This window comes from Lynx rufus, unplaced genomic scaffold (assembly GCF_022079265.1).
Source record: "Lynx rufus isolate CCGP_SWC_20201006 ecotype Redwood Valley unplaced genomic scaffold, mLynRuf1.p SCAF_4, whole genome shotgun sequence".
NCBI classification, from domain to species: domain Eukaryota; kingdom Metazoa; phylum Chordata; class Mammalia; order Carnivora; family Felidae; genus Lynx; species Lynx rufus.
This window is the reverse complement of record NW_025814856.1, coordinates 65,630,335-65,915,696: the sequence shown is the minus strand read 5'-3', so window position 1 is coordinate 65,915,696 and position 285,362 is coordinate 65,630,335. Positions and strand designations below refer to the sequence as shown.

The 285,362-nt window shown below is 51.2% G+C and overlaps 1 protein-coding gene across 8 annotated transcripts; it reads left to right on the top strand.

Annotated features, from left to right (window-relative positions):
- The first annotated feature begins 86,051 nt into the window (after positions 1-86,051).
- Positions 86,052-278,033, top strand: GRB10 (growth factor receptor bound protein 10). Of its 8 annotated transcripts, XR_006965152.1 has the most exons (19): positions 96,614-96,998; positions 129,156-129,306; positions 155,766-155,834; positions 183,826-183,916; positions 212,436-212,655; positions 218,936-219,077; positions 251,236-251,392; positions 258,601-258,716; positions 260,375-260,443; positions 261,338-261,475; positions 262,292-262,402; positions 264,783-264,881; positions 267,014-267,091; positions 267,936-268,052; positions 268,995-269,061; positions 269,281-269,368; positions 275,163-275,256; positions 277,497-277,703; positions 277,843-278,033. XR_006965152.1 is itself a non-coding variant. In XM_047096039.1 (18 exons), exons 3-18 carry the CDS (start codon positions 155,784-155,786, stop codon positions 277,641-277,643), a joined length of 1,785 nt encoding a protein of 594 aa, XP_046951995.1. In that variant the 5' UTR covers positions 86,052-86,210; positions 129,156-129,306; positions 155,766-155,783; the 3' UTR covers positions 277,644-278,033. The 8 variants fall into 8 exon arrangements, 7 of the variants coding, with proteins under 7 accessions (XP_046951995.1, XP_046951996.1, XP_046951994.1 ...); XM_047096039.1 differs by lacking the exon at positions 96,614-96,998 and adding an exon at positions 86,052-86,210 and having other exon boundaries at positions 277,497-278,033; XM_047096040.1 differs by lacking the exon at positions 96,614-96,998 and adding an exon at positions 96,057-96,072 and having other exon boundaries at positions 277,497-278,033.
- The last annotated feature ends 7,329 nt before the right edge of the window (positions 278,034-285,362 follow it).

Below are 285,362 nucleotides of genomic sequence, written 5' to 3'. Positions count from 1 at the left end.
TATGACACGGGCAAACATACAGGGAAACCATGGCACGAAATTGTGGCCGAGGGTGATTTTCTTGCGATGCTGAACTCCAGCAGAGCCCCTGTTACATTGTACCTTATTGACATCATAAATGAACTGAAGTGGGATTTCATGATCAAAAGTGAGATGATTAAAAACCCTTACGGTTCAACTCGATTGCACCGACATTAATATATAATGAGGAATGAGACATGCTTTGTTTTAACAAGGAAACCGAGTCCTGACTAGATAAAGTCTGAAGGTAGCAAAGAACAGACAGAATGGTGAAAAGACCAGTGACCCTGTCAAAAATAGGAGGGAAAGGACATTTTTGAAGAAAGGAAGGGAGCATTTGCAATTTGCATGAAAATGACTTAGAACCACAGTGGCTGTGTTTCTTCCCTCCTGACGCCTGCGATTTCCTCTAGCTGACTTGCGTTAGCTCGGATTCGACTCTATCAGGAGAAAGAGGCAGCAAAGGTGCGGACCGTCCCCTGTGGCTTTGACCTTGGCTGCTGTGAGCGCCCAGGAGACAAGCTGGGTGCGGGAATGCACGGGAAGCCAGTGGAGCGCCTGGGCACTAAAGAGGACGTGGACGCATACGGGCCAGGGCTTCTCACCCACACCGCACATCAGGCTCACCGCCCACCATCAGCACCCACCAACATCAAGGTTTCTGGAATCCGAGGGAGGAATTCAGGCCCAGATGTTTAGAAACCTCTCCTCGGGCAATTTGAATGTACAGCCAAGGTTAAACACTGCTCAGGTGCCCAGACCGGCTCAGCCGGTTTGACCATCCAGGGGGCCTTGGGTCCATTACTGAGCGCCTTTAGCCTCAGCTTTCTCAACTGTGAAATGGGCTAAGAGTACCACCTCTCTGACTGCATGATTGTAACAATAAATGGTATAATTGGGTGAGGTGCTTGAACACGTGGTTCCCTGTGTGCTGTTGACAACACCGTGAACTTGGGGCATCTGGGCAGGTGAGGAGGGCAACACTCCTTGGGCAGTGACGGGTACAGATGCAGTGATATCCTGTCGCTTTACTGAACACGTGGCCAGTCCTAAAGGCTGATTGTTGGGAGGGATCACTGGCTTGTGCCGGTGTAGACAACATGGGGAGCGTCTCCAGAAGGATCTGTATGGACGAATGCGGGATCTGTGCGTGCCTGCAAGGTGCCAGGAAAGTCAACCCAAATGTCATGGGAGCCTCTGCTCAGGCCACACCTCAAGGGCATCTTCCAACTCCAAGTAAAAGAGGTCAAAACAGACTGTTGGCAAATGCCTGACCCACACTTCGGTAACGACCACACGGGAGCTAAAGGCAGTTGTACCCTGGGAGAGAGGCTTAGAAGAGATAAATGAAAATTAGGGCAAGACAACAAGCGTCTCGGATTATATTCGTTTTTTCCAGCAATGGAAAATGGCTGAGATGGTTTCCTGAGATGCTGGGGACACACACGCTTTACCCATGGGATCGTCATCAATGGAACTGGGACGGAACTGCTTCCTTGAGAATGATAATTAGCGGGCACAGCCGTCTGGCCGGGCACTGCTACGGACGGCACACTCATCGTCTCGTCCAGTCCTTGCACCAAGCACACAGAGCGAGTCCTGTTATTTTCTCTGTTTTACCGTTAGGAGAATTGTCTTGTTCAGTCACGTGGCTAAAGACACACATCGGTGGGTAGAGTCGCCAAAACAGCATGCTACCGGGGAAATCAAGAAACACCCACGGAGTCAGCAACGCTGAGAGCATGGGTAAACACCCAAGGCCATTCGGACATCAAACATTCAAGCCGAGGGGCGCCTGGGTGGCTCAGTCAGTTGAGCGTCCGACTTTGGCTCAGGTCACGATCTCGCGGTTCGTGAGTTCGAGCCCCGCATCGGGCTCTGGGCTGATGTCTCAGAGCCTGGAGCCTGCTTCCGATTCTGTGTCTCCCTCTCTCTCTGCCCCTCCCCCGTTCATGCTCTGTCTCTGTCCCAAAAATAAATAAATGTTAAAAAAAAAAAAAAAACATTCAAGCTGAGGCCTCCAGAGGGGACCCAAGGAGGAGGATTCAATAATTCTAACTCACAACGCCAGAAAAACACAAACATTCTGTTGGAAGACCGTACTCACAGGTAAGAATGTCGCCTACCATGCACATTACATTGCATCAGAGCAAAAATCGAGGCAAGCGTCTCCTTGAGATTCCTGGGACCGGGGTGGCCGCACTGCTGGAAGCAAGAAACAGTGACGAAGGAATTTTACTGAACTGTTACTCGTTTAAGATGGGAAGTATCATTTGCCATCCTTCTCGGCAGCCTTTTTGGTGAACTTCATTACTGCCTACAGGCTCTCTTAACTTTCTTCTCCAGTTTTTAAGAATGTCTGTTGTAAATTCCCTCCCCGTGAGGTTTTCACTGACTCGCCTTTGCTGTTGGGGACATGCCATTGTGCACAAAAGAAGGGGAAAAAAAAAGCAGAAGCCACGTCTCTAGATATGTGATAGCATGATGTGTACACAGGAATCAGCAGATGGGTTAAACTAGCAGGAGACTCGGCAGTTATTTTGATGAGGATGCGCGTTGTAGGTGAAGTTTAAGGTCAGTAAAGCAAAGGAATTGTCTGAGCACTTCACTTGCCAAGAGAATCACAGAACATCAGAGAAACCTGGCATCATTGGGGCACCGGGGTGGCTCAGTCAGTTAAGCGTCCAACTCTTGGTTTTGGCTCAGGTCATGATCGCACAGTTCTCGAGTTCGAGCCCCCCATCGGGCTCTGAGCTGACAGTGTGGAACCTGCTTGGGAGTCTCTCTCTCCCTCTCTCTCTGCCCCTCCTCCTCTCATGCTCTCTCTCTCTCTCTCTCAAATAAATAATTTTTAAAAAATTTAAAAAAAGAAGCCTCATTCTGTAGGTCTCAATTCAGGTGCCGGGTTTGGGGACATGTCCTGCTCTTAAGCTGGGATTGCTTGCTACACTCCTGATGCGGAGATAATGCAGCAAACCCTTCCCTCGGCCTCCGTCTCTGAAAACAAAAAGATCCTTTCCGATGTCACGGATAAGGGATGTGTGATGTCATTCAGCCTAATGTTATTTCAAAATAAATCTACATGGCCTGAAAGTGACTTTTATATTCACTAATTTCAAACTCGCTTTGTCAAAGAGGCAAAGTGGAGAAATACGACTAAGGGAAGGTACTTGCTTCTTTTTCCTAACATCACACTTTCCAGTGATTCGGTTCAATGCCCATGATATTGTGTCTTTGAGATGGTCCCCCTACGACACACAGGATAAACACAGCTCCATAGTCGAGCCAAGAATACCAATGGAGACACCCGCCTTCCTGGTCTTAAAGGCAGGGGGATCCAAATAGTGGAACATTACCTTTTAATTAGTTTCAGACTTATTTATTTATCTATGAGATGAGCTGCTGTGAACGCCAATTTCTAAGCTCTAAGGCTGACATAATGGGAAGAATTTTCTGAAAATAGCACGTAGCGTTTTTGTAACACTTTGTCATTTTCAAAGGTCACAAAACATTTGTGATTTGACCCTCCAGCTAACACCGTTAAGTAGCTCACCCACTTATCATGATCCTAATGTTACAGAAGGGGAACCCAAGGGTCAGAAACAGAGTAATTTTTCAAATTCAATGGTTTCAGATTATTTTTCAAATAAATGGCATGGCCAAGAATAGCATCCACATCTCTATTTGGGTGTACTTTCTCCTCTAAAGGGCAAAGAATGAGAACATGTTATTGTAAGTTCATCGATGCTCCTAAATATATTTAGGATAGTTGGGTTGGGGGGGTGGTGGTGCTTTCAGTGATGTTTCAAACAATTAAAATGAAAGGGATGGGTGGTTTGAAGGTGTTAATAGAAAAGAAAAATGTTTCTGCCCCTCCTTTGCGTTAGCCTTCTCTGGTAGGGACTCGGAACATCACGCTAGGTAGAAACAACATTGGGTCAAAGGACATTCAAATCAGACTCGGTGGTGATAAAGAACAATTGGTAAGTCATGGGGTCCAGGGACTGAGAGGCCAAGTCCCAAAGATCTGTGAGCCCGTTGGCATGGTCTGAGAAACCAGGGATATAAGCATGTGCAGTATGTGGACAGTGTGGGGATACAGATTTTCGAACACACACACACACACACAGGAAAGTAGAAGGGATTCTATATGAAGATTATGTATGCACCGCCTTAGGAATCCCTTGAAGATAGGGATTATGCTGTCTTCCCAGCAGCAGCCGCCGTGACTTACACATCACCGGCGCTCGGTAAATGTTTGCGACCACACTGGGGCATGGAAAGCAAAGTGGCCGCCATTAGCTGCCCTTATGGGTTCATGAAGGACGAGCAGGGAGGCCACGTGACTTTCGGATGCAGTCCCTAGGCTGGTGGAGAAGTCTGGATTGCAATAAGACAGTGGTAGAAGGACCTCATATCCCTGTAGACAAGACGCCCGGGAAGGCGGGCCAGTTATGCAGATTAGTAATTGCTTGACTCAGAGGGTGAAACATTCATGAGCGTAAACCTGATGTGATGTCTCTAGAGGCCCGGGTTCAGCCCCCCTTGTTTTCTTTTTCATTTTTTTGTTTTTGTGTTTTGAATATTTTACCCTGTGCACTGACGAGAACATGGCAGAGAATTTCTGCTCAAGATAGTGTTTCAGGTTGAATGGCATTTTTACGGTGACTATGGCACCTTGCTTGATTAAACTCCAGAACGCTTTATACAACATGTTCAGTTTTCAATACGTTGTTAACCGTTGAATGCTCGTGTCACGATTCAATTCAACAATTTTTCCCCCGTGATTTAAGTTGGATTGAATATGCGTCACATGTGATTTACCGTTTTATTTTTATTTATTTTTTTTTCAACGTTTATTTATTTTTGGGACAGAAAGAGACAGAGCATGAACGGGGGAGGGGCAGAGAGAGAGGGAGACACAGAATCAGAAACAGGCTCCAGGCTCTGAGCCATCCGCCCAGAGCCCGACGCGGGGCTCGAACTCACGGACCGCGAGATCGTGACCTGGCTGAAGTCGGACGCTTAACCGACTGCGCCACCCAGGCGCCCCTGATTTACCGTTTTAACCATTGCTAAGAGTACAGCCCTGTGGCATTAAGTATATGATCACCAACATCAACCTCCAGAACTTTTTTCATTTACCCAGCCTGAAAGTCCATACCCATTAAACACTAATTTTCCATACCCTCCCTCTCCTCACCCTCTGGCAATGAACCTATACAGTTAACGCATCACTCCTGAATGATAAATAACGTATAGAAAGAGACAGTTGAAAAAAAAATCATAGCTAGGCTTGGGGCGCCTGGGTGGCTCAGTCGGCTGAGCGTCCGACTTCAGCTCCAGTCATGATCTCACGGTTCACGGGTTCGAGCCCCACGTCGGGTTCTCCGCTCACAGCACAGAACCCGCTTCGGATCCTCTCCCTCCCTCTCCTCCGGCCCCTCTCCAGCTTGCACTTGCTCCCTCTCCCTCTCTCTCAAAAATAAATAAACATTTAAAAAATTAAAAAAAAAAAAACAGAGCTGGGCTCAAAAACACGAGAAACATCTCTATGGAACAGAAATAGAACAGTGATGCAGGGAAGAGCAGGCAGCCCATTGGTGAGACGGGCGAATAACTAAGGAAAGTCTTCCACTGGAAACAGAGACCAGAGCCAGCCTACAAACAGGCCATACAGACTGAAAATGTGGTGCTTATGGACGAATAACTAAGGAAAGTCTTCCACTGGAAACAGAGACCAGAGCCAGCCTACAAACAGGCCATACAGACTGAAAATGTGGTGCTTATGGACGAATAACTAAGGAAAGTCTTCCACTGGAAACAGAGACCAGAGCCAGCCTACAAACAGGCCATACAGACTGAAAATGTGGTGCTTATGGACGAATAACTAAGGAAAGTCTTCCACTGGAAACAGAGACCAGAGCCAGCCTACAAACAGGCCATACAGACTGAAAATGTGGTGCTTATGGACGAATAACTAAGGAAAGTCTTCCACTGGAAACAGAGACCAGAGCCAGCCTACAAACAGGCCATACAGACTGAAAATGTGGTGCTTATGGACGAATAACTAAGGAAAGTCTTCCACTGGAAACAGAGACCAGAGCCAGCCTACAAACAGGCCATACAGACTGAAAATGTGGTGCTTATGGACGAATAACTAAGGAAAGTCTTCCACTGGAAACAGAGACCAGAGCCAGCCTACAAACAGGCCATACAGACTGAAAATGTGGTGCTTATGGACGAATAACTAAGGAAAGTCTTCCACTGGAAACAGAGACCAGAGCCAGCCTACAAACAGGCCATACAGACTGAAAATGTGGTGCTTATGGACGAATAACTAAGGAAAGTCTTCCACTGGAAACAGAGACCAGAGCCAGCCTACAAACAGGCCATACAGACTGAAAATGTGGTGCTTATGGACGAATAACTAAGGAAAGTCTTCCACTGGAAACAGAGACCAGAGCCAGCCTACAAACAGGCCATACAGACTGAAAATGTGGTGCTTATGGACGAATAACTAAGGAAAGTCTTCCACTGGAAACAGAGACCAGAGCCAGCCTACAAACAGGCCATACAGACTGAAAATGTGGTGCTTATGGACGAATAACTAAGGAAAGTCTTCCACTGGAAACAGAGACCAGAGCCAGCCTACAAACAGGCCATACAGACTGAAAATGTGGTGCTTATGGACGAATAACTAAGGAAAGTCTTCCACTGGAAACAGAGACCAGAGCCAGCCTACAAACAGGCCATACAGACTGAAAATGTGGTGCTTATGGACGAATAACTAAGGAAAGTCTTCCACTGGAAACAGAGACCAGAGCCAGCCTACAAACAGGCCATACAGACTGAAAATGTGGTGCTTATGGACGAATAACTAAGGAAAGTCTTCCACTGGAAACAGAGACCAGAGCCAGCCTACAAACAGGCCATACAGACTGAAAATGTGGTGCTTATGGACGAATAACTAAGGAAAGTCTTCCACTGGAAACAGAGACCAGAGCCAGCCTACAAACAGGCCATACAGACTGAAAATGTGGTGCTTATGGACGAATAACTAAGGAAAGTCTTCCACTGGAAACAGAGACCAGAGCCAGCCTACAAACAGGCCATACAGACTGAAAATGTGGTGCTTATGGACGAATAACTAAGGAAAGTCTTCCACTGGAAACAGAGACCAGAGCCAGCCTACAAACAGGCCATACAGACTGAAAATGTGGTGCTTATGGACGAATAACTAAGGAAAGTCTTCCACTGGAAACAGAGACCAGAGCCAGCCTACAAACAGGCCATACAGACTGAAAATGTGGTGCTTATGGACGAATAACTAAGGAAAGTCTTCCACTGGAAACAGAGACCAGAGCCAGGCTACAAACAGGCCATACAGACTGAAAATGTGGTGCTTATGGACGAATAACTAAGGAAAGTCTTCCACTGGAAACAGAGACCAGAGCCAGCCTACAAACAGGCCATACAGACTGAAAATGTGGTGCTTATGGACGAATAACTAAGGAAAGTCTTCCACTGGAAACAGAGACCAGAGCCAGGCTACAAACAGGCCATACAGACTGAAAATGTGGTGCTTATGGACGAATAACTAAGGAAAGTCTTCCACTGGAAACAGAGACCAGAGCCAGCCTACAAACAGGCCATACAGACTGAAAATGTGGTGCTTATGGACGAATAACTAAGGAAAGTCTTCCACTGGAAACAGAGACCAGAGCCAGCCTACAAACAGGCCATACAGACTGAAAATGTGGTGCTTATGGACGAATAACTAAGGAAAGTCTTCCACTGGAAACAGAGACCAGAGCCAGGCTACAAACAGGCCATACAGACTGAAAATGTGGTGCTTATGGACGAATAACTAAGGAAAGTCTTCCACTGGAAACAGAGACCAGAGCCAGCCTACAAACAGGCCATACAGACTGAAAATGTGGTGCTTATGGACGAATAACTAAGGAAAGTCTTCCACTGGAAACAGAGACCAGAGCCAGGCTACAAACAGGCCATACAGACTGAAAATGTGGTGCTTATGGACGAATAACTAAGGAAAGTCTTCCACTGGAAACAGAGACCAGAGCCAGCCTACAAACAGGCCATACAGACTGAAAATGTGGTGCTTATGGACGAATAACTAAGGAAAGTCTTCCACTGGAAACAGAGACCAGAGCCAGGCTACAAACAGGCCATACAGACTGAAAATGTGGTGCTTATGGACGAATAACTAAGGAAAGTCTTCCACTGGAAACAGAGACCAGAGCCAGGCTCGGTACTGGAACCCACAGCCTTGGATGGCAAACCGCGGTCATGGAGGACAACAGGACACGGTCACCACATCACAACCCCAAACGTACTGACCGTTGTGTGTCAGCCACAGTATCGGGGCTGTGCTCCCCGGAACCTTCAGGAGACCTGGTTTTCACTCGGGACACAGAGTGACAGATCAAAGCAACCACAAAGCCTTGGAAAAGGAAGTAAACACGAAAGGAGAGAGAGAAAAAGAAGGGGGGAAAGAAAATCTCCTACCCAGAACGAGCCTCTAAACCAAATTTCCAAAAGAAGTACAGAAATGTGCTGCTAAAAAGATAGAGCCAACGATGGCAAAATACAACACGAAGTCCCCTCCTGGGGCACCAGTTTTTAAGTGGTATAATGAAGAATTTGTTGAGGGCATGCCCGTGACGCGCCTAGAGGTAAGTTAAGGAAGCGTAAAAACATCCAAAGAACACCGAATTATGAAATGGAGAGCTTCCACCGAGGCTGACGACGATCCCTTGGGACTGATTTTCGCACAGGTCACAGTTGTCCACCGGGTGACCCTGGAGATGGAACAGAAGCGCCAGATTCTGGTGGGGAGCCCATGCTCACCAGGGAAAGCGGCACAGAATGTTCCCTGTTTTCACCACCTGGAGTTTGTGGGGAGGCGCAGTAGGGATGTCGTGGGCCAGCGGAGGTGCTGGTGCAAAACCACAGTCTTACTGGGCCAGTGAACCAGAGGACGGAGTGTGGACACCGTGGCTGATGGAGGTGGGGGATGGGCAGTGAACTCCTGGAAGGACAGCAGTCAGAAGGGGACCTCTGCCTTCTCCCTGCACACATCTCTGGTTTCCCCCCGGACAGACACAGGCGTGGAGCAGATTAAAGGCGACTCGGAGACCAACAAAACTACCGGGCTAAAGTCGGGCCGCCATACCGAGTGCAGAGTGCAGCCAGGTGGCCCGCCTGCTACGACAAAAGCAACAACACTCATCAAGGAAAAGTATACTTCCGGGTTCCCACAACGTAAATTCAGAATATCTAGGGTAAAAACCAAAATGGCCCGACTAAGAATTAGGACTCTAGGATGCATTCTTGAAAAATAAAAAAGGCAGGGGCGCCTGGGTGGCTCAGTTGGTTAAGCGTCTGCTCTTGGCTTCAGCTCAGGTCGTGATCTGCCGTTTGTGGGATCGAGCTCCATGCCGGGCTCTGTGTCGACAACGTTGGGATTCTCTGTCCCTCTCTCACTGCCCCTCCCCCACCCATGCTCACTCTCTGTCTCTCAAAATAAATAAATAAACTTTTTAAAAAGTTAAAAAGGCAAAAAGACAATCAACAGACACCAGATGAGTGAGATCCGACCAGACTGGCCTTCCCAGATTAAAATTACGTATATTAATATAATACAAAAGGGATTTAGCTGCACACTGCACCAGACTATCAGCCGTCATAACCTGTGTGATGCTTGCAGAATCCCACATCTGATGGCAAACATGCATTTTCCAAGTGCACATGATATATGCAACAGAGCAAACCATTGCTGGGCCATACATAAATCTAAATTTATAAAGATTGAAATCTTACAGGGTGTGTTTTCTTACCACCACAGGATTAAACACCAGTAACTATAAACTGTAGAAAATCCAGGCTATTTGGAAGTTAAAAAAAATACTTCCAAATAACCCATGAGTCAAAATAGAAGTCATAAAGGGAATTAGAAAGTATTTTTCGGTTAAGTTGGTTAAGCATCAGTTGGTTAAGCATCTGACTCTTAACTTGGGCTCAGGTTGTGATCTCTTGGTTCAGGAGATCAATCTCTGCATTGGGCCCTGCACTGGCAGTGTGGAACCTGCTTGGGATTCTTTCTCTCTCCCTCTCTTTCTCTGCCCCTCCCCTGCTTGTGCTCTCTCTCTCTCTCAAAATAAATAAATAAGCTTGAAAAAAAGTATTTTCGATTAAATAATGAAATATACTGCGCAAAGGTTGTGTGATACACCTAAAACAATTTGTTTATATTGGAAGATATAAATAATGATCTAAATTCCTATCTTAAGAAATTAGAAAAAGAGGGGCCCCTGGGTGACTCAGTCAGTCAATTGTCCAACTTCAGCTCAGGTCATGATCTTGCATTCTGTGAGTTCAAGCCCCGTGTCAGGCTCTGTCCTGACAGCTGGGAGCCTGGAGCCTGGAGCCTGCTTCCGATTCTGTGTCCCCCTCTCTCTTTGCCCCTCCCCTGCTTGCACTCTGTCTCTGTCTCTCTCTCAAAAATAAACAAACATTTTTAAAAAAGAAAGTATAGGGGCGCCTGGATGGCTCAGTCGGTTGAGTGGCGACTTCGGCTCAGGTCATGATCTCACGGTTCGTGAGTTCGAGCCTTACATCGGGCTCTGTGCTGGTGGCTCAAAGCCTGGAGCCTGCTTCGGATTCTGTGTCTCCCTCTCTCTGCCCCTCCCCCACTCATGCTCGTGCTCTCTCTCTCTCTCAAAAATAAATAAACATTAACTTTTTTTTAAAAAAGCAATTAGAAAAAGAAGAGAAAGGAAAGCCAAAATAAGCAGAAATACGGAAATCATAAAATAAGGGCATGAATCAATTAATAACAGAAATGAGCATATATCAATGAAAAACAGATAGCAGTAGAGAAAAAAATCCTTCATTTGGAAATTTAAAAAGTTCTAAATGAATGGAGAGACCATATTCATAAATAACAAGAGTTGGTATAATAAGGATGCCCATTCTTCCCACATTGACCCATAGAGTTAATGCAATGTCAATCAAAATTCTAGGAAGTTTTTCTAAAGAAACTGACAAGTTGATTTTAAAATTTATATAAGGATTCAAAGCACCTAGAAGAGCGAAAACAATTGTCCATATTTTTCCCATTTTATTTTCCCCCTTTTAATAAACATCAGTTTTTTAAGTTTATTTGTTTTATTTTGAGAGAGACAGAGACAGCACGTGTGGGGGACAGGCAGAGACAGAGGAGAGAGAGAGAGAATCACAAGCAGGCTCCGTGCTGCCAGCACAGAGCCTGATGTGGGACTTGATCCCACGAACTGTGGTTTCATGACTTGAGCTGTGATTTCATGACCAAGAGGCAGACACTTAACCGCCTGAGCTACCCAGGTGCTCCTTAATAAACATGATTTTTTAGAATAGTTGTAAATTCACAGGAAAATTGAGCAGAAAGTACAGAGAGTTTTTATACAATCTGATTCTCTCCCAACACAATCCCCCAAATAACAACATCCGCACCAGAAGGATACTTTTGTTAAAACTGACAAACCTATACTGTCACATCATTATCACCCAAAGTCCATCGTTTACATCAGGGCTCATTCCTGGTGTCGTACACTCTATGAGTTTGGACAAATGTATGATGACGTGTGTCCATCATTGTAATAACACACAGAATAGTTCCACTGCCCTAAAAATCTTCTGTGCTTCCCCTGTTCACCCCTCCCTCACAACCCTTGATAACCTCCTATCCTTTTACTGTGTCCATAGTTTTGCCTTCCTCATAGTTGGGATCATACAATATATGGCCATTTCTGATTGGCTGTTTTATTTGGTAATATGCATTTAAGATTCCAACTTGCCTTTTCATGGATTTGTTCTCTCATTTATTTTTAGCACTGAACAATATTTACTATTCATCCCTTGTCTGGATGTACCACGTTCACCTACTGAAAGACATCCTGGTTGCTCCCACATTTCGGCAATTAGGAATAAAGCTGCTGAAGACATTTGTGCGCACATTTTTGCGTGGAATATGTGTTTTCGACTTTTTTGGGTAAATACCGAAAAGCGCGGTTGCTGGATCATGTGGTATGAATATGTATAGTTTTATTTATTTTTTTTTTATTTTTTTATTTAAAAAAAATTTTTTTTTCAACGTTTATTTATTTTTGGGACAGAGAGAGACAGAGCATGAATGGGGGAGGGGCAGAGAGAGGGAGACACAGAATCGGAAACAGGCTCCAGGCTCTGAGCCATCAGCCCAGAGCCCGACGCGGGGCTCAAACTCACGGACCGCGAGATCGTGACCTGGCTGAAGTCGGACGCTTAACCGACTGCGCCACCCAGGCGCCCCTGTATAGTTTTATTAAAAACCTGCCAAACTGTCTTCCGGAGTGGCTGCGCCATCTTGAATTCCCACCAGCAGTGAGTGAGAGTTCCAGTTGCTCCACACCCCTGCCAGCGTTCGGCGTCGTCAGTGTTCCAGATTTTGGCCACTGTAACAGATGGGTAGCGGTATCTCATTGTTGTTTTAATCTGTAATTCCCCTAATGACGTATGATAGGAATCACCTTTCCCCGTGCTTATTAATTTTTGAACAGAAGAAAAAAATGGAGGCCTTGTAGTATCTAATTTCAAGACTTAATACAGAATTCGAGGCAGTGTGGAATCAATATATTGGCATACATCTAGACCAGAGGAACAAAATAGAGTGTCTAGAAGTCAAGTCCCCCTTATATGGCCACATGATTTGTGACCAAAAACAGTATTTTTTTTTTTACCCCAAGTGATGCTGAAAAAAACTGGCTATCTGTATAAAAATAAATTAACCTTAATCTTTACCTCATACCACATTAAAAACAAATGTAATATTTATCATAGACCAAAATGCAACAGATAAATTATTAAAGCTTCCCGAAGAATACATAGGAGAAAATCATTGTGACTCTGTATTATTAGACTATTCATTTAACAGTGGAACAAACTATTAATAAAACACTATTAATGAATTTAACACTATTCATTTAACAGTGGAACAAACTATTAATAAAACAAACTTCGTCAAAGTTACGTAATTTGCTTTTTTAAGCAAAAAGATGTTATTTTTTTAAGTACTCTCTATGCCCCACATGGGGCTTGAACTTACAACCTTGAGATCAAGGGTTGCATGCTCCACTGACTGAGCCAGCAAGGAACCCCCATAATTTCCTTTTTAAAAACAGATAAGAAAATGAAAAGGGGCACCTGAGGGACTCAGTCGATTAAGCGTCCGACTTTGGCTCAGGTCATGATCTCACAGTTTGGGAGTTCGAGCCCCGTGTCAGACTCTGCTGACAGCCCAGAGCCTGGAGCCTGCCTCGGATTTCGTGTCTCCCTCTCGTTGGCCCTCCTCCACTCATGCTGTCTCTGTCTCTCAGAAATGAATAAACATTTAAAAAAACGTTTAAAAAAGGAACAGATCATGGATACATGTAGCACACGGAGGCATCATGAAAACATTACGCTAAGTGAAGGCGGTTAAAACCATAAGACTACAGAATGTATGATTCCTTCTATCTGAAATTCTAGAAAAGGCCAACATTCTTAACAGAAACCGGGGTAATTGTTGCTGGAGGTGGAGACTGGGATGGACTGGCTACAGAGGGGGGTGAGGGAATTTGGGGGGACAGTATTAGAAAGGCTTCCTAGCTTGCTTGTGGTGGTGGTTACAAGACCTTAAATGGCCACCGGCCACCACCTTAAAATGAATGATGTAAATTACACCTCAGTAAACTGGGGAAGAAATAGAGTGGAGAAAATAACCACGTATGCAATTTTTTTAATTGTTAAGAAATGAAAACTATAGACTTCACACTAAAAAATACCAAGTAACAAAACAAAACGAGCTGTAAAGTGGATGCCAGGAGAAAATTAGTCAGCTGGACAACGGTGATGAAGAAGTCACCCAGAACTCAAACCAGTGAAGTGTTGTTTTGTTTTGTTTCGTTTTAAGGAAAGAACAGTTAAGAGACCTGAACGGCAGAGTTAGAGACTACGATATGTATCTATTTTTGAAATTTCATAAAAAGAGCAGAAAAGGAATACCAGGAAATAAATATTTCATAAGAGCATCACTGCGAAATTTCTGGATTTGTAGAAAGACGTGCTCTTTCGAGCAGTTCGCTCCAAGTTCTAACCAGGGCAAATAAAAATAAACCCTCAGGCACACACATGGCTGTCAAGTGGCAGAACCCCAAAAATAAAGAGAACATCTTTGAGCTAACACATTTGGAAAAAAAAAAAAAAAAAAAGATTGCCACAAAGCTCTAAGCCTGCCGGCAGACTTCTAACCAGTGGTAATGAAGTCTCATCTTCAAAGGGGCCAAGGCAAAATAATTGTCAAGTCTGAACTGTGAACACGGGCCTTCTTCCAATGAGAGCGCAGAACCAGGATGCTTTCTGCTTTTCCAAGACTGTGCGTTTACCAAGGGCAAGTCAATGAAGGAGCAAATTAAGATCGTTCTCCTCTTTGGCGAGAAAAGGAAAGCTGGAAAGGGCCGGGTAGGGAAACACTGGTGAGCCCAGGGACAGGGCATTTGATTGAATTAGCCGTTGACTGGGAAAAATGACCATTCTGTGTTCTAAAATAAAAGCTTCCATAACAAATGGGCATAGCAACCTCTTTCCATTCTGGAGGAGGAGGACAGCACCACACAGCGGAGTGTGAGGCTCTAGAAATCTTGATATGGATGCAGGGCACGAAATGCAAGGGAAAACACAGACACACAAATATCCATTATGTGAAAAATCGACGAATATGGAATTTTGGCGGTCCTCGGGTGGTACCTCCGTCTCAGGGAGGTCCATGTGGGGCTTCACTCCATCCACTCCAGGCAAGTGTCATTATTTTTTTTAATGTTTTATTTATTTCTGAGCGGGGAGGGAGGGTCAGAGACAGAGCGGGCAGAGGATCCTAACCAGGCTCTGAGCTGTCAGCAGAGAGCCGGACACGGGGCTCCAACCCACGAACCGTGAGGTCATGACCTGAGTCCAAGTAAGACTCTCCAATGACTGAGGTACCCAGGCGCCCCTCAAGTGTCCTTATTAATGTGATATTTGTCTTTGGTGCTTAAACTGCCCCCTGAGCTCAGTGAAGACTTTGGACATTAGACACAAAACTGGATGGGTGAGATTTGTGCTTAGTATAATTGCGGTGTGAAGTTAAGTGTCGATGCTAGACGGGCAAAGTCAATGTGGCCGCCTCTTACATAATCTGCAGTTTCTTGCCACTGTTTGAAACTTATTTCACCTTTTGAAACTTGTTTTTGCTCAATTTTATTGTTATTGTTGCACCTGAAAAATTTCCCCGTTTCTTAACTTTTTTTTCCTGAATATCGCACATAAGGTAGAGGGGGCAGCACATACAAATTTCAGCTCAACCGATTACCACTTAGGGAGCAAAATCATGTAACCATCTCCCACTTCTAGAAATAGAACATCAGCCACACCCAGGAAACCGCCGAGTGACTCCTCCTTCCTGCAAAGGGCTGCAAACCCTTGCTTCCATCACGATCATTTATTTTTGCCTGTTCTTGTCTTTTATGTACAAGCAATCCTATAGTACGTGTTCTAGGTCTGGCTTCTTTTTGCTTCATCATACATTTGTGAGAGTCAACCCTGTTGCCGTGGGTTTATTTTTACTGCTGAGTAGTACTATGTTGTAGGACTATGCCATAAAACATCCAGAGTCTTCTGTTGAGGAAGACTACACATTTTTTGGTGACTATGTGAATGCGTTTCTACAGGGTTGCCACTAGACGTAGATTTTTCTGGGACATCAGGAACACATATGCTCGGCCCTGGTTGATAACGTCAGTCCTCCAAATGTGATTTTGCCAATATCTGCACCCACCAACAACACCTGAAGGTTCCAGGTCCTCTACATCTTCGGTAAGATTCGTTGTGCCGGGATTTTAAATTGGGCCATTTTGGAGGGTGTGTAGTAAGCATCTCAAGGTTTTACTTCGCCTTCCTCTCATTGCCAACAGGGTTGAGTCCTTTTCCACATACTTACCATCACTTGAACAGCTCGTCTTGGAATGCCACTTCACGCTTCTCGCCCACTCTTCTATGACCTTCTTTATCTTCTTACCGATTTGAAAGCGTTCCTTACACGTCCTGGACACAAGCCGTCTGTCACTTACATGTGTTGTCAATATCTCTGCCCCTGGTGCTGTTGTAATGCTATCTTCCAATCACTTGATCCTTTTTCAAAAGTTTTTAATTCAGGGGCGCCTGGGTGGCTCAGTTGGTTAAGCGTCCGACTTTGGCTCAGGTCATGATCTCACGGTTTCAGGAGTTTGAGCCCTGCATCGGGTTCTGCGCTGACAGCTCAGAGACTGGAGCCTGCTTCAGATTCTGTGTCTCCTTCTATCTCTGCCCCTCCCCCACTTGTGCTCTGTCTCTCTCTGTCTCTCAAAAATAAATAAATGTAAAAATAAAAATAAATTAAAAAACAAAGTTTTTAATTCAAATAATTTCAGGTGGGGCACCTGCATGGCTCATTAGGTTAAGCAACTGACTCTTGATTTCAGCTCAGTTTGTGAGTTCAAGCCCCACATTGGGCTCTCTGCTCTCAGCACAGAGTTCTCTTCAGATCCTCTGTCCTCTCTCTCTCTCTCACTCTGCCTCTCCCCAACTCATGTTCACTCTCTCTCTCTCTCTGTCTCTCAAAAATAAACATTTTAAAAAAACATAAAACATTTCAGGTTTAAGGAAAAAATTGCCTTTCTACAAAGAATTCTCATATACCCTTTACTGAGATTAGACAAATGATAATATTTTATCATGTTTTTTTCTGTCTTTTTTTGTCTCTTTTCTAAGCCACTTGAAAATAAGCATTTAGCTTACCCTTAAAGACTTCCGTGTGTATTTCCTACATAGCTACAGCACCATGATAAGAGTTAGGAAATTTGCACAGATTCTGTGCTATTATCTGTGGATCTTGCTCAAGTTTCACCTGTCATTGTAACAATGTTATTTATAGCAAGAGAAAGAATGGTTTTGGTCCTGGTTCCAATCTAGGATCTTCATACCTTGTATTTAGTTACCGTGTGTCTTTACTCTCCCTTGATCTCTACTCCTCATGCTTTAGATTTTATATTAACTTTAACTATTTTATTTTATTTTAATTCTAGTATAGTTAACAGTGTAATGTTAGTTTCAGGTGAACAGTATAGTGATTCAACACCCGGTGATCATCACAACAATTGCGCTCCTTAATCCCCATCACCTATTTAGCCCATCCCCCCATCCACCTCCACTCTGGTAACTGTCAGTCTGTTCTCTAGAATAATAATCGCACTACTGGGTTTTTACCTCCAAAATACAAAAACACTACATCAAAAGGATGCCTGCACCCCTGTGTTTACAATAGCCAAATTATGGAAGCAGCCCAAGTGTCCATCAATAGATGAATGGACAAAGAAAATATGGTATATATCTATATAATAGAATATTACCCAACCATAAAAAAGATTGAAATCTTACCACTTGAAACAACATTGATGGATCTAGACAGTATTATGCTGAGTGAAATAAGTCAAAGAGAGACAAATACCATATGATTTCACTGGTATGTGAAACTTAAGAAACAAAATAAACAGGGGGCGCCTGGGTGGTTCAGTTGGGTAGGCATCTGACTTTAGCTCAGGTCGTGATCTCATGGTCCGTGAGTTCAAGCCCCGCGTAAGGCTCTGTGCTAATAGCTCAGAGTGTGGAGCCTGCTTCAGATTCTGTGTTTCCCTCGCTCTCTGCCCCTCCCCTGCTCACATTCTGTCTCTCTCTCAAAAAATAATAGACATCAAAAAAAATTTTTTAAGAAACAAAATAAACAAGCAAAGAAAAAAGAGAGAGACAAACCATAAGCAGACTCATGATGTCAACATTTTAAAAGACATTAAAATTATTATTTGGTAGACGTTCCCTTGAGTGGATTTACCTGATGTTTCCTTATAATTTGATCCAAACCATCCATTTTTGGCACCAATTACACAAATGTGATTATATTCTTCTTGTATATTGCACTTTATTGCATATACTTATTATATTTATTTCTTCTGTTGCATATTAGGAGGAAGACGTAACAACAAGTTGTCCCAATACTGGCAAAGTTGACTTTGATCACACTGACTAAAGAGCATACTGACAATTTTCTCTACTGCAAAGTTAAGAGTTATTTCTCTTTGTAACTGATAACTATGCTAGAGAAGGATACTTTGAGACTATGTAAATATCATGTTTCCCCCAAAATTTCTACCTACTAGTTTTAGTCACTCATGATTCTTGCCTAAATCAATTATTACCACAATTCTAATTCCATCATTCTACTTTTATTAATTGGCATTCCATTGCGAGAAATACCTTTCCATTCTCTCCTTCATTTGTTCATTCATTCATTCATTCATTCACTTCTATTGGTATCAGTTGATGGATTCTAATTTCCTTCAGTAAGTTATAATCCATTATTGACACTGACTTTGAGTCTTCAATTGTTCCACACATTTCCAGTAGAGTCTTTCTTTTTTAAAAAAATATTAATTTATTTATTGCGTGAGAGAGAGAGAGAAAGATAGAGGGAGCAGGAGAGGGGCAGAGAGAGAGGAAGAAAGAGAATCCCACGCAGGCTCCATGCTGCCAACGCAGAACCCAATGAGGGGCTCGATCTCACCAACTGTGAGATCATGACCTGAGCCAAAATTAAGAGTCGGACACTCCAACGACTGAGCCACCTGGGCACCCCTCCAGTAGAGTCCCTTAAAGCTGGCTGTGTTCCCTTTTGACATGTCTCCATCATTCTTTGAGCAATTCCTTCTTTCCTGAACAATAATAAGTTCTGTATTTGCCTTTTATCTTCCCAGTTTCAGGTATGGATTGAACTTATTTATCCAAGGAGACTTTTTCTTTTTAATGACAAATATATTTAGAAATCAAGATCTTGGTACTAAGGGTATTTATTGCTGCTGGAGAATCATTGCTGTTTGACTCTTAGTGGACAGAGTTAGGAAAGATAGATAGATAGATAGATAGATGATGGAAAGATGATAGATGGATAGATGATAGATAGAGAGATAGATAGATAGATGGATAGATGATAGAAAGATAGATAGATAGATGATAGATGGATAGATGATAGAAAGATAGATAGATAGATAGATAGATAGATAGATAGATGATAGATGATAGATAGATAGATAGATAGATGATAGATGATAGATAGATGATAGATAGATAGATAGATAGATAGGTAATATATACCATGAATTCTTACCGATGCCTCCAATTCCATGCCAATAACCAATGACACTTCAGTAAATGGAGGTCATTCCAATTCTCCCTATATTCACATTGCAATTGCTTTTTTGAACAATGAGAAGCCTAATGCCCACTCTCCACTATATACTTTCTTACTGCTTAATCCTAGAATATACCAGAATATATAAAACATTCTTTAAGAGTTGCTAAGCTGAACCACACCAAACTTCCTACCTAAAGTTCAATCCTTGCAATTTTTTGTGTTCATTCTGAAGCTATATAGTCAACACGCTCTCTTTAAAGATAACCTGGTTTCGTTTATTTTTCTCACTCAACGTGGTTCTGTTATTCCTTTCAATTCCAGAGAAGTTGATTTGCTTCACTTTCTGTACCTTTTAGGTCTTTCTCTCATCTCTGTTGGTTTCCAAATTTGTCGTGTATGTGAAACACTAACATAGTTGCAGAAGTCTACATTACAGAAAAAGTAACACTCAGGAAAGAAAGGGTCGCTACCCTGCTCCTTCTGTGCTGTCTCCACCACTGCTGTACTTTCCAGTCTGTTCCACGCCCTCTCCCATGGGGATCCAGTCTCATTGCTTTCTAGTTTTTCCCTTCCATGGTTCTTCATACACAAATAAGTACATTTATGCATAGCTCTCATACCCCTCCACTTTTACGCAACAGGAAACCTACTGTAGCTACTCTTTGCCCATTTACTTTTTAATTTAATTTATTTATTTAGTTTTAAAGGTTTATTGTTTTGAGAGAGAAAGAGAGAGAGTGTGTGAGTGAGGGGAGGGGCAGAAAAAGAGGGAAAGAGGATCCCAGGCAGGTTCTGCACGGTCAGCACAGAGCCTGAGGTGGGGCTTGACCCCGTGAACTGTGAGATTGTGACTTAAGCCGAAATCAAGAGTTGGCCGCTTAATGGACTGAGCCTCCCTGGGCGCCCCTACTTTTCTATTTTCACAAATGGTCTCGGAATTCATTTCAGTTCACAGCGTTCTTCTTCACTCTGATTTCTTTACAGTTGCCTGGGGCTTCACTGTGACCACAAGTCTGGGGACTGTCCAATCGCTGTCCTATGTATGGGTATCAACGGTGTCTCAGACATGCTGCAATCGCACGCAGTGGTGCATGAATAACCTTGGGCATGTGTAGGTTGTGCATTGTTAGGGGCGTATCTCACAGGTAAATTCTTACAGGTGAGATTGCGGGGTCATTTCTGGATAGTGCCACACGGCTCCAGAGGCGTCTTACCCGTTACGTCCTCGGAGGCAAAAGTAGGAGAGTACACACGTTTGCACAGCTACAGCCATGCAATATGTGGTCACGGATTTCAGTTTTGTCCATCTGATGAATGAGAAATGATACAGCAGTGTGGCTTTAACTTACAACTCTTTTATTAGGAGTAAGGTGGAAACTGTTTGCTACATTTGGTGGAACTCAGGAGTGAAAACAGCTCGGCCTGCTGCTTTTTAAATTTTTTTTTTTAACGTTTATTCATTTTTTTTGATAGAGAGAGACAGAGCATGAGCGGGGGAGGGGCAGAGAGAGAGAGGGAGACACAGAATCTGAAGCAGGCTCCAGGCCCCGAGCTGTCAGCACAGAGCCCGACGCGGAGCTCGAACGCACGGACCGTGAGATCATTCGAGCGGAAGTCGGACGCCCAACCCACTGAGCCACCCAGGCGCCCCTCGGCTTGCTGCTTTTTAAAATTACTCTTCAGTTCCTTTAAACTTGCTCTATCTCTTTTATAGAAATTGATGTATTTGGTCTTTCTGTTTCCAATGGGTATGATTTTGGTAAATATTTACTCCAAAAACAAACCAAAAAAAGCTATCAATTCCATCCAGGTTTTCATTTTCTTTCCATAGCGGTTTATAAAATAATATTTTGTATTTCTAAAAAAAATTCTTCTGTTTCAGTGTTGTGTTCCCTCTTGTAATTTCATATTTTGCACATCATTTTCTATTTTTTTCCTTCTCCTTTTTTTGATTAGGCTGGCTAATGCTTTGTTCATTTTGTTCATTTTTAAAAAAATAAACATTTTGATGCAGTGATGAATTTACTGTTTTTCTATTATCTGCCTCATTAATTTTGGCTTTTAGCTTTATATTCCCCCCCTTTGTCCTCTGAATTAGTTAACCTTATCATTCTTTTTTCTAACTTTTGGAGTTGAACATTGAATAAACTCATTTTTATTCTTTCTTTTTCATTGTTGTGTTTTTAAAAAAAATTTTTTTTTAATGTTTATTTATTTTTGAGACAGAGAGAGACAGAGCATGAACAGGGGAGGGTCAGAGAGAGGGAGACACAGAATCCGAAGCAGGCTCCAGGCTCTGAGCTGTCAGCACAGAGCCCGACATGGGGCTCGAACTCATGGACCGCAAGATCATGACTGGAGCCGAAGTCTGCCGCTTAACCCAGGCGCCCCCATTGTTGTGTTTAAGGCAATGAATTATCTTTGGTAACTGACGGTGGCGTGTTTTCAGTGTCACTAACTTTGAGACGTGGTGTACTTTGTTGGGATTCCCCTTTTCACCCAATAGTTAGCTGACCTTACTACCTTGAGATATTTCCATCTTACGGACCTTTATGGCGTTTTCTTTATAACCTAATGTGTGATTATTTTGGTCAGTGTCGCGTGTTGCAAGGCTTGCTCTCTGGTTTAAGGATGTAAACACGGAGACGTATTGATTCTGTCATTCAGTTCTTGGGTATCCTCATTTATTTTTCGTCCACTGTTTGGGGGCACCTGGGTAGCTCAGTCGGTGGAACGTCAGACTCTTGATTTCAGCTTAGGTCATGACCTCAGGGTCTTGGGATTGAGTCCCGCGTTGGGGTCTGTGCTGAGTGTGGAGCCTGCTTGGGATTCTCTCTCTCTCTCAATCTCTCTCTCTCAAATAAAATTTTTAAATAAAGAAAAAGAACAAGAGTTGGGTTCTCCCACATTCGAATGTTCCTGCCACCTTGGCCCTCCTATAGTTTCCACTGTAGAAAGGTGTCTGCCATGTTGCTATGTTCCTTGGCCCATAGATGTTGTGAACAGTGAACTTAGTCAAGTTTCATGCTTTTGGACCTGAATTATACTTTGCTGACATCATGATTGCAATCTCCACACTCTTGTTTCCATTTTCCTGGGAGGATAAAAACAAAATCCCCTTATTTTTAGTCTTTCTGAGTCACTCCCTGTATTGGTGGTAAGGGAGGGGTTCTTATGTACCAGACTTGTATCTTGTTTCGTGAGCCAAGTTTAAAATATTTTTTAATGAGTCAATTAAGCCCATTCACATGTATTAATAGGACAGTTATGTTTGGTCTCAACTCTTGTCATATTATTTTGGTTATAATTGCATCCTGTATTACGTTTGTTGTTTCTTTGCATGATATTTTGTCTTTATACTTTTATTTGGATACAGTTTTACTATAATCTCCTCACTTGACCCCAGCTATTTAACAGTCAAAGGGATTATTGGACTCTCTTCTTTCCTTCTCCCTTCTCAGCACCTTTGATTTAGGCCTAGATTTACAATTAAAATGTATTAAAAGCGGGGCGCCTGGGGGGCTCAGTCAGTTAAGCGTCCAACTTCAGCTCTGGTCATGATCTCACGGTTCGTGAGTTCGAGCCCCGCATCGGGCTCTGTGCTGACAGCTCGGAGCCTGGAGCCTGGTTTGGATTCTGTGTCTCCCTCTCTCTCTGCCCTCCCCCGCTCATTCTTTGTTTCTCTCTCTCTCTCTCCCAAAAATAAATAAACATAAAAAAATGTTTTTAAAGTATTAAATGCTCACCCCCTGACCGCTTGCAAAGTCTGCCTTGGTTATCTCTTGGTTGAATGAAGTTTACCTGCTAGCAAATGAGCCAAGAAGGCTTCATTGGAATAGTGTTCCCTGATTTCTGAGTGCTTCAAACTTTTTCTACAATTCTGCTATTAGAAAAATACAGGGTTTGCATGGTCCTTCCTTGACTTCTTAAAAATACAGCTCCATTATTGCCTTGTTTGGAATTTCCCTTTAAGCTGCATGGTACTACTCTAATTCTATTGTCCTTGAAGTTAACTTGATCTCTTGGCCCGGAGGCCTTGGGCTTTCTTCTCTACGTTTTATTTATTTTTTTTTTTTAATTTTTTTTTCAACGTTTATTTATTTTTGGGACAGAGAGAGAGACAGAGCATGAACGGGGGAGGGCCAGAGAGAGAGGGAGACACAGAATGGGAAACAGGCTCCAGGCTCTGAGCCATCAGCCCAGAGCCCGACGCGGGGCTCGAACTCCCGGACCGCGAGATCGTGACCTGGCTGAAGTCGGACGCTTAACCGACTGCGCCACCCAGGCGCCCCGTCTTCTCTACGTTTTAAGTCAGTAATTTCATTGGGATATGTGTCAGAGCCATGGTTGGGGATCAGTTTTCACGAGTAGCTGTTGGGTCTTTTTTGCATGAAAACTCAGGTTTTCTTCTTTTCTCAACAGTTTTGTTACAGATTTAAATAGTAATTCTTCCCCCATTGTTTGCTTTTCCTTTTCGGGGCTTAAGTTGCCTATATAAGTGCAGGTTCCTTACACCTTCCTTGTCAATGACATTCTGACCCCCTTTCCACCTGCTTTGTCTCCTTCGCTCTCTCTTTGCTATCGTCCTGTTTCTCTTCTTTGTCCTTAGGTAATTTTCACTTGAATCTCTCCTGTTTAGGAACTTGAATTTAGTCACTATTTCTGATGTGATGGTATCTTTTCCTTCTATTCTTTTCCTGAAATGCTCAGGGCACCTGGCTTAGTCAATTAAGCATCCGACTTGGCTCAGGTCATGACCTCATGTCCACTGATTGCTTCCAAATCCAGATGACCTTTGTCCCCAGGGTAAGCTCTGGACACTTGTTTCAGGCATTCCAGGGTCGGCACCCCCATTCCAGGGTCAGCACCCTGACCCATTCCAGGGTCAGCACCTCTCTACTCCAGCGTCGGGAACCCCCCACTCCAGGGTCGGCACCCCCCCACTCCAGGGTCGGCACCCCATCACTCCAGCGTCGGCACCCCCCCACTCCAGGATTGGCACCCCTCCACTCCAGGGTCGGGACCCCCCATTCCAGGGTGGGGACCCACCATTCCAGGGTTGGGAACCCTCCACTCCAGGGTCTGCACTCCCCCACTCCAGGGTTGGCACCCCCCCATTCCCGGGTCGGAACCTCCCCCACTCCAGGGTCAGCACCCCCCACTCCAGGGCCAGCACCCCCTAATTCCAGGGTCGGGACCCCACCACTCCAGGGTCGGCACCCCTCCATTCCAGGGTCGGGACCCCTCTTGAGTCCCAGGGAAATCCCCAAGGCTTTTCATAATCTATAACCTAACACCACACACTAAATCCGTTATTTCTTTAGAGGAAAGTGTTGACATTGGACGCTTTTATGCAAATATTTTTATAATTTTGCAAAAGATTTACCAGGGTCCCTTCCATTCTACTCATCCTTTGCTGCCGTTTGCAGAGTAAATATTCTGTGTTTGGAACTTCGGATCAACAGACAGAATATTCTCTCTGAAAGTTGGAGTTCACATAAGCAGATCCCTAAAGGGGGGTGGGGAATCCCTTTAAGTCAATTGTGCTCAATTCCCTGGCTTGTACTTTCGCTTTCCTCTCCGGGCCATTACAGCCCCACTGACGTACTTTAAAAGCCAGTGCTGATGGATAAAGCTCACGGATGATGAATATTCATCACCGCAGCAAACTGGGAATCTAGGCAAGAAGGATACTGTTCTATAAGCACCTCCTGTCACATGGGCCAGCTCAGGGATTTGATTTTCTAAGGAAATGCTCTGTTTCTTAGAATTGCTCTCTGTCTGTATCTCTGTTTCTCTGTCTCTCTGTGTCTTTTCTTTGTCTCTCTGTCTCTCTCATAGCCTCACCCTCTGTGTATTTTAATATATACCATTTGAACATAGACCAAATGATCTAATAAAATGGTGTGACGCAGGGGATTTTGTCAAGGATTGTAAAGCATGTTTCAAACATTAGCTGGTGAGCCCTAACTTCCTGATGAGCTTTCTGCCCAATAAACACCAAATGCAAAGAGAGGGAGGCATTCTTGGAATTGACAGGTCAGCTGTCTCAACATAAATACGAATTCAATCTCAGCAATCTTGTTTTCTGTGGCAGCATCTTGGACGACAATCTTATTTGCTGAGTCTAATCACTTCGGGGTTCAAAACAAAAGCATCGAGGTGGAATCATGTTTGCTGTTAAGTAAATCACCTTTATTGTAAAAAAAATCGAATTGCAACGGAAATGCGGGTGTCCAAAATAAATGTTCAGCCAACCTTGATGCTTTACAAAATAATTTAAAAAGAAACTAGTATCTGTTCCTCATTGCCAAGTGCTAATACATTGCCAACAAAAAGAAACAGGTGTTTCACCAGGGGCTCCTGGGGAAGCTGATGTCCCAGGACCTCCTGGTGGATGACTGGTGATGTGTACCCAATAGCCTCAGACGTCTTACATGGTTGCAATAAGCAATTCCATTTCCAGGATCTCATTTTATTTTTTTATTTTTTTTAATGTTTATTTATTTGGGGGGAGAGAGAGAGAGAGACAGAGCATGTGTACACACACACACACACACACACACACACACACACACGTGAGTGGGGGAGGGGCAGAGACAGAGAGAGAGACTCAGGAACCTTGAGATCATGAACTGAGCCGAAATCAAGAGTCAGATGCTTAACTGAGCAAGCCACCCAGGCACCCCTCCAGGCTCTCATTTTAAAGAAATAATCACCGGGGCGCCTGGGGGGCTCAGTTGGTTAAGCATCTGACTTCGGCTCAGGTCATGATCTCACGGTTCGTGAGTTCGAGCCCCGTGTCAAGCTCTGTACTAACAGCTCAGAGCCTGGAGCCTGCTTTGGATTCTGTGTCTTCCTCTCTCTCTGCCCCTCCCCTGCTCTCTCTCTCTCTCTCTCTCTCTCTCAAATAAATAAATAAATAATAAATGGAACAAAAAAACCCCATTAAATAATCATGAATATGAACAGAGATTAGGTACTAGGATATTCATTGCTTACTGTTATTGATAGCAAGAAATGATGTAAGTGAGCGAGTCAATAAAAACCATCTAAAACCCCCACCACTCCCAGAAGGGAAAACAAATTTTCATGCACACTGAGTGTGTTGTTGGTTTGGTCTCCTCCCCAACCCCCCCAACCTCCACCCCCGGCACGCTGCCTGCTCAGTTCCTCCAAGGACCTGGGCGGTCTCCCTCCATCCCTGCACCCCACACCTGCACCACTGCTTAGAGATTTCCACCTGCCCGCGACTCTGCCACGGATGTCCCTGCATTCACTCCCACTGTCTCAGGGGAGGTGGCCTCTGCTCCAGCAGCAGGGAAGGGAGCGAGGGGGACAGTATCCTTCTTCCTTCCCCATCCCCTCCACCCAGCCCCTGCACCCCGACCTCCTCCATGGACCGTCTCTAGACTCACCTGTGCCCCGTGAAATGGCTGATGATCAACTGTTTTTGGGTTTTTTTGCTTGTTTGTTTTTACCCAGAACAACAGCAATTTCATGAGGTTCCACCTGATAGAAAACTCTCCATCATTCCTTCCCCACTTTCAGCCAGACATTCTTTGTTGGGTCGTCAGTGAGTCTGATTGATGCTAACACTTGTGATTTGCTGTGAGGGGTTCCCTGGGCGGGTGACTTCTCAGCACCCAGCGTAAGACAGAAAAAGAGTGGGGTCCGACGCCAGCTCAGGGATTCACAGGAAGCGACCTCCAGAACCACCAGGAGCGCAGGCGAAGGGCTGGAATGACAGGCGTGCACCCCTGGGGGACCAGGGAAGGGGATCTCTGAGGACCACGGGCCAGGGGGAGCCAGATCAGTGATGATGGAGAGAGGGTCGGACATGCTGGGGTCAGGAACTCGGACTTTGTAGATTTCCCCAGCGGGGAAAAGTGTTTCATTACATTGTGGCACAAAGTTAACCAGAGCGGAGCTGACACCAGGTAGCGGGACGTGAGAGAGCCCCGGGGCTGGGGTTCTGGGCTCTGTGTGAGGCTGGAGTGCGGGATTGGAGAAAAGGGGAGACACAAGTGATAATTCTCAGAACAATCCGCAGGAATTGTTGGCTACTTGAAAATTATAATTGAGGAGCCAGGAGGCGAAAAAAAAAATAACAGCTAAAAGCCGGAACTCTGGTGGTGCCACTGACGTCAATAGGCGGCTTGATTGGGGTAGGAAAGTTAGTTTTACAAGATTGCAGGAACTTTCTTGCTCAACTCAGTGTGAAGGTCAGTTTTCTATTGGTCTACTTCTACATGGAATCTAAAACACAAACCACAGGGCGCCGGGGTGGCTCAGGCAGTTAAGTGTCCGACTCTTGGTTTCAGCTCAGGGCATGATCTCATGGTTTGTGAGTTCAAGCCCCGGGTCGGGCTCTGTGCTGACAGTGTGGAGCCTGGTTGGGATTCTCTGTCTTCCTCTCTCTGTGTCCCTCCCCTGCTTGCACACAAACACTCTCTCTATCTCTCAAAATAAATAAATAAACATTAAAAAAACAAACATCAGAACAGAAGCAGACTCCTAAAAACAGACAACAAACTGGTGGTTACCAGAGTGGGGAGGGGTGGGGGATGGGGGAAGTAAGTTAAGGGTCAAGGCGTACACACTTCCAGTTATTCCAGAAATAAGTTACGGGGATGTAACGGCAGAGGAAGTGCCGTCCAGAATGTTGTAGTAGCTTTGCATGGTGACAGAGGCCTTTTCCGTGGGGATCATTTGGTAACACACAAAAAAAAACATGCAGCCATTGTGACGTACCCGAAACAGATATGCTGTTGTATGTCAATTATACTCGGAGAAGACGGTTTCCTATCTATCTCTATTTGCATCTATTTATATCTATTTATCTTTATCTCTGTTACCTATTTACCTATCAGCCAGGTACCTATAGTCTATCTAAATGTATGCATTTATCTACCAACTATCTCTGTCTACGTATCTGTATATCTGGGTAGCCATCCGTATCTGTTATCTATCCATCCCCATCATCGATCTATGTATTTATTCATCTATCTCTATCATCTGTGTATCTGTCTTTGTATCTATATCACTCATCTTTGTATCTTTCTATATCACTTTGTATTTATCTGGGCATCTGTGTATCTATGTATCCAGTTATGTCATTTATCTTTGTATCTACCTATCTATATACTTATCTTTATATCTTTGTATCTATGTATCTATATATCTATGTATCTTTCTTTGTGTCTATCTATATCACTTATCTTTATATCTATCTATCTATCTATCTATCTTTATATCTATCTTTATATCTATCTATCTATCTATCTATCTATCTATCTATGTATCTACCTATGTATCTATCTACGTATCTATGTATCTATCTATCATCTATCATTTATCCTACCAGTTTTCTTTCTCCAGTAGGACCCTGATGGACCTAACAAGCTCAATTATTCTGGAAAAATCCAGGTCCCCTTTCTCTGTCACAGCGGAGACCTGATGCAGCTCTCCCTCCCTGGGTTCCCGGGTGGCGGTTCTCCGTGTGACAGGTGGTGAAACCCCTTCCCACGCTCACCACAGTCTAACTGGAGGAGCATGTGCTGCTTCGCGTGACAAGACTTTCTCTAAAGAAGGAGGAGGAGATGCCGTGTCTGGGCGGTGGGAGCTCCCGCGCTCCCACACCTGCTTTCTGCTCCCTGACGCTCAGGGTTCATCTCGGTCCATCTCCGCCCCTGGCCTCGACCTTCCGGATGGATTGCACGATGACATTGCATTTTGTCCCCCTTCCCCGGCTATCAACGCAGGAAGGCTCGGAAGAATAACATTTTAACGGCTTGGAAACTGTTCCCAACAGAATGATCTGAGAGAGGATTTTTCAAGGGTTACATCACTAAATGACCAAACAAAGACACAGTGTCTGGCTCCCGCCCACATGACTCCACTTGTGAGCCATGTTTTCATAATGATGTAGCAGGATTGAGACACACCCCTTTTATAAGTGGTAAAAAGAATATTAGCATAGAAATGAACGCCTGGACCTCAGAACTGGGAAGCCAGCAGAGAACCTTAAAAAACAAAGTGAGCCTGACTTAACAAGAATAGTTGAAACATATTGGGACATTAGGCACGCAGAGCCCATTACCTCACATGACCCTCGCAGGATCCCTACGGATGAGTCCCCTATTGTCCTCGTTTGACACAAGGGGACACTGGTGGCTCAAAGAGGCTGGTTGATCTGACCAGCTACCAAAGGGAGGCATGGGGACGAAGGCCAGGTTACATGGGACTCCAAAGTCCCCTTCCTTCTGCTGTTGATTCCGATGAAGCACGATTGAGTTAAAGGCTAAAATATAGAAAAAATGGTCTGTCAGTGAGGTCCCCTTGCATTTCTCCATGGATAGGATGAGCATCTGAGATTTTTAGAGTACAGTCTTGAAGTTTTAAAAAATGCCCCGTGGAGTAGATACAGAGAACTGATCTCAATGAAACATAACTCTGGTCTTTAAGGGTGTTTACAAGGGCTTTTGTTTCTTTAATGGGTCCCATACTCTGCACCAGGGCTGTCTCCAGCCAGCAGGACTTAGTGATTAATTCCCCTTTTTTGTGTCAAGGACCAGAGTGACTTTATATAAAGCTGGTCGTTGGCCCTATCTGCTTCCCTGTGGGAAATCACGCTTTCCTCTCATGCCCTTCCCACCACACAGTGCCCTTCCCCCGACCATCCTCACAGGGGTGTGAAACAATTAACACCAGGGTGCTGGCAGGGGCTTAAAATCCTCCAGGGTACCGGAACATAGGAGAACAGACACTGGGAAAATACCGTCAACGCTCCTAGGAACTGGCGGTGAAGTTAATACTCCAGGGACATCCAAAAGCATGATCCTTTCCTGGAATAATCTGGAATAATACACCAAACTTACGTTCCTGGAAGTCACACTATTCGCGCCTTTGGGCCTTTGCTATCCGCCCCGCCTTTCCTTCGCCTCTCGTTCCTTCCTCAGGTGCCGGAGAAATGGTAGATCCAGAAGATTCTGGCAAAAATTTACTGTCCACTGATGGCGAGTGGCCGAGAGGTCCCGAGTACCCACGGTGACTCCATAACATATTTATTGTTGATTTCTAAATGATGTGGGTCCACGGGGCAAGGCCGGGTATTTTTCCCCCACATCAGAGGAGGCAGGGAATTTAGACCCTCTGTCTTCTGGATAAGGCACCGAGCGCTGGACAGACGGAGGTCTTGCCCCAGAATGCCCCAGCTTCTGTATCGCAGACACAGCAACAAACACTCATCTTCTTAGAGCCTCAGCTTGCCAACGGGGTTGTCGAAGCTGGGCCAGCCTCTCTGTCCCCAGATCTGTGTCACCTCTCGTTTGCGCTGCCTCTATACTGAGCTTTATTGGTTTCTTCTAAATAAGGGAGCAGAAGTACAATAAACTGTAGTTTGGGGCTTCAAGTATTTCTAAAAGCATTGTAATCAAGGTAATGGGGGGGCTCAGTCGGTTAAGCCTACGACTTTGGCTCAGGTCACCTGTGGTGCACTTTGTGGTGCATGGGTTCGAACCGTGTGTCCGGCTCTGTGCTGACAGTGTGGAGCCTGCTTGGGATTCTCTCTCTCTCTCTCTCTCTCTCTCTCTCTCCCCCACTCACACTCTGTCTCTCTCAAAAAATAATAAACACTTAAAAAATTAAAAACTAGGGGTGCCCGGGTGGCTCAGTTGCTTAAGTGTCTGACTTCGGCTCAGGTCATGATCTCAGTTTGTGGGTTCAGGTCCTGCATCGGGCTCTGTGCTAACAGCTCGGAGCCTGGAGCCTGCTTCAGAATCTGTGTCTCCCTCTTTCTCTCTCTCTCTGCCTCTCCCCTACTCACATTCTCTCTCTCTCTCAAAAATAAATAAACATTAAAAATTTTTTAATTAAAAACTAAAATAAAAAGGAACAAAAAACTTGCTGGAGGGGGGGTGCTTAAGCCAGAATCTCCCCTCCCCCACATCTCCTGAGACTGAATATGCAAGTAGATGATGGCGGAACATATATGAAAACAGAACCCTGACCCCCACCTGCCCCAACCAGCCCAGGACGCCCAACAAAACCCCCTGTGACAATGAGCCCCCGGTGGCCAGGCCTTGGTCATGCCTGACAGCCTCTCTAATGTTTGTTCCACTGCAACTGAGGCCCAATCAGAGAAAGTCAAATAATCCAAAGACGGCTCCACGGGTCTGGCATGGAGCATAGACTTGCCATTTGCTGTGACAGGAAGTCAGTAGAAGGGACCTCTGTTCTGGGCTCCCCAGAACACAGGCACCTGTGCTGGTCTGTTACCACGCTGCAGAGAGAAATAGCCAGAGGGGCGCCTGGGTGGCTCAGTCGGTGAAGCGTCCAACTCTGAATTTCAGCTCAGGTCATGATCTCATGGTTGCCGAGTTCGAGCCCCGCATCAGGCTCTGTGCTGTCAGTGCAGAGCCTGCTGGGGATTCTCTCTCTCTCTCTCTCTCTCTCTCTTTCTGCCCCTCCCCTGCTCTCTCTCTCTCAAAATAAATAAGTAAACTTAAAAAAAAAAAAGGCATACTGACAGTGGTCAGAAACATTTAGAGCAATTCTGTTCTGTTTATTCTAATGATAGCTATTGAAATGTCATTTTATGTCTGTTACATCTAGTAAAAAGTCGGAGTATATTGTTAGCATGTCTCTTTTTATTTATTCAGGAATTCATTTCTATTAGGCTTTTTATTTTTTGTTTTGATTTTTTTAAATATTTATTTATTTTTGAGACAGAAAGAGGCAGAGTGTATGGGGGGGGCGGTGCAGAGAGAGAGGGAGACACAGAATCAGAAACAGGCTCCAGGCTCCCAGCTGTCAGCACAGAGCCCGATGCAGGGCTCGAACTCATGCACCACAAGGTCATGACCTGAGCCAAAGCCGTACGCTTAACCGACTGAGACACCCAGGAGCCCCTCTATTATACTTTTTAAAAATACTGGCCTGCAATGGATCAAAAATGATAATGAACCCTTCCCTACAGAGAATCGAGAATCACCGCCCCATTTCCCTTCAGCAATGAGTAGTGGCAAAGACAGTGAGCCACGGTGGGTTGTCAATAAATGCGATAAAGACCCCTTGAATAAATAAATAAAAGAAACATGAATTGAGTGAGAAATACGTCACTATTTATTCAATACACACGAGGTCAGCATGATCTTGGGAGGGTAAGATTCCTGTCGCAAGTTTCCCAGCAGGGACATAAACCATATGACAAGTTTTCTCTGCCATAAGAGCTGTGTGCTCAAGAGCTCAAAACTCAGTCACCGTAAAACCTAAACAAAAAGCAATTTGGCCAGCATGGAATATCAATAAATCACAGTAACTTCTTTATAAGACAAGTAAGATTTGAATTCTGTTTCCCCACATAAAATAACAGGAATACAGAGAGATCAAAGGTATTCATATTTTGTCGCTGGCCATTTGTAATTAAAAACAACTGTTCTAAAGGGTAGCGGCTAGTTGTCATGGACCAGAATCCACCAGGGCCACTCCCGGAGGATCTCAGACACATGTCCTCAGGATACATCGTACTCAAAGGGCTGATGGGGCAAGTAAACATGGACAGAAAGCCCCATGTATGCACCTGCCAAAGTGCACAGCACTGATGCCGATCTCATGCTCAATTTCAGGATTCTCCTCGTTCTTGTGGCCAAAAAAACATCGACAAGAACAGTGACACTTAGCGCGATGTGAGAAAGCGACAGTGTCCAAGTAGCCTGCTCTGCATGAAGGCGACAGACACTGATTCCTGTGCCCGTCCACCTCGTCGGGTCCACAGCTGTCTCGGTCATGAAGAACATGGAAATCGTGGCCCCTAAACCAGTGGTTCTCCATCTTTCACCAGCACGGCAATGTGCCTGACGGCATTCGCTTACGGGACGCACTCCCCTCAGCGAGACAAGCTATGCACATTCCAGAAGCGGCAGCCATAACTCAAGGGAGGACGAGAGGAGCTCACGAAAGGGCGAACCGTAAAACCAGTGTGGTTTCCAGTAAATCGTCTGCAAACTTCGCTACTTTGCGAATAACACGCTTTGACACACCCGACACGTGAGTACAACCCATCGGCGTGGAACAGCTCTGGGGTTAAAGGCTGTCTCCTCCTCCCTTGTCTAGAACCACAGTGACCCATGTCTCAGGGCCATGGAGCCATGGTCGTTCAAGCATTCGATTCGCAAGCACGTATTCCGGTTGTGCTGAGTGTTGGGCTCCGAACAAACCATCCGTTCTTAGTACCTCTGTCCTCAAGAAGCCCACAGCCAGGGGGAGAGCCGACCAAGGAAGACATCAATCCGTGTCCATGTAGAAGTGATAACGGACGGTGACAAGGACGTGGGGGGGGTCTCTGCAGCCCACAAGCCCAGCTGTGATATTTGGCACTCAGGAGCAGGATGTGATCGAAACGTCTGGCCACAGGACGGTTTTCTTAGTTTCAGTGTAATTACACGTGTGCCCTTCTGTCTCGAAAGGGCAGAGAACCTAATTAAGGTATTTTAGGGATCTCTGGGATTTGTTTTAATCAGGTATGGTAAGAGGGGCAGACATGGAAATGACCTTCAGTAAGGAAGACCTATATACTCACGGTTCCCTGGAAGCAGGAAACATGGCATGTGGGGCCACGCGGGAAGCACCAGCTTCAGCCAAGAGGCAGGGGAGCCCAGGAAAATGCTGACGAGAACCTCTGCTGTGGTTTCCATGGGTGGGAATGGGCAGCTTCAGAATTGGCTACTTTGAATAATTTCAGTGGGCCCCGGGGCACAGGGGCTGTCGAGTTGTCTGGCACGTAGATCTGGGCTGATTACAGCGGTCAGGGGGGGTCATGGCCCGGAGTGTAAGAGCCCGATAAAGAAGGTGGCTGGAGGGGTCGCCTGGGTGGCTCAGTCGGTTAAGCCTTGACTTTGGCTCAGGTCATGATCTCACAGTTTGTGAGTTCCAGCCCCATGTCAGGCTCCGGGCTGACAGCTCAGAGCCCGGAGCCTGCTTCTGTGTTTCCTCTCTCTCTCTCTCTCTCTGCCCCTCCTCAACTCGTGCTCTCTCTCTCTCTCAAAAATAAACATTAAAAATTAAAAAAATTAAAAAAAAAAAAAAGAAGGTGGCTGGAGGGGCGCCTCGGTGGCTCAGTTGGTTAAGTGTCCAACTCTCGATTCCGGCTCAGGTCATGATCTCGCGGTCCGTGAGACACGGACAGCACAGAGCCGGCTTGGGATCCCCTCACTCTCCTCGTCTCTCTCTGCCCTTCCCCCCTCTCCTAAAATACATAAATAAAATTTAAAAAAAAAAGAAGGTGGCTGCAGATATTTCCCACAGGGAAGGTGAGTTCGCAGACAAGTCATTTGCAACCTCGAGGGGTGGTGCGCCTCCGGGGTCAGCGAGGCCCCGGACGCCAAAGGAAACCTGTGAATCACAAAACTTTTTGCCATCTTTTGCCATCTGGGAGGATGCACGCGTGCACGGTGTCGTGAAACTCCGATAATACTTGGAGGAACTAAATAGGAGACCGTGTTCCTTCAGCTAAGCTCTGCAGGACCTAAAGAGTAAATTTGGAAGTGCAGAGCCCCCGACCATTCTGAAATTTTCCAAGGGACCTGGGAGGGATCTTCATTTCCTTGTACTTGATTTTACGAAACTTCATGCCCGCCCGACTCATTTTCCCTCCCCACTAACAGCATTGCACTACCCTCTTTGTGAAGGTCTACATACACCCTCCACACCCCCAGAAAGTTGGTCTCTTCGGGTGTTTCATCATCACCACCCCTCCTCAGGTAGAAATTATTATGTTTATTCGCCGATGAGGACATTAGGGTAAAAGGGTTATCTAACTTTCCCCAAGGGTCACACAGGGGGCAGTCTGTGGATCCAGGATGGGTCCCTCGCTGTCCGGCTCTAAACTTCATCCCGCCCAGCCACTCACCGCTGTCTGGTCTAGAAGCTGAGGTGACTTCCCCCAATCCTTTTTTCCGATGGCTTCTTGTGATGCCTTGTGGCCCAATGGCAGAGGAGAACTGAAATCTGTCCCATTGGGACCTCGGCCAGCTCAGCCAGCCACAGGGCTCACGCACAGGGCTCACGGTGGCACCGGAAGGCAGACACCATCCGGTCGAAAACGTGTGAGGATTCACGCCGTTCCCGGTCACACTCCGCCTACAGACAAAGATCGCTCTTCGACATTTCAGCCCCACTCCCGCTTGGGGAGGGACCCTAACATTTATGAAGTTATTTAGGAGGACTTTACGCACATCATCTCCTGGATGTCAGCCCCATGAAGGCTGTCCAGAGAAGAGTGTCTGGGAAGCTTGTCTGGGGTCGCAGGGCTCAGAAGGGTCGGATGCTGGATCCCAACCCAGGAGGGCTAGGCGAGAAAGCCACTTCTCTCCGTGGACCAGATCATTCACTGGCTTTGATGGAAGAAAACCCTGGTTGCCTGAGCTTATGGCATTCCCCACGGCTTGTCCTGGAGTTTTGGCTTCCGGCTGCCCCGTGTGGGTCCCAGAGAGGCTGCCGGAGAGACCCTCCCCCTCCACAGTGGCCCCGAGGGTGCCTTTTCCCACCAGCAGCCCTGCCTCCCGCATTGTGAGGGGAGGATTATATCAACTTCCAGACAAGGAGAGTCTTGGCGTCACCAATGTTTGGGCTGGAGACAGTATCCTGGCAGCCTGGGTGGGGACAAGGGAGAGAAAAGTGGCCAAGGTACACGGGAAGAAGCCAATAATGTGGCGTCCTCCCTACTCCTGAATTTTAGTTCAATAGGGAGGAGAAGAAAGGTTGACTTTACGTCATTACGCAGAACGTTCAATTCCTACGCCTTCTTCTCTCCCCAAGCTGGCATGTCTCATTCACCACTTTATAGTGTCATGGTCTGGTCCCCAAGAAAGGTAATGCACATGAGTTTTAGTAAACTAATGCATACGATTAGAGACGGCCAGAGCGGGATGCAGGAGTGAGCTGGCTGGGGGCGGGGCGTGGGGGGGTCGCGAGAGGACAGGCATTCCCAAACTGGCCATGACTCCGTATCAAGGGCAACTGCTCCCTCAGTCTCCAGCCTTCAGTGAGGCTCTAAGTATCACCAGTGTCAGGAGAGTCCGTCTGGGGAGAGGGAAGGAGAAGCATTCACCTGCCAGCTCCCGTCGCCTGGGTCAAAGGTTATCATCATGGGAGTCGCTATTCCAGACACACCCCTGCCTGACCCATGGTGGGGCAGGCAGTCCTGGAAAATCACCCCACATGGGTCATAAGTTCTGGCTTTCCTTGTGAGTCCACTGGAGCCCAAAGTGGCCAGAGGATGGTTGTTTTCTCCAGTCCCAGGGACTCCTCACTGTGTCCTCTTTCCTTGCGGGAGCATGGCCACACTTGGAACAGGATCTCTAACCCAGCAAGTGCTTCAGTTTACAGGGGCAGGAAGCACAGACTCCAAAAAGGTGACCTGAAGAGGTGGTGAAGGGGTCAGTCCCACCTCTGCCCCTCACTCTCCCGATGCACACCTCCTCACTATCACAAACATCGCCCCGCATACCGGCCATTGATAGCACATGGATCAGTCTTGGAGAAAGGTGAACTGTTCACGCAGGGCTTTGTCCCTTGGCTGGATCTCCCACAGGTCACTGCTCCGTGCCATCAGGCAATTGCTTCCGGGGAGAGGGTATGTGGTAAGATCAGTGGATCCCGTGGCCACGTGCTTCCTGTTGCACTTATTCTGCTGTTAAATGGGTTCCTTGCGGTGTTCGTTTCTGAGAGCTGCTGTAACAAAGTAAACCAGATGGTTTGAAACAATAGAAGATTTCCCTCACAGTCCGAAACCCAGAGGTCAACGGGGTTGGCTCCTTTTGGGGGTTCTGAGGGAGAACCTGTTCCAAGCCTCTCTCCCAGCCAACAATGGTGTTCCTTGGCATGGAGACACATAACTCCAGTCTCTGCCGTTGTCTTCACAAGGGCTGCTGCCCATGTGTGTGTCTGGGCATCTTCTCTCCTCATAAGGACACCTGCCATTTTGGATTAAGGCCCACCCTAGTCAAGTATAAGCTCCTCTTTTAAAAAAATTTTTTTGTAATGTTTATTTATTTTTGAGAGAGAGAGAGATAGAGCATGAGCAGGGGAAGGGCAGAGAGAGAGGGAGACACAGAATCCGAAGCAGGCTCCAGGCTCTGAGCTGTCACCACAGAGCCTGATGTGGGGCTTGAACTCACGAGCCTTTGAACTGTGAGATCATGACCTGAGCTGAAGTTGGCCGCTCAACCCACTGAGCCACCCAGGTGCCCTGGAGCTTCTCTCTGTCCCTCTCTCTCTCTCTCTCTCTTTTTTTTAAATTTATTTTGAGAGAGATAGAAACATGGGAAGGGCAAGAGAGAGGGACAGAGAGTGAGAACCCCAAGCAGTTTCCGCACTGTCACTGGAAAACCAGATGTAGGTCTCGAACTCACTAACCGTGAGATCACGATCTGAACTAAAACCAAGAGTCGGACGCTTAACTGACTCGGCCCCCCCCCCCCGGGTGCCCCAGGGATGAGCTCCTCTTGACTTGATGAGCAAAGACCCTATTTCCAAATGAGGTCACGTTCGGACGGTGGGGATTAACAACCTATCTCTCAGGGGGCCACAGTTCAACCCACAGCCCTCGGTACAGGATATCATGTTGAACAATCAGAAACCCTGTGGGTCAGTCTCCAGTGGGTGGCACTGGCGGAGACACCGGAGGAAGGGAAGGCAGACCCACATCCATCGCAGTGAGGCTTCTGGTGAAGACACGTTGATTTTCTCTCCAGGGTAGACGGCGTCCATGTTACCGACCGTTCACTACCTGACAACCTCGTGTCCTCAAAGGAACGGTGTCTTTGGGAGCCAGCATCCAGCATTGCCGCTGACCGTCTGGGCATGCCGCTCGAGCGGTGTGGCTGGTTAAGACTTTGTGAGACTTTAGGAGAGAGCTCATGCTTGTGAGCTCATTCAGAGCTTCTAACTCTGTTCTCGCGGCCACCCCGTTCAAGGGGAGCCACAGTTCAAGGACAGAGGTCGGCTGATGAGCCCAGTGTGAACCATCCTATGCAACTGTTGTGGGGCGCTTCCTCGGGGATACATGATCGCTGGTGGGCGTCGGCAGGAGGCATGAAGATATGCCTGTGCTGTAAAAGCTCTGCCCAGCTTTCCTTGCTTAGTATTCCAGTCGTGCCCCTTCTCAAGCCGTGGTCAGCTGGCTCATCCATTTGCCAAGGTGCTGGGGTCCATGTACATCTGTACATGGTGAGATCCAGACCTCGTATCTCCCCGTACGAAGTGAACAGCCACGTTCTGCCCACAGCTCTGCCCTTGAGGAGAATGTTCCTTCTCCCCGATCTTAGGTCCCGCCCGGGTGGGGCTGCCAGACCGCGTTAGTCTATTTTCATCTACCAGCAGCATACGGCACTAAACCACCTCCAAAGTGAGCCAGTTTGGGATGGCACCGGGGAGAAATGTCTGATGCCACGCTCCTTCCTCCTCTGATCTCGGGCAGGTGTGAGCCCGACAGGAATCCTGGTGGCAAGAAGGTGTACTGATGTGGCCCGTCCTCTGCAGTCTCCGGGAGCACAGAGCAGTTAGGACAGGTGAGTGGATCCGGAGGAGCCGATGGAAGGAATCCAACACGAAGAGTCAACACGCCTACTTCCCAGGAAATGGACATTTCCAGAAGGGGAGCATCCAATTCTCGGTCCACACACGATGGCTTGTTGTCTTTTCCAGAGCTGATGAGTCCAAACGCACACGGCCGGTCATGGCTCCCCAGAGCCTCTCCTGGAAGACACACAAGACACCCCAGGTGCCCAAGGTGACAAGTGTCAGACCTCCGACAGTGATTGCTGGCAGAGGGGAAGAAGGTACATTCGGCCACGTTGATCTCAAGACTGAGGCTCATTCCATGATCACCTCACACATCTGGCCACACTGGGGGCGTAGAGACGGAAGGGGCTCTGACCTGAATCCTGAGGGAAATGGACTCTGAAAACTTGAAATGAGTCGACACCCCCAACAAAAACTCTACCCGTAAAAAATTTTAATGCTTTTTTGTATTTGAGAGATAAGGAGAGACAGAATGCGAGCAGGGGAGGGGCAGAGAGAGAGGGAGACACAGAATCCGAAGCAGCTCCAGGCTCTGAACTGTCGGCACAGAGCCTGACCTGGGCTCAAACTCACAAACCATGAGATCTTGACCTGAGCTGAAGTCAGATGTGTAACCGACGGAGCCACTCGTGCACCCCCAAAACCCTACCCTTTAAAGCTCTAGTCCCTTCTGTGTCTCCCTAGCAGGAGGATGCTATAGAAGATTTGCAGAACCTTGTAGTTGGGGGGGGGCGGGGCGCGTTAGAAAGGGGACATCAGGAAAAGCAGCCAACCCATCTTAGGTGCTGGTGGACACAGCTCTGTATTTGTGTCCCTTCTCCCCAGCAGCTGGGGAGGAGCCTTCCCTGGGCCCTGGTCCTTCCCAGGTCGAACACAAGAGCTGACAGCTCGGGGGGAAGCGTTAGGTCCAGGGGCTGGTAGATTCTGCTTTCCCAAGATGGCCGCCACCACATGTGTTATCTCATCCGCTGTCCTGGGCATTCCTCTCACTGCAAGTGGAGCCTGGGCCCCCTACCCTTGCATCTGAGAATCCTCGTTGCTGCTTCAACCAGCAGAATGAGGCAGGAGTGTCAGCTGTCGCTTCCCGGGCCGGGCCGGAAAAGCCCACGCAGCTCTCTCGAATCTTCTCTCCAGTGTCCTCTCCGGACGTACCTCTCGGGACCGGCTGCCCAGGGGAGACTGAAGGTGGGTGCGCTGCTCCCCGAGGAGCCCACCTTCAGTGATCCCAGAGCAGGAAGCAGACAGTGAGGGGAGCCGCCTGGGAAGGCGTTGTCAGGCCAGCTGCCTGGGTCATCCCTGTCATTCCAGATTTCCCAACTGAGGCTTCAGTCATCAAGAAGCAGGGGACAGCCTGCCCCCCACCCGATGCCCTTTATGAAATCCTGGCTCCTGAGTTCATGGGCATAACAAAGTGGTTGGGTGACACAGAGTCAGGCCTCTTGGAATCCCTTCCTGCTGTTTCTGCCACCTCGAGGCGAGTGTGGGCAGCCAAAACGAACTCAGGGTGTAAAGCACCTGGACTGGGAAGTCACCCTGCTTTCCATCAACCCCGGGGCCGTGGCTGGCTACAAGCAAATGACACACAAGAGGACCCCAGAGCAAGAGCTGGTGCTCCGGGGTGGAGGGTCACCATGGAGGCGCGGGTCCTGCCTCTCCCCAGGGAAGACGCCAGGCTGGCCTGCGCGGGGTGGGGGGCAGGAGTCCAGGGGCCAAGGCCTCCATGCATCCAACTTTGTCATCACCACTGAGGGGAAGGGATGGCGGGACAACGGAGGGCAGCTGAGCTCTAATTCAGTCAGCCAAGCAGGGTCTGCCCGGTCTCGAGGCTGTGGTCCAGTCCTGGCCAGAGCTGGGATCCACCTGTGGCCACAGGTAAGTAGCCCCAAGATATCCCGAAGAAGAGAGGCAGGGCTTCCAGAAGACCTATCTTGGGGCCCCTGGGTGGCTCCGTCGGTTAAGCGACTGACTCTTGGTTTGGGCTCAGGTCATGATCTTGCCGTTCCACGTGCACTGCAGAGCCTGCTTGGGATTTTCTCGATCGCCCCCTCTCTCTCCGCCCCTGCCCTGCTCGTGCGCTCTCTTAAAATACGTAAACTTTAAAAAAATAAATAAAAGACCTACTTTGTTGCAGAGAGGGGAATCTCTCGTCATTGGCTAATGAGATGCACTGGCTTTCGTGGACCAACCAAACCCCGTGGTGTGGGTCACAGCAAGGGGCCTTCGTGCCGTTCATCAGGCTGGGCACCGAGCGCTGTCCCCGACCCGTCTGGTGTCCGTCCGTGGGATGCACGCCACAAGACGGTGCAGCACAGGAAAGGATACTTAAATGTAAGGAGAAGCCCAATGTATACATATTTTTAATATTTTATTTATTTTTTGAGAGAGACTGGGCACAAGTGGGGGAGGGGCAGAGAGAGAGGGACCCAGGATCTGAAGTGGGATCTGCACCAATAGGCTGACGGCAGTGAGCCCGACGTGGGCCCTGAACTCACGAACCTCGAGATCATGGCCTGAGCCGAAGTCGGATGCTCAGCCAACCGAGCTCAGCCGCCCAAAGCCCAATGTGTTGAAAGGAGGTGAGCAAGAGGTCCTAGCTCCAGCCTCCAAGAGCAAACCTGAGATGGTCCGCCAGGGGACCTGGCCCTCTGGGGGCTGTGCAGTGAGTAACTGTCCCTGATTTTAGGAGCTCCCCACACGTCATCCCTAGTCCCCGCCATAGGCTGGGTCTGGGGCCCAACCCACTGTGTCTTCTGGGAAAGCAGGTTTCCTGGCCCTGCCCGGACCTCTGCGCTAGCCTCTCTCAAGGAACACCAGCCTTTTCCAGGAGACATTTGAATGGAGGAACAGGGAGGCCTGGGTCTTGTCTCTGATGCTTGAGGGGCTGGACACACCCTGTCACTTGTGTTGGGAGCTCTCAGGAGGAAGGAAGGAGTTGCTCTGCAGAGAGCGGCCCGGGACATCAGAGAGGCAACAGCGGGGCGGGAAAAGAAGACCCATCAGCCCTGACACCCCAGGAAGGTCTGCTCTGCGCTCCTACTGGATGCTCGCCCCCTGTCCCTGCCCCGGGGAACCCAGGGAGCCCCCCACCCGGGCTCTATCAGTCGCTGCTCTTCCTCTCCCTCAGACACCACTATTCAGAACGCTGCTCAGAATCTCCTGTTTCCACGGTGCTTACGGATCATCTCGTAACTCTCTCTTGCCAGCCTTGTGTGACCTGGAGAGTTACACACGTCCAGGCCAGGGCGGGGGTGTCTGCCTGAGGACACAGGGCAGTTCTTTGGGCCCTGCCCTGTATGTCGTGACCACAGTCTCAGGGAAATATCCAGGCTCAGAATTCGGAAATCCCTGGGGCGCCTGGGTGGCTCAGTCGGTTGAGCATCCAACTTCCGCCCAGGTCATGATCTCGCGGTTTGTGAGTTCGAGCCCCGCGTCGGGCTCTGGGCTGACAGCTGGGAGCCTGGAACCTGCTTCAGATTTCTGGCATTTAAAATGGTGACGGAATAAGTGTCTGCTGTTTCAAGCCACCAGATTTGTGCTGATTCCTTGCAGCAGCCCCTGGAAACTAACAGAGCGGGGCCTGAGAGATGTCACAGTAAAAATAATCGTGAATTGGGGCGCCTGGGTGGCTCAGTCGGTTAAGCGTCCGACTTCAGCTCAGGTCACGATCTCATGGTCCGTGAGTTCGAGCCCCGCGTCGGGCTCTGTGCTGACAGCTCAGAGCCCGGAACCTGCTTCGGATTCTGTGTCTCCCTCTCTCTCTGCCCCAGCCCCTGCTCATGCTCTGTCTCTCTCTGTCTCAAAAATAAATGAAAAAACATTTAAAATAAATAAATAAATAAATAAATAAATAAATAATTGTGAATTTATTTAGATGTTCCCAAGGTGCCAGACACATCCCTGAGCAGTGCCCGTGCATTAATCAGTTACATCCTCATGACAACTCCATGAGGAAGGCTCCAGCAGTACCCTCTTCCCAAGGCTCCCGCTGTTCAGGAAGCTGCCCAAGGTCTCCCAGCCAGTTTATGGGAGAGCCGGGATTCGAACCCCACCTCCCACACTGCCTCTCTGGCTAGAGCAATCACCATAATCAGCCAGTCACTTACCGTGACCAGGGAGTGAGTGTAGAAAACCAGAGTGGGGGGGGGGGGGTAAGGGGAGAGGAGCGGACACATGAGTTTGGTTTTGAGCTTGAGTGCAGAAATTGACTAGATGCTAGGATTTGATGAATCCCGGGCTCTCGTGGAGATTTCTGGGCTGGAGCTGCTGGTGTGGATTATACATAAAATGAAGATTCTGTGTGAGCTCCCTGAAGGCATACGGGAAGACAGAGAAGGGCACAGAGGACGGGGCCCTGGCACAGTGGGGATGAGGGTTCGGGTGTGCTGGTTGCTGAGGCTGGCCCGTGTTTCTGCAGGTGGCCAGGCCAGCAGGGACAGGGAACATTCTAGGATTTATCTTGACCATCCCTTCCGGGAGGGAGGGGGAAAAAAGCACCGATTCTGGATGGTCTGGGGTCCCTGGCGGCTGTGCTTTCCTGCAGGTCCCTGTGCTAAGGTGCTCAGGGCTTCCTTCCAAGGGAAGATGTCCTACAGCGAAGGCTCTCGGGATAACGTGTTGTCTGGGCAGCGGCTTGGAGCAGCAGGAGATATTAACCAGGCGCCCAGTGTCACGGGCAAAGGGAAGAATATGTAAGGACACAATTCCTGACACGCCAAGGGGGCAGGGGACCACGATCACCGGATGTCACCAGAGCAGTATGTTGAGAGGCGGGTCCAGGGTGCTGAGCGGGCAGCGGTCACCTAATAAAACAGGGATCAGAGAGCCCCTAACACAGGCAGGAACAAGATGAGCGCACCATTCACCTGGCTTCTCTCTCCTCTGTTTCCTCACCTGTGGTATCACCTCAGGTCTGAGGCCAGGAGGGGACGTTGCTCAACCTTGACCTTCACTTGACAAGGGGCTTGGAGAGGATCAAAGCACACAGCGCTGTCGCTATGGACCGAGTGTCTGTGTCCCCCTGACGTTCGAAACCCCCAGTGTGTTGTCCCTGGAGGTGGCGCCCATGGGAGGTAATTAGGGTTAGGGGAGGTCTCGAGGGTGGAGACCGTGACAGGATCAGTGCCCTTATCAGAGCCTGCAGACTGGCGCCCTCTCTCTCTCTCTCTCTCTGCCAGGTGAGAACACAGTCTGAAGGCTGCCATCAGGAAGCGGGCCCCCATCAGACGTCCGCCAGCACCCTGACCTTGGACTTCCCGGCCTCTGGGACTGAGAGGAGTAGATGTTTGTTGCATAAGCCACTCAGTCTGTGATGTTTCATGGGAGCAGGGCCCGAAGAGTCAAGGCGCGTGTGAAGGCGTTTTGTAAACTTAGGAGATACGGAGCCCAGTGCTCGTGACTCATGGCTGGGCGTTTGGGTCCCTTCCAGCTTGTAAATCGTATCCCATAAACACGCCTGTGCAGATGGGTTTCGGGTCATTGCTGAGGTCCGTTCCCCGCAGCACCGATCGCCGGGACAGGCAGTGCGATCTCGTTCATGGTTTTTGTTTTGGCCCGTATTTTATGGCTCTGCTTCCCTGTGTTATCTCAGCCCGTGTCACGCTGAAGTTCTTCAAACTGGTTTGTCTTGCTTTCTTTACAAAAGTTGTCTGAGGAGAAAGGATAAAAGTTGTGTCTTCCTTCCTTTTTTCCTTCCTCCTTCCCTTTCCTTTTTTCTTTCTTTTTCTTTCTTTTTTTTCTTTCTCTCTTTCTATTCTTTCATTCTCCCTCCCTCCCTCCCTCCCTCCTTTCTTTCTCTTTCTTTCTTTCTCCCTCCCTCCTTCTTTCTTTCTTCCTTCCTTTCTTTCTCCCTTTCTCCCTCCTTCCCTCTTTCTTTCTTCCTCCCTCCCTCCTTCCCTCCCTTCTTTCTTTCTTTCTTTCTTTCTTTCTTTCTTTCTTTTCTTATTTCTTTCTTTCTCCCTCCATCCCTCCCTCCCTCTTTCTTTCTCCCTCCCTCCTTTCTTTCTTTCCCTCTTCCTTACTTTCTTTCTTTCTCCCTCCCTCCCTCCTTCCCTTCCTTCCTTCTTTCTTCCTTTCTTTCTCTCCCTGTAACATAAGTTCACAGAATGAGAGCTGAATGCTCTGATTTGGACGAGCCCCCTCTCACAGCATGACGCACAAATATTGGGATGACCATACGCAGTACTCACAATGCTGGGAGGCTTCTGCGGAGCAGTGGGGCCCTGGCTGTGTCACATGAAGTGAATGACTCAGCTCTCGTAAGCGGGCCTCCTCATCTGGAAAATAGAAGGACACATTGCCTTCTCGCCATTGGTGTTTCAAGGAGCTCGTAAGTGGGATATTTTATAAAGTCCTTAGCCTGTTATTTGGCCCATAGCAAGACCTCCGTAAGTATTTGTTGAGCTTTTAGACTGAAGGCTATCGAGTCAGCATTTTCTAGAGCTGATGTCATCGGGCAGCAAATGGCTTGGCTTGTTATTAGTCTCATGATCACATCATCGCCGCCCTCACCACACTCAGTCTTGCCTTTCTCTCCCTCTAGGTGTTTCCGTGTGGCCACGTGAAGCCTCAGCGAGGATCCTGGGATGGTCCATTGGAGCGAGTCAGCTTCCAAGTCCTGACATCCCGCTTGACGCCTTCCTTAGAAAGTTCCTAGCACTGGTGTTACAGTCTAGCTCATAAGGGCCCAGAGAGAGCAACACAGGAGCTGTTGGGGGCAAAGCCAAAGGTTAGGTAACTTTGCGCCCACCCTTTCTCTGCCAACGCGGCTTCTAGGCGGATGTAGTGAAGCCGCTCGCTGACAGTGTGGACCCTGCTCCACCTGCCTCATCAGAACGTGGGAGCTGTGTGGCCCGTCCATCCTCCCCGTGTCAGTTGACGCCCATCCAGGATGGGAAGCGGGTGGGATGGAGGAGCAGAGGGCAACACGGCCCAAGGGTGCATCGCCGGAAACTTCTCTGTAACCAAAAACACGCAAGAGCCAAGTTCCTTGGCTGTGGAAATTGAAAGCATCCTTCCTAAGTGACACAGAATTAAGCTCTGGCATTTAAAAAGTGACAGCTTGATGGGGCACCTGGGTGGCTCAGCCAGCTGAGCATCTTGACTTGATTTCGGCTCAGGTCACGATCTCACCATCTGTGGGTTCGAGCCCCCCGTCGGGCTCTGTGCTGACAGCTCGGAGCCTGGAGCCTGCTTTGGATTCTGTGTCTCCCTCTCTCTCTGCCCCTCCCCTGCTCATGCTCTGTCTCTCTCTCTCTTAAAAATAAACAATAAAAAATATATTTTTTTAAAGTGACAACTTGAGAGTAAATACACTGAAATAAATCAAGATTGTGGGATTATTTTATGGTCAATTTCTTATTTTCCCCTCAAATTAAAAAAATGGTGTTTACTGTAATAGTTTATTTTATTTTAAAGTTTATTTATTTATTTTGGGAGAGAAAATGAGAGAAAGAATCCCAAGCAGGCTCCATGCTGTCAGCACAGAGCCCGACATGGGGCTTAATCCTGTGACTGTGAGATTATGACCTGAGATGAAATCGAGAGTCAGGAGCTTAATTTACTGAACCATCCAGGCACACCCCCAAATGTAATATTTTGGGGTCAGCAAAATATTGGGGTCTCTTGGGTGGCTCAGTCGGTTGGGCATCTGAATTCACCTCGGGTCATAATCTCGCGGTTCGTGGGTTCAAGCCCCGCGTCAGGCTCCGTGCTGACAGCTCGGAGCCTGGAGCCTGCTTTGGGTTCTGGGTCTCCCTCTCTCTCTGCCCCTCCCCCGCTGGTGCTCTGTTTCTGTCTCTCAAAAATAAAAACAAACATTAAAAAATTACTTTTTAAAAAAGGTAAAATAACGGAGGCCACATAGATGCAGGAAGAACATTTCTACCATAGAGGAATTGATACAGGAAATCAGCAGGCCCACCTGGGGCTCTGGCCCACCTTCACACACCTCGGGCTCCTGTCCTCATCCCGGACTCTGTCTCTGTGGTGACCACGCACAACCCTGCTCGGAAGAGTCCGGCACCCGAGTTGGTCCCGGGACCCCTCCCAGGGGCTGCAGACCCCTGTCAAGCAGGTGCCCCCCCCCTCCCCCACTGCACTGAAGCCTTCATCCCTGTGCATCGTCCAGAGCCTCCGCCGGGCCAGCCCTGGCCCCACTGGGAAGCCTGCCCTCTGTCAAACACTGTCAGACACACCCACGTGGCACCCCTCCCAGCTGACAAGCAGCCTGTGAGCTGTCTCTCCTCGCCTGAGGACAGCAGAGCCCTTTCACTTTCCCTCTAGAGCCACCCGCACCTGGGCTGCTGGGCTCAGCCTGCTCCCTGGAGTGTAGCCCACTCGTCCGTATCTCTGTCCTGCCGACCAGCCGACCTGCCCAAACCTGGGTGGGCAGGTCAGAGCTGCACCGATCCCAAGGTTAAGGTTCACTCCTGGCCCCCTGCCCCCGCCATCCAGCCGGCCAGTACTAAAGGTAATGGCCCGCCTGGCTCCCCACATATATTTCTCAGAGGTGACATCCTGTAGGGAAGGAGGGAGGAAGGAGCATCCCGGAGCTTGACCTTGTCCACTCACAGACCTGCATTTCCCCCCAGCTTAGCGACCCACAGCCATCGGCACCCCTTGGACCTTGTCATGACCTTTACTACTGGACCTCGGAAACCTGAAACCATCAGATTTGTACCAATGGTATGAAGTCCCTTCGTGCTCTCCTCCTAGGTTCCTGTCCCCGCTTAGGGGGGTCTTCAGTTCTTCTGCCCCCCTACCCTTCCCCCCCATATTCTCAGTCCTCTCTGCCTTTGCCTCCCCCCATGTTGTCATCTCCCACTGATTGGTGCCTCGACACCCTCCCTCCCCTGAATCCTGAACTCCCTGGACCACATCCCCCTGGTGTGTGCTCACATCTGGACAAGGGTACCGTCTGTGTCTCCCACTGTCCCCACTCCCGGCCCCAAGCAACAGAACCTGGCGTACGCACGGCCCACAGATGGCACTCCGGGGGCCTCGGCCCCTGTCCCCGGTGGCTCTTCCGTCAGAGCCCTGGTCCCATTTCCTGTCCCTGTTGGGGACCAGCTCCCTCCCATGTCTCCACAGCAGCCACTGCCAGACTTGGCCATGTTTTCCAAGCCTACCAACCTCCACTGTCCCCATTATCCCAAGCAGGCTCCGTGCTGTCAGCACAGAGCCCAAAGTGGGCTCAAGCCCACGAACCACGAGATCATGACCTGAGCTAAAAATCAAGAGTCGGATGCTTAACCGACTGAGCCACCCAGGCACCCCTCCCCTGCTACTGGACAAGACAACAAAGGCCATCGCACGGGATGGCAGACCCTGGGCTCTCCCTCTGTCTACCCCGGCTCCCGTTTCAGAGCAAGAGGCTCAGCCGGGACCCCTGCCTTCCCAGGGACACTTTTCTTTCTCTCTTATTAGCCTTAATTTCTAAGCTCCTCTTGTCTACTGTCTTCCTTATCTGACTAGAAGTGCTCTGATGTCTCTCCCCTTTGTTAACAAGCAAAGGTACCTATGGTACCTGCCCCGTTTCTCTCTTCCCGTCTTCCACCAACCCTCCAGGAGGACCGGCTTCTTCCGCACCTCCTCTTGTGCCCGTGGCCCCAGCGCTGCTATAGAACTGCTCAGTCAGAAGCCACCTAGGGGTCTCCCCTCACGCAGGCAGCTTGGAATGTGCCCTGCTCGGATGTACTCTGGATTTTAACTGGAGCTCGCTCCTCGTTATCACTGAGGATATATGCCCATCTTGTCTACCAGCCTATCTGGGGGCCGCTCAGAGGGGCTGAGAAGCGGAGGTCCTGAAGGAGCTGTAGAGAGGTCGAGACAGGGAGAAATAGGAATGTGCCCTGGCCTCCTTCTTGAACTTGTCCCCCCCACCCTTGGTTTCCCCAAAGTCATTTCTTCTGGACTTTCTCTGCTCCTTTCTTCTCAGGCTCCCTGACTGGATCCTGCCGTCCAAGGCCTCCTACCCCTCAGTGAAGGGAACAGCGGTCCCGACGGGCACCGTAGAGTCAGAGCTCCAACCGCAGCCCCCACCCGTCTGAGCGGTGAGGGAGCCACTCTGAGACTGCTCCCGTCTCAGGAAAACGGAGATAATAATACCCATTGCACCAGATTATAGTAAGCAAATGAAGTAATGGTAAAAAAAAAAAAAAAAAAAAAAGTCTTAGTGCAGAATGTGGTGTCTCAGGAAACAGTGGTGACGGTAATAATGACCCTAATGTCCCTAAATGATCTCATGCACCCTCAACATTGCAGCTCCTACCCATGGTCTGATGGCTCCCAAGTGTGTATCTTTAGTGCTGACGTCTCCTCTGTGCTCCAGGCCGGTAGCAACGATTATAAAACAGCGCTCATCACTTTCCTCTTCAAAATTGTTCCTCGTCCCACCTTGCCATTCACGTGAATTGTACCAAAGTCCAGCCAGTTCGTGGCCAGGTCGGGTAGCAAGGAAAGCAAAATAAAACAGGATAAAGAAACCAAAACAAAACAAAACAACAAGACAAACCAAACGACAAATAGGAAGCAGATTTAGTTCACTCATTGAAGAACTGATCGAAATAGGCACAAAAGACGGTTTAGAGGCAACTGGGGGAATTTTCCTGCAGACGAGGTGCTAGATTATATGTAGGAATTATTGTCAATTTTCTCGTATATGCTGGTTGTAGTAGAGTGGTCATACAGGAGGCTGTCCTCGTCCCTGGAAGATGCAGGCTGGGGGCGCCCCGGGGGCTCATTCGGTTACGTGCCTGACTCTTGATCTTGGCTCCAGTCATGATCTCACAGTTTGTGGGATCGAGCCTTACATCGGGCTCTGGGCTGATAGGGTGGAACCTGCTTGGGATTTCTCCCTCTCCCTCTCTCTCTGCCCCTCCCCCGATCGTGCTTGGTCTTACTCTCAAAATAAATAAATACTAAAAAATAATAATAAAAAGATACAGGCTGAAGTGTTTGGGGATGAAATATTTTGATGTCTGCAAATCTACTTTCAAATGGGTCAGAAAAAATGTGCACACACACACACACGTATGTATTCTCACACACATACAGAAATGCGAAAAGCAAATGGGCCAAACCGTCATAAACTGTGGAATCCGAGCAGTGAATGCACGGGCATTCATTATCGTAAAGTTCAACTTCTGCCGTGCGCTTGAACTTTTCCGTAATAAAGAGTTGGGGTAAAAAGCAGAATAAAGCTGTCTGAAGTGAAAGCCTGCGCTGGGGCTGGAATAGGTCCCCAGGGGACCGAGACATTTCTTCCTCATTCTAGATACTGTAGTTTTCACCTAGCAGCTAAAGAGCAGACTTGTAGTTATGTCTTGCTGACCTATCTGATCTAAACCCTCGTTTTCTTTCTCGCCCCTCATGCTGTTCCGTAACTCTGCCGGTCCCCGTCTACACAGGGGCGAAGGGCTTGGGTTTCAACCCCGTAAAAGGATTTCACTTTATGTGTGGCTTGACCGCGCTGCCCAGCTTTGTGGTACAGGCATTTTTTTTTTTTTTTAGCTTACTTGTCTCTTTACCCAAATCATTGGGAGAAAAGATGAGACGAAGGTCAGGTTTGGGTATAAAGTCCCTGCCATAGTCCAGAATTATCCTGAGAAGCTGAGAATAATCTGTTAAATTGTATTACTGCCCAGTGCCTCTCTGGCTGGCTCTCTGTCTCTGCCTCTCTCTCTCTCCCTCCTCTTTCTCTCTCTCTTGCTGTCTGTCTGTCTCTCTCTCCCTTCTTTCCCCACCCCTCCCTTTCTTCAGAATTGCAAGAATATAGCTTATTTTCAGGCTCGGAGCACCGATAGAGTGTCCTAGCATTCCTTCAAGAGCCCCCACAGAAGTTCACCGTTGTCATTTACAAGGTCCTCGCCTCCTGGATGCGGGCGAGGACGCGTGAACTGACCTGGTGCCCTTCTGTTAGGGGTCACAGATTCAAAGGTCAGGGAAGCCAGGCAGGGTGGCGGAGAGAGGGAGGTGCCCAGCTGAAGTCGGCAACCTGCTCAGAACCTGCCAGCCCAAAACAAGGTCCTCTGCGGCCACGTTTTCTAACAGCAGACACACCAGAATTGCGAGGGTTTGTTCTTTTCAAGGAAAAATATGCAGATTTAAAAATTTTTGATTCCCACTTTTTTTTTAATGTTTATTCATTCTTGAGAGAGAGAGAGAGAGAAAGAGAGAGCGCTCACACACGCGTGCATGAGCGGGGGAGGGGCAGAGAGAAGGGGACAGAAGATCTGAAGCAGGCTCTGCGATGACAGCAGCGAGCCAGACGCGGGGCTCGAACTCACGAACCGTGAGAACATGACCTGAGCTGAAGTCGGACGCGCAACCGACCGAGCCTCCCAGGCGCCCCCGCTGGTTCCCGCTTTTCACTGGAGGTTCCATGCAGGTCAAACATAACCATCGATGGAATGTTCCTGATGGCAGCCTCGGGGGCTGCGGATACCCCTGACCCTTTCTCACTCCCATCCAGCTTCAGGCTAGTGCCAGTATGTCCTTCTTGGAGGTAGGGCCAAAGAGTTCTTTCACTGGTGTCACCCTTTGGTCCATCTGTCTTTGTCACCCATCGTAACAGGGTCCCCAGGCCCCGGGCTCCAGGCCCACTGCTTCCTCACTCTTCCGCCTGAGCTCTTGTGTTGCCTTTCGGAATCTTCCGGATGCTAGTCTTCTAAATTCACTCTTCTCTCTTATTCCCGGTGGAACATGATGCCATTTTCCTATCTTTTATTCATGTGCTATTTAAATCTGAGCTCACTAGCATTCCTTGGGTTGCCTTGCCATTTTCTTTACTTGCGAGCCCCGTCCCTGACCTTTTAAGTGATTCTTTTTTTTTTAAATCGTGCTAAGAACACTTAACGTGACATCTCTTCGTCTTGCATAACGGAGACTTCAAACAGCATCTCCCCAGTGCCCTTTCCCCAGCCCCTGGCAACCACCTTTCTACTCTCTGTTTCTAGGAGTTTGACTATTTTACTTATTGTTTTAAGTGTTTATTTGTTTTTGAGAGAGCGCAAGCAGGGAAGGGGCAGTGGGGTGGTGGGGGGACAGAGGATCCAAAGCAGGCTCTGTGCTGTCAGCAGAGAGAGAGCCCGACGCGGGGCTCGAACTCACAAACCGTGAGATCATGACCTGAGCTGAAGTCGGACACTCAGCCGACTGAGTCACCCAGGCGCCCCGTCTAGGAGTTTGACTCTTTCAGGTTCCTCATATAAGTGGACTCGGGTGACATTTCTTCTTCTGTGACAGCCTTATCTCACTCAAGATTCATCCGTGTTGTTGAGTGAGTGTGACTTGTGCCCGAACCAGTGAGGAGCCAGGGGGAGATGGCATTCCAGGTAACGTGACAGGACCGGCTAGCCCACCCGTGTCTGTTCTGTTCCTAACCTGGATTCTCTGTGCCTCTCTTTCTACATCGGCTCTAAGCTCCTCACTAGACTTGAATGTATGTCTGGCTCCTTGGCCTGGCCTTGAGCATGAACCTGATCCAGCCCACCCATATTTTGAACCTGGCTCTCTCCAGCAGCTCCATCTTGGCTCATTTCTTTTCTTTTCTTTTTAAAGTTCGTTTACTTATTTATTTTAAGGGGGGAGGGGAAGAGAGAGAGAGAGAGAGAGAGAGAGGGAGAGAGAGAATCCCAAGCAGGCTCTGAGCTGTCAGTGCAGAGCCCGGTGCGGGGCTCGAACTCACAAACCATGAGATCATGACCTGAGCCAAAACCAAGAGTTGGACACTTAACCGACTGAGCCACCCAGGGGCCCCTTGGCTCATTTCTTTAGTGCTGAGTAGCCTTGGAAGGAGCTCCACCCCCCCACTTCCTGCTTCCAGAAGAAATCAAGGTCTGACCCCCTCCCAACGTCCACCTGGCAAGACGAAGCCCACCTCTTTCCTCTCTGTCTTGCTTGAAAGGAGGAAATGAAGGATACACCTGTCCTTCATCTTCTTCAAAGGGCACGATAAGAACGGACACTCCGTTGAGCAAAGTCTCTGGTTTACAATATGGTTCGCTTTTGGCTGTTGGGCATCTCACGGTTTGGGGCAAAGGTCCGATGGCATGTGTCCATCACGATGGTATCTGACAGAGAGCTCCGCTGCCCTCAAAATCCGCTGTGCGCCTTCTCTTCAGCCCTCCCCACTACCCAACCTCCGCAACCTCCAATCTTTTCGCTGTCTCCATAGTTTTGCCTTTTCCAGAATGTGGTTGGAACCATACAGCACGTAGCCCTTTCAGATTGGCTTCTTTCACTTACTGGTATTCATTTAAAGTTCTTTTGTGTCTCTTCATGGCTTGACAGCTTGTTTCTTTTCAGAGATGGATAGCATTTCATCGTCTGGATGTTCCACATTTTTATTTATTCCTTCACCTGCTGAAGGACATCTCGGTAGCTCCCAAGCTAGGGTAATTATGAATAAAGCTGCTATAAACATCCATGCGAGGGTTTCTGTGCGGACATACATTTTTAATGTTTTTGGTCATATGATATGTCCGAGTCACTTGGGGATATGATACGTTTAGTTTTGTGAGAAACGGCCGCACCGTCTTCCCAAGTGGCTGCACCATCGTGAATCCCCACCAGCAATGGAGGAGAGTTCCTGTTGCTTCGCACCCCAGTGCTTGGTGTTGTCAGTATTCTGGATCTGGGCCGTTCTAACAGGTGTGTGATGGAATCTCATTGTTGTTTTAATTTGCCTTTCTCTGATGACATGTGATGTGGAACAGCTTGTCATGTTCTTTTTCACCACTTGTCTATCTTCTCTGGTGAGGTGTCCGTTGAGGTCTTTGGCCGACTGTTTAAACGGGATTGTTTGTTTTCTCACCGTTGACTTCTAAGAGTTCCTTGTATATTTTGTTCTGCATCAGATGACTGCCTTTTGCAAACATGGTTCTTTTTAACGATGCCCAAGAATGTTTTGTCCAGCGGCAAGGTTATGGCTTTCCTTTCTGTGTCTTGCTCCTGTGACGTCACCATTTTTCATTTTGCGAGTTTTCTTTTCCATAAATGAGTACCCAAGGATCTCTTGACAGCCCTTATGTCCCTTCCATTTATTCCCAACCCTGGCCATGAGTACACATTGAATTGTTAGTTTCCTGACACCTTATTAATGTAATGATTACCATTATAGTTTCCTAGTAGATGACTTATATTATTCTTGTCTGGAGACCACTTCTTGTTATAATAGAGACAATTTAACACAAGTGTCAGACTCAGATAACCTTCATAAACTTGACCTTAATTAGCTCGGCTGCAATTAACTTTTTAAGAATGCTCATTTTTGAGAGAGAGACAGAGTGTGAGTAGGAGAGACGCAGAGAGAGAGGGAGACACAGGATCCGAAGCAGGCTCCAGGCTCCGAGCTGCCGGCACAGAGCCCGACATGGGGCTCAAACCCACGAACTGTGAGATCACGACCCAAGCTGGAACCAAGAGTCGGACGCTTAACCGACAAAGCCACCCAGGCGCAATTAGATTGAAGGCCTGGACTAGTGCAGGTCAGGCCTGACAGCCTCTTCCCTCTCATAACATGGATCCATCAACGAATTGTAATATTTCGGTTGCTGATTATATGCCAGGAATACTGGGGTTACGGCAATAAAAATGGATTCAAGGGTTAAAAAAATCCCTACTCTCAAGGAATTTATTTTCATGGTGGAAGAATTACAAAAACAAAATGGAAAAGGTACAGAAATACAACTCAGGGTATGTTAGCTGGTGATAAGCGCTGTGGTGAAAAATAGAACAGGAAACGGTGACAGGGGAGGTTACTGAGAAGATGGCATTTGAGTAGAGGCCCAGAGGCCATGAGTGAGTGAGTGTGCCATTATTTACGGGGGGTAGGGGTGGGGATCAGAGGGTGAGGGAAGAGCAAGCGTGGAAAGTAAGCCCTGGAGCTTGCCGGCACATGCGAGGAATCGCAACGTGAGCAGGAAGGTTAGGGAAGTCAAGGGGTGTGAGGTTGGGAGGGGATTTATGGGCCGCCGTAAAGACATGGGCTCACTTCAACATGAAGGGATGCCACTGGAGAGTCTTTAGTGGGAAAAGACACGTGGTAGCCGACAATGCAATGGGACCGCCCGCTGCTTTATGGAGAACACATGACACGTGAGCATGGGTGGAACTGAAGGAGCACTCATTCCTACCCAACCTGTCGTCTCCACCCTCCGTGTTTTCTGCGACACACCATCTTGGGCATGGTACCCCTACTGGAGTCCCGCCACACGTGGTCTCCGGCCAATCCCATGGAGGGTTCAAGGCCAAGTCTCTTTTCTTTCTCTGAGCTGGCCCGTCCTCACGCTGGGAAGGGCCTGAACAAAGCTGTTAGCAGGACCCGGAGAGCACTAAAGAGGTTTCCTTGGATGGGACAGCGGGAGGACCGACAGAACATCAACCTTCCACCAGCTTCGGCAAGTGTAGGCCCTTGACATTTGTTGCTGAATTTAATCCTCCCAACAACTTATAAAACACAGAATGGCGGGAGATCCAATGTGGACTTTGGTGAGCACATCGCCCCCCTTTCCTTTCTCACCCTCGTGGGGCCTCCCTGATCTGAGAAGAAGCGTAGCAATCTATCAACTTGATTATGAAACGTGTGGGGCTCCCTTGAGAGGTAGATTAGGGGACCGACTTCTCAGTCTTGAGATCTCAGGGCTGACAAACCCAAGATTGCCAGTTTGGTCACAGGCTAAATTAAGCCCTGCGTCAGGGAGCCAACCACAAGATGATAGTGGGGCCACTCAGAAGCAGAAACCCTCAGGCATTAAACTTGTGCTGTAAAGGCTGTCGCGATCTCACCACTATTATTCTCCTCCTGAGCAGGAAGGAGCAGGGGCAAGGAGGAGGAGCTAGACTTTCCTCCTGCTGGACTACTCGGGGCCAGATGGGAGGAGAGACGCATGTGAGTGAGGTCAGGGCTGGAGGGACACGCCTGTGCTGCGTTCAACGCTCACCCCGGCTGGGAGACCCCACCCTTTCTCTCTGAGAGGCCCAAATCTTCTTGTGAATGTGCAGAGGAGAAGAGGGGCTCTATCATCGCCACCTCCCACCCTGGTCAGGACAACGTGTATCTCAGGTGCTGGCTGACGGCCAGAGGTCGTGAGTGCCAAGGGCAGGCAGGTGCGTTCTTCCAGTGATGAGGACGTTACCAGAGACCAGAATCTGAACTCCCAGATGGGGGAGAATAACTAGGCTTACGTGCTGAGTGAGCTCTGGGAGATTAAACATCAGGATTCCCATGAGGGTCTGAGGTCACTGCTAGGGGGCTACATTGTGTCCCCTCCCCCCCACCCCGCCGGCCATGCATGTGTTGAAGTGCTAACCCCAGCACCTCGGAATGTGACTGTCTTTGGAAAGAGCATCTTTAAAGATGTAGTTAAAATGAGGCCGTTTAGGGCGAGATCTACTCCAATGACTGGTGCCCTTATAAGAAGAGGCGATCAGGACACAGACACGCACAGAGGGGCGACCGTGAGAGGACATGGGGAGAAGACAGCCGTGTACGTGCCCAGGAGAGAGGCCTTGGGAGGAATGACCTGTGCCGGCTGCTGGATCTCAGACTTCTAGCTTCCAGAATGGGAGACAAGATGTTTTTTAAGCCACCTAGTCTGCGGAACTCTGTTACGGCAGCCTTGGCAGACTAACACAGCGGGGTAACTGACAACGCTACTGGGTAATTTGGGTTTTGTTTTGGTATTTATTTATTTATTTTGAGAGAGAGAGAGTGTGTGTGCACACGAGCAGGGGAGGGCCGAGAGAGAAAGAGAGAGAGACAGAAAATCCCAAGCAGGCTCCGTGCTGTCAGCGCAGAGCCCGCCTTGGGACTCGATCTCACGTGAGATCCTGACCTGAGCTGAAATCAAGAGTCGGGTGCTTAACTGACTGAGCCACCCAGCGCCCCTGGGTCATTTGGGTTTCTCAGCAGCCTTAGGGCCCTCGTGCCCCCCAAAGAGATGAAATCTCACATCAACATGCCTCAGAAATAGGGCCGTGTTTGTGCACAGCGTTGTGAACATCCTTGCTGCAAGCCTGGTCTTGCAGCCACGCTGTCTCCAGCTGAATTCCATCAGTCCGGAACCTGCTCCCCCTGCGTGGCCACGTCCCTCCTCCCTCCGCCATCCAGACTCTACCTGGACTCCCCGCAGCCCCTGGGCATCGCACACCCAACACGCCATGTTACACCTTCTCTGCGGCACGTGGACCCACCCGGCGTGATAAAAAGCCCCGTCTTTATTCCAGGACTTCAGCAGAGCCTCTTCAGTTGAGACTTATGCTTACTCTTCCTCACGACTCATGTTTGGACCCCCTTGGATCCGTCAGATCCCGCACAGTTACTGTTTGCATACAGGTGGCGATGTGGCCGAGAGACGGCGGTCCTGACGCTCCCACGTTCCGCCCCCGGTGGCAGACATCACTGACTGATCTGTCCTCCCCTGTCCATGGGGCAGAGCAGCTGAGGAAAGGGAACAGGTCTCCATCTTGCGTGGTCAGTACGTGAGGCGAGAGTCGGGACCCACGGATCCTCAGCGCAGATTACGCTCACGCGAGCACACATACGCACGCCGACCAGCCTGGCCTCCAGCAAGAAGACAAGCATCCCGGCTGCCTGCTGTCACTGGACGCGTCCACTCAACCTTACTCATGTCTCCATTATGTCTGGACTGCCAAGTGAAATTCTACCCCTCTCTGCCTCCCTTTGGAAATTCCCTAATTGCCGGAGTAAAACCTCCATTCCCTCCCCTGCTTGGCCAGCCCTCAGCCTTGAGATTTCCTAATGGAAACCGCTCACTTCTGTTGGAATCCCAGGGGTAATTAGCAGTCTGGGACTTGCCTTAGTGGGAAGGCAAAGCCACTGCCAAATATGTTGTTGATGTCAACTCACGTCTTCCTTGAAGACAGCATGCGAAGGAGCTGTTTTATGTTGACGGTCTCTTGTATATTTTTTGACGGAAACATTTGAGCTTTTGCCTTCCACATTTGTAATTTTAGACCGCAGATGCCTGGCGTGTTTAAGCATTACAGCGAAGCTCACATCTAATGAGGAAAGTGTCAAGTATATTGTTACCCACCATAAAAGCTGTGAAACAGATCTCCGCCATCGGCAACGTGCCTTCGGCTGCTGCCTCTGTGAATGTAGCCGGTAACAATCGGAGATTCATAGGAGGGCCGACATTTAAAATTGACAACTTGGTGAACTTCCTCCTACCATTAGAAACCCACCAAGAAGTACAGATCGCCCCTCAAAGTCAGATCCGCATCCCTCGCCTGCATTCCTACAACAGCCTGCTCCCGGGTCCCTTTCCCTTCTGTGTCTTCAACACATCTTCAACACTGCTGCTGGAATTATTGTCTGCATCGTAGGCCTGGTTTTATCAGCAGCTACTTGAACACCTTACGTGGCATTTCGCCTCCTCATCACTGCCAGCAGGTAGGCTCCGTGACTCAGCCCCCCTGCTCTAGGCTATCGTCACACACCCACCCCCATGCCCTCATTCTAACCAGGCTAGGTCACTGGTTACTGACTGAACTCACAATACATCTCCCCACTCCGTGTTATCTCTCCGAAGGCCGTGGTTTTCCCTCCTACCGTGTGGCCGTGGCCGCTCTCACACATCCTGCAACGTTGACCTCAAACATCACCTCTTCTGTGATGCCTGGCCACAGAAACAATTGGTCCTTTGTCTGTGTGCACGAGGCGACAGTTGTCACCTCTACGGGAGGGCTCATCATGTGGAACCCTGATGCTCTGTAACGGGCATCTTCCACGCAAGTCTGAGCTCCTCTGTTGCGGGAGAGCCTTGCATCATGGCTGCCCCTCAGCCCCGCCCACCCAGCCGCCATGGCGCCGTGGCTGTCCTTCCCCTTGACCTGGATGATAAAACTCAATGTGGAAGGGGAAGGAGTGAATGAGGTTTCTTACCCAGGAGCTTGCTCTTTGACTTTGGCGACACAGAACCTTGCCATTAGGCAGGCTGTGTTTATTTCTAGGTTAGCTCTCTGTACTTTAGCTGTTTCTCCTACTGAAAAAAATAACAGCCCTGTCAGTCAGCGAGCAATTGATAGTGATAGAAATTCTCCTTTTAGACAGTGAGTTCACTTGTTCTTAAGTCATTCTTTGCCACAAACTGCAGGCTCATTACATGAGGGAAATGTGGCATCTCTGAGAAGCCACACGCTTAGAAGTTTATAATTTGCCTCAACTGATGACGAAGGTCCAGGGGTTTTCACCGCTTATTTGAGCACGGCAGGGGTGGGGACGTGACAGTAAACAAAGCTTTATCTGACTCACTGGAACTGATCTGTGGAAACCATAGAGCAATACCTCTTCTCTAGACAGGCACCCACCACTTGCTTGGGGCGTTGGAGGGAACAGGAACAATTTTCTCCACTGAAACAGGCTCCCTGCCTCTTGAGTAGGTGCCCGCTGCTCGGGACACGTCATCCACTGACATCAGGACTTCCAGTTGCAAAAGATAAACTCACCGCCCATGACTTTTGCTAAGAAAAATGTAACATTTGGTAGAATATTGGGTTATCTCGGCAAACCCGAAGAAGGCATCTAGGCGGGCTTCGGGTACAGCTGGAAGCAGGAGATTGCCAGCAGGAAATGGAATGCAGGTGGCCTTTCTCTCCCCCCGCTCGCCTCAGCACCCACTTTGGCCAATAAGACCATCCCTGAGGTCATTAGTTCACAGACCTCCATTCGGAGACTGACTAGACTCTATCCTATTTCTGATTCCCCAACACAAACGTGTTCTAGCAGTTTCTCTCAGGAATCTACTTTGGTCCAGGAGAAGGTGCATGTGATATACAAAGAGCCTGTCCCCTCCATAGGGGAAAAGCATGTGGGCTGCGCAGACACCCCAAACAATGACGGCTAGCCCCTCCTACCCTCGCCTTTCACCAAACCTTCTGGAGCAAAAAATGGGCAGGGTCAACAGAGGAGAGCAATGCTTATTCCCACCTGCTCTCCACACTCAGCCATGGTTGTCCGGAATAGAGTGAATTGTGTCCGCCTTAAAGATGTTGGAATCCTAACCCCCAGTATCTCATGTGAAAAGGAGGTGTCTGCAGATGTGGCCAAGTTAATATAAGGTCATCCAGTTGGGATTTAATCCAATATGACTGGAATCCTTATAAAAATGGGGAAATGTGGACGTGGAGCAACCAGCACAGGGAGACTACCTTGTGAACATGAAGGCAGGCAGCCAAGGAAGGCCAAGCGTTGCCAGAACACCGTGAGAAGCTAAGGGCGAGGCGTGAAACAGGTTCTTCCTCAGCCCTCAGAAGGAACCAACCCTACCAACACCTTGATACCAGACTCGAGGACTGTGAGACAGTAAATTCCTGTAGCTTAAGCCCACACAATCCATGACATTTTGTTATGATGGCCCTAGCAAACTAACACACTGCCCTTCAAGAAGAAGGAGCCAGGCAAGCGCTTACCACAGAAGGAGAAAGAATGCCTCGGCCACCCCAATGAGGCCATAATGTACCTTTAACACAGATGGTCCCTGAATTGGAGGGAGATTCTTGCCTCCTGGCGGGACAAGATAGTTGAGTTTAAGAATACAATAGTATACAGATAGACCCTATGTTTGTGTTCTCCTAAAATTCATATATTGAAATCCCAACCTCCAATGTGATGATATTTGAAGATGGGGGGCTTTGGGAAGTGATTAGGTCATGAGGGTAGAGCTCTCATGGTGGGATTAGTGCCCTTACAGGAGGGACCCTACGGAGTGAGCTCTCTCCTTCCACCACATGAGGACGCAGAAGAAGATGGCCGTCTGTGAACCAGGAAGCAGGTTCTCGTCAGAAATCAAGTCTGCAGGAGACTTGATCTTGAAGTTCCAACCTCCAGAACTGTAATAAATATGGGTTTTTTTATTTATGCTACCCAGTGCATGGTACTTTTTTATAGCAGACCCAACAGACTAATACATATATATAATATATGTATATTATATATAAGTATGTTATACTTATATAATACTTATATAATACATGTATATTAGATTTATATATATACATATATTATATATTTACTTATATAATATATATAATATATATAAAATGTTATATAACATGTTATATACTTATATTTATATAATATATATCATACACATAATATGAACATATTATAATAAAATATGAATATAAATATATATATATATTTACCATAGAAGTCACTTAGCAATAGAGGACTTCAAGGTTTTCAAAGACAGCTTTTTGTTTTGAGGGAATAGTTTCATTTGACCATTTTCGCTGTTGTTCTTTGCCCACTTTTCCTCGTAGGCTCAGTCTTGCTTTTGCATTTTAGACATTTTTCTTTCTCTTCTGGCAAAAGTATTGGTTGGAACCTTTCGCGGAATTCCTTCTTTGTCTCCCAAACAACTAAAAAATCCAGGGTCAGGACTTCCTGTCTACTCAGCAGGTGCAGTTTGGGCTGAAACAGAAAGGGGTCTGTCTGCAATGCCCTAGGGCTGTAATGTTCAGTAGGGTAGCCAATGGCCACAGGTGGCTGCCGAAATTCCAGTTCTAAAATTACACAGTGATTCCTCAGTCACACGGGTCAAATGCTCAGTAGCTACATGTGGTGAGAGGCCACCTTATCGCAGAGCGCAGATATGGAACATTGTCATGGGTGCAAATGATGAAGCAGAAGAACACGAAATTGAAATCATGACCGGGTTTCCAACTCCATCTCTCCAATCTCCTGACCATTCACCTTAGGCAAGAATATCTTATCTTTTTTGTTTCCTCCTCCTCCCTACTAAAGAGCAGAAAACCAGCTTCCTTACATAATACTGGACTTCAAAACTAAAAAAGATATAGACAAGCAGTTTAGTACAACGAATAGGAACGAGGCATCATAAGTCTGTAGTCCAAAGACGTATTTCACACATTCTCTTGGCTTCATGGAGCATGCAGTCAAATAGAGAGAGCTAAGGTTTCAAAGAATTTTATTACAGGCAATAATAAATATACGTGCGTTAAAGTAGGACGCAACGATGACACAAAGGTGAATGAGTAAGTTGAGGGCAGTGCAGGCATCTGCCGGAAGACTGTGTACGAAGCATCTCTAAACGAGAAATGGTTGAAGATGAATTGGAATTTGACAGGCAGATAAGGTACACCTGAATTTTCTGGCATGAAATGCGTATAATAAAATTCAGGCCTCTTCTCTCAGCCCACTCCTTTCCTGCGATCTAAATACGAAGTGTTAAAACTTTGTTTTCCAGAATACACCATTCAAACAAAATCTTGAGTGAGAGCATAATATCAAAATATATTAACGAGCAATGCTGGGGGTTCCACTTCTGGTCAACACGGAGTAACAGATACGATATTTATCCTCCTGATGAAAAAAAAAAAAAACAGTAACAACAATAATAAAATGTAAGAAGTAACAGTTTCCGAGATGCCAGATTAACATTTAACAAAGGATAGTGATCACGGAGAGACAGGAAACAAACCAGATGAGCCCTAAAATTGCAGCACATGGGGAGGGACCCAGGTGCCAGAACACTCCCTAGTTTGAGGTCAGAGTTCGCATGACAGAGCTCAGGAGAAGGAGAAAGAGGGAGAGGGAGAGGGAGAGGGAGAGGGAGAGGGAGAGGGAGAGGGAGCGGGAACTCACAAGCACTGATGAGTGAATGCAGGGAGGAGATTACCTGAGGCCAGGGTAAGAACCCTCAGATACTTACAGGGAACACTACCTGGTACTCATTGGGAAAAGAACAGTGGCTGCTCCCCCCAGCCAGACTGGAAACCTCAAGACTCATGGGGCATTGGGTAAAGCATTCAGAAGGATCTTCCCTCAATAGTAGGGAAAAAATGAGCTCCCAGTTAAAGATGGCCCTGGTCCTACCTAAGAAAAATCTTAAGAACAAGAACTAAAAGAACGAAATGTTTTCAATAATTTTAGTTTTCAGTAGCTTAATTTCTCCCCAGGATAAAGTTTAAGAATAGTTATGACAATACAAGAATATCCAGTCCTCCACAAGGTTAAATTCACCATGTCTACATTCTAAACAAGATGTCCAGGTAGGCAAAGATATCCGAAAACACAACTCATAATGAGGAGGAAATTCAACCAAAAGCAACTGGGTGGGAACACACACTCATGTAAGCATCAGCAGACCAAGGCATTAAAAGTTGTTACAATTGGGGGCACCTGAGTGGCTCAGTCGGTTAAGCGTCCAACTTCAGCTCAGGTCATGATCTTGCAGTTCGTGGGTTTGAGCCCCGCATCAGGCTCTGTGCTGATGGCTCAGAGCCTGGAGCCTGCTTCGGATTCTGTGTCTCCCTCTCTCTCTGACCCTCCCCCGCTCATGCTCTGTCTCTCTCTCTGTCAAAAATAAATAAACATTAAAAAAAATTTTTTTTAATTTGTTACGATTGTATTCCATATATTCAAAATTTGAACATAGACACGGGAGAGATTTTTAAAGACCCAATGGAACTATAATATCTGAGATAAACGAAACACTGATGGAGTTAATGGCAAATGAGGTAGTAATGAAGAAAATATTAGTGAATAGGAGATTTCCAAAATAAAACACATAGAGGAACAAGAAGATTAATAATAATAAAGTTGGCTGAAGTACCAGCACACGGTGAGACAATTACAATCAGCCAACATAGGTGCCCTTGAAGTCTTCCAAAGGGAGGGCACAGAGTGGCTGAAAATTTCCCAATTTGATGTATCCATCCCTGAAGCCACAGATCCAGGAAGCTCGATGAACTCCGAGGACAAGAAACATGAAAAATAACTAAGCCAATGTATATCATATAGAGATTGCTCAAAACCAACGATACAAAATATATCTTAGGGGTGCTGGGTGGCTCAGTCAGTTAAGCATCCAACTCTTGATTTCGGCTCATGTCATGATCGCGTGGGTCCCAAGATCGAGCCCCGTGTTGGACTCCGTGCTGACAGCACAGAGCATGCTGGGGATTCCCTCTACCTCTCTTTCTGCCTCTCTCTCTCTCTCAAAATAAATAAATGAACAAACATTTTTTTAAAAATCTTAAAATCTGGCAGGGGAGAAAAGAACATTACACAAAGAGGAACAAAGATAAGGATGATAGCAGAATTTTTGCCAGAAAAATATGAAGTGGCCAGACAATGGAGTGACATTTTCAAAGTATGGGGGAGGGCAACCCTGCCAATCGAGACTTCTACTCCCCCAAAAGATAATTACAGAAGAGAAACAAATAATTTTTCAGTTATAAAGACCTGCAAGGGAAAAATGAGACTAAACAGAAGTATATATCTATACATCATAATAAACATCGCCAGAAGTAATAAATATGTAGGCAAAGTAAAACACGACATTTTTCTTAATTTGTAAATATCTCTAAAAGATAACTGACTACATATGCTAAAATAATAGCGATGTGTCGGAGGGTGATGACATATGTAGAAGTAATTTGTATGGCAAGGACAGCGTGGAGGGCTAATAACAGTAACAGTAATATCAGAAAAATCGAATTGAAGACAAAAATTGTCACTAGAGACAAAAGTTGTCGCTGGAGACAAAAAGCGTATTTTATAACAAAAGACTTGTCCATCAAGAAGAGATAACACATAGGGGTGCCTGGGTGGCTCAGTTGGTTGAGTGTCCGACTTCGGCTCAGGTCACGATCTCACAGTCCATGGGTTTGAGCCCCGCGTTGGGCTCTGTACTGATAGCTCAGAGCCTGAAGCCTGCTTCAGATTCTGTGTCTCCCTCTCTCTCTCCCCTCCCCAGCTTGCTCTCCCTTTCTCCATCTCTTTCAAAAATAAACAAACATTAAAAAAAAGAAAATGTAACAAATATAAACACACATATAAGCCTAACAAAAAAACCCCATGCAACAAAGATGGAAAGAATCGAAGGAAGAAATGACAGCTCCATAATAACTGGGGATGTTGCTATCCCGCTCTCAATAATAGATCAAATACCTGACAGATAAACAAGAACACAGAAAACTCTAGAGCAACCAGACCTAACAGCCATCTGCTGAGAGCCCCACCCAACAACCACAGCATACACATTCCACTCAAGTGCCCTTCGAACATTCTCTAGGGTAGACCATATATTAGGCCATAAAATAAATCTAAATGCAATTTAAAGGACTGAAATCATGTGGAGTGTGTCCTCTGACCAAAATAGAACTCAATTAGAAATGAATAACAAATGGAAATTTGAGAAATTCACAAATCTGTGGAAAATAAGCAACACATCCCTAAATAATTAATGGGTCAAAGGAGAAGTCACAAGGGAAATTAGGAAATACTTTGAGAAGAAAGAAAATGGAAATCCAACACACCAAAACGATGTGAGGCAGCAAAGCAGTGCTTACAAGGAGGTAAGTACAACTTTCACCTTAATACATGGAAAAATGAGGAACAGTCTAAACCCAAAGCAAGTGGAAGGAAGGAAAGAATGAAGACTGGAGCAGAAATAACTGAAAGAAGACAGGAAAGCAATCGAGAAATCAATAAAACCAAAATTTGCTTCTTTGAATAGATCAGCAAAATGGACAAATTTCTAGCTAGACTGACCAAGGAAAAAGAAAGCAGACTGGGATTTCCACAATCAGGAATGAAAGAGAGAACACGGCGATTGACCTTAAGAACTAAAAATGGTTTTAAGGAAATTCTGTGAATAATTGTATGCCAACAAATTAGACATTCTAGACGAAACGGACAAATTCCTAGGAAGACACAAATTATCAAGGCTGACTCCAAAAGCAGAAAATCCAGTAAGTCTATAACAAACAAACCGACTGAATTAATAGTTGGAAAACTTCCCACAAAGCAAAGTCCAGATGGCTTCGCTAGCGAATCCTACCAAACATTAAGAGAAGATGGGCGCCTGGGTGGCTCAGTCATTTAAGCATCTGACTCCTGATTTTGGCTCAGGTCATGTTCTCATGGTTTCTCAGTTCTAGCCCCTTATAGGGCTCCATGCTGACAGAGCGGAGCCTGCTTGGGATTCTCCCTCTCTCTCTCTGCTTCTCTTTCTCTCAAAATAAATAAATAAACTTAAAAAAAAGAATTAACACTAATATTTCACATGCCCTTATAAAAATATAGCAGAAGAGGCAACACTTCCCAAGCCATTCCATGAGACCAAGATTACCCTGAAACCAAAACTAGAGAAAGACACCTCAGAATATGCAAAGAGCTCTTTAAAACAACAACAGCAAAGCCAAATTAAAAATGGGAAAAGGAGAGGTCAGTCGGTTAAGTGTCCAACTTGACCTCAGCTCAGGTGTTGAATCTTGAATTCAAGCCCTCAATTGGGCACAACGGGCATGAAGCCTAGTTAAAATGAACAAACAAATAAACAAAAAATAAAATAAAATAAAACAAAATAATAAAAATGGGAAAAGGGCATGAACAGACATTTCTCCAAAGAAGCTACCCAAATGGCCAATAAGCACGTGAAAAGATGCTCAGTATTATTCCATTGTAACGCTCATCCATTATTCATTAGGGAAAAGCAAGTCAAAACCTACTTCATACCCGTAGGATGACCTTCATCAAAAAAATGGAAAACAACCAGTGTTGGCAAAGATGCGGAGAAACTGGAACCGTCATACATTGCTGGCGGGAATGTAAAATGGGACAACTGCCTTGCACAACAGTTTGGCTATTCCTCAAAAATGTAAACATAGAGGTTCCAAATGATTCAGTAATTCCACTCCTAAGTATAAACCCAAGAGAAATGAAACCACATATTCACACAAAAGCCTGCACCCAAATGTTCATGGCCGCATTATTCACAACAGCCAAAAGGTGGTGGGAAACTGGCCATTGACTCATGAGCAGGTAAGGAACCTGTGGTATGCCCATACAGGTGGAAATTATTTGGCCACCAAAGGAATGAAGGATTGACGCAGGCTGCCACAGAGATGAACCTTGAAAGCATCATGTTAGATGAAAGAAGCCAGACACAAAAGGCCACACATTGTGCGATTCTATTTATATGAAATTTCCAGAACAAGCAAAGGCAGAGACATAGCAAGTAGTATCCGTGAAGAGGGACATGGGGAGTGATTGCTAATGGTTACAGGGTTTCTTTTCAGGGTGTTGAAAATGTTATGGAATTAGTGGTGGGGGTTGCACATCTTTGTGACTACACAACCCCCCCCTCCCCCCCCCCCACTGAGTTACATGTTCTAAAGTGGGGGATTTCATGGTCTGGGAGTTCTATCTTGATAAAATGAAATTTAAAAAGAAAAGAAGGGCATGAAAGCCAGAAAGAGAGAAATAGAAGCAGGCTATTGCAAGATTCTTATATGAGGTGTGTTTTCTGTTATTATTTGTGGGTTTTATTTCATCCTCCCTGGTTGCCATCAGTCCTATTCACCAACTGCTTCCAGCATTTCTCACTCCTAAGACAATGCTGGGATTCTACCTCTCTGTCCCCTTGAAATTAGAAGTGGCCCTAGGACTCGCTTTGGTGAATGGATTAGGAGCAGAGTTGGCACGTGCTACTTTCTTCTGGGAGCTTTAAAAGCTAGCACATGATTGGCCACAGCCTTTTCACAGCTATAGGGACAGGAAGCATGTGGGGAGATGAAGCCTAGGTCTGCCTGGGTCCCTGGATGTCTAAGCCCCCTGCCATGTTAGGCACGTGGTATGAGCAAGAAGTTAACTTTCAGTGTGTTAAGCCATCTAGCTCAGGAATTGTTTGTTACCGCATAGTAACTTAACCTATCCTGACGAATGGAGCCTCTGGAACAAGTATGTTTTATCTTCCTTGAATGACTTCATATTTAGTATGTTTAAAAAAAAATCACAAAAGAGGGGCAGTGTGCGGGTCAGTTGGTTGAGCATCCAGCTTCATTTTGGTTCAGGTCATGATCTCAACGGTTTGTGAGTTCAAGCTCTGCATTGGGCTCTGTGTCGACAGTGTGGAGCCTGCTTGGGATTCTCTCTCTCCCTTTCTCTCTCTGCCCCTTCCCTGCTCGCATGCACTCTCTCTTTCTCTCCCTCTCTCCCTCTCAAAATAAACATTTTTTAAAAATCACATAATATTTCAAAGAGTTAAAATTATACTATTTTTTTTAACAAGACTCTTTTGTGGAACATTTGGATTGTTTCCCAACTTTCCCTATTAAATAATCACACTGCAATAAGCATTTTGATGCTTACAGTTTTGTCTGTATGCTTTGTGTTATTTCCTTGGGTTATACCCCCAAGTGATATTACTGGACCAAAACATCCATAATTTTATTGATGTTGATTTATATAACCTTTCACCCCATTGCCTGCAATACATCTTTACAAGCATAAGTAATATTTTTAATATATTTAATATTTTATAAATATTAAATAGCAATATATTTAATAAATAATAAATTATTAATAACAAATAATACATTATAAATAATAATAATAAATAGTAATATATTTAATATTTTAAAATTAGGGGCACCTGGGTGGCTCAGTTGGGTAAGCGTGCGACTTCGGCTCAGGTCATGATCTCACAGTTCATGAGTTCGAGCCCCGCGTCGGGCTCCGTGCTGATGGCTCAGAGCCTGGAGCCTGCTTCAGATTCTGTGTCTCCCTCTCTCTCTGCCCCTCCCCTGCTCACACTCTTTCTTTCAAAAAATAAATAAACATTAAAAAATATATTGTTTTTAAATTATTAAAGAGATGTATGGTACTTAAATTCATGCAAAGATTCATTAAAAATCTTTCTCCTTTTATATAAACCTGATACCCTAAATGTATATTTGCATAAAGAACAAGTCAAGGGAAATTACTAGAAACTTTCTTCTCTAGTGCATTTATTTATTTATTAAATGTTTATTTTTGAGAGAGAGACAGACAGAGCACGAGCAGGGGAGGGGCAGAGAGAGAGAGGGAGACACAGAATCTGAGCTGTCAGCACAAAGCCCGACACGGGGCTCAAACCCACAAACCATGAGATCATGACCTGAGCTGAAGGTGGACAACACTTAACTGACTGAGCCACTCAGACACCCTTCCTTTAGCACATTTAAAGTTTGATTTGACTCTATAAGCACAAAGATTGTGTCCAGGGATAGTAGGAGAATTGCATTTTGACACGGATCAAAGCAGATGGGGTATAAATTCTATGAGGAGAGGAATTGGCAGAGGGAGCACTTCATAAAGTCCAACATGTGACCAGCTGAAAATGCAGAGGGGGTGTCCTAGCTCAAGAAGGGGTTGGGGGGGCATTTAAAAGAGTATCAGGCAGGGGCGCCTGGGTGGCGCAGTCGGTTAAGCGGCCGACTTCAGCCAGGTCACGATCTCGCGGTCCGTGAGTTCGAGCCCCGCGTCGGGCTCTGGGCTGATGGCTCAGAGCCTGGAGCCTGTTTCCGATTCTGTGTCTCCCTCTCTCTCTGCCCCTCCCCCGTTCATGCTCTGTCTCTCTCTGTCCCAAAAATAAATAAACGTTGAAAAAAAAAAATTTAAAAGAGTATCAGGCAGAACAGAAGACTCAGGTTGTGCAGACTGGCGCTGTGTCTCCCAAGGTCACTTCTCCCTCCCATTGTATTGGCTTCTTCTGCAGCAAGTTCTCCCACGTGGTGGGAAGATGGTCACCAGCAGGCTCCCACCGTAGCAACACAGGGAAAGAGACAAGTGTTGTCCCCACATCAATAGAGTGATTTAAAGAGAGACCCCCTGATCCTGGGCCACACACTCCTCCCCTGTGACTTTTCTTCCTGAGCCCGCAGGAGGCAGGATGCGGATTGACGCGTCAGGGCAGCAAGGAATGGGGGGAGCCCGGTCCTCAATGGTACAGGGGTGCCAGGCAAGCCAAGACAATAAAAGTCCTTTATGTCATGTACCCTCCTAGCAATCCTACACACTATTCATAACTGACATTAGGGAAGATTCAAGGTTACCCTGGAGCATCTTATAGTACCAAAAGCAAACACGCTTGAAAAAGAAAAGAAGGATGGAAACATGTCGAAAGGACATGGGAGCCATCGTGGAGGATGGCTACGCACCCACCGTGATAGAGCACAGTAAGGGAAACACAGTAATTCTACAGGGGACGCACTTAGCAGACGCCATCCTAACCCTCAGGGTCAAGGTCAACCCCAGCAGTGACAAGTCACGTTGATGTCACAGACCCCCAGATAGGGCGCAATGAGGACAGTGCACCTCGGTGCGATTTGTTCCAAACAGACAGAGCCCAACCTAATCGTCAGAAACAGCAGACACACTCCACGTGGTGGACACCATACAAAACTCCTGATGCACACTCCTCAAAGAGTCTGCTTCATGGTCCCGCATGGTCTGCCTTGAACTATAAAAGGTGCCGTGGATGCCCTGGTGGGAACGTGGAGTGGCTGCTGGGCAGAGGCAATCAAACGGCCCTTACAGATTTGTCCCCCGTGGGGACTGAAAATGATAGGACCCAGATTAAGGGAGGATATGGCAACGGGCATGAGGGAGATCCTTTCAGCCTGCCCACTCCCGGGGCTCCCTGGACAAGAGCTTCTCGGGAGCAGGTGGCATGGTTTTCCATTTCTCTGCATCCCTACTGGACTGTAGAGACGGCGAGTGTGTACTTTGGTTACTAGTCACTCGTGCAGACTCTATTCCTTCTGTACATGCTAGTAAATGACTGATGAAAGCTTGTTCGTGGATTGCAATTGAAAAGGCAGAGGAGGACCAATCCTACGATTCCGGGCCCTTGCTACTTCCCTGCCACGTGCCACTAGGACCCTCTGATCCTTTTCTCTGTCTTTTCTTTTTCTTTTCTTTTTTCTTTCTCTTTCTTTTCTTTTTTCTTTCTTTCTCTTCCTTTCTTTTCCTTCCTTCCTTCCTTCTCCTTCAACTTTGCATGAATTCTTCTAGTGCATATATAAAAATGCAACTATCTTTTGTCCCCAAAGGCAATAGTTGTCAGGAATACATGGGCTCATTTTGCTTCTTGCTTGGGATGGGAAAATCTTGATTCTTCTTCCATGGAATCAGTGATAATAGAGGCCGACACACAGTCCTCTGGACTATGTTTCCAATGAAAGAATCAGGGATTCCGTCACAATTGAAATTGGGCTGCCCAGTGAGTTCCACAGAGGTGAACAGGTGTTCTCACCAGACCTGGATGTCCATCTTCCCTCAGTAGTGATTTTTAAAAAGCTACGCTCATGGTCATGATGGAGAGATTTACCGATGTTCCAGGGAAACTCTGCCTTTGGAATTTATGCAGCAAAGCACATATTGACTTTGTGTCACTGAGAATACCAAGATTTATGTTCCCGAAGATAAGTAATAACCTTGACTTCGACTTGGTCAATATTTATCTCACAAGTCAATAAATGTCCTGCAATAAATTTCCACAAAGGCCAACAGCTTCTGATCCTGGGCTGTGCTCTGCAGAGACCCCCAAACAACCCTGCTTTTTTCCTGAACAAACCGGTGGTCAAACTCAGGGGCACTTCGATCCACTTATGACAGAACTTCATCCAAATAACTTCATGCGGGTAGAAATATAGAGTCCGAATCTTTTTGTCTTCTTCTCAATAGTTTTGACCAAAGAATCTTCTCCTTTGGGAGCCTGGGTGGCTCAGTCGGTTAAGTATCCGACTTCGGCTCAGGTCATGATCTCATGGTTCATGGGTTCGAGCCCCACGTCGGGCTCTGTGCTGACAGCTCAGATCCCGGAGCCTGCTTTACATTCTGTGCCTCCCTCTCTCTCTGCCCCTCCCCTACTGGTGCTCTGTCTGTGTCTCTCTCAAAAATAAATAAACATAAAACAGAATTAAAAAAAAAAAAAGAATCTTCTCTGTCCAGCTGTTCCTAAAGCTGGTCCCAAATGCTGACGTCAGACACTAGCCCCAACAGACTGGAGGATGAGCTTGTCTGCAGGAAACGGCAAGAGGTGACGCTGGTCACTTGTGTGACTGTCACAAAGCGCATTATCTTCCCTTTCTTTTTAAAATTTTAACTTCCCAAAAGCTCAAAATCTTTTTTATTTTTTTTTCTTTGGTGTTTATTGGCCAGATGCTTTGTCACCATCTTATACTACAGCGTGCCCTGTGAGTAACCCAAGAGAGTTTTTGTGTCCTACATGAAAGAGACATGATGGCCATGTCCCTAAAGGGCTCGCCCTATACAGTCTAAAAGGACCTTTCCCGGGCTGCCTGGGGGGGCTCAGTCAGTTAAGTGTCCAACTTCGGCTCAGGTCATGATCTCGCCGTTTGTGGGTTCGAGCCCCACGTCGGGCTCTGCGCTGACCACTCAGAGCCTGGAACCTGCTTCGGATTTTGTGTCTCCTTCGCTCTCTGCCCCTCCCCCGCTCACGCTCTGTCTCCCCCTCTCTCTCAAAAATAAACATTAAAAAAATGTTTTTAAATAAAAAAATAAAATAAAATAAACATAAAAGGACCTTTCCCCACCATGGTTCTCCAGGCAACCTCCTCCCCGCCACTGTGAACCTCGTGTGGAATACACAGCACAGTCCATACGTGCGCGCACTGATACTTCCATTCTATGCTGACCTACCGCACCTCCTCGTAGAGTACACACGTGGCGTCCACTTGCCACGTGATGCCTGCACTTTAGGAGAACATTACTGGGACCTAAAGGAGCCTGATTCACGGAAAGGTTATTTTCCTCTCTTTCTTGATCCCCCCCACCCCTCCCCCCACCAAAATTTACTGAGATATCATCGACAGTTAACATTGTTGTCAAGTTTTGGGTGGACCATCATCGAACATAAGCACGTACCGCGCAATAATTGCCGCAGCCAGGTTGTCATCACCCACCACCTCCCGTGGTTGCCATTTTGTGCGTGTGGGGTTTTGCTGCTGCTGTTTTGGTTTCGTTTGTCATCCTAGCTCTTGAGGAATGGATGGTCCCTTCTGGAAATATCGGACGTTAAAATGGCACCCCTCCTTCTGTCCTTCCCGTTAAGTCATCAAAGTTGTTGTGACAGCCTAAAAATCTGAATTTCCATCAATGGTGGAGACAATACTTTGAAATATTTATCTCTGTGCTCTTTCCCCCCGCCTTGTATGTGACCTCCTTCTACTCAGAAACATCCATAGTGTTTCAAGGACCAATAGAATCATTCCAGAGCAGCTGAGAAAGGGGTTAGAGGAAGAGAGGGAGGGAAGGGTAAACACAGAGAGAGAAATCTTAATATTTATTTTTCTGTGTGTGTTACTTTGCTAACAAGGACCGAGACTCCAAGGGAAGTCTTAAAGGAAGTCGGGTAGAGGGAATACACGACCAAAAGAGCCCACTCATGCCATCTCTGAAGCATATTAGGTGGTTGATGGATTCTCTGGGAGGCAGGAGAGCCAGGTCTGGAACCTCCGTGGCCACAGGGACAGCAGCCATTCCCGGTCCTCTGTGGGCACGGACCCCCCACTGCCACACTGACGTCAGCCTCCGATGGCAGGACCTCCGCCCGCTGCTGCTAGGAGCGACCAGATCTTGGGGTCTGCAGAGGATCTGATGCCCTTTCTTGCTCTCCTACACATAACAGTCTCCTGCAAATGCACATGATTGGCAGATCCCAGGTCTGCCTGAACTTATGGGTCTGCACTGGAGTTGTAAGGAAGCCTGGGAGAGTGAGTCCCAGCTTCCATCCTGGAGGTGGCACTCAACATGGGGAGTCACCCACATGTAGGACAGGTGGACGGGGGGCTGGGCACAAGGCTGGCATCTACCACACCGAAATAAGAAAGGAGGAGATGGAATAGAGAGAAAGACTCCTTCCCTTGTTTGGGAACAGGCTTCTACTCCTGGGAAAATTCAAGAAGGAGGAGGGTGGAACATGGACTTTGAAAAAGTTGGGGGCAGAGGATGAATGACTGATCCTGGGGCACCAGGGAGAGGGGACTGCAGGTCATCAAGAGGAAACTGGCCCTTGAGGGACCACGTGGGACAGCAGTGTGGACAGGGTGGGCCAGGGGCAAACAGAGCACAGGGGCCTTGGTGTCCAGAGGGTGGGCGTGTGGTGGCAAAAGACCCCTCACCAGGACTGGGCCAGAACCCAGCAGTGATGAAGTCCACCCCCACTGTATTCCTTCTGTGAATAGATTGTCACTTGAAGGGGCAGCTGGGTGGCTCATTCAATTAAGTGTCTGACTGTTGATCTCAGCTCAGGTCATGATCTCATGGTTCGTGGGATCAAGCCCTGCATCAGGCTCTGCACTGACAGCACAGAGCCTGTTTGGGATGCTCTCTCCTTCCGTCCCTGTCCCTACCCTGCTTGTGTGTGTGCATTGTCTCTCTCTCTCCCTCCCTCTCTCTCAAAATAGATAAACATTAAAAAAAAAAAAAAAAGACTCACAGGATCCAGAGTGAGAGCATAAGCGTGTGCAAGGAGGAAAGAAGAACAGTTATGGTGGGAAATAGAATATGATATACTCTCAAAGAATCTTTCCCACAACCCACTTAATGATTACAGAGGGACAAATAGTAAGTTTGTGGTGGAGAAACATGGTTGCAGTTCTCTTAATCAAGTGGTCCAAAAAATCGTCACTATGATGAGACACAGTGACATCATGTGCCTCCAGGTAGGGGGCACAGAGAACAGACGTCGTCTCTGTGGTTCTTGCCAAAATTGCGTAAGTTAAACCATCAGGAGGAAACATCAGACACACCCAAAATGAAGGACTTTCTAGGACATACTGACCAGCGCTGTCTATGCACAAGGATCAAAGATCATGAAAGACCAAACAACACATAAGCACTGAAGATCATGGCAAGTAAATGAAATATGTGATCCTGGGATTGTATCCTGGACCAGAGAAAGGATATTAGTGGGAGATTTTTTAAATGTCTATTTATTTATTTTTGAGAGAGAGGGGGAGAGAGAATCCCAAGCGGGCTATGCATTGTCAGAGCACAACCCAACGCAGGGCTCGAACTCACGAACTGTGAGATCGTGACCTGAGCCCGAATCAAGAGTCAGGACAGTCAACCGACTTAGCCACTCAGGTGCCCCGGAAATGGTCTGAAATATAAATAAGGCTGTAGATGAGTTAGTGTTGCATCGATGTTAATTTCATGATTTTGATTAACGGTTTTCGGTCACACAGGATTTAGGGAAGCTGAGGGAAAAGAGTGTGGGAATTCTTTACCTGATTTTGGCAACTTTAAGGTAAGTCTGGGTTTGTTTCAAAATAAGTGGAAATTAGTAAGAGTGTATACATTGGTCTAGCAGAAGAAGCAGGGAGAAGGTGGGGATTTAACAAAGAGCATTTTCCAAATGTCTACCACAGCAAGAGCCAACGCTGGCTGACTGGTCACAGAGCTCCTTCCCGCGGAGAAGTCCACCTCTGGCTGTGATGACTGACAGCCTGAGGACAGACAGGCTAGAGAAGCAGTACAGCAGAAACCCTTTACTTATCATCTGATGGGAGGACAGAGGGCTACCTGGGATAGGTCAGCCCCCAGGGCTCCTTTCCATGGCTCCCTCCAGACTGAACCTCAGAGGTGACAGGGCAGCCATCATAATCATCCAAATAGGCATCCTTGAACCCAAAACATTGGTGCCACTGGTGCGCCTCAGTGAGTGTGCCAGTGGGAGAGGATGTCCAGGGAGGACAGGTGTCTCTGGAGGGAGCCCTGCCTGTGACCGGCACAACCACAACCGTGGGAGGTATACGGATATGTGAGTCCATGGCCTTTCTCCTGGTCACACAAACAGCTCAAAAGTTCTTGCGTACCCGAGGGAGGGACACAATGCTGACACATCAATAGGCTGACAGGACTCTGGGGTCATATAACCAAAAGGCCACTGCTGACAGGAAATCAAAACTGAGGAGAGGCTCTGAGCTTCTGGCCAAGATGTAAGAACAGGCCCCAGATCTGCCCGCCACCCCCCCCCAAAGAGCTAAGAAACTGGACAAGATACACGAAAGAAGCATTTTCCAATGTTGGACACCAGACAACATAGGACAGGAATCACTGAGAAGAGGAGGAAATGAGGTGAGCTCCACACGTGACATGGGATACCTCTTGGAGAGCTTCCAGATGTCATTGCAGAGAGGGAACTCTCAGGCTGAGCCCAGCGTCTCCCCGAGAGAAGGAGCAGAGCTGGGTCTGGGGCACCTCACTGGCTCCAGGGCACAGAAGGCAGAGCCTGAAGGCACAGTGCTGCAGACGGGGGGGGGGGGGGGCGTAGCTTGAAGACTCACAGAGGGTTTCCCTTGAATTCAGCCAAAAACTGACCAGAACACACATGAGTATAGGAAACGAACCAAAGCCAGTAAGAGAACCCACCCAAAAAGTACAGAGGAAACAAAACCTGTGGTGGATACAGAGGCAGGAATGGTCCATGCTCCCCCAGGCCAGAGTGGAACATGTTCATGGGCAGAGTACTCCAAAAGGGCTGTTGCCTTAAAAAAAAAAAAAAAAAAAAAGGGGTGGGGGGCGCCTGGGTGGCTCAGTCAGTTAGGCGTCTGACTTCAGCTCAGGTCATGATCTCACGGTTTGTGAATTCGAGCCCCGTGTCGGATTCTGTGTGACAGCTCAGAGCCTGGAGCCTGCTTTGGATTCTGTGTCTCCCTCTCTCCCTGCCCCTCCCCTACTCACACTCTGTCTCTCTCCATCTCTCAAAAATGAATACACGTTTAAAAAAGGGGGGTGGGGTGGGTGCAGTTATAGCTTTAGATAAAAAGTTGCTTTGGACCTAAGAAAGCTTTGTGGGCAGCAAGCCTCAAAAGTATCAAGCTGCTTCCAAGTAATTTAATGGCATCACAAAGCACAGATCAAACCCAGTTAGAAGAATAAACAAAATCTCTAGCATGCAAAACCAACTACACTTTACAAAGTCTGCACCCAATCCAAAATGATCACTCATGCAAAAAATCTGAAAAGTAGATTCTATAATGGTAAAAATCAAGCAGTAGAAAGAGACCCATAATAACACAGATGATAGAATGAGTAGGAAAAAAAAAACATTAAACAAGTTAACAGTTATTAAACCTATATCCCATATGTTCAAAGAAGTAAAAAAAGATCATGCATTCTAAGGAGGAACATAGACAATATTTTAAAAGACCCAAATCAAACTGTAGACATGACAGAACTCTGGATAGGACAACAGCAGAGCAAATACTTTTGCAAATGAGAAAATGAATACATTTGAAAACATGGCAAGAGAACCTGCCCAAAATGAAAGACAGAGACTAAGACCAAGGGAAAAGAGCAGGCAAAGGTGAATTGGAAGAGGACACAATGAGTCTAACATACAAGTAACTGGGGTCAGGGAAAGGGAGGAGAGGGGCGGGGAGGGAAAAAAATATTTGAAGAAAAAATGGCTGAAAAAATGTTTCAAACCTGCTGAAAAAGACTAAAAATTTCTCAAAGAGTCCCAAGCATGAGAAACATGAAGACAATTACATGAAGGCACATCATAATCAAACTGTGTAAAGTCAGCAATAAAGAAAAATCTAGGGGCACCTGGGTGGCTTAGTCTGTCTGACTCTTGGTTTCAGCTCAGGTCATGATCTTGCAGTTTGTGAGTTTGAGCCCTGCATCTTTCCCTCTCCCTCTCTCTCTCTGCCCCCCTCCCACCTGCACTGTCTCTGTCTCTCTCAAAATAAATATGGGGCGCCTGGGTGGCGCAGTCGGTTGGGCGTCCGACTTCAGCCAGGTCACGGTCTCGCGGTCCGTGAGTTCGAGCCCCGCGTCGGGCTCTGGGCTGATGGCTCAGAGCCTGGAGCCTGTTTCCGATTCTGTGTCTCCCTCTCTCTCTGCCCCTCCCCAGTTCATGCTCTGTCTCTCTCTGTCCCAAAATAAATAAACGTTGAAAAAAAAATTAAAAAAAAATAATAAATAAATAAACTTAAAAAAAAAGAAAAGAAAAATCTAAAAAGCAGTGAAGAAGAAAGGACACATCCTGCACAGACAAGCAAAACTCGTGGAGACCAGATCTTAATTATTCTTGCCATAAAAAAGAAATAATTACGTGATGTGACAAAAGTGCTAAATATCGCTACAATGACAATCATATTACAGTATATAAATGCATCAAATCAATACGTTGTACACCTTAAATCTACACAATGTTACTTTTTTAGTTTTATTTATTTTTGAGAGAGAGAGAGGGAGGGAGGGAAAGAGGCAAAGAGTGAGAGAGAGACAGGAGACAGAGAGGCAGAAAGAGAAGGAGAGAATCCTAAGCAGACTCCAAACTCAGCACAAAGCCCCACTTGGGATCAAACTCATGAACTGTGAGATCATGACTTAAGCTGAAACCAAGAGTTGGATGCTCAACTGACTGAACCACCCACACGCCCCTACACAATGATGTATATCAAATACATTGGATTGTGAGTCACTTGTTCTGCAAGTGTTCCACAAGATGAGCAAACATCTCCAATAAATTTTAACTTGATAAATGAGCAATGTCTTGCAATATAAGTCATTCGTGACACCAAATGTCACATGATCACAACTGAGCCAACAGTTCTTGAAATTCGCTCTGATATAGGAATGCTTTGGATGAGAAGCATGTTTCCGAACTTATTATGCTCACAAACCAAGGTTTTACTGTATATCTTTTAAAACAGGAAGAAAGAAAGAAAGAAAGAAAGAAAGAAAGAAAGAAAGAAAGAAGAAAGAAAGAAGAAAGAGAGAAAGAAATGAAAGAAATGAAACGAAAGAAAAGAAATGAAATGAAACACCCTGGAACCATTAGAACATCTTTGAAATACTAAAAAAAGAAAAACAAAACAAAAACTTTATGTAGAAACCCACAACTAGTGAAAACATCTTTCAAAAATGAAGGCAAATAGAAACTTCCAGACGTGGCAAGGTTTTCAAAGCACTCATCCCAGCAGATTCACAGTCCAAACAAAATGTCCTTCCTTCAGGTAGAAGAAAAATGACACCAAATGAAAATGAGCGTCTACATAAAGGTGTGGAGAGCATAAGAAATCCATACGTGGGTAAATAGAACAGATTTTTTTTTTCTGGTTTTTAAAAACCCTTTAGAAGATAATTGACGAAATCAAAACAAATGTAATTTCTTATGGGGTTTATAACATACATGGAAGTTAAAGGTCGGACAACGGAGCCCACCTCAGGAAGGTTCTAGAAAACATGAAGTGGTCCAGCATTACCTCATTACCCACATCTTCCAGTCGGGAGAAGACTCTGCACTTGGACTTGAGGAATTAGTTTGAAATACCGGTTTCCTGTGGACCTTTGAAAGTCTGTAGGAAGGTCAACTAATATTTATGAACCTGTTTTTTTTTTTTTTTCCTCCTGCGTTTTGGGGATAGCATTTTTTTTGACACTGCTATTCTACGCGGGTCCACAAACCATACCACATCAGAATTTTCACTTTAGCAAGCTTCTCACGTGACTCAGACATGATGAAGATTGGATGCCAGCCTGGCAGTTCTCGCTGACAGAGTTCAGAAGCAGATGCTTTCTACACACCGACACAGTGTTCCTGCTGCTGGAGCCCGGTTCCCTTGGCGAGCACTTTGCAGTCATGGCCAGCATGATTTCGAGACTAGCCGATGACATCAGAGCAGTTTTTAGACTTTGCTAACAGGCCTTGTAGGTGAGAGAGAGGGCATCATCTGCAATGCACGGTCAGGTCACCTGGCTCCAGCAGCTAGCTGGAAATTGGCTCTTTAGGGCTGCGTTTTTGTTCTTAAAAAATTTTTTTAAGTTTATTTATTTATTTCGAGGGAGAGAGAGAGAGAGAGAGACAAAAAGAGTGAGCAGGGGGAGGGGCAGAGAGAAAGAGAGAGAGAGAAGCCCCAAGCAGGCTCCCCATCATCAGCGAAGAGCCTGACGCGGGACTCAAACTGCGAGATCAAGACCTGAGGCGAAGCTAAGAGTCAGACACTTCGCAGACTGAGCCAGCCGGGCGCCCCCAGGGCTGCAGTTCTATTCGAGATGCTATCTTTTCAGCCCTTGGCCAAGATTCCTCAGCCCCTCCCGTGGGAAGCCAGGTTCCCGCAATTTGGGCTGGGGATCAAGAATCTATTTGTAAAAATTGCCCCCGGTGATTTTTACTATCAAGCAAATTGATGACATGGGATGTGGAAAATCAGTTCCCACAAAACGAGGCACACAGTTCCTTTTCCTGTCACAGGAGAGCTTCCATCAGAATCCACGATGTGTCCCCTTCCCCCCACTGGGAGGTCCGGGCTCCGCCCTGAGTTCCCCAATCGTGCGGATGCTGCTTTGGGAACCTCACTTTGAAAGCAAATGATTTACGCAGCACTTTATAGAGTGTATAAAGCCTGGCCATGCACTCTATCTCATCGGATCCAGGCCACTACGGAATGGTTAAGTTAACTTGGGTTGGATTTCTAGAGGTCTGCGCACACCACTGGGAATACTTGGATAGAGCGGGAATAGCTTAGACCGGCTACTGTTTACCGTGTAAGTCTTTGTTCCTGGCACTATAGTGTCAGAGAGGTTAAGTACCTTGTCCGACACTGGCCAGCTAGAGACAAAGAAGAAGCAAGATTTGAACCAAGGTAGCCACGCTGCCTTCCCTATAAATGGCAATAAAATGTATGTTGCTCAAGGGGCGCCTGGGTGGCTCAGCTGGTTAAGTGTCGGTTAAGTGTCCGCCCCTTGGTTTCCGCTCAGGTCATGATCTCAAAGTTCCTGAGTTCGAGCCCGCATGGGGCTCTGCGCTGACAGCGCCAGGCCTGCTTGGGACTGTCTCCCCGGCTCTGCCCCTCCCTGGTCTGTTCTCTCCAAAGTAAATAAGATTAAAAAAAAAAAAAAAGTATGTTACTCAAAGGACTTGCGAGATAAAGCGTAAATTTCAGAGGCTGGATTAGCCCAACCTCCTTTAGCTGCAGAGAAGAGGCTCACCCTGTCTCCCCTTCTGACAAGCGGCAAAGCTGTGGGCCTGGCCTGGGAAGGTGCCAGAAAGCCTGCCCCTCCTCCTTCCCTCTCTCCCTCGGGGTTCGGCTCCCTCTGCCTTGGGGTGACCTGGCCTCTTGGCAGGTATCTTATCTTCTCTCATTTGGGTTCCACTGCTGCTGACTCACCTATGACCTGGGGACATTGTTTCACTGCCGCACTGCAAGCCAGCTCAGTCTCCACACATTTCCCGAACAGGTGCTGGAGGGATGGGGCGCTGAGTCATGCCAGGCTTACATCACCGCTCACGCCCACGACTCGATTACATCAGCGCTCGCGCCCTAGCGCCCCCCCCCCCGCCCCCTCGGTTGGCTGCCGTGCGTCACGTGACTTCCCATGGGTTCCCGGGAAATCGCGTAATCTTCCTCAAACAAATCAGCTTCCCAGTCGGTGTGCCCGGTGCTCGTCCGTTAAATGAATCAGCATGACTTTGCAATTAAAGAAATGTTGAGAGATTTCCAGCATATTTCAGCTAGTTTACTCCCGGTACCCCTCAGCCGCTTTCTAGTTGCCGATGCGCCGTGTGCGTTTCCGCAGAGCCCGGCGTGGTGCAGGCTCCGGGGCCCTCCCCAGATGCAGAGTGAGGGACCAGTGTCACAGGCATGACCCCGGACTGAGAGTGCTGCGGCCACATGGGCCATTTCCTCCCATGCACACTGCACCTGACATGTCTCAATGGGTATCAACGCGGTTTAAATAAATACCCAGGATCCGAACCAGGAAATGCACGCACAGCGGTCAGGAGGAGTCCTGCCTGTTCCCGGCCCTAAGCCAGCGGTTCTCCGGGGCCAGCGCGCCACACGTGGTTAGAACGGGGACGGCTCAACCACCCCGCGGGTCTGATTCAGTCGGCCTGCATGGGACCCAGAAGCTGCATTTCTACCACCTTGGCAGGAGGTGTGGATGCTGCTTGTCCGGGGACGGTGCCCTGAGAAGCAGTGCTCTGGGCAGCGTAGCCTTCGGGGCTGACTACAAGAAGAAAGAGGGTGGTAGCTAGGGTTCCCCAACTCACCAGGAGTTCCGGGCTGGCCATGCTGAGCCTGAAGTGTGTGCAGAGCACAGAGCACAAGCAGATATGTCTGGTAGGTGGGTGAGCTCGGACGCCGTGCGGGCTGGGGCCATCGGCCAATCTGGGGAACAGCCGAGCAGCGGTGTGTGGAAGATTCTCGAAGAAAGGTCAGTTGAGAAAAGGACAGAATCCCGAGAGGTGTGTGTCTGTGATGGAGAGAAAGAGACGGGTGGAGAGAACGCGAGTAGCACCCGTCTCTTTCTCCCGGCTCTCTCTCTCCTTCGCAGACTCACACCTGCCATCTGGCCTCACTACTCGGCCTTAATAGTGTTCACCTGAACTTTGACGGCATTTGCGGGGCCCGCATTTGTCAGGCACCTACTTTTTGCAAGTTCTCACGCTCTGTGAACCCATGGCCTAGTCCGGCCCTGCGGGTGTCACTCGTGAAGGTCCTGTAGGTCCTGCACCAGCCCTGGCATGCTCTCTAGAGGGCAGGTGGGGGGAAGACAGTGGGCAGGTGAGGGAGACAGAGGCCAGGTAGGAGGACAGCGGACAGGTGGGGGGACAGGGGGAAGACTCTGGATGCTGTCCCTGAAGACCACCTTCACCGGCAGTACCTGTGTGAGAATCACCATTTATTGCAAACCTTGAGGCTTTTGTAAGAGCCCGTGAGTGACAGAGACCCGAGGCCTGGGCCAGGGAGGGTGGTTATGAATCATGGAAACAGGCGCCCCCTCCCCCCCATCCCGGATCAGCTACAAGAGGTCCAGGAGCCGCACGTAAGCCCATGAGCGGGGGGAAGGGGGGGGGGGAGGCGCAGGCGTGTCTGGATTGACCTCACCAGCGTCGCACTGGGCTGGACCTGCTGAGCCTGGCTGCCTGGCAGGGCCGCACTGTCTCCAGGGGAGCCGCCTGAGGCCGGGCGGCCAGCTACCGGGTGGCTGTGTGATGCCTCACGGTGCTGCCCCTCCTGCACGCTGAGCCCCAGCTGAGCTGATCCCCACCCCTCCCCCAGGCTGGCCGAGGATCCCAGGTTTGGGAACCACCTCCTGGTATATACAAATGAAAGCATAAGTGCCCATGCAGAATTGCCACATTCCGGGTGCATTTTAAAAAAAAAAATTTTTTTTAACGTTTATTTATTTTTGAGACAGAGAGAGACATAGCATGAACGGGGAGGGGGAGGGTCAGAGAGAGAGGGAGACACAGAATCTGGAACAGGCTCCAGGCTCTGAGCAGTCAGCACAGAGCCCGACGTGGGGCTGAACTCACGGACTGCAAGATCGTGACCTGAGCCGAAGTCCGACGCTTAATCGACTGAGCCACCCAGGCGCCCCTCTGGGTGCATTTTCAATGTTTCCACTTAACAATACTTTTAACAAAGGTAGCAAAAAAAAAAAAAAAAAAAAAAAAGGCAAGAAGATTATGCCATTTGTGAGATAATGATAAAGTTTACCAAAAAGAGACTAACTCACAGTGGCCGGATCCAGAAAGGAGGCACACTTCCAAAGGAGAAGGAAAGGTATTTTCTGTGGAGTTTCCCAGGTCATGTATGGACTTCCATGTCGACGCACATGTCCTTGGGTATCGCTCTCCCAAGGTGACACAGGGCCTGGGACCTGACTGGCTTCGGCCAATAGGATGTTGAGAAGCCCTGTGTGCAGGGACCTGTCCCTGCCCCCCAAGACAGGAAAGGAAGTCTGGGGAGCCCGCAAGGCAGCACAGGCAGCCTGTCCCCCTAAACCTCGCAGGCCCCACGGCCCCACCCACCCTTCCTCTGACTGCTGCTGCATCAGGGACCCCAGGCGAGGCTGGCAGGAAAACGTCCTAGGGCCAGTCCTAATCAGTGGCCGGGCAAATCATGAGCCAATTAGATGGTGGTGCTCACTAGTCCCTACGTTGTGGGAGTGGGTCTTGCGACGCTCCCTTGGGAGACGAAGTTAAACTGAATTTGGCTCCCTTCCTGAATCCCTGCCCCCATGATACACCCTACTTATGCCCCCCCCCCCAACCTTTGTGAATTCCCGTTGGACGAAGGAATACGCCCTCTGAGGAATAAGAACCATGCAGTCAGACTGAGCCCTGCTGGCAGTGCAAATGGAAACCGTTGGGTAATTGGCTGGTCAGAGCCGAAGGAGCCACGGAATCCTGGAGAATGCCAGTGATGAGAGGCAGACACGAGAGGGCAGGTGCCAGCCGGCAGGAAGGAGGGCCAAGAAGAAGCAGGTGGGGGGGGGTGGGTCAAGAGCAGGCCTGCGCCCTCTGGGACCAGCCAGCTGCCTCTGCGTCTGCTACCAGGCATATTCCGACTGGACGGCTTTGTTCACGGTGACCCAAGTGACCAACACGACAGGGGGAGGCAACCCGCTACGTTCTAACGAGATATGTGAAGGAATTTTTTTTTTTTTTTTTTTTTTTTTTTAAGCAGCATGCCCGAGGGTGTTTCTTGTGGTCCTGTTCATAGCAGCCAAAAAATTGGAACGGCCTCAACTGCCCAACCAGACGTGCCCGTGGAGGGGCGATTCACAGGGTGCCTGCCAGCCCCTGATGGATACTGAACTTGAACTCTCTGCTAGCACGTGGAAATGGACACACACGCACGTCGCAAGTAGGGGGGAGAGCAGAGGGCTGCATAAGTAGTCAATGTTCTAAGTATTTCTAAGTCTTCTTGTGAAAGCTTGGGAATAAAAGTAAATGTCACGTGAAGGACACGGGAGCTGTTTTCCCATGAGGAGAGATGCTCAGTGTCACGGGGCACTGCTCCCTCTTTCTTTCTTTGGTGTTCAGTGTCCCCCCTTTATCCACGGGGGACGTGTTCCGAGGCCGCGGTCGGCCGCGAGTAACTGAAACCCTGGAGGAGGGGATGGGCGACTGTCCACCAAAGCGAAGTCCCTTCCTTCTCCATCTGTCTCTGAGCTGGCGAGGAAGGGCTCAGCTCTAAGCTCACTCTTGCAGGCAGCTCCCCATGGCCTTTCAAACGACCGATCGACCTAACAGGGTGGGGGTGGGGACAGTCTTCTCTGTCCCACACAAGATGTGGAGAAGTACATTCCTTGGACACTGTCAGCTGCCTTCCTGGGCTATTGTTCTGAGTGTCATCTTCCGCTAGGAGGAGAGCAGCAGGGGCCGTAACAGGTCGGACCATCCTTGTGGCAGGAGAAGCACAGAGAATAATGGTCCCGGGAATGGGGGGCTGCTGTGAGGATCCCCACCATACACCGTACCTCACTTGGAGGCGTTGTCCCCAACGTTTACTGGTGATAGTCCCCCAACACCACCCTGTGGCCATGGTGCCATTGCTTCCCCATGTTCCGGATGCGGGCGAGGGGCACCGTGAGTATGGTACCAGAGCAAGGTGGCGCTCGCTGCAGGCATGGCTGGTCTACACGTCCCCGAGACGTCCGTGGGCAGCGGTCGTAACAAACACACACCCCGGATGCTTTAGACACGTTATATAATCAATGTCATGTGTGGTAGGTGGCCCCCGCCTTATGCTTCAGGACCTCGAGGCTCAGTGTAGTTGGATGACTTGCCCAAGGCCCGAGGCAAGGGAGTATTGTGCCAGATGGAACCCCAAAATCTGTGAGCTTCACCATGATAGATATCCTCTCTCGGTGATTCTTCTGGAAGAATAATTGCCCTCCGTGTGACCGGAACGGACGCATCAGTCCTGGAGGAACCTAACTTGGGAGTTCGGTGCCAGCCCCAACTCTTGGGGGCTTGAGCGGGGGCCCCGAATAGGTATCTTTTGCAGCTGGTGCGGGCATGTTGGCTCGAGTGTTGGAGAGATTCTTCGGGACATTCGATGAACATGCCAGCCACGGATGTGGGTGACCAGATTCCTGAACACGTTCCCCAAAGCAAAGTGTTGCTATTATCGTATGCACACACAGGTCTTTTTCAAACGCAGGACAAACAGCATAACAGGATGTCATGCGCATCGCCCAAAACGCCCAAGCTCTGTTGCAGGCCAGCGTCCCCACCGGGCACTGGAGGGGAGGGTGACGGCTCAAGGTCTCACTTGAGACCTGATGCCCCTGTTCTAGTCTCACCCAGTGTTTGAAGGCTTCCTCCTGCGCCTTCCCTGCTCGGGAAGGCTACTCCTCCGGAAACGGTAAAGCACGCGATGACACAGCTCTCCCTCGCTCGTGGATATCTGGGGTCGGCCACGGGCTTCTGTGTGGGAGGCTGGCCCCGTGATGCTGTTCCTGTTTCTGGGTGCTTTCCATGAAGCACCCAAGTGGACAACTACATCACTTGTGGTGTGACAAGCCACAAGGACAAACAAGAGTGTAACAGAGTAAACACTGATGACACGTAGCAGCTCTTGGGACTGAAGACGCCACAGGCCCGCGTTCGCTCTGCTGCTCTACCTGGAGCCCATGAGGCAGCTGCCTCCTGGGCTGGCCACCCCGGGAAGCCAGGTAAGGCTGCCCGGGCAGGGGGGTGCCACACTCTCTTTCATAGCCCGTGTCCCTGAAATGAAGGAGACTCCATACCTAGACCCCCAGGGAGCTTCTTTCCTTCCTTCACTCACCTTTCTTCCATATTGGTTCCCATGCCCGCTGCTAGAGCATCACTCAGACAGGGGCCAGGATGGCTCTGATGACAAGACGCTGGGATAACTCTGGTTACGTGCCATGTCTGCGTTACTGACCCACGCAGGCTGCAAAGATAATAACACGTAATAAAATGGTGTTTGCGTTACATCGCTGAGTTTGGGGTGGTTTATGATGTTGCAATGGAACATGGAAACAGTACAGGGCGCCTGGGTGGCTCAGTCGGTTAAGTGTCTGACTCTTGGTTTCGGCTCAGGTCATGATCTCATGGTTTGTCAGTTCGAACCCTGCATCGGGCTCTGGGCTGACTGTGCAGAGCCTGCTTGGGATTCTCTCTCTCCTCCTCCTCTCTCTCTGCCCCCCCTCTGCTCCTGCTCTCCCTCTCTCTCTCTCTCTCTCTCTCTCTGTCTCAAAATAAATAAAGTTTAAAAAAACAAAAGGAATATTGGAGCAGCTGGATGGCTCAGTCGGTTAGAAATCTGACTCTTGATTTCGGCTCAGGTCATGATCTCACAGTTCGTGAGTGAGTTCGAACCCTGCATCAGGCTCTGTGCTGACAGTGCAGAGCCTGCTTGGGATTCTCCCTCTTTCTCTGCCCCTCCCCCCACTCGTGCTCTCTTTCTGTCTCTCTCAAAAAAAATAAAAAGTAGAAATTGAAACACTAATGACAGCATTAAGTAAGATATAAAAATTTACTAAAACCATCATATAAGGTAAGAATTTTAAAAAATACGTTTAAGTTTATTTATTTTTGAGAGAGAGAGAGGGAGAGAGAGCATGCACAAGCATGGGAGGGGCAGAGAGAGATGGGAACACAGAGGATCCGAAGCGGGCTCTGAGCTGTCGGTGTAGAGCCCGAGACGGGGCTCAATCCCATGGACCATGAGATCATGACCTGAGCCCAAACTAAGAGTCAGACACTTAACCAACTGAGTCTCCAGGTGCCCCAGAATTATTATCTTGACTTTATAGCCAAGGACATTGGGGTTAAGGAGACTGAGTCATTTTTTTTGGTCCCAAACCACACAATGAGAAGCAATGTTAGAATTGGGGCTGGCCTGTCTGATTCCCAAGCACACGTTCTTGGCCAGAACAGGAGACAGAGCCCCCAGTTTTCCCTTTGCATGTCCCCTGAGGCAGTAGGACAGCTGTCTCAGTGGGTGACAATCCCGTCTCCTGATTGTCATAAACACGTGACTGGCAGAGTTGCTCTCAGGGAGCAGCTCCCAGCCACAGCCCTTGCTGACTGCGCTCCTGAACTCTGGGGTCCCTGCCTTGCAAGGAGTTCCTGGGGGTGCCTCTGCTCCGGTCATCGACAACTCCTTCTAGGGTCTGTTGTGACCCCCCCCCCCGAGTCCCCTTAAGGAAGCCTTTGTAAGAAGGCCACCGCCATCACCTGGACTTCTCCTGTGCTCACAGGTGGTCAGCATCTCATCAGTGTTTGTTAAGCGGACGTGGTGTTTGTGAACCCAGAGCAGACGCGGAAGCCACTGGAACTCTTAGTGCTCTCAGAGCTGCGTGATTTCCTGCCCTTATTCCTCCCCGCAGAAGCTGGGCCTTTGGGGTCTTGTCCTAAGGGAAACCTGGGCGGGAGAGGTCTCACGGAGGTGCCCCAGATGGACGTTCTGCATAGACTCGCGTCCCAGTTCAAGCCACGGGGTGGGTGTCCTCCTTGATGGCGCACGGACCTTGACCTCCTGACCCACTTCCTTCTGGACCGAAGCCCTGTCTCATCCTCGCCCGAGTACTGGGTGCCTGCTCTGGGCGTCCCTCCCTGGCTATACCTGGCAGCCACCTCCATCCACTTGCCCTGTGACAGACGCTCGGCTGTCACCTGATGCTCCATCTCCAGGAGGGTCACCGGCTTGCAAGGCTCTGACCTCTTGTGGGCTTTTCGGATATATGGAGTTTGCTCTGACCCGGACCCCCCTTTCCAGGGGTGGCTCCTTCCTTGCATATTTCTCTTCCTTCTTTCTTCCTTTTTTTTGTTCTTTATTTGAGAGAGACAGAGACAGCGCGAGTGGGGGAGGGGCAGCGCGAGTGGGGGAAGGAGAGAGAGAAAATTGCGAGCAGGCTCCACCCTGCCGGCACAGAGCACAAGACAGCACAGCCTTTGAACTCATGAATCCGTGAGGTAGTGACCTGAGCAGAAACCAAGAGCCAGACGTGTAAGTGATTGAACCACCCGTCCTTTGCCTATTTCTGGGTCTGCCCATCCTGTGGGTGTGTCCGGTCTCCAGATGTGTCAGAATTCGCAAGCTAGCATCCCAGCCGCCTCCCCGAAACCCCTTCAAAGCAGAGGGGTTTGAGGGGGGGGCTTAAAATCTCTAACTAAAATAGAGCACTTAATGTCTTCTTCCACACTGGATTCAGGGACACGTGCCCAACCAGAAATGACATCACATCTTCTGATCCTAAAACAAAGGAAAACCCCTTCCGTAAAGACGTAGAAGTCCACAGTGTTGAAATCTAATCGCGGGATCTTGCACAAAAGAAATCCTATTCGGTCACACCCGTAAATAGCCGGTTACACGGAAAATAACACACTGACGAGAAACCACAGTGGAGCCGAGAGTGGGAGACGATGGGACTCAGGTCAGAGAAACGTGGCTTCGAATCCCAGCTCCCGTGGTTAAGTGACCTTGGGAAGTCACGGGGCGTTTCTGAGCCAGCCTCCTTGAGTATGAGATTGAGACCATCACGTTCGCCTCAAAACGGGTTGATGGGATTAACTGTGACATGTACACAGAGTGCCTGGTACCGTGTATGACTGGACGTACGGCTATCACCTGCCGACAGTGAGGCACGTGCTGAAGAAATGGGACTTGTTGGGGCGCCTGGGTGGCTCAGTCAGTTGAGCGTCCGACTTCAGCTCAGGTCATGATCTCGTGATGCATGAGTTTGAGCCCCATGTCGGGCTCTGTGCTGACAGCCCTTAGCTCAGAGCCCGCTTCACATCCACTGCCTCCACTCCCTCTGCCCCCCTGCCCCTCCTCCTGCCCCTCCTCTCCCCCCCAATAAAAAATAAAATAAAAAGAACTAGGGCTCGTTTGGAGGGTGAGGGAGTGAAAGAAAGAGGGAGAAGAGATAGAACTAAAAGTAAGGAGAACAAAGGAAAAAACTCTCTCCTGGAGAAACCTGTCCCAGATCTTCACCCCATCAGTCGCCGTGTGTGCTAAATAACAACTGCTCTGGGTTATAAACTCTGCACATTATGGTGAAACAGACTTGTGGAGCACTGGGGGCCCCAGGATGGATGGGGCACTGGCTCCCCCGGCCTCCCCGTGCACGGGGTTTCTGGCCACCTCGAGCGCTGGCTGTGGGATCCCTCCAGTGCGTCCCCGGGATTAGCTGTTCTTTTTCTGTGTAGCCTCACAGGACGACGTGCAGGCAGATTAATCCTCTTAAAGAACGTATGCTAACTGCAGCAGCTTCTCAGTGTAGCGATTCAAACGTTGACTTTGCCATGCTGCCTTGAAAACAAGCCTTCGCTAGCTTTCGCGTGCACCGTGGAAGTTGTGCTCATACTAAATCTTCAGTCGCTCTCGATACGTTTCGCCCATTAAATACTTTTGTTCTTATTTTGGATTCCCCTTTTAGCTCTGGAATGTTGGTTATTAAAACCATCAAGCGTGTTGGGCTTGGAAATATATTTCATTAAGTAGAGTTGGTATGCTATGAGTGGGTGATTAACTTCTAATTGAGTTTAAGGGCTGGCTTGACTATTTTTTAAGTGGCTGAAAAGGAGCCCATGGTTTAGAGGCATAACTGGGTTTGCGTACCTTGGGATTCAGAATTGCATGCACTCGGAATATATATATAAATATATATATATATATATATATATATATATATATATATATATATAATGTTTGCTTATTTTTTGATGGAGAGCACAAACAGGGGAGGGGCAGAGAGTGACGGACACAGAGGATATGAAGCCAGCTCTGTGCTGATAGCAGCCAGCCCAATGCAGGGCTCGAACTCACAAGCCGAAAGATCATGAGCTGAGCCAAAGTCGGATGTTCAACCGACTGAGCCATCCAGGTGCCACAGGAAGCCACTGTTTTTTTAATGTTTATTTATTTATGAAAGAGAGAGAGAGATAGGAGAGAGCACGAGCAGGGCACGGGCAGAGAGAGGGAGACACAGAATCCAAAGCAGGCTCCAGTCTCCGAGCTGTGGCACAGAGCCCGATGTGGTGCTGGAACCCATGAACCGTGAGATCATGATCTGAGCCAAAGTCGGATGTTCAACCGACTGAGCCATCCAGGAGCCCCAGGAAGCCACTTTTAAAGGAGGTGGGGGTCTTGGCTTTTCACTGCCATAAAGGCTACATGCTTTTGGCCAGAGGCTGCTGGTCATTCATTTACCAACCACCTTTCTCTTGAGCCTCCTCTCTTGCTGACTGACCCTGTACCCTGCAAGAGAGAGGTTAAAGGTGCCAGGTGCTGCCAGGGCTTGGGCCCGAGACCATTTTTGACCACTGAGATGTGAGAAGAAATCTGGAGCCTTGTAGAATGAGGAACCTTATAGAAAGGAGGAATGTTTCCTTTCTGCCTTCAGATGCAGCTATACGGGGAAGCGATACCTGGGGCTACGTATGCACTGTGACCTCTACAGCACCGGGGGGGGGGGGGGGGGGGGGACAGTTATAGGGCAGAGCCGGCAGTGGGAGTGGCCGAGGGCAGGGTGGGAGGTGCCGAGGTCCTGGATGATGGCAGGGAGGGAGGGGGGTGGTGAGCCCTGCTCTGTTCCCCGCAGCCCAAATCACCCTAAGGAGCACAACATTCTTTCAGTTACGATGGAGATGCCTCAGAAAAAGCCCCAGGAGGTGCTTGCAAAGGCTCACACTATTTGCCATGAGGAGAATGCAAATTAAAATCAGAATGACATACCATCACGCACCAAGTGAAATGCCTGAAAGTCAAAGGCCTGACGATACCACGTATCGATCAAGATAGGGAGGAACTGGAATGCTCAGACATTTTTGGTGCAGGTGCAAATGGCTTCGATCACTTTGAAAACAGTGTGGCGGGTTCTTTTTTATTATTATTATTTCATGTTTATTCATTTATTATGAGGGAGGGGGAGGTACGGGGGGGGGGAGAGAGAATCCCAAGCAGGCTCAGTGCAGAGCCAGACACAGGGCTCAATCTCACAAACTGTGAGATCACGACCTGAGCCGTAATCAAGAGCCGGATACTGAACCGACTGAGCCACCCAGGCGCCCCTTGGTGGGCTTTTATAAAGTCAAATACATATCATACGACCCAGCAATCTCGCTTCTATTATTTACCCAAGAGAAATGAAAACTGACGTCCCCAGAAAAACCCGGGTGGCCGTTTTATTCATAATTGTCCCAAACTGGGACTTGCCCAAATTTTCATCAGCCAGTGAGTGGATGAACACATCGAGGCACAGGCATCCATGCGTCATATGCAGCATTTAAAAAGGAACAGCTGTTGACTCATGAACTGACATAGGTGAATCCCAAATGCATTACACTAGGTGAGAAAAGCCGGGCAGAAAAGGCCACCTACCATGTGATTTCATCCATATGACAATCTCAAAAAGGCAAAACTGGGAGCCATAAAGTAGAAGAGAGAGGTTGCCAGGACTGGGGCGGGGGCCGCAGGGCCAAGAGGGAAGCTTTTGGGCAACGACACAGGTCTGTATCTTCACTGACGTCGTGGTGACACAATTGTATACCTTGCCCAAACCCCATAAAATGTGATTTTTTTCTGAAGGTAAAGTAAATCTCAATAAACCAGACTTAAGAAACATCCTTCAGGGGCCCTGGGGTGGCTCCGTCGGTTCAGTGTCAGATTCTTGGTTTCAGCTCAGATCACGACCTCACGGTTCCTGAGTTCAAGCCCCGCACTGGGCTTGACAGTGTGGAGCCTGCTTGGGATGCTCTCTCTCCCTCTCTGTCTGTCCTCCCCCACTTGCACAGAGCCTCTCTTCAAAATCAATAAACATTAAGGAAACAAAAAAGAAACATTCTAACATCCTTCAGTGAACCTCTTCTGGGATATCAAGTCATTTTGATTCGAGGAGAGTTCATAAGAAAAACGGATTACCATGGGAATCTGAAACAAGAGCCGCCCGTCACCCAGACCCGGGGAGATGGGGGACAGAGGGCATGTATTTGGGGCTTGTAACCCAGAATGTCCCCTCACAAACTCAGCCTGGCCCAGCTGTTCCTCACCCGGTCTGACCATTCAGGGCCTCAAGGCACTCCCGGCTCAGACTCCCAGGGGCAGGTGTCCTTCCGCCCACTGGTAAGCCAACCTACAATCAGGAATCCTTGGGCCAAATGTCTCCCCTCCCCGCCATCCTCCAATCAATTGCTGCTCAGGGACCAAGGGAAGTGGGGCTGTTGGCGGGGGTGGGGGGGGGTGGACTATGGACAGTTCCACTTTGGGGGAAAGCCGGTTAGCCGCACCCAGGACAAAAAGCTCTCGTTCCCTCTCATTGCCTTTGGAATAAAGAAGAAACTCCGGGGCATGACAAAGAGTCCCTTCTTAGCCTTCCAGCCTGGTCTCTTGTCACATCTCCTGACGCCCCGTGTCTGCCAGCCCCATCGCCCGCATGGTATAATCAAATGTGATTACCTGGTAGATTCATTTACTCCATGCATTGGCTGTATTGGTAAATTCATTCGTGAGACACTAGTTTGCAGTGAGGACTTATTTCACTGAGTGCCCGGCACTCCCCCTGCTGGGGTGACACTGGTGAACAGCACTGGGTTACCCTAGTCACACGCGTACAGCCAACGGAGGAGACAGATATTAACCAATTCATTACCAAGTATAATTAGAGGCTAGCAGATTCTCTACTTTCAGCTGAAGGAGGCCTCTAGCATGCGTTTGTACAATTGAATTCCTCAGTGCCACGAAATCCTGTTTCTTGTCCTGACACCTAATTGCAACCGTACGTTTCCCCTTGGTAAAGCCCTTGAACACAAAGCCACACCGCCTGGCCCCTGGCAGGCTGGGTTCTCGAGGGTAATGTCTACACTGCATGGCTGTAGGCCATCCCGGCTTGCATCCCTCTGAGAGGAAGCATGTGGCCTGTGAGCGTTTGGAATTTGCAGCAGGAGAAGGCACTGAGGTGCAATGTGTCCACAGAATTGGCTCGGCCCCGGGGGACAGCTGCAGTTTCGAGGGCCACAACAAGAGTGACAAGTTCATGAACTTGGATCATCAAGTGGTACTGAATGGGCCCTGCCCAGAGGGAGAGGCATGTGCGGATGTCTGCGAGGAGCTGGAAAATGTAGGGAATGAGGGCCTGTCCTAGGAATCCTGGGGACCAATGTCAGCATGCCAACACTTGAGGACATTTATTTTGATCCTTTCTCAGTGAACAGTAATGTTGGAAAGCCCAGCCATTGTGAGGCAGCTAAATATGACACCTGACCCTCGACAGAATCTTGAGATGGAAAGAAAGAAACATGGGGCGCCTGGGCAGCTCAGTGGGTTAAGCGTCCGACGTCGGCTCAGGTCATGATCTCGCAGTCTGTGGGTTTGAGCCCTGTGTAGGGCTCTGTGCCGACAGCTTGGAACCTGGAGCCCGCTTTGGATTCTGTGTTGCCCTCTCTCTCCGCCCCTCTCTTGCTCTCTCTCAAAAATAAATAAACATTAAAAAATTTAAAAAAAATTAAAAAAAAGAAAGAAACACTGTAAAAAACACTGTAAAAAAGAGAAAGATTCTCAGATCATCAGGCAAAATTGGGATATGGACCTAGATTATATGCAAGTGTTTTACAGTGTAAATTTATGAATTTGGTAACTGTGCTATGGTTATGTAAGATATTGTCAGTGCTTCAGGAGAGACATAATCAAACTATACAGGAGTGAGAGACTACAGTGCAGGGAGCTTACTACAAGTGATGCAAAAAATATATGCATATGTATATAGATGCTTTTCAAACATCTATTGAAGCTCCCTGCCTATCAGGCTTTCTGCCTGGTGCAGGCATTCGCTGCTAATGGGGGCCTTTGGCAAAGCTGTAAGATTCAAAGCTTATATACTTTTGAGCAGACGCCCAAATTAAGTTTTCTCCTGAATTTTCTCTCCACCCTTTGTCTACAACAGGAATCCTTGGGTTTTCTTCTTCCAGGAATCTAAGCTCCTTCGTACCATTTTCTCTAGATGTTCATCTCATGGTTTTCTCAGCTTGGAGCAAACAGTAGAGCCTTTCAGGAGGCCTATTTTAGCTACAGGAAAGGATGACCCTTCATTGATACATTCCGTCCAAAGGTGGGAAAAGCAGGAGCTATAAAAAAATGCCACAAAGTGTTTTGGCATCATCCTTACTCTGCACTTACCAGCTACCTGACCTTCAACAAGTTATTCAACCTCCAGAAGATTCGGTTTCCCAGTCTGTACAGTGGGCATCTCCCAGGGGTTCAGAGTGGGGCTTAATTAAGAAGATTAGTGATGTTTGGTACAAAATGTGTGCTGAATAAAGGTAAGTTATTGTGGTGGCTGTTTCCGCCTAAAGACCCAGAAGAAGATGTAATTATAGTTAATATCCTATTTGTATCGTAATTTTGATTGCGGGGAGACATTCATAACCACATTGATGGCAATGGTTTCCATGAATTCGGGGTTCCCTCGTGCTAGTCAGTTTGTTATACCTATGACCTCATTTAACCCCTGGGACATCACTCTCAGGCATGCTCATTAGCCCATTTCAAAGACCAGGACATTGAGGCTTGGCTGCATTGAAGTACATAGATAGGGCCTCCCCACTCCACCCGCAGATGGGGAAACCGAGGCTCAGGGAGGCGAGGCCTCAGACCTGGCTGGCTGTGGGCAGACACCGCAAACCCAGGTTCTCCTTTCCCGGACAGGGACCGCCAGCCCACGACAGAGTCCGGGCATCCGCAGCTGGTCCCTCTGGTCCATCTGGTCCTCCCGCTGCACCCGGGATCAAGGATTTGGACTGCACGGTTAATACTTTTGAGTTTCAAAGGATTCGCTCCCAAATTGCCTTTCGGGACAGGTCCGACGGTGTCTTTCGCTGGCGCCAGAGCTTGGGCTGCCCGGATCCCGCACTCGGGGGGGCCCTGGGGTGGGGGTGGGGGGGCAGGACGCGGAATCCCCTCGCCCCTGCACAGCTGTGCCTTTCCGCGCCTGCCCGGGCAGAGGCCTCCCCGGGTGCGGCCCCCCGCGCCCCCCGCGCCCCCGCGCGCCCCGCCCTGCGCCCAGGCCGCGGCTCCGCCCGCGCTGGCGGCCGCCGAGCGGTCCGGGCTGCGGCGGCGGCGGCGGCGGCGGCGGCGGCGGCGGCGGCGGCGGCGGCGGCGGCGGCGGCGGCGGCGGCGGCGGCGGGAGGAGGAGGAGGAGGAGGAGGAGGAGGAGGAGGAGGAGGAGGAGGAGGAGGAGCAGGAAAAGCGGCAGGGGGAGGAGGCGGAGGCGGCGGAGGCGGGCGGAGGCGGGCGGCGGCGGGCGGGGCCGGGCGGGTTTAAAGCCCAGCGAGGGGGTGGGGAGGCCGGGAGGAGGCAGGAAGGGACGCGAACGGCGCGCCGGCGGCGGGCTCGGCTCGGAGGCCGCGGAGACCCGCGCGGAGCCCAAAGTTTGCGCGCAGCGCCCCCTCACCCCCCCTTTTCGGGCGGCGGCGCGCGGGGGGCCGGGACCGCCCTGCGCGCCGCCCTCGCCCCGGCCGCGCCGAGGGTCGCCGGCGGCCACGCGGAGGCGGCCGGGAGCGGCGCCGCGGCAGGTACGGAGTTGGGCGGGGAGCGCGGCGGCAAGTTACTTTGTGGTCGGCGCGGCCGGGCCCGGCGGGCGGGCGCTCCCCGCGCCGTCATTGTCTGCGCTCGGGCCGGCCGGCCGGGGACGCCGGGCGCCGCGGGGGCGCGGCGGGCGGGCGGAAGGGCGTCGCCTCGGGGCCGGGGGGCTGCGGCGCGCGGCGGGGAGCCGGGAGCCGGGGGGCGGGGAGCGGGAGCGGCGGGGCGCGGGGCTCCGCGCGCGGCGATCCCGGCCCGGGAGTCGAGGGGCCGGGCGGCGCCTTCCCGAGCCCTACTGCCCGACGCCGGGCGCCCGCGGGCCGGGGCCGGGCCCTGAGCGCCGAGGCCGCGCTCCCGAGCCGCCCCGAGGGTGGGCGCCGGCCGCCCTTGCAGCCCCCCGTGCGCCCGCGGCCGTGGGGCCCTGCCCTCTCCAGCCGGAGCGCCGCCCGGCCGCGGGATCCTGGCTTTTTTTTTTTTTTTTGGGTTCTGTTAGTGGCCCCGTTACCCGCCGCTGGGGCCTAACACCAAGTTGTGGGCTCGCGGATCAGCCGTCCGCCAGCCGTGGAAACGCGATAAGAGCCAGACGGTTCGCAGAAGGAAATTTCTGATGCAACTCTCCGCCTTCGCTGGTCGCCTCTCCAAACGCCTGCCTTGCGACTGCCCTGCAGCCTGTGCGTTATGGAAATGAGGGTATTCTCGACTTTTGATGGGGTTCGTCTTTTCCGGGCGGTGGAAGGAACGCCAACTTTGTGCCATTCGCCCCTGACCGGAACGGTGGGCAGGGTAGGGGAGCCGCGGGGGACGTGGACCCGCTCCCGGAGCTTGGCGACGCGTCGGGAAAGATCGCGTGCCTGCAAACGTTGTATCCACTTTCATTGAAGAGATGCAAAGAAAAAAGGCCCCAAAACAAGTAGCGCTCGTGAGTAAATACGCGTTATTGCACAACTTTCTCTGTGCTGCTGTTTACGAGGCCAGGCCCGGAACACTTTGTTTCCGAAAATGCTGATTCAGCCGTTTGGAGCCCCCGACTTTTCAGAAATGGTGCTCTCTTTAACGTTTCGCTCAGTTTTACTCAGAACACATGTTGGTGAGCGCAGCAACAGGCGTTGGCTAGAGTTTACAGCACAAAGCTGCTCGTTTCTCACCGAGGTTGACCTAGTGTCTCCCTCTCTTTCTTTCCCAGAGGAAAAATAGGTAAAATCGAGGTTTCTGCAGAGGAGGAAGTTTTCCCCTACTCGGGGGATGGCGAGGTGTCTTTTAGGGGAGGATTTTATTAAGGGAAAGCCCCCAAACCAAATATGTGTTTCCAGGAATGATTCTGGATGACCGTTTTTTTTCCCTTCCTGTTAAAAATCTGAACTGTAGGATTACTGCACATAATAGTTGAGTTTTATTGGGAACACTTAAAAGAGAAGGGCCACGCAGGCCAATCCCCAGATTACGGGGAGGGAATTTGAGGACAGATGGACTTACACACCCAGCAAGTGGCTCCTGTAACTGAGAGGTGTCGCCACTGATACTCCTTGAGCAGTTCACGGTGCAAGAGACTCGCAAAGAACCTTATTGCTTTAATCCCCTCCAGCCCCATGATCCCCGTTTTACTGGTAGGGAAACTGAGGCTCAGGAGGTTAATCGGCAGGCCTGCGGTCACATGACCGGCAAATGACAGAGCTGTCACCAGAGCCTAAGCTTTGGATTTTGTTTTTAGCCCTGTGTATCTTGTGCTGCTGCCCAAGTCCATTGTTCCTGAAAGTGAAATGGCCCCGGGGAGAGGCTCCTGCTGCCGGCCTCACGCACCTGGAGAAGGGAGAGGAGGCTCTGTGACCATTCTGGTCGCTTCCAACCTTCCAGATTTCTGTCCGATCGCCAGGCCGTTGTCATTTTGTGCACTTCTTTTTATCCTCCAAATGCACTTATTTGGGGGAGGAAACTTGGATGTCGTGAGTTTGACACGGCCGTTGTGTTTCGTGTCATTAAAACAGCGTTCTAATAAAAGCCTTGTATCCCTGAAGTCATCTGTTGACTCTTGCCTGTGGTCTTTACCACTTTGGGGGCGGTGCTGGGCTGGGCAGAATGCCTTTCCTTTGTGAATCAGGAACCCAGAGCCGGGAGGCTTCTCGCCAGCTATTTGTCTAGAGAGTTATTGGTGGTGGCCGTTGGGATCGGAACCCAGGGCCAGTCTGGGAGGCCAGTCAGCCTCCAGCTGGAGAGAGCTGGAGTCCAAATCTAGGAGCTAGCATGAAACTTTGATTTTGACCGGGTGGCGGGTCTGAGACTTTATAACACACGGAAACCACAGTCCTGCCTGAACAGAGACCAGCCCCATCAGAGCTGTGGACGTTCTGGGTTGGTGTAGCTGGTAAAGCGTAATGCCTTGAAGGTGGCATTGTTTCAGGAACCGATTCGCTTGGAGTTCTGTCCCTTTCTCAAACCGGTAGGAGGGTGACAGGGTGTTCTTGAGCCGGTGTCTGGGGCGAGCTGGGTTCCTGTCAGCACTGGGAGCTGAGGGGGCGTCTGCTCTGTTCAGGGGGGCAGTGTGTTAAGCAAGGCTCCTGGGGAGAGAGTATTTGCCGTGTCTTTCATTTAGGTCACCACCATGTTCAGAATTGAAACAGGACTTTTGCTGCCTAGTGAAGGTTTTCTTCTTTAACCTGTCCTTGTTTTTTGCTTAATGGTAGAACCATGGGAAATCAAGGAAGGAATTGAGACAGTTAAGCTCCTTGGTGGGCGAGGCTGGCAGACGGGCACTTGGGGGATCTGGCAACCTTCTAGAAGGTCTGCATGCTAATGGGTGTATAACAGATCTCATCCGTTCAGGCACCTGCTGGCATTGGGTTGGTATTAGAGTCATAGCTGCATGCTTCTGGGGAGCTGTCTGTGCTCCCCCTCTTTCTGCCTCTGGCAGGGACACCTCGCCTCCACTGTCCTCTCCGGCTTTGAGGAACTTCTGAACTTCTCTCCACGGAACAGGCTTTGTCCCTGCTCCTGGGAACACAGAGCCTGATACCTGGAAGGACATGAAAGTGGGGAAGCGTGAAACCTTTCTAGAAAGGCTCTTCTGTAATGACAGGAAGAAAAATGGCAGGACGGTCCTTTGAGACGGTAACTGAGAAAGCCGTGGCCCAGGGTTGTGGAATGTCCTCGGACAGGCAGAGAGGAGCGGTCCTGACTTTCTGCCTTTGGGGTTCACCGACTCTGAGGGGATCTCCCCTTTATGCCTCTGCCGTGGCAGAGATGGCCCGGACGCAGAGGGAAGCTTCCTCGCTGGTCCTGTGTGTGGTTTTGCCCGTTTGTGAAGGCAGCATGTCGAGGTGGAAATAGGATGCCCGCCCAGAATGCTGGGCATGAAGTTGGTGCATTGCGACTGGATGCCACTGGGGACGCTGGAATATCATTCCCATTTTTCAACCATTAAATTTGTATGTGGGTTTGGGGGTTGCGGGTTTCCCTCGATGGTTGAGATCCTTGATTTGAGCATTGACTTGGGCTGGACCCACCAGAGTGGCCAGTGTGTTTTGGCATCCCCTGTGGGACAGGGTGCCGGGGAGGTGTTCTGCTCCCTTCTTGCTCTGTGGAGAGTAGCGGCCCGTACCGATGTTTGCACGAGGCCGGCTGCCTCAGTTTGCCCGCTGGGTCTGCCCCTTCCTAACGTGGCGAGCCTGAGTCACCACTAAGCTCATCGGTGAAATGAGACTCAAAGATGTGTTCACCTGCATAGGGCTGGGGGAAGGGAGGAGGCTGGTGGCATTGTGTGACCCGCCGTGTAGCGCGTGACGCTTAGCGAGAGTCCAGACACCCTGCTTCCGTGCACGCTCAGCCTTGGCTTTGAGCCGCTCGTGTGCTTGATTATCCTGCTTTCTATTAATCCTCGGTGTCTGCTAGAGAGAGGGCTCTGCCGCTCAGAGAGGTGCCTGCCCGCGCTTCGCGCGTTTTCACTGCACCAGACCTTGGCAAGTTGACCGTGACCCGCGTTGAGCACAGACCCAGTGAGAATCCTGTTCTTGCCTGGCTGTAGCCACCACAGGTGGGGTTCGAAGAGGAAAGCGGGGTGGTGTGACATAGACGGTTTCTGGTGGCAGAGCATTCGACTCCGACGACGGTGACCAGCAGGCATCGACGTACCGGTTCCCTGCAGGGAAGACCGCGGAGCCGCGGAGGCCCAGGCGGGGTGCGGCGCTGTGTGCGGGGAGACCCCTGGTCTCGGGCACGTGGAGCCAGGTGGCGTCTGTTTTCAGATCCTTGAGGGGGGTGGGTGTCTGGAGTCCACAGAGACTTAGTCCAGCTGAGACAAGTGCGTGTGCACCGTAGGTCTTGATGGGCTGACCGTGAGCCTGGGAAGCAGGTCTGCACACTGTCCAAGGGCTGTGCTGGTGGCCAGCCCTGCCTCTCCCTGAGTCCTGCCTGGGTTTCCTTGCTTCCTTTTCTTCCTTCCTTTTTTCTTTCTTTTCTTTTCTTTTCTTTTCTTTTCTTTTCTTTTCTTTTCTTTTCTTTCGTTCTTTTGTTTTCTTTCTTTCTTTCTTTCTTTTTCTATTTTTAATGTTTATTTTGTTTTTGAGAGAGAGCACGTGAGCTTGCAGGGGAGGGGCAGAGAGGGGGAGACACAGAATCCGAAGCGGGCTCCAGGCTCCAAGCTGTCAGCACAGAGCCCTACACGAGGCTGGAACTCACAACCGTGAGATCACGACCTGAGCTTAGAGGCTTAACCGACTGAGCCCCCCAGGTGCCCCATGTCCCCCGTTTCTCATACAATTCTTTGATTTCTCTGCTAGGAAGGTGAGAAGCTGGCTTTCTGTCCCATCCCTGTCCTGCCCCTGTACTTCTTGTCCCCCCTGTTGCCTCTGCTGGCGAGATCGGCCCGACCGTCACCCACTGCTGATGCTATTGGGTCAGCCCCTCAATGCTCCTGGTGCCCGGCCCTGTAGCGCACTGCGGTCCCTTCCACTGCCGGGACGTGGCGCTTTCTCTGGGCGAGCTTCTGCGTCTTCTTGGTGGTTTATGTATTTCGCGCCCCCCCCCACCCCGATCTTCTCCGTCAGCCTTGGGCGGGGGTGGGGGGGGGCTTGCCCTTCTCTTGGATCCCTTGTCTCTCCTTTTCCTCGTCTCTTCCCACAGCAGGACGGAGAACATTCTGTCTTCGCTTCGGAGACGCAGTTGCTTGCAAATTTCTTGAGACCTGGTGTGTCTGCACACATCCTTATTCTACTCTCGCAGGTCCGTGTGTCCAGGAGAGACTCCTAAAGTGGTGGTTTTCCCTCACGTGTGTGAAGGCTGCTGCTGTGTGTAGACAGAACGCAGTTGAGAATGAAGCTGGTCTGGTTCTTGATGCTTCGTCTGAAACCTGCTCCGTATTTTTCTTTTTTTTTCTTTTTCTTTTTCTCACGTCTTGAAGCTTGTAGGATATTCTGTTTGAATCTTTGTTTGGAAATCCCTTGAAGAAGTGCCCTGACCCTGCATCCGTCGTGCGGGGTACATCGAGGGTCTCTACAGGCTGAATGTTTTTGAAGGAATCCTTTAGTTTGTCTTCTCCCGTCTTATTTGCTTGTTAGCCTACAGGATGGGTTCTCCGTTTACTTTTTAGCTCCTGTTTTCTGTCTGTTCTGTTCCGGGTTGTGCAGGGTGTTAGTCTTTCTAACCCTTTCTGTTGGGTTGTAAATTTCTGTCTTCATTTTTTAATCCCCGAGGACCTCTTTTCTGATTCTTTTCTTTCAATAAACTTTTAAAAAAAATATTTATTTATATGAAAAAAATTTGTTTTTGATATTTATTATTTATTTTTAAGAGGGAGATAGAGAGCAAATGGGGGACGGACAGAGAGAGAGGGAGACACAGAATCCGAAGCAGGCTCCAGGCTCTGAGCTGTCAGCACAGAGCCCGACCTGAGGCTCGAACTCACGGAGTGTGAGATCATGACCTGAGCTGAAGTCGGACCCTCAACTGACTGAGCCACCCAGGTGCCCCTATTTATTTTTGAGAGAGAGTGTGAGCACAGGAAACACAGAGGGGGGGCGATACAGAGGATCCTAAGGGGGCTCTGCACTGACAGCCCAATGGGGGGCTTGAACTTACGAACCTCGATATCAGGACCTGAGCCGAAGTCGGATGCTTAACTGACTGAGCCCCACCCCTCCCCCCGGCGCCCCTCAATTAAACTAAGATTTTAGAGCAGTTTTAGACGCGGGGCATTTGTTATGTCATTGAACCTGTAGCAACACTCTGTCATTGCTGAAAATGATTACTTTTATTTTAATGGCATAATATCCTTATTTCATAGATGGCTCTATTTGTTAAATTTTGGGAGGAGGTATATTCATTTCTGTTTTTTTTTCTCTTTTTCCAATATTGTTTATTTTCTCCAATTTTTATATTATTTAAAAGTTTTCTACACCTTTGGGCCTGACTTAGGCAGACAGCAGAGCCCGTGGCAGGGAAGGGCTCACAGGGATGTTTTATTTGGGTTTCTAAGCCTGGGGAAGCAGGGGTGAAGCAGGGAGGGAGGCAGTAACCAGGGGACTGGCCTCTGCAGTAATTGAGAGATACTGATGGATGGCCTCAGATTGTGACTGTCCCCAGACAGTCTTGGGGCCGGGGAGGGGAGGAGGGGGACTCCTTTTCCCTTCTGTATCCACCTGCCAGGCCGTGTGTGCAGGCCTGTGGGTGCTGGGTGCAGACCACGCGGGCAGGCCTTCCTCGACCACCCATGGGCCTGTGCCCAGGTGGTCACCCCAGCAGTGGCCGGACAGAGGCCGAGACGGGTGAGGCTGGGGTGGTGTCTGACTCACTCCACGTGGCCCCCATCTTTCAGGTTCAAGGCTTTGCTTAGACTTCCGGGCCCCTCGAGGACGGCTGTCTGGCTGCCCCGATGTCCGGGAGCCCCTGGTGCCGTGTCCTAGGTCTCTTCTCCTCGGCCGGCTGGACTGTGTGCAGACACCTCTTGATCGCGGGCCCTGGGGACATCCGCAGCCCTGCGTCACCTGCACCTGGCCCACCTGTGCTCAGCCTGGTCCCAGAGACGACCCCCCACCCCCACCCCCCTCAGCTGCTTCAGAAAGCAGCCTGCTCTTGCGGTGCTGAGAGCAGGGCGTTCGCCCGGCTGATGGCTTTGGGGGAGGACGCGGGTCCTTCGACTTGAGTGAATTCTCTTGTTTCAACCCCGCCTCTCCTATGCTGCCAGGGGTAAATGGTGGCTCTCCTTCCTGACACTTGCTGGGCTGGCGAGATGTCAGCCTTTGTCTCCACTCTCTGGCCTGGCGTCTGGCTCCTTTGCATCTTTGAGTCAACTTCCCCTCGTCCACCGGCTTTCCGGCTTTTATGCCTCTTAAAAGATCCCCTTCCTGTTGTCGCAGCACAGCCGAGTGTGGGCTCCGTGGGTCATTTGGCGCAGGCCTGGCTTTTCTGGATTCTTTGCCTGCCGCTGTGCTGGTTTCCCTCTTGCTCTCCCACACACGCCTGTAGCTGGGAGCACTGGGCTTTTTTATGGGGGGGGGGCGTGGCAGGGGAAGGCCCTTTGGTCCTGGGAATCGCTGTTCTTTCCCGGGAGGCTGCAGGGCGGGTGTGATCCAAGCCGAGGCGTTCACGGTCAGGGCCGAGGGCAGAGGGCAGGGTGGACGGGACCCCTGAGCCTCCTTCGGGAGGCGGACTGCAGAGGTGGGTTGGAGTCACCGCAGACAGCAGCTGGGCGTTGTCAGGTCTGGGAGGCAAGGGGGGCCAGTGACTCGCTCTGTCACCTTGGGGAAGTCCCTCTGCCTGCACCTTGACTTCTCCTGGAATTTCGGGGTTGACCTCTGTGCCTCGGTTTACCCCGTAGCATCTCCACCACAGGGACGCCCAGTATTGGCGTTCACACTCGGCTGGATTGTACTTCCCCTCGGCACACAGGCCAGGCGGTTCAGGATCTGCCAGGACGGTGACAGGGACTCACGGCAGTTTGTTTTGGGTCGAACACTCTGCTTTTGGTCTGCTTTCATGGGGTCGACTTTACTCTTTTGTTTTTATTAAAAACACTTTTTAAAAATATGTATTTATTTTTGAGAGGGGGGAGAGAGAGAGAGAGAGAGAGAGAGAGAGAGAGAGAGAGAGAGAATCCCAACCAGGCTCCACGCTGTCAGCATGGAGCCCGACGCGGGGCTCGAACCCACGAACGGGAGATCGTGACCTGAGCCAAAGTCAGACGCTCAACCGACTGAGCCCCCCAGGCGCCCCTTTGGGGTCAAAATGTCGGAAGCGTGTGGTCCTGGTCACTTTAGAGCCTCTCTGCCCCACTGCGTCCTCCAGGTTGGAGGACACGTGACCCCCCACTCGTTCTGGGGAGCACTTTGTCATTCCCTGCGTGTCTGAACATAGCGCCTCGCTGGGCTCCCGGCTCCCTGCTCCCTTTTATACGCACGTGAGCATGGTAGTGTCTGAGCGTCAGAGTTCGCTTCGAGGTTGACCGTTCTTACTGCCGTGAGCGAGGTCATGTGTGACGTGCTCGCCGGCTCTGTGGCCTCGTGCCACAGGGTCACTTATCTCCGGGCCACGTTGTTTCCCCTTTGTTCGTTTCGGGGCTGTGCGTGCGCATCGCGTCTCTGGTGACTGATGTTCCCTCCGGAGCACTTGTTAGCCTCTGGCTTCAAGAGGTGGCTTCTTTCCCTTCCTGGCGGTTCTTGCTCTGACATTTTGAGGACGGGTGTGTGTGACCCTGGAAACCCAGAACTGGCTGTCCCTGGTGTTCACGCAGGCCCCCAGAGGTGGAAAGAGTGGACGCCCATCACGTGTCCGGCTCATGGGCCCGGGGTTCCACCAGCCCAGTGCTGTGCCTGGTTTCCCAGGTGGATGGGGAGAACTTTGTTTCCACGAGTAGCCAGTGTGTGTCCTGGGCCATCAGAGCGCAGGTGGCTTGCGGGGGAGGCCCGGGCACAGTGGAGGGGACAGGGGCTTCTTTTCGATTGCCACGAGAACCAGGGGTTGGAGGGTGGGCTTGGGCAACAGAGGTGCTCGCTGAAGCCTTGGGGTGTGACCCGGTCCCTGGGGTTTGGTCTGGCTGTGCGCCCCCTTTCCTCCAAAGTGCCGTCCCCTTGAAACTGAGGAGTGTGGGGTCAGGGCCGTGCTATAGGGTCCTCGGGGCACATGTGGAGTGACAAGAGTGGGTCTCATTGTACATATTTTGGAGGCAGGGCGATGTCCTCCCCTTGCCAGGATGGCTCCCCCACTTTCTCCATGTCAGAGCATGTCAGGCTGTGTCGTGGGGTGCCCATGATCCCAGGATCTGGTGTTCTGCACCCAAGTTCCATGGTGGGGGCATAGCTGTGTGGCTTGCACCCCAGCTGGTCTCCCGCTCTGTGCACTGTGCGGCCTGCCCCGAGTTCTGTCTCCCACGCTGCGCACTGTGCGGCCTGCCCCGAGTTCTGTCTCCCACCCTATGCCACTACGGATGTGGATTCACTGGGGCCCAGTGCTGCAGTGACCCTGTGGTTTTCACCTGCACGTTGGCCAGGCAGGGCCCGGCCCCGGGTGATCAGAAAAGATGCCAGTGGTCAGCTCTCTGTTCTCGCTGTGCGCTTTGGTGGCCTGGGGGTGCCGAGTGGCTGTGTGGTCTTAGAAGCGCCGTCCCTAGCCAGCCCGGTCTCCTGCTGCCCAGTGGGAGTCCGGGAACCCACAGCCCCTGGGTCTCAGCTGGCGGGTGATGTTATGTAACCGTTTCTAACTTAAATTGTTTAATATGTAACAAGTAATAACCGTACCCAGATAAGCCGTCCGCTATCTCTTGGCCAAGCGGTAGGCAGGGGGGCGTGGGCGCCAGCTGGAGAAGTGGACAGATAAGGGTTTGCCCCGGGGAAACTGGCCCTTTTTCTCTGCTAAGGACAGATACCGAGGCCTGCCTGGACTCCGCTTAAACCCCACCGACACGTACGGTCTGGTAGCAAAACCGCAGATCAACACACGTTGTGACGTTGTGTCCTTCTGTCCAAACCCGCCTCCTCCACCGACGAGGGGAGAGTGTGAGACGCTGGGGAGACGGCACAGCTTGAATTAGTTCAGCACATGGCTGCAAACGCAGGTGGCGCTTCCTGGCCCTCTCTTTGAGAAGCACAGTCAGGTCACCTGTCCCCCACGTTGATTGCCCCTCTGATCACCTGCCATCTGCTGGGGGGGGGGGGGGATGGCAGGAGTCCCTGCCCGGGTGTCGACAAGAGACGCCCACACACAGCAGCTATTGTCTGGGGAGGCTGCCGTGTGCGCGGCCGGACCCCTCATTCCCCAGCCTAGCGAGGACAAAGTGGGCGCTCCTGCCCTCACGGTTCCCCGTAAGTGCGAGAGGTGGCCGGCGACCGCGGGGTCTGGCCTGTGCTGAACCTGAGTCTGGTTACAAGTAACCCAGGGACCAAGCACTGCCTTCAGTCCCACAACATGTCTCTGCTCCTTTACGTCCCGTGTCATTTGCTGGGTGGTCCCCGCCCAGGTGTCACCCAGGAGTGTTGGGTGGGGCTAGAGGGTGGGCCTTGGGTGAAGGACTTGGTTTTTCCTCTCTTCTGGCACTCTGGGGCACAAGGGGGGGTGAAGACCCATGGAGGAACGCTTAGTTCAGGTTTGGGGTGCAAGGCGGCCACACGGGGAAACACGGTTTCACCGTAGGGGGTGTTAGTGCGCCGCTGGCTTGGGGGCCCTCGCTGTGCGCCCCGTGCCCGGAGCCCCCGAAATGGATGGAGCTCAGGGCCTTGGAGGGTGGAGGCGGGGTGGGGTGGGGTGTGTGCTAACTGCTGCAGGGCGCGGCCCACGGGAGGTACCGTGATTTCACTGTTGCTTTGACAGGGGTGGGAGGGACCCCAGGAGGAGGGAATATAAGCGTGCATGACGCCTCGGCATTCTCGAAGGCTTCCTGGCACCCACTGGCGTCACTTAAGTTCTACCCAGAGCTGCATGTCCGAACTTTTCAGAGAACATCACATCTTTTGGATTTTGGCGTTTGGTGACATTTTTTGCTACCGTCCAGATTCACTGATGCTTGACCCTGATGGTCCCGCAGAAGCCGGGCAGCCTCTTGGGGTGTGGACTTGGGCCGTGGTCAGAGTGTCTTAGGAAATCCGCGCGGACTGGAACAGGTGTACCTTCCTTTCAGACGGCAGGTGATGCTCTGAGATGCCTGGGTGGAGGACTGATGTTAGGAGAAACCAGGGGTTCTCCGGCGGTGACCTCTGCACCTCCTGTTTCAGGGTCCCTGCCCCTCTGTGCACGCCCCCAGGTCTTGCTCCGATGCGGGAGACCTGGCTTGCAGAGCTGCGGTCTGGGGTCTCCCACCTTTGGGAAGCAGCCAGGTGACTCATACGGGGACACAGCTGGAGAAGTGATGCGTGGTGCAGAAGTCCCCGCCGTTCAGGATCTGTGTTCCGGGCTTGGGACCCCCAGTTGGGTCAGGAACTTGGCAGCTCCCACCTGCCAGAATTCTTGCCTGATCAGAAGGTCAAGGGCAGAGCGAGGGGTGGCGTTGGGGTAGTCTGAGCCCTGTGGGCCCCGGGGTGGGGGGGGCTGGGAGAGGATGTGAGAAGGGGCTGTTGTGTGGCCGTTCTTGTTTCTGTGTAGGCTCCAGGGCTCCACCAGCCCCGCCCAGCACCCGCAGTTAACACGGCCACACATCAGATCCAAAATCGGTGTGATGTGCCCATATTTACTCATGTTTCATAGAATTCACTGGGGTTGGTGTCCTAACCCATCCCACCCATCCCAAACCTTACAAGTCCCTGAACCCTTTCTACAAAGGCTTATTCTGATCAATTCAGGGAGAACATTCTCCTTCCCTCCTCGCGTGGGGCGTGGGCTTTGGTGGAGGCTGAATTAGAGGGACAGGAAATTCCTGAGTAGGGGGCCTAGGGGGCCAGCGGGTGTGTGCTGTATCCGCTTGCTTTTTCCTCCCCTTTCTTCCTCTGTCTCCTTGGGCAGGGAGTCCAGGCTCTCCAGAACCTTCCTGGTCTGTGGGGCGTTGCCTGCAGGCACATGGAAGAGGGTCAGAGCCGAGCTCCAGATGCTCCCGGCTCAAGTCTGATGTCAGGGAGGGAGGACGACCGTAAGTGCACAGATGGGACCTTTAGGTCATCGACGATGAACTTGTTCCTCCTCTCAGTTAACTTCTGTACAGAAGCGGTGCTGGGGCCTGGGCTCCCGCGATTTGCTTTCCCCGAGGACGGCTGGAAGCTCTCAGCGCTTGGGCAGCACTTAAGCAGGAGAAGGGTCTCTCCAGGGGTGTTCTGGATGGTTCAGCAGGTGTTTGAGGAGCTGGCGTGACTCCTCAGTCCACGGCTGCCCCGCTCACGTTCAAGATCCTTGACGTCTGTGGAGGAAGGGACAGTGAGCAGCGAGGGATGCATGGCTTGGCAACAAAGAAGCGACACCAGTGTATTTTTCACTTACCTTCCCGGAGGGAGCTGGCAAGTGTTTGTATTGACACAAGTTCAGTATTAACAGTGTCTGCAAACAGTACTTAGACTTAAATGTGCCCATGAGTTGCCCAGGGATCTTGTTAAAATGCGGATTGTACCTGGGAAAGTCTGGGGTGCGGCTCCCAGGCAGGCCGTCCTCGTGCTGCCGCTCAGAGCCACACTTTGTGTGCTTAGCTCTTAATATGTGTGTGCCGTCTTGTCTTTGGTTTCTTCTCTAAAATTAACGGTGTAAGGGCTATTATTACTAATGCTGTTACTTAATCAGGAATTTTGCCAGAACTTTTTCAGTGACGTGCCCTGCATTGTTGTACGTGGCGTTCTTTCTTTTCTTTTCTTTTTTTTTTTAAGTTTATTTATTCTGAGGGAGAGAGGGAGAGAGAGAGATAGAGAACAAGTTGGGGAGGGGCAGAGAGAAGGAAAGAGAGAATCCCAAGTAGGCTCCGAGCCATCCATGCAGGGTCCCGCGTGGGGCCTGAACTCACCCCCCAGTGAGATCATGACCTGAGCCGAGATCAAGAGTTGGGACGCTTCACTGACTGTGCCTCCCAGGGAGCCCACTTGTAAGTGGCATTCTTAAACGTGCCCCTACTTTATTCCAATTTTTCATATTGACACAGAGTCCTACGTTGACATTTACTTGGGTCCCCGTGGCTTTTACTCGGTGGTTTTTCTTTTGTTTACGATGAGAGAAAACTGAAAAGGTGGAACCCTTTTGAATCTTGCATGGTCCAGATGCCCTACCTGTCTACATTATAGCGGCACGATCCATGTCCCATCAAGCTTGGAAACCCCAGGACCCCAAGCAGCACAGAGAGACGCTGCTGAAGTCCCCAGGAGGTCGCCTGTCCTCTGCCAGCCTGAGCTCTGCCATCCCCTGGGAGGTGGGCTGGGCTCTTGTTCCCCGTTAGCGGAGGTGATGTGAAAGCCACTCAGGTCTTACTCCTCTGGGAGTCTCTGTTCTGTGAGGCCGCACGGTGTGACCAGCTCTTCTTTGTTCTACCTTTTGAAAACTTTCACCAGCAAGAGCTTTCCTGGGATAATGGCCCTTTTGGAATTCTTGTATTCTCGCCTACCCTCATTGCCCAGCACTGATGGACGGACAGTGACGGAGCCCATGGGGCTTTGGATGCCATTCCTTTGTTGGCCTTTATCAAGCGTGTCCTGCACTCAAGGGGATGTTGGACAGCTTAGTGCTTTCCCAAGGGCCCGCAGATGCCACAGATGGGCTGGGAAATGTCGGGGTAGATAAACCTTGTTTCTTGTGGCAGAACTTGGCAGGAGATTGAGTGCAGCACCCCAAGAGGAGGATAAATTATGGTGGTTCCAAATTTTAGGGCTGACTTTGTCACAGGGCTGGTCCTTCAGAGAGTCCTCTCCTCCCTTTGTAAAAATGTTTTTTTAATTTTAATTTTTTATTTTTGACAATCTTTTTTATTATTTAATATGCATATTTTTGTTGTTTATTTACTTATTTGGAGAGAGAGAGGCAGATGGAGAGGGAGACGGAGAATCCCAAGCGGGCTCCACACTGTCCGCGTGGAGTCTGATGCTGGGCTCGAACCCACAAATCGTGAGATCGTGACTTGAACCGATACCGAGGGTAGGATGCTTAACTGACTGAGCCACACAGGTGCCCCAAGTCCTCCCTTTTTTGAAAAAAAAACAGCTTTATATAGATATAATTCACAATGCCGTACGATTTACCCAATTGAATTCGAAGGGTACACATTAGTTATAATTAGTAGGTTCACAGATATGTGCGTGTGTACGTGTGTAGACACATATATATCATACTCAGTTACTGTATTCACTCGTGTGCACAACCACCACCAGTATACTTGAGAACAACTCGGGAGTTCACAAGGAAACCCTGTGCCCTCTGGTTATTACTCCATAGCCCCCACCCACCCCTAGACAACCGCTAACTTTTTTCCCGTCTATATCTATTTCTATGAATGGGTTCACATGCTGTGGGGTTTTTGTGCCTGGCTTCTTTCATTTAGTATGAAGTTTTTAAGACTCGCCTGTATTGTGGCAGAGTTCTTCCTGTTTATGGCTGAACAATGTTCTGTTGCACGTACACACCATCTTTGGTTTATCCATTCAACTGTTGATGGGTATTTGGTTCTTTTTACATTTTGACTATTGTGAGTAGTGCTTTTCCAAACATTGGTGTACCAGTACCTGTTTGAGTCCCTGCTTTCAAATTTGTTTCGTATATACCTGGATGTAGAATTGCGGGATTTTACGGTAATCCCATTTTTAGTGTTTCTGAGGAACTGTCAGACTTTTCCATCATGGCTGCACCATTTTGCATTCCCATCAGCAGAGGACAAAGTGTTCCTTTTTCTCCACATTGTCATTAATACTCGATATTTTCTGATTCTATAAAAAAAATAATAACTGTCCTAATAGGTGTGAAGTGGTATCTCATTGTGGTTTCTGTTTGCATTTTGTTGTTGAGTTGTAGGAGCTCTTTATATATTTTGGTTATTAATCCGTTATCAGGTATATGATTTGCAACTATTTTGTCCCTTTCTGTGGGTTATCATTTTGCTCCTTTGTCCTTGGATGCGCAGTTTTTAATTTTGGTGAAGTTCAGTGTATCTATTTTATTCTTTTGTTTCCTTTTCTTTTCTTTTTTTTTTTTTTTCAACGTTTATTTATTTTTGGGACAGAGAGAGACAGAGCATGAACGGGGGAGGGGCAGAGAGAGAGGGAGACACAGAATCGGAAACAGGCTCCAGGCTCTGAGCCATCAGCCCAGAGCCTGACGCGGGGCTCGAACTCCCGGACCGCGAGATCGTGACCTGGCTGAAGTCGGACGCTTAACCGACTGCGCCACCCAGGCGCCCCTTGTTTCCTTTTCTTTCAGTGTCCTAAGACATTGTTCCTGTCCACATCCAGTGTTGTGAGGATGTTCCCTGTTTTCTCCAAGAGTTGCATAGTTTTAGATCTTACATTTAGGACTATGATCCACTTTGAATTAACTTTTGTTTATGAGGTACAAGTTTCTTTCTTTCTTTTGTATGTGCATATCCAGCTTTCCCAGAGTGATTTGTTAAAAAGACTGTCCTTCCCCACTGAATGGTCTTAGCACCCTTGTTAAAAATCAACCACCATATATGCAAGCATTGGTTTTTAGGTGCTCTGTCTTATTCCATTGGTCTGTGTGTCTGTCCTTACGCTGGATCACACTGTTTTGATTCCTGTAGCTTTGTGGTAAGATTGAGATCAGGAAGTATGAGTGCTCCAACTTTGATCTTTTTCAGTATTGTTTTGGCTTTTTGGGGTACCTTGAGAAGAGAATCCATATGAATTTTAGGCACCTTTTTATATTTCTGCAAAAAACGTTGGTGGGGTTTTGACGGGGTCTGCATTATGTTGTTTTTGTTTTTTTCTTTAAATGTTTTTATTTATTTTTGAGAGAGAGAGAGACAGAGCATGAGTGGGGGAGGAGCAGAGAGAGAGGGAGACCCAGAATCCGAAGCAGGCTCCAGGCTCTGAGCTGTCAGCACAGAACCTGATGCAGGGCTCAAACTCACGGACCGTGATTCCATGACCTGAGCTGAAGCCAGACACTTAACCGACTGAGCCACCCACGCTCCCCTGGAATTATTTTAATTTCATTTTTGGGTTGTTCTCTGCGTATGGAAAAACAACTGATTTCCGCAGGTTGATTTTATATTTTATAACCTCTATGAATTTATTTATTCATTCTAATAGTTGTGTGTGTGTGTGTGTGTGTGTGTGTGTGTGTCTGCAATCTTTAGAGTTTTCTGCATATAAAATCACATCATCTGGGAATACAGATAACTTGAGTTTTTCCTTTCCAGTTTGGATACCATAGGGTGGAGCCCTCACAAACGTGATTAGTGCTTTTGTGAAAGAGATCCCACAGAGCTCTCTAGGTCCTTCTGGCCTGTGAAGACACAACGAGAAGTCTGTGACCGTGATCATGACCATGACCGGGAATGGAGCCCTCACTCGATGTGGCAGGTTCCCTGCTCTTGGACTCCCAGAACTCTGAGCGGTACATTTCTGTTGTATATAAACTGTCCAGGCTGTGATACTTTGTCCCCGTAGCCTGAACAGACCAAGACCCCTTCTGTTTCCTAGTCTGTTGAGTGTCTTTATCATGACAGGGTATTGAATTTTGTCAAGTGCTTTTTCTTCATCAAGTGAGACAATCTTGTTTTCTTCTCCTTCATTCTATGAAAGTGGTGGATTCTGTTGATTGATTTTTGTGCATTGGCCTATCTTTGCATTTCTGGAATAAATCCCACTTGGTCAGGTGTGTTATCCTTCTAATATGCTGCTGAATTCGATTTGTTCGTATTTTGTGGAGGAATTTTGGGTCAACGTTCATCAGCGATGTTGCTGTACGGATTCCTTGGAATGTGTTTGGCCTCGGCGTTAGGGTGATGCTGGCGAGAGTGAGTGGGGACGTGTTCCTTCCTTCAGTCTTCTGGAATAGTTTGAGAAGGGTTTTGTTTAAAATTTTTTTTTTTTTAACATTTATTTATTTTTGAGACAGAGACAGAGCATGAACGGGACGGGTAGAGAGAGAGGGAGACAGAATCCGAAGCAGGCTCCAGGCCCTGAACTGGTCAGCACAGAGCCCGACGCGGGGCTCAAACCCATGAACTGTGAGATCGTGACCTGAGCCGACATCTGATGCCCAACCGACTGAGCCACCCAGGCACCCCAGCCCCGCTGGTTTTTAAAGGATGTGTTAGTTCCCACATATTTTTGAATTTTCGAGTTTCCACTTCTGTGGATTTCTGTTTTCATCCTGTTGTGATTACGACAGATGTACTTTTATGACTTCAGTCTTGGTTGGGCTCATTTTGTGGCCTGACATGTTAGGTTTATTCTGGAGGATGTTCCGTGTGCACGTAAGAACCACATGTGTCCTGCTGTGCTTGAGTGAAGCGTCACGTGGAGGTCTGTGGCGTCCAGTGGGTCGACAGTGTTGGCTGTGCCCTGTTCTTGATCTGGTTCCGTCCTTACTGAAAGTGGACTATTAAAGTCTCCACCTGTTATTGTAGAACTTTCTCTCTCCCTTCATTGCTCCTCTGGTTAACCTGGTACACTTTAGAGCTCTGATTTTTTTTTTTTTTATTTAAAAACAATTTTTTTTAATGTTTGTTTTTGAGAGAGAGAGAGAGAGAGAGAGAGAGAGAGAGCGCATGAGTGCACGCATGCGCAGGGGAGGGGCAGAGAGAGAGAGGGAGACACAGAATCCGAAGCAGGCTCCAGGCTGAATCCGAAGCAGGCTCCAGGCTCTGAGCTGTCAGCACAGAGCCCAACTCGGGGCTCAAACTCACAAACCATGAGATCATGACCTGAGCTGGAGTTGGAGGCTTAACCAACTGAGCCACCCAGGCACCCTGTGTACATAGGTTTTTAATCGTTACATCTTTTCAGTGAATTGATCCTATTCTCAATATAGAGTATCCTCTTTTGTCTAACACTTTCCACTTCAAGTACATTTTGGCTGGTGGTGGTATAGCCATCCCAACTCGTCTCTTTGTCACTGTTAATGGGAAATAATCGTTTTCTATCTTTTCACTTTGAACCCGATTGTGTCTTTTGCTCCAAAGGGAGTCCCTCGGACACAGCATATTGTTGGCTGATGTGTCTTTATTTTTCTGCATCTTGTCAGCCTCTGCCTTTTTGAGAGTTTAATTTATTTGCATTTAGTTACCGAGACTGGCCATTTTGCCAGTCTCTGTGTGTGTTTTTTGGGAGGGGGTTATATACGTCTTGCAGCTTTTTGTCCTGCATTTCTCTAGAATGCCCTTTGTTTCTCGTTACTAATGCTTTAGAGAACACTGCTTAGGTGTGAACGTTTGTGGAGTAAGTTATATTTAGAAGAACCTTTTACAAAACACTGAAACTTGAATTGGTTGTGACGGTGCTCTTGATGGCGTAGTCTCGCGGTTGCTATGCCGAAGGAGTGGAGAGGTGTGTGCATTTTCTTGCACGACTCCAGAAACTGCTTGGACAAGACAGTGACAGCGTGCTGCCTAGTGCTGAGCTTACTGGGGTTGCCTTTGACCATCAGGACGATCTCGCAAGCGAGGGAGAGAGTCTCCCTTCTGTAGATGGGAACTGGGAACCTCCAGGTCGCAGGCCTCGTTCAGGGTCAAGTGGGCACAAGAGGGAGGGTTACTGACACCTGTACTCACTCACGGATCTTCCTGTGTTCTGCTCAGTGCTGGGGAGAAGGGACGTGTTCCCACCAAAGACCCACCAGCTTGAACAAATGGGGACATGTGTGATAAGAGGCAGGACCCCATCCAAGCATGTTGATTCTTTGCTCTCAGCATTTTCTTTTCTTTTCTTAAAGTTGATTTGTTTAGTTTGAGAAAGAGTGCTAATAGGGGAGGGGCAGAGAGAGAGAGAGAGAGAGAGAGAAGAGAGAGAATCCCAAGCAGGCTCTGCTCTGTGTGGAGTGTGATGCTGGGCTCGATCTCCCAAACCGTGAAGTCATGACCTGAGCCGAAATCAAGAGTCAGACACTTAACTGACTGAGCCACTCTGGCGCCCCTCCGCATTTTATTTTATTTTATTTAAAAAAAAAAATTTTTTTTAACGTTTATTTATTTTTGAGACAGAGAGAGACAGAGCATGAACAGGGGAGGGGCAGAGAGAGAGGGAGACACAGAATCTGAAATGGGCTCCAGGCTCTGAGCTGTCAGCACAGAGCCTGACGCAGGGCTCGAACTCACGGACTGTGAGATCATGACCTGAGCCGAAGTTGGATGTTTAACCGACTGAGCCACCCAGGTGCCCCTGCATTTTAAATATTAAAGGAAAATGAGTAACTTCATTTCACAGTGCCTGGCACATAGTAGGTCTTCAAAAGACATTTAATTTCTTTTCCCTGGGGGAGTTTTTCAGGAAAGATCCTGGGTTCTTAGCAGTCCAGAGGCTCTTGGATTCAGAATGGTCGAGAGGCTGCGAAGTTTGGGAACATGGGTAATGCTACTTTGCCCTGGGGTATCCGTTCACCTTTGTTCCCAGGTGTGGGGGCCGCCTTGTGGTTTTGAGTGTTGCATCCGAGGCCTTGGGTTTTGAGTGGCCTCCAGAAGGAGGCGGGGAACGGAGTTTCTACCATGCCTCTCACAATCGCACTCCTTTTTTATTTCTCAGAATGTCCGAGGTCATTGGTTGGCTATCTCTGTCCATCACACCACCTCACTGAGGCTCTGTTATCTCTAGTACCAAGTTTCAGGGCACTCACGGGCCACGTGAATTCCTTTGAGTTTTTAAATGCCTCTCAGGGTCCATTTTGGCTTGCAGAGGTGAGGACAGAAAGTTTCCTGCACTGTCTTCTTTCCTTTAGCTGCGTGCCGTTGCGGGTCCTTCTGGATAGAAATAACAGGCCTTATGAAGGTCCTTGCCCCATTTAGAAGAGTCAATCTCATGTTCTCAGGTCAGAGATAGATCCTCTTTCCCCTTAAGCGTGTGCTCAGTCCCGGGTAATCCTGCAGCGGGTGAGCCTGGGGGCACTGTCTGGAAGCTCTGGAACCTGGGAGACACAGTCCCTTCCTGTCCTCTACAGCGTGTCCCCACCTCGGGCCACGGGCTCTGGCCTCCCACGTTGGACAGTTAAAAAAATTTTTTTAAACCTTTATTTATTTTTGAGAGAGAGAGAGAGAGACAGGGTGTGAATACAGGAAGGGCAGAGAGAGAGGGAGACACAGAATCTGAAGCAGGCTCTAGGCTCTGAGCTGTCAGCAAAGGGCCCGACACGGGGCTCGAACTCACGAACTGTGAGATCATGAAGTCAGAGGCTCAACCAACTGAGCTACCCAGGTGCCCCCCCTTTTTTTAATTTTTTAAAAAAATCTTTATTTTTGAGAGAGAGAAAGACAGAGTGTGAACAGGGGAAGAGCAGAGAGAGAGGGAGACTCATGTTGGATAGTTTAGACAAGCAGCCAGGACCGATGTCACTGAGAATGTGTCGGGGGAGATCAGTCCCTGGGCGCTAAGGGCACAGTGGAGGTCAGGCCCCGGCTTCTCATGGGAGATGGTGGGGTTCAGGCATCTGCAGGGCCAGGAGCCCCGGGGAGGCTGTCTGTCCTGTAGCTCCCTGCAGATAGGTAGAAAACTGGAAATACAGGACATGTGACATTCCCCCTCTGACCCTTTCCCGGCTCATCCAGGAGGCAGGGAAGAACCTTCGGACTGACTTCCAGCCGGGCATCTTGCCAGAATCCTGCAGGGAGCACGGTTGAGCAGATACTTTTCACAGGGAGCACGGTTGAGCAGATACTTTTCAAAGGTGATGACCCCCCGGGCTCCCCCCTCAGATCTGCCCCCTGGGAGGGGATACCCTCCTTTATTTACACGGCTTCAGGTTAACAGTCTGAAACTCAGAAAATCTTTCCTGAATGGTGAAGTCTCTAAGGAGTCTGGCTCCCCAGGAGCTGAGGCTTTACATGCAGAGCATCAGAGATAGCAGGAGGTCCCCATGCGGACTGTCCCCGGTGTACATTCAAGTCCTGGGTGCCCAGTGAAGCCGCTGTCCCCGGGAGGGACGACCCCAGGGCTGGTGGAGCTTAGGGGCTCTGGTTCTCACACATTTGCTCCCAGGACCCGCTGGACAGCCTTAGAAGTGACCAGCGACCTTCAAGAGTGCGTGTTTTGTGATACTTGCCGCTTTAGAAATGAAGACAGATTGACAAACTATTTATTCCTCCGTGGAAAGGAGAATCAACCTGTTCTATATGCACAGAAGGACTACCTCTTAAGAAAAAAAATAGCCGTGTGTGGAGGAGAGTGACTTTGTTTTACATTTTGTAAATCCCGTGAAGATCTGGCTTAGTCGAAGGCTGCTGGGTTCTCGACCCTGTGTCTGCAGCCAGCCCTGTGTCAGCGCGGCCTCCAGGGGACCCCGGTGTGCCCTCAGAAGTGCATGGCGGCTCAGCCCAGCCTGAGTCACCGAACCGTGTGGGGCGGTTTGGTGACTGTGCCCCCCTCCCTTTTTTTTGTGGAGCCTGTGCTGTGCACCTGCTGCCACTGGGTACCCAGATATGCAGGGCGGAGGTTCTGGCCACAGTCCTGTTTCCCCACGGGGAAGTCAAGTGTCTGCAGAGGAATCAGAGACCGGTGTCACTCCCCCTGCCCCCCCTAGAGCACTTGGGAACAAGAGTGAGACCAGCACTTTAAAAAAAAGAATTAATTTTAATTTACTTTAAAATTTTTTAAATGTTTATTTGTTTTTGAGAGAGAGAGAGAGAGAGAGAGAGAGAGAGAGAGAGACAGCACGAATAGAGGAGGGGCAGAGAGAGAAGGAGACACAGAACACGAAGCAGGCTCCAGGCTCCGAGCTGTCAGCACAGAGCCCGACGCAGGGCTCGAACCCACAAACCGCGAGATCATGACCTGAGCGGAAGGTCGGACGCTCAACTGACTGAACCACCCAGGCACCCCTGTTGTGTTTTGTCTTGTTTTTTTTAAGTTTATTTTGAAAGAGACAGAGACAGTGCAAGTTTGGGAAGGACAAAGAGAGAGAGAGAAAGAGAGAGAGAGAGAGAGAATGAATGAACCCCAAGCAGGCTCTGCGCTGTCAGCACAGAGTCCAACACAGGGCTCGAACTCCCGAAACCGTGAGATCATGACCTGAGCTGAAATCAAGAGTCAGACGCTTAACCGACTGAGCCGCCCAGGCGCCCTGAGACCAGCACTTTGTGGGTGAGGCTCCGAAGGTGAGCTGAGAGGGGCAAGGAGCAGAGTGGTATTTCTCCTCTGTGCTGTGGACCAGCACAGCCTCAGCCGGCACTTAGACCCCAGAGCCTCGGAGTCGGGGCGGGCGAAGGCGGCCAGGGGCTGACTGTGCGGTGGGACAGACGATTAACCGACGGTGAGGCGGTCTTGGCCGTGTGACCCGTTTGTCAGGTTACACTTTTTATTCACAGCACTTCTGATGCCAAATGTGTGGTTTGCCCTTCCTGACCCCAGTGCCCCAGCTCCCCAGACTGGGTGTCCTGCAGTTCCTCAAAGTTCTGACACCGTCCCCCTGGAGTTACGTCAGACCCCGCAGGTTAAAGTGCTGCACAAGAAAGAGGCCCCCCCCCTTCAGAGGCCAGCTGAAGATGCCCAGGACCCCCGTATGTCTGACCCTATAGGTCTGAATCGGGGGTGTGATTCTCTTCTAGGTGTGACGGTTTGCTAGAACTGTTCACAGAATTCGGGAAGGCCCTTTACTTACACTTGTAGGTTTATTATAAAGGCTACAACTCAGGAACAGCCAGATGGAAGAGACGCATAGAGCAGGGTACAGGGGAGGGACCCCGTGGGGCTTCCGTGCCCTCCGTGGGTGCGCCACCCTCCCAGCACCCCAGAGGGCTCACCCACCTGGAAGTTCTCTGAACCCCGTCCTTTACGGCTGTGTGTGGGCGTTCCATTAGGTAGACACGGTTGATCAACTCATTGGCCACTTGTGATTAGTTCTGTCTCTAGCTCCTCTTCCTTCCCCAGAGCTCATGAAGGTGGGGGCCGCTGAAAGTTTCATGTTCTAACCACCCCTGGTCTTTCAGGTGACCAGCTCCCACCCTCAGAGGTATCACGGGATCCCAGCGACCTGCTCCATTAGTGTACAAGACACCCATCACTCTGGAGGTTTCAGGAACCGTGTGCCAGGAACTAGACAAAGGCCAAATATTTATTTGTTATATCACGCAGGTGGTGCATGGTGAGCCATAGAGCGTATCCAGGGGTTGGGAACCAGCTTGGGAAGAGTGAAGGAGAGTCAGGGGACGTGAGGAATACGTGGTCTCTGTTGGCGAAGAGAAAGTGTTCCAGTCACTGACGTGGGTGGCTTTGGTCAAGATGAAGGACCAATTCCTCCTTGGGTCTCTAGGTCCGCTTTCTTCCCGGGAGGCCTCCTATGTGGTGTGGTGGCTCCCACCTTTTTCTGCGCATTTGGCATCACAATCGTGGAAGGAAATGGAATCGTAAAATGATTTAGATTAACTTCAGGAATTTTGACGGGAGACCATTTGAAGTCAGCCTGTTGTGACTGTTTTAATAGCTCAGATCACCAGGAGGAGGAATAAGGGAATGTTGGTGTGGGTTTCAGGGTGGAGCTGAGGTCTGGATTAGCTTTGCAAGGGAAGACCCCGCCTTGTCACCAACACTCTGTTCCTGTGAGGAACACTGGGGACTTTGGGGTGCACTCACCTGAGCTCAGAGGTGGGCTTGGTGTAGCATTTTTGCTGGGGATACCAGGTCCCCCAGGGGCCCCTGCTCATCGGAATGTGTGTGGGGCTCTCCGTTTCCCTTTGCCTCTGGTCCAGGAGGCAAACTTTCCCAGGGGGAGGACGTGCTGTTGGTCAATGATGTGTGAATAGCTGGGATTCCTTAGAGAAGCTAGCAGTTGTTTAGGGCTGTCCCCACGGGGATTATCAACAGCTGGGCGTCCCCCGCCAGGCACCTGAGAACAAGTTCTTTTGGGACGTGTTTCAACATGCGTGTGCAGGGTTTGTGGAACTCATAAAAGCGGCGATTGGCCACGCATGTCACACGCTGGTTTTCTTCCCGTGGGTTTCCTTACGGGGTCTCAACCAAGGTGTGTCACGTCACACTCCTGCGTCTCTAACCTCTTGCCCGAAGAAACGAGGCTGGGGACCATATTCCAGATGGCTCTGCAGTTGACGGTGCTAACTAGGACAGAGGACACAGCGAGCACTCGGTGGATGTTTGTGGAGTGAATTAATGAGAAAGTCATGACTTTCGGGACAAAGGTAAACATGTAACGTGTTGTTAAAGAAGGTCACACGAGCCGTCCAGGGCCTGCCGTGAACTGCTGGGCTTATGAGAGCCTTAGCACAGTGTCTCGAGGAAAATGGCCAAGAGTTGCTCCGTGTTCTGTCTGTCACCATGCAGCCACCTGTAAGTGGGCCGGGTGATGGGAAGGTGGCCCGTCCGAGAGCATCTCTGATGCAGGTGCTTTGTCTGATGTCTGGAAAGCAGAGCGCCTCTCCACCTAAACAGCTCTGACTCCCGACCCGGTCATAAGGAGCCGGTGGGCGCCCGAGGCCTCCTTGCACAGGTCAGCGGCCTGAGGTTCAGGGAGCATCACGGGGTCCCTGCCCAGCTTGCTCCCACTTGCTCGGCTGGTGTCCCGGGGTGGAACAGGGTCACTGGGAGGCACGTGACAAGGGAGTGGACGGGGAAGGACAGAAAGATGCAGTGCATGTCAGAAGGTCAGCTCTGTGCTGGTCACCCCCTCCCATGGGTCACATCCGTGAACAGGAGACGACCGTCAAAATGGGCTCGCTGGGAGGTGGAATCTAAGAGATGTGCCTTGAAAGGATCATGTAGGAACCGTTCTTCAGACCCTAAGTGATGCTGAGCTTGGCCGCAGGGTCCGCGAGAGGGGTCGGCTCCTGGGGGCTGCCACCTGTGACTCCCGGGTCGGACCAGTGGGTGTGCAGCTGGCTCCGCGTGCCTGACTGGAACATTCTGCCTTCCAGGGAGAGTCCCCAAGCCCGTGAGTCCTGAGCTGGTGACCATGTGGCCAGAGGAGGTCCTGTTCAGGGAGGAGCGTGACACTGTTAAGTCTTGAATTCCTGCCCTGAAGGACCACTTTTCCTTACGTATATTTGTAATACCCCCCACCTAGAACCCACGGTCATTACATACTGCATCTGTTGAGCGATACAGAGAAGGAGACGTGATTGTCTTTTACCTACTATGTGCTGAAGGTGGGGGAATATTGGATTTTGGGGTGTGCCCCATGATTGGGCTGTTCTGGAGTGGTGATAAGCTTCGAACAAGACTGACTCTGTTTCCTACAGATTTCTCCTGTGAAGAGGGGTGGAATCTTTTTTTTTTTTTTTAAGTTTATTTATTTTGAGAGAGAGAGAGAGTGGGATGTGGGAGATGCAGAGGGAGAGGGAGAGAAAGAATCCCAAGCAGGTTCCGCGCTGTCTTTGCAAAGCCTGACGAGGGTTTGAACTCATGAACCGTGAGATCATGACCTGAGCTGAAACCAAGAGTCAGTTGCTTAACCTACTGAGCCACCCAGGTGCCCCAGGAGAAGTGGAGTCTTAACGTGCCACCACTGGTCCCTCCCTCAAAATTATTGTTGTAGGAGCAGTTACATAGCGTGTTTTCTCCACAACTAATAGCAACTTTTACTTTCTTCTTCTTTTTTTTTTTGTTTTAATTTTTTAAGGTTTATTTTTGAGAGAGAGAGAGAGAGGGAGGGAGAGAGGGAGACAGAACATGAGGGGAGGGACAGAGAGAGAGGGAGACACAGAATCTGAAGCAGGCTCCAGGTTCTGAGCTGACAGCAGAGCCTGACTCGGAGCTTGAACTTGTGAACCGTGAGATCATGACCTGAGCCGAAGTTGGACGCTTAAGTGACTGAGCCACCCAGGCGCCCCTACTTTCCTTGTTGTTTTTTTCCCCCTAACTTCCTAAGGGAAGAAAGAGAATGCAGAAGAAAGGAAGGTAGGAAAAGAAAAGAAAAGAAGAGGGGCAGAGTCTTTCCGCGTTTCTAGAAGCTTCTGCGCCGTTCCTGTTCATGTGACTGGCCTGAAGCACTTAATGGCTTCATTGTTTTTGGTGCAGAGCAGTGATTTCTCTGGAATTCCTAGACTGTGGAGAGGGGAGAGCCAGCCTCTAGGGCTGAGGGAGGGAAACCACGCTTGGGCATCACAGGGGGCTCAGGCGGGGCTTTGCAGGGAGGCACGGAGTGGGGAGAAGCAGCAAGACCACCGGTCGGAAACTTGACAGAAGCACTCTTTACCAGAAAGATCAATTCTGCAGTTACGTAAGTGATTCATGTGCCTTCTTACAGAAATCCAAACCCAGAAGTCTGTGGAACAGAGTGAGGGTCACACCTGTGCCCTCTGGGCCATCGGGTGGCCTCCCTCTGGGTCAGTGATGGTCTGTGTTCTCCTGGGCTCTTTTCTCCGGTGAATTCGTGGACCCACACAACGTGGGTTGTGTGTCCCTTTCCCCTTCCACTCGAGTATCACCTCCCTCCCCCTCCTCGGCTCTTTTCCTCCTTGGTCTTTGCCTGGAGCTCGGTCAAGGCCAGCTTTGGCCAGTTCAGCGAGAAGCACGTTTTGGGATTTGCATCATTTAATCCCTGCACAGAGGTGGGGCTGTCTTATTCCCATTTTATAGCTGAGGAAACTGAGGCACTGGAGGCAGGCTGCTCTGCGGAGCTGAGCCAGAAACCCGGTTCCACGTGGGCCGGCCGAGCCGCGAAGTGGTTCCCAGGCTGCCCCCCAGGCGGTTTTTCACGTGCTCAGCACAGTTCTGCACCTTTGGGCTCCTGCTGTCGGTGGGGGACACAGACATGGAGGGAGAGGTCAGGGGGATTCAGCCGCAGGACCAGAGGATCCTGGGCCGAGGGGCAGGGCCCCCAGCAGGGTCTGGGTGGGGAGGGGGAAGGAAGGTGGGGGTCATTCTTCCAGAGGGGGTGTGGAACCCATTGCCAGCTTGAGCCAGGGGTGGGGGGGGGCATGGGGGGGTGGCAGGTGCCGAGGCTGCTTCAGGGTCAGGTGGGAGTGGCATCCTGGTGGAAGGCAGTGGGAGAGCGCCTGGGCTGCTGGCTTGCAGGAGGGAGAGCGAGGTGTGAGGGGAGGGGAGAATGGGGGACTCGTGGGTTGTGCCACATGCACTTGGTGGCCACCACAGTGGCCTGAAGCAAGGTGGGGGGGACAGGGACAGGCGCATGTGTTGCTTCCAGCTTTTCCATGTTAGGGAGTATGCCTGTCAGTGATGTGTGTGTATGCACGTGTGTGTATGAGCCTGTGTGTGTGTGTGTGTGTGTGTGTGTGTGTGTGTGTGTGTGTGTGTGTACGTGCGCATGTGCATGTGAGGGTGAGCTAGGAGGCCGTGAGATGCTGCCTGAAGCCTGTTGAGCATGTGCCTGCCTGCAGCTTAGGGGAGCCCCGCTGACCTGCCCCCCTCCCCCGCCACAGTATCCCCACCCTCCATGGGCTCTGGGTGTTCGACTTCCAGCAATACGATGGATCCAAATTACAGCCCCCTTGTTGCCAGTGCTTCTATTTGCCTGGTTACCACTCAAGTTGAGCGTGTTTTGCATGTGCATTTTGAGAATCATTGGCTTCTGTCCCCTCCCCATTTTATTTTGGGCTGCTTAACTTTTTTTTTTAATGTTTATTTATTTTGAGGGAGAGAGAGAGAGAGAGAGGGAGGGAGAATCCCAAGCAGGCTCCAAGCTGTCAGCAGAGAGCTGGACGCGGGGCTCGAACCCACAGACTGTGAGATCGTGACCTGAGCCGAAACCAAGAGTCGGACACTTAACCGCCTGAGTCGCCTGGGTGCCCCTGCTTGTCTTATTTTTTAATTAACAAGACATTTGCTAAATGCAGACGGCCACATAGCGTTGCTAGTATGTTCTCCCAAAGTTTTTGCTTGTCCTTTGATTTTGTAGAGAGGGCTTGTTGCCATAGAGGAGGTGGTTTTTCCTTCGTGGCTTCCAGATTGAAAATCTTGCTTTGGAAGGTCTTCCTCGCCCAGATTTTGTGCCGTTATGCTTCCGTATTTTCTCTTAGTCATTTGTAAGGTTTAAATTGTCCATCTATCGGGAATGGTGTGCAGAGAGGCTCCTGCACGTATCTTACTGAACATCAGTAACCACTTATCCTGGATCTTATTTTCCGCGCATACCTGGATGCTCAGCTCCACCCAGATCGTGTTCCGGGCTCTGTACCCTTCTGTGTCTGTCCCCATTCTTGTCCCCGTGCCCCTGGCGGCCTGGGGTATTGGCCGGGACTGCCCCACACGCACCTGCACCCATTACCTGGGGCAGGAGCCGCGCTGCGAGGTCTTGCCTTTCCAGAAAGTTCTCTGCGCCTTGGTGTCTTCCAGATTTCTTTTAGGTTTGTCACCAGAAGTTTCTATGTTTTCTTCAGAGCCTCTTGTGTGTGCTTCTTAAGTACATTATTTGTGTTGCTTCTGTGAATGAAACCACTTTATCCTTGCTTCAGAAGTGTCTTGCTGCCATTGTGTGGGTTGCTCTGGGATTGTGACCTCATTTGATGCTGACATCGGTTTTTAGCTGGTCCTGAATGCCCTCTGGAAACAACACTGGCTTTTCTTTTTTCCTGGACAACTTTCACACCATGTTCCTGTTTCGTACCTCACTGTATCACTGAGGGCCTCAAACCATGGTGATTCCTGCTGTCATCTGGGCTTGCTGGCCCTAATTTCTTTTTGTTTATTCATTAAAAAATTTTTTTAACATTTATTCATTTTTGAGAGAGAGAGAGAGAGAGAGAGAGAGAGAAAGAGAGAGAGAGAGACAGAGTGTGAGCAAGGGCGGGGGGGCAGAGAGAGAGAGGGAGACAGAATCAAAAGCAGGCCCTACACTGAGAATAGAGAGCCAGATGTGGGGTTCGAACCCATGAACCGTGAGATCATGACCTGAGCCAAAGTGGGACGCTTTACCGACTTAGCCACCCAGGCGCCCCTATTTACTTTTGAGAGAGAGAGAAAGAGAAAACACGTGCGCATGTGGGAGGGGGGTAGAGACAGAATCCCATGTAGGTTCTGTGCTGTCAGTACAGAGCCTGACTCGGAGCTCGATCCCATGAGCCATGAGGTCGTGACCAGAGCCAAAGTCAAGAGCCGACGCTCCCCTGACTGAGCCACCCTGCTCCCCTAAGTCCTTCTCTTTCTGATGAATGCTCGCATGTATCTATATGTCGGTACCACACTATTTTAACTACTTTTGCTTTATAATTTACTATAGGGTGAGTGCAGTTCTCCCCTAATGTGCTACAATCGACAATCTCACGGTACTTTGGTAGTTTTAATGCATTTAGATCGATGCCTGCATTTCATTTACAAAATTAATTTTAGGTTTGAAACTAATTACTGTTAAGAGGATCAAAGTCTTTGTGTGGTGTTTAATCTTCCCCTCTAGGAACGTAGCATGTTTCCATTTGCCCGGGTCTCTCAAGCACGTCAAGTGCATGGTGATACCCTTTGGTGTACCTAGGGCTCTTGCTAGCACTGGACTGAAATATGCGCGTGTGTGTATCAGCTGCGAGAAGGGTGTTTTCCCCCATTCTCTGGTCAGTTACTGTGTCTGTGAGTGCATGGGTTTGTCCTGACCCTCACTGTGGCACTGACCTTAGATCACTTGTAGAGAGAAGCGTCCTCCCTCTCTCAAGTAGGCGCTCCCTTGTCTTAACTGCCTTTCCAGTCTGGGCGGCCGCAGACACGGGTCCATGGGGTAACCCATCTTTGAGCTTGCTTGGTGGCTCCTGGAAGCCACACGGTGAAGACTGGTTCTGGGATCGCTGGTTCTGCTTGACCCTGGAATTGAGGACCCTGTTCGTGGCCCATTCATCCGTTTTGATTAAGTTGTGTCGGTTTCTGTGATGGCGGCCAGTTTGGGATGTGGCTGCTCTGTCCTGGGCCCACTAGCCATCTCTGTGGAGCCCCCACTGAGGGTCCGCTGGTGGACGGGCCACGCGGGAGCTGAGTCACTGTGCGGTTGTCGTTGCTGAACGTGTCCTGCGTGTTCGCCGGTTCCAAAGTATGATGTTGGCATTTGGGGGGGGGAATCTCGTTGTGTTTTAACTTCCTTCTGCTCCCAGTTTCCTTTTTCCTCATGACCCATCCCGCCCGCCGGGTGGGGGCAACTGTGGCCTTGCTGGAATAGCACATCCCGCTGAAAGTGACGCGAGGTGCGGTGTTTCCGCTTTAATCCTCGCTTCTCTCTTCCACTGTCCTCAGGTTCGGGCAGTAGCACTCTGAAATTGTATAATGACTTTTTAAAAAAAAAAACTTGCCTTCAGTTCCATTTCGTTGATCTGTTTCTCCAGCTGTCTTTCTCAGTTTGCTGTCACAAGCGGGCTCTGACATCAGCACAGTGCTGAGTTCAGTTTTTTGAATTAAGGCTATTCTGTCCCCTTTTATAAAGGCCTAGACTTCATTCCAGAGCCGTGTGGCTGAACCCGCCCAATAGCCTCTTCGTGAACGTGGGGGTTTGTTGAATGTCTAAATAGTCACTGTTATTACTCTAAATATTTAGCGCAGGGAAGCTAGACGGATGGAAAGATTAATACTCACTCTGGAATTTTTGGAAGGTATCACAGATGCTACAGAGAAATCAAGGGGTCCTTTGTTTCCGAAACACTCTGGAAGTGAGTCCAGATGTTTGTTTTTTGCCCACGTTCACGCATGTGGGATTTCAAGTTCGCGTCGTGTCTGACCGTGAACCCGCAGCAGCGCGCTGTCTGGACTGATGCGCGAATGGCACAGAGTCCCCGGGGCGCCGGTACATGTGAGGCACGCGGCCGGCTCGGGCAGCACGTCGGGCTGTGCTCTGCTGGTGTTGGCGACAGCGGCCGTGGGTGTGGACGGGCCAGCGCACACGGCGCTGGAGGCTTCTTTAAAGCAGTTCTCTGTGCCTGGCGGGTGGTCCTGCCCTTGGTGAGGACGCATCTCAGGAGCTCTTACAGCTCACCGTGTTCAGAAACCGTCCTGTGTTTGTTCTCTCTGCTGGGAAGTTCGATATCCACATTCCTAGAATAGACAACGATGGTGGAACAAACAACTGGATGTCATTTTTCTTTAATTATAGATTAATTTATGTTGCCCATAGTTCTTCAAAAAGGTTTATTTCTTTGTTTTGAGAGAGAGAGAGAGCTCACGGGTGGGGAAAGGCAGAGAGAGAGCGAATCCCAAGCAGGCTCCGTACTGTCAGTACAGAGCCCGATGTGGGGCTCGATCCCATGAACCGTGAGATCGTGACCTCAGCGGAAATCAGGAGCCTGACCCCCGAGCCCCCTCAGCCAGCCGACGCCCTGGTGCCCGCGGTCAGGGGCAAACGTCCCGAGTGTGTGTTGCAAATTTAAAAGCATACGTGTGAGAGCTACATCTGGAAGTAGCCATGGGGCATTCGGATCAGACTCCAGAAAAAGATTAGTTTCTCTGGAAAAGATGGGAAACCTCTCAGAGTGTGAGGAGTGGATGTGTTACGTGACCCAAGTCCGTTTCCCCGGTCCCGGCCCATTGTCATTTCAGAGACCCTCATGCTTGTCTGACCGTTCACCTTTTTTTTTTTCTTTTTTTTAATTTGTGGACAACCTAGCTACTAGAATTTAGAGATGTCCTGCCTGATACACTTGCTGTAATCCTTTTTGGAGTTACAAATTCTTTGCGAGGATGACAGCAGGTGCCCTTAGTAAAACGCCTTTGCGTGTGCAGGTGGCGTTCAGTGTGATGCCCCCACATACTTTTGTGACCTGCGTGCCCCTCTCGATCCTAAGGCCAGCATCCTGTCTGAGCATCAGTAGGCTTCACAGCCTGTAGGTGGCTGGCGTGTTCCACGTCTGACAACGGGCGCGCTGCTGGCCGAGTCACATTCGTGAAAATCTAGCATTCGTTCAGCGTTTACTGTGTGTTGGGTCCAACAGCTTGACATGCGTCAGCTCGTTTCCTCCTTGTAAAAGCCCTCGGGGGGAGGTGGTATTTCCATGTCGATTTTGGAGCTGGGGACTCGGGCTCAGTGAATTCAGTGACTCTCCCGACTCACCCGGGTGTCACCTGCAGAGGCACCAGGGCTCTCTGGCTCTCATGCGTGATCTCCAGCCAGTGTGTCTGGTGGGACCGCCTGCGGTGGTTTTCTAGTAAATTCTAGGTCCCTGACTTCTTCCATCGCGGGTCAGCAGCAGGGCACGTTTTATTTCCACTGTCGAGTGATCAGGAAAGGTTAGTCTAGGCATCTCCTCTCCTTGCAGGGGCACCCACACCGCGGGCAGGGGACCGGCTCGGACACACAGAGGCAGCAGCGGTGATGAACGCTCCGTGCTCTTCTCCCTGCTGAGTCGTTGGGGGCGTGTGTGTCACTCGGCACGTGACGATTCAGCAGCATATGTTACTGTCCTCGGGGAGGTGGGCTCTCTCCCCACCGGCCTGTAGAGGAGCCCGGCTCAGGGAGCACCCTGGTGACTGGAAACTCTCCTCCAGCCTCTGCCTTGGTGCTGACACTCCTCTTCAAGCCTAGAACAGCCCTCCTGCCCGTCCATCAGTAGATGAGCTGCATAAGGCGGCGAAAAAGGAAGTGGCCAGGGGTCAGACCTCGGGTCTGCCCGCTTCTGCCCCTTCCCGCTGAACACGCGTGCGCCTCGTGGAGAACATCAGTCCGTGCTCCCTGCTGGCACCAGGGAGCGGGTACCCGGGCTGAGACGGAAGGGGGTCTCTGTGGGGTGGGGTGAGGGTTGCAGCCTGCAAGGACCCCGGGAATGACGACGTGGGCTCGGATTTGGGCTCCCAGCACGAATGCTAGGTACGCTTGGCCTTGTGAGAGGGCAGAGGTCTGTGCGTTCCATTCCCAGCCTGCCTCGGGGGCACTTGCTTCTACTGCCGAGGGAAGACGGTGACCCGGGACGTGGGGCGGCCTCCCCGTGTCCTCCGGTCTCCGCCGGCAGGATCTGCCCCTGCAGTCGGTTGACGTGCCGACTAGAAAAAGCCTGGTCCTTGTGGACCTCTTCCTTTCTCTGCTCCTTGTAGAATCTTTTAAGTTAAATCTCCCTGAAAAGAAAAATATTCCACGTGTCTGTTTCAAGGAGACTGGAGTCTTGGGTGCAGAGCAGAAGATTTGTGTTTGGCCAAGTTCAAGGTGTTCAGTGACGGCCTCTTTGACTTTTCAGCTTTGGAGCCGGGCATGAGGCTGAACCGGAGCAGGGAGCTGTGGGGAGCGGGAGCCCCGCGACCGTGACCGGCACCTGGTTCTCACCTGGGTCCTTGTGGTCGAGCCGAGGCGGCTGCCAAACCAGCGGAGCCAGAGCGAGCCCCTGACAGGTAAGGTCTGTTCGGTCTTTACCCAGAGGTGGGATTCTCTCTTGGGAGAAGCGTCTGGTAAATATTGATTGAGCTGAGATCAGTAAGTGAGGGTCGCTGTAGGCAGGGGCCTGACGACGGATGCTTTCTTCCGGTGTTTCTGCGCCTGTCTCTCTGTGTCCCCTTGCCTCCCCTCTGCTCCCTGTGCTGAGCTGGGTGACTTGAGAGATGTCACTGGGCCTCCCTGGGCTCTGCAGACCACTCTCCACGCCCGCTGTGCCTCTCCCTCGCCTGCCTCCCTTTGGTGTTCTGCCAAGGAGCTGTTGTGTTTGGCGACGGGCCAGGACAGAATGGGGGGCGGCTCCTGCCTCAGGCTTTGTTTTCCGATGGAGCTTGGAGCCTGTGCGGGGTGCGTCCCACCTTAGCACTGGTAGTGGGGTGCCCATAAATAATGAGCCTCTGGGGCAGGTGCTACACCTGGACCTTCCCTTCTGTCCCGGTCGGCTGGGTTGTGGGGTTCTTACCATGCTGTCCATGGGGCTGCGACGCTAGTTGGAGAACTGAGCCCGGAACAGTCTTCCAGCAAACGGGCCTGCTACAGCCTTTGGTCCCAGGGAGGACGGTGGGTGCTGGAGAGTGTATCAGTCAGCTCAGGCTGCTGTAACAAATACCCCGGGTAGGGCGGCTTGAACAGCACATGTGCGTTTGGTCACAGCTCTGGAGGCCAGAAGTCTGAGAGTCTTAGAAAGCCTCCGTCTCTGGCGTGTAGATGAATGTCTTCTCGGTGCCAGCATGGTCTTCCTCCCGTGTGCCTCTGGGTTCTGCTTTCTTTTTCTTCTAAGGACATGAGTCCTCTTGGATTGAGGCCTACCCCAGACCCCGAATTATCTTAATCACCTCTTTAAATTTTTTTTTATAACATTCATTCAGTTTGGAGAGACAGAGTGTGAGTGGTGGGGGAGGGGCAGAGAGAGAGAGAGGGAGACACAGAATCAGAAGCAGGCTCCAGGCTCCGAGCTGTCAGCACAGAGCCCAACACAGAGCTCAAACCCGTGAGCCCTGAGATCATGAAGTGAGCTGAAGTCAGACGCTTAACCGACTGAGCCACCCCGGTGCCCCCTTAAGCACCTCTTTAAAGACCCTATCTCCAGATACGGCACATTCTGGGGTCAGTATTCCAGCGGCACATTCTGGGGTCAGCGTTCCAGCGTGGGAATGTTTGAGGTCAGCCTCTAACAGACAGGACCCTGGACTGAGGAAGTCGGGTCCAGATTTCTCGGGGACAGAGGTGCTGGCCTTTCTCTCCCCATTTCCTACACTCACGTCCCTTCTCCTGTTCCGTGTTACCACCTGTCATGACCTGGACTCCCTTGGGTTTTCCTTGCCTGTCTATAGTGCAGAACAGGAGGGTTCTAATCCCTTCATTAATCGGGTTTATTCAGCAGATCCTTCCCGAGCATCAGCCTCGCGTTAGATGCTGAGTAACATTTTAGAATCCTGTTCAGGTTCAAAAGGTGCACGCGTGGACATTTCGTGTTTCTTTCTCTCTGGATAGCGAACACGAAAGTTGATTTTTTTTTTCCTGGGGTGTGATCCCTCCCTGCCCCCCACCAGCCAGTGAGCCCTCATGGAGACCATGTTCCCCACACGGAGTCGGGCTTAGCTCTGGCCTCCCTGCTCCTGCCCCGTCCCACCAAGCGAGGCTTGCTTCCCATGAACCGCGACATCAGACTTTTACCCTAGTCCTGGAGGAACACCACCACTGGTACAGACTGGTTTCTGTAAACCGGAGGGAGATGAAGGAAAGGGGCAGAAGCGTCCTATCCGGCTCTTCCCGGAGGCTACAGAAATCAGCGTGGGGAACGAAATGATGGGAGAAGTAACCTCATCGTGGCCCCCATCCCATCCGTGTCCCACACCCAGGGCACAGGTGCTTTGTCTTGCCTCTGTTTTCACCTTCCTCGGCGAGCACTTCGTGCCGGAAGCTCCGGCAGGCATGGTACGGAAGGAAGGTACCTGGTGTCGTGGGTTGGGCTGATGCTCCCACGTGGCCGTGGGCATCCTTCGTGGCCCCTGTGCTCCCTCCCGCTGACCGGCTCCTTCATCCATGCCTCGGGGTTGTTACGCGTCGTGCCGAGACTCCTTGAGGGTTGGGGCTGGTTTTGTCCCTGGCAAGCTGATTGCAGCGTGGAAGGAACACACCTGGAAAAAGGCCCGAGGCGTCCCTGATCACGCTTGTCCCCACTTCTTTGATTGTCTGCTCAGCTTCCACCCCGCGTCCCGGTCTTACCTGTTACCATCAAAGCCGCCAGCCTCTGGATTCCGACAGCCCCATCAGGGACGTCTTGGCGTGGGCATGCAATGAAACGAAGCCTCGTTTCACAGTTCATCCTCCTGTCTGGGGCCTGAAATCTAGTTATCCGTGGCAGCTTAAGCGTGGGGGTCTGCTGACGTGGAAGACACCGTGTGGGGCATGTCACGTCTACCCTCCGGGACTGGGCAGCTGGGTCTGGGGCTGTCCGTCCCCCGTTTGGATGAGTTTGCATGCCCAGCGAGGTCACTAGGTGTAGGGACTAAATGGTGGGTCCCCGAAGTTTGGTCCATGGACGGCATGTCCAAAAACACTGTAGCCACAAAACACTTTCTTGACCCGAATGCTGATGTGGTGACCTCTCGTGCGGCATGTGTGGGACCCATTGGGTGCTTGGGGGGCCTGGAGCCCGCTGGGTCTGGGGGATGGCTGGGCAGGGGACACGGGTGCCTTTGTGGTCACTGACAGTTCTCGCGATGGGCTTCTCCAGGGATGAGTCCAAGGTAGAAAGTCTTAGATTTTTGTTTTTTGTATTTTTTTAAATGCTTATTTATTTATTTGGGGGGGAGAAGAGCGCGGGTGTAGGTGGGGGAGGGGCAGAGAGAGAGAGAGAGAGAGAGAGAGAATCCCAAGCAGGCTCCGCCCTGTCAGCGCAGAACCAGACGAGGGGCTCAAACTCAGGAACGGTGAGATCATGACCTGAGCCGAAATCAAGAGTTGGACGTTTAACCGACTAAACCACCTGTGTGCCCTGAAGGTCTTAGATTTTTTAAAAACCAGTTTGTATTCTCTGTGGCCTCACACTGCACCCTTAGTCCTAGCCAGACGAGTCTAAAATGCACTTTTACGGGACACGGAGGGAGCCGGGGGGGCGTGCAGGCGTGTGGGCTTCAGGCACAGGCCATTCCGCTGGGTGGTCTAGTGTGTGCATCTTCTCCAAGGCAGTGCTGACCCCACCGGGGACGGGGTGCGGCTCCTCCCATCCTCTATGATCCCCTGCGTTAAAGAGAACTAATTTGGCCCCATGTTAGGCTCCGCTAACTTGAACACGACCTATGACGTATTAGATAAAGCATTACATTGGTTCTCATTTTCCTGACCTTTTTCTAGTCATTGATTAGTTCCAGAGAGCACAGTTTGGACTAGCTAACTGTCCCAGGTGGGGCACTGGGGTCTGCAGGCTGGCCACAACCCTGCACACATGGAACATTCTGGTAGCAAGAGGTTCCCTTTAGAACTCATTTCTCAGGGGCACCTGGGTGGCTCAGTCGGTTAAGCGTCCGACATCGGCTCAGGTCATGATCTTGCGCGCGGTTCATGAGTTCGAGCCCTTTGTTGGACTCTGTGCCGACAGCTCAGAGCTTGGAGCCTGCTTCAGATTCTGTCTCCCTCTCTCTCTACCCCTCCCCCTGCTTACACTCTGTCTCTCGCTCTCTCTCAAAAACAAATATTAAGAATAAAATGAGCTCACTTCTCTTTGATCTGTGAGTCGGAGCCCCATCCCCTGGGGGTTCGGGAAGATGCTGTAACATGAAATAAGAGGGTCTGAGAGGGACCCAGTTAGTGGCTAACAGGGAAATTAGTAAATCACAGGCTTTGGTTTGCAGGGTGCCTCTGACCGGGGCTCTGGATTTGGGTGGAGCCAGCATGGGAATCTTGATCCTGGAGGGGCGGGGTCGAAGGCTGTCAGTGAGGGTGGGGGGGATCATTTGGGCATTAGGGCCGCCCTCCCTCCTGCCTTCACTGTCGATGCATCCCAAGAGCCCTGTTTATTTTGGGGTCTTAGGGGAAGGGAGGGAAAGATACAGATGGTCTTACCTGCCCGACTTCTTTTTTGTTGTTTTAATTGTTTTTAAAGTTTATTTATTTATTTTGAGAGAGAGAGAGAGAAACAGAGCACATGAGCCGGGGAGGGGCCTAGACAGAGAGAGAGAGAATCCTAATCAGGCTCTGCGCTGTCAGCCTGGAGCCCGACTCGGGGCTCGATCCCACGAACCGCAAGATCATGACCTGAGCTGAAATCAAGAGTTGGATGCTTAACCGACTGAAGCCCCCAGGCGCCCCTTACTGTCCTAGTTTTGATCGCACGGAGGCCTCTGAGCTTAGCCATCCTCTGACCCCAAGTTTTAGTTGCTTGTTTTGTCCTTGCAGTCGACTTGGGTCAGAGCGTTGCACCCCCAGACCCCGTGTCGGCTGCATCGCACCCTCTGCAGGGCCTCGCCTCCAGAGCGTGCTCTCTCCCGACAGCAGAGGTGGGCCTGCGCCCAGCGGTGCGGGCCCTTGGCCCCTCAACATACAGCAGGAGGGCACCCCTCTGGGCCTTGGAGCCTTGGGATGGGGGGGTGGTGGTGGTAGTTACTGCTGCGGTGGGTGTAACTTGTGTAGCAGGACAGGAGGTGGAAGGCATTTCTCTGCCCGGCTGTGCTGGCCAGTCGCATCTCCCCGTTTACAGTATAATTTAAACCCACACCTTCTAAGAATCTAACTGTAAATGGAGTGACTTCTGTTTTCCTCTTTTCAAGAGCAGAGTCCCAGTTGTGCCACAGCTTGAGGCCAGCCAGCCAGGAAGGGAGTTTTTTTTGTTTGTTTGTTTTTTGTTTATTTTGAGAGAGGGGTGGGGGGCAGAGAGAGAGAGAGGGAGACAGATCCCAAGCAGGGTCCGTGTTGTCAGCAAAGAGTCTTGACACGGGGCTCGAACTCACGAACTGTGAGATCATGACCTGAGCCTAAACCAAGAGTCGGATGCTTAACCGACTGAGCCTCCCAGGCCCCCACGAAGACAGACCTGGAAGGAACTGGCGTGCACCTCGGCGTGTGTCCTCCTCTCTGGACTCCTGTCGCCTCCTGAGTTTTCTAATGGTGCCTGCTTCTCTCTTTCCGCTCTCCCGTTGCTCCCCCGTTGACTGTTGTTACTGCCATGTGCTCCCCACTGAAAGCATCCTCGCAGCCTCTTGGCAGACTTCTGGGTCCTCCTGTGGGGTGCCCATATTGTTTTATTTCTGCCTCGTTTGGGGCGCTTGACCCAGCGTGCCCTGATGCTGGGGTTGCACGAACCTTCTCTCCTCCTTGTACTGAGAAGCCAGGATCCTGCGGCGCGTTCCCCCCGTCAGCTGGTGCATCTGATAAATATCTGATTGAGCTGTTCGCACTGTTGGGTCTAGATACGTTGGGGTCTTGGCACGTTATTCCCCGAGGGTGGAAGGAATCTAAAACTCACTAACATTGAAGGAAGCAAAATAATCTGTTTGCACCCGGCTTGTAAGTCCCTTAGAGATGCAGGTCTCTAGCTCTCGTTTGTTTCAAGAATGTGTGCAATTGTCACGGAGGCATTTGTAGGACGGTCACACGGACACTCTTGCCCATTCCAGCCAGAGTCCTCACCGTGCTGGCATCTGTGGTCGTCTCGTTCCAGGGCACCATTGACCTTGTTCTGGGAGTGACAGGTGATTTTCAGTTGTGCTCTGGACATCTCGGGTTTATGCTGTGAGAGTCAGGGGTCCTGTTGTAATCTCCTTAGCAGGTGGTTTCCCTGGTGGGGCGTCGCCGCAGGACTGCGTGGGGCCAGGGGACTCATGCCAGCTGGGTCCGGGCAGCACCGCCCGAGCTCAGCTCCTTGTCACAGCCTGGAAACTCACACCTTCCCGGAGCACAGGCTCCTTGTGGTCACGTGCAGGGGAGACTCAGCTCCCCTGCACCTCCTCGGGGGTGTGGAGGGTGCACATGCACGGCCTCATCACCTGTCGGGGCTCACTCAGCTCCCACTGGACGCTGCTGACACGGAAGGTGACAGTGAGGAGAAGAAACGCCAGCTAAGCCCACCTCTCCCTTGTTACCTTCATGATGCCAAGAGGGATTGGAGGCCTTTGCATCATGTTAAAATGTGCAGTATCGACAAGTTTCTGAGAACTTTGGGTATTTGAGTACTTAGGTGTAAGCTAACAGGCATTTAAAAAATTAAAAACAAATTTTTTTTAATGTTTATTTACTTTTGAGAGAGAGAGACCGAGCGCGCACAGGGGAGGGGCAGAGAGGAGATACAATCCGAAGCAGGCTCCAGGCTCTGAGCTGTCAGCACAGAGCCCAGCGTGGGGCTCGAACTCAGAAATCGTGAGATCATCGCCTGAGCTGAAGTCAGGCGGTTAACCAACTGAACCACTCAGGCATTACCCCCCCGCCCCCTGCAAAAAATTTTTTTTTAATGTTTATTTATTTCGAGAGAGAGAGAGAGAGAGAGAGGGAGACAGAGTCCCAAGCTGCCAGCACAGAGCCTGATGCAGGGCTCAATCTCAGGATCCATGAGATCATGACCTGAGCCAAAATCAATAGTCGATGCTTCACTGAGCCACATAGGTGCCCCAAAGGTAACAGGCATTATTCCTGGAAGCTCAGTGTTTTTTGAGCAGTGACAGCATCAAAATCAATTTGGACAATTGCAGGGGAAGAGTGTTTAACGCGGTATTGAAGGTAAGCCTCAGGGACCTCAACCAGGCTTTTGCTGTTCCACTACGGTGGGCATAGAATGCTTGCTTTACTGCGCGTGCACTTCCTTCTAGGCTTGTGGGAAAGTGTGTTTCTCCTTCCATCCCCCTCTCTGGATGTGATCTCCTCCTGCCAAGGGCTCAGGCGTCTGTCTTGGGACGTTGGCGTGAATGTACCGGTCGCGTGCGTCTTGGGCTGGGAGAGAGCAGGTGTATGACTGGTCGGGAGGACAGTGTTCAAGGCAAGTCGATGTGGATAAAGTGCCAAGGGTGCTGTCTCTGTCTTAAGATTGGGAGCCCCAGGCACATGGGTGGCACCTAGTTAATTGTTGCTTGGTCTGCAGCGTCAGGGGCAAACCATTGGGGGGGATGCTGTCAGCCTATCTTTATCTTATTTATTTTACTCATGTTTCCAATGGTGAAAGATGATTCCTGGACTTAACTTTCTTCTCTGACGGCCCAGACTGGTCTGGAAGGGCCTATCCTTTCGGTCACCAGTGAGTTATCTTGGGATATGGGGGTCAGCCTAGGCTGAAGGTAGGGCCTGGGTGACTCATCGTCTAAGGTAGCTAATGTCTTTCCTGTCCTGTTAAAGTGGTCAGCGTCATTAGACTGGAACTCGTGTATCTTTGTGGCATAAAAACATAACTTCTGGAATTGGCATTGGACGTGGCTGAACTTCACGGACACTGGGGACTAGTGGTAGGAAGCTAGGTTTTATAATTACTGTAGGTTTCTGCCGCTCTTGGGTGTGTAGAATCATGGCTGGTATACTTTGGCACTTCTAAATGTGTCAGCCCAAGGGTGACTCTTACCAGGCTTCACATGTTTGCAGTCATGGAAGCTTCTGTTGAACGGGATTGCCCCGAGATGGACGCATGGATGGACAATGACAAGGAGACTTCCTGTGTGCACCTGCTGTGGTTAAGAGAAAAAATGGAGACCTTCACGTGTGCACCTGCTGCGGTGGAAAAGAGAAAACGGAGATCTGCTTGTGTGCACCTGCTGCGGTAGAAAAGAGGAAACGGAGACTTTCACGTGTGCACCTGCTGTACTAGAAAGAGAAAAGGGAGACCTTCACGTGTGCACCTGCTGCGGTAGAAAAGAGAAAATGGAGACCTTCCTGTGCGCACCTGCTGTAGAGAAAAAGGGGGACCTTCATGTGTGCACCTGCTACAGTAGAAAAGAGAAAAGAAGCAATGAGGAAATATCTTTCTTGCTCTTCAGTCCTTGTCCAGAGATGGTAGCTCATCAGCTTTCCAAGTGGCTTCACACGGGAACGCTAAGAGCAGCACGGATCACGCCGCTGCCTGTGGCCATCTTAGAAGTTGTGCAGAGGACTCTGTGCCTTGGCGTGTGCCAGGGGGACTCGGTTCCTGAGGTAGCAGAGGGAGCCCCATTCAGGCTGCTTCCCCGTGGGGATCCCTGTGGCAGCTCCTATGTGTGATCCGTGGCTCAGACATTCCAACTGTCAAGAAATACACGTTCCCTGTTTCTTTCCAGGAGTAGGGGCAGCCTGGGGATGCTATTGCTGACAGAGTGGCTGGGCCAGCAGGTTGCTGCAGAATGTTCTGGGTCAAAGGGGCGGGGGTCATTTTTTCTGAGTTCACAGTCTCAATGAAAGGAAGATGGAAGGATGCAGTAACGTGCGATGGGATTTACGATAACAAGTACCCGCTGGTCGAATGCTCGATCTAAACATCCCCTGCCTTCAGAAGCAGCAGACCTGGGTCCTGAAGTTGGGCTGGGGGACGGAGAGAGGAGGGTGGCATTCTGGACATGCTCCTCTTTGTCCTGTCAGGGCTTCTTTTGACGAATCGCTTTGTAGACAAGCGAGTTGATATCTGAGGGTCCGGAGGGAGTGTGATGGATGTGGCGGCTCCACCCAGAGATTATCGCTTTCTTAGTTATTGTGACCAATGTTAGTAGTTATTATTAGTTATCGTCAGGGCCAATGGGGGAACATGTTGTTTCAAAAATGACAGATCCTGCCAATTACAAACTTCGGAAGAAAAACTCTTGGTGGTTATTTTTTGTTAAGTGTATTTATTTATTTTGAGTGGGGGTGGGGGGGGAGGGAGGGGCAGAGCAAGAGGGAGAGAGAGAGAGAGTCCCAAGCATGTTGACAGCATAGAGCCTGAAGCAGGGCTCAAACTCATGAAACCGTGAGGGCATGACTTTGAAACAAAATCAAGAGCCGGACGGACGTTCAGCCAAGCCACCCAGGTGCCCCTTTGTGGTTCGTTATTGTGACTCCCATAGTGTAGGACTAGTGTGGTCAGAATAGATACAAATCTATTTTTTTTGAAAACAGAACAATTAAAAAAAATTTTTTTAATGTTTCTTTCTGAGATAGCCAGAGCATGAGTGGGGGAGGGGCAGAGAGAGAGGGAGACACAGCATCCAAAGCAGGCTCCAGGCTCCGAGCTGTTGGCACAGAGCCCGATGCGGGGCTCGAACCCATGAGCTCTCAGATCATGACCTGAGCCGAAGTCGGACAGTTAACCGACTGAGCCTCCCAGGCACCCCTTAAACAGAACAATTTTAAAATTCCGTTTTACTATTAGACGTTAAGGAATTTTCTAATAAAAATCCAAGTCGCGTGGGAAAGAGATTAATGCGTTTGTAAACCTCTAGAACTGTGCCGTTTGAAGAATTTTTAGTGTCTTCTAGGTTGTAGAGATCCATTTTGACCCTTTATTTAGGTGAGAAAAGCAGAGTTTCTAAAAAATACGTATTTTCATTTAGCACATCTTCCTGAAGTAAGAGTCAGGACTTCCCATGATGGTTGCGAAAGAAATGGCCTCAGTAGCTTTTTCCTTTTTGGGGGGTGGGTCCCGCCCTGTCCACGAGACCAGAGGTGTTTTCACTCAAAGTCTATGTGGCCAGAACGGATAAGGTTATGTTTTTACCTGGACCGGCCTCCATCCCCAGAGGGCTCTGGTCCCGAGGCCCCAGTCCCGGCCACAACCTCAATGCACTTGTTGCCTAAACCTTGGGCTGTGGGCTCCTCATTTGCACACGGCCTCACGTGCTGGCCAGAAGGAGGGGGAGGAAGAGGAAAATGCAAGTCGACGCCCAGCAAGTGTCCAGCAATGGGCTCCTTCCCGTGGTCCCACCCTGAGTGTTTTCTGCTGCTTCTCCCGGCCTGGCTTTGGGGCTCCATCCTGCGTTGCTGAAGTATCTCGTGTCCCCTACATCTGTGCTTCCTCCCACCTCCTCGCTCCCCAGCTCCCCAGTTCCCACCACTGGCCCAGACTCGGCCCCCGCCATGGAGCCTCCCCTTCCTGGTGTGGCCTCGTTAATGTCAGTCTGTACCACACGTGGCCCCCAAGCAGTGATTTACAGCGAGGTGCCTGCCCTCCCGCCTGGCCCTGGAGGCAGGCGTGTCCCCACTTGCCATCAGGGTCCTGCTGAGGGGCAGCGGGTGTCCAGGTGGGCCGTGTGGGTTTGTCCGGCGCCCCCCTCCTTGCCCCGCGGGTAACACGTGTCCACCTGCAGAGATAGGAGACACCCATCCTCCTGCGAGGTGTGTTCCTGCATTTAGCGCATCTCGTCCAGGCCAAACCCTTAAGAAGATACATTATCTTACAGTAAAACCTTGGTTTTTGAGAGCATGATTCATTCCAGAAACACGCTTGTCATCCAAAGCGCTCGTATCTCAAAGCGCACTTCAAGGACCTGTAGCTCAGTTGTGATCACGTGACGTTCGGCGTCCCGTACGACTCGTATCTCAAGACATCGCTCGTTTATCAAGTTAAAATTTGCTAGAAACGTTTGCTCGTCTTGCGGAATCCTCGCAGGACAAGTTCCTCGCAATCCAAGATTTTATGGTATGATCCTCAGGGCTCAACTGTATCTACACTGGGGGGATTTTTAACTGGGGTAAATACAAGCTTTGCTTTAGAGGAGCGAGAAGCTGTGTAGGAGGGCAGCGGATAACAGATTGGTGGCGTGGACAGAAGAACCGCGAGGGAAGAGGGGTCAGGGGTCAGGAGCACCTGAGCCAGCAGCGGTCACGACCTCCGCCCGTGTCGGGCAGCCGCATCTCACCCCCACCTGGCGGGTGAGGAGGGACCCTGCGACCGTCTGTGGGCCATGGGATAGTGGGCGCGGGGCCTGAACCCGGCCTTGGCTCCGCTTCGGCCTGGCTCTTAATCCTGACGAGGACTCAACAATCAGAACCGACGGCCGGAGCCTGTTCTGACCTTCCTTTCATGTTCACGGGAGCGGGAAGGACCTCCTGGTAAAATAGGCGGGATTTAGGTGCCGCCAAATGGTTTTCTTTTCCTCCAGTTCAACTTTGCGGCTTCCCGTAGTGACGCAGCGTGTAGCCAGATGAAGCACCTTCCAGACGTGGTTTGACCTGCTCTGTGGCCCGTTCTTCTTCTCGCCCCTCTGTCCGCCCCGTCCGCCCCCGGTGTCCTCCTCCCTCCCCTGTGTCTCTGCCTGTCAGAGTCTGGAGGGGATCCAGCAGCTGTTTTGAGGACCAGGGTCCCTGGCAGCGTGGGATCCGAGGGCAGAGCAGTGCAGGCGGGGGCTTGATTTTAAGAGGACCACCCCAGCTTCTCTGCTGGGAGGTCTGCAGTCGAGCAGCTGGGTACGGGGACCGAGCGCTCGGACCACACTTGGTCGGGGGTGGCAGTTAGGGTCTGCCTCCGGGGGGCGGCAGGCGTGTGGAAGAGAGAGCGGGCTGGGCTCACAGATGATGCAGTGTCTCTGCCAGAGCCAGCGGGCAGAGGGCGTTTGCGTGTGCTGATTGGGAGAAGCAGTGGGGGCCTTTGAGGGTGGACACTTGGGTCAGAGAGGCCGGGGGGGGGGGGCGGCGGACAGCTGAGCGGCAGCGGGCAGGAGTCGGGTGTGTGCTTGGTGAGAGTCAGGGGCCGGGTCCTGGAAAAGACACAAGGTGATAGTTACGGGGACGGAGAGGAAGGAGCTTCACGCCGGAGGGAGGGGGCCTGAGAACTGGGTGACGGCCCCCAGTATTTAGAGGTCTCAGTGTCAGGGGGTCACTGCTGTGGAGACCAAGCAAGAGCACGCGAGCGAGGTGGTGTCCTGGCGTCCTGGGAGGTGTTCATGGGCCCTGAGTCCCAACGGGTGGCCATGCCGGGTGCCGGAGGCCTGGAGCCTGGATCCTGGATCAGTGCGGGTTCAGGAGTGCGGGGACAGGGCCGGCCGGGTGGATTCGGGGAGCGGAGAGAACAGGTAGTTGTAGAAGACGTGATGCGTTGTGAGTATTTTCCCGTATGATTTTGTAGCCGCGTTGGAGCGGAATCAAATTAGAAACCCACGCACCTCGCGTGACACACGCACACGGACGTGGTGTTCATGGACTTACGCACATTGGCATCCTTGTGATGGATGGACACGTAGAGCGTTCAGATCGTTTCCGGCTTCACTGGAGAAAAGACGTACCCTTGTGTCCAGCTAACGTAGGTTCGGATCAGTAAGAAGTTTGGAGGGCGGAGATCCTTGGGGCTGGGGGTAACTTGTGCCTTGTTTCCCTGCCTTGCCCTCTGCCCGGACATTGCCCGTCACCTGGACGGTTCTTTAAGGTATGGGTGCTAGTTAGGTGGGCTGCTGTGGGGGGGGGGGGGGGCTGGGGCCAGGAGTTTGAAAGAATGATTTGTGACACGAGAGCAGCGTTGAGAACCACACTTCTGTTGGGATGGCCGAGGGGTACTGAGGATGGGTGGGGGAGGCAGAGGGCGGGGCCTGGGACAAGCTCTTGCTGGCAGGTGGGTTCAGTGGGCATGTGGGGTGCTTGGTAGGCAGCAGAGAGGCAGGGACCGTGTGGCGGTGGGACAAGAGGAGGGAAGGGACAGACGTCGTGCAGGCGGACTGAGTGGCTGTGGGGTGGGAGACTCACCCTGTTAAGCCCGGTGTCAGGGGTGGATGTTCCGGGACGGGCACTCAGGTTTCGGCGGGTTGGGACCTGTGCGGCAGGGGTGTCTCTGGGCCGTGGGGTTTCCAGACGGAGCTCGGGGCAGCGAATTTGGAATCTGTCTCATTGAGGTTTGCAGACAGACAGTAAAGCTGCGGGAGGAGCAATGGACAGAAACCTTTCCCTCCCCGTATTCTTCCTAGTGCAAGAAATAGTCATGGTAGGGAGGATGGAGCCCCTGGGGACACCAAGGTAGACGAGCTGGGGTGCAGGGATCACGGGGTGACGGGGGCCTGGGCCCAGGGAAGCCGGTGGGGAGGGCCCGCAGTCCTCGGAATATGAGAAAAGACGTTGACTTCACTATGTGACTTTTCGCCTCCCCAGAGGGATCTGGTGTCTTTCCCTTGGTGGTGAGTTACTCAGGTCGTGCCAGAGGACAGAATGTTGCGATTATTCATCGGGAGGGTCTTTATGTTTCCTTTTTTTGTTTTAAAGTTTATTTTTACTTATTTATTTTGAGACAGAGCATGAGCAGGGGAGGAGCAGAGAGAGAGAGAGAGAGACAGAGAGAGAATGAATCCCAAGCAGGCTCCACGCCATCAGCACAGAGCCCGATGTGGGGCTCGAACTCAGGAACCGTGAGATCACGACCTGAGCCGAAGTCGGATGCTTAACTGACTGGGCCCCCCAGGCGCCCTGGAAAGCAAGGTTTTTTTTTGTTTGTTTTTTTAAAAATTTTTTTTAACGTTTATTTATTTTTGAGACAGAGAGAGACAGAGCGTGAGAGGGGGAGGGGCAGAGAGAGAGGGAGACACAGAATCAGAAGCAGGATCCAGGCTCTGAGCTGGCAGCACAGAGCCCGACGCGGGGCTCAAACCCACAAACTGTGAGATCATGACCTGAGCCGAAGTTGGACGCTTAACCAACTGGGTCCCCCAGGCGCCCTGGAAAGCAAGTTCTTTTAAAAGGACCCCAAGTTTAGGTTTATGTGTAAATAACCCCCATTTTAAATTTAAAACCAACGACGGTTTCTCCTCTCCCCCTGGTGTCTCCCTGGTCACACAAGGTCGGATGCCCTCCTCTGCAGGAGATCCCTCCTTTGCTCCGGCTCCCAGGCCTGCTGCCCGTGCCCGGTCCCACGGGCTTCCCTTGACCACGAGGTCCATCCAGGTTGTCCCTCATATCTGAGCGCGCATCCCCATCTGTGAAGGGCGGATGGCCCCCTTACAGGTGTCAGGGTTGTCTGGGGCTCTGTGCAAATGTGGCTTCCCTCTCGCCACCTGCTCAGGGAGTGTCCCACCACTTCTGGGAAGGCGGCGCGTGGCATTCTCACTGACCCCCTCATTTCATGATCCGGAGAATCTGTTGTTTTCCGTGGTAATGCATTTCTGACGGAGGTCGGGAGGCCGCTGGGCCTGTGCATTGTCTCAGCTGTTCTCTGTGGCTCGTTTGTTTCTTGACTTTTTTAGCGATGTGTCCGAGTCCATGGGGTCAGTCCTTACGGGAGCCTTCAGGAACTGGATTAGGAGCCCCATCCCGGACTCAGCACACGATGGCATGCCTGTGCATTAACCACGGCAGAGGGAGGCCCGGCTCTCAGGCCTGGTGCCCACGGGCTGGGGCTGCTGGAAACAGAGGGTCAGTGTCCACCGTCGGCCTCTCCTGGCTTGCGTGGACCGGACCCCGTTCCTGGGCACTCCGCATCTGGTCTCTGGATTGGGGCAGAGAGGATCTCAGGGACTGACCACACAGTTGGCCGGCACGGGTGACTGGAGGCAAGCCACTTCTGCTCGGGCTCCTGGCCTGTCCGGTGGGGACAGAAGTAGTGTCTCCACGTGGCTTGTTCAAGGATTCGAGCTTGTGTTCGGTCAGGAGGCTGAACAAAGCACTTGGGTGGAAGGCACTGTGGGCTCTTGAATAGAATATTCCAAACAAGTCTCTTACCAAAGGCTGAGAATATGAAGCCCAAGGTCCTTCTCCCACGTACGGTCACGTCCAGACCTCGTTGCGGTGATGAGGCCATCTATCCTGCCGGCCGTCAAGATGGGCCCTGGCCTGCCGCGTCTCCCGCTTTCACCCTTCGATCGGTATTCTAGAGTGGGTTCTGTTTCCATGGGAAAAAGGGGTAGATTCGTAAAAGGCAGAGAACGTACCAACTACAGCTTCCAGCCGGGGATCTGGCCCTTAGGATTCGGGTGGAACATTTTGAGGAACTGATGATATGGTTTACCACCCCCCCCCCCCAGCTTCCAGAAAGCGAACCTGGAGTCTTCGAGGCTTTGTTGCAGTCTTTTCCCAATTCTGTTCCCCTTGCACACGTCATAAAAAAGGATTAACAATGTAAACCAAAGAGAGGAGAGTAGTGGTTCTCAGCTTTGGAAACACTGGGGAGCTTAAAACCACGCCTGTGTCCCCAGGATTTTATTTTTGCTGGTCTGGGGTGCAGCCCAGGCACCCGAGGTGCCCTGTGGTTGGGGCTTGGCCAGAGACACGGAGCCCCCCCTGGGACTCACTCCCAGTTTCTGATTTAGTGGGTCAGCGTCTGGGCTGCAGTATTGTGTGTGAGCAGGTGCCCAGGTGGTGCCTGGGGACCACAGTTTAACAACCACGGGACTGTGGGCATGTACTTCTGGACTGACCTTTGTTACCTCCTCTGTCCCTTCCCATCACTGGCCCCAGGACCTTGACCACTGCACTCCGTTTCACGCCTGTCAACCGCGGGAATGATACTAGGGTGATTGTGTGTGTGTGCATGTGTTTGTACACATACATAACTATCCCTGCCCAGCCCACTACGTGGTCTCAGCAAGCACTTGAGAAATCCTGTCTTTTTCTTTTTTCTTTTTTTCTCTGTCTTGACAAATGGAAATAATTGACAGTAAGAACATCTAAGTCCATGGCTTTCTTTATATGTTGGGGTGAAGGTGGGAGGAGTACGGGTTTCAGTCCTTTTTATCTCCAGTTTTCTACCCTAAGGATCTTTTTTTAAGATTGTTCTGATTTTTGGCGTACATTTTAAATAAAAATTCTAATTTCATTAAAGTCTCCAAATTTCTTTTTTCTAATTATTTTTAAATGTTTATTTTTGAGAGAGTGAGAGAGAGCACAAGCAGGGGAGGGGCACAGAGAGGGAGACACAGAATCCGAAGCAGGCTCCAGGCTCCGAGCTGTCAGCACAGAGCCCGACGTGGGGCTCGAACCCACGAACCGTGAGATCATGACCGGAGCCGAAGTCGGATGTTCAATCGGCTGAGCCACCCAGGCGCCCTGTCCAAATTTCTTTTTTTTTAAGTTTTTTAGTTTGTTTATTTTGAGAGGGAGAGAGAAAGAGAGCAGGGCAGAGGCAGAGAGAGAGAGAGGGGAAGAGAGACAATCCCAAGCAGGCTCCGTGCTGTCAGTGCAGAGCCCCTCTTGGGGCTCGAGCTCACGAACCACGAGATCACGACCCCAGCCGAGATCAAGAGTTGGACGCTTAACCAACTGAGCCACCCAGGCGTCCCCCAAATTTTTTTCTTTATTAATGTCTATAAAATTACCACGATTAAAAAAAAATACCGTATTCTTTTGCTTTTGTTCTGTGTGTGGAGTTCTTGTTTTTCACGTAAATTTCTTATCGAAGTATTCTGTCCATTCACTTAAGATTCTAATACGTGGATGTTTTCTTGTTTGGAGTAGAAAGACTGAGCACTATTGTTCGTCACGAACATGCCCTCTGCTGTCCGCAGTACATTAGCGTGTCTTTCCTCTGCTCTGCACTTTGCTGGCCCTGTCCCCTCTCTCGTCACTTTGCATCCTGTTCTTGCGTCTCTGCCCCTCCCTTCCTGGCCCTCTTCTCACAGGATTTCTGTTTCAGTGTGCCTTGAGTATGTTTCTTTTTTTTTTACATTGGAACACTTTAGATGTTATTTTGAAACGAAGGGAATCGGGTTGTTGACACCCATCTTCTGAATAAATTGTGAATGCTACCTTCGTCACCTGGTTTCTGTTTTCCCTTTGATGTTTGAAGTATTCTTAGTTTCTTCTAATGCCTTTATTATGAGTTAGAATCTGAATGTGCTGTTTTCAGCTCTGCAAGCGATGACCTTAATATATCCTGAATGTTGTTCCTGGTAAAGAGCAGGGTCCCCGGCTTTTATGGGAGGTATCACTTTCTTTTTAAAAAGTCCCGCAGTGATTTACTTATTCATTTATTTGAGTTTATTCTTAAGAGTGACAGCACAGGCGGGTGAGGAGTTAGAGACAGGGGGAGGGAGAGAGAGAATCCCAAGCAGGCTCCTTGCCAGCGCAGAGCCCAGTGTGGGGCTCGAACCCACGAACCGTGACATCATGACCTGAGCCGAAATCAAGAGCGGGTCGCTTAACCGATCGAGCCACCCAGGCGCCCTCCCCCCCCCCCGTGATTTATTTTAAGACTTGCAGCTTCTCTTTTCAATTTTATTTTCATTTATTTATTTACTTGCTTTTACTTCCAAATCAAATGTTCTTGTTTAGCCTTCCCGTCGGCAGTTACGCTGGTTGGTCTGGTTGGAGTCCCCCCGGTGTGCTGTCCTTGGCGGAGCAGGGAACAAGACCACGTTCTTGGTCGAGAAGGCATTTAGTCGCTCTCTGACAAGTGCCGTAGGATTGGTGTCAGGTGCTGGCTGTGGCCATGGGGCAGGGCCGCAGGGCGACGAGCTGGCACTGGGCTGTGCGGAGCGTCAGGAGCCGAGGGCCACCAGGCTGTCGCCTGAGTGTCCTGAGGAGGAGGCAGTGAGGAGAAAGTAGGAAACAGGCATGCCGGAGGGAACAAAGTAAGTGCCCTAAGGAGACGTCTCGGCTTCCCTAGCAGGGTGAAATGCACATGTTGGATTTCTGGTCAAGTGAAGATGGAAAGAGTCCCCCCAGTGTGTGCTGTCCTCGGCGGAGCAGGGAAGCCACCCTGCAGGTGACTTCAGGGGTCTTGGAGACGGCTGGTTGCATTCTCGTAAGAGTAGGTCAGAGGAGGAGACGCGCTCGGGAGCTCAGATGTTTGCCACGTCCGGGGCGGACCAGGAAGGCAGGGGAGGGGTGCGGGCAGGGGGAGGGGGCCAGTGGGCAGCAGGTGCGTGCCACAGAAGGCGGTGAGCTTTCAGGCGAGAGGCGCCACGTACACACTTGAACCTGAACCTGTCTTCACATTGTGGGTCGTATCCCATCGCCGCAGCTGACATCAAGGTCATGTGTGTTCAGTAAGGAAAACAGAGCAGAGGAGGAAATCAGAGCGGATCGCGTGGATCCTGTGTCCGCGCTGAGCACTCTGCCAGGTGATACGAGCCGGGTGTACATGAGGTGCCGGGTCCCTCGCTGCGCCTGCCAGCATCACAGTTGACATTTGTAGCGTACGGGGTCCCCGCTATGGGAAGGGTTGACAGACACTTGAAATCGGCCACGAGCGTAATTCCCAGTAGGTTGTGATGAGAAAGGCATAGGTATGCCTGCCGGTCTCCAGAGATTCAGTGAGAAACTCAGAAAAAGCGGTTTTGGGTGCAACATTTAAAGTCTTAGGATGGTCTTGTCATCGTCATTTAGCAGAAGTTGCCCTCAAAATGGAAAGAAAATAAACATGAAACAAAAAGAACAAAGGCATGTTCAAGTCCAGCTGCTGGACCCAGAAGTGTAAATATTGACGTTGTTGAGAAAAATGTTGACTCTAGCATCAGCAGACTTTGGCTCTGCTTGAACTATTTTTCTGAACTGTCGTCTAATAAGGAAGAAAGTTCAGGCTTTGTGGTGACGATTATTTAAACTTTTATCACAAGTTCAAAACCCCGTTAAAATGGATAGACTCCAATATATTATTTATAATGGGATTCTGGCAAAGGACAGACTCATAATTAAAAGGACATATGGAATCCACACAGTGAGATGAACGTAGCAGTAAGCCTCTTTAATTGAAGGAAGACAGGACAGCAGTCACGAGTCACGGGTACAATTTCTTCGTCACTCTACAACGGTTAGAGAGAATGCCGTTTATTGTTACAGAAAGCTCTAGTAGCAACCAGCCTAGGAGGCTTTTCCTCAGTATCTGTACAAAGCACATCATTTTGATAAGTCAGCTGATGATTTACATGTGGAGCTCGTGAGGCGCCTCGGGGGCTCAGTGGATTAAGTGTCCGACTTCGGCTCAGGTCATGATCTCACCGTTCGTGGGTTCGAGCCCCACGTCGGGCTCTGTGCTGACATTCCGGAGCCTGCTTGGGATTCTTTGTCTCCCTCTCTCTCCGCCCCTCCCCTGCTCATGCTCTGTCTCTCTCAAAAATAAATCCACGTAAGAAAATAATAAATGTGGAACTCTTTACAAAGTGGCACAGTGTGTCATCGAGCCTGTATTGTTGTAGGACATTTAGAAGTGAAGTTTTTTGCTCAGGAGCAGGATGAGGGTTTCAGTCTCCACGAGAGCACAGATCACGACCGTGGTCCCAGTCTTTGTCAGGTACGGGTGGCAAGATGGATTTTACCAAGGGCTTGCGGTGGGGGTTTCATTTCACCTGCCAGACAGCTGGGTGACGTAGAGTCACAGAGCAGAGAGGGCATTGCTGGTCAAGAGAGACCAAAACGGACAAGTCTTAACCAATTCCAAGTGGTAAAACTGGTGTGACCAGGAAGCATGTTGGAAATTAAAAAGAGAGGCGCCTGGCTGGCTCAGTCGGTTAAGCGTCCGACTTCGGCTCAGGTCATGATCTCGCGGTTTGTGAGTTTGAGCCCCGCGTCGGGCTCTGTGCTCACATCTCAGAGCCTAGAGCCTGCTTTGGATTCTGTGTCTCCCTCTCTTTCTGCCCCTCCCCCACTTATGTTCTCTCTCTCTCTCTCTCTCTCTCTGTCTCAAAGATAAACATGAAAAAAGATTTTTTAAAAAGTTTGTACAGAAGTGATATTTGCAAGCCTTGCTTTATCCATCTTCAAGTTTTAACATGCTAAGAAATTCTGCAGAATCTCATGCTTACATTTAAAAAAAAATTAGCAAAAGTTTTACATTTTATTAAAGGAAGCTCGTTGGACAGCCATCTTTTCTATGTTTCAAAAAAGCAGATAGGGGCACCTGGGTGGCACAGTCAGTTAATCATCCAACTCTTGATCTTGGCTCAGATCATGATATGACAGTTCGTGAGATCAAGCCCCACATTGGGCTCTGCACTGATGTTTTAGAGCCTGCTTAGGATTCTGTTTCTGCTCTCTCTCTCTCTCAATAAATAAATAAACTTAAAAAATAAAATAAAAAAGAGGATAAAACATATAAAACATAAATTTCCTATTTTAGCCCCTTCTTAGTGTGCAATTCAGTGGAATTACATTCACAACGTTGTCTAACCACCATGGCTGTCTATTTCTAGATCTTTTTCATCATCACAGACAGAAACTCTGTACCCATTAACCCTCCCTTCTCCCGAGCCCCTGCTCACTTCTACCTTTTGTTTGTAGACGGCCTCGTGGAAGCGAGATCCTACAACATTTGTCCTTTCCCGACTGACTTAGTTCACTTAGCATAACTTCTTCAAGGCTCATCCTGTTGTAGCGTGTGTCAAACTTGCGTTCCTTTTCAAGGCTGAATAATATTCCGTCGTATGGATATGCTGCCTTTTGCTTATCCATTCATCTGTTGATAGACACTTGGGTTGTTTACACTCTTTCGCATTGTAACAATGCTGCTTTGAACACGGGTGAACAAGTACTTGTTTGAGTCCTTGCTTTTGCTTCTTTTGGGGCTTATGCCTAAAAATAGAATTTCTGGACATACGTTAATTCTCCATTTGATTTTTTTGAAGAGTTGTTATACTGTTTTCCACAGAGGCTGTGCCGTTTTGTATTCTTACCAGCAGCAGAGAAGGGTTTCACTTTCTCCACATCCTCGCCAATGCTTATTTTCTGTGGTATCTCACCATGGTTTGATTTACATTTCCCTAGTGACTAGTGATGTTGAGTGTTCATTGGTCATTTTTATATCTTCCCTGGAGAAATGTCTAGTCAAGGCCATTTTTAAAATTGGTGGCCTGTTTTCTCACTGTTGAGTTGTAGGTGTTCTTTATATGTGCTGGATATTAATCCCTTATCAAATAAATGATTTGTAACTATTTTGCCCTTTTTTTATGGGTTTTTGCCATCTCTTGATCATATCCTTGGTATAAATGTTTTTAATTTTGATGAAGTCTGATTTGTCTTTTCTTGTTGCTGATGCATTTGGTGTCCTAACTGGAAGTCTTTGTCAAATCCAACATCATGAAGACTTTTTCTTATGCTTTCTTGTAAGAGTTTTACAGTTTTAACTCCTAGGTTTAGGTCTTTGATCCATTTGAATAAATGTTCATTGATAGTGTAAGATAGGAGTTCAACCTCATCCTTTTGCATGTGGATATCCAGTTTTTCCAAAACTGCTTGTTGAAGAGGCTGTCCTTTCCCCATTGAATGGCCCTGACACCTTTGTTGAAAATCAGCCTGCCATAATACGTGAGGGTTTATTTCTGCGGGCTCTGTTGTATTCCATTGGTCTGTCCATCTGCCCTTCAGCCATTTCACACTGTCTTTATCATCAAAGCTTTGTAGTCAGTTTTGAAATCGGGAAATGTGAGTCCAACCTTGTTCTTCCTTTTCAAGATTTTTTTTTTTTTTTTTTTTTTTGGCTGTTTGGGGTCCTTTGAGGGTCTATATGAATTTTAGAAAGGTTTTATCGATTTCTGCAAAAAAAATGCTGGTGGGTATTTGTGAGGGATGGCACTGACTCTGTATATGCTTTGGGTATTGTCATCATCTTAAAACTGTTAAATATTCCCAGCTATGAACACAGGATGTTTTCCGTGTTTATATTTCCTTTATAGTCTTAGAGCGACGTTTGTAATTTTTAGTACACAAGTGTTTTGCCTCATTAGGTAAATATATTCCTAGTTGTTATTCTTGATGCTGTTTCAAGTGGATTTGTTTTCTTCATTTCTTTTTCAGATTTTTTGTTGTTGGAGTATAGAAACACAACTAGTTTTAGTGTGTTATCTTACATTCTGTAACTTTGATGCATTTGTTAACTCTTATTATGTGTGCGTCTTAGTAATTTTTAGGGTTTTCTATGGATAAGATCGTGTCGTCTGTGAACAGAGATTGTATTAGTTCCTTTCCAATTTGGATGCCTTTTTATTTCTTTTTCTTGCTGTATTGCTCTAGCTAGAACTTCCAATGCTATGTTGAGTAGAAGACGCAAAAACTGACATCCTCACCTTGTTTCGGATCTTAAGGGAAAAGCTTTCTATCTTTCACCGTTAAATCCAATGAGAGCTGGGTTTGATACATTTTATTAGAGACTCGAGTTACTCTTATCGAACTATAGTGTTCTTATCCCAAAGGGAGCTACTCAGCAGGACTTACGGGATGTCTATTATTCTGACTGAGAAGCAATCTCATTTGGTAAATGCTTTCAAAGGTCGTATTTAGGTGATAACATTGGCATGTGTATGTGATATTTCTGGCACTCCAACACCCATTAAATTTGAAGCTTTGGGGGAAAGTTACGTGTCTCCACGTGTTGAACATGTCCAAGAGTTTCGGAGGCAAACAAGGCTGGGCAGGGCGGCACGCACGGAGTGAGCTGGAAGGAATGTGGGGAGCAGTGGCAGAAGGGGGCGTGGGGCAACAGGGCAGCCATTAGCACAGGTGCCGAGAGGGTCCTTAAGGGGCCAGAAGGGTGTTAACCCCTCCCCAAGGCCCGCGGGGATGTGGGCGAAGGGGAGAAAATTAGCCTGCTCAGGGAAAGGAGGCTGCGGGCTGAAGAAGGTGGAGGGTGTGTTTGGAGAAGGGCCGGGGGCTGGGAGGTTGACCACGCAGAGTCATCAGACTCAGATGGGCACTGGGGAGGCCTACAGGAGACACCACGTGTGGTCCTGGGATCTGGCCGTGGTTGGCTGGGGTGCATACGTCAGGGTTCTCCTGAGACACCGAACATGTGTGTGTACATACAAAGAGATCTATTTTAAGGAATTGGCTGACGTGATTGTTGGGGACTGAGAAGTCTGAAATCCCTGGGCCAGGCTGGCAGTCTGGAAACTCAGGAGTTTGCTGCAGTCTTGAGGTCAGATCCCTTCTTTGCGAAATCTCAGTCTTTGCTCTTAAGGCCCTCAGCTGATTGCACGAGGCCCACCTCTTGTAGGGAGGGTAATCCCCTTTGCCTAAAAGTCCAGTGATTGCAGATGTCAACCACTTCCCCAGAGTACTTTCAGAATAGCAGCTAGGTTGGTGTTGGGATTAAATGGCTGGATGTTGGACACACGGACGCATGAGACTTGCTACCATAGGCCCAGGTTGACTTATGGGCCAGACAGGTTTACAGGCTTGGGGGCTACTGGCCTTGCCCAAGGCTGGAGAGAGGTGACCAGCCACAGCCGTGCCCATGCAGTAGAGAAGCCGGTTACCGCGTGGGGCCCTCCCGCCATCTTGTTAGGGCTTCCATTGCCCCTACCCTCTTCCCTTCAGCCTAGCAGCCTCTTACAGGTCATTCTCTGGTTTCTGTGCAGATGGATTAAAGGATCCTAAACACTTAGTGAAAACATAATTGCCTGGTAGTGGATGTTATAGATTTAGGGCACTTCTGTTCCTTTTAGCTGAAATAGCAATTTAATAGTGGTTTCCTATCTTGGGTCTGTATTAGTTTTTCAGGACCGACTGCCTTAACAGAATTGTACAGACTGGGCAGCTCAAATAACAGAATTTATTTCCTCTTGGCTCTGGAGGCCGAAGTCTGAGATCAAGGTGTGGGCAGGGCTGGGACCTTGTGAGGCCCCTCTCCTTGGCATGTAGACGGCCGTCTTCTCCCCGTGTCTTCCCGCGGTCGCCCCTCTGCGTGTGTCTGTGTCCTCAGGTCCCCTCATATTGACTCGGGGGCCACACTAACACCTCATTTTAAGCTAATCACATCTTTAAAGACCTCCACCTCCAAATACAGCCACGTTGTGGGTCCTGGGCATTAGGGCTTCAACTCTTGAATTGTGGGGAGGACACGCTTCAGCCCATGACTGGGTCTTACCTTCGAATTTTTTGCTATCTTTCTTTTTAGGTTTATTTGTTTTGAGAGAGGCAGAGACCGCGTGAGTGGGGGAGGGACAAAGAGAGAGAGGGAGAGAGAATCCCAAGCAGGCTCCGCACTGTCAGTGCAGAACCCCACACGGGGCTCGAACACATGAAACCGCGAGATCGTGACCTGAGCCAAAACCAAGAGTTGGGTGCTCAACTGACTGAACTGCCCAGGCGCCCCGATTTTGTTGCTATTTGGTTGACGGAATGAATGTCCTTACTTTTATGCCCCACTGGAGCCTTTCAGGATTCCCCTGGGAAGCTTTCGTGAGTCTTCCTTTCTGAATTCTGAAAAACTCAGACTGTCTGGTCAGAGAATCTTCACTCTGCCCCAGATGCGTGAGAGGTGCGGGGTCGAGATCGGCTGGGGAAGGTGGTGTTCCCTTCACAGCCGGGCGCTGTTCTCTGCACCCTGAGTTTTGCGCCGAACTGCAGACTGTTCAACCTTTCTGCCACTCTGTTTGATGCGGTCTCCCTGGGATCTGTTGTCCACGTTCCTGGGATTTTGCGTCCACGGACTGTACTGTCTGTAGCATTGATTCTGATTTGACTGCCCAGAGCCTCCGGTTTATCTTGTCCCGGGCAGTTCCTGCCTGTCCTGTTTCTTCCATTCTCCTTTTTTCTTTCATTGAGAGAAATGAGCCACTGACTAAATAGTCTTTATTTTTCTTGTAGTAAAACGACTTCAGGGAAGTGGGACCTTCCATGCTCTGAGTATAGGAGCAGAAAAATTTTTTAAGTTTATTTGTTTGTTTTGAGAGAGAGGGAGAGAGAGAATCCTTAGCAGACTCTGCATTGTCAGCACAGAGCCCAACGTGGGGCTCAGACTCATGAGCCGTGAGATCATGACCTGAGCTGAAGTCAAGAGTCAGTTGCTTAACCAACTGGACACCCCAGGCGCCCCCAGAAAGTGTTTTTTTAAGCTCGGTTTCCTTGCTGCCTCGTTGTAGGGATTCTTGTTAGTGTTCATTGTTCTTGCTCCTCCGAAAGGCAGCCTCAGAGGAGACCCTGTGTTCTAGAATAGCAGGACACCTGCCTGTCCCTGGGCCTCCTCTGGGGACACCGTAGGAGAGGTGGGTAGTCCTGTTGGAGGCGGCTCCTGGACATAGTGGGGTGGCCGTCCTAGAGCTGCTGTGTTTTCTTCCTGCTCTAAAGGGGTTGACAGTGATGACCGCCAGCGCCCTCTTTGTGAAACCGGCTTGGATCCAGATGCCAGAAGCCCAGTGGACACTGACTGAGCGAGCCGTCTTGGAGCAGTGTTGATTGGCGAGAGACAGTCTGAGGGGGCTTCCTGGAGGAGGTGATCCCTGAGCTCAGTCCTACAGGGCATAGGAAGGTAGCTGGTGGTGGAGCAGGGAAAGACAGCCACAAACGCAGAGGCTCGAGAAAAGCCTCTCGTGGCCAGGGATTATGAATTGTTCAGCGGGGCTGGGCCGAAGAAGGGCCGATGGTCCAGGCGCCTCTGGGACCGATTATGATGGAGAGCGTTCATTGCTGCCATTCCTGAAAATGTTCTCAGCGTCCGATGATTTCCACATGAGAAGACATTGTCCCTGGTTCCTCCCTGTTCCCGGAATCCTCCCCCTGCTCTCTGATTACCGCTGAGCTTTAGAAGGAAGGATCTCGGAGAAGCTCGCTTCATGGAAGTTTGGCCTTGGCTTTTTTGTGTTCAGAGGCAAACGGGTGACCCGTCCGAGTCCCGGCCAAGCTGCTGGTTGCCCCTAACCTCCCCGCCCCACCCGTCCTCTGCGTCAGAGGGGAGGGAGATTCGCTGTCTGCTTTGTATGCATCAGGCATGTGGTTTGTGCCGCAGCAGATTAAAAACGAAAATGACAGGGTCTGTGTTTCATGCTTATTGGGATCTCACTGTAGGAGCCAATGTGCTTTTAACAAGAAAAAAAAATTTTTTTTTAAGTTTATTTATTTTGAGAGAGAGAGAGAACACGAGCTGGGGAGGAGCAGAGAGAGAGGGAGAGAGAGAATCCCAAGCAGGCTCTGTGCTGTCAGTGTGGAGCCTGGTGCGGGGCTCAATCCCACGAACTGCGAGATCATGACCTGAGCCGAAATTAAGGGTCGGGTGCTTAACTGACTGAGCTGCCCAGGCGCCCCCACGATGGGCTTTTGAATACAGCTCATGTTACTTGTAGCTCACACAGAAGCGAGGAGAGGCTTAATGTGCATTCAGAAGTCCATTTCTGTGAATGTCATTGTCAGAGATTGTAGTCACAGAACCGTGCCTCCAGGGAGAGTGTGACACCAGTGGGGGCGTCAGATGCCCGTAACAGTGGTTTGATCTCGGCTGAGGCCGGGAGAGTCAGCATACACACGGGCCGTACCGGGGAGACCCTGACCACACATAGCTTCCTCGGTGCTTGATTGGAATGAGGCTCAATCCATATTCCCCAAAGTAAGATCAGGTCTTCAGGGTGTTAATATCTGTAATGACCAAAGGAGCCCGGTGGTCCCTGGGAGCCTCTGCGGGGGGCTGGTGCTCCCCACACCCCTCTGAGGGCCCCTGCGCCCCATAGATCCTGTGACCGTGCAGACGGCCTTCCCAGGGTTCCGTAGCCGGTCTCTGTGTGAGAAGAAAAGCGGGGACCCCTTGAGCAGACCTCCCACCTGAGTGCCTGATCGCGCGAGGGTGTCCGGGGCCACCGGCTCGGATGTGTTGCCCTGGAACAAGCTGCGAGCGGTGACCGTGGTGTCCCGTCTGGCTGCTTCTCACGGTCTATCTCTGTTGCAGGTGCTGAAGAAGGAGCCCATGGCTTTAGCTGGCTGCCCGGATTCCTTCTTGCACCATCCGTACCACCAGGTATGGGGGAGCGTGGACATCGGATGCCAGCAGGCGGAGCTGGCACCCGTGTGGTCAGTAACCGCGACGGGTCACCAGGGGGGATGTCTGCACTGGGGTCACCGGCGTGTTCTGGAAGATCTTACCACGTGTCCTCCTCGGCCACGGCTTCCGGGTTCCAGAGGGTTGTCGCTGTGGTGCGGTCTTGCCTCTGATGTGTGGGAAGAGGTGTTTGGGATAAAGCAGGCGCCACGTGGTCGTCTGCTGGGCCCCAAACCTCCAGATGGCCCGTTCGAGTGGCGGCTGCGGGGATGTTCAGCCAGAGACCTGAGCATCTGGGGCACGACTCGGGGAGAGGAGGGTGTCCTGGCCTGGGTGCAGCTTGTGCTTTGGGGGTGGAAGCCTCCCCCTCCCCCCCCCCAACTGGCTCCTTTTTCCCTCCTCCTGGAAGCATCAGGTGGGGGTTTGTGGAGGACAAGTTCATATCTGCTCCTCTGCTCGGTGAATTTCCTCTGTTAATTTCCTTCATCTTTGGAACCATGTTTTCTTTCTTTTTTTTTTTTTTTTTTTTAAAGTTTATGTATTTATTTTGGGAGAGACAGAGCATGAGCAGGGGAGGGGCGGGGGAGGGGATAGAGAGAATCCCAAACAGGCCCCACGCCGTCAGCATGAGCGTCAGCCCGACGTGAGGCTCGATCCCACAACCCTGGGATCAACCCTGGGACGGAGCCACCCGGGTGCCCCCACCTTCTGAACCACGGTTTTGTTTGAGCTTTTACTTTGCAGGGTGGAGGGCTGCCCTTGAAGGAATGAACCCTGGTTCTTTGGACTTGACACATGGCGCCTGGTTCATCTTTACCGGTCCTTTAGCATGTGAAGCACCTGTACCCTCTCTCTCTCTCTCTCTCTCTCTCTCTCTCTCTTTCTCTCTTTCTCGGCCTCCAGCTCTCCAGCATGGCTCCCTGATTTTGAGGCCCTTCCGTATGCTCTACCCTTGACCGGAGTTCTGCGCTTCTCTGAACTTGTGTTTCCTTCCCTTGGTCTGTCGAGTCACTTTTTAGCGACTGTGATGAAAATTTGCTTATTCATCGGCTGCAGAGAGCTTTCTTTTTAATTAAAAAAAAATTTTTTTTTTAATGTTTATTTCTTTTTGAGAGAGAGAGACAGAGTAGGAGCAGGGGAGGGGCAGAGATAGAGGGAGATGCAGAATCGGAAGCAGGCTCCAGGCTCCAAGCTGTCAGCACAGAGCTCGATGTGGGGCTTGAACCCATGGACCGTGAGATCATGGCCTGAGCCGAAGTCAGACGCTTAACTGACTGAGCCACCCAGGCGCCCCTGATCTTTTGTTGTTGTTGTTGTTGTTTTGGTATCAAAGTGAAGTGAACCTTCCAAGAAAGGCTGAATGTTAGGAATACCATTCGTGGTAGCCACTGAATTTGGGACGAGGCCAGAACGAGTTACAAGCTGGAAAAGAGGGCCAGCACCTAGTAGAAGTGGGAAGGGTGTTCTGCTTAAGCCATGGTTGCCTGCTTATTCCTAAAAGAGGCCTTGGGGCTCCTGGGTGGCTCAGTCAGTTAAAGGTCAGACTCTTAATTTCGGCTCCGGTCATGGTCTCACAGTTGGTGAGTTCGAGCCCCACACTGGGCTCTGTGCTGCCGGTGCAGAGCCTACTTGGGATTCTCTCTCTCTCTCTCTCTCTCTCTCTCTCTCTCTCTCCCCCCCCCTTTCTCTGTCCCCGCCCCTCGCCAAATAAATAAATAAACTTAAATAAGAGGCTTCACCCTGTTGGTTAAAGCTCCATGCTGCATCCATGGGTCGTAGGTCCAATCCTCCCGTGGCCCCTTAGCTGTGGCCAGTTGTCTGGGTGCAGATTGTACCCATCATCTGGCCTGCCGCCTTGCACTTCATACCATTGCTTCCAAATGGAAAAGATCAGTGCACTACGTGGAAAACTGTCCTTGAGGGAGTCCGTCTGAAAGTTGGTGGAGAGGTGTCCTCTCCAGCTGGTTACAGAGCGGACCTGATGGAGGGAAGGGTGATGGCACAAAGACCCTCTTGCCTCCCTCCGCCCCCCTCCTTCCGTTTTCAGTCTTCTGTGGGTCTCACAGAGACAGCAGAAGCACCCAGTAAAGGTCATGCCTTTCTCCACAGACGCACTAGCTGTTTGTCATTGCCGCCCCGGATGCCCAAGGCAGTTCTGCATAAGCCAGAAAGCCGTGGAGGGGGTGTGGGGGGCAACCCCAGTGAAACTCTGTCACCCCTTGGTGAAATGCTCAGTCGTGCCTTTCGGTGGCATTTGACGGCACGGTCCTCCGCTCGTAAAAATGCGGCAGCCGGACTTGGCAGTTGGCATCCACTGTTCCTGGAAAATCAGATGACTGTTGCAGAATTTCTCAGAAAATGGCATGATTTACAGTGAGTTCCAGTCTTGAGCAATCTGCAATTATGGCAATTTAGAGGAATCTCCCAAGTCTTCGTGGAGAAGAATTTCTTGAGATCTTTAGCATACTATCGGATTTCTGACTCGAGCTGTTCCGTATGTGCTGGGGCTCGGATTAGATAACGGGCTTTGGTCAGTGAGTGGCCGGGATGTAGAGTTTTCTTACGGACACAGAAGCACCCAAGTTAGCGTGTGCATTCAGTTATCATGCTTTCCGCTTTAGCCGCCCTGGGGTTGGTGGAATAGGGAACAAACAGCTTCACTTTTAAGACTTAGAGTTTTCCTTTAAAATCTGATATTGTCGTTGTTCGGTGGCCTTTGTGGGGGGGTGGATCTTGTAACACTCCTGTGCCTCAGTTTCCCTGCTGGCCCAAAAGGGTTAATGGTGTCCAGGTCGTGTGGGGATTGGAGCAAGGGCATGGAAATTGCCCAGCACGGGGGTGACCACGTCTGGGACACCCGGCCCAGGATAGTTACCTTTAATTCCTTGGTCACTGATTGTGCCAGACACAGTGTCTGAGCTAGGGGGGGTGGGTGGCTTTGCAGGAGGCAGGCAAGTTCCCTAGGCTTATGAGTCTTAGTTGGGAAGGCGGACACGGGACAGCTGGCAGATAAGATGATTGTGAACGATGACAATGATTCTGAGGCAGATAAAATAGGCTGGTGGGGGAGAAAGGAGGTCAAGGAGGCCTCCCTGGAGGAAGCGCCCAGAGCCACGGGTGGTGCCCAGACAGGACTGGGCAGAAGGATGCAGGGAGGAAAATCCTGGCCTGGGGAGATGGGGGAGGTTAGACTTTGGCCACGTAGGAACAGGGCGTCTGGGGGGGAGGGGGTTATAAATAGACGCCTGCAGCCCATGGTCTGCAATTTTACAATTCCCAAAGCTCGGGGCGCCTGGGTGGCTCAGTTGGTTAAGCGTCTGACGTCGGCTTAGGTCGTGGTCTCACAGTTTGTGAGTTCGAGCCCCGCGTCGGGCTCTGTGCTGACAGCTCAGAGCCTGGAACCTGTTTCAGATTCTGTGTCTCCCTCTCTCTCTGCCCTTCCCTCGCTCACTCTCTGTCTCTGTTTCTCTCAAAAATAAATACACATGAAAAAAATAAATAAACATGAAAAAATAATTAAAAAGTGAAACCCCCAAAGCTCTAAACTGAGAAGTATTGTCATTTCTCACATCACAGGAGAATTCGATTCGACTTGTTCAGAGCTGTGGACTGTAGGTGCATAATGGTTACGTTCCTAGGCCACCCTGGACCCTGCCTTATCTTTCTCCATTCCATAACAATCTTTTTTAAAGTTTTTTAGAGCGAGAGAGAGAACGATTGTGAGTGGGGGAGGGGCTGAGAGAGATGAGAGGGAGAATCTTTTTTTTTTAATTTTTTTTAATGTTTTTGATTTATTCTAGATAGAGAGAGAGAGAGACAGAGCATGAGCAAGGGAGGGACACAGTGAGAGAGGGACACGGAATCTGAAGCAAACTCCAGGCTCTGAGCTGTCAGCACAGACTGGAGTCTAAATTAAGAGTCTGACACTTGAGCCACCCAGGAGCCCCTCGAATCCAAAAATTTCTGAATTCCCACCTACTTCCAGCCCCCAGGGTTTTGAGGAAGGGATTATGCACCTATTTCAAGGTGCATTTTATCTATTCACTATAAACAAAAGCAGCGTTTATTATCCTTATGAAGAATGTTGGAAGTAGGCAGTGTGATGGGTTCAGGGAAATGCGTGAACAGAGTGTTGAGCTGTGCTGTGGCACCGAAATGCTTGAATGTAAACGTGATACAGGTGATCAGGCTTATGCTTGAACTTCCAAATATTTATTCTGAGTATTTTAGCTTTATTTCTATAATTGTCTTTCTTGACTTCTGAGTTGCTCGTGTTCGAAGTCAGACGTCTGGGAAAGCGTCCTCGTGATCCTGTCGCGCAGAGACACCTGCTGGGGTGGAGGTCAGAGCCCCGAGCCTGCTGGTGGCTCCTTCTCCGCCACGGTCTGCCTGCTGGGTCGTTTCCTACGTCCTGTCCCAGCCCCCGGTGGTTGCTGTGAGTTGCTCCTCTGTCTTCATTTCAGTTCTGTGGCGCTGAGCCTTCCGGAACCTTCCCTTCCGGCGCGGGAGCTGGCAGACGACGGCCGTGGGCCAGTCCTGCCCCCCTGCCTGCTTTTATAAATGAAGTGTTACGGGAACACGGCTACGCTCATTTGTTGACATCTCGTCAGTGGCCGCTCTCAGGCTCCCCAGCAGAGTTGAGTAGCGTCTGGCCCTTCACCGGAGACGTTTGCCAACTCCCGTTGAAGGATGGACGGGGGCTCCCCGTGGGGCCTCCTGTGTCCGCTGGCTCGTCCGCTCGTGGTTGGGGCCGCGGGGATGAGACTCGGAGCCTGCGGATGGCGCTTTGCTGCTTGCCGAGCACAGCCAGCTGTGGATTTTCTGCTGGGTCCGCGGACATCTGGGGACACCGGACCCCTCCATCTGCTGACAGTGTCTGGAGGGCCCGGGGGATGACCTCATCCCTGTAGTCTCGATTTGGGATCCGTCCCTAGAAGTGAATTCCATTCCCAAAGTCCGTCGCTTGTTTTTTATTTTTAATTTTTTTTTAACCGGAGAGGGATTCTGTAGCCTCTTCATTTTCAAAAAAAAATATTTATTTTTGAGGGGGGGGAAGCACAAACTGGGGAGGGGCAGAGAAAGCACAATAATCCCATCAGTCACTTGAGCCCAAGCAGGCTTCACACAGTCAGCGCTGAGGCCCACATGGGGCTCGAGCTCATGAACGTTGAGCTCACAACCCGAGCCTAAGTTGGATGCTTAACTAACTGAGCCACCCAGACGCCCCTTCTTCTATTTTAATCTTACACGAAAGGACGTTTTATTGGACTCTGTGTTCTCCAAGAAATTTGTGGCTGGTACTTTCTCCTCACTGTGGCTCTTACACATCCCTTAAGTTGTCCCATCCCTTATCTTTATTTCATGACAGTGTCCCAGCAGGTGGGACGCTTACCTATAAGTGGTTTTGCAAATTATTTAAAGTTTTGATGCTGGGGGCATCTGGGTGGCTCAGTTGGTTAAGTGTCTGACTCTCGACTTCGTCTCAGTTCATGATCTCATGGTTCGTGAGTTCAAGCCCCGAGTTGGGCTCTGTGCTGACATCGAGGAACCCACTTGGGACTGACTCTCTCTCTCTCTCTCTCTCTGTCTCTCCCCCCTCTTCCCCCACTTGTATTTGCATGCTCATGTTCTCCCTCTCTCTCTCTCTCAAAATAAATAAATAAACTTTAAAAAAAAGAGTGTACATTTCTTCCCTAGACATGGAATTTTTAAGTGCTTTTGCGATACGTGTGTAAATTTGATTATGGTCTTTTCAAGTCTTTGAAGCGATTGCAGGATAGTCACTTAAAAAATAGACCGGCATTTGGTTTGGAAACCCATTTGCTTTCTGATCTGGCAAACTGCACTGAGCTGGTTTAGTTTATTGGAACTGTACTTAGTCAACGACATGTTGGTAAATAGCACGCGTGTTTATACTTTTTGTAACTTTCGGATCCATTGAAAACCCTTTCCTTTAAACGCTGGGAGCAGCTGTGACCGATTTGGTCCCAGGTGGAGTGTGGCTGGGGTTGGGATCCCCGGAGGCCAGCACTGTCTGCGCAGATCCCAGCCGTGGGGTGACAGACAGGTGCGAAACCAGCCGGGTGGGTCTGTGTCAACAGTGTGCTTCGTGGGCACCAGTGGGGACCCGCGTCATTTCCTGACAGGTCACGTGAATGGTCTACAGCCCAGAGGTCGGGACTTGACGGATGGCGGTATACGGGGGGTCGCGGGGAAAAGACTCAGCACTTGGGTGCACTTGTTTTGGATTCTCCCATTGAACTGTCCACCAGCCCTGTGAGGTACGACCTTCGTGACACCGATTTTAAAGATGGGAAAACCGAGTCGCTGGCAGCGTGCTGCCCATCGTCCAGGGACTTGACTTCGATGTTACCTGTCACGACGTCCCCTTTCCAGATGACAGTAGCATCAAGGCAAAGAGGCCATTACTCTCTGCTGAGTAACGGAGGCTTGTTTTTCTTAACGTTTTGTAGCTACCGGAGTGTGTTCATGCCCGAGACCCACGAGGGAAGGTATTTTCAGGGCAACTTGGGTTTAATTCTCGGAGCCTCTGTGATGAAACGTTCAGTGTGTACCCTGGGATTTTGCATTTATGTCTTTGATCCTAAAATGCCCTGAGATAAGGGGTCAACTTAATGACCGCTTTCCAGTCAAAATGAAGAGAAAGATGACCAAGTATGATCCTTAAATGTGGATCAACTGGAAGGTGTGTGTGTTTTAAAACGTCAAAATGAGAGAATGTCTGGAAACCAGTGAAATGCTATAAATAAGTAAATAAACAAAAATAAAAATTTTTGAAGTATATATATATATATTTGTTTAAATTTCTAATTATAATTGTAATTAAAAAAAATTTTTAATGTTTATATCTGAGACGAGCACGAGTGGGGCAGGGGCAGGGAGAGGGGGAGACACAGAATCCAAAGCAGGCTCGAGGCTCCGAGCTGTCAGCACAGAGCCCGACGTGCACCCACACTCACCGACTGCAAGATCATGACCTGAGCCGGAGTCGGACGCTTAACCGACTGAGCCACCCAGGCACCCCTAGTTTTTTAAAGTTTTCTTATTTATTTAGCGAGCGAGAGAGAGAGAATGAGAGGGTAAGGGGCAGAGAGAGAGGGGGACAGAGGACCCAAAGCAAGTGGGCTCTGTGTCGACAGCACAGAGCCTGATGCAGGGCTTGAACTCACCCACTGTGAGATCGTGACCTGAGCCAAAGTGGGACGCTCAACCGACTGAGCCCCCCAGGCGCCCCTACAAGTATATATTTTTTGATTGGAGAGAGAGACAGTCTTGTTCTACTCTGAATGCTGATTTTTTGCCCACGCATCTTCTTCTCAAATAAGGTCATCCCCTTAGGTGTGGGCTTGACGTCTTCGATTTCTTCTGGATAGTTTGAGGGAAATGACAGCTCTACAATAATTCTAAAAAACAGCTGTATTTATTGAGTGCTTTCCACGTGCTGTTTTTATCGTGTGCTCCTGTCACACAGCGTGTGCCTCGACGGTCGCGGTGGGGCCATGGGCCCAAGTCCTTCTCCACTCTGCCTTCCTGCTCCTGGGCACTGTCTTTGGTTCCTGCCTGCGGGCCAATTGAGTGATGGAGAGCCAGGGGTACTTAATTCATGTCCTGTCCAGCAAGGTCCAGAGCCACGGTGGAACAGAGGCCAGTGAATTTGCCTCCTTCCAAGAAACACCTATCTAGGGCCAGACCCCAGTATCCCGCTTCTGTTTTCCTCCTCCTCCTCGCCATGGTGGTTCAGTCCCCCCCGGAAATCCGTGTTCTTTCGACTCTCCGTCCTGCGGAGACTGAACTTCCCGGATCAGCGTTCTGGTTAGCCTCTGCCTCTGGGTCATTATGGAATCACGTCTAGAAGGTACGTGTTTGCTCGCGTTGGCTGCCTCTTGAGCTGTAAAGGCTCAGTGTTTGTCACGTACCCGTCAAGGCCACAGTGTAGCCCACTGGTGTGTGCTGTTGGGTTGGCGGTGTGAACTGAGAGCCAGCTGGGCAGGGAGGCAGCGGACACGACTTCTTGAGAAATGTCATGGGTGCTCGGAGCCGGAAAGGGGCCTGGCGTGCACCTGGGTGATGCGCACGGGTCAGCTGCTTCCCTCGTAAGCGCCCCATCTTGCCCTTGGGCATTTGAATTTCTGTGTCCTATATCAGGACCCATACGCCCCTCAGCTTCTTTTTTTTAACGTTTATTTATTTTTGAGAGAGAGAGAGAGGGAGAGAGCACGGGCAGGGGAGGGGCAGAGAGAGAGGGAGACGCAGATCCGGAAGCGGGCTCCGGGCTCCGAGCTGTCAGCACAGAGCCCGACGCGGGGCTCGAACTCACAAGCCGTGAGACCATGACCTGATCCGAAGTTGGATGCTCAACCGACTGAGCCACCCAGGCGCCCCCAGAATTCTTCCTTTTTAATACAGCATGTGGAATAGTGAAAACATGAGCTTTTAAACCTGCTTAATTTCCTATTTAAGTGTTTGTTTTTTCGGATAGGTTTAAATCATTCCTGCATGATACTTAGTTCACGCTGAATTTCAGTGTAGCGTGCGTGGATCCCTTTATTGTTACAAGGGATTTTTCCCTCCCCGGGCAAAGTGTCCTCTGCTCCCTGTGCCTCATTTGGCAAGTTGGGGTAGACAGGGCCCGCTCCCCTGCTCCCCTGCAAAGAGGGGCCACTGACTGTTGGTTGAGTCCTTTAAAGATTCTTAACTATTGGGGCACCTGGGCGGCTCAGTTGGTTAAGCGTTGGACTCTTGGTTTCGGCTCAGGTCCTGATCCCAGGGTTTGTGAGATTGAGCCCTGCGTCAGGCTCTGCGCTGACAGCACGGAGCCTGCTGTGGATCCTCTGTCCCCCTCTCTCTGCCCCTTCCCCCCTCGGGTGTGCTCTGTCTCTCTCTCAAAATGAATAAACTTAAAAAAAATAAAAATGATTACTATTTTTTTACTAATTAGGAAGACACCAAAAAGAAGCGTTTAAAGTTGCTGTTAATTGAAGGTTAGCATTATTCTCAGCCTCTGCAGACTTTTCCTATAATTGATGTTTAAGGAAAAGATAAACACTTGGCTGATGTTTTAGCCTCTCTGCTTACTGAACTCGCTGTCCCTGTACGTGGGGTTGGTTAGGTTTTCCGGAAAAGTGCTAGGAAACCTGGCGTGGCATTTTCTGCAGGTGGATTCCCCGCCTGTGCCTGCAGCTCGCTCTGGCTGCCGTGGTTCCGCAGAAGCTTTTCAGCCCCACCGTGGCACTGGCTGGGGGACAGGAGGGAGAAGGGGGTCTCCGACGCCAGCTCTTCCTAGGTGCGTGGGAGCCTGCTTACGATGCGGGGACTGGAATTTGATCACTTGGCATTGGGGCTTAAAAAAATAGAAAATAAACCATAAAGGGAGCGTAAACTTCTAGGAAAAACAAGACCTTTTCGTTATTGGTGGAAAATCCCAACGTGGGTTAGAAATGCAGGAAGCTGAGGGGCGCCTGGGTGGCGCAGTCGGTGAAGCGTCCGACTTCGGCTCAGGTCATGAACTTGGGGTTTGTGAGTTCGAGCCCTCCATTGGGCCTTGTGCTGACGGCTCGGAGCCCGGAGCCTGCTTCAGATTCTGTGTCTCCCTCTCACTCTGTTCCTCCCCTGCTCGCACTCTGTCTCTGTATCTCTCTCAAAAATAAATAGAGATTAAAGAAAAAAAAAAAAGGAATAGAAGAAGCTGGGTCAGATGTTTGTTTCACGGGGAGGCTGGCTGGCCTGTGGCGTACTCGTCCGGATTTGTCACGATCAAGGTGAAGACATTGAAGTCGCCTTACACAGGCTGCCGCGTCTGTCTGGACCGAGGACCTTGCCGTTGCCAGCAGGGGCCTTGTTCCTCCCCCTCCCTTTTCAGTGAGACCACCCCTCCTGTTTTGTTTCAGTCGCACCTTCCTCCCCCCACTTACCCTGCTCTGTGCTTTCCTTGTATTATTCTATGGCGCTGTCCTCTTAAATTATAAATTAGTATGCTGCCTGGTGTGATTATCGCGTACTATCTGTATTGTCCAGGTAACATATAAAGCAGAGAGGGCAGGATCTGTCCTTTAGGGGCTCATGTGCTGGCCATAGAATGGGTGTTCGGTAGACGATTGTTGAACAGGTGACTCTCTCTGCACATTGGCTGTATTTGTCTGTTCCTTAGGTGACCAAGTGATCAGGTATCAGATTCTCCGAAGCCTTGTGGTCAGGTAGGCCCAGAACTCTGCCGTGCTGGTTAAGATTTTCTAGTCTCAAGGAGTATAAAGGTGTCGATCGGTAATCACAGACGTCGTTTCGTTGTTCTGAAAAGCTTTCTTGTACTGAGATTCCTGCTTTCACGACTTCCCCAGCTGATGGCCAGCGTGGGTGTGGTAGGTCTTAGGCTTCCAGTGACCTGGGGGTTAATGCCCGTAGGAAATCCTCCTCATGAGCAAATTCCTTTGAAGTGAGGTCTCTGGTCTTAGATCTCTGGTCTTCTGAGACGGAAATGCCAGGTGTGGGGTGAGGATCGAGGGTGCAGACGCACAAATCCCTGGGCTAGACGCTGTCCCCTGTGGTGGCGCGGGATTCGCTCCACCCTCGGCCTGTGCTGCTCGGTGTGGGATCCGGACACCAGAATCACCTCGGAGCTACTGTCCGAGCGAGGGCTTCGGGGTGAGACGGGGGCACCCGAGGCTAGGACACTGCAGTGGCCGTACGAGAAGTGAGTCGAAGTCTATTTAGAAGGCCAAGTTATCAGGATGTGGTAACCAGTCTGGAATGCGAAGCAGGAAGAGTTTGTGGCTGACTCTTCGTCTGGCTCGGGCACCTGCCCGAGGGGTGGCTGGCCGGCGGTCACTGAAGTATTTCTGGGGACCAGTGACATGCCAGCATTTCAGAACACAGAAGTTTCGATATAATTGTGTATCTTCGCATTGCACAAACTCGCCTCTCTGTCCATCCATCACCCTCCTGGCCAGCCAGGTGTCCAGCCTTTGTGTGGGCACAGACTGCCCTCTTCCCGGACGCCGTGGTCACCTGGCGAACACCGTTGCAGGAGCCTGTCCCGTCTGGGAGCCTGGCACTTGGCCTGCTGGGCTGTGACATTTGTGCAGGTGACCTGGGCGTCTGCGTCTCTCTGGGCTCCCTAAGGCCTGAGGCTTCCTGGCAGTGGGAGGGGTCTGTGCTGGGGCGGCCTGGGCTGGACCTGCTGTGTTTCCAGAAACATCTTTTGGAGCCCGTTTGGAACAGGCTGTTTGATGGCGCTGTCGGGAGGGACCTCGGTTTTCTTTCATGGCTCTCCTCAGGACTGGTGCCAGGGGCAGGCTTGTGGAGTCTGTGTATCAGTTCTATTTTATTTTATTTATTTATTTTTTTAATGTTTATTAATTTTTGAGTGCACGAGAGAAAACATAAGTAGGGGAGGGGCAGAGAGAGAGAGAGAATCCCAGGCAGGCTCCACATTGGATTCATACAAGGCCCAAAGCCATGAACCGTGAACTCATGACCTGAGCTGAAATCAAGAGTCAGATGCTTACCCCACTCAGCCACCCCGGTGCCCCCTGTGTATTGGGATTTTACATGGATCTGGGTATCTGGCAGGCCAGGAACCCAGCTTTAGACAAGGAGACGTCGGGTACAGGTGCCAACAAGCAGCTTCGTGAAACCTGTCTCGGGTCCACTGACACGGGAAGATAGTCTCTCTGGAGACTATCTGATAACGCGCAGGGATTATGACCTCGCAGGGGGCCTTTGGGGGAAGAAACATTTTGTGGAAAAGGCCGGGCTGTCGCAACATCTGTAGACTATCTGTGGCCGCGCTCGTTCCGAATTTGTGACGCCTGTATTTCCACACGCATGCATGTGCGCGCACACACGTACACGCTCGGCCCCGTCTTCTGAGCGCAAGGCCTTCACTCATAGGGCTGGGAGCCGCACCTTCTGTGACGGAGGCTGGCTGGCCCTGCGTCCTTGCTGTCACTCACTGGGCCTTCTTACTCGCAGCTGCTTTCCAGGTATGCAGGGGTGAGTTCAACTCCCCACGCTGTCCCCGACCCCTCCTGAGCTGTGACAGAGTGGGGTGTCTTCTCGTTAGGGTCTGTGTTGGGATTTTGTGTACCTCGCCTGACTTGATCTCCCCCAGCAGGCCCTCTGAAGTGGGTGCTGTTACCCAGGTTTGCCTGTGGGGACCCTGAGGCCCGGACACTTCCGTTGACTTAATCTTGCTCGGCTCAGATGGCTGGAAGTGGAAGGGTCTGGGTCCTGCTTTGCTCTGTCTGGTCCCAAACCTGCGTCCCCTCCCCGCTGCCCACATGGGGCTAGATTTGGGGGAGTTCTGCCCTTGCGTTGCCTCCGGGTGTGTCATTCTGGACAGTTCTTGTGTCTTCATGGGGGCTCTCCTGCCCCAGGTCTCCCAGACCACTCACTGCCCTCGGGCATCAGTGGAGAGAGAGCACCCCGGGCCCCCCTCAGAGCTCATCCCTAGGGAGGAGGACGTCCTATCCTGGGTGGGGGGGGGTGTTCATCTCTGGAGGTTGGATTTGGTCCCTGTTAGGATGGCAGTTGCTGTCCCTCTGGAAACACAGAGCATATCTCTCTGGACTGTTTGAATGTCCCTCCTGTCCGGTGTCGTCTTAGACCTCTTAGGTCTGTGTCTCTCGGTTGACATCTCCTATGGTGACGGGCCCATCTTTCTCTTCACACCTTCTGGTTTTGAATTGGGTGTCAGACGTGAACCGTACGTGGCTGAGGGCTGGGTTTTTTGTTTTTGTGTTGCTTTAAACTTTACTCATTTTATTTTATTTTTTAGAGAGAGAGCATGCATGTGAGTGGGGGAGGGGCAGAGGGTGGGGGAGAGAGAGAGTCTTAAGCGGGCTCCGCGCCAGCACAGAGCCTGAGGTGGGGTTCGATCCAACGACCCTGGGGATCATGACCTGAGCAGAAATCAAGAGTCACTCAACTGAACTGAGCCACCCAGGTGCCCCTGTGTTGATTTAAATATGGAGGGGGGGGGGATATCTTTTTTTTTTTTTAATGTTTATTTTTGAGAGAGAGAGAAAGCACAAGCAGGGCAGGGGCAGAGAGAGAGAGGGAGACGCAGAATCCGAAACAGGCTCCAGGCTCCGAGCTGTCAGTACAGAGCCTGATGCGGGGCTTGAACCCATGAAGTGCGAAATCGTGACCTGAGCCGAAGTCAAAGGCTTTAACTGACTACTGAGCCCCCCAGACGCCCCCTTCTGGCTGCTCCTTTCTGGTGGTTCTTTCCCTGGCCTGACAGTTTCCTGACACGCATGCACTAGCCAATACTCGGCTGACACCTTGCCCGGTGCCCCGTGCAGGTCCCCGTGGCCTCCCTGAACCCTGCGTTCTGTCTCCTAGAAGGACCCCGGGTGCGGTATGGGGCCCCCTTCCTGGTGCTGTGGATGGGGAGCTCTCCAGGCACGAGTGGGGCACTGGTCGGGCTGATCTCGTTTGTCTGTCTCTGTCAGGGATACGATCCTGTGCCGCCTGTCGTCCAACGTGCATGAAAACTCATTTCAGTGTTTTAGTTATTTAAGGAGAGAGGGTCCCTTCCGTCCTGATACTCCCATCTTGGCAGGTGGCATGTTTTAACCCTGGTTCTGGGACTAGGTTAGGCTCACCGCGTTGTTAGGGAGTGTGCAGAACCAGCTTAGGAGCCGAAGAGAAATAATAGAGATTGTGGGGTCCAAAGACCTCCCTTTCTAGATGAGGAAACAGGTGCAGAGAGCAAGTTTATTTGCTCGGAAGCTTAGAGTTTGTCACAGGGGTGATTTGTAAACATTTGGCTCACATCACAGCGAGGGTTTTCATTCACAGAGGATGTGATGAACAGCTTTTTGTGACCCATGCGGGGGTTGGGAGCCTGCAGTCCTCCCTGGCCACAGGAAAGTGCTGACCGCATCTTGTCTAGTGGCCGCCAGCAGCTCCCGGGGTCCTGGGGGTCATTCGCTCTCTCTTGGCCACTTGCTTTGCACAAAGCCCCGTGGGAGATACGCCTCAAGGGAGCGGCACCCCGACTTGACAGCCATACCCTTCAGCATGCTTCTGGAAGCTTCTTTCTGCCCTTCCCTGCTCTCAAATCTGCCCCCTGAAGAGTATCACACCGGGTTGAGGTGCGGCGTGGGGACTCAGGCAGGAGCTCTTTGCCAGCCTCAGCTTACCTCATCCTGCCTCCAGATTCCTGGCCTCGGGCTGCCCTTCACCCCTGGCCGTCTGCCCCAGGCTTGGCCAGAGGGCCGTAGAAATGAGGAAGGGCCACCAAGGATTACATCATCTTAAACCCTGGGGCTTTTTCCTGGTCAACCAGGACAAATGAAAGCCCTTTCCAGTTTTGAAATTCAGCATTAAAGAGTTCGAGGAAGAGGATGTCTCTTCTCCTTCTGCTAACTGGGGGCATGCGGTGTGGTTGGGCCGTGCACCCGCTGTGTGGGGATAGCGCCGACCCCATTGATTGTTGCGACAGCGCGGCACGGGGTTCGCCGCCCGAGGTTCGAGTGTAGATGTTGCAGGGGCCGGTGTGGCCAAGCGCAAGCGGGAAGCTTCGAGCCAAAGAAGTCGGGGCGCTTGTCCGCAGGGGTTTTGTGCGCCCCATCAGGGACGCCTCAGGATCGTGATCCACGTTTCAGATGAGGCAGCTCAAGCCTTGAGACGCTGAGGGATGGTTGCCACGACCAGGTCACCAGGACTTTGAACCAGATCACCTCTGTGTCCAAGCTGTGCTGGCTTAGGGCACCGCACCGCCTTTTGTTAGCACCTGTGCTCTGTCCTTTGGTTGACGTCTGTGTGCAGCTGGGAGACTTCCTTCCCTTTGCCTCCGGGAGGGGTTCCACTCTTATGTGGCCTCTTGGCCTGGTCCCTTGAACCTCAGCACACAGTCAATCTGTGCATGCGCAGGGGAGGGGTGGGGACAGCAGGTGGGACACCTGGAATGATGCCTCTCTTCCAGAACTTGGAGTCCTGGCCAGCCAGAATTCGCTGGGGCAGAGTCAGAACCTATTTTATTCCACTGGGAAGTCTGTGGTTTGACTGTCGGATTGTTCTCATTCCCCGTGTTGCGTTTTGCCCGATCCCCGGGAAGCACTGTGAGGGCTGAGATTGGCAGCCTTATTAATTAGCAGCTCGGTGATTTCCGTATCGTCTCACTTCCCAGACTGCTAAGTCACCGTGGACCTTGAAGACGGTTCAGGTGCCCCTAGCCGACCATCCTAGCAAATTCACCCTATCTTAGTACATGCGGATGTTTTGGTCTCTGTTCATTTTCCTTTTCACAAGGGAGGGGGGTGGGTCCCAGAGGACAAACCGCGTGTGTAGCAGAAAGGGGGGTATCTTCAGGGGATCTGCCTTGGCGAGCAGCCAGGCCTCCATTAAGTCATCTTGTGGTAATGCCTCCGTCGTAATGCCACCACAGAGGCCACCATGGTAATGCCTCCCTTCTGGGGGTGGTTGGGGATAGAGGAGGACAAAAGGGCATGCCAGGGGCCTGGTGCAGAGATGCTTTAATGAATAGGGAGGCCTTCAGGACTTCCTGTTTGTTGTTGTTGTTTTTTATAAGTCTATGCCTTTCAATTTTTTTTTTTTTCAACGTTTATTTATTTTTGGGACAGAGAGAGACAGAGCATGAACGGGGGAGGGGCAGAGAGAGAGGGAGACACAGAATCTGAAACAGGCTCCAGGCTCCGAGCCGTCAGAGCCCAGAGCCTGACACGGGGCTCGAACTCACGGACCGCGAGATCGTGACCTGGCTGAAGTCGGACGCTTAACCGACTGCGCCACCCAGGCGCCCTGTTGTTGTTGTTGTTTTTAATGTTTATTATTTTTGAGAGAGAGAGAGAGAGAGAGCGAGTGGGGGAGGGGCAGAGAGAGAGGGAGACACAGAATCGGAAGCAGGCTCCAGGCTCCACGCTGTTAGCACAGAGCCCGACGCGGGGCTCGAACTCACGGAGTGTGAGATCGTGACCTGAGCCGAAGTCGGACGCTCAACCGACCGAGCCCCCCAGGCGCCCCCATCCTTCCTGTTTCGTATCACACGCAGAACCTGCGTTTGCTCTTCTGTGTTAAGTAATATGTGGGCAGCCACGCAGCACCGGGTGACCCGGTCATTGGGCAAGTGCCCATCGACTCTGACTCATTGGCTCCCCCACCAGGAGGGGTGCCCGGTGCCTGGGCAGACGGCGAGTGTGGGTGGGAACCGGTGACCCCCGCCGGGGAGGGGCGTGCTCCCTTCCCAGAGAGCCTGGGAAAACCTGCGTGGCCTTCGTCTTCCTCCCGTTGACCTTCTCTAGAGTCCCGGAGATCCCCTTGGGTGACCGAAATAGCCATTAAAAAGCTGATAACAGCGTTGTGGTTTGGGCAGGGGCCCCCGTTGTACTAAAGTCGGTACGTGAATGACTTTGGAAAGCCATCAGCCTTCACGAAAGCAAGAGTGGGCGGGAGAATTAGGGGCACAGGAAACATGGGGCTGTTGTCGCGGCAGAGTGTTTATGCCATCACGCTTCTTACCAGTTGGAATGACGCCCCCTGAGACGTTTGCCTTCTTTTTTGAGCCACGGTCACTGTATCGGCTAGAACTCACCCCCCCCTTTCACTAGAGCTCCTGAGACACAGCGCCCCCCCCCCCTTGTGAAATCATGGGGGCCCCAACCTCTGACCTCCAGGCCCGCGCCCCCGGGGTGATAGTTGTCCCCCTCTCCCTGGGCCCACCTACCTCCCATCTCCTTCCTGCCGCACAGCCTGGGCCTGCTTACTGGCCACTTACAGCTAGTTCTCAATTGTGCTCCGTGCATCCCCCGGTCGGCACATCCAGAATTAAAGTCCCGGATGCGGGTAGAAGGCCTCACACACGGGAAGAGGTGATTTGTCCTTTGGGGGCTGCCGAGGAGGCCGGCGGGGTTCTGGATCAGGGCTGAGTCGGGGGCAGAAGCCCCGTGAGCCCTGCGGGTTTAGGGACTTGGTGGGGCCCACTTCTTCCCGGAAGCTATTCCCGTTCTCTTCACAAACGGCTGACTGAGTGAGTCCACAGCCCGGGGATCCCGTTCCCTGTGCACTTGGGGTCTCCTGCCGGGGACACGGTATCAGAAGCCGCTCCGCCGTCGGTGGGACCCGCTGCAGGAAGAGAAAACTCCAAGGGAGTCGGACCCACGTGACCTGAACGCGTGCCATCTAGTCACCTACGCACCTTGGGTTCGCCGTGCCGTCAGCTGTGCACAGGTGGCCCTTCTCACGGTTCTCACGCTACAGGTGGTGATGAAGGAGGTGAAGACGGGGGTCTTGGAGGCAGAGCAGGTGGAGGCAATGGAGGAGTCGGGGGAGATGGAGGTGAGGGAGGCGGCCGTAACAGCCGGATGAGTCGTGGTGTCAGTGAAAACAGCCACTAGGAACTTAACCGTGACTCTTCACGTGCGCGATCATCCTGAATGTTCCAAACCCTGACACGGTGAGCTCTAGTGGTCTTCCCCAGGCTACTCAACTACTGATTTCTAGAAACCCTAGAGCCAGCGTTGTTAGCCAGTGAGGCGGGCTGCCTCACTGAGGTGGGCACGCCAGATCAAAAGACGGGAAGAAAATTGAGGCGGCAAAGGGAATTTGGGGGAAGCCGTGCGTTCGGATCGACAGGCTCTAGGCACAAGGTTTCTTTGTAGGGTGATGGAAGCGTTCTAAATTTAGATGGTGGTGATAAGCGTACAAGTGCTGTAATTACACTGACATTCGTGGGATGGCACACAGATGTGCAGATTACATTTATGTTCGTGTAACTTCTATCCCAGTAAAGCTGCTTAAAAAAAAAATAAATAAAAAAGGGGTGCCTGGCTGGCTCAGTCAGTTGAGCGTCCGACGTCGGCTCAGGTCGTGATCTCGCAGTCTGTGAGTTCGAGCCCCGCGTCGGGCTCTTGTGCTGACAGCTCCGAGCCTGGAGCCTGTCGCAGATTCCGTGTCTCCCTCTCTCTCTGCCTTCCTCTGCTCGCCCTCCGTCTCTTTCTCGAGTATAAATAAACATTAAAAAAAAGGAAAGAAAGGCAATTCGTCCGCTACTTTCGCTTTACGACGTCAAGGATCAGGACACTTAGAGCTAATTGTGTAGAAGGAAGTGTCTCAATATGGTGTTTATGGGGCAGTCTGTCTGTTTAGGTCTGTGGTGCTTGGGCGCAACGAAGTTCTCATGGAAATCAGACGGTTCTCTAAATAGTGGCCTTGTCGCTGCCACGCTTGGTGTCTTCCTCTTTTGGAGACGAGGTTTTGTTTCTCTGATGAGTGTAGATCCAGGTATGTGTGTGGTTGAGTCAGCAGCTTGCATCAGTGCCATATAAATAGGAAGCATTACTCTCACTACACAGGAGGGCTGGCGTGGTGAGTACTTACTGAAAAATTAGTCCGTTTTCATGAAAATTGATGATCGTCTGTAGCTGGAGGGAGGCCCAGTGTGAAATCTTGACCACCCCTAACTGTGTCTGTCTGGAAGTTATAGAGTGACGTGTGCAGCTGACCCCGTGGGCATTGGACGCGGGGAATTTACAGTAGACTGTAAGACAGCGCGTTCCCTTCTAGAATTGGATTCCGATTTGTTTTACACCTTTACCTGTGTTTTGTATCCAGTGACAAGACCCAAGGTGACTGTGTTTCACATACCGAGCTTCAGAAGCACTGGCTTGTTGCATGTGAGAGGGACCCACGACCTCACCAGGCGGTGGGCTGCAGTGGGTGGGGAGGGGGCCGCCTGGTGGGACAAGGCCCCAGCGGTGGCATTTGCCAGGGCAGCGCAGGGCAGGGTGTGGGAGGTCCGGGAGAGCCCCTCTGGCTTGGCTTTCACTGCATTTTCAGGCCGGCCTCCCTGGACAGCCCCTTCCCCTTGCCCACGCTGTTCTCATGCATTGTTGTTTGTGTTTTGTTTGTTTGTTTCCGAGTTTGGTGTACCTGTGATGTTTATTTTTATTTTTATTTTTTAAGTTTATTTCTTTATTTTTTTTTGAGAGAGAGAGAGAGAGAGAGAGAGAGAGAGAGAGAGAGAGAGAATCCCAAGCAGGCTCTGTGCTGCTGGTGAAAAGCCTGACATAGGACTTGAACTCACGAACAATGAGATCATGACCTGAGCAGAAACCAAGAGTGGGACGCTTAACCGACTGAGCCCCCCAGGTGCCCCTGGTGTACCTGTAGCATTTGAAATCTATCTGCATTAGGATTTCAGCTCATGGGTTTTGATGGAGTGTCCTCACTGGGTGAAGACATTTCGAATCCCCTCGTTCCATACCAGGTGGTGTTAATGTTGGGTTATCTTAGAGTAATTAAGGGCACCTTCTGTGCCTTCATTCAGGTCCTTGAAAAGATTGTGCATTGCGTGGGGCCAAGGACACAGCCCTGATGCCCACTGGAGACAGAGACGTCTCTTACAGACATCTTGTCCCAGCTGTTTAGTATTTGTGTCGGGGCCTGCTGTTCACGGACACCTGGAACCTTCCCTTGCTGGACAAGTCCTTGGTTTACGTCGCCTGAATTTATTCCCCCCAGCCAACGTTTGAAGCCTCCAGTCTGCCCCAAGGAAGCACACAGTTGCACAAAGTCTCACACTGACAGGTGGGAGACTGGGATTTGACCCCGGAGTCTGGCCTTCAGCAGTATGCTCCTATTTGTTACTCGGCAGATACCGTGCTGACCGTTACACTCATGTGTTCTCTGAGGCACGCATGCGTTGGTCCTGTATTTTTATTCAGATAAGGAACTGCTCAAACTGCCCAGTCTCTGCCTCGAGAGCGGTGTTCCTCTTGTGAGTTGGGCAGCCAGCGTGGGCACCGATTTATTTGAGGCCCCGCTTGTCACAGGATGCAGGGGCCAGCTGACGTGTGTGGAGTCAGGCCCTGTGTGTGCCCAGGCCGTGCTGTGATGTGTCTCACGGAAAGTGTGTCCTGCCAGGCTCATGCAGGTGGGGGCGTGCCCTGGTGACAGTGCTCTATGATATTCCTTCCACCCCCGCCTTCACCCTCACTGCCTCCCCAGGGGGGCAGAGGCGTCCCTGCCCCAGATCTGGGGTCGTCAGGGACAAGGGGCCCGCGCTGGTCAGCTCGCCCTCCTACTTCCCACTTTGAATTAAAGAGTGCAGCAGGATGAGGGGTACGGGACCATTTTCATCTGGGCTGTCAGAGAAGGCGCCTGAAGGAAGCGGCTTCTCAGGCCTTGAGGATGAGTGGATGGTGTGTGTGGAGGACAAGGCGGAGAACATTCCAGAGAGTGAAGAATCCCCGGGCAGAGCAGGATGGGGAGGCGTGCCTGCTGTGAACTGTGCCTTTGAGCTGGAGGGAAGCCAGGCCAGGAAGGTGGCCCCTGGAATATTCCGTGTAAGCAAACCACCTGAGGTAAGGAGTTCAGACTCAGCCCCGCCTTTGAAATGAGGGCCTTGCGGGCCCACGGGCCTGGGAGTCTGCATTCTGCCTGGAGAGGCTCGTGTGCTACTCTGGGGTGGGGTCTGACCCCATGGACAGCCAGGCCCACCAGGCTCAGAGCCCGGCTCGAGGTACCCTTTACATATAACCTTTAAAACCTTGGGTTCTCGGGGTGCCTGGGTGGCTCAGTCGGTTAAGCGACCGACTTCGGCTCAGGTCATGATCTCACCATCCGTGAGTTCAAGCCCTGCATCGGGCTCTGTGCTGACCGCTTAGAGCCTAGAGCCTGCTTCGGATTGTGTGTCTCCCTCTCTCTGGCCCCCGCCCCCCGTCTCTGTCTCTCAAAAATGAATAAATGTTGAAAAAAATAAATAGATAAAATGAAACATCAGTGCTCCATCGGCAGAGAGAGGTAGGTTAAGCACCTGCCTGTGTGCAGCGGGCATGTGCCCAGTGAGAGAGGAAGAGTATTTCAGGGAGGGCCTGGAGGGGTCTGGAGAAGCCAGCCTGGGGCCAGCAAGAGGCCTGGAGGAGCGAGCGGGGGGGGGGGGGGGGGGGGGTGGGGGGGGGGTGGTGTGGCGGGTGCATTCCTGCAACTCCTGGAAGTATGGCTCACGAAGGAACTTTCTAGAAGACAGCACAGTCCAGTTGGATGATCCATCCCTCATCCCATCCTCCTCCTCCCTGTGCCCCATCGCCACGTCCCACGGGGGCTCCAGGACCGGCATGCCGGCTGCGGCTGACCTTGCGGGCTCATACCCCCGGCCCCCCCAGCTCGGAACAAAATCACTCAGCACAGCTTTACGCTGCAGGAGGCCGCTCTCCTTCCTTTTCACGGAGGCAGTGTGTCTGCCCTGCTCCACCGGACGCCCGCTTCCGACTCTGGAAAGTGTTTCTACAGCCACGCGGGTCTGGGGGGGCAGTCCGGCCCCAGACAGTGAAGTGACCTGCTCGGCCACTGAAGGGGCTTCGGTTCACTGTCCCGGGCTCCCACCTTCCCCAGAGGCGTAGATGGCCCAGTGACAAAGGGCTCGGGTTTGAAGAAGCCGTAGCTGCCAGCAGCCACCTTCGGAGAAGAATCCTGGACTTTCCCTCCAGGCCCCGGGCCTCCTGCCAAGGAGGAAGCTCTGTAGGATCGGCCCCTGACCCTCCAGGGAGGCTGGCTAATCTGGAACGGGAAACCCACCCGGACAAACAGAAAAACGGAGCCCTGGGAGACCCAGCCACACAGTGACAGGCTTGTTACTCCTGGCCGGGTTTTCATCACCCCGAGCCTGGCCGGGGGCCACTGTTTGCCTTTGAAGAGCGGAGGGACGGGACGTTTGCGCCTTGACCTTCCGGAGCCATGGGGTGGGGGCGGTTAGCCTCTCCCTGCTGGCCGTATTTTACAAACGCTACCGTCTCTCATACTGTTCCATCTGCTTTCGCTTCCCAGGATAACAGGACTCTTGACTGAAGCGTCTGTCTGTTCAGTTTTTAGAAGGACGGTTTTTATTGACCTGGGAGTTTTATATACGAGCAAATGAGCCACGCTTCGAAATTTCGCTCTTACTGCTGTAATTTGTCATGCATCCCTGTCGGATTTTGACAGTCCTTGAGGTGTAGAGTTGCCAGATAAAGTATAGGATGCCCAGTTAAATTTAGACAAACTACAAAAGCTTTTTTTGTTTTGTTTTGTTTTGTTTTGTTTTGTTTCTTTCTCGGCGAAGTCCCATGTAAGTTGAGACATACTTAGACCAAAAAGCGGGTAGGGTGTCGATCTGAAATGCCGGTTTCACGGGACATCCTGTATTTTTATTTGCTAAATCTGGAAAGTTACTTGTATTCTAGAAAGATATCTCAGTGGTGTCAGGTTAGTCTAGGGCCTGAATGGGTTCACGGGATGCCCCAGGGGCTTATGTGTCCCAGAGGGACGGGCTGGGTGGGGCCTAGGGGGGGTGGTAGGAAGGCTGACCCTCTTACCCTTGGTTTATCCTCTCCCCACATACCTGTGGTCTGATTTCCACCAACACGTGTATTTCTAATTAGTACTAATTACTCATTTATATGTAAGTAAATGCTATAGAAGAGAATTAAAAAAAAATTTAACATTTATTTTTGAGAGAGAGAGACAGAGCATGAGTGGGGGAGGGGCAGAGAGAGAGGGAGACACAGAATTGGAAGCAGGCTCCAGGCTCTGAGCTGTCAGCACAGAGCCCGACATGGGGCTCGAACTTACGAACTGTGAGATCATGACCTGAACCAAAACCAAGAGCCAGATGCTTAACCTACTGAGCCACCCAGGCACCTCCTTGTTTCCTTCCTTCCTTCCTTCCTTTCTTTCTTTCTTTCTTTCTTTCTTTCTTTCTTTCTTTCTTTCTTTTTCTTTTTCTTTTTAACATTAATTCACTTTTAAGAGAGAGAGAGAGCAGAGAGAGAGAGAGACAAAGCATGAGCACGGGAGGGGCAGAGAGAGGGGGAGACACCAAATCCAAAGCAGGCTCCAGGCTCTGAGCTGTCAGCACAGAGCCCGACGTGGGGCTCGAACCCACGAACCATGAGATCATGACCTGAGCCGAAGTCGGCTGCTTAACTGAGCCACCCAGGCGCCCTCAGAAGAGATGTTTTAATAATTTAAGAAAACCATGGAAGCAATTCTAGAAGAAAATGAGGAATTCATGTAAAAGGAAAAGGAGGACGAGCGTGTGCCCCTGGAAACGTGTCAGAGGATGTGATACAGAGAGTGTGGCCGGGGCTCAGGAACCAGCAGATCTGGGTGGCTGAGGCTCAGACACACGCACGTGTGGAGATTATAAGGTGGGATGAAGGTGACCTTCCAGCTCAGGCAAAAGGGCAGAGCGAACTGGGGCCAGTATCTGGTCTCACTGCGTCCTTTCCACCAAAATAAACGTCCGAGACAGGGATGAGTCAGAGTACATCAAGTCAGAAAAGGGACCAAGTAGAACATACATGGATGCTCTCCAGATTCCTTGAGAGAGGGCAAGGGCAGTTATCAAGCTGGCAGCAGTGAACTGAAAAGAAAAGGTCAGGGCACTTGCCTACCTTGAATTGAACTTGTGAGAATCAAAAGTATAGTTAAAACGGCAGACAGGATGGGAAAAGCATTTGCTACGAATAGCAGTCAACTGTGTTTCTTACCACATGAAGAGCTTATCCTGGAAGGATTTGAGGAATAAACCAGAGTTTCCAGTGGGCGGAGGAATCCGCAGGCCACCCTGGGGGATGCTCTCCCAAGCCTTGGGCCCTGGCTTTGCACTTCAGGGTGTAAACAAACCTTCTGCCAATAAACCTTCTGGAGGGGGGTCATTTAACGCATTTTCCAGATGAACCAGTTGACTCAGACTCTAGGTAGCTGGCCCCAAGGGGCTCAGCTCCCGAGGGGTGGGTGGGCTGTGGCTCACCCGGAAAGCCCCGGTGCCCTCGGCCTAGCTGACCTGTCTGAGGGTAGTCCAGAAGAAGAAAGAGAAAGGCCTAATGAGCTATGAGAAATGGTCAACTTCGGTATTTAAGACCTGCACCAAAAACCACAGGCCAAGGCTACGGTTTACCTCCGGCATTGGCCAGAAAAAAAATCCAGAAAAATCACCAGTGTCAGCGTGCCACAGATATTATGAAGCGGGCGGTTCTCTGTTTTGGGTGGAAGGGTAAAGCGATACAGACAAGAGTTTGACAAAATGTATCTAGATTGAAAAACAAGAATGCGCATGAAACCTTTGGCCCGGTGGTTCTGTTTTCAGGGATCCGATGCAAATAATCAGAAATGTGGACAGTTTTATGCACAGAGGTGTTTCTTGGATTGTTGTTTGATGCTGAGATTTGCAAGTGGCTGCAGGTGTTCACTAGAGTAGTTTGGAATCTGAAAACAGTGTTTACCAAGGCTTTCAAATACCATCTTGTATGGGTGCCTGGGTGGCTTAGTTAAGTGTCCGACTTTGGCTCAGGTCGTGATCTCACTGTTTGTGGGTTCGAGTGCTGCATCGGGCTCTGTGCTGATGGCTCAGAGCCTGGAGCCTGCTTCAGATTCTGTTTCCCTTTCTCTCTGCCTCTCCCCTGCTCATCCTCTCTCTCTCTCTCTCTCAAAAATAGACATTAAAAAAAATAAAATAGGGGCCCCTGGGTGGCTCAGTTGGTTGGATGTCTGACTTCAGCTCAGGTCATGATCTCACAGTTTGTGGGTTCGAGCCCCGCGTCGGGCTCTGTGCTGACAGCCCAGATTATGGAGCCTGCTTCCGATTCTGTGTCTTTCTCTCTCTCTGCCCCTCCCCTGCTCACATTCTGTCTCTCGAAAAAATAAATAAACATAAAAAAAAAAAAAAAGCATCTTGTAGTGTTAACCGGGGAGGGGAAGGCAGCAGAACCCCAAATTGTTGACCCCGTGTGATTTCCAGTGTCTGGCCGTGCGCAGTAGTGGTGCGGGGTCCACAGGAGAGCTATCACTTACCCCACCTGCCGTCGTGGGATTCAGGTTCATTTTTATTTTCCATCTGCTCTGTGCTTCCCCAAAACGTACCTGCTTGTTTTACAATTTGGGAAAGAAAGAAAAAATATGTATCAAAGAGCCGGCTGGATGGGGAAATGCTGGCTGAAATGGCAGACACTAGCAGAGGGGGAGGGGTGAACCCGGAAGGGGAGGCTTTGCTGCATTTGGGGGTCTGGGGTACCACCTTGTGCACTAACCCCAACAGCCCAGTTCCGTCCTCAGCACCTCAGTGGGGCTCCTGGTGGTGTCCTCTTGTCTCCAGACTTCGTGTCCTCCAGACCAGCCCATCTCTTCTTTTCTAATCAGAAACTTCCGTTTGTGCTTGCTTGCTTTCTTTCTCGTTTATTTATTTTAATGTTCGTTTATTTTTGGAAGAGACAGAGCACGAGCAGGGGAGGGGCAGAGAGAGAGGGAGACACAGAATCGGAAACAGGCTCCAGGCTCCGAGCCATCAGCCCAGAGCCTGACGCGGGGCTCGAACTCCCGGACCGCGAGATCGTGACCTGGCTGAAGTCGGACGCTTAACCGACTGCGCCACCCAGGCGCCCCTCTCGCTTATTTATTTTAATGTTCATTTATTTTTGAAAGAGACAGAGCATGAGCAGAGGAGGGGCAGAAAGAGAGGGAGACGCAGAATCCCAAGCAGGCTCCAGGCTCCGAGCTGTCAGCACAGAGCCCGACGTGGGGGTCGAACTCAGGAACCGTGAGATCATGACCTGAGCCGAAGTCAGACGCCCAACCCACTGAGCCACCCAGGTGCCCCAGAAACCCGTTCTTAACTAACCGTATGGTCACCAGTATGGAATGGATTAATGTCACTTGAAGGACTAAAGTCAGGTTGCACACCCGCCTAGGGGAGTGGTCCAGGGCTTGGAAGTGCTGATTGAGATGCTTCGTTGCCATGGGAGATTTCAGAAAGATAGGTTCAAATTCAGTAACATGTGTCCTTTGATTCTGAATCCGTTTTTTAGTGGGATCATTTGTAACCCCATGCGATCCAGATGTCCCCTACACGTTCTCCGTAAGTAATTCAAATGTCGCGCACAGACGTATCATGTTTGTGCATTTTGTCTTCTCTCTGGGAGAACAGACCGAAAACTGATAGGATCCATCCCCGGGTGAGAGGAGAGAGGCTCATTTGGATTTTTTTCTTTGTGCTTTTCTTTAGCATCTAGATTTTCATAGTTAGCAGGTATTACATCTTTAAAAAAAAAAAAAAGAACGCCGTTTGTTTTGGAGGGAGAGAAGCAGTGAGAATATCCTCTCGCACCTTGGGGCTTTGATCCGTTTTGCCCAGATTTTCTGGGGGAAGGGGGTGACGGTGGCTGGTCCTCCTCAGGGACTGAGCCGCGTCCTTCTGAGGGGTAGATGTCGGTGGGTTGAACCTTCTGGACTATCTCCCCAGTGCCCCCGAATCTGCCTCCCCAGCTCTAGAGAGTGGCCCCCAGCACTGCATTGACCACACCCACATGTGTATACGTGTATACGTGTGGGTCGGCGTGCACACGGCGGAGGGCATAGAGTATTGCCCATCTGTTTCTATGCTCCCAGGCTCTGGACAGCCACTTGCTGGGGGAGCATTCGGGTGATAAAGCAACTTCCTCAAAATGAATGAGTTTCTTGGAGTTTCTTGGGCAGCTTGGTGGGAAGGCAGTTGGGATCTAAAAGCCCCACTGTCTGGGTTCTAATCCCCGGGATGCCCCTTCCCAGCAGGGGTAGTAAGGTGGACATAACCTTCCTGAGCCTCAGTGTTTTCATCTGTAAAGTGGGAGTCCCGCTGGCAGTGTAGGCTCTGTGCACAGTGGCTGGTGCGGGTGCCCAGGCACGTGGAACATTCCACCCGAGGCAGTCTGCGGTTCCTGTGCAGAGTTAGGGATGAGGTTGATGAATTGGCTATTTTTGCCAATATATTATTACTCTCGGAGCCGATGTGTTTTGCAGACAGAGTTCTAAAAGCTAATTACAGAGGTAATACATGTGCATGGTCAAAATTTCTTAAATCTGGAAGAGAAATTTGACCTCTTTCCACCCCAGGTTAGTCCCTGCTAGTATTTTGTTACAAGCGTGTAAATCTTTAAAATTTTTTTTTTTTCAACGTTTATTTATTTTTGGGACAGAGAGAGGCAGAGCATGAACAGGGGAGGGGCAGAGAGAGAGGGAGACACAGAATCGGAAACAGGCTCCAGGCTCTGAGCCATCAGCCCAGAGCCCGACGCGGGGCTCGAACTCCCGGACCGCGAGATCGTGACCTGGCTGAAGTCAGACGCTTAACCGACTGCGCCACCCAGGCGCCCCACAAGCGTGTAAATCTTAAAGGACCCATTTTCTTTGCCCGTATTTTAATGCATCTTTCATTGGCTTGGTTCTAAGTCTCATGAAGACATTTTGCTAGAGTTGTGGAGCTGGTCGTAATATTGCTGTTGTAACTTTTGCCTAAGATTGTTGTCCTCATCTTGACATCTTAAAAAATGCCACCGAGCCCTCCCGCTTGGTAGAGGGGGGCCAATTATAAGGCAGACTCTGGATGTTTCCGTACCAGATAACAGACCGCCTGGGGCTTGATTACCAGTAATTGTTGCAGAAAATGCGTGTGCTCCCTGGAATGCTAATTATTTATATTCATTGCTTAAATCCAGCGGTTGACAGTAATTCTTTTTGAGTTGCTCTTCAGGCAGAGCAGTTGAAGCCAGAAACACAGAGTAACTTCTGTCCTGACTCCCTTGCTAAACAGAGTGGTACCTTCTCAAGATTAACTTCCTTATGTTATGTTACGTTAAAAATGTTTGTTTATTTTTGAGAGAGAGAGAGGAGAGACAGAGTGCAAGCTGGGGAGGGAGGGAGACACAGAACCCAAAGCAGGCTCCTGGCTCTGAGCTGTCAGCACAGAGCCCGACGCGGGGCTCGAACCCACGAACCACGAGATCATGACCTGAGCCGAAGTCGGACGCTTAACCGACTGAGCCACCCAGGTGCCCCATCCGGTGTACTTTAAACAACTGTCCTTGAGAACTAGAAAGGTAAAGAAATTGAAGAAACAGGAAGAAGGCAATGCGAGCGATGGTGGATGTGGATAAGTGTGAACTTTTGACTGAAGCCTTTGTGTTCCTATTTTCTGCAGGACCAGGTGGAGCAGACACCCCCCGTCAGCCCACGAGACCTGGCAGGACCTGGCTTCCCAGCGCAGCCTGACCGGCTCACCAATCACCAGGGTAAGAAACGACAAAATCATGGTGACCCAGATGCCCTACCTTCTGACTGTGACTTTGCCACGTGCTGGGGCTCTGTATGCCAAGAAATCATTCCTGCCCCTCATCTGAGAAGATTCTGGCCTTGGCTCTTCTCCCCTTTAAGGAAAACAAAATAAAAAACGGGGAGAAAATGCGTGGCTGTCAGATCTTCATATACAGGTGCCCCCTGCTTTTGGAAAGTCCGTTTTCCACTGCTTCGCTTTTGCGAAAGACCTACCTCCGTACTTGTCTTTGCTAACCAAAAGCGATCCTCCAAAGAGGATTTCCGCTTGGACAAAAAAGGACTCGGTGTTCCTTTTGCAGGGAGCCAGTATTGCGTGGGACAGTGGCCCCGCCATGCCCCTGTCCCCGAGCTCTACCCCGTGCTAAAGCATCCGGCCATCAGAGCCTTGAGCTATGAGCCTCTCTGTGTCTTCCCTCCATTTATGTCGTCCGTCCGGAAGCAAGATGTGTCTTAAGCTATCGGAGAAGGCAGAGAGAGAGGTGATTTTTGGTGCCTGGAACGCTCATAGGGTTTGTCATATAAATTAACGGTAGCGAGGGGAAAGCTGTCTTTCTGTTCAGTGGGCAAAACTTCACAGTCAGTTCTATGGAGATTTATCTAAGGATGCAACTTAAGGGCAACTTGATGTTACCTATCCAGGGCTCCTCCATGGTGAAATCTTGTGGATTTTGGCATTCTTTTTTTCATGTTTATTTGCTTTTCAGAGAGAGTGTGTGCCCAAGTGGGGGAGGGGCAGAGAGCGAGGGAGACACAGAATCTGAGCTGTTAGCCCAGAGCCCGAAGTGGGATTGCAACGCACGAGCTGCGAAATCATGACCTGAGCCGAAGTTGGAGGGCTTAACCGACTGAGCCACCCAGGCGCCCTGATTTTGGCATTTTCATATTTGCACTTAGGCTGGTTTGGTGGGTCTGTGCTCTTGGTAATTCTCCACCTTTCTGTGATTTCTTCTGTTCCCCTTGTGTTAATTTCTGATGGGATCATCGTGGAAAAGAAAGGACAGGGGTTAAAAGCAAATTGGGTCTTAGGGATACATGCTTTGATATGGGGCGGGCAGCCCAAGAAGGGACCCAGTCTGGTTTGGGGGGAGGGACCAGGAAAAAGGCACATGACTCACGGTGTGGATTCCTACAGAAGTTAAGTCCAATAAATTGTAGGGTTTAGAGCTGGGAGGAATTAGAATAATCAGGTTTTTTAAATTGCTTAAGCAGAAAGAGGATGGAATGTTGCAAAAATAAAAGCTGGGAGCTTCATAGGAAGTCAAAGAGATGTTTCCTCAAGTGTTAGAAGATTCATAAAACAGTCAGGCTTTTCTGTGTCAGGCACATTTTCCTGGTCGTCTTTTAGAAAACTTGTAACGAGAAAGAGGAATATCGTTAATGTCGGCTTTGAAACTTTGGAAAATTTTAATTTATTACATTGCACTGCTTAGTGGTCTCATTTAAGGTGAAATAATCTAAGTTTTGGTATTAATGTTCATACACAAGTCTATGTCCACGCTTTAGTCAAGAAAATTGACTCGATAGAAGGAAATTTACACAGAAGGAGCTTATTTATTTAGTTTTAAATTATTTATGTTGAGAGAGAGTGCATACGTGCGCAGGGGAGGGGCAGAGAGAGAGAGAATCCCAAGCAGGCTCCACACTGTTATTTGCAGAGGCAACACGGGACTCGGTCTCACAAACCGTGAGATCGTGACCTGGGCCAAAGTCAGATACTTAACTGACTGAGCCACCCAGGTGCCCCAGAACTTTTTTTTTCCTTTTTAACGTTTCTCTGTTTATTTTGAGAGAGAGAGCAAGAGTGGGGGAGGGACAGAGAGAGAGGGAGACAGAGAGTCCCATGGAGGCTCCGTGCTGTCAGCACTGAGCACGACGTGGGGCTCGATCCCACAAAAACGTGAGACCATGACCTGAGCCGAAGTCGAAACCGTGAGCGTCTGCTCAACCGACTAAGCCACCCAGGCGCCCCTTGAAAGAACTTTTTGAAGCTTAAAGCTTCTTTAAGGTTTGACGACATCCAGGGTGTACTTTCAAGCATCCTGTAGATGTCACGCCTGCTCGGGTGGTGGCAGGGTGGGCTCCACGTGGAACAGAGCAGATCCCCTCTCCTGCTCCGGAGCTCCGCAGCCCGTAGTTGAAGCTGAGGGTCTGATGCGTCCCCGCACCTGAAGCAGGGTCTCAGGGAATGAATGAACGCGTCTCCACCTGTGACATTGAACACCTTTCCCTCCACTCCTCAGTAATTCTGCACACAGAGCTTGTAAAACAGGACAGTGAGAAGGACTCAGCCTGGCTGCACCGCAGGACGGGTGATTCTCCATCTCCTGCTGAGAAGTGAGCCACCCGAGTCAGCAGGTCGCGTTTCCATATGCAGCGAAGTCTATCAAAGGCTTCGAGGGAAGCGTGTGTGTCACACTCAGGGTGGTGAATGACAGAAGAGTGTCATGAAGGACCGGACACCATGACGCGCACTATGGGAAGAAATGACAGAAACAGGTGGGCGTGAGGAGCCCACGTGTTGGAAGTGAGCTGTTATGCCAACAGTTATTGGCATTTTAATATTTTACTGTTTACTTATTTTGGAGAGAGAGAGAGAGGGTGAGAGCTGGGGAGGGGCAGAAAGAGGGAGACACAGAATCCGAAGCAGGATCCAGGCCCCGAACTGTCAACGCAGAGCCCGACAGGGGGCTCGAACTCACTAACCATGAGATTGTGACCTGAGCTGAAGTCGGACGCTTAACCGACTGAGCCACCAGGCGCCCCAGATGGTGCTCAGAGAACTCAAAGGAAAGGGGAAGGTTATTCCACATCTAAAAGCATCTAGCAAGAATCTAGAAAACAGAGGACAAAGAGAAGATCTGCGGAGAAAATGCAGACTTCCCAGTGCGTGAACGATGGTTGGACTGACAACCAACCTGGGCATAGCCGGAAAATAACACGGGGTGTTTTCAGAGGGTCGAGGGAGAAATGGCTGTCTGCCTGAAAGTGGATAGCGACATCTACTGAGAGCAAAATAAAGCTTTTTTTGGGCAAACATTGAGCACATTTGTGACTGGCAATCTTCCCTGAAAGATTTATTGAAAGCTGTACTTCAGTAAGAAAAAGCCGGGAGTGTAGGGAACAGTAGTAAGGTTAAACTGAACGTTGGATGATAATTAGACCCTGGGAGCGCACACGCGCGTGCGTGTGTGTGTGTGTGTCTGTCTTGTGAGGTTTGTTCCGTGAGTGATTCTGTCATCATAAGACCCCATTTGGGGGAAGTAGAATGTAAAACGATTTGAGGCTACGTTAAGAAAAAGTATACTAAGTTACGTACGTATTTTAAAATCTTAGCTGCATCTAAAACACGGATTGTAACTAATGAAAGAATATGCGTAAAATCTGTACTCCTAACCTAGCAGAAGAAGATATAAGGGAATCTGTATTTAATAAAAACAACCGACATCACCAGGAAAGGAGGAAAAACAGGATGTGAAGAATAAAAAGGATGTCAGACAGAAAATACTAAATAAGATTGTAGGGGTAATTCCAAGGATATCTGTTAACAGTATTAACAAGCCCCGATTGGTAGAAATACATAGAACCCTGCATCCAACAGATAGACTCTTGATTCTTTTCTTTTTAAAACATTTTTTTTAATGTTTATTTATTTTTGAGAGAGAGCGCGTGAGCAGGAGAGGGCTAGAAAGAGGGAGACAGAGGATCTGAAGCAGGCTTCACACAGTGAGTGCAGAGCCCGTTGCGGGGCTCGAATTCATGAACTGTGAGATCATGACCTGAGTCGAAATCAAGAGTGGGCAGCTTAGGGGCTCCTGGGTGGCTCAGTTGGTTAAGCGTCTGACTTCAGCTTAGATCATGACCTCATGGTTTGTGAATTCAAGCCCCACATCAGGCTCTCTGCTATCAGTTCAGAGCCAGGAGCCTGTTTCGGATTCTGTGTCTCCCTCTCTCTCTCCCTTCCCCACTCATTCTTGGTCTCTCTCTGTCCTTAAAAAATGAATAAACATTAAAAGAAAAAAATTCTAAGAGTTGACAGCTTAACCAACTGAGCCATCTGGGTGCCCCCTCTTGATTATCTTCTAAAATCTGTGTAACTTTTTAAAAAATTGACCACATAGGGGCTCCTGGGTGGCTCATTCGGTTAAACATCCCACTCTTATTCTCAGCTCAGGTCTTGACTTCAGGATTCTGAGTTCAAGCCCCATGCTGGGCTCCACACTGGGCATGAAGCCTACTTAAAAAAATTTTTTTTGAGTTAACCACATATGGAAAACTGCACTAAAGTTTTTAAGTTTTTTAAAAAATATTTATTTTTGAGAGAGAGAGAGAGAGAGAGCGTGCCCATGAGAGGGAGGGGCAGAGAGAAAAGGAGACACAGAATCCAAAGCAGGCTCTAGGCTCTGAGCTGTGGGCACAGAGCCTAACGTGGGGCTCGAACTCACGAACCATGAGATCGTGGCCTGAGCCAAAGTTGGATGCTTTTAGGCGCCCCTAAAACACTAAATTTTAAGCGATCCATGTCATGCAAGCCACGTTCTTTGACCCAGTGTGATTAAATCAGAAGTCAACAGAAAAAGTTCCAAACAAAATGTGTAATATGCGTGGAAACTTTAAAACGCACAGTTACCCCACTCCTGGGCTACAGAGAAACTCACAATGAAAATACCAGTTAGTCATTTAGAACTGAACGTAAAATGAGTGTACTTGCAGGTAGGAAGTTGTATGTTGCTGCTAAATTGTATTTGAGACTCCATTTCTAATCTTGGAAGAGAAACGGAAATTAGGAGCATCAAAGATGGATGGATAACGCTAAGGAATGTAGAGGGAGTAGTTACAAAAATTAAGATCAGAAATTACGAGAATGGTGAAGAAGGTATCAACGGGTAGGGACCAAGCGAAATGTCAGCCTTTTGCAAAATCTGGTGAAACCGTGAACCTCTAGTAGAGTCCCTCAGGAGGGAGAAGAGCGCGTCAGAGTTCAGACAAGAAAACCACGAACGACTTCATGCCTGTAAATGTGAAAATAGGGGCGAAATGGATAAAGGGTCGCAGCAACAAAGACAAAATTGCAACACCCAGTGCTGACACCGATGTAGAGCAACAGAAACTCTCATTGCTGGTGGGGATGCAAAATGGCGCAGCCGCTTTGGAGGGCAGTCTGTCGGTTTCTTACAAAACTCAGCTTGCTCTTGCCGTACGACCCAGCAGTTGTGCACCTCGGTGTTTACCCAGAACAGCTGAAGATTCAGGTCCACGCAGAAGCCAACCCAGTGATGCATGTAGCTGCCTTGTTCGTCATTGCCAAAGCTCGGAAGCAACCAAGATGTCCTCTGTTAGATGGATGAGTAAACTGGTGCGTCCAGACAGTGGAATATTCCTCAGCACTAAGAAGAGGTGAACTATCAAGCCATGGGAAGACAGGGAGGAGGCTGGGCCGCACGGTACTGTGTAAAATGGAGCCCGCCTGAAAAGGCGACATGCTGATAGGATTCCAATTCCGCGATATTCTGGAAAAGGAAAAACTACGGAGGCGGTAAAAAGACCAGTGGTTGCCCGGGATGGTGACGGAAAAATCTTCTCTGGGTGGAGCAGAGAAGATTTAGGGCAGTGACAGCACTGACGTTATAAAGACATATGATGTTACCAGGATGGGTATGGCTGTGCAGGTCCCCATATGGCATGCACACTACCAGGAGCGAACCCTAGGTCAGCCATGGACTTCGGATGGTTATGGTGTATCAGCATAGGTTTATCCATGGTAAAAATGTACCATTTCAGTGAGTGATACTGACCAGTGGGGAGGCTCTGCATGTGGGGGGGGGGCAGTAGGTTTATGGGAAATCTCCATACTCTCCTCTGAATTTTGTCGTAAACCTAAAACTGCTCTAAACAAATAAAGTCTTTAAAAAAAAAAACAAACAACACCAAACTGACACCATTAGAAAAACTAACCTAGAGGTTACCTAAGAAAATCAAGAGTATTTCTCCTGCACGGCATGCAGGGGGTGTTCCGTGATGTGACCTAATGTATAGCTCTGTGAGTAGCGTAGACAGCACTCAGAAGTTTTAGGTAGAGACATTGGAAGAAATAAGAAAGAATAGTTGAAAGAGGAAAACAAAATGAAACAGTTTGACTCTTGGCAGAACACAAAATCTTAACAAAGAAATAACTCAGAAGAATGGAGTCAGTAATGAATACCACCCCCTCGAAAGGGCTCTGGAGTCAGTAATGAATACCACCCCCTCGAAAGGGCTCAGGGGTTTTGCAGATGAGTGTCACAAAACCTTCAAGGAGCAAATAATTGCCCTCTTTGTATGAGCTGTTGGAGAGGTAGTGCCCAGAGCCTCTCCCACTCATCTTACAGTGTTTTGTAGCTTTGCAGGAGACGGTCCAAGAAATCCAGATATAGGCATATTTCATGTTACCGTACAACCACAAGGTCCATGTAAAACATTAGTCAAATTCAGCGTTCGGTCATAAACATCGAACAAACGTTATGACCAAGTTGGGTTTATTATGATTGTGCAAGGGTGCTTTACCATTGTTACATGATGAAGACTTTATAACACTTTGAGAGATTTAAGGGGAAAAGATGGGCATCTCACCAGTGACCACAAGAACATATACAATTCTCCACTCGTGCGATGCAAAAGAAACGATAAGAGAACAAAACTCTTACTGAACCAGTACTTTCAGAAACCTCCATAACCAGTTTCTAATAATATATTTGTCAAAAATGTACAGCATCCGTCATACACGCAGGAATAATATTAGAGTCGTGTCCATGAAAACCTGGAATCACACCCGAGTGCCTGTTGTCAGTGGGGTCTTAGCCAGTGCAACAGAATACTAAACAAACAGAAATGACACTGAAACGGAGCAATGAAATCCATGCCTATTTGCAGATTACCCAGACAGAGAATCCGCACAGACTTACAAACTTTTAAAATGCGTGAGTTCTGGGGCGCCTGGGTGGCGCAGTCGGTTAAGCGTCTGACTTCGGCTCAGGTCATGATCTCACGGTTCTTGAATTCGAGCCCCATGTCAGGCTCTGTGCTGACAGCTTGGAGCCTGGATCCTGCTTTGGATTCTGTCTCTCTCTGTCAGAAATAAATAAAACATAAAAAAAAAAAAATGAATGAGTTCTTCAAGCAGGGAGATACAATGTGAGATCAACAGATAAAACGGCACAGTATCTTGTGCAACTATAGAAAACAATCAGGAGGCGTAATATAAAAAGAAATCCCATGGACAATAATAGCTAAAATCAGAAGGTATCTAGGAATAAGTTAAACTCGATTCCTTGACATTGTATGATGTTGCTGAAGCACATAAAAAAGACGTAAATAACTGGAGCCCTATCCCACGATCACAAATCAGAAGACTTACCTCGCAGAGGTGTCACGGTATCAAATTTACCTTTAAATTTAATGCAGATGTGACCAAGTTTTGCAGAGTTTTGGTATGACTTGACAGATAGCTTCTAAATTTCTTTTTATTTTGAAGATTTTATTTATTTTTAAGTGACCTCTATGCCCAACATGGGGCTTGAACCTACAGCCCTGAGATTATCAGTCACACTCTCCCCCGACTGAGCCAGCTGGTCTCCCTAGAGGGCTTCTAACTTTAATGTGGGCAAGTGGTAACAAGGCTTCATTAAGAGTCCTCACAATTAGGAAAGTGTGTGAATGATTCGTAGACATAGAGACCCAAGGACCAGAACAGACAATCCTGTAAAGAGACCTACCCATTTATGGACATTCAGTGTAGCACAGAGAAGTCACAGCCGATCACGAGGACTCGCGGGGCTGGGCGAGGGTGACTGGAGGATCCCTACCCCCATACTATCCTCAGTCATCAATTGCACGTCAATTAAATCACGGAAGCTGGAAAACAGCGGTTTTAAAAAACTTAAGAGTAGGGAGAATCTTCATGCCCTCAGGCTGAGAAAGAATTTCCTCTGTCCAGCTTAGCACAACCGTAAAGGAAAACTGATGTTTGAGGGCATTGCAAACACGCATCTGTGTAGGGACATAGCGGCATTTAAAACCCTCACCGACGTCAGCCTTGGGGGGGGGAGGAGAAAAATCATTGCGGTGCATTTAACGCGCGGAGTGTTAGTATCCTCGGCTAATCGAGAAAGCCCTGTAAATAGGAGAAACGGTAAACTGGGAAAACTGGCCAAAAAAGCGTGCGCAGGAGGGCACGCTGTGTCTGTGTCTGACTGCGGACCCTCACGTCACACGGAACGTGGCAGCGACGGAGCTGGAGAGGGAGGGGGCCGAGGCTCGGGGTCTGTGATGGGAATGGAAGGGCGCGCGCTTCTCGGTCAGGCGTGTCAGTAGGGAGCCGTCCAGCGCCCTCTGTAGGGAGCGGGCTCGGGGTCACAAGACGCAGGCCTATGGGAACCTGCCGCCGACCCTGCGGGGCATCTCCGAGCCTCCCCGGCCCCCCTCTGCGGTGGACACCAGGGTCCGTGCTCGGTTCCCCGTAGCAAGATGCCCTGAGACCACATGACAGAAATTGACAGCCATCTGGTGCCTCCTTACTGTGCAGGGCGCCCTCGGATGCTCCGATTATGGGCCTTAGGTTTGTGCCATGTGTTGGATGTCGACTCGGCGGGTCGTTCGCAAGGGACCTGCTGTGCCAGACAAAAGATTCTCTGTGACTTTCCTTGACCGGCCCTTTCTCTGGCAGAAAGATTTAACGCTCTTGTTTGTGTTCGCTTGCTCCTCATGTAAGCAGCTTAGTTTGGGGTGACAGTTGCTACAAACCCCTCACACTCCGGGAAGGGAGGCATTTTCCTTTAAAAAGTTGGTGGCTTGGGGCGCCTGGGTGGCTCAGTCGGTTGAGCGTCCGTCCGACTTCGGCTGAGGTCATGATCTCACCGTTCGTGAGTTCGAGCACCGCGTCGGGCTCTGTGCCGACAGCTCGGAGCCTGGAGCCTGCTTCGGATGCTGTGTCTCCCTCTCTCTCTGCCCCTTCCCTGCTCATCTTCTGTCTCTCTGTCTCTCAAAAATGAATAAACTTTAAAAAAAAATAAAAATAAAAAAGTGGTGGTTTGGTAACAGCTAGAATTGTGCTTGGCTGGTTTTTTTTTTTTTTTTTCAACGTTTATTTATTTTTGGGACAGAGAGAGACAGAGCATGAACGGGGGAGGGGCAGAGAGAGAGGGAGACACAGAATCGGAAGCAGGCTCCAGGCTCTGAGCCATCAGCCCAGAGCCTGACGCGGGGCTCGAACTCCCGGACCGCGAGATCGTGACCTGGCTGAAGTCAGAAGCTTAACCGACTGCGCCACCCAGGCGCCCCTTGGCTGGTTTTTTAAAGATAACGCTTTTATGGCGGTCAAATACATAGGACAGAAATACTGTTCCTTTTAACTTTTTAAGTGCACAGGTCTGGCATTCATTATTTTCACACTGTTGTGCCGTTATTAGCACTGTCCGTCTCAAAAACTTTATCACCCCACATGGAAACTCTGCATGCCTCAAGGCAGTAATTCTCCCCAGCTCTTGGTAACCTCTGTTCCGCTCTGTGTGTCTACGGTTTCTGGTTACCTCACTTAAGTGGAATCACAGGATATTTGTTCTTTGTGCCTGGCTTATTTCGTGTAGCACGGTCTTTGGTGTTCATCCTGGCGCATCAGTTTCATTCCTTTTATGGCTGAAGGCTGTTCCACAGAGCACACGCTTTATGTTGTTGGCCTGACCGTGAACGTGTGCTGGGTTACGTCCACCTGTAGCTGCAGCAAATACCTGCTGGGGTCCTGCTGTCCCTTCCTTTGGGTACAATTAATAATGTGGTCAAGCTTTTTCATTCTTTTTTTCTTTTTTTTTTTATTTTGAGAGAGACTGAGACAGCGCAAGTGAGGGAAGAACAGAGAGAAAGAGAGAGACGATTCCAAGCAGGCTCCGTGCTGTCAGCGCAGGGCCCAGGGTGGGGCTCGATCCCACAAACCGTGAGATCGTGAGCTGAGCCAAAATGAAGAGTCAGATGCTTAACCGACTGACCACCCAGGCACCCCTGGGTCAAGTATTTTCTTTTTTTTTTTTTTTCAACGTTTTTTTTATTTATTTTTGGGACAGAGAGAGACAGAGCATGAACAGGGGAGGGGCAGAGAGAGAGGGAGACACAGAATCGGAAGCAGGCTCCAGGCTCTGAGCCATCAGCCCAGAGCCTGACGCGGGGCTCGAACTCACGGACCGCGAGATTGTGACCTGGCTGAAGTCGGACGCTTTAACCGACTGCGCCACCCAGGCGCCCCAAGTATTTTCTTGACAATATTTTTGATAACGTGAGGTGTCCGAGGATTTTAGAAGTTTGGCTTTTTCTCATTTTATTTTATTTTTAATTTTTTTAAATGTTTATTGTTATACTTGAGAGAGAGAGAAACAGAGCGCCAGCAGGGGAGGGGCAGAGAGAGAGGGAGACACAGAATCCGAAGCAGGCTCCAGGCTCTGAGCTGTCAGCACAGAGCCCGATGCGGGGCTTGAACCCACGGACTGTGAGATCATGGCCTGAGCTGAAGTCGGACGCTTAACTGACTGAGCCACCCAGGCGCCCTGGCTTTTTCTCATTTTAAACAAGTTGTTTCTGACGGCTGTCGCTGCTCCCTGCAGACGCTGAACTGAGCGACCACTCTCACCAGAGCACAGCTGAGCAAAGGTGGCCCAAAGAGCTGGGAGATGTTTCGGGTCCGCTTGTGGAGGGCGCTACAGTTGCCTGTGTGTTCGTTTTCAGACCGTGGTCCATTTGGAGACGGGGATATGTGTGCATCATGGTGAAGCCTCTGAAGATGTATTTAAACCATTGCCCATGGCCCCTGGAGTCCTACATCAAGGGACCCAGCGGCTCCCGTGGAGACCCCAGACCCCAGCCCTCGGCTCCTGAAATGGAGCAGTGCCTTTCCGCCCCGGCCTTTCGCACTCCTGTCCAACCTGTCACGGCTTCTGGCTGTAGCTTCTTCTCTTGGTTGTCCGTAAGCCAGAAGGATGGTTGTTAGCATGCAGTTTCAACGTGCAGAACTATGTGGGGGGGGGGGGCTGGCTTCCTTTCCCATAACCGTGTATGTATGGAGAGCAGATGTGTCGTGGGCATATTTCAGGACCTTCCGTATCTCGTTGGATAATCGGTTTGCCGAGTGGAAGAGACCAGAATTAGAGAAGATTGTCAGTAGAGAAGGTGAAGTAGGTCGAGAAAGATTGTTGTGTTTTGTTTCCTCCCCTGCGGGGAGCCACGGCAAATGTCACAGATGTTGGGGGCAGCCAGGCTTTGGACCGGTTATTCCCTGTGTCTCGTTTCTTCCAGGGGGGCAGGGGAGGGCCCTGAGACCGTGGGCGAGTTAGTAACCACTTTGCGGTTGAGATTCTTCAACAGCAAATACCCATCTCACATCATTACTGTGAAATACGTTTGATAGGACAGTGATAACTTGGAGTCTCACGCTTGTCCCCACGTGTCTTTGGAGTTTTCACTGTCATCGGAGCCACATAGGGGAAACTGAGCCGGAGATGTTTGGTAACTTGCCCAGAAGTGACAGAGAAGTCACACACTGGTAAAATCGGAATCAAAGCCAAGTCCATGCAGCTTTATGCTTGGAGGTAACTTAGGGGAAACATGGAGCATGTGCCTGTACATATAAGCTGTCCTGCAAGCATTACTTTATGTACCATATTTACCCCTTTCTCCCGAGATCGTGCGTTTCTTGCCGGTAGGAACCATGTCTGACTGATCCTGAAGGTTCTGCGATAGTGCCTTGTATTTAATAGTTAACGTTTAAAGAATGCCTGAACTCACATGCCATAGATGCATGTGGCTTCCAGAAAGGTCCTGCGTTCCTGCCCCTTCCCGCCACGTGGTAAGTCCTGGTAATTCCAGGCATCTGAGATGAGAAGAAGTTAACGAAGACCTTCCCTTCGTGTGGTGCCATTTAGGAGGTGACAGGAGAGCTTGGGTTGGGATGACAAAGGATGAAATCAGAAAGTCAGCTGAGAAGACCGTGTGGCTCCTGCTGACCGTAGCTTTTGGACCAAGCTCGAGTCGTGGTTCATTGGATGCCCTCTTACCTACTTCTCCTTTTACTGTGTTATCCACGAGAATATCGTTGACGTTCTACCCGTTTCACACATGCACGCACGTGCGTGCACGCTTGAAAGTAACTCTTCATAGTGTCATTTCCTCACAGGAAAACAGTGCTGTCCCCTAAAGATAAAGTTCTCTTTCTCCCATTCCCGTTCCTGAATAGTAATGAACATTGGCCTCTGCTTGGACATTGAAGCCAAAAAGTGACTATAATTTTGATTTCTTTTTCTCTCCCTCCATGCCTAATCACCTTTTATTAGGGCTGAGATGCCAAAAGGCGAGGAGGAAAATCCTCCCTAATCCTTCTCCCACAAAATGACATCTTTCCGCCTTTTGGAATACATTCGGGCCACGTCTAATAATTGCGTTTGCCCACGTGATTAATGCTGCTCCTGCAGGATCCGTCTAAATAAATGACTGTAATGCTTACGGTCCTTCAGAAAGGTCATGATTTCTTGCCTCTACCCTTTGTGTCTTAACATGTTTAGGTGACCTTCCTGTTGTAAAAACAGGTTCTTAATCTGTTAACCAGTGAATCGACCTAACTGTGCTATGCGGTGGGCACTGTTGTTAACCCATATTTACAGGGGAGGAAACTGAGGCTCAGAGGCCAGAAAAGCCACCCAGATCACCCCCAAATGGCTGGCGGAGCCCGTGTGTCCCCGCATGTGGGCTGCAGCATTGGTGTCTCTCACCCCCGGGCCGCCCTCCGTCCTTCACAGTCCGCTCATGCCTTCCTGACCTTCTGACCCCCTTAGATTTTTCAGTGGGTCAACCTGAGATGATAGCGGTGGGGACCGAATCGCCCTGGTCTCGGAAGCAGCCAAATCGGTTGGACCCCTGCCGCCGCCTCCCCTGTCCTGAACCTGTGCTCACTTCATCCTTTGCGCTTGGAACAGTCCAGGTGTTCACGGGGAGCACAGAACAAGGAGGCACCGAGGTGCCCGCTGGCCCCACCTTTCCCAGCGGCAGGCGAGCCCAGACTCGACCTCCCCTTCCTGGTTCCCGTGTGGAACCGACATGCTCATGTTTCACGTTGCCTTAGCTGTCAGGATGCTCGCCGCTCGAGAGCGGGCTTCATCCCTGAAGTCCTTGCGTTCTCCTCGCCTTCGCTTTTCTTCCTCGAGCTCCTTACCTTTCCTGTTTCTCACGTTCATTCAACAAAAATCTGTTACCTGTCCAGGCCACGTCAGGAGCAGGGGACGCAGCGGTGAGCAGTGAGTTTTTAATTTATCGCTCATAGAACACACGGATCTTTTCGTCCAAGGAAGCGTAAATCCCATTTTTGGAAGCGGTGGGTCCAACTTAGATATAGTTCATTATTAAGATCAGTGATGAAAGAGTATCTTTAGATCTCCTTTAGGTAGAGAACTAGAATACACTCTCTCCTAACGCCTTTTCTGCTATATTACGCTTTACTTAAATTAACTTAATTAAAAAAAAAAAATTAAAGGGAGAGGGGCAGTGGGAGAGGGGGAGAGACTCTATTTTTATCTCCCTTAGGTAGAGAACTAGAATACGCTCTCTCCTAAAGTCTGACATACCCTTTTCCACTATATTACACTTTATTTAAATTAACTTATTTAAAAAAAAAAAATTTAAAGGGAGAGGGGCAGCGGGAGAGGGGGAGAGAATCTATTTTTTTTTAATGTCTAAAAAAATTTTTTTTTAATGTTTGTTTATTTTTGAGAGAGAGAGAAACAGAGTGTGAGCGGGGAGGGGCAGAGAGAGAGGGAGACACAGAATCCAAAGCAGGTTCCAGGCTTTGAGCTGTCAGCACAGAGCCTGATGTGGGGCTCAAACTCCCAAACCGTGAGCTCAGGACCTGAGCCGTAGCTGGATGCTTAAGTGACTGAGCCACCCAGGCACCCCTTTAATGTTTGTTTTTGAGAGAGAGAGAGAGCGCACATGGGGTAAGGGCAGGGACAGAGGGCAACAGAGGATCCCAGGCTGGCTCTGCACTGACAGCAGTGAGCCCGATGAGGGGCTCAAACTCATGAACTGTGAGATCATGACCTGAGCCAAAGGCGGACGCTTAACTGAGCCACACCCAGGAGCCCCTGGAAGAGAGAGAGAATTCCAAGTAGGTGCCACACTCAGCGAGGAGCCCAGTGTGGGGCTCGATCCCATGACCCTGGGATCACGACCTGAGCTGAAATCAAGAGCCACATGCTCAACCAACTGAGCCACCCAGGGGCCCCGAAATTAACTTTTTAGTGTTTAAAACCTCAGTTAGCCAGCCCTTCCAAGTGAACATTTTTTGGAATGAGTTATTTTTCTTAGAGAATTTTAAACGCTATCCCCAAAGGAAGCTCTCAGGCTGGAGATTTCCAGCAAGGAAAAGTGAGCCCAACCTGTCCCTCGGGACAGAACGTACTGCTGCCTTCAGAAGTCATTGAACAAGGTTGCCGGTTTCACTTTCGTTGACACGGCTAATATTATATGCCCTCCTGCCAGGTGCCCCCGTCTCTGGGTCGGCTCTCCAGACTCCCAGTTTTCCCCTGCGGGCGGGCACTGTCCACACAACGTCCGGTTAATCCTCTCTGGGGTCCTGCCATGCGCTGACGGACGCCTGAGTGGGTTAAATAGTTGGGCGCTGGCTGTGTAGCCAGGAGCCCGCCCAGTGGCCCCCGCAGAACGTGCCAGGGAGCGGTAACTGACACCCGCCAGGCCTGCATTTAGTTCTGGACCAAGAGAGACTTTAATAATAGTCCTGACCTTTCCTGGGGGTGGGGGCAGGGACTGGAGGAGGTGGGGGGCACGGGCCGTTGCTCCTTCCATCCTGTGGCTGTATTTCGAATGCATGAAGAACAGTCCCAACCGGCCTGCGGCCTCCTTGGGTGTCAGATGGCTAAAGGCACTGTTGCCTGGGGGGTGCTTCCCATGCAGGGGCTCTGTGTCACGAACCCCAGCTGACGCCGAGCCAGCCAGCCAGAGTCTGCATCGGGCAAAATGGTTTTTACCCACCTCGGAGCACATGGGGAACGCTGGGTGACACTGGCTCCCTTACACGTCCCACTGATTGTGCCCCTGCCCATTCTCTGTGTGGCTGCCACTGGTTCTTTGGTTTGGTTTTGGTTTTGTTTTTGTTCTTGTTTTATCTTAAAACAGTCTGGGAAGATGATTCTGTGCCTCGGACACTTGGGTCTTTTGGTTGCTACGGGCAATTAAATCAGTTGTTGCCTTCAGATCTTCTCGTGTGTGTGTGTGTGTGTGTGTGTGTGTGTGTGTCTGTGCATGTGTGTGTGTGTATGTTTTCCTCCTGAAAACTGATCGTACCTGGTTTTGTTTCATACTTGGTCAAGTAGGTGTCTGTCTTTCCAATTTATTTCTAGGCTCCTTGAGACCAGGGGTCATGTTTTCGTTTTTTTTTTTTTTTTTTCAACGTTTATTTATTTTTGGGACAGAGAGAGACAGAGCATGAACGGGGGAGGGGCAGAGAGAGAGGGAGACACAGAATCGGAAACAGGCTCCAGGCTCTGAGCCATCAGCCCAGAGCCCGACGCGGGGCTCCAACTCACGGACCGCGAGATCGTGACCTGGCTGAAGTCGGACGCTTAACCGACTGCGCCACCCAGGCGCCCCATGTTTTCGTTTTTTAATCTTTGTGGCGGTGGGGGGAGAAAAAAACCCGAAGAGGATGTTGGATTTTTTAGCCTCACCGGGGTAGGAACTGAGGCTCCACGAATAGCTGTGTGACTTTGCGGTGGGTATTGTAACCCAGCTGAGCCTTGGTTTTCTCATCTGTGAAATGAGCTTGATAGTCTGTGGCTCGTGGGTATGGTACAGGGTTTATGAGTAATCCCAGTGAATGTTCGCGTTCTGGCCCCCGCTGCCTGCACACTCTCTCTCTCTCTCTGAATTACTCTTTAACCAGCATGCAGGGCATTGGACACAGCAGACAAGGAGTGTTTGTTCAAGGGAATACTGCATCCTGCCTTGTCTGGGGCCCGGTGCCTGCTCCTTGGAGATGTGAGCAGGGAGCCCCTGACTTGAGAAATGTACCCTTCTTGTTCCATCTGGAAATGGAGCCCCTTCGTAGTGCAGAGCCCGCTTCCCCCCAAGCCTCGCTCCTCATGTTCCAGTGTCTCCGTGGGCCACACCGCGGGGGAACGGGCGTGGAGGGGGGGAGCAAGGTGTGATGTACGGAGCAGCATCTTCTCCTGAGAGGTTCAGCGGCACCCACAGTCGAGCGGGGAAGCCTGAGGCTCTGGGGTGAAGGAAGAGTGTGCTTTCGAAGGGAGAGACATTGTTCAGAGCGGGATGCCCCACGCACTTCCTGGATGGGGGCAGAATTTGCATCTTTCCCTTGGCCCTGTGATCTCAGGGATGAGCCCTTAGGCCCCACGCCCTCAGGGAGGCCCACAGGGGCCAGGGTCTGGCCTGCTGGGTAAGCTTCCCAAAGAGCCCCCATTCCGGGATACGCCTCAGCCCTCCTCGGAAGCAGCCCGTCTGGCCTGTATCCACCTGGCGGCTTGTGTGTAACCTGCCTGGTGGGCCTTTTTCCAAGGAGGGGAAGGGTTGGAGGCTCAGTAGCCCCCAGGGAGTTTGGGAACGCTGCCTGGCTGACTTTCTAGAAAATTCTACAGCTTGATTTATGGAGGCTGGGGACTCCAGTGTTTTAGGTATTCAACTAAAATTTACCGAGCACCTATTGTGTGCCAGGTAAGAAATTAGATGAAGCAACATAAATACGTATGGAGAGCGTAAAAACCAAGCCCACAGCCTCCCACTGTGCTCCCTCCTCCACTGTTCTGGGCCCTGAAACCTGGGTTCAGAGGGACCTTGTCCTGGGGCATTAATCAGAAGGCACCGCTTAATTTCCCTTAATTGAGAAATCATTATCATAAGAATAGTAAGTCCTCAGGACCTCCATTCATTCCCTGCCGAGACTCCAAAGGATTGGATTCAGATGCATCCAGGTGAGCCCCAGGGAGCTGTTAGCTGGAACCGAAACCACCCAGATGCTCCTGGGAGGACACATCTGGATAATGAGACCCTGCCTGCCACCTCTGGAACGGCCCTCTTTCTGGTTAAACCCTGTTTCCTTCCACATCCTGGAAAGCCAGCTCCTGTCTCCTGGGCGTTGCAGTTCTGGGAGTTGTGCCATTTCTTGGAATCGCCTGGTACGTTCTCCTGGAATGACTTTCCCCATCCTGACGCCTTGGAAGGGCTCTTCTTAGAGCCGAATGCCCTCTAGTTGACTGTCTTGCCTGTACACAGAGATCTGGTTTTAAAACCCTTCTCTTCCGCCAAGAGTGGGCATAAAGGTCGTAGGAGAGTGGCCTCTGGGACACTTTCCTGGTTTGGCCACTGCCTCCACTGAGGCAAGGTCGTCTGTCTGGGGACACACACCGCACCTTGTACTGCTGTTAACGCCCCCTGCCTGTCGCTACCCTCTCTCGCAAGATGCTGAGGGGTTCCTTCCCTCCCCTCAGTTGATGGGAGCCCCTTTCTGCCAGGATCTCGGCTTGCTTCCTTCGCGATGTCTCCGCCCTTGAGCCGGTGGACGCAATTATTTTTCCAGAGGCAGGAAAAAGTTTCATCTCCGTCCTTGCGACTTTAGGGTTCTCGCGGTCACCCTTTGCTGAAGCCGGCAGAAGGGACTTGATCCTCAGGTGGCGGGGACTCGTGTCTGTTTCGCCAACATCTGTATTCCCAGGGCCTGGAACGATGTCACTTGTGTATCAGGTGTTCAGTCAGTACTTGACAGAGGAAGGAAGATATTGGCCACACGAATGGATTTTACGCTTATGGAGTTAGATTCACAGAAACAGAGTGTTAGTGGTGAATGAGATAATAAAGACTCCCCACTGTCTGATTGGCCTTTAACACTTTGCCTTGCCGAGAGGACAGTGCTCTGGGCGAGTGATGGACTTTGGCCTGGATTTTCCCTCTTCAGCTCCAGTGTGCTCGCACTCATATTTTTAGGATTGATGGAAAGTGAGAACCTTCCAGAGTGACCAGCTGTTTGCACAGGTCTTGCGCTCGGCTTGTGGCTGCTTTATGATGTCACAGAAGAAGTAAGGGTCCGTGCCAGAGTCTGGAGAAGAAACACAGTAAATCACTAAGGAGAAAGATGCAGTTAATTTTTGCTTTTTTTTTTTTTTTTTGAGTGATGTTTTGTGGGCAAGTTTCTGCCCTTCTCCCCCAACTAATCGTCTTCTATTAAGTACAAATAGAGACGGTACCCCTGAGTCTGTACTTCTTTTTTTTCCCTCTAATGTGTAGCTGAGGTCCTTCCCGGAGAGGAAAATTCTTTTCCCGTGTCGTATTTGCTTCACGGTGCTGAACACAACCGCCTTTGCAGACCCGAGAGAAGCTTCGGTGCCATCTAGATGCTCCCTTGCAACAACACGCGACAACATGGCAGGACACAGTCCAAGAAAGAAGGAAAATTTCCACTCTCGCTGGGTCGTGTTCACCCAGCATCAGATTCCAGCTCTTGAATTTCAATGAGCGGAATCCCTGAGGGAAGTGAGGGGCTTTCCTTTTTAGGGGAGGCGGAGTGGGGGGATAGAATTATTTGACCGTTCTGTAAAACACACAGATTAAACACATGAATCTCACCGAAATCAAAGTCCAGTGATAGCGGTTAATCATTATCTTCACTTTTTTTTTTTTTTTTTTTTGCTCGTTTTGCTTTGGTCGTAGTGCTGTCTGGCCACCAGCATATCTGCATTTCATTCTAGGATCTGCCCTGGACTTTGTGACATACCCTTCCCTCAGAGTATTGTAGTGCTCTGGGCTGTCACATGGCCCCGGAGGGAAGAAGGAGGAATTTGTTGGGACGCCTGGGTGGCACAGTCGGTTAAGCGTCCCACTCTTGTTCAGGTCGTGATCGCACAGTTCGTGGGTTCGAGCTCTGCATCAGGCTCTGTGCTGACAGTGCGGAGCCTGCTTGGGATTTTCTCTCTGCCCCTCCCCTGCTTGTGTGCTGTCTCTGTCTCTTGTCTCTCTCTCTCAAAATAAAAAAACTTAAAACTAAAAAAAAAAAAAAAAAAAAAAAAAAAAGGAGGAATTTGTCAGGATGGGGAGACAGAGCCCAGCCTCCCTCCCTGAAAGTCACTGCTGGCACCATTCTGGGCCACTTGTAGGCCTGGCCACACTCCGGGGACACGTGGGAAGTGGGCACAGCTGTGAGTGATCATGGGCTTACCCTGTTTCTTACAGGTTCTGTCCATTCAGCCTCCACTTAGGGTTGGGCGTCGCCCAGGCCATCATACGATGGACACCTTACCATAAGATGAATATTGGCAGGTCGGGACAGCTACCTGCCGCGTGGTCCCCAGGACTGGAGTGGGCGAAGCATATGTATCTGTACCAAAAGCCAATGTTTGTTAGGAAGTGGGATCCGTGTTCAAGTGCAACTTCTGAAATGAGCAGCCTGGTCCTGGACCTTCCCAAACCAGTCTTCCTGGGGCTGCCTGATGAGTCACCCGAGAAGCCAGCCCCAGGGTCCCCGCGTCTCCCCCAGCCTCTGGCGCCTGGGGATTTCCCGAATCCTGTTTTGCCTCGTGGCTAGGTCCTGACACCCATCTCTTAGATGGAATAGCTGTCTTCCGGACGTGACGCTTGACTTCTCTGCCCGGCTAAACCCCTGTCCCCGCTGGTCACCGTGGGCCACATTCCGCATTGGCCCCCAGGAGCCCGCCCCTGTGCTGGCCAGCAGGGGTGACGTGTGCATCATTTCTTCGGCCCTGGTAGTGGAGGAAGCTGCCTGTGGGTGGGGATGGCGGCGCGGGGGGAGGGTGGCTTTGGCCCAAGGGCCTCCGGGAGCGTGACCATCAGGGCAGGCTGGCCTGGCCGAAGGCACCATTGTCCGAACAAGCACCCTGACCTTTCTGAAAGAAAACAGATCGGACTTCTCCTGCGGGCTTTTTCGCCAGCAGCCGTGGGACCTTGACCTCACTGAGCATGAGGGTATTTGTCTCACTCTGAAATCGGCATTATTGTCCCTGTTGTTACTTTAAGGATTAGTCATCAGCGATGTGAAGTGTAGGGGCACATGATACGTACTTGGTAACTGCAGTCACGGGTGGTTATCGCCACTGCGTGTGGACACCCAGGTCAGAGGTCAGGCTCCCGGTGAGGCCACCAGGTCACCGTGTGGCACATTGGATTTCCACTCCTTTGGGTCTCACTTTGCTGAACCATGCAGGATGATTCACCGGCAAGCCACACCTCGAATACTAGGAAGGAAAGGGAACCGAGTCTGCACTGAGACAGGCTGAACGTGCAAATAGCAAATACCAACCTGCATCGTGTATTTCCAGTGTTTTCCTTCGAGCTTTTTTTTTTTAAGTTTATTTATTTTGTTAAAAAAATGTTTTTTTTAATGTTGGCTTATTTTTGACAGACAGAGCATGAGCAGGGGAGGGACAGAGAGAGAGGGAGGGAGACACAGAATCCGAAGCAGGCTCCAGGCTCCGAGCTGTCAGCACAGAGCCCGACGTAGGACTTGAACCCACGGACTGTGAGATCATGACCTGAGCCGAAGTCGGTCACTCAACCGATTGAGCCACCCAGGCGCCCCTATTTATTTATTTTGAGAGAGAGCATAAGAAGGGGAGGGGCAGAGAGAGAATCCCAAGAATGTTCCGTGCTGTCAGTGCAGAGCCCAACATGGGGCTCGAACTCATGAACTGTGACATCACGACCTGAGCTGAAATCAAGAGTCTGGACACTCAACCAACTGAGCCACCCAGGTGCTTCTGCCTTCCAAGTTTTGAAAGAGCCCACGAACTTGAACACGTTTGCCTCCTAGACTGTCTTTTGAGTACTTCCTCGCCGGCTGTGTGTGCAGGCAGGACAGGGGCTGATAAATCTGGGAGTCACTCAGTCGCTGACTGGTTGTCAAGGCGGTTTCTGGTGTCAGGGTTTTGGAATTGTGGGAATCCTCCCTCTTTCCATGCAGGACATAGGATTTCACCAGCTCCTTCCTGAAATACTGATTTTCCTCCATCCATTGTTAACCTGGCTACATTCAGGGAAGGGGAGGGTGAGGGCATCTGGGCAGCCCTGGGCGGGTCAGCATCCTGGGAACCTTGGACGGTGTCTCCCCTTGAGTCGGGACCAAAAGGAGCCTGAACGCGTCAGACCAGGGTGGAGATGGGACCAGGGCTCCCTGCCGGCCCGGCAGCACAGGAAAAGCACTTCTATAGACAGAATGTGTGTATCTACACACAGCTTTAAGGAAAACAGGTTACATGTTTCATGAAAGCAGGGAATCGGTGATCTACGTGGGTTTTCTTGTCTATGGAGCTATCTGCTGGGGCCCTGCATCTGTGACTTGCTCTGGGAGGCTCTGGGAGGGCTCAGGATGCAGTTCTAAATTAGCAGAAGAGAACACCAGAGCTTCTCACGGAAGGAGAGAGGTGACCAAATAGCCAGCAGCCTCCCTGAGGGAACAGTCCTGCATTTGGAGTAGGGGAAAGAAAGGCACCCCAAGACAAGTAGAGAAGGTGTCACCTGTAAATGAAAAGGAACACGTTGGTTCAGCCTCAGCACATGGAGAGGACTGTTTCAATTTCAACCTTGTCCGAGCGGATCGGACCCAGTCTCGTGTCACTGGATGCCCCTGAACGTGCTCTGGGGCTGGCAGTGGCATTGTGGGCTTGGGAGGCCACGTATGTCCGCTGAGTGCTGCCCAGAACCCAGCAGCAGGAAGTGTAGGAGGTGCACATGTGGAGTTGAAGTGAAACACACCCACACACACTTTTCCTGCTGGTGAATTAATCAGCTTGTTGATAGGTATTTTCTCAGTTTATTGGCACCGACAGTGGCGGTTGTCGTCGTCTATGGGATTGTGGGTGGAGAGGAGAGTACCATTTCCCACAAAGGCTGGAAAGCGAAGTTTCTCTTGTACGTGCTGAAAGGTCAGGAGACGTGAGTGTGTGGCTGAAGCTATATATATGTAGTTCTGTGTATATGCTGGACGTAATTCTAGGGTTTTTATTTCCTGCTTCAAATCCCGCCTGCCTGTAGTAACCACCGAAATAAAGCATTGATTCAATTTTTTTTAAACGACACAATTTAGAAATGGCCTTTATATTTGTATTTGGAGATATGTTTAGGTGATCTGCTTTTAGGGTTTCTGAATATCTGTAACTATCACGAATATGAACAGAGGTATACTCTAACAGTGTAATACCTGATTTTCTTATTCTTACTTATGTCCAACTGTACCTATTAAAAATTAAGTACTTGTGGGGCATTTGGGAGGTTCAGTCAGTTAAGCATCTGACTCTTGATTTCGGCTCAGGTCCTGATCTCACGGTTTGTGGGATCGAGTCCTGCATCCGGCTCTGCGCTGACAACCCGGAGCCTGCTTGGGATTCTCTCTCTTCTTCTCTCTGCCCCTCCCCCACTCGTGCTCTTTCTCTCTCAAAGAAACGTTTCTAGAAAGAATTAAATACCTGTGAGTGGAATCTGTGAGGATAGAGATTCATTGGTGTGCCAAAGGCATTTCAGTAGAATGCTGACTTCAGTAGAATTAAAACCTGCACAAGGTTTTAATTGCTCAGAGGTCAACAAAAACGGCTTGCCCAGTGAACATGGCTTAGGTTTAAAATGCCTTCGCAGGCTGGACCTTTAGTTCCCGTCCAGATAGAAGCGTGTAAGAACTTTGGCCTTTACATATGTGTTCGGGACTTTTCAGCTACAGCACTGGGAAGAAATCTTCCCCTTACCTCTGCTCTGACTCGGCACTTTCCAGAAGGGTGGGTTCCCCCCGCCCTCCCGGCAAGCAATTCTCTGACACCAGCTGCGTGTGTCCACACTGGGTTCAGTCATTTACTAGAGCGTCCACCGGACTCAGGCAAACGGCTTACTAATTAGGTTACTAGTTTGTTATAAAGGATACAGCTCAGGAACAGTCTGTTGGAAGAGGTGCGTAGAGCAAGGTATGGGGAAGGGGTTCGGGGCTCCCGTGCTGGGCACGCTACCCCCCAGGCTCCTCCATATGTGCACCAACCTGGGAGCTCTCCAAAACCTATGGGGTTGGGAGTTTTGATAGGGGTGCTTCACCACATACGCACAATTGATTACATCATTGGCCGCCGGTGATGAGCTCAGCGTCCAGCCCCTATGTCCTCCCCCCCCCCCCCCCCCCCCGAGGGCACAGAACGGGACTGGACCCTTCCAAACCTATAGCCCTGTGATGATCGTGATCAGCTCCCTTGGCGGCCAGCCCCCAGCCTGTGGTTACCTGGTGGCTTTCCAAAAAGCACCTCATTAACATAAACTCAGGTGTGGTTGAAAGGGGTTTGTCATGAGTAACAAAAGGTGATGTTTTATAAAAGAGGATCCTTTCACCTTTATGAAAGCCCTGGGGCTATCTCAGGAACCACGACAATGACAACAACAGCAACAATAACACAATAACAACAAAGACCAGACATCAAAACAAAAGATACCCCCATTGCTTTTATGGTTTAGAAAATTATAAGGATCTCAGGAGCCCAGTGCCAGGATCCCTAAGGCAGGCCAAGATCTCTGTTTCCTCTTCTGTCACAGCCTCACCCATTGATTTTCTTTTTCTTCCTTTTACTTAAAATCACCTATCACTCTTTAGGGATTTAGCATCTTAAGCAAGCCTGCCCCGCCCTGCCTTACTTACCAGCCCACCTTCTAGACAAAGACGGGAGGAAACAGACAGACATTGCATGTTAACAGGTGCTCACGTGGGTCCGGGAAGAATGGACAGTATACACGTGTATCTTGAAAACCCCTGCACGTAGCGTTTCTTTAAGGTGCCAGTGAACGCAGTGAATCGGATTCAATGAATGTCCTTTTTCCTAGCCAGTGAAGGAGGCCACTAGATGGCGCTGTGGACCCAGCAGGGCGTACAGGGAGGGAGGCTCCTGGGGCTAGAAGGCCGAGCCTCGCCTGTAGCTGGCGCTCTCCTCTGTGCCCACAGTCAGCTGGTGCGCGCCTGGCCGCCTCCTGGTTGGCTTACGGAGGACGTGTGCCCCGAATTATCTATGAGCCAAACACGAATTTGGTTCACCGACTTTGTATCTGTTTTAGAAGGAAAGCTTCCTCCGCGTGCTGATTGATGGCAGTGAGGCCAGGCACGCATGTGGGTTTGAGATCAGATGAGCTGCTCAGATATTTGGGACAAAAGTCAGTGTCCAGTTTGGGACTGGGTTATTTGCGGAAGCAAAGCGTCTATTAATAACTTGATTTACAACCGTGTTGTCTGACCTGTATTTGTGCGGTAAATACATCCTCCTGAATCCGCGTGATGTGAGACGGAGTGTGTAAAATTGTTTCACCTTCCTCTTCATGTGCCTTCCAGGGGTGGTGCGGTCTAACGGAAGGTATTTTGGCATCAAGTTTGCACCAAATAGATACTTAATCTTAGTACTCATTTCCAGAAGTATCTGTCTTGTGCTCACCCTGTGTGTTTGCTTCTCTGCAGAAGGGCTTTCACGGGGCGGGTGGTTGATCTGTGTGTTGTCGGTTCATGTAGGGACCACAGGGACAGGGAAGGCGGGTAGCCATCCCGCTCGACACGGGACGTGCTCACAGAATGTGAGCCATTCCGAGCGTTTTTGCGAGAACTGAGTGTCACGTCAGTAATGCCTTAGTGGATTCCTATACCGTAGTTCAGTAAGTTTTCAAGGAACATGATGGCGAGTGTCTTCCTTCAAATCAATCCTTTGTGACCCCTGCTTGGAAGATTCCATTGTTAGCCTGCGCTAGATTTAACAGAGTGTAGGTAAAATCCCAGAACCCTAAATGAGTCTGTTGTCTGGACAGGTGAAATGCTAATTGAGCGACAGGAATTTTAAAGTTTGTCCTGGGCTAGAATACTTCAGATTCTTTAAAAGGTTTGGCTTTGGGGCGCTGGGGTGGCTCAGTCAGTGAAGCGTCCAACTCTTGATTTCAGCTCAGGTCAGGATCTTAACGGTTTGTGATATTGAGTCCCAAGTTGGGCTCTGTGCTCACTGCGTGGAGCCTGCTTGGGATTCTCTCTCTCTCTCTCTCTCTCTCTCTCTCTCTCTCTCTGCCCCTCCCCCAATTGTTAGCCTGCTCTCGCTCTTTCTTTCTCTCATAATGAATAGACATTAAAAAACAACAAAAAAAAGAACTCCTAACAGTGAGGCTCTCTTTCTGCCTGACTCCTCAGGGGGGGACGGAAGTGACCGTGGTGGCCACTGTATTCTGCTGGGTCTCCTGGTTGGGGGCACATGTGACTGACAGCCAGGTGACACCCCAGCGGCCCGTGATGACCCTCCCCCGGCCTGCCCATGGCATGCAGCCTCTCCCTCCCCGCCCCTACCCCACCCCCCACCCCCAGGCATTCCCAAAGGCTGGATGGATAGCTACTGTGAGCTCAGTGTTTCACCCCATATTGATTCTTAAATGGTCGTTAAGAGAGAAATACCGAGTTGTTTGTAGGATGAGTTAGGGCGGCCTAGGCTTAATCGTGTTCCAGAGCTCAATCGGGCAACTATTACATGGAAGCTAAATGTGAGTGCAGGATGCATTCTAGAACCTTCCTGAAGCCCCGGACTCGTGAGCCCCAGTGTGACTTGTACCTTTTCTGAGAACGTGGATACCGTGAGGTCTCAGTAAATACCCAAGTGGCTGGCTCTCTTCGGGCAGCCGTCTGTTGGTTTTGTGCTTGCCGAGTTCTGCTTCCTCAGTTTACAGATGTGGCCTCCGGACAAGGGACAAGGGGACAAGGCTGTGTGCATACCTCTCCCTCCCGGGGTCTGGATTTTCCCACTCCTCCCACGTAGCTGCCTGCCCTCTGAACCCTAAGCAAGAGCTCTGCCTGCTGACTCTGGCGTTCTCCTTTGTGATAGATTACTTATTGATTACACGGCAGTCATGAATTACTAATTCAGCCCTGTTGTCCTTCTGATATCTGGCCGCGGGATTAATATTTGACCGTGCACAGGCCAAGCGCTGGCAGCGTCTCCTGCCTTCCCGCATGGGCCCTGGGGACACGAGGCCCCGCTCACAAGTTTCTGGTCGGGATTTCGGTCCGTGTCCGCTCTGCTCAGACAGCTCTCGGTGTTCTCGGTTCCAGCAGCGAAACCGCATTCCTGCTGTTTCAGAAGCATCCGATGCTCTCCCGTCAGTCCGTGTGTCCATCCTGCTCAGGGCCCAGTGTGATCCATCTAAAGCCTGCTGTGTATAATCACCCCGTCCAGGCCTTCCCCAGACCCCTCTCCCTGACACCATTGCCTGCAAGGTACAGAACGGGGTGGGGGATGTCTGTGACCTTTCTTTCTGCTTCTACCTAAATCTTCCCAAAAGTGCTCTCCTCCCCACCCCCCGCTTGCAACCACGGGGTTCCCGCGTTCTCTGCCCCTTTGGCCCGCGTCCCTTCCTTTTTTCTCGCTGTCTTGCTTTGCTCCGTTTCTTGTGCCCTTTTGCCTAATGAGATGGAGAAGCTGAAGCAAAGGAACCCGAGATGTTTACACGAGGACTGGACAGGCAGGGAGGGCGGGTCCCAGAAAGGTCCGTGAGCTCATGCATTGAGCGCACACCTGGTGAGGCCAGCCTGGTAGCTACAGGAAGTGTTTTCAGGTCGAAGGTCCGCCTCGTCGCACCGGCGTGCCCCTGGGCAAGGTCCTTGCTTCCCCCGGGGTCTGTTCCTCAGCCGTGGGACCGGGTGGCAGTCACGGCGTCTGTGGTGGCACGGGGAATAGGTGAGATGGATCTGTGCCCGGCTCTGCCGCAGGGCGGGGTGATGACCAGCCTCCTGTCCTCACCCACCCCCGCGGACCCCGGGTCAGGTTGTAGAGGCTGAGAAACAGAAAGCCGGGCCTGGTGCTGCGGGCGGGGGGCCCGTAGGAGGCGGGCTGGGGCGGCGGGTTCACAGGGGCCTTCCTGTCGGGGGAGCTTGTGGTCCCGGCTTGGCGAGGGTGTTGCTGTCTTGGGCCCCAGCCCCTCAGGCTGAGCAGGTGTCGCTTATGGGACCAAGTGGGCCTGTGAGTTAGGGGGACTCGCGGAGTGCCCCAGTGGGGGAGCGCGTTCACACGTGCCACGTTTGAAGTGACCGAGTGGAAAACTCAGAGAAGGGGGGCTGTGCTGTCAGTTTCCAGCGGGTTACAAACAGGAGAAGCTAACTCGGTAGCCCCAGCCCACGATGACTGGGGATGCAGGATGCTTTATGGAGCTCGCGGCCGGAGTACGGGCGGGCCTTAGCAGGAACGCGCACTGAGTCACACTGGGCTGCTCAGAGCCTGGCCTGTGTCCCCAGGTTTCTGTCTCTGCCTCCTGCCCTGGGCGCTCCCACATCTCTGGGCGTGCCGGGTTATCCCCTCATCGTGTGCAGTCAGGGTTCTTCAGAGAAACAGAACCATTAACATGTGCATTTATACGTGTATGGGGAGGGAGGTGGGGGTTAAGGAGTTGGCTCCCACAATTGTGTAGTTGGACGTCCAGAATCTGCGGGGTCGACCGGGAGGCTGGGGGCCCAGAGAGGAGTTGCAGTTTGAGTCCGGAGGCAGAATTCTTCCCTCCTTGGGGGACTGTGGTCTTTTTCTCTTCAGGACCTTCACCTGATTGGATGAGGCCCACCCACATTATGGAGGGCAATCTGCTTTGCTCAGAGGCTACTGACTTAAATGGTAATCTCATCTAAAAAATTCCTGCACGGAAACATCTAGAATCAAGTGTGACCAAATACCGGCGACCGAGCCAAGTTGACACGAAGAATTTCCCGTCAAAGTCTCTGTGTGTGCCTCTGCTATTTTCTGACCTTCCGTCCGGCATTCCCTGTGCTTCTCTCTCTCTGCGTCTGCCTCGGGCCTTCTGTGAGGACAGGCTTCCTCAGGCTCCCAGGCCAGTCGAGGGCACCTGGAGGTCTGCAGGTGCACGATTGATCCGCAGCCACTCGTGAGCCCATCTGCGTGGCTTGGGCCCTCCTGGAGCTCTTAGCTGGCCCAGGCTGCTGTCTGTGCTGGGTGCTGTTCTGTTCCTGTGTCTCTCTTTCACTGCTAGAATTTCAGGGAAGGGAGAAGGCCTGACTTGCCTAAGTAGAGCTCGATGTCCACCTGTGGTCTGGCCACCTGAGGCTGCGCAGCTGTGACTGCGTGTGGCCCGTCCACCCCAAAGGGGGTGTGAGCTAGGCAGGTGCTCCGAAGGGTGTGTGCAGCCGCTGGGAATGCGGCTGGACCGTAGTTACCAAGTAGCTTCTGGAACATCAGCAAACATCAGTAGATGGAACACATACGATTCCTTACGGGATGTATATCCTCAGTTATGCTCCTCTGCCTTCACCTAATAGTTTAAAATATTGTGAGTTTTGGAACCTGAGCCCTAAGATGCCCGTGTGGCCGTGGCCCCTCACTGCTGCTAAAGTTTTGTCTTGTTCTGTTCTGTTTTTTTTTTTTTTTTTTCTCCCCCGCTTTTGCCTTTAACGCCCAGAGGATGACGTAGACCTGGAAGCCCTGGTGAACGATGTGAGCGCATCCCTGGAGAGTCTGTACCCGGCCTGTAGCATGCAGTCAGAGACGGTGCCCCTGCTCCAGAATGGCCAGCACGCCCGCAGCCAGCCGCCACCCTCAGGAACAAGGTCCCTCCAGCCGCAGGCGTCCCCGCGACTGCAGGTGCAGCGCTCACAGCCTGTGCACATCCTCGCTGTCAGGTGGGCCCCGGGGCCTGGAGGGCCTCGTCTCCTAGAGCAAGGGAGGGCCGTCGCACGGACACAATAGCGCCCCCTGCTGCGTAGACACGTTCCTTGTCTCTGTGCAGCCCGTGCCCAGAGTGGGGTGGGGGGACCTGGGGCAGTGGTGTCCCCGGGGGCTGTCAGACATGTGCCACCTCAGACCCGTGGACGCATTCTGTTTGTATTCCTGGAAATACCAGGGCTGGGGGGGAGGGGCTCATGGGAAGCAGGGTGGGGGGTTGGGCTTCCTTGGAGGCGGCAGATCTCGGATTTGGGTGTTGAAGGGTGAGTGGGAATCGGTGGGCGGCGGGCGGGGAGAAGAGATTTCGTGAGCAGAAGAGAGGATTCTCGTTGTCCCGAGGGGCAAAACTTCCTCCCTTTTTGTATGGCCGCACGACACGGCATTGCGTGTTCTGCGTTTTCCTCACCAAGCCGTCCGTTGACGCCAACGTGGACAGCACGCTAAGTGAATGAGCCTGTCACAGAAGGACGGTGCCACACGGTTGTACTCACGTGTCGCCTCTAAGGTGGCCGAACTTCTAGACGCAGAGGGTAGGAGTGCTGGATGCCAGGGCTACGGGGAGGGAATCAGGAGATACGGGACTGAGCGTTCAGAGTTTTGGTTTTACAAGACGAGTCAGTCCTAGGACGTCCTGCGGCACGGAGCCCACGCGTGACGGCGCTGCTGTGCAAGGAGGGAAGAGCTTCCGCAGTAGCGATAAAGGCGGAGGGGAGGGAGCGGTTGCAGGCTGTGGGTGATGACAAGCCAGACTGGAGACAGATCGCGTGTCTACTTACGACACACCCGGTCGTTCACGTTAAACACGTACAGCGTTTTGCGCATCTGTCACGCCTCCACGGGGTGCTTTGCACACAAGATGATCCCGACAGGTGCGGGCCAGATCCCGGAGGCGTCTCTGAGCCCTTCAAGGGGAGAGGCGGGGAAAGGATTTGAACAGGCGAGCGAGGAGATGGGCTGCGGTTCTGGCAGATAATTCTGGCAGCCGGGTGTCGGGGTGGTGGGCTAGACCACAGCTGATTTGGAGGCCGTTTCGAGGACCAGCCTAGAGACGGTGGTGTCCTGACCCCGATGAAGAGGGGGATGGATGGGAGTTGTCACACCCGGATTTGGGAGGGGGAGGGGCAGGGCACTGAGGGTGTCTCTACCCCGTCTCTGGGGCCCGGGAGGTGGGTGGACCGGTGTGGCCGCCGCCCAGTCGCTGTTGGCTCTGGAGGTTTTCAGGTGACAGTGGAGGGATGGGAGCGGGCGAGGGACCGAGGCCAGCCTCCCTGCCTCCCTGCGCTTTCTAGTGCAAGGCTGTGCGGGGCCCTCCATCTTGGGCCTCGGTCAGGCTGGGGTTCTTCGGGCTGGTGGTTCCTCAGCACTGCATCTCCTGGGGATCTCGCTTCCTTTCCTTGGGATGGGGATAGGTCAAGGTGGTCCTCTCTGCTTCCAGAAACTTCTGTGAGGCTCTTTCTGGTCTGACATCCCAGGTCTTCTGCAGCTGGGTAACCCTCTTGCCAAGGTAGCCTGTTGTGTCTTGGGGAGCTCAGAGCTGTCTGCAGGGGGCGTGTAGCAGCTCTGTGGCCTGCGGTCGGCTGCCTCTCGGCTTCCTGCCTTTCCTCCCCTCCGTCGTCCCGGTGTTTATACCTGCCTGTGCTTTTTTGAGCATCAGTCCTGTTCTCTTGGCCCCTGTGGAGCTCAGTCTGGAGGGAGACTTTTCTCCATGTGGCTGGGGTCTGGGGTCTCTCAGTCACCCATCCCTGGAAGGGTGGGAGGCCCCTGGGAAGACAGGGTCGCAGCCCCAACAGTGACAGTGCCCAGAGCTGAGTCAGGGCAGAGGATGGCACAGGCAGACCTGGGCCTGTTCGTTGCCCGGGGCCCTTGAGCTAAAGTTTGGGCCGAACTCAGCCCTGTGCCCTGGGGTTGCCTGTGTTAGGTCCCACGGGGGTGCACGGGGCAGGCGTGCACCACAGGGCATCTTACTTTGGATGTGTTTAAAAATGGGGTGACCAATACGGGATACCCAAAGATTTCTTTTGTAAGTGAGGCTTTATGTTGAGCACTTCCTGTGTATGGTCTCTCTCGAGTCCTCACTTATTAGCTGATACAGTGGCCACCACAACCCTACGAGGCGGGTGATGTCGTGGGCCTCATTGCCCAGGTGAGGAAACTGAGGCACTGGGGGACGTGACACGCCCACACCTGGTGAGTAGGGAGTCCGGATGCAAACCCAGGTGGAGGGGTCCTGACCGGCTCAGAACCTACTGGGTGTGGCGCTGTGTCTGAGACCCGCAGAGTGGGGTGTGGCGCACAGGCAGAGGCAGGTGCAGAGCAGACACTGGGGAAGGAGAAATGGGCTTCCTGGAAGAGGCTGCGGCTGGGCCGGCTGATCCTGAGGGAGCGGACAGCAGGGAAAGCAGGGGGCACGTTCTAGCCCAGGCAGGCGGCGGAGCCCAGGCCTGGCCGTTCTCGTCCCCGACCCCCAGCATCCCTGCATCTTCGCCCCCTTTCCGCGTCTCGCTCCGTAACTGGGCAGAGACGCAGCCTCTGGAGCGGGGATGTTCTCCGGCCTCATGTAGTGTCCCTCGTTTTGCCGTGGCCAATGCTTGCGCACTGCTGGGAAGCCAACGTGGGACTTTTCTCGTCCTTTTAATTTTTAAGAATAACGTATTGACGTGAAATTCACATCACATAAAATTAATCACTTCAAGTGTCCAATTCAGGGACACCTGAGTGGCTCAGTCGGTTAAGCGTCCGACCCTTGATTTCAGCTCAGGTCATGATCTCACAGTTTGTGAGTTCGAGCCCCGCATCGGGCTCTGTGCTGACCGCAAAGAGCCTGCTTGGGATTCTCTCTCTCTCTCTCTCTCTCTCTCTCTCTCTCTCTCAAAAATAAATAAATAAACATTAAAAAATTAAAGTGTACAATTCAGGCGCATTTAGTAGACTCCCCAGCATTGAGCTGCCACCACCTCTACTTAGTTCTGGAATGTTCTCCCTGCACGAGAGGAAACCCGTACCCATTAAACAGTGTCTCCACACCCCTTCCCACAGCCCCTGGCAACCACCAGTTCGCATGCTTTCTGTTGCTACGGATTCACCTGTTCTGGCTGCTTCATCAAAAGGGAATCCTACAGGGTGTGACCCCCTTGTGTGTCCAGCCTTGCTGACTTAGCATGTTGTCTGTTTTTGTTTTGTTTTGTTTTGTTTTTTAATAAAGACGAATTTTTGAAAGATCAGTTTTAGGTTCATAGCAAAATTGAGAGAAATTTCTAAATGTCTCCCATGTACCCCCTTGCCCACACATGCACAGCCTCCCGCATTACCCACATTCCCCACCAGGTGGTACCTTTGTCACAGTTGGCGAGCCTGCGTGGACACATCGTCATCAGCCAAAGTCCGTGGTTTACCTGAGGGTTCGCTCTTGGTGTTGGACATTGTATGGTTTGGACAAATGTATAATGTATAATGGTACAGTACCATACACTGCCCTAAAAAACACAGCTTTCATTCATTCATTCATTCATTCATTTTGAGAGAGAAAGAGAGGGTGAAAGTGAGCGAAGGGCAGAGAGAGAGAGAGAGAGAGAGAGAGAGAGAGAATATCCCATGAGGGGCAGAGAGAAGTGAGGCTCACCTGAACTGGGGCTCGAACTCACGAACCGTGAGATCATGACCTAAGCTGAAGTCAGAGCTTAACCGACTGAGCCACCCAGGTCCCCCCCCCCGAACACACCGCTTTTAAAGGTTTTCAGAACAACCCTGTTCAGAGAAGTTTCTGGGAGCTTTAGAGCATCAGAACATTGGCATCTTGTATGTGAGTCGGAACAGACTTTTATCCTTGTGCTTCAGGAGAGTCACCCGTCAGTGGTCGTCGGGGCTCTCCTCCTCCTCTCTTGCTCCGTAGGACAAGGGACAGCAAGTGAGCCAGGCACTTGGCCGTGACAGAGGCTGGTGTGGGAAGAGTGGGATTCCCTGACAGCGCACATCCGCTTTCTGGGATGTTATGGGGGTGCCTCAGAGGGGCCGCGGCACCCCCCCCACCGGCACTGACCCCATTCCCGCCCCAGGAGCGTGCACACCGTAGATGTGTGCATCCTGGTCCCCGTGGAACGGCTGGGCGGGCCCCTCACGCATCAGGATCGCTTGGTAAACAGAGAACCTGTAAGGTGATCGCTGCAGTTCTCTAGTGGCAAAACTCCCAAGAAAGCGAATGGATCGTTAATTTCGTCACACTGTAAAAGGAGTCCAAAAAATTCTTGGAAGACTCTGCCCCTGTACAGGGGCTTCTCGAGGCTTATGTCACTGAGGACCAGGGATACTGAGCGGCAGCAGGGCTCACGCCGCTGCTCAGGTGGGTGTCTGGACAGTGGGCAGTGTTGCCCTCCAGAGGACAGGGGCTCCGCTCCCAGGAAAGCCCTGGCAGTGTGGACGGGAAGCCCCGGCAGGGCCCCGGGGGGAGCCCCGGCAGTGTGGACGGGAGGACCCGGGGGAAGCCTCGGCAGTGTGGACAGGAAGCCCCCCGCAGGACCGTGGGAAAGCCTCAGCAGTGTGGATAGGAAGCCACCAACCGGTAGGACCCCGGGGGAGCCCCGGCAGTGTGGACGGGAGGACCCCGGGGGAGCCCCGGCAGTGTGGACAGGAAGCTCCGGCAGTGTGGACAGGAAGCCACCGGCAGGACCCCGGGGAAGCCCTGGCAGTGTGGACGGGAGGACCCTGGGGAAGCCCCGGCAGTGTGGACAGGAAGCCATCGGCAGGACCCCGGGGGAGCCCTGGCAGTGTGGACAGGAAGCCCCCGCAGGACCACGGGAAAGCCTCAGCAGTGTGGATAGGAAGCCACCGGTGGGACCCCGGGGGAGCCCCGGCAGTGTGGACGGGAGGACCCTGGGGAAGCCCCGGCAGTGTGGACAGGAAGCCCTCACAGGACCCCGGGAAAGGTAACAGAGGGGGCACTTTGCAGCCGTTTGTCCTTCGACTTTGAACTTTATTCTTCTGTTTTCATAACTGCATCTGATTCGTCACCCTGTGTGTGTTTGGCTTTGCCCTATGACGAGTGGGTTTTGCGTTCTTGGGAGGAAATGCCAACAAGTAGGCCGCCTGGTCCTCACTCCGCAGTGGCTGTGACGGAAAGACGGGCTTCCGTGTCCTGGGGAGGACGGCTGCTCACGGCCTTTATTTCCGATTCGGTGCCAACAGCCTTTTTTGTGTAAGCAAGCACTCATCCCACAGCCCAGACGAGGACACGGGGGAGTTTTCACGTGTCTGGACGAGTGCTGGCTTCAAGGCCATCGAACGTAGCTGTTCTCGTGAAAGCGCTCTTACTCGCAGAACGTCTTCACACATCAGTGTTCAGGGAACAGAATCCATGAGGTGCTTGGAGAAGACGTCTAGGATGTGTCATGCGCGGAGCATGGTTTTTGTTTTGTTTTGTTTTTTTAAAGTTTATTTATTTTAAGAGAGACAGAAAGAGAGTGTTAGTGGGGGAGGGGCAGACAGACAGGGACAGGGGATCCGAAGCGGGTTCTGTGCTGACAACAGTGATCCCGACACGGGGCTCAAACTCACAGACCGTGAGACCATGACCTGAGCCGAGGTTGGATGCTTGGCGAACTGAGCCCCGCAGGCGCCCCTTGGAGCATTAAACATCCTCCCCAGCTGTTTAATGGGTGAGGGAATCTGTACCCTTTGAGTCTGAGAATGGGGGAAAAAAACAGAAAACAAAACTCTTGGTTGTGGTACAATGCACGCAGCCGTTTTTCAGTGCGCCATCTCGTGGCGGTGCCTATGCTTCCGTTGTATCTCTAGAACTTGCTCATCCTGCAGAAGCGACGCTCTGTCCCTGTGAAACCGTGACTCCCCGTTCCCCTCCCGCCAGTCGCTGGCATTTTCCATTGTACTAGCTAGGGGCCTGGAGACCCTAGGTACCTCACAGAAGTAGGATTGTACAAGATCCGCCCTTTTGTGACTGGCTGATTTCACCCAGCACAGTGTCCTCAGTGTCATCCTGGTTGTCACCGTGCGTCAGAATTCCCTTCCTCGGTCGGGCTCAGTAGTGTCCCCTCATGTGGATAGACCAAGTTTTATTTATACGTTCCCACATTGGTTGACCCCCCAGGGGACTGATGTGACCAGTCCCGCTGGGAACACAGGAGTGAGTCCATCTTTAGTTTCCTTGGGGACACCCCCGGACGTGGGACTGCTGGGTCATGTCGGGGGATGGCAGCTTTTAATGAGCGGTTGTGTCTCTCCTCCCAGACGCCTGCAGGAAGAAGGTGAACAGTTCAGAACCTCGTCTCTGCCGGCCATCCCCAACCCTTTCCCCGAGCTCTGCGGCCCCGGGAGCCCCCCACTGCTGACGAGGGGCTCCTTACCTCCCAGCCAGGCGGCTGCAAAACAGGTGAGCGTGCGGTCCCGGGTTCGAGTGGCAGGCCACCGGGCTGCGGGGTGAGGACAGATGTGCTGGCTCATTGTTTTCAGAAGGGAGGGTAGGGTAATTGTGGGATCTTTTCATTCTTTTCCTCTTGCTACTATATTTTTGCCTTATAAAGCTTTCTGATTCATTGGCCCGAGTTCATTTGTTAAGTCAGCGATGTATCTACGTGTTTCGGAAGGAGCCTCATAAAAGTGATTAAGAAAACAACTTGGTGCTAAAAAACGAGTTTTATTTAGTTCCCTGAAAAGAATTCCCCTGCCACATCATCTTCACTGGCCAGGAACTCTGGATAAGTGAGGCGTTCCTCAGGCACCTGAACTTGAGCGTAGTTGAAGGCTTTCCGTAGTATATTCCTGATCTGGAATATGATCTGTGCAAGGCAGAAAAACTTTGACCCAGGAGATGACAGCCATCTTTTTAAACTAACAGGTTTCTGCCTTAAGAGTAGCACCGTGAGCTGGATATTATATAGCCATTGTCCTCTGAGAGGAAGCTTCAATAACTTACCCAGTTAACAGAGAGCTTCAGTAACTTACCCAGCGTCGCATCGTCAGTGGTCAGCTTGTCAGAGAAACAGGCTGGTGGCTCCGCCCGTCCAGGTTGGCATGGCCTGGGCCGCAGTGGGTTGCAGGCCTGGGAGGGAGACCCAGTGATGCTATACTGTGTGTGTGTGTGTGTGTGTGTGTGTGTGTGTGTGTTTGTGTTGGGGGGATGTAAATATCATGATGACAGTAACCTCTAACGTTCACGGAGTGATCCCTGTATGCCAGCTGTTGTTCTAAGTAGTTTCCATGATTATTCGTTCGCTTACTCCTCAGAACACCCCTAAGAGTCAGGTACAAATGTTCTCCGTTTCAGTTGGGGAACTAAAACCCAGCTTTAATTGTTGGGGCTGGGCGGGACCCCAGTGTGTGTGTGGTGGGGCTGGGCGTGAACCCCCAGTGTGAGCAGTGAGGCTGGCTTGGAGCTGACGTCAGGATCCAGAACTTCTGATTTCAGCCATTACACCAAGTGTCTCCTGGGATCTTGATAATCTTTCTTTGCACCAAGTGTATTCCAGAAGTTTCTTTGCCTCCTAGAATCACGCTCTTTCATTCTGTCTGCACTGTCCTACCTTTGCTGCCCTCAAGCGTGATAGCCACCCCCCCCCCCCCGACCCCATGCTCTGCACACCCACCCACCCCGTGCCACCACCACGCAAGGCCTGCCCTCTCAGGTCTCAGGCTCCCTCGCCAGCTCCTGAGTCCTGACCTTGCGCCTCCAGGGTGGGTTGCGCGGTCCCGCCATCAACACTCAGGAGGTGAGGTAAGTGTCCCTGTCCCAGAGTCAGCGCTGGCCGGCTGGCGGGGCTGCGGCTCCTCGTCACATGCCTCCAGGACATCTGGGACGTCTGCCCCACCGGTGACCTTCTGCTTCAAATAAGGGTCTAGACAGCCTGTCTGTGGATTGGTCACCCAGCTTGTTTACAGCGTCACCCGTCCTAAAATAAGGCCGGGAAAATTTTTTCTGGCTCCCGCTGCGGTTGGCAAGAAAGCAGGCCTCCACCCCCACGGGCTGTCCAACTCTCAGCAGAATCCGGAAACTCGGAAATTTTGCCTGCTGTTTTCCTCGGGATCAGAGTGTCTGCACTGGTGTCTGTGTCTCTGTCGCCCGTTTCCCTCCGGCTGGCTGGCCCAGCAGACACGGGAAGGATGCTTCACACTCTGCTGTACTGGTGGGAAGTCCACGCTCCTCGTGTTGGAACCGGCCCAGGGGGACGCAGCCCATCCCCCCCCAGGTTCTGACCTTCGCTCTCGGAGCCCCGTGGCGTGGGCACCGACACCGCGGTCACCCCGGAGGCTAGAGATGCCGCACACACAGCCTCTCGGTCCCAGACGGTGAGGGCGTCGCTGCCTACAGTCAAAGTCAAAGGCGTTTGGGCCCCTTCTCCCCACTTGCCTCGAGGGGAAGGGATGCTTGGTGATCCAGCTCCTTTCACACGAAGTCAGAGGGAGCGGCTGGATCCTGTCCAGCCGGGCTCTTCCGAAGTCCTTATGCACAGGAGGCCCCATCACATCACCTCATTGGCTGAGCACGGCGTGGCCAGCGTGGGAAAAGAAGAGAGCCGATTTTCCCTTCGGGACAGCGAGGCAGTCCGAAGCAGCCTCTACCTGCCCCCGAGTCAGAGGTTTGAACAGCCGTGCGGAAGGGAAACCCGTCCTGCCCGAGGTACTGTGGCTACGCTGTTCCACACTGTTCTTCCAACATCCCGGCAGCCTGCCTTCACCTTCCTTTTCCAGCGACCCTTTCCAGATGCTCGGGGGCAGGAGTGTCAGGTGCAGTGTCCCTGCACCCAGCTCCGGAGAGCGAGTGCCGTGATGTGGGCTGGGTGCCGTCTGCTGCACGGGCGTCCCGCCCGCCGTGGTGTGGGGGGCGCCCACCTGGTGTGCAAGACCGCTGCCTGGCGGGACAGCCCCTGTGGCTGCATGCAGGACCCCGGGACAGACAGCTGGGGGGCGGTAGGCACGCTGATGAGGTTGCAGGATCTTGGGGGTGTCGTTCTGTCGCCTGCCCGGTGGGGTTCCTCCGGAGACATGCGAGCTGCAGGCTGGTTGCCCCACGGGGGTGGGGGAGGCAGCCGGGTTCTCCACTCAGAGGAGGGCACAGAGAATTCAGCCAGGGGCTGTCCCCGGGATAGAGGAGCCTTCAGCCACACCACTCTGGGGGCATTTCTGACCCCTCCCGTGCCCGAACTTCAGCTGTCACCTTTGAGCCCTGCTGCGTCCAGACCCTGAAGCTGGAAAGCCCTCGGGGAGCTTAGTGTCATATCATCAGGTGAAGGTGATGGAGTAGGTGGCAGTGATGAACCAGAGGAAGTCATTACTCTGCCAGGAAGGATCGGGAACCCTCAGCAGCATCCCCGGGGGTGCAGACGCCCCTGGTCAGGCTGTGGAGGTCCTCCCATGCTGACCCTGTCAGGGTCTGTGTTTGTGGCACCCCCCCCCCCCGCCAGTCCACATTGCAGCCCTGCCCCCACCAGGATAGCACGGGGGGAGGGGAGCGCCTTCGGGAGATAGGCGGGTTTAGATGAGGGTGTGGACTGGGGCCCCCATGGTGGGACCAGTGCCCTTATGGGACAAGCAAGCAGTGCACGACTTCTGTCTGCCGCAGGTGGCAGGGAGAAGGTGGCCATCTAGGGGTCAGGAAAGGGCTCCCAGCAGAACCCCACCCTGCCTGGTCTCAGACTCTTGGGAGCTGTGAGGAGTCCGTGCTGTGCGAACCCACGGCTGGAGCCAGTGGAGACTGGAGAGTCCTGGAGTTTCTCATGAGCGTCCTGGCACCCCCACCCCCTCTGCCACCAGAAGCCTTAAAACCGTGTAGATGAGACTTCACTGTGTGGGGACCAGCCCCTGACAGTCGCTGTTCCTTCCTGCCAGCTCTGCTTCCCGGCCTAGATCTGGGGTCCTGACAGGCTGTCTGCCGCCCCCATGTTGGCCCCCTGGCTTTCACCATAAAGGGGCGGAGCTTTGGTGGGCCCCCACCGCTGCCCACCTGCCCGCTGTGCACCACTGCCCACAGAAGCAGCACAGGACAGGTGACCTCGGCCCCACCCCGGCTCCATACCCACACCTGCCTCCACCTGCTCCCAGACCTGACCCGTGTGAGCCGCTCACCGTCGAGTCAGCAGCCTGGCTGATGTCGGGAGTCGCTGGGAATGTCTCCTGCATCTGGAGCCCCTGAGCCCGGTGCACCTCCGAACCCCAGTGACAGTGACGTCTGCGCCTCCCGTGTGGGTCCTCCCAGGCTAGTGCGTGCTCTAGGGATCATCTTAAGACGCCCGCTTGTCAGGTTTTCTGCTTGTTTGATTGCGTTATGTGAATTTTAAAGCAGTGACATTTGGTTTCTTTGTTAATATTTTATTTTTTTTTATTATATTTTAAAAAAAATTTTTTTTAACGTTTTTATTTTATTTTTGAGACAGAGAGAGACAGAGCATGAACGGGGGAGGGTCAGAGAGAGAGGGAGATACAGAATCTGAAACAGGCTCCAGGCTCTGAGCCATCAGCACAGAGCCTGACGCGGGGCTTGAACTCATGAACCGCGAGATCATGACCTGAGCCGAAGTCGGACGCTTAACCGACTGAGCCACCCAGGCGCCCCACTTTGTTAATATTTTAAACCAGAGTCTAGTGATTTTCATTTAGCTTTATGGCTTCACCAGTAGGGAGAGCACTTGTGGGCGTATTTTTTCATGGACGGTAAAATGAAATCATGAAGTGTGGTTCGTGTTGGAAGAAATACCCCTTTGCCCCGTGAGAGTCTAGTACCCGTGGCTGTGGTTTTACGTGGAGTCTTTCCAGTTTATTATAGAGATGAGTGAATCTTGTTTGAAGGTACGGCTTCTGTGAAGGACATCATTCTGTCATTTTGGTGACAACAAATAATTTATCTGAATGACTTAATTAAGCTGTTTAATAACGTCTCATCCAACATTTACCAGAGTTGCAGAGGCCGAAGAAAATCTTTGATAACATTCTGTCCCCTAGAGGGTCGTGAAACTTGGTCAATATCCGGAAAGTGACATTTTGCGGTAAAAAATCAACAAGGGCATTTTTAACTGCTTGGTGACTCATTTGGAAAAGACAGGCCATTGCGTGGAAAAGGGTGATTGTTACAGCAAAGATCACGAGCCGTGAGACTGAGCCTAACGCCTGAATCGCATCCTACGGTCTAGACGGTGTCTCCAGGCTTCTTTGACGACATTCTCTTTGCTCTCGGTGCCCTGTGGACCGAGAGAACGTTGGTCCTTCTTTGTGTCTTGATAAGTCAAGTGCATCAGACCCACTGCAGTCTTCTCCCTGAGCCATGCCTGTTTTGTGTCTGTCCGTAGCTTGGTGCGGCGTGCGTTTATCTGACAGCAACTCTTGAGTGCCTGCTGCGTGCCTGGTTCAGTGCCAGTGACGAGGGTCCAACAGAGGGTGCAGTGCCCGCCCTGTGCCCCGCAGAGGCCAAGGGCATCTCCTTGAGCTTCAGCCAGAGCCCAGGAACCAGAGAGAGGCACAGTGCCCTTGGCCTGATGGGAGATGGCTTGTCTTCCTGGCCAGGCCATCTGAGTTGAGGATGTGACCATCAATGTGCCTGGAGCCAGCCTGCAGATCCAGGGCTGGAGGGGAGCCTGGCCCAGGTCCCAGGTGATCAGAGGTGAACCCCTCCCTTCAAGGGACACTGGCAGGTGTGTTCGCGCTCCCTGCCTTAGCCTCAGCCCCAGCCCGCAGCCACCGCCTGTCTCCATTGCACTAGAACCTCGTGGGAGAGAGGTTAGTGCAGACACTGCTGTCCTCCTGGGGTGCTGGGTGAGGATCCCCCGGTCCTCATGGGGAAGCCTTGTGCACTCGGGGACAGCTGACCCCGGCTGTCCAGAGGCCTGGCCCCTTATTGGATTGATGACCCCCAATCCAGTCGGAGAGAGACTCAGAAGGATAGGGTGTGGGGCAGAGAAGGCCTGCGTAGGTGAAAATCCTGCTCCGGTCACAGGGTCGGTGTGACTTCCCCGGGAAAGCGGGTCTCTCGGGACTGTTCCTGAGCAACACTGGTGGGTGTGGGTGTCTCCTGATCGATCTCTCTGGGCGCAGAGGCTGGAGGTCACTCAGGGTGTCGTGCCCCTTGGGAGAGCACGTTGCCCAGGCACCCCTGCAGGGCCACCTGCTCGTATGGAGGTGCCCTCACCCCTTCCAGGCTGTGTGGGGAGGTGGCTCTTGCCACCAGCCCCAGGGCACACCCCAGCCCTTCTCTTGGGTCCTTGGTCTCAGAGGCAGGTAGCAAGTAGCTCTGGAAATGAGTGCTTTGTGTGAACTGGGAACTGAAAATCTGAGAAACCAGGAACACACACGGATCCTGCAGGGAATCTGTAAAGTGGCAATGGCCGCGTTAGATTCCTTTAGGGATGGAACTCCTTTAAGGGTGTGCCCATAAGAGGGTCACGGGAGAGCCTAAGAAACAGCTTCTCTGCACTCCGGGATGGACCAGGGGGAGGCTTCCAGTGCCTCGGGGGACACTGGACTGGCTGTCACGTGCGGGTCCTGAGGGACTCCACCGGGAAGACCTTGTCTGTGTTTTCTGGCGCCTGTCTCATGGTGGTTACCGCACAGTTAATTCTCACACCCCTCGTGTACGCAGAGAGCCTGCTTGGGATCCTCTGTCTCTCTCTCTCTTTCTCTCTCTCTGCCCCTCCTCTGCCCCCCCACCTCAAAAATAAAGAGCATACAAAAGGAAACCTACTTAAAAAGGTTTTGAATAAGAAGTGTTGGCAGGTCGTTTCATGTTCCGGAACAGCCCTCATTCCGCCGCGGTTAGAGCAAGACAGGAAGCTCATATTCCACGTAAGCAGGAGCCTCTGCTCGACTGCAGCCATCAGAGAGAACGGCCTCTCCAAGCAGGAGGCTCCGTTCCTTCGTGGAAGCTACCCCTCCTCTGGTGGGCCGGCCCTGGGGTGGGGGCTGTCACGTGCCTGGGACAGAGGAGGCCGCTGGAGAGGCCGCCAGACCCCGCAGCTCTGACACCATCCACGTGGCATCCCTACAGCCGCTGGCATCTGTGGCCCCAGCAAGTCAGGGACTTCATGCTTACGTGCCCCGTAGGGTGCCTTTGGCCTCAAGAAGCAAAGGGCGTGATTGGCTGCCGTTGTAAGGACATTTACTTTGTTGTAACAGCAGGTCTAGGGGTGGGGGGACAGCTGCCACAGCCAACCCTGTCCTGTGTCCAGGAACTTGTGTCCTCCTCTGCAGCCTGGCTGTGTGTGCACCCAGAAGGCTCTGTTCATGCACTGGTCCGTGCGCCAGGGGCCCCGAATTGTTAAGTGGCAGAGGGAGAAACTGAGGCAGCGTGTGGCACGCGCTGCTTCCCAGCCGGACAGAGTGAAGCCGAGCTGTGGGGCGGGGGACACCAGGAAGATCCACGGGCAGGAATCAGGAGCCATGAGTGAGTGCCTGAGGCAGGTGTACTGAGATGCTGAGAATTGGCGGGGACAGGGGATGGCGGGGGGAGGGCAAGAGAGCCACGCAGGGAACGCAGGTTAAGAAAAGAACAGTGATGCTGTTAGAAATGTCTCGATTTCCGAATTTAAGGCGAGCCTTCACAGCTCGATGGAAACATCTGGAAGGCTCTGTCTAGGATGGCCTTCCTCTCAGCCAGTAATGGTTTCCGTGCAGCTGCATGGTGACTTAGGACAGCAGGCTTCTCCGTTTGTTATTCAAACACAATTAATCACATACTTAACCCTGCTTTTGATAGGGCATGAGTATTGTCTTAGCTCCCACTTGCTCTCCTCCCTCTGCTTACTGTTAAGAATTAATTTTCTGGAACTGAATTAATTGCCTCGCATTGGGGTTTGCACATTACTAATGATCAAAAGCGGGTCTCCCGAGGCTTTAACTACCATTTAATGAATGTGCTGCTTACATTAGCCCGTCTCTGGCCAGAAAAAGCAGCCACCGTAGCCAAGTGCAGCTGACTTCGCGGAATGTGCCGGCGTGGCGATGCCCTGCCATCCAATTCGCCCAGGTGGGCCGGCATCACCCTGGAGCCTAGTAACTTCTCATCAGCCTCATCCAATGCTGCGCCAGCCCTCTTTGTCTTAGCGCCTCCAAAACGGGCCCGTGTCTCCTTTCTGGTGCCTTGGGGGATCAGAGCACGTTGGAGCCAAGGTCTCAGTGACGCATCGCGAGCCAGGTGACCGGTGGCCGCCCAGTGCTGTTTGGACATTTGGGGAAGCCACAGGGTCATCTTGGGACAGGAGCCCGGGAGAACAGTGCTCGGGCCCCCAGTGGGACCGAGCAGTCGCTGCTGTCCAATGATAGTCGCTTTACCGACACGAGGGTCTGTCTGTACGGATCAGGTCTTCCCCGTCGCTGGTGGAGACAAAGCCCTGTTGACTCGTTGTCCCTCAGACTGGCTTCCTGCCTTCGCTGCCTGTTTCCTCATAGCTGCCACCATCATCCCCCACCGGAGCCCGCCCCTCCCTCGAATGGGGGGACGTCACCCTATTTCTGCCTCTTTGCCCATCCGCCACCAGTCGTCCTGTAGGAACATAAACTGCTGGTTTTTAAAATTCCAGGTAACGAACTTCGCTAGTTATCTCTCCGACACACTTCACTCAGCAGAAAGATGGTTGATACCCCTTGGGGGCATCTTGGGGGGCAGCGCAGGGAGCCCCGTCTCCCTTTCTGCTGAGAGGCCCCAGTAGGGACGGGCCCAGGTCTCTGAAGCCCAGCGCCACCCCTCACACTCTGGGAAAGCCTGGTGTTCGTCATGGTCCCACGGAGCAGCCGCGACGGGTCATGTCCGAGCAGCGAGCCCGAGCTTCAAGTCCATGGTTTTCCCAGGGAGCCACAGCAGCGCTCCGAACAAACAGGAAATACTAAACCAAAGTGGACGTTTACGTCACCTTTTATTCCTTCCGAGGGCACGTGTGAACTCAGCCACACCAAGCAAGGAGAGCCCACGGGCCACATAGATCCTGTCACGGCCCATTCCTTCTGCCGTGGCGCACGATGCCACCATGACCACAGGAGGCCCTGGGAGCAGGGATGTTCCCGTTTGGCACCTGTCCCAGTGGTCCTGGCTGAGGTGCTGCTCCAGTGGGCTCTGAGGCAGAGAGTCTTCGGGGCGTCTAGTGCGACAGAGACGTGTCAACAAGCATGTCACGGCCCCGTGGATTGGCTCCGCCTTCCTTGCGAATTTGTGCAAGAACCGGAGGAACGTGGGCCCATGAGCAGCCCTGAGTTGTGTTTGCGAGTTTCCGTGGCTGCTGCGACCGTGTCCCTCGCCCATCAGGAGGCTGTGACGTGTTCTTCCAGGGGATGGGCCCCCCGTCAGTCCTTCTGGGTCGGAGCCCGGAGTCGTGGAGTGGCGGCTGGCTCTCCCGGCTTTCTGCCTCCCCTTGCGCAGTGCCGAGCGGACGGAGAACCTCGCACCTGCTTTGCTTATCCTGTGCTTTCTGGAATCCCTGTTACTGGAGTTGTGGGAAAGAACCTGTACGTCTGTTTGGGGGAGGATTGCATTCTGTCACCTTCCTGGAAATTCACATTTCGCATTGGGTTACGGAGGATCTGAAAAATCCTGTAGGGAAGGAAACCCACTGGCGGGAGGCCGCTTAGAGCTACTCAGATGCTTCCGATCACAGACCCGCTTTGTGCACGACAGGCTGCCCAAGGAACCCACTTTGGGAAAGGGTGCCCAATTGTCGAGGGCATTTTTTGGAGTTCTCTGGGCGTAACACTAGAATCGAGTGTCTCAGAGCCCCCGGAGAGGCAGCCTGAAATCACTCCCAGTGTTTAACGGGACCCGTCATCCCGCATCTGCATTCAAGCAAGGGACCCAATCAGGCCACTTGTCTCGCTGTGTGTGGTGTTGGGGATGTCCTGTCAGGAAACTCGGTGAAATCCCCACAGCTAAGGTTTCTGTGGGCTATAAATACCTTGGAAAGTATAAATTCCCTAAATCTGTGAGCCCCCGAACTGATCCTGTGTTATAGCACTGAATGCCCCGTGGCATCGGCAGGTGGAGAAAACATCACAACATGAGCATGTGAACTCCCTGTCTTTCCCTGGAGTTTCCCCCAAAGCTAAGAGTAAGAGGTGACCCTCCTTGGCCAGCGAATCTGTTAATTCTTCCTCTTGCGGGACTCTCGCTGGGAACAGGTGAAGCTGGAAAATGAACTTTTGCCCCTGACAGTCCCGTCCTACGAGTTGGGAATAAACACCCACCTCCTCCTTGCTTGTGTTTGTCCAGTGGATACAGCCTGTCACGCCCGTGGAACGTGGGCATCGGTGCTTCTGGAATGCCCGTAACCAGTCCCGAGGGCATCTTGTCCCACTGGGCATTCTCCAAATGCGGCTGTAACCTGCAGGTCAGGATAAAGCATTTTCTGACTTTACGAAGGTGAAAGGCACGTGTTGGACCTCTGCAGTGGCCACCGTTGGAGCACGAGGTCCAGGCTCTCATGCTGTGTCCCAAAACTGTGTCCCGTGGCTGGGTGCTGGTTTTCAGCCAGCGCCACCCCACCAGCTCCCAGCCAGGCCCCCACCCCGGGGTGCGGCCTCCTTGCGCACCGTCCTGCCCTGCACACGCCTCCTGCAGTCTGGCCCTCTCGTTCCTTCTAGAACTCCGCTTCCTCTCTTGGGTCTCCTCCTCTCTTGGGTAGCTCCTCAGAGCGCAAGGGAAAGCAGTTTGACAGGTGGCGATGCAAACGAGCAAAGTGTCGCTGGAGGAAACCAAGTTTGCGTGGAGTCCTTCAGGAGAGAGAATCTGGGAACCACCCTCTTGCTCCCTCTGCCGCCGAGGCACGTCCCGGCCACTCTGGGAAAGAGGACACACACGTTGGCCCCTTTGGAAAGGCTGCAGGGGCCATCCTCCACTGGTCCCCAGCGGGAACCCAAATGCTGCTGACAAACGTGGTTTTTTATCTTATCCCAAAATAGCTTCACCATTGTCATCCCGCAGCGGATTCTCCAGGATCAAAGTGGCGGTTTCTCGCCCTGTTTCTAGAATCCCAGATTCTACAGGTTGGCTTATACCAGGAACACCCTGAGCAGGTAGAGGCAGGGGTATCGTATGACTTTCTTTGCTTGTGGCTCATGGTAAGTGCGTTCATGCAGCCTGTCTCCTGAGGAGCTGGGAAGGGGACGGGAGGAGATGTCCCTGTCCACAGGGGTGGGGACAGGCCACAGACGAAGTGACAGCCGTGCCCACGGACGTGGGGTCAGCATCCGTGCTGGAAGAAGCAGCAACCTCAGAATCCCTGACCAGGGACCTTCCATGCAAATTCTTAGACTAGCGACCTTCCAGCTCTGACCAGCGACCTTCCACGCAAATCCTATTGCAGCCGTCTTAAAAGCCAACTATTTCCTTCCGCCCGCAGCTTGGTCCAGCGCCTGCCCCTCTGTGTGTGTCTTACCTGGTTTCAGTCAAGGTAGATATGATTTTATACGTGTTTTTGTTGAACCTGCGACAAGTGTTTTCCGTGTTTCTTCCCGCTCGTAGTAAAGAACGCTCGTAGAAGCTGATGAGTACCGGGCCACACTTTCTTGGCTGTGCCTGGATATTCGCGTGGCTTCTTCCAGTTGTCTGTGCTATGGATAATGCTTTCCAGCGTGACGGTGATGTGGTTTTTGTTTCTCTTGAGTTCTTTTTCTTAGGGAAGTTCCCAGAAGGTGGATTCCTAGTCTAAGGTCATGAGTGTTTTACATTATAGCTCTGGATACCTGTTGGGATACCCGTTTGCAAGGGCCTATTTATTATTTATTTATTTATTTATTTATTTATTTATTTATTTATTTAAAGTTAAAAAGAAAGTTTTTTTAAATGTGTATTTATTTTTGATAGAGCATGAGCATCGGAGGGGCAGAGAGAGAGGGAGACGCAGAATATTATATTCAGGATAGAGTGAGCATCAGAAGTTCTGAGCCCTGACCCTGCACGAGCCATGGGCACACCCGGTGGCCACCTGTGCTGTGGTGAGCGAGGGGCATGCGGGCTTCTCATGGCAGCACACGGTGGCCCTGGACACTGGCTGTCCCCCAGCTGGGGTGGCCCTCCACGCGCCAGGTGCTTGGCTGCTGTTGGCTGGTAAGACTTGGTCCTGCCCTGCCTTACTGGTTTTACCCAGCCCGACCTGGCCACCTCTGTCCTGCTCAGCCTCGGGGCGCAGGTCAGCTTTCCTGAGCTGTGCAGCACAGCCCAAGCCCACCGGCCTCCCCAGCGTGGTCTCTTGTCCGGGAGGATTGCCCGAGGGACTGTGTGGCAGGGCCCCGAGACCGTGTTCTCCAAATCCCATACTTGCAGACATATGGACACTTAGTGCTGCCCGTCCCACATCCCCACCCCCAGCCTCGGTTCCTTTCTTGTGCCCACTCGGCATGGTTTTGCTGCTTCTGTATGTGGGCAGTGGGTGCTAGGCATGGGGCAGCCAAACTGACAGGGGCCTGCCCCCAGGAGCCCACAGTGTGGCCTGCGAGCCAACGCTGGCCAGTCCGCAGGGGCGTGGCATCACCAGCAGGTCACTTTTGTGACTCGGACATTTCCCCGTGCAGGGAAGCTGCGAGCTAGTGTACCATCAGGGGGACTGAAGGATGAGAAGCCGTTCTTTGGCTTGGAGGGCAGAGAATGTTCTAGAAAGAGGGAGGGAGGGCTGTTCACGAAGGGCCTGGAAGTCAGGGCCTAGCATCTGCTAACAATTCCATCCCAAATGCAAAAGAGGCTCCAGCAGGTGTGGGATCGAGGGAAACAGAACATGTTTGCACTTTCAGGAGGTTCCCTCTGCTTTGTGGGGCCTGGGGTGGGTTACGCTGGGGGTGGCGTGGGCTCGGCCAGTGCACAAGCAGACTCGGGAGCTGATGGCCATGGGGGACGGGGGCCAAGGGGCTGAGGCTGGAGAGAACAGGCTGGGTTTGAGCCAAATCGCCGGGGTTTAGTGATTTCTTGCTCTCCTTTAGTTGTCCTAGTCCCTGTGACAACTGGCAGCCTGATTTTCCTCCTTTAAAAGTAAGTCCAACCTGGGGTCCCTGGGGGGCTCAGTTGGTTGAGTGACCAACTCTTGATTTCAGCTCAGATCATGATCTCGCAGTCATGGGATTGAGCCGCACATCGGGATCCTGTCTCTCTGCCCCTCCTCCACTTGTGTGCATTCTCTCTCTCTTTCTCTCTCTCTTAAATAAATAAAATTCAGAGCACCTGGGTGGCTCAGTCAGTTAAGCATCCGACTTAGGCTCAGGTCATGAGCTCACGGTTTGAGTTTGAGCCCTGCATTGGGCTCTGTGCTGGCAGCCCAGCGCCTGGAGCCTACTTCGGATTCTGTGTCTCCCTCTCTCTCTGCCCCTCCCCTGCTCATGCTCTATCTCTCTCTCAAAAATAAACATTAAAAAAAATTTTAATAAGAAAAAAACCAATCAAGGAGCACGTGGGTGGCTCAGTCAGTTGAGCGTCCGGCTTCAGCTCGGGTCATGATCTCTTGGTCCGTGAGTTTGAGCCCGACGTTGGGCTCTGTGCTGACAGCTCAGAGCCTGGAGCCTGTTTCAGATTCTGTGTCTCTCTATCTCACTGCCCCTCCCTCACCTGCACTGTCTCTGTCTCCGTCTCTCTCTCTCTCTCTCTCTCTCTCTCTCAAAAATAAATAAATATTAAAAAAAATTTTTTTCTTAAACCCAAAAAAATCCAACCCAGCCCAGTACTCATATCTTGGCTTCTAAATTCCATTCTCCAGCTTTGGCTGGAGGACAAGTAGTTAGAGAAAGAGGAGCCACGTCCTAGGCTCCCAAGGGCAAGAGAAGGATGGTCATTCGTGGACGTGGAGAAACGTGGCAGGTGCTGCCTTAACCCAGGGGCCCGGGCCAGCGTCACCAGGAGCCCTGTGCCTCCCGAGGAGACGCCCCAAGAAGAACACAGCATCTCATGTGTGCGCCAAAGAGGTGAACCAGGACGGAGGGACAGTCTGAGAAACGGCCGGGACTCATCAGAGGTGTGGAGGTCATAGAAGACCCCAGAAAACAAATTGTCCAGATGACAGACGGAAGAGACAGGCCAACCAAATGTAGCATGTGGTCCTGCGTAGTCGGATCCCGGACCCCGAAATACCATTGTTGCCTTTTCTGAAAAGGACGTCGGCTGGACATTGGCTGAATTTGAATGTCGATAAATCAGCTAAAGGTAGCATGTTGATGGCATTTCCTGATTTTGATCATTGTTCTGTGATTACGTATGAGAGTGTTGTTTTTAGGAAGCTACATGCTGAACTAGGTAGGGGTAGAGGGGCCAGCTGTCTGCAGCTCACCCTGGTGGACGGAGGAGGGAAAGAGGATATGATAATGGAGCGAATGTGAGTTTTGGGGAACCTACGTGAGGAATAGAAGGAAAATCGTTATAGCATTTTTTGTAGATTTTCTGTAAGCCATAACTTTTCTCAAGATCAAATGCTGAAGACTGAGAAATTCTGTTTAAAATCCCAAATATGCCTCTTAACGTGCACAGATTTTTTTCAGTGCGCTTTTCCCCAACAGGACAAACAGCGTAGAAAACACGAGAGGTGAGCATGCCACGCTAATTCTCCATAGTTAACACGACCTCACCTTTTAATGCACGGCTCCGGCAAAGTCGTGCAGGTGCGCCCTGGTTTGGCCGTCCCCCGGCCAGCGATCTGTGACGGGTATGCAGTAGACGCCAGATGGCTTCTGGGATCGAAGCAGACTTTCTTTTTTAAGTTTATTTATTAATTTTAGAGCAAGTGGGAGAGACCCAGAGAGAGAAGGTGAGAGAGAATCCCAAGCAGGCTCCACAGTGTCAGCACAGAGCTTGACGCAGGGCTCGAACTCACAAACAGTGAGATCATGACCCGAGCCGAAACCAAGAGTCGGGTGCTTGACCAACTGAGCCACCGAGGAGCCCCCGGGAGGACTCTTGAAGGGAATACGACCCCCACGCCCCAGGAGCCCCCCAGGAAAATGCGGCTTCCCAGGCATTGCCACGCTTCCAAGATGGAGCCACACTGCTTCTCTCTTCCCTTCTTTTCAGCAGAAATGGAGTGTCCATAATTTTGTCGGCATGGCGTGCCAAGTGGTCTCTTCCGTGCTCAGCCTCAATGCGTACAAACGTCATCCCAGGGAAGGAAATTCCCGAGGCTTTGGTCTTGGAGCCTCCAACCGTGGGAGGCTCCCAAACAGATAAATGGGATGGAACAAAAAGACGGTGTTTCCTCACAGGCAGCATCAGCTCCGTAATTATGCTGCTGGCCGGGTTGGTATTCGCTCGTATCTGTACCCCTCACGGTTCCAGAACCCCCAGGAGGAAGATTTGGCCATAATTACGCTTGTACCCCTGTGAGCCTGACGTGTAGATGTCCTCTTGTGATCTTTTAAGTGTTTGTTTTTTTTTTAACGTTTATCTATTTATTTTGAGAGAGCGAGCGAGAGTGCGTGCGTGCAAGCGGGGGAGGGGCAGAGAGAAAGAATCCCAAGCAGGCTCCTTGATGTCCGCACAGAGCCCGACACGGGGCTTAAACTCACGAACTGGGTGATCATGAGTCAGGTGTTTAACCGACTGGGCCACCCAGGCCCCCCTGTGATACTTTACATATGTGGGGGTGGGTTTGAGTGCAGTCACCCAGCCGTTAATAGGCTCTGTGAAGTGTGGGGACTGCTGTGTGGTGGAGGCTGGGGAGGAGCCTGTGGGCTTCGGAGACCCGGGAGCGCCCCCCTGTGGCTGGAAGCACACCGGCAACTGTGTGGAGCCCAGGCTGTGTGCTGGGTGGGCGTTTTTCCTCATTAAATGAAAATGTCGCATCTGACCTCTCTCCCCACTGCTTGCTGGCCGTCCCGGCATGGCTCGGGAGGTGGGTGTAAGTGCACCTGCGTTTGGAGGCAGGGGGACGTTCTTGGTGCGCCTCTGGCCCCGGCACACCGTTCCCGGGGCGAGGCCAAGGGTGAGCTTCGTGGGCGGTGGTGGAGTGTGGGTGCTCTACCTCGGCTGTGGCCACCTCTCCCCGAACCACCTCCCCTGGGAACATGCGCTGCTGTCCACATCCCGGGGCTGGGGTGCCAGGGGGCTGCAGCGGGGGGCCGCCGATCCAGACCATGACACGAGAGGGAAAAACATCTCATTCCACGAAGACCCCAGTCTATACCGAGTGCATAACTGGTGAGCTGCCGTGGATGTGTGAGGTCATGGAAAGGTCTGGATTGCATCGTTGGGAGAAAAACGCATGTGGATCCTTCGAGAATTGGGGAGAGCTCCTTTCCTTGCTGATACAAGTCTGAGTCCTACACTAAGCCTGGCACAGAAGCCAAAATAGGAAGCACCCACGGGGAAGGGGGCAGGTAAGGAAGAACATGCTGGGAGGAAAATCCACAGAGTCTGAACAAGGGCTGGTTTCAGTTGGGGTCAGCATGGCGGTATGATGATTTTGAGTTCTTTTTATAGAAGTCTCCGAATCCGGCTCATCCGGCTGTGGGCTTGTGGGGTCTCTAAGGCGCCCATCCTGTGGTTTCCCTGGTCACGGATGAGGCGGGGTGTTCTCTGGTGGCCCCGGAGACATTGCTCTGTCGCGGGCAGCCGGCTTTGGGGTGCAGGTCCCCTGACATCCCTTCAGTTCTGCATCCGTCCTCTGTGGAGTAATCGACGTTCCCCTAATAAAGGGCCGGTGGCTTCTGTACAAACCAAAGATGTTGCAGTAGGCGGCCTGTGTGTACGTCCTAAGGACTAGAAGGATCCAGCCCAGCCCCCGCGGGAAGTAGGGTTCTGGTGGGAACGTGGTGGCCGCTGCCCAGCGTGCCAGGCCTCGGGCTGGAAGGACGTCTCTGGAACTTGCCGTTCATAAGCTCGTGTTTCCTCTGTCACAGACGCCCCTTCTACTTACTCTTAACGGTGGCATGTTTCATTTAGCCTCAGAGCGTCTTAGCCACCCCATCAGCCAGAACCCTGATGTGCAGCTAGAAGTGCCCGTTTGTTCACTGTTTCAGAACTTGACAACCGAACTACCTAGGATGTGAAGAGTAGGTGTGGGCCTTCCGCGGAGAGACAGCACGCGGAACCCAGGGACAAAGCGGTGAGAGGACTGGGCGTCTCAGGCAGCAAGGGCCGTGTCAGCGGGTCCAGCCCTGGCGAGGGGTTGGGTTTCATAGGAGCACGGAAGAGGCCGTCTGTGGATTTGGTCTCAGAGTGGTAACCAGTTACTCCCTCGGCAGGGTGGTTTTGATGTTTTAAAGCTACCATCATAAAAGCCGTGTGGTTCGGGGGCACCTGGGTGGCCCAGTTGGTTAACTGTCCGACCCTTGATTTCGGCTCAGGTCACGATCCCACGGATTGAGAGTTCCAGCCCCGCACAGGGGGTCTGTGCTGACAGCATGGAGCCTCCTTGCGGGGATTCTCGCTCACTCGCTCTCTCTCTCTCTCTCTCTCTGCTCCTCTCCCGCTCCTGCTGTTTCTCTCTCTCTCTCTCAAAACTTAAAAAAATAAATAAAAACCACATGCTTCTGATTTAAAAGCGGACAGTCAGTTCTGTGCTCTGGAACGCGTACGCAGAGGAGACCCCGGTGCCCACAGGGGGGTAGCGTACTATAAACGCGGCATGGTGACTTGGTGCATCGTGCTGGGACAGTTCAACACTGTTTGGGGGCAGAATGGAATTAGGGGCCCCCACCGTACTGCACACCAGTACAGATTGAATCGTGTGTCCCCCATTTCCATGTGGAAGCCCCAGGGCCCCCAGTATCTCGGAATGTGACCATACAGAAATAAGAGTTGTCACTTTTTACTTAAGATGAGGTCCTCCTGGAGGAGGCGGCCAACCCGGGGTAACTGGCATCCTTCTAGAAGGGGCCAAGGTGGACACAGATACGCGGGGCGGGGGGTCGCCACGTGAAGTTAAGGCAGAGATGTGGCGAGAAATGCCAGAGACGCCAGCAGATCCCCCCCAAACCAGGACAGAGGCGGATTCTCCATCACAGTCCTCAGAGAAACTGGTCCTGTGGACGGCCTGATCCTGGATGTCCGGCGTCCAGGCTCGGAGACGGTTTCTGTTGTTGAAGCCGCCCAGTCTGTGTTTTCTCACACAGCAGCCTTGGCAAACTAATACACACACACTGAAGTACATTCTAGGTGGATGAAGCTGTCAATAAAATTAAAAAAAAAAATTATACCTTAAGAGAAGTAGGAAAAAGATACATAGTTGAATCATGAATTGGTCCTTGGGCCGGGGAATGACGTCTTAACCAGGAAAGCGATAGATGACGTCACAGGGTACAGATTGATGGGTTTGACTCTAAGGAATGCGACATCACAAGTTAAACCGTAAGCTGTTGGCAAGCTGGGAAAGAGTGTTTGTAGTCCTTACGTTTGCATCATCCTAAGTAAAGAGCTGTGATGAATCAATAAGAAACGGGGGCATCACGTCTCCCTGTGCCTATTTTTTTTCAAGCGTTTTCCCCACTCCTAATTCACTCCTCCCAAGTGGAAAACAACTGTTCCCAGCCTTTCTTCCCTCTTCTAACTTTACACCTGGTAGCCTTGCCTTGGGTACCAGCTCACCAGTCCACCTGCTTTTGGACCCACCGGCCTGCCTGAATTCATGGCCACTCAGGGCACTTGCACCCGTGTTCACGGCTAACATCCTTATTTCCGACCAGCACCCCATCTTGCCTGCCATCACTGCTTCTCTGTCCTGCATCCTCAGACTCACCTTTGTCCCTGGGTCACCCCATCTGCATCCAGGTAAGCCCCGCCCACCTCACAGGGGGCCGCCCCTGCTCCGTCCAGGGCCAGCTGTGGGACTCAGTGTCCCTACTCTGTCCCCTCTGCCTCCCCATCAGGTTTTTGGTTCCGCTGGGTCCCTGAAATGAATCTTATCAAGGACACTTGTGACCTACTCCTGGTCACAGCCAGCGGTCAGGTGCTGGTGCATCTGTGACGACATCTGTGGAACCAGCACGAGCTCATTTCCCAAACTGCTTGTTTCTCCGCCTTCTGTGACCCCCGCCTTCATCTCCGCCTCTCTCTGCCCCGTTGTCCCCTCTTTCGGGACCACTGTGTTGGGAGGGCCCTTGGCTGTCTCTGCCCCTCGCGCTCTCCGGCAGCGCACTTTTCCTAAGAAGTGACGTCACACACACCCCATCAACAGGTGCATCTGTGAGCAGAGCCTGCCCGCTGCTGAGAGACGCTCTCCCCTTCCCTGCACCGCACCCTGGGGGTCACGGCCCCTGTCTCGGTCTCCCCCACTGAGCTCTCTTGCTCTCCTACCAGCACGTAACACCCCAGGTGTTGCTTCTGGTTTGTCGTCTGTCTCCCCACTTGGGTGAAGGGCCGTGAAGTTGGGATTTTATCCTAGGCACCGTGTCCCCACCACCGAGGTGTCTGGCCAGGAGAAGGCGCTCCAGGAGTATCTGCTGAAAGAGCGGCCTTGACAGAACCCTGTCCTGGCCCCGTGCAGGTGAACCTGAAACGTCCGGAGAGGTTTCAGCCGATCTAGGCCAGGCCCTAAAAATATTTCTTAAAATCGTAGATTACGTGGTAGAGGCTACATTTTTCATCATAAGTTTGATCGCACAGCTGGGCGGTATGCTCCTCTCGGGCCCCACGCACACGGTCACACCTTCCCTCACAGCCTCACGGTGCTCTTACAACAAATTTTGTACCATAAGTTTTTTAAGCAAACCCCTTTTGATCATTCTTATTATAAATAGCTGAAATGAACATTCTTGTACTTAGGTCCTTGGTCACTTAACGGGTGGATAGATGATACATAGGCGGATAGATGACAGACAGAGGATTGAAAGCTGATAGGGGCAGGGAAATAGTGAATTCCCAGCAGCGTAATTGCCGCATCAAAAGATCGATGTGTTTGCGACTGCACGTGTGTGCGTACAAAATTCATTTTTATAACCATTGGCCGAGGGCTACCTGTCCCTTATAATAAAATACTCAGGCGCCAGGGCCGGGCTGCTTTCCTGATTCATGTGCTGAGTAAATGGGTGTCTCATGCCACCAGCCCTCGAGTGGCAATGCCAGGTCAACATCCCCAGTGAAGAAGGCAGCCTCCCAGGGAATCCACCATTTTGATTGGCTGTTTCTGGGGCTTCAGGAAACTCTAGAAGATGTCTGTGGGCGAAGGGACAACACCTAGGGAGATTTGCCGCGGGACATTTGCTTTTCGATCCGCCCTAGAAACCTGAGTCGAGACCTTGACCGCCGGGCAGGGGTAAGGTGTGCACCGGTCACTGTGGAGGTGCTTACTCTCTTTGGTGTTGGACCTTCTGAGCCGGTGTTCTGTAGAACCTTTTGTTTTCCTGGGTTTAGAAGAGTTGGCGAGCTGAGCCCAGCGTTCTGGCTTGTGTTTCTTTCCTGCAGGTCCGTGGTCCAAGGTGAGCAAAAACTAGAAGGCATAGCTTTGTCCGGCGGACGTAACTGTACAGCAGGCCAGAAATCTGTCTGCTGTCCTCAGCTGGCGAGTTTTGCTGTTGTAATTGACTGAAAATGTAGCCCTCAGCAGCAACGCCATCTGTGACATTTGGATGGTGGCTCCGGCGTGCTGGGTTGTTGGGACCCGGAAGGGGGCCTGAAGGCTGCTGTTCTTTATGATCTCATAGCCATTGAGGACTCCTTCCAGGCTTCTCAAAAGTCTCTGTTTTCTTTTTCTTTTCTTTTTAATGTTTATCGTTAGAGAGCATTAGCAGGGGAGGGGCAGAGAGAAAGGGAGAGAAAGAATCTCACGCAGGCTCCACACTGTCAGCACAGAGCCAGATGCAGGGCTCAAACCCGTGAACCACGAGATATGACCTGAGCCAAAATCAAGAGTCAGATGCTCAACCGACTGAGCCTCCCGGGCACCCCGGAAGTCTCTGTGTTCTAAACTTGGGTCAGTCGACCAGTCTTCCCTCTCCCACCCACCAGTAGGTCTTTCCCCCAGGTTTCTGTGTCTTTTTCCTGTGCAGCCATGTCGCCACCCTCCTGTCCCACCAACTTAATGCTGGGGCTGGAGCAGAGAGGGCGGCTGTACTGGCCAGAGAGGCGGTGGCCCATGGGGCTGACTACAGGCTGATGTCCTGCCCTTGCTGATACGGTCCTGGCTGACCTCAAGGAGGCTGCTGGTGGCTCCCCTGTCCCCAAATCACAGTAAGACCTGCCCTGCTTACCCATAGGCTCAGGCAAGACTTTTTTGAAACCAGATGGCAAGAAATGCTTTGTACGCTTTGACAGAAGGTGAGAAGTATAATTATCCTGATATAGATGATATATTGGCCTAAGGTAGTCCCATCATACCTGGCAAGGTTCAGATGGCTTTGGGAAGCCGCCTTTTTTTTTTTTTTTAATATTTATTTATTTTGAGAGAGACGGGGCACAAGCAGACGAGAGAGGGGCAGAGAGAGAGAGGGAGAGAGAGAATCCCAAGCAGGCTCCGTGCCGTCAGCACAGAGCCCAGTGTGGGGCTGGATCTCATGAACTGTGAGATCATGACCTGAGCCGAAGTCGAGAGTCAGACGCTTAACTGACTGAGCGCCCCCAAGGGGCCCCAGGAGGCCACTTTTGATGGGTGACTCTGACTGCGGATACAAGAGGGAGAAGGTGATAGGTACGGAGGGGCCAAGTCACTTCCCTGTCTGCATGCCCGAGCTCAGCATCGTGTAGCCACCCAGTAAAGGGCACAGGCGTGGACGCGGCCCTGTGGTGGTCTGCTCCATGGACCTCCCTGGGCAGGTGCAGAAACACACCTGTCTGGGGCCCGTCCCCACCGGCTGACGTGACGGAGCGCCCCCTTCATGCTTGGGATATTTTGCTCAGCCCTGGCTGTGATTGAACCACCCACTGCCTGCCTGTTTTGGATCTTAAATAGCCCTCGAGACAGAGGCTGAGTGGAAAAGAAACAGAGACACTCCAAACAAGGGCTCTCTGTCATCTTTATAATTTTGTGTTCTCTCGGTGACAGTTGACCATGTGATAAGACACTGGGGGAGCAGTGGGGAAAAGGAGGTCACCCTTCATTATTTTCACACCATAGTTATTGTTAAATTTTATTTTGAAATGATTTCAAACCTCTAGAGAAGTTGTATGTCATAATACAAAGAACTCTCATAGATCCTGTTCCCCGATTCCCTAATTATTAATGTTTTGCCACGTTTTAAATTGTTTTCACTGCCCATATACATAGCATATATAAAAACATATACGTTACTTATATCACATATGCATGTGCAGGTCAGATCAGGTTAGGGGTGCTGATTGCCCGTGCAGTCGAAAATCCGAGTATAACTTTCGGCTCCCCCAGACTTAACCTTGTACAGAGCCTTACTGACAACACGAACCTATCATGAACACGTATTATATACTGTATTCTTACACTCAACTAAGCTAGAGGAAAGAAGACGTGATTGGCAAAGCCATAAGGAAGAGAAATGCATATGCAGTATTGTGCTGTCTTTATACAAAAGAAATTCACGTGTAAGTGGAATCATGCAGTTCAAACCCGTGTTGCTCAAGGGTTAGCTGTGTGTGTACTTGGACACCCACATAACTGTTATTCTCTTCTCTGAACCGTTTGAGTCTAATTTGTAGACATCAAGCCCTGTCTTTAGACCTCAGTGTCTCTTTCCAAGGAACAAGGAGCTTAGCCCGGCATGTTTAACATCGACGAGGCGCGCGTGTCCAATCTGCAGACCTATTCACGTTTCCCGCTTGGCTTTAGAATGTTCACGTCCGGTCCGGAACCACCCTTTGCGATCGCTTGTGTCTCTATCGTTTCACCCGGAACGCACCTTAACGCCTTGCCTTGCATGTCTTCTGTGTCCTCGACAGTTCTTGAAGGACCCCCATGGCTTGTGGGGAGCTTCCATGGAACCCCATCAGGTTGTGTGAAGCTCACAATGTTGGTTTGTCCAGCTGACACTGGGGTCGATCCCTATCACTCGGCGAAGATAGCGCCTGCGACGTTTCTCCATCGCACAGCTACCGTTCTCTGTAATTAGGAAGTAATCTTCAAAGGAAATTATTTTGAGACCGCGTTAATTTGCTTTTCTCCATCCGTCTTCCCTTGACTGGTTCTGTTGTGTGTTGATGATTCTTGTCCGGTTTTTCCATCATTCTGCATTTATTAGTTGGCGTTCTGCTGTTAGGGACGGTGTGCTTTCTCTTCTCTTACTTACGTGTGTGTGTGTCAGTAAGGACTCAGTATTATTTCAGTCCACGGCTCCCCGTCATTATTACGGGTGTTCATTCAGACCCCCATTGCCCCATGGGGGCTGGTTCCTATTTCCTTGGATGTGTCCCCATCAGAGTACTTCCTTGCTTCCTAGGATAAGACGTCCCCTGTCTGCAATCATACGGATATTTGGGACTGGACAGTCCTTTGTTGTGAGAGCCTGTCCTGGGCCTTGCAGGATGCTTAGTGGCATCTCTGGGCTCTACCGACCGGATGCCCACCTGCACATACACACACACACACCTATTGTGACAACCGAAGCGTCTCAGACACTGCCAGAAGTCCCCTGGGGGGTGCAAAATCTACCCCTCCCAGTTCCCACTGGGAACCACTGAGGAAGCCAAGGAGTAACGCTTCTTTAGTGAATTTCATGGTCAGTTGGAGAGCCAATTCTTACAATACATTAGGCAGGAAAAGCCTTATAATGTGCTTTATTTCCTCTAGCAACACAAGGGTAAAGGGATGTTGAGGCTTTTTTTGTCTGTGAAGAATTTATTCTTTTATTACTATTATTTTAAACAAATTCTATTCTTTTAAAGTTTATTTATGTATTTATTTAAAGACAGAGAGTGAGCACACATGAGTGAGGGAGGGGCAGAGAGAGCACCTAAGCAGGCTCCCCGAGGTCAGCACGCAGAGCCCGATGCAGGGCTCGAACTCATGAACCGTGAGATCATGACCTGAGCTGAAATCGAGTTGGACGCTTAACCGACTGAGCGCCCCCCGGCGCCCCTTGGCTGTGAAGGATTTAGAACATACACAGGAGTAGACAGAATAGTAAGATGAACCCCCTGAGCCCCTCACCAGCCCCCACGACCTGTCTGGCTCCAGCCACGCTCCGTTGACTGCCCCCTATTGTTTGGGACAAGAATCTCATGTAAAAATATCACTTATTTGTAAATATCCTATAATACTTCTGGGTCTGTAAAAGATGAGTGTGTTTTTTTGTTTATTTGGGTTTTGTTTGTTTGTTTTTTACCAGAACTGTAATCAATCCTAAGTCCTTAATATCCTTAAAAATAGTCCAGATCGGATCAGAAGTGCATTCACACCACAGTCCTGGTGTCCCTGAAAGACGGTGCCGTCTGTGTGCTCCCACCCTGGCTCAGCTCTGGACAGAGGGTCCCAGCCCCGGCCACACTGCAGGCTCCGGCTTGACATTCACGCTGCCGCAGCCCCAGCAGAGCCTGGGACAGGTCACCCCCAGCCCCACCCCCCCATGGCAGGTGGACCCGGCTGGGTGCAGGGGGTCCTTTGTCAGGCACCTGCCTTCCTCCCTGTGCGCTTCAGGTTCTTTGCAAAACAAATTCCTAATTACTAATTTCAACTACCACGTGAGCGAGTTTTTGGAGCAGAAGTTCCGGGCCTACGCTTTCCGGGTCGGCGCTTTCCGGGTCGGCACTGCAGAGGCCTTGATCCTGGGCTTACACGGAGGGTGATCTTTTAGGCATGCAGTGGCCCCCGGAAGGAGAAGACAAGCCAGGCGGATTACTGAGGGTTGTATGCCACGCCGGGGAGTTTTATGCATCATCCCGCGGGCCACTCGGCATAAGCCTGTGCGACGGTCCAGCAGTCCCCCTGCTTTGGCAGTGAGGGTGTTTATGGTCAGGATAGGGTGGGTCATGCAGTAAGGAGGGGAGAGGGTCTGACTCCAGGACAGGCAGGTTCTAAAGTTCATGTTCTCACTGGGGAGCCAGAAAATCTGTACCTAACTGATGTTTCCAGACAGCTTGGGGAGGGGAGTGGGCAATGGAGCAAATGCGGATATCCCGGGAGCGGAGTCTAACGATGTGCTTGATAACCGATAACTGTTTTTTGTTTTCTAGTGTTTGTTTATTTTTGAGGGGGGGGAGGGGCAGAGAGAGAAGGACAGAGGGTCTGAAGCAAGCCCTCCACTGTTAGCACAGAGCCCCAACGTGGGGCTTGAACCCACGAACCATGAGATCATGACCTGAGCCAGAGTCAGATGCTTAACAGACTGAGCCGCCCAGGCGCCCCACTGATAACCGTTTCTTAAGTGGGGCAGCTAAGCGGATTTGCACATGGGTCCCATTCTGTTCCCTGACAAATTCAGTTTTTGGGACTAGTATTCTACCAAACACGCGGTCCGTCCTCTCCCTGTTGGAAGTGTTTCCTTTATTAGAGATGTATTTTAATAAAGACTGACGTCTAGCAATTTATCCTGAGAAAATAAGCGCATACACTAAGACCACATAGAAAGATGTGCCAAGCCTCGAAACCATCCACGTGGACAGCCGTCAGGACAGCACCGTGTTCCGTACGGCCACGTGGGCAAATACCTTGCAGGCGTTAAAACATCAAAGAAGCATTGTGCCCGGGAGATATTTGTGATGTAATCTGAAGCCACACAAGCCCGATTGCAAAAACTCTACGTCCTGTGATCCTAAATGTGTCAGTGTGTCTATTTATAAGTACGCCTGCGAACGAATACTAGAAGGGCATACTCTAGAATTGTAATGGATCTGGGAACTGTCACGGGTTGTCAGTTTTTTTCCTTTGCCCCTTAAGTGTATTTTCAAGCATTACAATGAAATCTTATTTTTTATTAAAAACCATTTTTTAATATTCATTTATTTTTGAGCTAGAGCACAAGGGAGCGAGCAGGGAAGGGGCAGAGGGAGACAGACAGACACAGAACCCGAAGCAGGCTCCAGGCTCTGAGTTGTCAGCACAGAGCCCGACACGGGGCTCGAACTCATGAACTGTGAGATCATGACTCGAGTATAAGTTGGACGCTTAACCGACTGAGCCACCCAGGCTCCCTGAAAACTTATTTTTATAATAAAAAAAAAACTAACGTGTCTGTGTTTGTCCGTGCGTGTGTGTATGTGTCACGTTACGTGGCCCTGCCCCTCCCCTCTTCACACATCCCGGGAGCCACCGGCATCGTCCTTGTGTGCAGGACAGAGAGGACTCCACTCCTCTTCCCTTGAAGTTGTAACTGAACCGGCCCTCACGGCTGTGTCCCCGCAGCTCCGCGCTGCGGTGGGGACAGGCGGCCAGGGCACCGGTCATGGCTGCAGGGACTTGCATTCCATCTACACCCATGATTCCTGGTCCTGGAAACCAGAGGAGAGCCTTGCAGACAAGGAGGGCTGCCGTGGGGCTGACGGAAGGTCTGAAGAGTCACCAGCAAATCCATTGCTGCAGAGTGGAGGTCACAGCTGGACGTTTCCTGACCGGGAAGAAGGGCCGGTGGGGCGGAAATCTTCTCTTCCCCATGGCTCCCTCGGCCAGCGGAGGAGCAGGTGGGCAGGGCAGAACCAAGACTGATGAAGGAGCCGTGGCTGTGGCCCAGGAGCCCCGGGGGGGGGGGGGGGGGGAGGAGAGGTGGGCAGACGTTCCCATGGCAACAGCAACGGGGCCTCCTGATTGGCAGGGACCCGGTGGGAGCCCTTATGTATAGCCCGGCGCACTAGGTGGTGCCACCACCCTGTTCCATGCGTGCGGGGACACTGAGGCCCAGAGACCGCACGGCATCTTTGCTCGGCTCCAAACAGCTGGGATCTCCTTCGCTGTCTTCAGTCCACTGAAGGAAGATTCAGCTGTTGTTGTTTTTATGCTTATTTACTTATTTTTTGAGACAGAGAGGAAGAGAGCAAGCTGGGGAGGGGCAGAGAGAGAGAGGGAGACAGAATCCCAAGCAGGCTCTGGGCTGTCAGCACAGAGCCCAACGCAGGGCTCAGACTCATGAACCTCGAGATCACGATCTGAGCCGAAACCAAGAGTCGGACACTCCACCGACTGAGCCACCTGGGCGCCCCCACTCTTTTTTAGAATAGCTTTTATTTCGATGTTGGGTAAAATGATACCAGTTTATAAAACTGCCTTTGTCAAAGTAATAGGCTATACCTAACCATTCTAGAAAAAAAAAAATACAGATGGGCAAGTCAAAATTGATTTTTCCAAATGGATCTGTCTGGTATGAAACAGGCATTAAAGGCTATGGGTAGGCCATCTGTGCTTTGAATCTTGTCACCAGCTTCCTAAGCTGGTGACAGCCATCCAGTGAGGGGGGGGAAAGGGGCGCTGGGCGGCTCTGAAATCTGTGGTTGACTTTCAAGAACTATCTTGTGAGTTATTTTTAGAATTTTAGCTCCTTTAGAAAGGATTGGTGAGGACTTAAAATATATTTTCATTGCAACTTTGAAGTTAGCAGGCTATAAGGCAAATTCTTTCTCCTTTTTTTTTAAAGTTTATTTTGAGAGAGAGAGAGAGAGAGAGAGAGAGCACGCAGGGGAGGGGCAGAGAGAGAGGGAGAGAATCCCAAACAGGCTCCACACTGTCAGTGCAGAGCCCGACGCGGGGCTTGAACTCAGGAACCGTGAGCTGAAACCAAGAGTTGGATGCTTAACTGACTGAGCCACCCCGGTGCCCCAGGGAAAATTTCTTTAAAAGTAAGTTTGACTCCATGTAATTCAACAGGATGATTATTACAATGAATAGAGTCATATAATTACATAGAGCCGCTTCCGTTATCATACCTTATATATCTCAAAGTAGCGCCATTAATTTAGAACAGAACAGGAAAAAATCGTTAGATTTACATTAGTTTTCACTAAAATTCGTCCAGCCTAACCCTGGTTCTGCCCGCGTCTGAACTACATTTAATTTCTCCCAAAGTCACTACCACTGCCCACTTTGGGGGCTTCGGGCACACCAGAATCAAAAGCCTTTTCACGTAGCACCTCGGGAGCCACGGATCCCTCCGGGCAGGGAGGTCTCCAGCGCTGGGAAGCATCTTGCGGGCAGAGAAGCAAAAGCAAACAGAGCAGGTGTCCCGGGTTCAGATCCTGACTCCAGCGGCTTCCGCTCGCTTGATGCAGGGAAGCCGTTCTGCATTACTGATCAACTTGACTCTTCATGAATGTTTACCTCCCAGTATTTACAAGACACTTCAGGAGTTTCCGAAAACCTCAGCTTACGTCCTCGTTTTGACAAATGCGTTGAAACTGGACCCGGAAGGGCTTTGAGCTGAGAAGTCAGTTGATGGAAGGCAAAGCTGGCCTGAGCTCCTGGCTCAGAGCCCTTTTCTCTCTAGGCTCTTGGTTTCTGTGCCAGAGTTTGCCCCCCATCCCCCCACCCCCCACTCTGCTCAGCCCATGCATCCCGAAGAGGGTGACCTTCCGGGGACATCCCACACTGTGGCCAGGTCTGGGGGCAGAAAGCAGAAAGTACCCTAGTTTCTATTTTCCCCAGGTGGTCTGGGCCAAAGCGAAGAGGTCTTGTGAACTCAGTAGGAGACTCTGAGCCTGTAAGTCAGCCAGAAGGTGCACCCTGTGCGTGACGTGGGAGTGAGATTGACAGCAGGGAGGTGACCCCCACAGCCTACCTGCTGGGTCCCCGGGGCCAGAAGCCAGGTTCCCTAGGGTGCAGATGGGGGCCACGGAGATGTCATCATGCGCTCAGACTCCTTCCTTTTAGTTTGCCTCTCGCTCTGTGCAGGGAACATATAGAAGACGACAGCAGGGCTCCGGGAACACCGGAATGTTCTATTACCGCTTCGGGGCTTTGATTCCAGCTGCAGCGCCTAGGAGTCAGAGGCTGTGTGGCCTGACAAAGCTTTCCTGCCCCCCCGCTACCTCTGCAAAGAAGATGCCTCATGCTGGTGACATCATTATGCCCTCTTTCATGTTAGTGTTTTATTTTTAAAAGCAATGAGCTATTTAGTCTCTTTTGTAGCGGAGAAGAGAACGTTGGGGATTCAGGGGTTGGCTTTTCCTGCAATTTACCTGGTCAGAAGGTTTCTTTCGCAGCCAGATTCACAAGCCAGGGTCAGGGTCCAGGTGTCTGCAGCCTTTAGACGGAGCCTGCCTCAATCACAACTCTGTTTTCAGTGTCAGCACACCCCCCCAGGGCGGGGGGCAGGTGCAGGGGGCTGAGACCTTTCCAAGGGAGGGGGGGCTCTCGTTAGCCTGAGCCAGGCGTCCACTGTGAAGTCAGTGATACTTGAGAATCCCCATTTCACAGATGAGGAGACTGAGGCCAGGCGGGGGGGGGGGGGCGTTCACTGTGCACAGCTTGTTAGTTCCACAGCTAGTTAGCAATGAAGCCGGATTGCAGCCTGGTGGTTCCAGAGCACCCTGACCCCCCTTTGCCAAGGGAGGTTGTAAATGATGCTTTCACATCCTTTATTGAGCGCTGTGCTTTTCACTTGTGATTGACTCTCCGAGCAGCGGCCACAGCACAGAGAGGAATGTGAGTCTCAGCTAGTGAATACCCTGTCTGAGGTCACAGAACCAGGAAGTGGCTGAACCAGGCGGGCATGGTGGGGCTGTGCTCCAAGTTCACCCCCATCCTGGCATTGCCCACCTGGACAGGCTGTGCCCAGGAAACCCGAGAAACTTCTGTATCCCTCCCCGTGTGAGATGCTCGAACCCATCTCGGGAGCCCCAGCCTGCTCCCCGGAGCCCTTGACCCAGGCCTGTGCACTGAGGGCTTATTTGCTTCTAGAAGGAACCCCAGCACGGCCCAGGTGGTGACTGAAGAGTGTTTGCCACGGCGCAAGAGGCCCCTTCACCTGCTGGCTTTAGAAGCCATGGTGTTAGGCGGCTGGCTGTTGCACGCTTTTCTTTGTGCCTTGGTATTCGCCGAAAGTGCTCTCACCCCCAGCTCCAAACATGTGCCCAGTGGGAGGTTGCTGGGACGTCCAGTGGCATTCTTGCGCTTTCGGTCTCAGGGGTTTATTCTGTCTGTGGTCCGCGAGCTCTGGTGTGTTTGAGAGGTGGCTGGGGCATGCCCTGTCAGGGTGGAATGGGCAGCCTGGGATTCGAGATCCTGTCACTGGACCACTGTCTCTTTGTCCCTGCCGCAGGCCTGCCTGTTCCAGGCCTGCCAGCAGACCTTCTCTGGGATTCTGAAAGCCGTGGACTTGGCCATGTGACAAAGCACATCTTAGCTTTTAATACTGAGTCTGTATATCAGTCTCTGAGGGAGGGGGTAAGGGGGAGGTTGGCCATGGAGCAGTAGAGAGAAGACGAATGAGTTTAAAGAAAAATGCATTCGGGGGGCTCCTGTAGGCTCAGGTGGTTAAGCCTCCGACTTTGGTTCAAAGTTCATGAGTTCGAGCCCCGTGTCGGGCTCTGTGCTGACAGCTCAGAGCCTGGAGCCTGCTTCGGATTCTGTGTCTCCCTCTCTCTCTCGGCCCCTCCCTCATCTCAAAAATAAATAAACGGTTAAAAAAAGAAAAGAAAAATGCATTTGGCTGGAAAAATTAAAAACTAAGGCCATCCCTGTTTTCGGCCAGGAAAATTGATAAACAGACTTGAACATAATTGGGATTTTCTAGAGAAGCTGATGTTGATAGTAATTGCAGAGAAACTCTCACTGAGGAAAGAGGTTTATGCTCCAGCTGGTTGTGGCTGTTGCAGAGCTTGTCCAGAGGACTTAGAGGCAGTGCAATTAGCATATTTGTAGGGGATTGAATGGATACATTTGTATTTTCTAAGTTGTTTAACTTTTATGTTAATGTGTTTTTTTTTTTAATTTGACCTATAAACAAAGGCATGTTTTCTTTGTTTAAATTAAAAGTTGTTTTTATGGGTTCCATCATGTCAGCTGTATTTGCATATTTCATTTGTTCCGTGGAAGTGTAACTTCTGTTGAGTGAAATGTGAACCTCAGGAAGGAGATGAGTAGATTTCCTTCGTGTACCTTGCTAGCTTGTCCCTCAGTCCCGATTGGCTCCCCACTGGGGATTTCTCTGGGGTGGCCCAGAGGTGGCAGGCAAGGTGGTGTCCCCAGGGAGCCTCGCCTCCCGGCTGACCCAGCCTCCCCTCCTGGTGAGTGAGCTTCTGGAGGGCTGGGGACAGCCCTCGTGAGACCTTGCAATCCCTGTTCTGGCTCCTGCGTTTACCCCCTTGTAACAGGGACTTGACCCCACGCACGCGTCCTGTCCTGCCAGACAGAATTTGCACATGGGAAAAAGGACAGAGAGGGAGCAAGAGAGTGGCAGCCACTTTGTCAGGACCAGCTGACATTCAGAGACCACGGTGGGGGTGGGGGAGGGGCGGGCTCCTGCTCCAAAGTTGCAAGGGCCTCGGAGTTGGCGGGACTCACATTTCTGAGACTTGGCAGACAGGCCGGGATTCAGGGAACACGCGTGCTCCGGCTCTGGGCATCCTGCATATCGTCTCACTGTCATGGGAAAACAGGAGCAGGGCTCTCTCTGGCTCACTGGCCTGAACGTCCTGTGTCCTCCTCACCGGCACTAAAGTGGGGAGCCCGTTCGGGGGCGATTGATTGCATCAGGCTCAGAGAGGGACCTGATTGGTCTGCCCAGCGTGGCTTGATTCACTACCTGGAGGACCAAGCTGGAGGCAGCTTGGCAGGAGCCCACCCTCCCGCCCAGAGACAGTCCCCCAGCTCCCCTGCACGGCCAGCCGTCGGTGGGACAGCCCTGGAAGGGCCCAGCTGGCCCGGGACAGCGGAAAAGCCGCTTTGAGGACACAATCAAACTCCCTTTCAGGACACAATCTCAATGTAAAATGCCATCTTGTTCCTCCGACTGCTTTTTTCATGCCGTTGAGGTAAGATTTTGTTTTGAAGCATCACCTGTTTCCCCAGAGGTTGGATCCCTATCCCTGCCGGTCTGCAGCTGGGGCAGAGGATATTTACGACCCTGGGCTTTTCCGCCGGACTGTCCCTTTGCCATGGAGCTATTCATTTGTAGTGGCTTCGAACAGTACCTGCCTGGCTGGCAGTTTTGTAGGGGGAAGGGGACAAAGAATTTTCTGACCAGGTTCCGACTGTGTGCCCTTCTGTTTTGGATTTTGAATTGCAACATTTTCACGTTAATTTCTGTCAACACTTCCTAAGCCTTAGGAACATGACTTAGGCGGCGTGTGACCGGGGGTTGGCCGCTGCACCCCAGACGCTGGGGGTGGACAGCAGGTGGAGTCACCAAAAGTTAGGCTTTGGGATGCTGCATTTATATTTGCAGTTGGTTCACCCATGGAATGTCTGACCCTGAGACCATCAGCAGTATTTGAAATGAGTGCTGATACTCCCTAACACCAGAGCTTGAGAAACACTCGGGCTTGGCCGCCTGCTGGGTCTCCTATGAGGTGTCCTGGCATTTTAAGAATTTCCTGTTGTGACCTTACATGCCCTGCCCCTCCTAGTTGGGGCTGTTGTGAACACGTGCCCTGCCCCTCCAAAGTTGGGGTGAGGGGCAAACACGTGCCCTGCCCCTCCCAGGTTGGCAGGGGGCGCATTTGACAGGTGGCCCTCCAGGCGCACTGTCGCGGGCAGCTACCCGCTGCTCAGAAGGACAGTTATACATGTGTTGGAACACTGCTGTTCTCACCTTTCCTGTTTTACTTTGGTCCAGTTTTTCCTCCTTGAAAAGCCGAGCTGTTTCTCTGTAAGCGTCCCCTTTGTCTGTTGCAGGATGTTAAAATCTTTAGCGAAGATGGGACGAGCAAAGTGGTGGAGATTCTGGCAGACATGACGGCCAGAGACCTGTGCCAGCTGCTGGTTTACAGAAGTCACTGTGTGGACGACAACAGCTGGACGCTAGTGGAGCACCACCCGCATCTGGGACTAGGTAGGGAGCACCCTGGAGTGCCCGCCGTGCGGTCAGACGAAGCCAGCTGTGTCCCCCCCACCCCCAGCGCTCCTGCCAGTCCGGCGAGCCCCCAGCGCCCCTGCCGGTCCGGCGAGCCGTCTGTGTGCCGTCCCTTGTCCCACTGCACCCCTGCCTGTATGGCAAGCCCTCTGTGTGCGGTCTCTGCCCCACTGCACCCCTGCTGGTCCGGCGAGCCGTCTGTGTGCCGTCCCTTGTCCCACTGCACCCCTGCCAGTATGGCGAGCCGTCTGTGTGCCGTCCCTTGTCCCACTGCACCCCTGCCAGTATGGCGAGCCGTCTGTGTGCGGTCTCTGCCCCACTGCACCCCTGCCGGTCTGGTGAGCCGTCTTTTTGCCGTCCCTTGTCCCACTGCACCCCTGCCGGTCCAGCAAGCCGTCGGTGTGCTATCCCTTGTCCCACTGCAAGCCGTCTGTGTGCCGTCCCCTGCCACAGTGCCGTCCCCTGCCACACTGCCGTCCCCTGCCGGTATGGCAAGCTGTCTGGGTGCCGCCCCTTGTCCCACTGCACCCCTGCCGGTATGGCGAGCCGTCTGCGTGTGGTCCCCTGCCCCCCCGCACCCCTGCCAGTCCATTGAGCCATCTGCATGCCGTCCCCTGCCCCACTGCGCCCCTGCCGGTCTGGCGAGCTGTCTGTGTGCTGCCCTTACCAACCACTGCCTGTTTCTCCAGACATTCCACCATCCTCCCTTGCAGCCCTCCCCCACCTGATGCTTTCAGAACCTTACTCTGGGATGGTGGAAGCAGCCACTCCCAGGGGCTCAGACACAGCAAAACGGGTCTCTCTTTGCTTTAGCTGCACACCTGTGGTCTGGGAAGGGCAGCCAGGGGGGGAGGGGGCCTTGGGGGAGCCTGCCCCCTGCACGCTCCTGGCATTGCTGTGCAGAGAGCAGTTCCTCCAGCTCCCGGGAGTGGGGGGCCGCGGTGGTGACTGCCTACAGGTGGGTGCGGGAGACCCAGGGGAATCCAGGGGAATCTGCACATCACAAAGTTGCCAGATCCAAGTTGGAATGTTAAGTGCGTTTCTGAGCTGGTTCGCAACGTTTGCACCGAGTGCAGGCACGCTCGCTCACGTGTTGTGTGGAGAGAGCGCGGGAGTATTTCGAAATACGTACTCTGTACAGAGCTCACTGAGGTTTTGGGTGTGGTGGACTTCTTGCTCAGAAGGTCTGTTGCAGGTAACGAAGCTTTTTGGACTTCCGTTTAAACTCCTACTGGATAAAGGGCAGTCCTTGAAAAATCATGGGCACATATGTCAGACCAGAATTTTTGTCTAAATCAGCAACTGTATCCCTTCCGTGTGTTGAAGGAGAGAAAAACGACACAGATCCACAGATCATCAAGTTCTTCCCGTGGTTCTAAACTTTCTTTCTGGAAGATTAATAAGCCAAATGTACTTGTTTTATTTCTTAAAGTTTATTTTGAGAGAGACAGAAAAAAAGAGAGAGCGCAAGCAGGGGAGGGGCAGAGAACGTGGGGCAGACAGAATCACAAGCAGGTTCTGCACTGTCAGTGTGGAGCCTGGCGAGGGGCTCAAACCCACAAACCGTGAGATCATGACCTGAGCCGATGTCAAGAGTCGGGCGCTTAACCGACTTAGCCACCCAGGCACCTCTAATAAATCGAATTTAACCTTCTAAGTCTGGAATTTTCCTGTAAATGAATAGTGTTCTTTGAAATGACACTATACAATCCAAGCCTAGATGATGCTGAGTAAATTTGAGTTGGTGTTGTTTTACGTCACTGTGTTTTAGCCCCACCATGCTACCCAGTGTGCATCTCATAAGGATGCTCTCTGATTTCTTTCCCGTTTCTGCCGATCTTCAGTGCACTTTGGACACCAGCTAAAACTTTCTCTGTCATCTCTGGCAGCCTCTTCCCGCCGGGTGCCTTGACTGGTAACACGATGCAGCCGGTGACACCGTCATCAGGCTCCAGTGTGAGACATCCATGCAAGGATCCCACAGGGGTCTGATAGGGCCACCAGAAGCATCTATAGACACACAAGTAAACAGTACTTGGAACCCTGCAGTGTGTATGTCCACATGCACACACGCACACACACGGAATTGACTTTAAAAACATGTCTGTGTAGTCGGACCCAAATGTGAATACTGTTGAAAGCCCATTCCAAAGTCTGAATGCTCATAATTTGAAAGGATTTGTAGAGGTGCCTGGGTGGCTCAGTCGGTTAAGCGTCCGACTTCGGCTCAGGTCATGGTCTTGTGGTCCGTGAGTTCGAGCCCCCCATCAAGCTCTGTGCTGACAGCTCAGAGCCTGCTTAGGATCCTCTGTCCCCCTTGCTCTCTCTGCCCCTCCCCCACCATTTCCCTCTCCCTCTCTCTCTCTCTCTCTCTCAAAAATAAATATTTTTTAAAAATTAAAAAAAAAAAAGCAGCTGGGGCGCCTGGGTGGCTCAGTCGGTTGAGCGTCCGACTTTGTCTCGGGTCATGATTTCATGGTTCGTGAGTTCGAGCCCCGCGTCGGGCTCTGTGGTGACAGCTCGGAGCCTGGAGCCTGTTTCAGATTCCATGTCTCCCTCTCTGTTCCTCCCCTGCTCATGCGCTGTCTCTCAAAAATAAATAAATGTTAAAAAAATTTTTTTAAAAAGAAAACGTGGTTTTCTTTTTTTTTCTTATCATGTATTGAGAGAGAGAATGACTGGGGGAAGGGAGAGAGAATCCCAAGCAGGCTCCGGTGTGTCCACACAGAGCCTGATGTGGGTCTCGAACTCACGAACCATGAGATCATGACCTGAGCTGAAATCAAGAGTTGGCCGCTTAACCCACTGAGCCTCCCAGGCGCCCCTAGAAAAAGTGGTTTTCTAAATGCCTGTGCGTGGCTGCTGCCCTTGGTGGCCCCCGAGCCGGGGCCAGCCATCCAGTGTTGGCAGGGGCATCATACTCAGGGAGTGGGGGTAGGGGAGCAGGTGCAGTGGCTGCCTGCTGGTACCCAGCAGGGATCTGGCTGGATTTCGCTGTTCTGAGCCACGCTCATACCAGCCAGGTCAGTGCCTTTCCTACACCCCGGTGTCTGTTCCTGAAGTCACTTAAGACTCAAGGTAACGGTTTGAAAACCTGGGGAGGAGCCCTCACCGTGGGGGGGCAGAGCCCTTCATGATGGGTGATCTCGGGGAAGCCCGTTCTGTGTCTCAGGACTCCCAGCTCCAGCGAGCCCCTCTCTGCAGGTGAACTCTTCATGTCTTAGCATCCCCCCCACAAGTCCTGCCTGTTGGACGTGTTGTGGCTTCGGTATTTTGTGTAGAGCTCTCAGCCTTGCGAACACTGTCCCTGACCAAGGCCACTCAACAGCGGCCAAGTCCAGCTAGAGGGGGCCGGTGCCGGGCAGTTGTTCTGGAAGGCACCGCCAGGCCGTCTGCCCTGAGCCGGTGAGCTGCAGGTGTCCAGATGTCACATGCAAGGGATGCAGGGAGATTTAACAGCCAGCCTGCAGCTGTATTATCGAGTAAACTATTTCTCATTCATTTTTTTATGTGTTTATTTATTAGAGCAGGGGAGGGGCAGAGAGGGGGGCAGATGGCCGACCTGAAGCAGGCTCCGTGCTGACAGTAGAGAGACCGATGCAGGGCTTGATCTCTCCAACTGTGAGATCACGACCCGAGCTGAAGTCAGATGCTTAACCAACTGAGCCACAGACTTTTTGAAAGGAAGTTTATAAAACTGGAACTGGGGCATGCAAAACGGCAGCTTGGCGTCCCTGTGGCATTAAGAATGTGACTTCGGGTAAACCGCATCCCTAGGAGGGACTCTCGCACCCAGGCCCTGAGTGACCACAGACATCAGGACAGATACGACCAGGAGAGCCTGGACCTGACGCACGCACAGGGAGGAGAAGACCGCTTCTGTGAATTTCAGGGATTTGGGGGTTTCTGTTGTTGCGCGAGTCAGGTGAAAGCCCTCCAGGAAAAAGCACGAGCTCTGTCTTTGCGCTGTTGACAGCTCCATGCTTGTACCTGGCCAGGCAGGAAAGGTGTGGCAGTCACCCTTTGGAGGCATCAGCCGCAACAGGGGCGCTGACATCTGGATGTGGGGACAGGTGTCGAAGGAGAATCCACAGGCATATTCAGCCCTCGGTGCTCAGAAGGGCCTTCGAGGGCCCATCTTTCCCATCTCTGTCTCCTTGTGGTTACACCGCGAAGGTACCAAAATGATGTCCTTTCCCCACTGAAATCCGTATGTAGAAGGAAGGCGTCTTATGGGGCGTATCCAGACATCGGGGGCTGTTTTCTGTGGTATCTCCCTAGTGACTTTGCAGCCCCCGAGTCCTGCAGAGCCCCAAGCAACTCTGCTGTCTGGGGTGGGTGGGCTGTGCCAGCTGTGGGCACAGAAGCGGGGCAGCGAGGAGGATGTTGACACCAGCCAGGGCGGGAGGCTCAGGCTTCTGCTAAGGAGTCACGTGTCCATGGCACATCTTAAGGCACATCTTACTTCTGTAGTAGGATCTGCCTTTTTGAGTTGCCTGGTCTCTAAATACTTTTCATGTGGAGTAGGGGGGTGGTGTGGATGCTGGATTTAGTGTCAACTATTCGAAAAAGAGTTGAATCTCCTCTGAGGAACGTCTGACTCTTCCATTTGCACAAAAAATCCTTTGACGTGGGGACGCCTGGGTGGCTCAGTCGGTTAAGCCTCCGACTTCGGCTCAGGTCATGATCTCTCGCGGTTCATGGGTTCGAGCCCCGTGTCGGGCTCTGTGCTGACAGCTCAGAGCCTGGAGCCTGCTTCCGATTCTGGGTCTCCCTCTCTCTCTGCCCCTCTTCCACTCACTCTCTGTCTCTCTCAAAAATAAACATTAAAAAAAAAAAAAAGCAAAGAATTCTGTGGGGGCGCTCTGTTGAAACTTGGCTTTCCAATTTTATTTAAGGCCATTATGATTGTATGAAGTTTATAGATGGCAGTGTGATTAATAGAATCCCCCGACGTGGTTTGAAACACCTGTTTTTAGAATCAAGGTGAAAGTCAGAACTGGAGCAGAGGGGTTTGAACTGACATTGTTGCGGTGGCTTTTTGACAGCTGGGAACACTGGCATGTGAACATCCAGTGGCAGACGGAGGAAGCCGGGCAGCTCTCGGGTCTCTGGGAAGGGGATCACACGCAGTCTTCCCAGCCCCCGCTGTCCCAGGGCTCCGGGCGCCCGCCCTGTGGGCTGGAGAAGGGAAACCTTTGTTTTCACCTGTGGGTGCCCGAGCCCCGCTGGTGGCACCAGAGTGACCCAGAGAGGCACGTCCCCTTCAGTGCACACGGGGTCTCTTCTCCCCTCATCCCGGCTGCCCTGGGCCCCACCACCGAGGATGCAGCCCAGTCTGTGTGCAGCTTTCCCGGAATCTTGCCCTGGTGGGATGCGGGGAGGCAGAAAGAGGTTGTCGGGGAGGACAGGAGCCTGTGCGTGTGTGTGTCCACGTGCCTGTGTGTGCACCTGTGCCCCTTAGAGCTGCTGCCTCCCCACTGCTCCTCCCGGGCGTCTTCACGACTCTGCAGACAAAATGTTTTTGCTTTGGATCTCAGCATCGGTCTTGTCCTCCCTCAGATAGCCACGGCCCCGCTTTTCTATATTTCCTTATTTTACATGGTAAAACATTCCGATTCTGTAAACCTATCTTCAGCCGATTTGGGGTGGTTGTTTCTTTTGTCCCTGTCACTACAGAAATGGTTTTTTCCGCCCAAACTTCGAAACAGAAGTCACTAATTTGTTTTGTACCAGAAAAATCCGTTTTAAGTGGATGCCAATCTGAGCCAATCCCTTTTTTTTTAAAGTACACGTAGTGGTTGTGATTGCACGCTCCAGCCGGGCGTTGTTATGTCATAGTGGAGGCTGAGTGTGCCCCTGTGAGCCCATCTCCGGCAGCTACCACGGGCTCGAACCTGTACACGGATGGGTTCTTCCACATTTGACTCAGAAACACTCTGACTCCAGACTTCATCCTTCCCGCAAGGGGAGACTTTTCTCAGGACTCCGCTCTGACCATGGGAAAGGAGGAGGGCGCTTTGGAGGACCCGCATACCCCTTTTGTGTCATTTAGTAGCATCTCGTGCTCTGCCATTGTGGCATCGATTCACGCCTCAAGGCTGCCGTGGATTTGCTCTGTTACATGTCCCATTATTTTCGTACGGTTGGTTTCCTGTCTTAGGAGACACGTGGGGGCTGGGGTGACCACCATTGGGACAGGACGGTGCCACATGCGGTTCTCTGTGCGCCACGTGGAATCAGTGTCCACGAGGGAAGTACCTTTCCAGGTTGATAACGCTGCAAAGTCAGGCGGTCTGAAGTGCGTGTGTGTGTGCGCGTGCGCGTGTGCTTACGCACCTGGGCACACGCTGTGTATGATGTGTTTTCCTCCCCATCCTAATAATATAATCTCGTCTCTGAGATCAGCTCCGGGATGTGGTTAGCATGGGCTTCAGCCTTCAAGGGAAGTGGGTTCAGACAGACTGATGGCGGTAGGTCCCCTCCTGCATGCTCTTACCCGACGTCGTATCTGCCCACCGGGCTTCATGACATCGAAAGCATTGCTACCCTTCTGCTTTGTGCCTCCCCTACCCCACCCTCCTCCGGTCCCTCCTGCCATTCCTGGTCTCTGGGTGTTCTTTCTCCTGGTTATTATAGTCCACGTTCTTTACGAGGGTTGAAATTTCCTAACTTAAGGGCAACGTCGTCACTAGGGTCTTCATTGACTCTCTCAACTCTCGCTGACGCCAAATTGAGAAGAAATATATAAAAGTAAGGACTGACTTGACCCCTCACGCTGTACCTACCTGAGGACCTCTTGTGCACCTGGCAGTGCATTAAAGAGGGATTTAAGTATTTTTTTAAATGTTTGTTTATTTTTGAGAGAGAGGGAGAGCTCGAGCGGGGGAGGGGCAGAGAGTGAGGGAGACAGAGGACCCGAAGCGGGCTCTGTGCTGACAGCAACGAGCCCGACGCGGGGCTCGAACTCCCACACCGTGAGATCATGACCTGAGCCGAAGTGGGACGTGTAAGCGACTGAGCCCCCCAGGTGCCCCACAGAGAGATCTAAACTTCATTTAGTCCTGGACTTCCTTGCTCACAGTGTGGGAAAGGGAACAGGACGGTAATGAGATTTCGTAATGAGTGGTCAAGCCAGCTCCCAGCTTGTGCCTGTTTCATCTCACACGTACGTTTTTCCTCTGCAGAAAGATACCTGGAAGACCACGAGCTGGTGGTCCAGGTGGAGAGCACCCTGGCAAGTGACAGCAAATTTTTATTTAGGAAGAATTATGCAAAATACGAGTTTTTCAAAAATCCTACGGTGAGTGTCTTCTCTTTGGGTCCGGGGTCTGGGACTCGTGAAGTCTTGTGGCTGATGCTTGGGATTGACAGCAGCCGCTGCTACAGGGGTAGCAGATGGGTTTGGGAATCGGAGTGGCTATTTCACGGAGCAATCCACACCCTACACTTCATCTCTGGTGCTCTAGCTACATGCCTGCGTACTGGCCGGAGGGAACCGGCGCCTTCCTCCACGGTAACAGAGGGAAAGGGGGTGAGCCTCCCTGGGTCAGGAGAGACAAGACGCCGCTTTTCAGCTAGAGCAAAAGTTCATGGTTAGATTGGAGCCAATCGGTGAAATACGCAGCATAATAAAAACTCAATGCTCTCCGCAAACAGCAAATACTGCCGTGTGGTTTGTGGAGGAATGCATTTCCAGGCATACTGGGCTGGTCTCCTCCATCTTTCTTTCCTTTTTATTGGGGGGGGGGGGTGGGGGGCACTAGTCCCGTGAGGTATCAGCACCGGGAGACCCGTGCCTGCCACAGCATGTGCTCCCGTCCCGAGTCACGAGGCCGAGCAGCCATGACGCGGGCAGAAGACCCACCGTCCGCTTCTGGCTTAGGTGGTTTAGATGCTTTTTTTGTTTGAAAGTTAGAAATTTGGTATCTAGGGGCGCCTGGGTGGCGCAGTCGGTTAAGCGTCCGACTTCAGCCAGGTCACGATCTCGCAGTCCGTGAGTTCGAGCCCCGCGTCAGGCTCTGGGCTGATGGCTCAGAGCCTGGAGCCTGTTTCCCATTCTGTGTCTCCCTCTCTCTCTGGCCCTCCCCCGTTCATGCTCTGTCTCTCTCTCTGTCCCAAAAATAAATGTTGAAAAAAAAAAATAAAAAAAAAAAAAAGAAATTTGGTATCTAATTCTGCATAATGCACCAGAAGAGACTTTGTCGCGTCGCCGTGTTCCTCTGTGAGTTCCGAGGTCTCTGTCTCATGACGCGCACTGAGTTCCACTACGTGGTGGCCCTTTGCCACGGTGTGCGCTGTGAGTCAGGAGTCCACGTTGAACATGATGGATACTCCACAATCCCGAACTCACCATTTAAGGAAACAGTCCGACCTTTTGAAGCAGGTGCTTCCATCGTGGGATAAGGGAGAAAGAAGGACTGTGTTTTATTTTATTTTATTTTATTTTATTTTATTTTATTTTATTTTATTTTATTCTATTTTATTATTTTATTTTATTTTACTTCATTTTGTTTTTATTTCATTTTAATTTCATTATTCACTTTTATTTTTTTAGTTTTAAATTTTTTAAATTTTTTTATAGTATTTCGTTTTTTGGAATGTTTTACTTATTTTTGAGAGAGAGAGACAGACAGCGTGAGTTGGGGGGGGGGCAGAGAGAGAGGGGGACACAGAATCCAAAGCGAGCTCCAGGCTCCAAGCTGTCGGCACAGAGCCCAACGCGGGGCTCAAACCCACGAACCATGGGATCATGACCTGAGCCGAAGTGGGACACTTAACCGACTGAGCCACCCAGCCGCCCCTTTCTTAAATTTTTTTTTTTTTTTTTAACGAAGGACCATCATTTTAACTACAGACGGACGTCCGCGTGCCCTCAGGAACGTTTGCAGAACTAGCCTACCCGTGAGGAAGCTTCTCCCCACTTCGCCGCTAACCACGACTGTTTTCCTGTTTCCTTAGAATTTCTTCCCAGAACAGATGGTTACTTGGTGCCAGCAGCCCAACGGCGGTCACAACCAGCTGTTGCAGGTACTGGGCAAGGAGAGGCTCACCGGAGCGGGTCTGGGTGGAGGTCCCCTTGCGCTGTGGCGGCAGTGACTCTAAGGACCTTGACGGGGCTGCGCTCGTCACCCCCGCTCGCCGTGGCTCCTGCTGGCGCTCAGAGCAACCAGCGTGAATGTTGCCCTGGGAAGCGTGTGCTCCGCCAAGCTCCCTCAAAGCGAAACAAGCGCTCGTAGACAGGATAAGCTCCCTCCGGATTAGAAGCGGTGGGAGCGGGAGGGCAGGAGTGAGCAGCCACGGCTGGCGGTCTCCTCGAGGCTCCCAGATCAGGCCACCGCCCTGGGAATCTCTACAGACCTGCTGAGCCCACGTCACTGTGGAAAAGGACTGGGCTGCCAGAAAACTCTTTGAAAGCTAGCATGTTGTTCGTTATACATGCTTTTGTCCCTGTTCACTGCCCCTGTGCCTCCTGAAGTCTGTTCCGAGAAAACTTGGCCTTCCCGCGGCCCCTTCCCGGTGCAGGGAGTCCCCGGGGCCCCTGCACCGACGGCCGGTCAGTCCTTCCGGGGAAGTCGGGAAAGCGAATGTTATTGCCGCCGTGCCCCCAAAATGTGTCCGTCTACAGCATATTAGGTGAGAGAATACAACACTCACAAAGGCAGCCAACGCTCTCCGGGTAGCACCAAGTAGAAAAGAAAGGCCCGTTCGCTCCCATTGTGTTTCAATACTAATTATGTTTCCCGCCATAGCCAGTCAGGCGGGGTTTTTTGGTGTTTGAAAGGGAAGCTGCCCTTTGAGAATGCTTGGTCGGACCAGAAAAGAGCGTTGTGCCGATTGACAGGATGTCGGGATGTCAGGGAGGCCAGTGGGACACATCTGCCCGAATTCTCCCGTGGCAGCGTTGCCTGACTTCTTCCACAGAACTTTCTCAACTGCAGTAGCTGTCCTGAAATTCAGGGGTTTTTGCACGTGAAGGATCTGGGGAAGAAGTCGTGGCGAAAGTTGTACGTGTGTTTGCGGAGATCGGGCCTCTACTGCTCCACTAAAGGAGTGTCAAAGGTGAGTTCGTTGTTGGTTTTTTTGTTTGTTTCTTTTAAATGTTTCTTTTGAGAGACAGAGGGAGGGTAAGGGGCAGAGAGAGAGAGAGAATCCCAAGCAGGCTTCATACTGTCAGCGCAGAGCCCGGTGCGGGGCCCAAACTCACAAACCATGAGATCGTGACCTGAGTCGAGATCAAGTGTCAGACACTTGACTGACTGAGCCACCCAGGCGCCCCAAAGGTGAGGTTTAAAGCCGCCACCGCCTCCGTCACACCAGTCCAGCAGGGTTCGCAGTGGACACGGCTTCGCTTTAAAATGTGCCCAAGGCCCCTCCAAGCTCGTATTGACTTGTGAAGCGAACTCCGAGCTCCTGGCCCGCTCGTCTCCCTCAGAAACCAGGCGACAACACAGACAGCAACGCCCCCTCCCTGCGCCCCCGGCTGGCCAGCTCCGGCCCCCTCTGTGGCTTGGGAGCAGAGCGTCCTTAGCGGCCTGAGTCCCCAGAAGAGGCTGCCTCAGTTTCCATAGTTTGGAAGTTAGCCTCCAAGGTGGCCGTAAGGACGGCCGCCAACCTAATACGTGCTAATACAGGAGGGGGAGGGGCTGGTGGGACCCCAAGTGGCGGGGGGGGTTGTTTGGCGAGGGCCGGGTGGGTTTGGTCCTAACTTAGCGCTTACTTTACACGATGGTTGCAGTCTGTAGAGCGGCAGAGGGGAAAGAGCCGCATTGAGAGCGTGCGCAGCCTGCCCTCTGTTGAGGAGCACGTGAGAATGTTCGCTCTTGGCCGTGCCTGAGACGTTCTCCCCTGTGAACCTGACCACCCTTTTTTTCCCAGGAGCCCAGACACCTGCAGCTGCTGGCGGGCTTGGAGGACAGCAGCATATTCTCCCTGATCGCCGGCAGGAAGCAGTACTGCGCCCCCACGGACTATGGCTTCTGCATAAAGGTAGCCTGCCTCTCCCACCCCCCACCCCTCACCCCACACCCCCGCACCCCTGTCCCGTCCCGGGGCTGCCACGCCCTGATGGCATCCCGCTGGAGACTTGGGAACTAGCCAACAAATGCCTTCCTTGGTGGTGGGAGTTTTTGGTTTATTTTCTAACAAACAGAGGTTCCCAGTGGATTTATCCATCCCTCTGTGCTTATGGTGTGTCAATCCTTGGGTAGCTAGCGGCTCAGAGAAAAGTAGGGAATATGATGGATAATGCGAGTCGATGGGCTCAGTGGCTTAGTGACCCGCCGCCCATCACTTGGGTGGCCTCCAGGGTACCGAGTGAGCCAACACTTTCTGTATGAGCTTCCAGTCACCAGGATGGTATGTGTGCCCACAGCCCTGACCTGCCTCTGTGCACATGTGTGTGAGAAGACACTGTGTGTGAGAGGACATATTCACATATATTTCCACATGTGTATGCACACACACCTCTATGGGAACACACAGAGGTACACACATACGCTCAGATGCACATACACATATGCACACACCTACATGAACACAGACATGCACACACAATACACGTGCACACACACGCACCTACATCGATACAGAGATGCACACGCATGTATATATGTACACATACATACGCACACATACATACACTCATACACAATATGCATGCACAAATACACATGCACACCTACATGAATACAGATACATCCACACACATGTACATAGGCACACACAAATACATGTGCGCACACACATGCACACGTATCATCGATACAGATGCACACACATGCATATATGTATACATACATATGCACACACAAACACACATGCACACACACACCTATGTGAATACAGGTACATGCACACACACATGCACATGTACAAGTACACGTGCACACACATGCATATACATACACCTGCATATGCACACACAAACACACATGCACACTCATACACAATATGCACACACAAATACATGGGCACACATGTGCACACATGTACTATGCACACGCATGCACACCTACGTGAATACAGATACGTGCACACACAAGTGTACATGTGCAAACACAAACAGACGTGCACACACATACATATATGTACACCTGTATATGCACACACAAACACACATGCACACTCATACACAATATGCACACGCACCCACACCTACGTGAATACAGATATATGCACACACACGTGTACATGTGCATGCACAAATACACGTGCACACACATGCATATACATCTGTATATGCACACACAAACACACATGCACACTCATACACAATATGCACATGCAAATACACGGGCACACACATACACATACTGTGCACACACAAGTACACATGCGGGCATGAGCATACATGTGCACATGCATGCACACACACCCCTGGTGACGCGGTGGTGATGTTGGTCATCATACGGTAGTGCTGTTTCCTGCACACTCGCTGTGCACTGGGTGCTGTGCTCAGGGTCCCCCTCCATCTTACTGCATCTTCCCAGGTGCTCACAGGTAGGACCTGCACCAGCCCCGGTGCTCACGTCCGGTCGCCACGAGTGTGCCTGGAGTCCCCCAGCTGGGCTGACCTCTGAGCCAGATTTCCACGCCGTCCCAAGGAGAGGTCAGGGAGCAGGGGGCGCGTTGCTCCCTAAAATACCAGCTGCTGCTTCACCCGGTGAAGCTTCTTGGGGTCGCAAGTAGTAGGAGTCCTAGGGCCCGAGGTGCGGGGGAGGCACCGGGAGGGCTGCAGCGGGGTGGGGGTCCATTGGAACTCAGGTGGTCGGTGCCCCTCCCTTCCCCCCGGCTAGCACCTGCAGCAGTTGCCCCCATCGCCAGGTAAGCCCTGCCTCTGCGTGGGTGCACTTGCCGTCCCTGCACGGTGGCAGCTGTGATGGTGACCCCCCGCTGACCCCAGGCCGCTCGTCCACCCCAGTCCCCTTCTCTGGGGTGACACCACCCTCACTCTCTGGGCTGCCCATGGGGCCACTCAGATATGCCCTCGGGGGCTTCTCCCCTCGCTGGCTGAGCCCTGCAGGGGCGCTTCCTCAGCCGCCACCTCGGTGTTCCGGGGAGGCCACCGCACATCTTTTCATCCGGGCTCTCCTGTCAAATCCAGCCTTCCCTCCACAGAGCAGGATGCCCCCTTGTCCCTGCGGCCACCGCCTTGTCTTGGGAGATTTGCTGTCCCGTGTCTGTTCTCTGAGACTCCCTGTTGGAGGGTGGCTGAGCCCTCAGCTGCGTGATGGGGGCCAGGCAGAGGCGCCCTCTCTGGTGACACCTCCTGCCGCTGCCCGCCGTGTGCATACAGCCCTGCCGTCACACGGGCACGTTCCACACTCGCTGCGTCAACGCTCACCGGGTCATCGCTTGCCTCCTTCAGCCCAACAAAGTCAGGAGCGAGACGAAGGAGCTGCGGCTGCTGTGTGCCGAGGACGAACAGGGCAGAACTTGCTGGATGACGGCGTGCAGGCTCCTCAAGGTGCGTGGCGAGTCCTCCCAGCGTCCTGGCAGCCTGGCGCGCCCGCACGTCTGTCCGGACAGGGTCTCGAAGCTTCTCACAGATGCTTCACGTTCGAGAAGTCGGAGCCAGGGCGCTTGTGTGGCTCAGTCAGCTCAGCGTCTGACTGGTGACTTCGGCTTAGGTCATGATCTCGCGGTCCACAAGTTCGAGCCCCGCATCGGGCTCTATGCTGACAGCTCAGAGCCTGGAGCCTGGAGCCTGCTTTGGATTCTGTGTGTCTCTCTCTCTGCCTCTTCCCCGCTCACACTCTGTCTCTTTCTCTCAAGACTAAATAAACGTTAAAAACATGTTTCTTAAAAAAAATTTTTTTTAATTATTAAAAAAAAATAAGAAAAAGACAAACTAGTTAGACCTATAAATCAAAGAGAAGTCGTTCCAGCGAATTATTGGAACTGCGAGCAGTGTTGGGGCCTCCTGAAGAGAGAGAACGTACGTTTTCTTTCTTTGGCCTTAATTTCATGATCTTTTTATACTGTTTTGAAAGGGATCCTTAGATCATTGATTTTAAGGCTTAACGTTCTCAACTGTGTTTCAGACTGGAACTCTGCCTCTTAAATTCTAGCTTAGTTGCTGTTTGTCACGTTTGTGTAATTACTGGGTTCAAAACTAATATGTACATACATGTACATGCACACTGCACATACGTATCCGTTTAGAGAAACACATATGCACATGCACACGCGTGTGCGTGTTTTTAGCTCAGACAATGTCAGAGTAATTTACGCCTTCTTCATATTGATTCTTTGGTCCTTCCGAATTATTATGCTTTATTATCTGCATCAGGACTTCCTGCCTCAAAATCTGACCCATATGACGTTATTCTCGCTACCTCAGTGTTTTTTGCTTAGTGTTCACACGGCTTTTCTCTTCCCCTCGTCTCTGCTGCCTTTCCAGGTCCTTACACTTAGAACTTGTCTCTGTTACAAACATAACGTAATTGTCTTTCTCCTCTGATAATCTTCATGTTCTCATTGGAGTGTTTGTTGGGAAGCATAGCATTTCGATTATTAATATTTGTGCTTAAGTTTGCCACTGACTATTTTCACTTCGTCCTGCCAGCCTGTCTTCTCCATTAAAAAAAAATTTGGTTGGGGGGGGGGCCAGGGGAGACTCCTCAATTATTTTTCTTTTTTTTTTTTAATTTTTTAAAGTTTATTTTGAGAGAGAAAGGTAGTGCGAGCAGGGGAGGGGCAGAGAGGGAGAGAGAGAGAATCCCAGTCGGGTTCTGCACTGTTAGCGCAGAGCCTGATGCGCAGCTCGATCTCACGCACCGTGAGGTCATGACCAGAGCCAAAATCGAGAGTCGGAGGCTTAACTGACTGAGCCACCCAGGCGCCCCTATCCGGCACTTTTATTCTGGAACCAAGGACAGACACACTGTAGGGTTGGAGCTGGGAACGCATCACCCACCCTGCAGGAGACAGAAGGGAAGTGCAGCCCTCTTGGTAGCCTTGTCCTCACCTGCCCTTTTTCCTTGTCTGTGTGGTGGGAGCGGGGAACTGGAGCGTAGGCTGGGCGGCCGCAAGCGTGGGGGACCCTGCTTCTCGCCAGGGCACAGGCAGCGTGACCCAGCGAGCCGGTCGGGCAGTGAGCCTGGTGCTTGGGAAGAACGCCGTTGGGAACAGGCTGTGTGCCTTCGAATCCAGATTCCTTACTTTACCGGGATCCTGAGCAACTTGCCTCCCTTCCCTGTTCACATCTGTTGTCAGACGGGGACAGAGGACACATTCCCTAAAAGGGAGAGTCTTGAACGAGACAGCAGCATAAAGCCTTTGGGACCGTACTTGGCCCATAGCAGCATTCAGTAGGGTTCACTGTTCTCAATTGATTACATCGTCACTGCCTGCTTATCCCTTGCCCAACAACATGAGCGAGCCAGTCAGCCACTGGCGTCTGGGGGGTGGGGGGTGGGTGGTGGTGACAGTTACGCAGGACCCAGGCAGTGTGCCGCATTGCACGTGTGTCCGTCGGCTCACAGAGGCAGCTGGGGCACCGCTCAGCACTGCCCTTCACCACCATGGGTTTGCCGCGTTCCAGGGCTTGTGGGGCTCACGCGGCCCCTGTGACCAACTCTGGCCTTTCCTCCGCAGTACGGGATGCTCCTGTACCAGAACTACAGGATCCCGCCACAGAGGAAGCCCCTGCTCCCCTCCTTCTCAACGCCAGTGGTGAGTCTCCGGAAGGCATCACAGTGCTTTGTACCCAGATGGTTTCAGGCGAGGTTGCCTGGAAAAGCTCCAGAACGAGCCCGTGCATCCCAGGGAAGCTGGTCTACACCACCCATTCCCCTGCCCGGAAGGCAGATCTTGTCTTCTCGGCAGCGTGACTGCTGGGGACTGACCCCCCGCCCCTCCACCATCCTGCATGCCCCTGAAGCCTGTTCAGGGAGGTGACTCTGTTCAAGCGGTCAGAGACTGTCACCGGCAACGTCCGGCTCTCACCCCTGTTCAGCCGTGGCGCCCGTGGGTGCCGTAGACCGTTATGCGAGAACCTTCCCTGGTGGGAACCTAGAGATCATCGTGAACATCCTTGTTCCCGGGACATACTCCGCTTCCCAAATTGCAGGAACGACTTGGTCCTCTCCAAACCCAATCTTAAAGCTCCTTCAGGTCCGTGCCTGGGAGACGTCGTAGGTCACAGGGGGGTCCGCACCTCGCCCTGAATCAGGACTTGGTGTCTGCTGAGGGCTGAGCTCCCCACGGCATTCCCACCCCTTGATGTGTCCTGGTCCGGGCAGGTCACCTGTGAGGGACCCCGCAGTCCAAGCTCTTTGGCACCCGCAGCCTCACCAGCGTCACTAGAGGCCACAAGGGGACTGGAGCGTTTCTTCTTCTCCTCAAGAGAAACCAAAGCCGTCCTTAGCTCCAGAGTGCCCCCCACTTCCGAACCCTGGAGTGGGGAGGCGGGACATTGCCGTCACCTTTTCCTGGCCACCTTTAGGACGGTGTTGCGTTCCCGTGTGCGGCTGAGGCCTCCTTCCCTACGTCGTAGGAACTTGCCCTTTCCTTCCAGCGCAGCGTCTCTGAGAACTCCCTCGTGGCCATGGATTTTTCCGGGCAAACAGGAAGAGTGATCGAGAACCCGGCCGAAGCCCAGAGTGCAGCCCTGGAGGAAGGCCACGCCTGGAGGGTAAGGGCAGGCCCCCTTGTGCGTGGCACCCCCCGCTGGTCTCCCCAAAGAGTGATCCTCTCTGGGGGTGTCGTCAGGGGAGGGGAGGGCAGCCTCTGAGGCTCAGATGGGGGTAAGCAGTTGGCGTGTGGGGTCTCCTCCGCATCCCCAGCGCCCATGCACCCCACTGGCTCCCGGAGGAGGCGCGGGACAGGAGCAGAGCCCTGTGACCTCTTGGGTCCCGCTCGGAGCTGCTCTTGCTGGTGGGCGGTCTGTGGCCATGTGTGGGCAGCACGGAGCCCACCCTGATGAGGCCGACACGTTGCACATCGTGGCTCGGCAACTAACCAGCTTCGTGGCCCCGGATGGTCTCCTCCCTGGAAGGCTCACGTTCTGACTTCCAGAAATCAGAACATCACCCTGACTGCAGACCTTCTAAGATTTACACACAACGTGTGAACCACGAACCCGCCGCTCTGGCTCAGAAAGTTCCGTGAACCTGAGCTTCAGAGCGTGTGGAGAACTCTCCGGAGCCCGTGTTTCCAGGCCTGCCTGAGTTCAGTGGCTCAGGCTTTTTTTTCCCCAAAACTTACCAGGAATTTCACTGCGTGTGCCTTCCGAATCCCCCGGGATGCTTCTGTTTTTAAAACTGTGGTCAGGGGTTGCTTGGGTGTCTCCGTCGGCTCAGGTCATGATCTCACAGTTTGTGGGTTCAAGCCCTGTGTCGGGTTGTGCTGGCAGCCCAGAGCCCGCTTCAGATCCTCTGCCCCTCCCACACTCCCACTCTCTCCCTCAAAAATGAATAAAAGACATTAAAAACAAAACAACGGTGGTCAGACACGGAGGGTGGCAGGTGGCTGTTGCTCCATGGTCATCCTTCCCCGCCCCAGGTGTGTGTCCTCAGTGGCTGGCGGGCTGCATCCGTCCACTGTCTTAGCGCTAACATGGGCATTTCTTCTGCAGAAACGGAGCACACGGATGAATATCCTCAGCAGCCAAAGCCCCCTCCAGCCGTCCACGCTGAGTACGGGTAAGCACAGCATGCCGGTCTGGGACTTTTCCTCGTAAAGCTCCCATTCCCCCACCTCCACCCCCCGAGCTTCTCCAAGCCTCCAGGCCCTGCGGGCACCACGAGTTGTGCAGCCGTGGGCATCGGGCCCCCGCGCCGATCACGAGTGCGCTGTGCCTTCACGGGAGCCATTCTGTGGACGGGCCAGGACCCTCCCCTCCTCTGTCTTCCCTCCCACAGTGATTCATCGGACACAGCACTGGTTTCACGGCCACATCTCCAGGGAGGAGTCACACAGAATCATTAAGCAGCAGGGGCTGGTGGACGGGTAAGGAGGCGCGGGCATCTGCTGAGGTTTCGTTGTGCGAGCACATATTTCTCAGAGATCTGGGTGGTGGGCAGTCCTTACAGCCTCCTGTGAAAGAGGAGGTGTGGCTCAGGGTCAGCGTGCGTCGGGCCCAGCACAGCCAGTGAGTGTGGCAGAGGGAGGATCGCAGCCCATCCTGTCCGCCCATCCATTACCAAGTTCTGCCTCTTGGCGGAAATGCAGACAGAGAACACGGCCAGTTACTATTTTTTGGGGGGGTGGGGGGTGGGTATTTTGAGAGAAAGCATGTGAGCAGGGGAAGGGCAGAGAGAGAGGAGAGAGGGAATCCCAAGCAGGACCTATGCCGTCAGCACAAGAGCCCAGTGTCGGGACTCGATCTCGCAGAACCGTGAGATCGTGACGTGAGTTGAAACCAAGAGTCAGACGCTCGACTGCCTGAGCCACCCAGGCGCCCCACAAGCCAGTTATTTTTCACTAATAAAGCAGCGGCAGTGGAAGAAAAATAGTTTTGCCCGCCCTTTCAGTGTGTGCATTTTATCAGCCAGCTTGTGCCGAGAACAAACAGCCACAGACTTTGGTGGCTTCGAGCCACAAAGATGTACCGTTTCTCATGGCGGGAGTCCGTGGAGCCTGTCCTCACGTGGGCCAGCTGGCAGGGGGCAGGGGGCGGGTGTTGCTATTGGATGGGGAGATGGGCTTGTGTGCCAACGCGTTAGCCTGGGGTCACTCACACTGGAGCCGTCACAGGGTTCCCGGGAGTACGAGAGGTCAAACCCCAGTGCACAGGTACTTTTAAGGGCTAATATCCCATCAGCCGCGGCACCTCCCCCCCCAGTCTTGCTCAGCATGGCTCTGGTTTCCCTGTTTTTCATCTTTTACAAGTTTTATTATGGGAATTTTAAAAAGTTACCCAAGGGAGAAGAGTATAGTGAGCCCCCACTTAATCCTTGTCTGGTTTTATCAGTTCACTAATTTCAGTCTGTCTGTTTCCCTTCCCACCATTGTTGGTTTCTCTTCTACTCCTCCTCCCTGGGTCCTTCTGGAATATTTTAAAATTAAAATCCCAGACATTCCACATTTTTACCAGTAAACGTAGTTAGTGTGTCTCTAAAAAATAAAGACCTCTGCCTTTTGAAACAGCCACAAAATCATTGTTACCCTTAATGCAATAAACAAGAATTCCTTAATATCATCTAAAATCCAATCTGGGTTAAAACTTCCCTAATTGTTGCCAAAAAAAAAAAAAAATCCTCTACATTGAGCTGGTTCAAATCGGGACCAACAAATTGCCTTTGGTTGCTAGATCTTTCAGGTCTCCTCAGATACCACCGTCTCCCTCTGCTTTTCTTCTGTGGCTCTTTCTCGCGTGTCTGTGTGTGGGAGGAGCGGTGGGTTGCTAGCCGTGCACTTGTGGTTCCTCGAATACCCTCTTCTGTCTCCCTTGTTCCCTGTCACGCGGTAGACGGAGCAGCACGTGAATGCACGTGTGTGTGCATGTATGTATCTATATGCTCTTGTGTGGTAGTGTGTGTGTGTGTGTATGTGTTTATACCTGTGTGTGTGCATGCACATGTGTATGTGCATATGTGTGTGTGTGTGTCTATATGCCCTTGTGTGGCCGTGTGTATGTGGGTACCTGTGTCTGTGAATGCACATGTGTGTGTACCTATATGTTTGTGTGCGTCTATATGCCCTTGTGCGGTCATGTGTGTGTGTGTACCTATGTGTGAATGCATGTGTGTGCGTGTTTGTGTGTGTCTATATGCCCTGGTGCGGTCGTGTGAGTGTGTGTGTGTGTGTGTGTGTACCTGTGTGTGTGAATGCACGTGTGTGTGCATGTGTATGTATGTGTCTATATGCACATGTGTGTTCCTATGCACCCAGATACACAAAATGTGTATGTGTGTATATGCGTGTGCACGTGCCTGTGGGCAGGTGTATGCATGCACTCTCACGCCCCACCAACCCGCAGACTCCTGCAGAGGGCGAGCTCCCTGCCCCCTTCCCCCCTGCCCGCAGCTCACCCCACAACCTGGAGAAGGATCTTTCCAGGGGCAAACCTACCTGTGTCTTCCCTTCTGCTAAAATACCCCTGGCTGCTCATGTCATTTCCTGCAGCATCTCTGGCTCTGTCCCCGACCCTCCCCACCCCTACCCCTCCGCAGCCCCCGGTCTCCACCTCCCTCTGTCTGTACCCCACTCCTCCGCTGGCAGAAGGAAACTTCTTTGTCCAGATTTGAGTTCTTTGTAGCTTTCCCTTCCCCCAGGGCAGAGAGAGGGGTCCCGTCCCGGGGCTCACGCAGCACTGTCGGAGCCCTAGCAGTGCTCGCCAGCCACGGAGGAATCGTCTGTATACACCTCCTCAGATTTGACCAGTGCCCCTGTTGATCCTGGAAGCCAAGGTTCTTCCGTGGCTTCTGCTAGCTGTGTGACCCTGGGGAACCTGCTGACTTCTCTGTGTCACACTTTCCACATCATGAAATGAGGAGAGGGGTGCCCGGGCGGCTCAGTCGGTTGAGCGTCCGCCTCTTGGTGTTGGCTCAGGTCGTGAGCCCAGGGTCGTGGGATTGAGCCCTGTGTCACAGTGTGGGGCCTGCTGGGGCTTCTCTCTCTCCCTCTTCCCCTCCCCTGCTCACATTCTCTCCTCCTCTTTCTCAAAGAAAAAAAAAGAAATGAGGACATTGACAGGGTCACCGTTGGGGCTGAATGAGTCCATGTGTGCAGGGACCGTGACCGTGCTGTGACCCAGATCACAGTCAGGCCCTGGCACAGCCCGCTAGCTCCTGGGTCTCCACGAGCGCACTGGTGAGCACATCTGAAGGGGCTCCCCCCTGTACCTCGTCCTCACCACGTTCCTCTCTGTGCTGCATTCAAGACTTCCCGACCCGGCCGCATGTCGTGACACACAGTCTTCCCCGCGGCCTGTCTTTACGCAGGGTCTGGGGTTTGCTGGTGGCGATCGCTGTCCCCTCGGGCTCCCGCGGGCTGTGCGCTGTTGTGCGCGGGTCCATTTTCCCAGCGGCCAGTCTCCTTGTCGGGGCTGCGGGACGGGCGTCATGGAGCTGATCCGTGGCAGGTCTGGGAATCTTGCGGACTCCCAAGCCACGCGCTTTTCAGCCCACAGGCTCTGAGTTAGTAATCACTGCCGGCAGGTGGCTGTTGGGCATGACCTATAAAACCCAAGCCTTTGGGGTCGCCTCAGGATTTCCCCGGGTCGAGCCCAAACACAGGCAGTGGGACAGTGCCCGTTCCCCTGGCTACTCTGGGGCCACGAAGTGACAGGGAGCTAACTAAGGTGACAGACACACCAAGCTTTCCCTGTCAGACAGTCTGGAGCCCTAGAAGCTCCTGGGCTTCTCCCGGAAGGATGGATTCTTTGGAACGAAATCACCCTGAAGGCAGATCTTTGACGTAGACAAAGAACGGGGTGTGCGGCTCTACCCAGGGGAGGGGGTAGGCCCCCTGGCCCCCTCGTGCTGTGTGACGCCCACACCCCACGTGGGTCCTGCGATTCTTAGCACCGTTCCCCCCCCCCCCCCCCCGCCCACCCCTCGAGTCGTGGGACTCAGCTCTGGCTGGCGTCTCCCAGACGGTGTTCTGAAGAACATGCCTTCTGGAAATTCTAGAACACAGGGGTGTGTGGTCCAGTAAGACTGGAAAACAGGTGTGTGTGGTCCCCGTAAGGCTGGAAAACTGAGCTGGAGCCCCCAGGCGCTCACAGTGAATGTTCCCATTTTAAAGGCTCTGAGAAGACCCGTAATAAAATAAAACATTTACTTGCTTCTTTAAAAAAATACTAATTTTTGAGAGAGAGAAAACACCACTAGGAGAGGGGCAGAGAGAGAGAGAGAGAGAGAGAGAGAGAGAGAATCCCAAGCAGGCTCTGCACTGTGAACACAGAGCCCGATGCAGGGCTGGATCCCATGACCCTGGGATCATGACCTTGAGCCAAAATTAAGAGTCAGACACTTAACCGATTAAGCCCCCCAGGCGCCCCTTCTTGGCCTCTTTGATACAGGACTTTCCAGTCTAGTTAGCTGCTTTCCGTCTTAACACTTCAGTCTGATGATGGCTTCACTGGTGACTCAGAGTTTGGTTTTAATACCTTTGAAAAGCAGGCTTAGGTCCGTGTCACTTGGATGCTGGCGTTGGGACATTTTTCTCTTCCTTTCTCAGGTGCGTTAACGGTCTTTGCAGCCACTGCCAGGTGTGCTCATGTGAAAGCAAAGACCAGTTCTTCTTTGTGCTTTTCTGATTTGTATGTGTTTTTTTTTTCTTTTTTATCTTGAAATAAATTCCAAATCGTGGAAAAGTTGCCAGAGGAACGTAATGGATTCCTGTACACGTTTTCTCAGATTCCCCAGCCGTCAATACGGTGGCCCGTTTGGTTTATCATAGTCTCTCTCCTCCCCTCCCTCCTCCTTTTTTTGTCTGAACCATTTGGGAGTAAGTTACAGCATGATGTCCCTTGTCTCCTACTTATCCCAGTAGGAAATTTCTAAGAACAAGGACTTGTCTTATTACATAACCAGAGTACCGTTAGAAAAACCAGGAACTAGGGGCGTCTGGGTGGCTCAGTCGGTTCAACGTCCGACTTCGGCTCAGGTCATGATCTCTCAGTTCGTGAGTTCTAGCCCCGCGTCGGGCTCTGCGCTGACCGCTCAGAGCCTGGAGCCTGCTTCCAATTCTGTGTCTCCCTCTCTCTCTCTCTCCCCGTCCCCTGCTCATGCTCTCTCTCTCTCTAAAAAATAAACATTTTTTTAAAAATTAAAAATTAGGAAGTAAACATCCGTGTGGTTCTGGTATCCAGTATGCACACTTATTCCAACTTTTCCTAGTGGTTCTGATCACATCCTTTGTGGGAAAAGAAAAAAACCCTTAATTCTAAATACTCCCTACACGGTGTGTCTCTTTAGCCTTTCTGTCCTTTGTCGACACTTGGTCTGGGAAGAAGCCAGGAATTGCAGAGTGCCCCTTGGCTTGAACGCGTCTGGTCGCTCGGGGTTCAGCTGGGTCACCACTTTGCAGGAAGGGACATCGAGTCACTGGTGGTGCACAGTCAGGAGGATTGTCTCGTTCCCGGTGCAGGTGCCTCGAATGCTTGGTGGTGACGGTATTGACCGGGTTTCTCTGACAGAAGGTCACTGTGTTTCCCTTTGTAATAAATACGTATTAGGGGGATGATGGTTTGAGTCTGAAAACACTGTTTTTCACCAATTTTCATCTGCTGATGTTCACGCCCATTAACAATCGTCTTGATCGGTGGTAACCTGCAAGACGGTTTCTAACCCATCGTTCCCGACCTTTCTGCTCTCAGGAAGCGCTTTCTTCTCTCCGCTGTTAATTTCGTCGTCTGTTTATTTGTAATATCTATATATACTCACGGATTCCTGTTTTATCCTCTGGGTTATAACCTGTCACTTCTGATACTTAACCTCTGATGCTGCCTCCTGGATCATGACCCTTTGAACGTATTACTTTCCGGCACAAAATGGTCCAGCTACATCATATTCTTTCCCTGCTGTGGCCCTAGAGCCCACTGCATCTCCGAGGAGCTCTGGGTCCTTTCAGTGCAGGGTGATATTCAGAAACCAGGCTGGATGCGAGGTCCCTGCAGCCACCGCAGGCCACCCGGATACTAAGGCATCGTGGCTGCAAGCCTGTCTTAGCAGCAGGAGCAGGGAAATGTGTGAGTGTGTGTATATGCGTATGCACAGGTGCACACATATACCTACGCGTCTAAAAAGTCTGCATTTTAAAAGTTTACCATCAGCTGATCTTTTTCCATTCCCAGGCTTTTTCTCCTCCGAGACAGCCAGAGCAATCCAAAGGCTTTTGTGCTCACGCTGTGTCATCATCAGAAAATTAAAAATTTCCAGATCCTTCCTGTAAGTATAGGTCACATCACACCAAGCCTCGTTTTTGTTCGTTTTCTGGGTCCGTGCTTCCTGAATTTTCAAATTCCAAGCGAACCAAACTACAGATCGATAGTTAGGCATCAGACAGGCCCAAGCTCACAAGAGGGATACTTGCAAGAGTCTCTGGAGAAGGCTGTTGTCTGACACTGGGGACGGCATTTCCGCAGAAATAATATTTAAAATGGTGGTGTTGCACTGAGGCCCACCCGTGCTGTAGCTGACTCGGCACCAATGGGGAGGAGCGAGGTCAGCTGGCGGGTGGACGTATGACAGAGCCGTGAGCCGGGGAGCCTGGCGCCAGGGCACGTATGACACAAGACAGGGTCTTCGTGGTAGGTTTGACTCTCGGCCACTCGAATCTGAGGATTGGTCTGATTTATGCTGGTGTGTACCTGGTGACCCAAGAAAGTTGTAGAAACACTGACCCGTGGTCACATGGCCCCCAACGAGAAGTTGCATTGCACTTTCACTCGGTCCTTGGATCAGAAAACAGGAGCACCTCGGTGGCTCAGTCGGTTAAGCGTCCGACTTTGGCTCAGGTCACGATTTATGGTTTGTGAGTTCGAGCCCCGCGTCGGGCTCTGTGCTGACAGTTCAGAGCCTGGAGCCCGCTTCAGATTCTGTGTCTCCCTTTCTGCTCCTCCCTGCTCACTCTCTGTCTCTCTCTCTCTCTCAAAAATAAATAAACATTAAAAAGAAAAAAAGAGTCTACCTTTGAGCAGCTCTGAAAACATCATTACCAAATACGTCAGCACCATTTTTTTAAAGAAAATTTTTGTTAGATTTTTCACGTGTAAGTTCTGTCTCTCTTTGGTGTTCCAAAGCTCAGATTCTAGTTCATGACTGAGCGCTTCTGTGGGAGACGGCTGTCTGCACCTCCATGAAGCCACCATTCAGCTGGGGATACTATATGCAAAATTGACATTAGGTGTTTTACATAATTAAGTGATAGATTCTGCAGGTGGTAGTAACGTTCCTGAAATGTTTCCTGCGGGGCCCAAACCCAGGAAATATTCTGCCGAAAGAGGGGGATGACGTCTTTTCCTGTCAGGGATTCACAGTCCGGCGGCCACGGAAAGTTCCAGAAGGCTCGACATAACCGAATGCATCTGTTTCACACTGTTGAGCCTGGTGTTTCCGAAGCTTGCCTGAGCCTAGGATTTTGGCATCCCAGGAGTCACACGGAGGCAGGAAACGCGGGCTGGAGAAGGTCTGGGCCGTCTGGGTAGTTTTTGTGGATCTGAGCAAGCCACCGGCCAGGCACGTCCTGTGGTGCCCTCGCCTCTGGCTGTGTTTCGATGCCCTCGTTCTACAAATAAGGACAAGGAGAGCCTGAGGGCTGCCAGCAGCTCGCCCTGGACCCCAGTGGGAGGAAGGGACCGGGTCTGGCTCTGAGGCCAGGCTTCCCCAAGTCCATAAAGCATTCTGCGCAAACCTGGGCATCGTCCGCCAAGGAGAAGTGCTTTGTCCATGGTTCGTTCTGTTTACTGCTGCCTCCTGTCGTGGACACAGCGTTCTCGTTCTCTTCGCCTGAGACCGAAAATCGAGTGAAAACGTATCTTACGGGCAGGCAGAGTGGGTAATGCCGTTCGCCCAAAGAACCCCAAATTCTAGAAGTTATCAGGGTAGCTTGAGACTTAGAGCAACAAGACCGCAGCCCCTGTGCTTGAAAACGGGGTGTGTTGTGCATCCAGCAGTATTTTGGAGTCAAGAAGGGGTTCTGGGTTTACCACTGAGACATTTCAAGCCAGTTTGCTCCATGAGGATGACAGCACTTGCAGCCTTTTTTAAAAAAAATATTTATTGAGAGAGAGAGAGAATCCCGAGCGGGGTCTGCACGGTTAGCACAGAGCCTGACTGGGGGCCCGAACTCCCCAACTGAGAGATCATGACCTGAGCTGAAATCAAGAGCCGGAGCCTAAGCCACCGAGTCCCCCCCCTCCCCCATGCGCCCCAGAGCTCTGCAGTCCTTGAATGTCACCTTTGCAGAGTTCAACCTGGCGTCAGGAAAGTCGTTCGCTGTGGGAGGGACCGTGGAGTGCCCCCCACCCCCCACTTTGATAAAAAATAGCCACCAAACACGCGGGGGATTGGGGAGGCGCTTTCCGCAGTTGCTCTTACAGCGACGCCTTGTGGTGATCCCACACTCGCGCCGCCGCGTTCCCCGAGGGGCGGCCGCTAACGTGGTGAGTGTTCTCGTGTCCCCGTAGTGCGAGGATGACGGGCAGATCTACTTCAGCCTTGACGACGGGAACACCAAGTTCTCCGACCTCATCCAGCTCGTGGACTTCTACCAGCTCAACAAAGGAGTCCTGCCTTGCAAACTGAGGCACCACTGCATCCGCGTGGCCTTATGACCTCACACTGACTCTCGGCGGAGCCTGGAGGAAGCTGACACTGGAACGAGGGAAGGGGATGTACGTCGCGAAGAGCACACGTCTGTTGTTCTGCACCCTGGGGAGGGCGGGGGGTGGGGGGGTGGGTCCGTCGGGGCTGGCCGCCCGGGAAGGACCGGTCGCTGGACTGGACGGTGATTTGCTGCTGCGGTGCCGGCAGGAGCGTCTCCCTCCGCACCGGCGAGATCAGGGAGGCGCCGGAGAGCAGGTGCAGGTGGGAGAGGAAACCGGAGCGATGGTCTCGGCTGGGCCACGTCGGAACCAGAACCGGAGACGAGTAATTGGAAGTGAACTCTTGCCCTGGAATAATCTTGACAATTAAAACTGATATGTTTACTTTTTTTGTATCGATCACTTTTTGCACTCCTTCTTTGTTTTCAATATTGTACTCGGCCTCTGTCAGAGGGGGTGTGGCGTCCAGTGCGCAGGCTCCAGAGACTGGCTGCGGGGGGGCCCGCCCCCTGGTTGTTGCCGGAGGGTGGTGCCGGCCCTGTGCCGTTGCCGGGGGCGGATTCGGCTCCCAGGTCACAAACCACCCCCAGCCCCTCCCAGAATACTTGAAGAGCTTCTTTTTTTAAAATAAATAAAAGGTGTCACCTGTGGTAGGCATTTGGCACGTTTTGTGGACCCAGGCAACCACGTCTGTCGGTCATTCCCCTATGCACAGATGTCCTGCACACCTGTTACCTGTGTGTCCTATCCTCCACAGTTCAGGAGACCTGGGTTGTTTGTTTGTTTGTTTGTTTTGGAAAATGCTCTGTTCCACAACACGGCAGCGGGCCCCTTAGCTGGACGCAGGGAGCGTCCCCGGGACACACCGGGCACCCAGGGCCGGCTGCTGGGGGCCCCCTTTCAGCCTGTTCTAGGGCGATCGCTGCCTTACTCTTAACCACCACCACCCCGCCCCCACCGTGGCTGGGTCCCTTCCTGGCTCTTGTCCCTCCCGGGGGTTGAAGGATCTAAAAGGAAAATGGCACTTGGTTGACTTCCCGCTGTGGCCCGGGGGTTTCCATGGTGATAAAGACGGAAACATTGGAAAGGGCATGTCTGCAGCCTGGCATTTAAAGGTCTTCGCTCCATAGCCTCCATTCTGCTGAAAACCCCCTTGAGCCGGTGCACGCGGGGGCTCCCCCTCAGACGGCTGGCGCTCAGAAGTACCTCACAGCAGTCATAGGCATTGAAGAGTCTTATCAACGCACCCTGTTTACCCCTCTGGGGGGCTGAGTCACACGGGGGTGGGGGGGCTGGAGTGTCCCTCCGCACGCCCCTTAGCAGAGTCACCAGGTGTGAGAGTGGCCGTGTCCTTCCCTTCGGTCTCTGCAGAGCAGAAAGTTCTCCCTTGACAGGCGTACAGACTAGTGTGGTGAAAATGGTCCCCTTTTCTGAGATCAGTCACCACACGTGACTGGTCCTCTGGATGGGTGCCAGCCACTAGGTGGCCTGGCCCTGACCCAGCACCATGCCCCTGGAGGAACGTGCCCACGGTGTGGGACACATGTGGCCGGCTTCAGTGACACAGATGCCCTCGAAGGAACTCTAGGGTCTAGAAACACTGTATTTCACTTTACAGGTCTCACTCTACTCGTCTTCCGTGAAACGTCTACTTACACAAATACAGACTTTGTGGTAAAACGTTTTGACCCATAAACGCTCAGCTGCATTCTCTTCTTTCTGTGGCCACTTCTGTCTTTCAGACTATTGACAAGTAGGTAATTCTCAAGTCCTACCTGGCGGCGAGCTTCCGGGGCCCTTCACCTTGGATCGGCTCTTTATTCGCACAGTTCGACATTTTTCTTTTCACCGGTTGGAAGCCGAACCTTAAAAAAGGTCTATGATTTCTTTTTCCTTTTTTTTTTTTTCTCTTTACATAGACCAGTAAGACGAGACTCTCACGGCCCTCTCCAATAGCATCCACAGCATTTTGTATTTATAAACCTGCCTTTTATTTAAAAGGAAGACAAAAGCTGGCCTCTGACGCACAGTCTGTGTGTCGCCGGTTTGACGTAGTCTTTTGGACCTCCCTGGCCGCGGTCAAGTGCTGGAGGGTGGGACCCCCACTCCCCAGTCTGCAGCTGTCTCACTGCTGGGCCTGGTGGCTGGGAGTTCCCCCCCCCGAAAGCAGCCGGTCCCTCAAGGATGTGGGCGTCCGGCCCAGCCACTCAGGGGCTGAAGGACGTTCAACTTTTATTTTTATATTTAGATGGCATGAATGTAAACGGGACAGCTCAGGGTCATTTTAGAGCCTGTTGACTTTTTAATCTCTCTGCCTGTGATTTTCCTCTCCGAAGTCGAAAACCCCACATAGCAACCTGGACTTTGTTGGGAAGGAAATACCAAATGCCTCGGGGATTCAAGGTTCATGGGTGAGCTCTGTTCCCTTCGGTCGTTAAGTTCTAGAATGTTGTTTTGTTCGCTAAACCGTGAAGAAATACGTGCCTCAGTCTAGCTGTTTGGTCCTCTCTTTTCTGCACTTAATACCTGACGGTTTGACCAAGAGACTCACCTTTGCGGGGCGGGACCTGCTCGCGGTGGATGGCGATGTCACAGCACAAGCAGTGGTCTGACCTGTAAACATTTTCAGGGAATGCAGAAAGGGTTCAGGGACAAAACCTTTATTCCACATGCTTTGCTCCTTTCTGTACATAGCTCTGCGGCTTGTGAACCTAATTGTAAACGTTCAGGTATTTTTGTACAAATAAGGGACTTGACGTTCTGTTTCTTGTAATTAGAAATAAACATTACTGTAGCGTTCTTCATTTTCCACGGCTCGTGTGTCTGTCTGTTTCTGTGTTTTGAAACCCTCCAGCTGGGCAGCCCCTAAAAACCTTTGGAAATCACATAGACTACCAGCAGTGTGCTTCTTGGCGGTGGTCAAACACGAGTTGGAAAGGAATTGACGTGTGACGCACGAGCCCTCATGGCCCTGTCGAGAGACTCTGGACTCCGGTGACACAGGCCAGGTGCCTCCGTGTTGGTGCCAGGATCCTCTCAACGGCCTCTTCCCCCTGCACCCACACCGCAGAATCGCACACCTCGGGGTGCTTCGGAGGTAGTCTGATCTCCACGCAGGTTTTGCAGACACCTCAAGAGACTCATGGATGTTTGCCTCTGAGAAATCCAGTGGCTTTGTTCCCGCTGTGGTGGGACAGAGCTGGGTTTTCTAGTCAAATAAGAAGTTCGTAGAAAGATCAAGGGAACAAATGCCCCGGGTCTCTGCTGCCCCAGGACCTCACTTGAGGGACCCCGGTGGGTGTACCCCTTACCCGTACTCAGGCCTGACTCACCGCCTCCCGTCCCACCCCGGGCAGAGAGTGAGGGAATACTGTCACGAGCCAGGCTTGTCCACCAGCAGGGGCACAGCTGTGGCATTTGATCCCCTGTCATTTGTTTTCAGAATCCGGGTCCCTGATTTCTGCTCGTCCCCTATGAGGCAGGCCCGTCTCGGGAGGAAGAGTAGTAGGAAGGATTTGATCTTGGTGTGCTCGCGAGACGGGTGTGTGTGACACGATCACGGTGGGCCTGGGGCGTGATCAGGTGTGGGGAGTCTGTGTTGTGGGCTGGGGTGTGTCCATAGTGCGGGAGACGAGAATCAGACGGGTGGGGGGAGGGGGCACGTGGAGGGGGGCAGAGGGGGAGACTGGACCAGGCTGCTAGGTGCCGTGACACCAGAGTGTGCTGGAGTGGGGATGTGGGGGCACCATGGCAAGGAAGAACCTCCTGTTTCCGTCCACCCAGAGCCCAAGGTAGGGGAGGAACCACCCGGCCGGGGTCTGAGATGTGGATTTCATGGTCCCTCCAAAGAAGATGATGTAAGCCATCAGGAGATGAACAGGTGGGCCAAAGGGCCAACTTGATCTGGGTCGAGTTTGTTATTGGTTTTTAAAACATATTTTGAGTGATGACTAAAGCCACAGGAAGGGATTTTAATGATTAAAAGAAAAACAAAACAAAACATGAGCTTGTTAACTGTCAAAAGTAAACTGTCTTACAGCTTTGGGTTTTCAAAGGGTAAACTCAGTATCCCCCCCCCCCATCTCATACCGGAAGCTGTACATTAACAAGAAGGGCAGGAAACACATGAAGCCTCAATCATTTTGCAGGGTTAGGCTTTGTCTGTCAATCCACAGTAGACGACGGGGCCGCTCACCTGGGGTGGCAAAGACCACAGACGGACATCCGTGGCTGCAGGTCTCAGCATGGCCAGCAGAGGGCACTCCAAGACACATGGGGCACCGGAGGGAACCCTAGTGACCCTTTCTGGGAAGCCTAGAATAAGCGCGGGGTTGACATTGATTGGTAAGTGTCATCCGCCACCCCCAGGAGAGAGTGTGCGCTTTCCCTCTGTAGATACATCAAAATCTTGTTTGATCTCTGGAAATGTTTCCTGAATTACATCTGTGTATATTTTTGTCCCGTCACTGCACAGGGCAGGTCTTTTTTCAAAGACAGCAATTATGTGTGTGTTGGGTCCCCTTGACCTGCATTCCAATACCTTTGCTTTTTCTCAAACCCTCTTAACTCACTTCCCTTTGGCTTATCTACTGTGGCTCCAACATGTCCTCCGGGTCACGTAGGATGTTTCTGTGGGATCCCTTCTCTTGCTGCCTCCATGCAGACTCCACCGCCAGGAAGTCTGTGTATGGCCCTCCCGCTTCTCCTTAACATTTGTTTATTTTGAGAGAGAGAAAGAGAGAGCATGAGCGGGGGGGGGGGGGGGGGAGCACAGAGGGAGAGAGAGAATCCCAAGCAGGCTCCACGATGTCAGCGTGGGGAACCCCATACGGGGCTCGAACCCATGAACTGTGAGATCACGACCCAAGCCGAAATCAAGAGTTGGACGCTTAACCGGTCAAGCCACCCAGGCGCCTCTCTCCTGCTTGTGTTTAGAGCCGTGTCCCTTGCCTTGAATATACTCCTTGAATGCGTGCGTCTCTGCTTTGAGCTTCTGTGATCTGATTGCTTGATTTCTTTTTAAGTTTATATTATATGTGGTTGCAATTTCAATCTAGCCTGTGGCAGTGTTTTTCCAGTGAGCGCTCTTTACTGTTTGATGTTTTTCCTGTCATTTTCTCCCTTTATCTTTGGGTCTCTTCATGGAGCATTGGTGCTGCTTCTCGGAGTAAGATGAGTTCTTGTTGGACTCCCATTTATAGGAAGTTGGTGTGGGGAAGAAGACACGGGTTGTGTTTGAGACCAGAGGACAAAAACGAATACGTAGTAAGTGTGTGAATTCCACGACCATGACAACAAGCCGCTGAAGTTGATCATCCAGCTAACTCTTCTCTCTGCCTCTGGGCCCGCACGCCTTCCAGAGAAATCTCCTAAAATGATACATTAATTTGCAGAAGAATTTTTTTTTTCCTTGGTTGGTCTACGGCAAATTACCACAATGTCATTTTGGAGAATCAGGGAATTTGGTTATTTGAAATAAGAATGACAAATCCTCTTAGAGAAGAAAAGCTCTATGGTAACTGTATACTCAGACACACACACACACACACACACACACACACACACACACACACACCTCATTGTCTATGGGAGCTGTGTCACACAGTGCTCAAGGAGGCACAGAGTCCAGGGGCACCTGGGTAGCTCAGTCCGTTAAGCGTCCGACTTCCGCTCAGGTTGTGATCTCGCGGTTCATGGGTTCGAGCCCCACGTCGGGCTCTGTGCTGACAGCTCGGAGCCTGGAGCCTGCTTCAGATTCTGTGTCTCCCTCTCTCTCCGCCCCTCCCCTGTTCACACTCTGTCTCTCTCCTTCAAAAATAAACAAACATTTAAAAAAAAATTTTTTTTAATGGAGGCCCAGAGTCCAGCTGGGAGATGCGTGGGTGAAGGATGAACGTGGGGGTGACCACAGGTAGACAGAGAGCGTGGTGTTTTCTAGTGTGTGCAGTCCAATATGCTACCACTAAGTACGCACACCTATTTAAATTTTAATTCTAATTCATAAAAATAAAATGAAAAGTTCCGTTCCAGGTGGCCCTGGCCACATATTAAGCGCTCAACAGCCACAAGTGGCTAGGGGCCGCCATGATGATCCATGCGGACACAGAACGTCGCCATCATTGCAGAAAGTTCTGGCGGGCAGCGCTGGTCTGGATGACTGATAGCAAACACTTACGTTACACAAGTGGCCGTGGATGACGAGACCAAGGAGGGTCCGCTTTCGAGTCAGTCTCTTGTGTCCGGTTGATGCTCTGAATCGGCAAAACTCAGCCTCAGACCCAAGGCTAAGGGCACCCCCGCCGAAGTCACACCTGTGCCTCAACCCCCGCGGAAGACACACGAGCTTCCCTTGTGCTACACCAGGATGACGCTGTCCACGGCCTTCATTCGGCTCTGGCCCACCTTGCTTTCCAGTTATAACTCGGAGTAATTTCGCGTCACACACGTGTATCGTGTATAGAACTTAGCGGTGTCTGCTTGGCCCGTCCTCCATCGCACACCCCCGGAGGTAAAGGACTTCCCAATCTGGTATTAACCCAGACCATCTGGTACCACTCTGGAGTGAGCCAGCACTGGGAGAGTTTCATTTGCTATGGCCTAAGTTACTCCATCAGTGACTATCCCCCCAGACTGAGTGTAATTTTAGTGCCTAAATATAAAGTGTGTGTTTGAACACAAGGGCCCTTGGTGCAAGCAGAAACCACACTGCTACTCATCTGAAGAGGTGGTGACCTCTGTCCCCGTAGGAGTCAAGAACAGGACGTGTAGGGCTTCTTGAGAGATGGTTTCACATGAGCAATCATGTTGCAAACAGGGATCATTCTTGATGGCTTTACAGAATTCAGAACGAGTCCCTCCCTGGACCAAACGAGTCCCTGTTTGTGAGCGAAGGCAGGCCGTCCTGAAGGGAGCACCGTGGGGCTTCTCCCAGCCCACCAGTTCCAAAAGTAGGCCATTCTTGGCACATTTTTACATTAGAGGGAGGGGGCTTGCCTTGTTTTTTATTTTGTGCAAAGCAAGTAAAGTGGTATTGGTATTTTGTTACTGCACTCTTTCAGTTTTGTACAAAATATGACTGCACCGTATTTCTGAGCTGGCTGAGGCTTTTCCCTGGGGTGACTTTGAACCTAGGTGATCCACGTTAGTGCTGTTTAAGTCTCAGTCCTGCTAGAATCTTAGACTCCACGAGGGGCGCCTGGGTGGCTCAGTTGGTTAAGCGTCTGACTCTTGACTTCGGCTCAGGTCACGATCTCACGGTTTTGTGGGTTCGAGCCCCGCATCAGGCTCTGCGCTGACGACACGGAGCCCGCTTGGGATTCTCTCTCCCCCGCTCTCTCTGCTCCTCCCCTGCTGGCTCACTCTCTCTCTCAAAAATTAAAAAAAAAAAATATTAGATGCCACAAACTACGCCAAACTTACCGTCTGACCCTTCTCTCCCAAATGGGTACCTTCAGGCATGGGTACAGGGGCATTCCTGGCCTCCCTCCTAGGGGTTCGGGTTTAGTGGGTTCCGTGAATGTGCCTGGTACCAGGCACCACGTGTCCGGGAACAGCTCCCATTGGGAAGGGGGATTCTGGAGGCTTTCAAGAGAACAGGCTTGTGCCCTCTGCTATGCTGTAGCAGCAGACCTTGGGTAATCATTTAACACACCTGTAAAAGGAGGCTTAGGGCTGGAACAAGCGCAAGGCAGGGGACTCTCGCGTTGTCCCCGCTGAGAGCTTCTGTCA

Excerpts from the sequence above, each read along its gene's own strand:
- GRB10 (XM_047096039.1), top strand. The coding sequence starts at position 155,784 with ATGGCTTTAGCTGGCTGCCCGGATTCCTTCTTGCACCATCCGTACCAC. Across the intron at positions 251,393-258,600 it reads CCACCCGCATCTGGGACTAG|AAAGATACCTGGAAGACCAC; the intron begins GTAGGGAGCACC and ends TTTCCTCTGCAG. Across the intron at positions 258,717-260,374 it reads AGTTTTTCAAAAATCCTACG|AATTTCTTCCCAGAACAGAT; the intron begins GTGAGTGTCTTC and ends CTGTTTCCTTAG.